General features: G+C 45.6%; 2 protein-coding genes across 3 annotated transcripts; both read left to right on the top strand.

Annotated features, from left to right (window-relative positions):
- Positions 1-80,000: 80,000 nt before the first annotated feature.
- On the top strand, positions 80,001-183,808 carry SYNPR (synaptoporin). 2 transcript variants are annotated; one of them, XM_051627729.1, is made up of 6 exons: positions 80,001-80,067; positions 80,171-80,236; positions 154,022-154,146; positions 171,889-172,087; positions 181,091-181,282; positions 182,026-183,808. In XM_051627729.1, exons 1-6 carry the CDS (start codon positions 80,050-80,052, stop codon positions 182,290-182,292), a joined length of 867 nt encoding a protein of 288 aa, XP_051483689.1. In that variant the 5' UTR covers positions 80,001-80,049; the 3' UTR covers positions 182,293-183,808. The 2 variants fall into 2 exon arrangements, with proteins under 2 accessions (XP_051483689.1, XP_051483688.1); XM_051627728.1 differs by lacking the exons at positions 80,001-80,067; positions 80,171-80,236 and adding an exon at positions 138,249-138,496.
- A 5,809-nt stretch (positions 183,809-189,617) lies between these two features.
- Positions 189,618-192,529, top strand: SNTN (sentan, cilia apical structure protein). Its single transcript, XM_051627628.1, has 4 exons — positions 189,618-189,727; positions 190,334-190,368; positions 191,199-191,338; positions 192,235-192,529. The coding sequence occupies exons 1-4, from the start codon at positions 189,618-189,620 to the stop codon at positions 192,391-192,393; spliced, it is 444 nt and encodes a 147-aa protein (XP_051483588.1). The 3' UTR covers positions 192,394-192,529.
- The last annotated feature ends 37,915 nt before the right edge of the window (positions 192,530-230,444 follow it).

The raw sequence follows: 230,444 nt of genomic DNA, 5'->3' as shown, positions 1-230,444 counted from the left end.
GGAAATGGGCAGGGAAGGAGGGAGTAAAAAGGGAAAATGTCAAGAAGGAAATAAAAGACTTTTTTTTTTTTTAAAAAAAAGTGAAAGATGATTTGCAGAAGAAAGTATCTGAGCTACTTCCTAACCTGCTTCTTTTCCCCATCAGCTGCTGATGTCACATCTTCAGTCCTGATTGCAGGCTGATCTGCCAGGCTGCCCATGGCAAGGGATGAGGAATGCAGACTCACTAGCCTTAAACCCTCACTGTAGGGTTTAAGTCCCAAACCTGCTCTGAATCACAAGCCCTACTAGATTTAGCTGTGGCTTTTAGTTTGAAGCTATCTGACCTGCTTTCTCCCACCAGGTCTCCCCCTCTTCACCGCTGCAGGAAGGGACAGGCAGGGCATCTTCAGAATATGCAGCCCAGTCCAATGATTTATATCAGCACTGGTTTAAATCTGTGTAATTTCTTTGATTATTATTAATTCTCCACTTTCCCAAGGACAGAATTGCTCACTGTAAATCAGAGATCCTCTTCATAAGTTCATTTTGTCACCCGTGGGAAGCACAAATTGCAGGTCACTTTTGCAGACCTGACCTGATGCCCATTGTCACTCAAGTTCTCCGTGTACTCAGCAGTGGTAAAAATGGCAGCAAGACAAATTCTTCCCAGAAAACCATAAAACACAGAGAACTTCTACAAATTCCACTAAAACCTTTGCCTGCAGGAGCCTTACTGCCTTTCCCCTGTCCCCTGATTGGTGGCTGATTTCACAGGCACACAAATAATGCCAGGCACAAAATGGAATGATGCAAATAGTTTTATCATCACTCCCACCGAGATATTTTTCAGAGAATGAGTTAGTCTTCATCTATTAAACTATGTGTGTTTTATTAGTTCCAGTAAGAATGTATTAGACTGACAAGGATCTCAGAGGTATTTGTCTTTTTTTTTTAATACCCAGGCTGCTATTGTAATGAGAGCTCCAGAGCCAGGCAGGCCAGAAACCTTTCTGCTTCATCTGGTTGGGAAATTTAGTGATGGACACAGGGTGCATTCAAATGAGGAGAGCTGCAGTAGGTCTGGAGACCTTAGGGGAAGATTAGCTATAACTCATCCTCATATTAAAGCTCTCTTCAGCCAGGAAAACACGGAAAAGAGTTGCATTAAAGAAGGATCTGAATAAAACTGTTGTTGGACTCTGACAGAAATGACAAAGCGACAGGAGAGAGTTAACAGTAATATCCTTTTAGATCCTGAGGTTTGTTTATTGAGAGCAGTTTGCTGTTAAAATCTCATTTTCAGAAGCAATCTGAAAAAGGCAGGTGGGTTCATGACCATCAAGCTCTGGGAGGGGAAATCAGCTCCACAGACATAAGGTGGCACAGACTGAGGATCCCTTGGAGAAGAAAAGGCCAAGTGGGTTAGAGGAAAGAGAAAATTCAGGGTGTTCTGGGAAAGGCAGTTTTTCTCTCTGAAGAAAGAGAAGGCATAGTCATAATGTCAGTCACTTTTAGTAAAGTCACCTAAACAAAAAAATTGAGTTAGTCAAGAGGAAGGAGGTGAGAATAATTTTGTTCATGGTTTTAACAGTTTTTCCTTAGCTGGTAACTCCTGAAGGATGTCTGCAAGCCAATCAAAAGCAATATTTTTCACTGCTGACAATGTGACCAAAGCACTCAGCAGCTTCTTCTCACTGCTGAGAGGTATCCTTCATGCATCTGAATCCTCTGTCTTTGAAGAAAGCTGGTTAGAATAAATGGACTTAATTATCACGCAGAATGAACTGGAATAAAGACAATTAATTAAGTGAGTCCAGTAAACCTCCAGGAAAGAAAAAAGCCAGTAAAAGAGATGTGAAGGTGGCCAGGTTTGTCAGTAGTGGTGTGAAGGTTTGCAAGTCCCTATCTATAGTTAGGGGAGGAGGACAGCAGCGTTTTTGCTCAGCCAAGCCTGGAAGAAACACCAATTATTGAACAAGAAAGACAACTGGTGCTGCTCCAGCAGGGCCATTTCAGAAGAAAACCTTCAGCAACCTCTGCCAATACTTTGCCATGAGCAGACAGCTAGTGAAGATCTCCAGTTAAAGAAGATACTAATACGGGATGAAAGCAGGCTCACTGGGCATGTTGCTCACCCTGTAGCTTGAAGCTAAATCCAGTGGCTGAAAGCACAGCCAGGCAACAGGCGGGAGGTATCTGTGGCTCTTGCAGCCCATCAATGGGATGCGATGTAGGCAGCTATTAACTGTGATGCTAAGAAAGTTTATGAGTTGTAAAATTCTAACAGTCTATAAAACTGATCGATGAATCATTCATAAACTAGCAGCTGGCTTTTTATAATCTATAAGTTCGCCTTTACTATGAAGTGTAGTGACAACTGCTGTTTGCCAGAACATCTGCACCACACTAGGTACAAACCCCATCCCCTGCTTACCCTGCTTGGCCGTGGCCATCTCCTCACTCTGCCTGGGTTGATCCTTCATGAGGAAAAGGAAGTTTCTGACTAGTCCCTTTCCAATCCTGCCATGCTGAAAGTTGTACAGCCCTACTCTCCAGCCATGAGCAGACACGTTTTTGTCATGAGTGGTATTTTTCCCCATTGACTGAAGATGCATCACAGAATTGAGCTTGTTTTCCAAAAGCAATTCCACTAATTATTCATGTAGAGTGAAAACCCGAGGCCTTTTAAAATTTCTGCTGCTTCTTTCTTGCTGGCAAATTGGTTACTGGTTCAGCTCCATTGAAATCACCAGCCAAGGACAACCAAATTACTTTTACAGCATGAAAAGCAGAAAACAAAAAGTCCCTGTTAATTTAATTGGGTCCTTTCAAGTGCTTCAGAGGTTTTGTTAGCAGAGGTACTAACATTATCATCTTGTGCTACTTAAAACCCAACACATTTCTCACTATGTTTTCAAACATAACACTTGATTTTATTTTTAAATATTGTTGTGGCCTGTGAAAATTTCTTCAAAGTCTTTTATGGAAAGGGCAATTCTGAGCATTTCTGGTTTTAACTTTAAGGGACCTTTCAAGTACTGTGTGTGTTTTTCTCTTCTGGGAGAATGATGGGCAAACACTTTTCTTAATTAGCAAATGCTTATGTAACTTGCCTAAATGTAAAATTAGACTTTATTTTCAAGCTGCTGACCTACTAGATTTCTTTGTGTCATGTGGAGTTCTAGCACAATAGTAACTGTGAAAATACTGCTAAAATTGGAGCTGCAAAAACTGACTGCTTTATTTTTTGCCTTCTTATGTACACGACAGAAACGGAGGGTCTAGCAACACCAACAGAGCAGAGGAAAGCTGGAGTGGGATGTATCAAGTGTGGAGCAGGAGGGGTTTGGCCTTCTTTAAAAGCCTGAAATCTGTCTTTGCTACAGCAAGGAGTTGTTTTGCACTGGACTGTCTGGGCGGAGGAGAAAGTCTCTTTAATTTTCAGCACAGCTGAGCATCTGCTACTTTAAACTCCAGCTCCCATTACTCCCGCAAGCACTGAGAGCACAAGATATTAACTGGGATGTTTCATGCAGCTAAACTCTAGGCAGACCCACTATCTGCCTACTTCTGCAGTCTAACACCCCGTTATACATCCTTTGGGAATATCCCCTCTCAGCTCCTCATCAGGTGCTTGTTCCTGCAAGGACCCCCAAGTGCTGAATGTTGCAGACACCCAGCCCAGAAGATCCAAAGCTGCATCTCTCCAGACCCTGAGTCACAGTCCATGAAAACGACAGCTTAACTGGGTTTTGCAGGAGGTTAAATTAACTGCAATTCAGGCTTTGCTTTGAATAATTCGCTGCCCTGTGAAGTATGTGACTAGTCAATTCAATTTAATATCCCAGTCAAAGAAATCAAATGAAAGAAACCAAATACATATATTGCAATCTCATTTGGAGCACGCTGTTAGTTGAATTTGTCTTGTAACCTCAAGCACTGCACACAAGTAATACACCTTCACTATCCCAGCTGCCTTAAGGAAGGAAAGATGCTGGAACAACATGTTTTCCACTCTAAAATTAACTGACAGATCTCTTTATTCTTCCATGTATCGATCAAGGAGAAGATACAAATAAAGTACAAATGGGACACACATGTTTGAGCATAAGCCAAAGTTAACCACCCTCACTAGCACGTGCCTGAGTCTGCAATGGTCTAGGGGCAGGAGTGTGGATAAAGCTTCTCCTGAGTGGGCAAGGATGCTGCCAGAGCCCAGCCACGTGCTTATCAGCCCTGTCCTCATCTCACTGCCAGAAAAGTGTTCAAGAAATAACGTTGTGAGGACCTGTATCATCTAACAGGAATCTTCTCCAGTGGGACCCACAGGGCGTGCAGCTCGTGTTGGTGGTGCTGGGCCATTCTTAAACATGTTTATATTACAGCTTTTGAAAAATGTATAGTGTGAAACGATTCATAAACTCTCTGAAGAGGCTGTTCATACAAAGAATGAGATCAGCCAGTGTCTGAGTATGGGAGGTTTTGCTGGCTTGAGTCACAAAACACAGGAAAACAGAACATCTTGCCTGAACAGTGACTACGGTAGAAAGTTGGGAACTGCCACCTCATGTGTTGGGCTGAAGTTTTTCAAGCTTTTTTTTAATGCATAATTGTGGAAAAAAAGTTAAAAGTAAAAACACTGAAGCATTTTTGGTGGCTGCTCCCCTGGGCTCTCCAAAGGAGTCAGCAAAGAGGACAAAAACAAGCTCTGGCCATCGGAGAAGGGAGAGGGGAAGAGCAGGATCAATGGCAGAGCTCAGTTCAGTTAATCTCTTCATAAGGAAATTTAATTTCCTGTTCTAATCTGTTTTGCTTGACCTGGATTTCAATACTTTGAGTGACACTGTCAAGATCATTTATGGCAGTGAAGACCAGGAATATCATTACAGTTAAAAAGTTATCAAACACATTTCTTGTAACTTAAGACCAGGGAGCAATTGTATCCTTTGCCCGTGCAAGGAGGACTTCCCTGGGTGTTGATGGCTTGTAATAAGGACTCAGCATTTATCAAAATATCTCCCTGTCAACACTTTCTGTGGGACACTTATGAACATGGATATTCCTACATTTTTATAAGACTAGGGCTGGGAGCCACCAGCAGCCAGGGAGGCTCAGGAGACACAGCTGAGGTGCGGAGCAGCACAGGGCTGAGCTGAGGCTGATAACCACCCCACTTGCTGAAAAAGTAAAAGAAAAATAGAAGTCCCATTCAGAAGGGTCTGTTCCCAGCTGTGGTGGCTGAGCTGGTACCTGTCACAACATCAGCAGCCAGACTTGAGTTCAGTATCTCAGGCTCTGCTGCAGGTTTGACTGACACAGCTCGAAGGAGAAGGGCCACGAATTAGTTATGGAGAGCTAATTGATCAGCAGTCTGGGTGCAATGCATTGCACTGCAGTTGTCCATGGGCAGGTGGGAATAGGATTGCTCTGAATAACGCAACCACAACTGGACAACTCTGTGCTGCATTTTGGCTGCTGAAGTGGCTCCATGCTGGAGAACTCTTTCATAGGAGCCTGATCCCAGGGACAGCCTGAGGACACCCTTCAGCGCCTCTGGGGCTCAGCATCCATGCAGAATGGGATACTTTCCTCTCTGGACCTTGGGCAGCAGAGGGAAATCCCTCCCTGTGCCCCTTCATGGCTGTGTCCTGGCTGTCACCAGCTGACCTTAGGGCAGGACTTTCTCATCCCTGCCCAGGGACCCTCCAAGACAAAGCCCAGGGCTGGCAGCACTTGAAAACCCTGCAGCTCACAGTCATTTTGTGAATTGTCCTACCCCAGATGCTAATATACTGAAGTTCATGATACACAAAATAAGCACAGCAATATCAATAACTATGAGAATGATCATAAGCACAGCAATAACAATAAATTTGAATCCAGAGAAGTACCTCATAAATGACAACATTGCAAAGATAGGGGGTTACCTAATGCACAACTAATGGCTTCTTGTAGTAACAAAATTACAAATGAATTATAAACTACTAGAGCCCAATCTGTGCTGTCTCTAGAGCTGGGAGCTTTAGGAGCTGTGCTCCCTGGGGAGAGTGAGGCCACCGAGGTCACTGCCTGAGCTACCCCAGCCTCAAGTCTGTCCTTCTTACCTGCATCCAAGTTCTGAGGTTTTGCCATGCCAGGTGCTTTCAGAAGTACATGGCAGTAAGCAGGTTCTGACCCATTTTTTGGTGTGCTTCACACAAAATTGAATTCAGCCAAATAAAAGTGTTATAAATTAATCACTGCATGTCTCTGGATGTGGCCTTAAACTTGCTAAGCTGTGTGTGGACTAGAGCACAGGGCCACCCAGGGAAATATTGACATTACAGCAATTTGGTCAAACCTTCTGGAGTTACAGGGTGAGTTGGACCTTTTCCTATTAAAGAAATGGGTGCTACAGAGAAGGCAGAGAGAGATCAGGCAGATTAACAGGCAGACTGCTGCAATACAGACCTCAGCTTTGCTTCATACCTGGAGCAAAACATCACTTGAAGTAATTACATGTTACAGACAAAGCAGTAACAACAGCCTGATTCATATTGTAAATGTTTATATTGCAAATAAATAGCTGAAATATGCTGTGTATCCCAGATGTAAACACTGCCTCAAAAAGTAAAAGCAAACAAACATCATGCATGACAATACTTACATTTATCATTTTTTGTCAGCAGTTTTCATTTTCTAATTTCAATTTGTTGAGAGTACCTAGGAATCTTGTTGCAAAAATGCTTCGTTGGTTGCTTGAGATTGTTTTTTTGATGCAATATTGAGAGGGAAACAAAATCCCTCCCATTTCCCTGTTCGTGCCATCAGGCTGTGACACGTTTGGGTGTCCTTGGGCAGATTTTTCTTTAAGGGACTGGTGACAAAGAAATGAACAGTTTTAAACCTACATAATGAACTCTTTGTTCTTTAAGAGCTTGACATTATTTAAAGCCTTTCACTCAGCTTAGGTCTGCAATTTCTTTCAAAGCCTTTTATTTTTTATTATTTTTTTTTTTGGTACATCTGAAGATGGATGCCCAGGTTAAAATGCAACATATTCATCTGCTTAGCAGCTGGAAATTGCTCGGACTGAAGGTGCCAAATCTACAATAATTCCTCCTTGGAATGATCAGTCACTCTGCTTTTTTTTTATGGCAGCAATTTCTAGCATATTGTGGTGATGTCAAGCCAAGACATTAGCATGGCAGCACAAATAAACTCCCTATTGAACTTTGCATGTGGCTGCAGATCCATCACGACCCTGGTGTCGAGCCGGGTTGGCGTGGGGCCAGCACAGCTGCTCTGCTCTCCATAAGTTAAGGGGATGTGTAAAACTTTACCGTAGTCATTAGCTCTCCCCAGAGCACTTCAGAACCAGGAGACCTTCTGGCCAATGTGGAGAAGAGAGCCTAATGACAGCTCCCCAGAGAAAATGGGAATGATGAATGTAAAAAGCCTCATGAAATCCATATGGACATAAAGGGCTTCCCAAAAAGGCTGAAGTTGCAGGAATGGTGATTAAGTGTATGTGTTAGCCAATATCTCATGGCTTGGGCTCTTTTCTCTTTTTTTTTTGCTGGACAAAGGTCTTTGTTTAACTCTACTCTGATTAAAAAAAACCAATAAGTAAAGTCAATGAGGCTGCAGTAAATCATGACCTGGCTCAGTTTTCAAGTCAAGTGGCACCATCTTCTCCCTTTGCTCACACAGCTTTGGTTATAAGATTAGAATTAAAGTTGATACTTAATCCCAGCCCTTCCTTGGCTGGCCTAATCACACTGCTTGTTCTGTTGTATGGACTCTGCAGTCACTTGCAGGGTACATTGTAAAGCTGTAAATAATGGTAATAATTGTGATAATTGAGTGCAAGATTATTTTCCTGCTAACAAGGGATACTCAAATGGTTATCTTCTGATGGGAAAAAAAAGGGAAAAAAAGATTGATTGCTATAGTTCCATCCCAAGCCTGGAGCAATGATTGATTAAACTGCAAGGAAGTCTAATTAATACACCAGCTTTCCTTGAAGTCCCCAGTGACATGATGTAATGCTGTTTTCTGGCTTTTCATGGAGTAAAAAGAGAGCCCTTCAGAAGTGATGGTGCAGAGTGAAGGGGACACCACTGAGTTATTGCCAGGGAGTGTCAGATAATGTTTCACAAACATATCTGGCTGATTTTCTGGTTCCTGGAGTTCCTGGACCGAGTCCCAGATGAGATGCAGTGGTTGGACAGCCCCTCTCAGCACCAGTGCAGATCAGCATCCTGCCATCCTGATGGGTTTTCTCACTGACTTTGGTCTTGCTGAGACCACCAGCACCAGCTTCCTGCTGCCAGAGGGCAGCTCATGTGGTCCCTGTCCCGACTCTGCCCTCCAGAAATGGGAGGTAAATATCCTCAGGTGAAGCCTGTGTGTAGGAGTGGCTGATGTGCCTCACCCACCACCATGTCCCACTGGTAGACCCTGGCCCAGGAAGGGCAAAGCCTCTCTTGTCTCCAGCTAAAGGACTAAGTTCCTCTTTTGGTAGCACCTCTCCATCCTGGCTGAGGGAGCCACCTGCAGGAGTCAGGGCTCTAGGGAGGGAGTGGGACTCATCCTGCTTCTTAACATCCTCATCCTGAAATTAATAGCAAAGCTCTGGAGAAGGCTTCAGTACTTGTGGGTCAGGTCAGCTGTGACATGTCATAACATGTGACAGTGCAAAAGAATTTGAAGATGATTCCAACCAATTTACTCCCAAATTCTTCTTGAAATCCTTTTCTAGGAATCTAACTGTTCTTGAGAGGCACATTTCATACCCTAGTTATTTCTTCTTTCTCTTTTTGGAGTAGCCAAGCACCAAGCCAGAGGCTGAAAACCTAGAAGGAGAGTTATCTCATCTGTCCAAAGTATTATTGTTTTAAAAATCACAGGCCTATAGGGTTGCCCCTAGAATCTCAGGGCCTGGTGGAAATCCAGTCCTCATCCATTTTTGTCATGTACTCCATGTCCCTTGGTCCTGAGAGCAAAGTGAGGTGGAAGAATTTCATCATGGACTGAAAGATGGATGTCAGACCACAGGCATGGTCTGTGCTGCACCTTTCTGCCTGTCTGGTGGCTTCAGAGCTTCCCTCTCTCCCTGTCAGCTGCAGTCTCCTTGCCTCATTCCTTAGAAAACAGAGGGAGCAATGACTGTGAATGATTTTTTGCAGGGGAATAGATAGGAGGCCACATCTAAAGATCTCCTGCTTCCTGGCAGCTTGAGAAGCTCAAGGAATTTTTTTCTGTTAAAGAAATTGAATGGAATTGAAAGCGTTTCCATGCTTGCAAATTCACACTGACACCACTAATTATGGTATCAGAAAACAAGAAGCCAAAAGAATCTGCTTGCTGGCAATCCAATTATGCAAAAGAAAGAATTGCCAGTCATTCTTATCTGCACTGTGAATGTCCCAGCTGACAGACCTGAATATGACCTGAATTGTGGTACAACCCATGGTCATTTCAACCAGCAGGTTTTGTTGTGCATGCACGGATTTCCCTTCCACACAGAGCCAGACTTTACTGGGGTTTTATTTATTTTTCCAGGAGAGCTGTCCTAAGGGTATGGACTGCCTGTTACACTCACTGGCTAATGGGATCAGAAGTCATTATTTAGCATGAGAAATACCTTACAGTGATATGCAGAGCTGGAGATAACATAATTTCCTTAAAAGTAATTTATACCTTTAACTATGCCTAAGACTTACTAAACAGCAAAAATACTTGTTTGCATTATACAGTGACCTGGAACAGATAATCGTAGGAAGATATTTTCAAGCTGGATTTATTTTTCTTCTAATATTCTCATTAGCAGACTTATTTCTGATATCCATAAAGATTGCCACAGAGGTTCATTTATTGTCTGATTCAAAGCCTTTTCACTGAATCAGTGAGAAGACTCATTGATTTCAGATAAGTTTGGGACTGACTTTTAATTTTGTTGGCTCACCTGGCAATTTATTCTGGCATTTCTTCTGCTTCTGCATTACACTTCAAAGATTATTTCCTCCTGGATCATTCATTGTACTATATATCTAATGCCTGAATGGCCAAATGCCTCAGGATATACATGTCAGAACTACTGGCATTTTCTTAGCATGAATTCCAGTTTGCTTTGGGCCCAGGAATGCCACACTCAGTGGCATAAACAGAGCTCTCCCTTGCGTGGGAAAAGCAGGATCAAGCCCTGCGGGTGTTTTGACAGGGACTTTGTGGATAGATCACTTCAGATGAATGACTTTGAGCAATTTAACTGTCCAAGCCCTAGTGACTAGCACTGCAGGGGGCAGGTGATGCTCCAGTCTTCCAAGTGCTGTAGTTTTCACCTTTCTTCCTCATTTCCTTAGGAATTAGGTAGAATTCTTTGAAAAGCCACATAAAGCACCAACAAGAATCACTCTCATTCAACAGCTCAGAGCACTGATTACTCTGAGCTCTACTATCAGGATGAAGCTGGGGAGGTTGGGTTTTTGGTTTGTTGTTTTGGTGTGTTTTGGTTTTGGTTGTTTAAGAAGTAGGCAGAAGCATTTCCGACTGTCACAAGCCCGACTCCTCCTTTCATGTGACACATCTGGGTTACGGTGACCCCCCCCCGAGGTGGTCGTGTAACCTCCCAGTCCCACAGCCCCGCGCCTGGCACAGGAGCAAGGGCAGGAAAACATACAGGGAAAAAGAAAAATGAGCTCCCTTAGCAGTTAAAAAATAACGATGGAGGGGAAAGGGAGGATGAAGAGTGGTTTTGATTCTGCAGCATGTCTCATTACTAGAGGAAACGTTGCTCATTGCTGCTTTTCTCAACTGAAATGGTATTTTTGGCAGGGCTGAGAGGGATGGTGTGTGGGACCCCGGGGCTGAGCCCGCCAGCCCTGCCGTGTGGGGCTGCTGGGAGTGCCAGGGACTGCCCAGAGCCACAGCACCCAAGGACTGCCCAGAGCCACAGCACCCAGCGACTGCCCAAAGCCACAGCACCCAGGAACTGCCCAGAGTCACAGCACCCAGCCTCTGCCCAGAGTCACAGCGCCCAGGGACTGCCCAGAGCCACAGCACCCAGGGACTGCCCCGAGCCACAGCATCCAGCCTCTGCCCAGAGCCACAGGACCCAGGGACTGCCCAGAGTCACAGCATCCAGCCTCTGCCCAGAGCCACAGCACCCAGGGACTGCCCAGAGCCACAGCACCCAGGCTCTGCCCAAGGGCTCCTGTAGCCCGCAGGGAGGAAGCTGAAAGCAAAAGCTGAAATCTCCTGCCTGAGGTTTTTCAGACTCAGACCAGCAATTCAGCCAGGGAAGTGACTGCTCTTGCCTCTGCCTCGCCATGGCAGCCTCTGGAGCAATGATTCACTGAGACACACTCATGCCCTTGAAAAAAAACTGCTGCTTTTTAGGACTATGGGACCATTTATATTCACTACACATTGGGCAAATCCCTGTCATGCAGATCTCTGCTCTCAGTTCAGGGTTCTGTAGTGCATCACTGTACAAAACCACTACAGCAGTCATAATTCTTCACATTTGTAAATTACTATAAAACAAAGTCATCAAGCAAGAGTTGTAACACAAACAGGGCATTTGAACAGGCATGTCTGCTGGTGTCCAGCTTCTGTGCAAGGCTCTGCTCTGTATCCACCACAGGTGCCCTTGCAGGGGTGGAAGAAGCCAAGGAGCAAATGAAGTCACCTCCTCACCCTACAGAGAGAACAACAAAGAGCAATACACATTGGCTGAGTGGTCCCTGGGGTCATGAAATTTTGGACTACAGCAACAGTGAGCTGGCAACTACAGCTTTCCTCAAGTGACAGCAAGCCACAGCCACAATGTCCATTATTCACTGCTCAGAAATGTCATCCTCTAATAACAACTTCATTTTCTGCACTCGGCTCCCTTTAATGCTTTTATCTTAGCAAAGAAAGAACATGAGTTGCTTTTCATTTTAAATAGCATCCTCTGGTAGTGTTATTAAAATGCAAACTGAAGAATGACAACATGGACAAATACTAAATAAAAATGGAAATGCCATCTAGCTTGGAAGCACTCACAGCTTTTGAGAGATGCAAAATGAAACAGAAAAAATAATTCTGGAAGTGCTTATGATTTTGCAGAAAACAGAGAACACACCATAATTTCTAAAGTCTATGTTCCCCTTTGTCCCATAACTTCCTTAACTTGAACATCCATCTCTCACTATAATGGTGTTTGTAAAGTCATGAGAAGGAAACAACAGTTCAGATACCAAAGGCTGAGAAATGAAACAGCAGACGTGGATCAGCAATTCTCTGTAAGATCCCTCACAGCCTTCCTGCCAAGCCTTAGAGCCATAGAACCGTTCAGGTTGGAAAAGCCCCTTGGGATCACCCAGTCCAACCATCATCCCTACTCTGCAAAGTTCTCCCCTAAACCACATCCACCAACACCACATCCAAAAGACCCTTCAACATACCCAGGGATGGTGACTCCACTACCTCCCTGGGCAGCCTAAAGACACCAGTACTTGTAGCACCAGTGCTATTTTTAACCAATTCTTGAAGAATTGCCACCAAACGCCCTCTTCTGCGACCATTAGGAATATCAATAAAAGCACTATCATTAGATAACCTTGTTGAAGGGCAGGTGATGAATGATGGCACTGGAGTGTGGCACACGATGACTGACTGCAAAGCAACATCTACAGAGCTGTTGAAGGATGCCAGGCTCTGCCTCGTCTCTGCTGCAGTGTATTTGTCACCAACTGAATCCAGAGGCTCTTCAGCCAAACAGGGCAGTTGTCCCTCCAGATCCCATCTCCCTCCCTTCCCTCACCCCTAACAAAGGGGGTAGTCTCATCACTTGCTGCACCTTCTTCCCAAGGTATCAGCAATAAACATTCAGCATTCCAAAAGAAACAGCCCTACATGGCTAGGATCGCTCTGGGAACATGAAAACATTTACACTTCAGAGCTTGAAAAGCCATTTCAATGCAATAGGACATCAACTCTATGAATTTATTCATATTCCTACTTTCCAAAGGGAGGAAATGCCTCTGAGCCTCCTCTGCTGCTGAAAAATACTACAGATAGTCTCCAAGCACATAGAAAGTTGATGCTAAGCTATTTTATTCTAACCAGTTTTACAAAGCAAGCAAAATATCTGGGGTTTCAAATGCTGTGGTGACATTTTTTGGGTGCCTCTTCCCCAGAACCATGATTTATGCTTTGGAAAGGAAGAAGACTGCTTTCAGTAAAGAGGAAGGGCAGGATTTGGAGGTATGCTCTGGCTGGCTGGAGCAAAGAGCTGTTGATGGTTTTGTAACATAACAGTAAAAAAAAAATAAAAGCAGAAGCAAAACACCAGTGGGTCCCTAGGGCAGCTGGGGACAGGGATGACCTCCCCTGACGTGCTCCTCACAGTGCTCATCAGCTGCAGTGAATTTCCCATCCAGTTCTGAGGCTGCAGGTGCCGTATTTTGGATGACTTATTTTAATGAAAATTGATCACCCAAATGCTCTTTGCAGGATAAAAATTACAGCCAAGATTAAAGTGCCTTTCACTGCTGATGGCTCTGGTTTACAACCCTGAGACAGCCAGGAGCCAGAGCTTTGGAAGAGTATGTCCAAGATCCACAGAAAATTCTCCAGTATGTTGGGAGAGAGACAAGACTGACAGGTAGACTCTCTGCTTTATGAATCCTGTTTATTTTTTGAGTTTGTGGCATCTGAAAGCACATGAGTAACATGCCAATTATTAGGAGAAAATCCTTAAAATCAGCTTTCTCAAGGTTTATTTTTATCTCTCAGGTATCAAGTCACTAAAGGCAATTAGATAAGAATTGGGGGGGGAAAGTGGTTTAAAAAACCTCTTTAATGAAAACCCAAAAAAGATTCAGGTACAACCAGAAATGTGCACTGCTCCCAATCATGATTTGACTTATGCATCTGCTGTGTGTGCTATGATGGACATCTGCTGCAGTCCTTTGGGCTGAAATCTGGAATTTGTGCCCCTTCTTACTCCCTAAATCTAAACAAGAGGGACTTGACTAATTCTGCTGGGCACAGGAGGTTTAAAGCATCCAGCTTTTTATCCCACCAAGGTGATTGGTTGTTGAAGAAGACCAAGGAAAAGGATTATATGGGAATTCTGCCTGGCTGGGCACAGCCAGTGCAGATGAGCCCCACGGGCCTTTTGTCTCCTTCTCTGGAGCATTAACCTTGTGGTTTTATCATCCTCTCTCATTTTTTTTTTTCAACCTTTGATCATTTCTGTAAGCATTAGCTGGTGCTGGCAGCAGAAATTTATGTGAGCATGGCTCTGCCCACCTTCTTTCTAACTCTTCAGATATTATTTTGGCTCTCCTTAGCCAGAGTTAATTCTGATCCTCCTATTACTGGGAAATGACATTGCTACATATTGCTTATCTCCTTTCATATTTTAATGAAGGGTCTGAAAGATAATGGCTGCATCCGTACGGCGGCAGAAGAAAGGACTTGGTAGATGATGCTATTGTCTCCACACACACTGGGTCTCTATAAATACAGAAAGTCTGTAATTATCATTAGAAGGTTTGTTAAAATTGAAAAGTAGTGGAAAGCCAGTTATCCATTCATGAAAATTTCTCTCTTCCCCTGTTACCCTCGGAGGAAGCTGGCAAGCTGTTCCCTATTCTGAACATTGTTCCCCTACCTCCATCCTTTTTCCTCCCTTCCTCTCATTTCCATTCCTGTCAAATCCTGCAATGCCTTCAGCATGATAAACACACTGCTCCCGTGCCTGATCTCACAGGGAAAGATGAGGCTCATTAAGTGCTGGCAGTTTTCTTTAACACAAATGCATTGGTTCAGTACCATTTTATTTCTTCCATCCAGCCCAGTGACCGTGTGCTCAGAGTTCAGTGGCTGGGAGCTGGGGCTGCCAGTCCCGGCCGGGAGCCCTGTTCCCTTCTGCTCTGAACAGGAGCAGCTCCGTGGGGACCAGCAGTGGCAATTGTCACCTTGTCTCTGTGGGATGTGGGCACGGTTTCAGGATCCTTATGAGGAAAGGCTGAGGGAGCTGGGTCTCTTTAGCTTGGAGAAGAGGAGACTGAGGGGTGACCTCATCAGTGTTTACAAATACGTAAAGGGTGAGTGTCAGGAAGATGGAGTTAAGCTTTGTTCAGTGATGTCCAGTGACAGAACAAGGGGCAATGGGTGCAAACTGGAGCATAGGAGGTTCAATGTGAATATCAGGAAAAATTTTTTTACTGTGAGAGTGACAGAGCCCCGGGATAGGCTGCCCAGAGAAGTTGTGGAGTCTCCTTCTCTGGAGACATTCAAGACCCACCTGGACACGTTCCTGTGTGATGTGCTCTGGGTGATCCTGCTCTGGCAGGGGGGTTGGACCCTTCCAACCCCTAAGATTCTGTGATTCTGTGACTCTGTGATCCAGATTTGCATCCAAGTGTTTCTTTAGGAAATTGCATCTGCTCAAAGAGCCCTTTTAAAATATATATTTATATATGTATATCTGCACTCACATGCACATGCATACGTATAAACATATATACGTATATAAATGTCTATTTATCTCTTTATTAATTTAATATAATTTTAATATATTTTAATATTTACATAATAGCAAACTTTGGGACTAAATGTCAAAACTTGGCCACAATTATGGGTGAGTCTAGGCAAACTATTTTAGTTATTAATTTAGAGTATTGAAAGTACTCCTCAGTATCAGCTACTATTCAAATTTTTATTTCTATTACCATCTTCACAGCCAATATTAATCAGTATTAATGGAAGATGAACAGGATTTTGTACTACATGATAAACATGAATGCCAAAACATTTGGGTGGTTTCAGAGACTTTTTCCTCTATTTTTGAGCTAGAGAATCAAGCAAAACTAGTCCGCTCCCATGAACAGTTTGGTTTGTGAAGACTTACTATTTCCAGGGGATCTTGAATCTGAAATTTGAAAAATCAGATAGTAAACCAAGATTTCTCCCACAGTTTCCAACAGGGCATCAACAAAGAAAAAGCTTTTCCCAGTGCATTTTTCAAGCCTTATCCTGAGCCAGAAGTGAAGAAGCGAGTAAATACATGGAGTTGTCTGAACATCATCTGTCCACTAAGGGATGTCCATCAGGGAAAGAGGAGGTGACTGCCTCCTGCCCCACAGAGGAATGTTGCCAGGTCAGGAACCCAATCCCAGGAGCAGAAGTCATTCTGCTGCTGTGAGCTCTTCTTCATCCATGGGATGAATACAGTGCAGCTCCCGGGGAAATTATTTCCCTCCATCTCAGCCATTATTCAGTATCGTGGTTTATCCATTTCTGAGTAAGTCCTTGCTTTGTTTTTGGGCTTTCTGCTGGAGCATGACAAGACTTCTGAAAATGTATAATTTAAAACACAAGTGTAGTGAGTCAGTGCTAGACCTCCTTCCCAGAGGTTACCATTATGCCTTTTATTCTCACATTTTCTGTAAGCTAAAAGCACACTGGCCACTATTGTGTCTCAGAAGCTCTGGGACAAGGCGTGATGTGTCAGGGTCCCAAGCACAGGAGGAATAACACAACATACTGTGCACAAAATCTCACCCTTTAATTTATATTGAATATGTATTTTAAGCACTTTCACTTTAAGAACCTTGACTTACACATTGTGGATGATGCACAAACGCCACAGATGTGTTGGACCATGAGACTGGAGCCACAGACCATTGATATTAATGTAGCCACATGCTAAATTATTTGTAGTGGTGAATATACAAAATATACACCCACAGATCTTTGGGGCTGTAATCAATCATCTGGGGAAAATCTGCTCTGCTTCTTGCTGTCTGCATCCTTTATTATTATTGAACATCCAGCTGCCTAGACATCAGTTTAGCATCTTAACTTTAGATATCAATTTTTAAAAATATCCTTCTAACTCTTTGGATGGAAAGGTCACTGTGCTGCTTGTTGTATGGCCAGTTCTGAGGATCCTGGAGCTGCTGGGAGAGGCAGCAGCCCCACTTGCAGACTTGAAGACCCAGAGCATTTGCATTGTTGGGCTGAATTTTACATTATCCTTGTATCTATTTCTTCCTTTCATCAGAACTGGGATGTTAGTCTTCAGGGTTATCCAGGAAATGCAATATATTCAATATTTGCTGTGTCTCAAGAATGAGGTACAAGAGATAAAATCTTGTACCTGAAGAATGAGGTACAAGAGAAATATCAGTAATTTAGCAATATCTATCTATCTATCTATCTATCTATCTATCTATCTATCTATCTATCTATCTATCTATCTATCTATCTGTCTGTCTGTCTATCTATCTATCTATCTATCTATCTATCTATCTATCTATCTATCTACCTACCTACCTACCTACCTACCTACCTACCTACATTTTTTTTTATCTAACACACACTGCTGGTATGTATAATAAAGTTCTGGGTTTTCTTTTTGTTTTCAGTATGCCATACACTGGGGATAATGTGATTATACTAGAATTAAAATAAATATAATTCCAGCTCTGAAGCATATTTAGCATTGCAGAAGTGAATCTCATTTGGGTATTGTTATGCATTTCATTTCTTCTGAATCTCTGCTGCCCAAGGCCAGAAAAATTTAAATAGGTCAGGGATAGCTGCCCTTATCCTACCTCATTTAGATGCTCCCTTTATATGACAGCACTTGTTTCACTTTGATCATCAACTTGTTTTGATGTGCATTTCAACAACTATTTGACTTAGCCCCTAGAATCACTCTGTAATCCCTCTTTTTAAAAAATACTGTGTGCAAGGGGAGGAGAGGTCTAGAGACAATGGAATGGCTTGGCAATACTTGCTGTTCCCAAGCTCAGGTGCCCTGTCCCTACTTTTCCCTAAGCAGATCTAGAGCAAGTGATCAGCTTGATGGCCATAGTGGCAGGTAAGTGCCCTTTCTTATGAACTTGGGTTGCAAAGCTCCAAATTAGTGGCTTAAAACTGATTAAAAAAAACCAACAAACCAAACCAAAAAACAAACCAGCAAACCTTTGTGAACTCCTCCATCACTAAATGGAGTACCTTGTCAGCCTGGCCATAGCCCTGCCTCCTGCAGAACAAAAAAAAGGAAAAATGGAAACCCCACTCACATTTGCTGTGCTGCTCAGAGCAGGTTTGTCCTTTGCTCAGGCAATATTTGTATAACTGGATTTGATAACACAAAGAGCAGCAATGTTGGTCTCTGGTGCCTGCTCAACTCAACCAAAAGACCTTCCCCAACAGCAGCTGGAGTTGGCATGGCCCAGAATGGCTCTGATGAGCTTCCAGCAAGCACTCATAAGACTTGATTTTTTTTGGTGAAATCTGCCTGTAAATTATTTAAACGGATGCAAATTTCTGTAAGTTTTACATATTTTTCTTGCTACTTTCCACGAGAAGGCATCTTTCGACTTATGTTAATAACCAGAGGTAGAAGAAATTCAAAATCAATCAGTTAGGTTGGAAATGGAGAGAATTCTTTTCCCAAACCAATGGGATGCTTTGGGCTTTGAGCCAAGCTGCAGGAGGGCTCCCTGTGGTGGGAGTGGGGCTGGGCTTGCACCTAATCCTCAGGTGATGGGGATGGGAGATCTGAGTGCTGCCTGTAAATATCAATGTACCAATGCCCAACACATTCCAGACATAAAAGCAAGAGGGTGAAGTTTCCAGGAAAATGGGATGGGAGTAACAAAAAGCAAGTTGCAGAAATAGAAACTAAATTGAAATGTTCATCGGGAAAGGTTTGAAATAGGACATCAGAGAAACTGGATCAAACCAAACATGAACATGGGAGGAATCAGAGCAGTTCCATTCCTCCTTGTTCTCTCCCTGGCTCTGTGGGTGTCCAGACATGGTCAGTTGTAAGAGAAACACATCTCCAGGCTGGCCATTTGAACAGCAGAATTTCAGCCAGCAACAGACATTAAAGAATAACATTTGGCCTGTGCCATCCCTTCACTTGTGATGTGCTGGCTAGCAAAAAGATAACAGCAGAAGAAAGATAAATAAAAAATTGGATATATTAAAAATTCATAAAATGTGCTCAGCTCCTATTTATCCTTGTTTAAACATCAAGTCTTTGGACTCTTGCTAGCTGGGGGCAGGGAGGCTGTCACCCACACTTTTGCAAGCATCAAAATGTTTATGACCAGAGACACCACGAGCACTGTCTGACAGGGAAAGGCCACTGCCAGGAACATGCAGGTACATCAGATCTGTATCATTTGTCTTGTTTAACATCTGTGGACACACACATTTTTAACCTATTTGAAACTGAGTTGCCAGACCACGGCCATTTGGCAGCAAACCTGCCCAAAGTGGCTGGCTGCTGTGTGCTGCACTTGATCGAGAGCTCCCACTGCCACGGCAGGGGAGAGCTGGTGCAGGGCTGACCTTTCCAGCAGAAACTTGGAGAGTGACTCAGCTGACATGACAATCGTGGGGATGAAATGCCCACTGCAGATTCAGCAGGAAAAGGCAGAAGTGCCTGGAGGCAGGACAGCTGCTGGCCAGCATGGGCTGTTTGGTTGACGGGTGATGCAGTGATGGATGGGGCAGCAGCTGGGACCATAGAAATTGAAATCCCCATGGGGCATCCTGAAGCTGTTACAAACCCCAGGGTTTGAGGGATCTCTGACCGGCCTCCAGCACAGCCTCCATGCACTGCCACCTTCATCATCCTGCTCTTCATGAAGTTTTACAGACCATCTTCTTAGTGTCCCATTAGAAGAGCTTTTATACCCCAATCACAGGGTGTATTGTCCAGTGTAACGTTGCAGAAACATCACCTTCATCCTTCCTCCTTCCCTATGCCTAAACTCTTTTCCACCCCTCCTTGGGAGCAGTAGCCTTCCTACAATTTTTATTTAGTTACCTGACTTGGCAAAAGCCAGGTATGTGCTTTTTTCTAAATGATCTTTTCAGCTCTGGTAGCTTATCACAACTTTAAACCAGCAATTCTGGAAACAATTCAGTATAACAGTGCTCCTGATGCTCACCCTTGCTCCATGGAGGAAGCAGCCAAGGTTATTGTGCAAGTATCCAGTTCTGCAGTCAGATTTAAAGGAATTTTGAGTGCAAGATGCAAACACTGCCTTCACAAATACATCTGAGCATGTACAGAATCTTTGTAAATACATGTGGAATTGTCTGGAGATGGTCTGCAAGGGTCCTTCTCCCATGGGTGACAGCAATCCCCTTTTGTCCTAAGATCCCAAGTATACTCTGTCAGGTTGTACTCAGTGGGGCTTGTGCCAGCTGCAGAAATGATTCTCAGCATGACCTATGCCTTTCTTTTGATTAATTAGAAAGGAAAAATAATTTGTTCACCCTCTGCCATTCCTTCCCTGTCATACCAAGGTGTGAAGAATCTCACACTTGCAGTTAGACTAAAACAGTTCTTTTCATGAAACATAAAGAATTAAATTGACTTTCTAGTTAATATGCCTCTAAAATCTTGCATTTCTCTGATCCCAGTGACACATTCAAGCAGTGAGATGTACATCTCAGGGTTTGATTTGCCCACAGAGATTTACCTTGCTCATAGGCTCCCACCTGTTGGTCTCAGGCTTAAAATAGAGCTGTCAATACCATTTTTCTTGGAAGAACGTGATTCTGCTTAGCCATTGTTCAGAATAAAGAGCAGAGCTTCCAGAGAACACATTCTGTTCAACACAGGAAAAAATGACATCAAATCTGCTGAATCAACAACTGGACATTTCTTGGTTTTGGTCTGGGCTCCTGCAGTGAGTTATCCTAACGGAATCAATGGTCTCCCAACACCAAAACCAAAAGAAAAAATGTTATTTTTCCTTGTTCATGACCTTTCGTGACTGCAATGCTTGCCTGTGAAGGAGAGGCCAGGCTTGTGATGGTTGCTCATGCATGTCCCCATGGCAGTCACACATTGTTTGTGGGATTGTGCAGCGCAGGAACCTCTAGAGCAACAAGGTACCTCTGCCTGGGTGCTCAGAGGCACCACCAGACCCTCAGCCAGGCACCAGACACATCCTGCATGGGGCTGGGCTGCCACATGTGCACACAGATGTGCAAGGAGGGTCTCGATGCACCTTGGGACATGGGGTCTCTGTGTTCTTTTGCACTTTGAGCATCCAAAACCTTTTAGGCATCTTATTGTCAATCAGACTTAGTTTTCTGAAGCTTGTGAAGGTGTAAGTAGGCAAAACAGACTTCTCAAGCAATTCCTTTCTTTTTTCCATCATTCTTCTGTGTCCTCTTCCATGTGGCATATTTGTAAGTGAAGTGCCTTGCTTCTCCTCTCCTTAGGGACTGGATCTGGTCTCAGCTGGGGAGGAGATGAGACCCAGACAGGGAGCTGTACAGAAATGGGCTTGTCACAAAGGAGTGACTCTCTGCAGCTCCCCACTGGCTTCCCATTAGTCTCACTGATTTAAATTGATTCAAGGAGGTTTTCTTGGCATCAGCAAGCTGGGCTGGGAGCAGCTTTCATGAAATGGGGGTGCCAGCCCAAAAGCAGGGTGCAGAGGTGCTCTGAGCAGACAAGGGAAGTGGTGGCATATTCAGCTGCTGTAGAAAACTCAGCCTTATGGGTATTTTAGACAGAGAATTACAAATTAGCTTTCTTGGGCTGAGGCATTCAATCCAGCCACAGCTGCCCCACTGCCAGCTCATGACTGTTTAAATTTTTATGAACTGTTCAATGGTTATTAAACTTGGTGCACTTGCTGTTCGGCACAAAATTGTCATAATATGTCACAAGGATGGAAGTACTTGAGGAAGAATAGACTCTGTTGACATGTGAGAGGGATGAGCTCCCTGGGATCTCTGCAGCACCCTTCATGTTGCAGACCCTGAGCCATCTAGAGACCCCTCAGGAAGGTGGCACAAGCCCCTCCATCACTGCCTGCCCAGGGCTGGTGACATGGCTGAGTCAGGATGGCAGAAATCAGATAAGTTATTTGCAGCGTGAGTCATTCCAGAAGCAGTTGTTTCCCTGAATGAAAACTTGCTAGGGGTAGGGAAGGCTTGGGAGTTAAATAAGCAATGAAGGGAGTGATGGAAAACCACTGAAGTTAGTTGGAAGCTTGTTGGCTTGGAGCCACCCAGAGAGAGGGATGGGGTGGCAGGCTGAGATGAACAGCTGGAAACAGTGACCTGGGAGGTAAGGATGACAGCTCTGCTCAGTGTTGAATGGCAATTGTTCCAAGAAGAAGAAAGAAAGAGAAGATGGTCACTGCTGAGTGAAATCTGCTATTTCCAAAATGTTCGTTTAATCTAGAATTATTATTATTTTTTTATCATTATTACTCTGGTTTTTCCCTTGGAAAAAACTGCTCTTTATGCATCCTGAATCCCGCTCCAGCATCCCAGATATGAGAGGTATTCTAGGCACCTAAGCTTGGACAAACAGACACAACCTTGCTCTCCCAAATCCTGTGCCTGACAAACTTTGTAGGATTTTTCTGAAACTGAAAAAGGTTCCAGTGGACACACCGTGTCTCAGAGAACCTCAGCATATGGTGGTCCCTGCACTGCACCACATACCAGGTGGGCTATTGACCATGTCTGAATGAATGACTAAGCTTTGTTTTGAATTTTCTATGCTAGTGGCAGCAGTGACAGCGAAAATTGTTTAAAGTTTCATATTTCGTAGCTGTCTAGAGGGGTTTTGATGAATCACTGAAGTGAAGATCTTCTCTGTGTAAAATCAGGGCAAATAAAAACCAAGCTGCATTTTGTTTTGATCTGACATCAACGTGGCTACGTTACACACATCCTAGCTCTCCTCAGCAAGTCTCAGAGATCTCTGCTGAACAGAGTGGCTAATTCCTCATGTAATGAGCTTTCTGGTGTGTCCTGCAGTTCTGTCAAACACTTCACCTGACACTGCACATTGGCTTCTTCTTTTCGAGTCCCTGCTTTTTGTTCTCATCTTTGCTTTTCTTTCAATTTGAACCATTTCTGCCATTGAGGTTTCTGGCTGGGTATGGGACTCTAATGCCTTTACTCACTTTGAAGGTAATCCTTGCAGGCCAATTTGGAAATTGACTCTCTACATTTCCCATTCTGAATTTATTTTAATTGCTTGTACATTCCTATACAGATTTCCTCTGTAACTAATCAACTTTGCCATTTGTTTTGTACCTGAACATCTTCTTTATTCCAGTGCCTCATTTAGCCCAGTCTTTCTGCCACAACATTATCTTCAGTGCCTTCCTTTCCACAGCCTTCCTTAGCTTTCAACTCGGCCACCAGAGAATCACCAGCTGGGATTTTTCTTAGAGGAAACAGGGAGTTGTGCATTTTATTTTCACAAGGTCACTAAAAGGGGGTGACAGTAACTGGGATGTCACCAAAGTGTCCATTCAGGCCTTTGATCCAGCAGTGGGATGACATCACCCTGCATGCTACAAACTGCTGACTTAAAATAAAAAGACATTTTGTAAGCTTTAACAAATTGATGGGAGCAAATATCTTTTGGTTAGGGGAGATAAATACCTTCCTCCATAAAAAGTTAAGTGTCCAATTTAAAAACCCTACAGCCAATGATTTCAGTAAGAGCCTACCCGAGCTGACAAGTGCTTTTCAAAACCTGATCTCAGTGTTGCCCTGAACACAGGTAATGAAACTGTTTCCTAATATTGCTTTTCCCTGGGTTGTAAACACTGCAGACATACCAGAGGAAAGGAAATCAATTGGACATGGCAAGATGAGAAAAGGAAACCTTCTCACTTCAACTAGTGAAAAGTTACAGACATGTTTGGTCTTTTTGCTTCGTCCCACTAAGTACTGTGCTTAATTTATATCAGATAAACTTCCCATGAACTCAAAAAGTGTTTGGAACAATAGACACAGCAGTGGGAGCTCACTTGAATATTCTGTTCTACATATCCTTCACTGACATCCATCATCATTTAGAAGAGAGAAGATGAAGATTCCCATTAGACATCTTTGTTTAATTGCTCCTATTGCTTCTGTCACTTGATGAGAGCTTAAGCAATATGTGCACTGATCCAAGGATACCCTGTCCATCAGAGGAGTGTGACATCCAGCCAGCTGCACCACATTGACAGTACACAGAAAAGGTGTATTTATGGGGGAGGGGGAGTAAACTGCAGAGTCACTCCTTGGTGATCAGCTGCTGTTTATTTATAGGGTCAAGAGCCTGTTTGTGAGACTGTTGATGCAGCAACAGAGCTCACCATTTGTTTGCCATTAAAATTCAATTTGTAATCTGTCATTAAAACACTCCTCTGTTCCCAAACCAACCCATATCAGGAGCTGTGTGAAACCACCCATTCCATACATTAATTTACACACACCTTGGGTGCCTGCAAAGCATGCAGAGAAGGCAGTACCTCAGGGGGCTGTGAGCAGCAGTCCTTGAGCTGCTGGGGCTCAACTACCTTCCTGGGAAAGCTGGCAGGGAGCAGAGACAGAGCATCCATCCATGTCCCATGTCCTTGGGCTGGTGAACAGGGGTTCGTGGAGAAACGTTCCAGGAAAGATTTTTCCTTTTCTCTCCTTACAGCTCCCACTGTGGATAATTCAGTTCAGATCAAAGAACATCAGATGGTTTTGAACTCATGTGCCAGCCTCAGCAAGGTGCCACCAAACCTTTATACCATGTCCATGGAGCAGTTATCTATGCCAACACCAAGTGCAGGTTTCATCTGGAATTCCCTTTGGGTTCAGTGCGGCCAGTCCAGGCCATGTCTTATTTTTGTCTTCATTTTTTTTGGACAATGACTTCCAGGAAAAACACACATAAAAAATAACAGGTAGCTTGCAGGTTGGCCATGTCCCTTGTACACCTGATCTAAGTGTCTGACGTTCTTCTGGGCACACTGAGCTGAATGGTAAGAGCTGATTTGGGATGCTGGTAGCACACCTTTTCCAGCTGGATGGAGAGTCCTGGTGTGTATTTATTTGCTTAAATTAAAAATAGTACTGGGTGTGACACCTGGCAGCCAGTGTAGTTTGCACCACCACAGGTCTTTTCTGCCTTGTGCTCACAGTAGATAACAGGAATGATCAGACAGGTAAAGCACCAAACCCTTCATCTTTTGTCCTTCAGGAACACCCAGGAGGTCAATCTGTCTGCAGGTACAACCTGAGGGGCTGAGGAAACCATACAACACCAAAAGCCACCCTGGAAGACACATCTCTGAGTCATCTCCTCTGTTCCCTCCTCCTGCATCTGGGAGGGATGTTGCTGCAATTCCCCTCTGGAGGAGCAGATGCAATCTCTTCTGCTGCTAAGCACCAGCGGAGCTCTCCAGGATAGCTAAAACTGAATCTGCTTCTTTGATGTTCTTTGACCTCATTCTACCTGATCAGCTCAACCAACCTGCTGATGAAATGGAAGTGGGGCTGGCAGATAGGAAATGGGGCACTGGAAGTTATTTTTTAATATACTCCAGGATTACTAGATCCAAATTATGATACCTGCAAGTGGGTGACATCTCCTTTCTCCAGGAGGGAAAAGAAGCAGAAAAACACCACAAGACTAAATTTCTACTCAAATTTCCACATCATTTAGGATAAGCATTTCCAGGGAGCAACAACTACATAAGTGACACGGGCAGTTTCAGGAAGTACATGTGGGACAGGCTCTGACTGTATCCTCAGTTGTCACATGAGGATACAGATGGCATTTCTAATGTCTACAGTGAGTTCTGCATAGCAGTGCATCATCACTCACAGTGTAACCTAACCAACCGTATGAGGAGCCAGCACATGCCAGCCTACATCTTGCAGAGCTTTTGAGGTTTTCCAGCTCTGCTGTTTGTCACAGAGATGCTTTTTTTTTTTTTTTTTTTTTTCTCTTAACCACTTCCCTGCTGGTGTCCCATGGGGTTTCTGGGTGTCTGGATGTCCTGGGGGGCTGAGGTTCAGTCCAGAGCACTGCAGGGGCCTTGTCCACCCGAAGATGAGCTTTTCCACATCGAGTTGCTGACATTTCCTGGTTGCAGGTGTTGCACAGTTTCTGGGGAACACATTGTCACTGGTGGTGGTGAGATGTTCATGTACAAGTCTTCTAGATGAAAAGGACAGTTTGGGTGACAGGAATGGTAATTTTTCTCTGCTGGGAATAGGGAAAGAAGCATTTGGCACCTGAGGGTCTGTCCTTACTTTCCTTTTAAAGAATTCTGGTCCTCCAGGTACCTCTCCTGGTTTGTTTTCTCACTGTATAAAAAATGATGATGCATAACAGACTCTGAAACCAGAGCAAACCTACAGCAGAATTTATGCCCTCCAAGCTTGGAGCAGATATCACCAGGACTTTCTGAGTGACTGCTGCATTCATGTGGGAAGGCTTCTGCCTGACAAATGTGTTTGAATTCTCTGAGTACATTGGGGCATTGCTAGATAAGTATGTAATAGAGGACACCATCCATCATAATTTCAGGGAAGCGTTTAACAGTGTGCCACAAAGGGAATATGATTTACAAAGACAAAAGTGGTATAAGGAAACTATTGATATCACTTACAAATCAGATTGGCAGTTTGAGGGAGAGGAGGGGGATGGGACACAGAGCAGAAGGCTGGACAAAGGCTGCATTTCTCCGAATAATGTTCAAAGTAACCCTAATCTAACCACCTTGAGCACTTGGGACAAGGAGAAAAGAGAAAGCAAAGGTGCAGAGCCTGAACAAGCTTGCCTGAAATGAAATTGCATTCCAGTATTCAGCAAGGCAAAGGAGCAGGAGGCAAATGCAGCCAGGAACCATACCCCACGAGCCACCAAGGAAATCTAATTTGCAAGACGACTCAGAGTAACAGGCTCCCACAGGACTCCACAGCCACTCTGCACCAGAGACAGCCCAGCTCTGACCCTGCTGGGAGCATCTGACCAGTAAATAAGAGCAGAGTGACTACATTGCTCTTGCAAAATAGCCTAGCACTGGGTTACTGAAAGGTAGGTATGAACACCTTGTTACAGACAGGCTTTGCCAAGGTACCCGAGTGTTTCTGGCATGGCTGCAGGGTGCCTGGGTGCCCTGGGTGCACACTCCCTGGCACAGGGGCATTTTGCAAAAAAACATCTGTTGTGAGCTGGTCCACTCACAAAGGGAGACATTGGGCAAGTATAAATCAGTGGGATTTAACCAGGCAATGTCTGGGGCAGAGGGGCATATCTGTTATCAGGCAGAGGGATTCGAACACCTAATCCATAATCATTGCACGACTTGTGCACCATGGTCCTGGTTCCTGGAGGTGAGCAGGCCAAGCTCACCATCATCCACAAGCTTTCCTGAGTCTCTTGGCAGGGCCAGGCAGCAGGGAAGCATCACTGCAGTGGCTTTGGCTGGGAACAGCTGGCAGCTGGGTCCAAGAGGTGTCACAAAGAAAGATCACTTGGAAGAGGGAGGCAGAGAGCTGCTGATTTCCTAGGACCTTGAAGACATGCAGTTAGAGAGTTATTTGTGGCTGCAGTTCAGGAAACCTGGATCAGGTCTCCGGTGCTGTCTCCTGCTTTGTCTTTGTCTCTCACATCCATTGAGGCAGGAAGACCTCTGGAGCAGGATTGTCTTATTCTGGGGTCTGTGCAACAGTTTTTCAGGTGGATTCTTGGACCCTGTGGCTACTGAGCTGCTGCCAGGTAATGCCATCCCCACTAGGCTCTGGGCAGGTCCCTCCTGGCTCTCTTGCAGGTGGCTGCTCAGGAATGATGTCCCTTGCCTCCAAGTGGGCTCACCCTGCTGCCAGGGTGGCTAGCAAAGGTCAGGCTGCACCAGCAGTGAGCAGCCTGAAATGACAGAGGGAAAGGCTCAACAAGAGATTTCTCATTTTTGCTCCTGCATGGCTGATGGGTGCCAAGCTACAATTTGTGCTTGTTTTCTGTTTTTTTTTCCCACTGCTTGATTATTGCCAAGTATTTCATATAGACACAGCAATTTAGTTAGATTGATGGCCCTTGTCTCCCTAGTGACAAATGCCTGCCAGACTCTTGGCTCTAAACTGTCTTTACAATCATTCTGCTTTCTTAAAAGTTTAAATGCCCACTAGAGAAAAACTTAGTTTGTCATTTAGATTGGCCTTGACTAAATTAGTTCATTCATGAGCCACCATAAGATAACACAATGAGTACATGAGTCCAGGAGGCAAGTGGGCTTCTCATAAAGAACAGCTACGGGGTGGATTTAAATTCACATCGAGGAGAACCATTACAGAAGAATTTGGGGCAGAAAATAGTAAGATAATGTTGGAGAATAGATGTATATACCCAGCAAGCATATCACAAGAGTCCAGGCTGTGTCACAAGGACAGTGAAAGACAGAGGATGGTATCAGTGAACAAGGGAAGAATGAAACCTTGGTCTTGCAGCAGTCACTAAGAGCTGTGTCCCAATGTCCCAGTCTCACTGAGGTGCTACATCAGCAGGAGTCTTGTGAAGCTGCACAACTTGCAGAGGAACCTTCTCCTTGACCCAAGAGCACTAGCCTATAAACCACTGGTGGGAGCAGGAGCAGTGTCTGACCACTCAGGCTTGATTAGCAACGCACAGGAAAAGGGGATACTCTTCTTAAGAGTGTGTAGGATCAGCTGGATGCATAAAGGACCTTCCTGCCAAATCAGAAATGTTAATTGCTGGTGCCTCGTAACAAATAGTATTTGAGATCCTTCATTTTATGCTGTTGGGAGAGTCAGGAATCTGGGACCCATTGTAAGAAGTATCACACGTGTCAGGTCTCAGCCTGGGAGCAGAGGCTACACACTGGTTTCCACAAACCTCCTGGGTGGCTTTGACCCATGTCCTGTTGCTCACGGGGCTCTTGTCTCCTTCCTGCTGATGGATGGAGGTGGGCAGTTTGTACCAGAGCCCTTTGATCCCTGCTAGTTGCATGGAGCATCTTCTGCATGGGCTTTGCTGAGTAAGAAGATTGAGGTAAAGATGCATGAGGAGCAATTCCCTCTTGACATCTGGTATGTCAGGACAGTTCGTATCTCCCCAAAGTGAAGTGAATGAGCTGGTTTTGGTCGGGCCCTTGGGGAGTAAGAATGAAGTGTATGCCTTAAGTTAAAACAACAGTAGAAGTTTCCCTGGGGGGCTGAAAATATTACTTGGAAAAACATCCCAGCGTGTCAACTTCCAATTCCCTCTATTTTCAAGCAACTTTAAAAAAACCCCAGTGATATGCATTCAAAAGTACACTTCAAGAATTAATCTCTTCTTAGCTGACACTTTAAATGTCAGCTTTGAGCCTAGAGTAAATTTTCACAGGCAAGTTATAAAACTCTGAAAACAGGATTTAATAGTGGTAATGCTGACAAAGCCTCAGCCACAGCAAAGCCAGTAGGTGCCTCTGTGTATAACCACCAGACAGCTGGGCTGAAAAACAGAGAGGAGAAGAGCTAATTTATTGTTATTAGCTTGGTGTGCTTTTGAAAGTTTCATAATTCAGAGACCTTTCTTTTCAGACTGGTCAAATTCTGGATCTAGAGACAGATTAATGATTCTAATTTCTCCACCTGTGTTATTTTATTAGACTCACTCTGGCAAACTGGTATTATTGCTGTTAATGGGCCCTGCATACCTATTTCTCTATGTGCTGCATGCAGAATGTGCTCCATTGTGCCCATCATAATAACTTTGTTAAAAATACCACAGCTGAGCCCGATGTGCCTGTTAGTAGAGCTGAAATGAAAAAAAAAAAAAAGACACATCTGGCAGGAACTAGGTCTGGAGCAAACAAGAATTTACTTAGACTAGGGCAGAAAGTGCACTCTGATTTAGCGTTCAGCTTGCTGCATGTTTTATGCATGTGCACACAGAAAGGGAAAATTCATTGATTTGCTTCAGAGCTAGTTTATGTCTTGATGGAGTAAAGCATGTAAGTGCCTGCTTAAGTTTATTCCTGTTCAATAACGTGTTTAAGCAGCTGCCTGTGTTCCACTGATACTAATATAAGATTTAAGTGTCTGCTTAGAGTGAAATGTTCTCAGCAGCTTTGTTGTATCAGGGCCTGATGTGTGCTGCTCTATTCTGGACACGGCTGGGCACGCAGACTAAGGAGGCAGCAATGAAGACCAGAGTGGTCATTACCTTGTCACCACATGATGGCTTGTTCAGACTTTCTCCAGATAAAGCTCTAGGGACATCTTTGAAGTGTTATCAGTATGTCTACACAAGGATTTATTTTTCAATCTTTCGCAAGTTCTCAATCATGAGAATCCCCAGAACTGTAGGAGAAATTTTGCAGGATTAAGATTGGTCCAGGAACACTGTCTGTAGCAGTAATGGGAGGGAGAAAGCCAGCACCAGCCCCTCCAAGGTCATCCAAACCCCTCCTCTGGTCTCTGGCTTTTTTTTTTTCTCTCATCTGGAATGGTGTGGGAAGGGATTTTCCTAAGAGTTACTTGATATTGAGAATTGTTTTTGCAGCATGTTGCTGCATTTTAGGCAGTGCTGCAGGGGGCTGCTTTACACAGGTGGGAGAGGAGGGGACACAAGGGCTGCTCCTGCTTGTGACCAGACCAGAGCATGGTGTGAGGTACTGGCAGGTGATAGGAAGGGAAACACTGACTGTACTTGGCATGATATTGTGAAACTGTCCACTTTGAGAAGGAGGCCACAGCAAGGCATGGGACAACCTGCTATGCCCCAGCCAACTGGTGTTTTGAAACAATGCAATGAGTCTGCTGGTAGCATCAGGGAACTTGTGCAAATTTATCAATCTCAACCCCCCAAAAAAGCCAAAAAACCTAGTAAAAAACGTGGAGTGCTAATTTTGAGGATCTAAGTCACCTAGTAATTTTGCTCACAATGTCTATGAATGGAAAGTGGCCAATTTTTTAATGATGAATTCACTCTTCTGACTCAAATGGAACATTCAGAGTTCAGTCCTGCTTGGGGCACCTCACAGGGGTTATCATCACCCTTATTTCTTGGTGTTTCCCTAGGAAAAGGCAGCTCAGCAGAAGCAGCAGCTCTCAGGGTCTGACCTGCACACTGATGGAAGCAGAAAGTGTAGAACTGATGACGAAACCTTGTTGCTTTTCCAAGCTTTGTAACAGCTTTGGGGAGGGCTCTTATTTTTGCTTTCTCCCATGCAATCAACACTGAGATTAAAATGTACTGCTGCTGCTATTTCTAGAGAGAAGTTGGGAGCCGAGGTTTCCTTTTTTCAAGTGTTTTTTAGAGTTGGTGGTACAGAAGAGTCATCTGTGACAATTTTGTTTTTTCTGTCAGTGCAGCTTCCCACATGGGATTTATTTTTATGGCCAGAATATTTCTTTTTTTTCAATTCCATTTTCATTTACTGAAGTAGCTCCTGTGGGTTGTCCCCACACAGCTGTTCTTACATGCTCTAGAAAGCTCAGTTGCTTTGCTGATTCTGGAGATGAATTGCCATCTTCTGTGCTCTGCAACAGGAGTATTTTAAATCCATATTAGTGTTCTGGATTTCAATAGTAATTTTGCCTTGGTCATTGCCAATGTCAGTCAATACAGAGATTTGAGTTGCACGGAACAATGAGGTTTTTCCTGAAGGGTGCTATTCATTTATAACTTGACCATGAAATTGGTTTATCAAATAAAACAGCATGGTTTCTTCTGTTCTCTCTGGTCATCTTTCTTCCTTTTTTCCTTTTTTTTCCTCATTTTCCATATCTCATCTTGTGTTAAACTTGTAGATAAATTGTGGCAAGGATCATCATGTTTTATTAGCAATATTGCAAGTCAATTTTGAGTAGAATTTATGTATAAATGTAAAATTTTATCTATGAAACAAAGAAATAGCTGTGCAACAGCAACTGTAAGCATTCAGCTGTCCAGGAGCTCATTAGTCTTCTGTGCTGCCCCTGGAGCCAACTTAAATGGTGAATATCAGTGAGCTCTTAAATCACACAACAAAGCTTTCCACAGGGCAGGGGATTACACTGTGACAGTCCCATATGCAGTGCCAAGCCTCTGGTGTGGCTTTTGCAATGTCTGCCATTATATTTCAGACACCAAGCAAACAAAAACATGTATTTCCATAGAAACTGTAATATGCTCCTGAATACTGCCCTTAAGTATGCAAAGGTATCTTCTAGGAGAGGCAAATGAGGCTGTTAATATAGTTAATCTAAAGAACTTGGTGCCATATGCTGATATATGAATGTCGCTCAGTTATATATATACACCAATATCTGTGTTTCACCTATTATTTCCACCATAGCATGGTGCTTGATGACTTCTGCCCAGCATGGCTTTGGTGAGCACCCATAGCACGGGGCTGGCCTAACACCAGGACACAGAGTGAAGGGAAGGGGCATGGGGCTGCCACAGCCTCCATCTCATGAGGACCTCGAGGAGCCTGGGCTGCTGAAAACTGAGGATTCTTAAAAAGGATGTCATTGCACTGCTAGTAATAATTACAGGATTAAACAGCTAATATGAGAAAAGTGGAGGGACTAATAATGCCTGCTGTAATATAGTCTGTTGTCTCTCTTCCTCTCAGGCAGATCTCTAATTATAAACCATTGTCACATCTTTTTGCTCACAGAGCAAGTGCAGTTGCCGTGTGGCCTCCCTGAAACCCTGCAGGTGGAAATGGGAGACTAATGCATTCTTCTTCCCAAGGGCAAAGTAATTCAGTTTTAACCAAAATGAGAAGAAGAACCATTAGATGAAACAATTAAAAAAAATAATTGTTTGAGTACACCTGAAACTTTCCTTTTGGCTTGGAATGAAAAGCTCCAATTCAGTGTAAACAATTATTTTCTTTCATTAAAAAATTCAGGTCAGATTTTAACAGGAAAAAAGCTATTGCTTCCAACAGAAGAGTGATAGCAGCTTGCAAGTATTGTGACAAAATGCTTTACATTTCCAAAAACAAGTGCCATATTTCCCCCTATTTTATTTCCCTCCAGTTCTTTTCAGCTGGAAGTTTCACTTTCATTACTTCATCCCTCTGAAATGCACCTTGCGCAGAGATTTGAGTAAGATCATTATCCAAAAAAATAACCTTTGCTGCTTGCAAAATGCTCAAATGCTGGCAAAACCCAGAAGGCAACATGGCAATGGTTTCCATGTTTCACTCGTAATCGGCAAACTCTCCAAAGGTAGGGACAGTAGCTGTTTTTTTTGCTCCCTGGACTTTATTACATCAAAATAATCTGCCATCAAAAGAATCTACTCCTTAATGATCATTATGGACTTTCCAAACATTGAATCATCCAGTCAGCTGAGAACAAAATGAGGATAGAAGTAAATTATGAGCTGTCTATTGGAGAACATGTAGTCTTGGCTTTCAGAATTTGGGCTAAGTTTACCCACTCATTTCTAAGCAATTACTTAGTTTTTGAACTGATGTTTGGATTTTAAACCTTGAATTTTTTAGTATGTTTCAGTTCTGAAATCTCCCACTTTAGGGCAAAGTTAATAATTAATGACAGTGAACAAGCACAGCCTATGAAAGTACTCCCCTAAGTTACAGCTTGAAAGTCACTGTCTTTGAATGCACCCCTGTTTGTTCTGCTGCATCACTTTTGGGGGTTCAAAGCTTATCCTTATCCCCTTATCCTTCTCTGGAATATTGATGAATATTTAATAAATCCCTGACACGAAAATTAATCATCACTGCATAGACTGGCTGCTGGCTATTTACACACCATCTTTCACGTTCTGGCTTTTAGTAACTATTATCAAATTCAATCCTTCAGGTCCAGCCATAGAGAGGATCTACCAGGGCAGCTGGGCTTGCTCTCAGATGTAAATACTCCTGCAAGAGTCTCTGCAGTACACTGAAACTGAAAAAATCAATATGTATTCTAATAGACAGGAACAAATTGGGTCTTAAAGTGTAAATAGGGCTGTGTGAAATACAATAAAGTAAATTTAACTAGTGAACTGTATTAACTGCAGTGATTATTCTGCATTTGGGGAGGATAATTTATGTAATGATCGTCAGTGCTGTTGGACTTTCCAGCATAGATCTTGAAGGTCATCAGCTGAACTGGGACCTGAACCTTTCCAAAAGTAAAGAAAGTCTTTTCAATTAGATTAAAGCTCATTATTATTTTCCAAGTTGTCTCACCTCTAGGACGCAGCTGACTTCTGGAAACAAGGCAGGATGGTGGCTGAAAGCAGAGCTGGCTTCGTGTGGTGTTCACACGGTCCCTCGGGCCGGCAGCTCCATCACAGCCTGGGAGCTACAGCTACTGAATCACCAAACCATGACTGATGGATTCCTCAGCTCAGGGCTGGTTTTCTCCACAGCAGAAGTAGGAGAAGAAAGAGTTTGGGAAATGCAGCTCCCTTCCTCTAGGCTGTACTTGCAAAAGGCAGCTGGGATTTTGTGCTAATGAATAACAAGCTAATAAACAATGTTCCCAAAGCAGTGCACTTCTGCCTTAGAAATGCTCTCTGAAGGAAGAGAGGCTTTGGATGAAGTTTCTGAAATCTGAAGTGAATCCTTTTTACTTTCTCATTTCTCTGTTGTGTCAAAATATTGTCTCATAATAGCTCAAAGCTCTTTCACCTGGACTTGGATATAGTAGAATACCAGCTGTAATAAGTACTAGACGATAGCTGTTTTCATGTTATTGGAACAAAAACTGGTGCTGTATCAGAATGACACGATCCAGTATTAGTGAAAACAAAAATTCTCATGTTTGCAAACCAAATAAAAACAAGAAACATGTTTCCAGGAAAGCTCTGGGTTTGTTGATTTGGTTTGGTTTCGGGGTTTTTTTTGTGTGTGGGTTTTTTTGTTTGTTTGGTTGGTTTGGTTTCAGTTTGTTTGTTTTGGTTTGGTTTTGGTTTTGTTTTTTTGTATTTCATATGAAAACAATTGCAGGTTTTTCTTCAGAGCTGAAAACCCGACTGGTGTCCCCAGAAACTGCCCCATGCACAGTTTGAAGACATGCTGAAGACATGCTAGATAAAGTCCTCAAACACAGAATACCTTGCCAAGCATCAGCATCCAGTCTGAAGGGAGCCTTCACCCAGAACTGAATCTGGTTAGTGCCCTTGAGCAATTAATTTATGGTGTTCCATCACATCTCCCTGACTATGACTGACATATAACACAAGAAAAAACTTCTTGTATCAAGGAATAAAAAATTGTGTTACCAGTCTGAATGGTATGAACAGATACCCCATCGATTTGAGAATAACAGACAGCAGTAGAGGAAGGAACTGTGCCTCATAAAATAAGTAAATAAAGAAAATTAGGCAAAGTCAATGACCCTTAAAAGGAAAATGCAGGCCCACTCTTCCTGCAAATAGCACTGGGAATGATCCCAAGGGTTTTCAAGAAAGATGCACTTGTGATTGTGAGGACAATATGGCCTAAGCAGTTTGTTGATCTTAAAATACATATTTTAATAAAAATAAATTGGTCAAATCGTAACTCTGAAATTATTTTTATAATTTCTGTGTAGTTAAGACCTGAAGGAATTTCTATGTTTAAATAACATGTACTGTATGAGTAACGTATTTTTTTGCCTTGGAATGGTCTTTGAGTGTTAGTTCTTCATAAATTCAGGACAGTTAGAGGGATTTCTAATTGAGAAATCTTACAGTATTTTAGGCACAGCCATTAGGCTAATTAACATTCAATCCTTGTGGTTGATTTTGATCATAAGTATACTCAACTAAGCTGTTTCCACTGCCAGCTCTCTAATACCATCCTGGCAACCAGTCCAGTTGGGTTTCAGTAACTCCTTCTCTTTTGCACATTCTGCTGTTCAACCCTAGAGTACAATAGTGTTATTTAAACGTGTTTTCTTATGAGGAGAAAAAAGTTATGGGGGAGGTGGCATCACTCCACTGAAACCACTGGTGAGAGTCTGATGCAGAGAGAGGTTTCGTGACATACTTCACATGCACTGCATCTGTGAATGTTTGGACCTCCGTGTCTGTTAGCAAACTCTGGGGGAACAGAGTCACCTGTTGCTAACGAGAAGCATGCAGAAAGTCAGTTAAAACTGAAGAAAAATTAAAGTGGGAGGTGATGGGAGCAGAAGAAATATCCGGGGGAAATTAACCAGGTACTTCCCTTCTGGTAGTTTAAAGGAACAGTTCAATTCCTACCAACATTATGGTCCCTAATTCTGCCAAACTCTAACGTATCACCTGCATATCACGCTTAGGCCCAGCTGGTAACAACCAGGTCTCTGCTGACTCACCCCCCACTGTGGGATAGGGAGGTGAAAATCCAACTAAGAGCTCCTAAATTGAGACAAAGACAGGAAGGTTTTCGCCCCCCAGTTATGGTCGCAGGCAAAATAGACTCAACTTGTGGAGAAGGGGAAAAAAAAAATCGATTTATCAGAACAGGAGAAAGAGAGAAGACCCAATCTTACACACTTTCCCCCTACATACACCTCCGTTCTTCCAGGGCCTGAATTACTTCACTCCTACCTCCCCCTCAGCCGCACGGGGGGGGGATAGGGAGTGGGGGTTTAGGATCGGTTCACCACATGTTAATTCCGCCACTCCTTCCTCCTCAGAGGGAGGACTCCTCACTGCCTTCCCCTGCTACACCTCAGGCTCCTGCCCAAGCCTTCCCCTTCCTGATTCCTGCCATCGGGAGCAGGCGGCTCCAGCGCCACGGCCACCTTCCCTGCCACCCTGCCCTCCCCGGCTGCCGGGCCACAGGGTGATTTCTGTCTTGGGGTAAAACTTGCAGGAATATGGTCTACCAATAATGCCCTTCCTTCAGCTGTTTTATTTCGCCATGGCACTGGGGACATCTGACCCAGGGGAATTATTTGACATCTGAGTTCACAAACCAACATGGGATTTACAGGACCCAGTGGCCTGGGTGTCCTTTTAGGCCTTATAAAATTTATTAAACGTGAGGTAAAAATGATTATTTTCCAGGTAATTTTTACTCTTAAAATGTTGACTCAAGTATTTATTTATTTTTTAAATCATATTTTGCCTTCCCTCATCCTCTGGGAGCCCTTACTTGTGACACAGGGCATGCTGTATTTTAGTGCCCTTGGGCAGCAGGACCAACACCCTGGCGCAGTACAAAGCTCATATTAATAGCATTTTTTTACTGATCTTGAGAGGAAGTGGAAGGGTCCAGACAGATTTTAAGCCCTGCAGGATCCTCAGCACCCTCAAGGAGAGAAAAGCAGCATTGTGGGGAGGCTTCTGCAGATAACTGAAGGATCTTGGCAAAAGGGAGACGCTTTATTAACAGATGGTGGGGAAGAGGCTTAGCCAGTTCTCTTTCCATCATTCTTCAGTGCAGAAGATCCTTCCACATGACATCCTGCACTGTTGTCTCAGATCTATTATTAAACAGTCTTTGCAGTGTGTCTGCTCCACTCCCTTCCTTGGGAGACAGTTTTGTGGGATCAGGCTTTGATTTCCATGCTGGCATGTCTGGCTGAACCATCCCACCTCTGTGGGGTTCACAGGGTGGAAATGCCTAACTTGTCTCCCAACACAGCCAAAGGTCTAGTCCAAACCAGCACAGAAATGCAGGAATGCAGAGTTGTAGTCACGGAGTATCAGTCTGTTTTTCCTGCATCCTTACAAGACCAGGGTGTCCTGTACAGTCAGCTGTTCAGTGGCACTGGGACTCTCTTCATCAGCCTTTAGTGAAAACAAACACTAAGGAGAAGGGAGGTAATAGAAGGACAACAGTGGTAATCTTCAACGAGGCACAAGCTACAAGCTGCAGCGTGACCTTTCATGGCTCCATGTCCTACAGATTGAGAGATGGAAAAACATGAAAACTCAGCCTTTAAAAAGAGCATTCTTGTAATGGCACAGCACTGTGTTCATCACATTCAGAAACCAATGATAGCTGGAGAGAGAATCCCTGCTGGCACCGAGCATGGGAACTAGCCCCGTGACACTAGGGAGTGTCCATGCCAGGACACCTCAAGGACTCTCCTTTTTGCTCCACACTAGAATTCCCTGAAATCCCAGGCCTTTATGGAGGTATTTGAGCTTAAAATGACCAAAGGACATCAAAAGTGAGAAGGAACTCGTTCATGGTCAGTTAATAGATGCCCTGGGAGGAAAACTGTCTCCTTTTAATTTGCAGCACACTCTCTTGGCTCTTGCAGCCTCTGACAGGTTTACAGGACTGTCTAAAATATTATGCCTATTAAAATACTGCTGATTAAAAACCACATTAATATACAGATAATAATACAGAGAAGGACTGTGGAAACTAGTAACACTCAGGAGACAGATCTGGCCCACCCAGCTGGCCAAAGAAGCAGAGCTGAGCCTGAAGTCATTAGGACTGATAGCATCCTGCATCCAAATGGAGTGACTTGAACAACAGCCATTGCCCTGTTGTGCCAGAGCTAAATCTGTGTCTGAGTATTTGAACAAATCCAAAGGTTCTGATCCAGCAGTGATTGAAGGAAAGTTTTTCAACAGTTCTTCATGTTATGGAACCTTGAAAAGAATTGTACCAGCCTCAAGCTGGAAAAGACTTAATAATGTCCTCTGACTTGTGAAAAATAGCCCGTCTATTGCTGAGAATGGTAATACAGCCCTTTCTGAGCATCTGAGCAGAGGAACATGAGCGAGGTGCTGCTTCACAGCTCTGCTGGGAAGGTGGCTGCAGGCAGCCAGCAAAGGCTGGGATGTGGGAGCTGTGAAATTCCATTTCCAGAGGAGTCTGAGAAAATCAGGTTTAAAAATAAGCAATCAGACTGGTTTCCTTTTGTTAATGACTCTGTGATTCACACAAGTTAAAGCATTTCAGCTTTGAAGGGCTCCATTCCTGGAAGCAGCTTTCTTTGGAATCCATTGTTTTGAATGAAAATGGGAAATGCTTCTAAAACCACTACTGGAGAGACTGTATCCACTGTGGCTAACGTCTTTACTCATCTTAATTTTCCTCAGTTTCTCCTTCTCCCCCTCAACCATGGACCTCCTCAGTCAGTGATATCTCCTTGCCAGGGGAAATAGACCTTTGGCTCTTGACTAAGCTTTTAAAATGCTGACCTCTACCATCTCTACGCTGTCTGCTTTGGCTGGGAATCGTGGAGCTCCTGTGATCCCCCAGTCTCATGTCATGCTAATAAAGTGGTATTCCCTGTGTCTTCTTCCACAGCTACAACAGGAACAAGAGGGACCAGGGGGAATGAACATGCCACATGTCAAATTACTAGTGAGAGCTGCAATCCACATGAAGATGGTGTCCGTAAATCCCAAGAGAAAGCTCTGGGAAAATATATTCAATCCCCAGCTTTGCCCTAAACCCCAGTACATAACACCAGGCAAAACTCCTGGCCAGCCCATACCTCCATTCTCCAGCCATAAGCAAGGGATTCCCACGTGTCTCATGTGTGACTCAACTTCCCTTTGACCAGCTGTGAAATTCCCGTTGAGAGAAATGGGGCAAGAGACTTAAGACTGATTTCTGCATACACGCAGAAGTATGATGAGGATAAAGCCAGTAAGGAGAGACAGTATCTTTAGTAGAGCAGCTGGTCCATGCTTTCAGACCTGCAGTCCTTTCTTCTGAGCTGAAGATCTAGCTCCAAAGACAAACTGGACCCCATAAAAGAACCATGTGGGAATGAAGGCTCATTTAAGGTAGGTTTTGTTTCTACCTTTCTTTGTTCTCTTTGCAGCGCTCAGCCCACACAGCCCTACATTGGTAAGATTTCAGAGCTGAAAAAAAGCTTTTTCCAGCTATTAGAGATGATGTAAACCAAGCTGTTACCTCTCTCCTGTAGGCCTTGTCCTGTTTACTCCTTAGATCACTGTGCTTACAACAACAGGACACACAGGTATTTGTCTGCTTATCATGGTAAGCAGATAAATGAGTAAATGAGGAGCTTAAACCCCAGTGGACGCTGAAGCCCCTGGTTTAGACCTGCTATTCCAAAATCCATGGAGCCAGCAGCCTCTAAGGCTGATCACTTTGACAAGTGTCACTGTCTCACACCATTTCATATTCACTTTTTAAACCATCTCCCAGCTTTCCATCCACAGGGATCTCTCCCTGAGATAATGGAGGAAACATGGAGTTTTGCACTAAATAACCCCTGCCAATAGCAAGCTACTTCACTGCCAGCTCCAGATGGGTTCTTTAATCAAGCAGAGCAATATTGATGGCCTCTGCTCAAGCTCTTTCACTAATTGCCTTCCAACATGAACTCAGCAAAAGGTATGATAAATCTGAATTTCCACCCAACATAAGGGTGGGATGAGGATATCTTTTGCCTGTGCACAGGCAGAAGGCAGCAAACAGGGAATCTTGACACTTCTGTTTTTCTTTTGAAGATGTTTTTGCCAACTTCTCTGGATCTTGAAATGCATAATTTAACATCTTATGTTTTACCTTGTTTACAAAAAGCTGCCAAGCCCTCACCTCCTTATCCACAGTTTTAAGGCAGTTTTTAACACTTCCAAAGGAACTGTATTAAGTATTTGATGTTCTCTGCTCATTTCCATTATGTTTACTAAGTGGTTAGTATTATTAGGTTGCTGCCATTTCTTATACTACAATGTGTGCTATACATGTTCTCAGATCTTCAGCAATCATCTGCAGAAATATCTAATTGATTTCAGCTTTGGGAATTTGTGTTTAAAAGGGTATATAGGAGGGACTGTTAGCATAATTACAAATATAGCTCTAAAATGGTGTTCAAATGTTCAAATGTTATAAAAGGCTTGGAACCTGCCAAAAGACCTTTTCCAACTTACCTGTCATTTCTAGTAGGAAATATCCATTAAATGCTGACCTATGGATGAAAAGGAGATATTTTAGCTGACATTTTTACCAGCTGAGTTAATTCTGCTCTGTTCTCTAACTGTGATGAAAATTACACTGTTTTCAATTATACACTTTATTCCATGTTCTTTAGAGTTATCACTAATCTGGTCTGTCCTTGGAGAATTTCTGAGCTTGGGCTGTGTTTCAAGTTTGGATGAACCAAGCTAGCTTTTTTTTATACCCATTTATTTCTCTTTATGATTATTCCCGTTCAGGGACCTTTTCATGGCTTCTCTCCATTGCCTTCAACTTTTTCAGTCTTCCCAGGAAGGAGTGAGGAAAGCCCTTTTCCTTCAGTAGCCGTGCTCCATTGCATTATTTCAAACCTAAACTTCTGAAGAGCTGAAGGGTTGGAGGGACCCTCACCTGTGGGGAGGGTCAGTGTGAGATTTGGGTTAGGTGATTCTGGCTGCCCATGGGGAGGTGAAGGAGGATGAACCTGGTAAAGAGCTGAGGATGAACCTGGTGCTAGTGCAAAGACCTGCCTTGTGTTAGCTGCTTCCCTTTTTGGGCTGAGAAAAGCTTGTTCTGCAGCCCCTTCCCTGGAGAGATGGCGCAGAAGAAGGTGTATGTATTGACCATGGGTGATCACCTCAGTCTGAGCAAGCACCAAAGGGGAGCTGGTTGCAAAGGTGAGGATGGGCATTGCTGAGACACATTTGCTGAGGGGAAGCCAACCCAATTTTAAATGAGTCTGAAGCCTGTCCTTGAGCCTCAGAAACAACCCTGACTGCATCCAATCTTGAAGAGAATTGTGGGGAGATGCCAGCTCTGCCCCAGGACAGAGGGGACTGCCTACATCAGGGTCTCCTGGGGCTGTGCAGGGGCTGTCACCTGCTGACACTGGAACACCAGCTCTCTCCTGTCTGTCTCCTAAAAAGGAATTAAAGGAGGCTGATCTGATGCTTTGGAGGTGTCTGCCACCTCAGCATTCAATAGTCCACTGTCCAGCTGTGCCTGCTTGTGTTATTTGTTATTCACAAGTGCTGGGACTCATCCTGAGTATCCCCCTTTACAAACCTCCTTATGCTCTGGGCTTTTAAGGTGATCTGCCCAGCTGCCCCGGGGCCTGGCTGCTTAACTAGGTTAAGGGACAGTAATTTCCTGGTGAGACAGCCAACAATCTCCCTCATTTCAAATTTTCTGTTTAATTTAATTTTCTGTTTAAATTAATGTTGTTTCCTCTGTGCTTGTCTCAGAGCGATCTCTCTCCCTTAGAGGTTCTCTGGGATTTCTGTCTGGAGCAGGCTGAAGGTGGGTCTGCAGCTTTTGGTGTCCTTGGACACCAGGTCCCCAGGTGATGCTGCCAACAGCAGGGTGTAGAAGTGATGGGTACCTCCTTCCCTCTCCTTCCAGCTGGAATTGGAGAGCTGGGGCATCAGGCGCTTGACTTTTACTAAGCAAGGGGAGGTAGGTTTTGAAATGGACCTTAGACACATCCTACAGAGATGCTTTGGGAACATTTCCAAAAGGTTCCCAGGTGCCACCCAGAGAGGCGATGGGATAGATGGTTCCTAACTCGTGTTGCTATAGGCTGTTCTGTGGGTGAATGCCTCCAGGCACATGGCTGTATCATTAAACAAACAACTGCAGCTTTTTACCAAGCAGAGAGGAGAGCCTGGCTGCACACAGCTTGCCTACCCTCTCTGACAATTTCTCTGTCAAGGAAAATCTCAGCATTAACCCATCTTTGTAAATATATTTTGAGATGTTTGGCTACAATACAAGCAGTTCCAGGCACACCAGGTGTTTTCATGGAGCCTGATGGGGGGCTGTAATTTTCATTATGTAGAAGGCACTCAAACTCTTCAAGGATGAGAATGCAGTGCTAATAGGGCTTTCAAAGAGGGACAATTTATTGATATTACTGGGAGTCTTAGAGTTCCAATGCACTTGATACTCCATTGCACAACTAAAAATATCAGCTGTCCTGCAGGTATTTTCCATTTTACGTTACTGGCAGAGCAAAGTGAGGAAAAACTGAATGCCTAGAAGAGTGGAAGGGTTATGCAGTGCCATGCTGTTTGCTTCAGCTCTGTGAACAGAGAAGTAAACTTTCCAGAAAACAAATGTAAGCATTTAATTCTGTTTATAGACTGACAGGTTTATATGGAATGAGTCACGGCTCCACATTCTGGTTTAAACATGGTGATGCATCCAGTGTAGGCCTTTCTGAAGGTATATCACATTTTCTTCTGTCTGAAGAAACAAGGGCATAGATTAGCAGGGTGGTCACCTCTGGCTTGCACAGGCTGCCTTCTGCCTCCAATGGAGCAGTCTGAGGGGGTTTCTGCCATGCCAAGGGCTGGGGTATGTCCAGTGCCCATGTGAGGGGCAACGCCAACCTCCATGGCCTTGAGCAGGAATCCTGCAGTGACTGATGTCTTCAAGCAGCTGAACTGCAAAGCTTCAGGTTCCCTTCTTTTGAGATAATCTTTCAATTCATGACAAATGCCATAGAGTGAAACAGTCAGTTTTGGAAGTGTGCATGGGCCAAGTTCCCAGAGGCCTGGGCAAGGCGCCCTCACATATGTCCCCTCCTGTTTAGTCCATTTATTCCATCTCTTGTTAAACTTAACCAGACAAAGACCAGATAAATCATCTTGGGATTTTTTATCAAGTGATTAATCAAACTGGAAACCTGTAGTAAAAAGCTTTTCCAGCAAAAATAACAAAAAGAGGAGTTTGTAAATGCTACAATATTGTGTTTGAACCAAGTACAACCTTTCTTTTAATTCTGAAAGAACTTTCATTCTTAAGTCCATGAAATTTTTCACCTCATCCTTCTCCATGAAAAGGTTTTTTCAAAAGGATTTTTTGGTGTGTGAAAATGAATTAACTCAGTTGCCCTGAGCTGAGTTCTGCTTTCAGTTTGACAAGTCAAAAATGTTTTCATTTGAATAAAAACTTGGAAAAGATTATGAGATGGAGAAAACTTCCTGGCTTTCCAACATGAGAATCACTTCATCCGTTGATTTCCTTCCCCATAAGTGCAGGGTGAGTCATATTGAGGTCCACCTCCCACAGTGGCTGGTGGCAAAGAACCAGGAGGAAATTAGGAGAATTAAGAGAATTTAAAAAGACATGAATTGATTGTTTAAAAGGCAGGAAAAGTCCAAATGAGTCTGCATTTGCAGGAAGTGCTGGCTGCTCCCATGTTGTGCTGACCTCCCTGAGAAGACTTTTAAAAAGTAATAAGGATTATTTTTGTTAGTAAGGAGTCATTATGGAGTCTCTGCTGAACAAAGGGAAGAAGATCAGTCTGTTACAGTTCAGGAATAGGCTCCCGGGAGCCCCTTGTACTTGCTGGTGCAGAATGAAGCTGCGTGGTGCTGTGCAGGGCCCTCCACATCAGTATTTTCTCCTCCACATGCAAGCAGCAATGAATCACAAAGCATATTATTTCTTATCTAAGCTTCACCTCCAGGGAATTCAAATGAAATACAGGCATGGAGGAAAGCTGGCTCACTGCTGTCGGAGTATGTCAGTGTTTAGCTTCACCTTGGAAAGATGAGCTTCTCCAGTTTTAAATCTTTCCTAAGATCAGACTGTGCCCTGAAGGAAGATACACAGAAAATACACAAAACTAAGTTTCTTTCTTTGCTATAGAGGCATAAAAAAACCTCTTTGGGGTTAATAGATGACCTGTTACTTCAAACCAGAGTGCCAAATCAACCAAATCAAGCTCAGGGAACTCTTCCTCCACTTCTTTTCCATTTTCCCACCCTCCATGAGGCTCAGGTCCTACTGTTATTTAAAATGTGCCAATACAATGTCTATTCATATGAATAATTAATTACATATAGAAGCCCATTCGGCTTGACATTCAATCCTGTCTTTAGGCTAAAACTTCTGGTAGCATATCAAATGCTTTACCATCATCCAAAAACTGAACAGCAAAGTGAATTTTTGCTGCCCAGGAAATTACTCAGACCTAACTGCAGTGACAGCACAGCAGCAAAATACAACAGTTGCTTTCTTCTGGATGTTTTCTCACTTCTTTCTGAAAGAATACAGAGGCTGGAAGACCTGGCATTCAGCTCAGAGGTGGCTGGGGAAGGATTATATGCACTGGGTCAAAGTACATCTGATAAGCAAAGGACTTGGCTTAGTCTAGGACATGGCAAGGGACCTTATCAAGAACAAGTAACCAAAGGACAACACTCAACTTTTTCACCTCTTCAGGATTTAACCACATTCTCTAATATTTTGGAGCCAGTGGAATCTTGGATATACTCTCCTGAGCTTTGAGCTCATTCTTGCCTGCTTCATTATGTCAAATTACTCAGGAGAGCCTCTAATGGATTGAAATGCAGAGAATGATCTGCTGGTAAAGATTCTGGTAAAGACTGAGCAGATGCTTTATCTTTAGCTGCTCATACACAAAAGTTTCATCTGGCTAAATGTTGGACAGTCCTTTACCTCCTTGTCCCTTAATGACCTCATTTTTTCCAACAGAATATAGTCTGAGACTTTAAAAAGGGTCAGGTAAAAACCAGGCCTAAGAATCAGCCAAGTTTTGTTGCATTATCTCAATTTTTAACAGAATTGTCTCAGAAAACTGCAATAAGCACCTGCCTCTTACAACCACTGTAAAGCATACCTAAAGTTGGAGTGATGCCTTGAAGACAAACCATATGTAGGAAGGCTAACTATCATACTGTGTTACTAATAAGGTTATTTTAAACTCAAACTAGGTCACTGATGGAGTTTCATAAAAAGGCCCTGCAAAATACAGTGTTTTAAACAACGTCAGCTGAGAATAAAAGACTTAACAGTCTCAAATGGAAGAAGTAGACCAAGGAGTAGGGAGTGCCTTTTGATGGGCACCATACAGCAGAGGTGCACCTGGTGGCTGTGCCAGAGCCAGCCTGGGTGGTGAGCCTGGTCCTGCCCCTGTCAGAGCCCTGCCCCATCCCACATCCCATTCCAGTCCCAATCCACCCTCCAAAACTCAGCATATCCCAAAGGCCATGATAGATTTCGTTGGCATTTTGACTTTATGCTCTTCTAGCAAGGAGAGGAAAGTTGTGAAGCACAAGTTGATGCACTGTGTGGTTTTCTTTTGTTGTTGTTGTTTGCTGGAGGAAATAGAGTGGAGCAAGGGGTTCAGTTGCATTTTCAAAGTTATTGTATAGGATTGAGTCCTTATTTGTGGTGCTGTCACAGCAGTGTCTTGTAACTCAGCCTGAGCCTGGATTTGTTCCCTTCCCTGTGCAAGGTGATTTCTGGAGTTGGGAAGTATTCTGTAGGCAATTTACTTTGGCCTTCTAATACTCTAACACTTGTCCATGCTACCTACTGCTAACAAATTAGGCCGAAATACTAGACTGTCTGAGTCAACTGATTTCTTTCCCACCAGTGGGGTAATGCTTTTCTGCAGCCCAGTATTTCCTGGCCAGTGCAGTAATCACCATATTTATGAGTTCAGTTGAGGTGCCTTTCTGGAGTTGTTTGGTACCCACCCTTTTTTTTATTGACTTCAGCTCACTGTCCCTTAATTTATGTCTTAAATGAGAAATCCCCAGACTCTCAGCAATTCCTCTGCTGAGTTCTTATTTACAGCTCCCCAGTCAAGTAGGACCTCAGACTATTTATTTCTGTAAATTATAATTTAAACCATTTTAATGGTTTAAACCACGTAGTATCTGCAAACCAAGATATCATGACAGGTCGGAAGCTCTTTGTTTTATGATCAGCATTAAACAATAAAGGTTAGCCCAGATGATCTTTTGAGTTGCCCTCCAACCAGGGCTGTTCTGTGAAAAGAACTTACAAAAACCTTGTAAAGCCAGAAATGAGCAGGATAGACTTCTAGTGCATCCATTTCTATTAGCCTGAAAAGTATGTACAACATAGGCTTGTTTTTATACAATATAATTTTAAACCTAATTGTCATTTTAAGATGAAGTAATTAAGAACAAAATCACTACTGACTGGTGTGGCAGCAGCCTGGGCTAGGTATCATGAGGATGAAGTGAACGTTAGGGAATGCCACAACAAATTGGCCCTAAATTACATGAAGCTGCTAAAAATATAAAGCTTTAATTATTAGCTCATAATACCAAGTGAGAAAATAAAATGCTGCCATAGTGACAAGGTACAACACCAGCACATCTGCACTTCATAATCACATTTGTTAATTATGGTGGCATACGCTGATGAGGATTAGTTGGTTGGAGACTGCTGGTCCAGCATGCAGAAAGGCACTTGCAGGCAGGGAGTTGCAGAAATGAAGAAGGGGCACTCAGCAGAAGCAGGGAGAGGGAAACCTTTCCCTCCAGGCAAAGGGGGGAACAGGGGTGCACAGCCCCTCACTCACAGCCACTGCTTGTGGGCTGCTGTGTTCCCACCCATCTGGCTCTGAGGTGACATGGCTGTGTACCCTTGTATAGGTGGGACCTCATCTCCCCCTAAACCTCATTCAGCCTTCTCCATGTGCAGGCTAGCATGTTGGCAGGTGGTGGAGGAGAAGGTGATGCTCTACAGAGGATCAAACACACCCAACCATGCCCCTGCCCTGCACTCATGGCCTGGGGTGGAGCCAGACCTAGAGCACACTCTGGGCGCCTTTCTGCAAGTACCTGAGATGTTTAATAGGCAGGATGCTGCCTGATATATACCTGGAGACTTTCACATTTGCATTTCACACTCCTCCGTACACTCAGATGGACGTTTTCCCAGCTAGCTAAACTTCTGCTAAAGAAGCTGGCAGAACCATGACAGCAGGAAATATTATCTTGAATGTCAGGGATTTAAAATATAACCGTTTCAGACTCTGACCAGAGCTTCGGCCACTAAACGATACTTTAAAGGAGATAAATAATACAATAATAGATAATAACGAATGTCAAGTTTGTCATAACCTGAAAATGCAATTTACCTTCTCTACCAGAGGGAATATAAGCTTGCATGTTGTTCTTTGCCATTAATGTTCTGCCAATTAATGTACTAGGTTTCTATAATTACCAACCCATCTTTCATTATATTGGTGGTTGAGTGAACGCTGGAGATGCAAGCTTGCACCTCAGCCCACAGCTTGGCCGTCGATTTATCCAATCTCAGCAGCCAAGGCTCTGCCTTCTTAATAAAGATGGAACAACTCAAGGGAGCTCTGGCGACTGTTGCTGTTTGCAACAGAAAAAATAAATTGCTACAGCTTTGATCTGAGCAGTTACCCCTGTCCACAGCACAGTCATTAATTACAACTAACGATGGGATGCTGCAGACAGATTTTAGGAAACTTCTTAATAAGTTCGGGAGACAAGTGCTCATATTTGTGTTATCTGTGCACGGAGCTGGACAAGTCTGGGAAATAATTAGCAAGCTTCTCAAGTCTGCTGAAATACCCACAGGGTCCTGCTCAGCTGGGATGGGAGGGAAGGGTGAGCTGTGCCCACACACCCCATCCCACCTGCAGCACTGCAGGGCTGCCTGGGTTGTCTTCTGAGCATCTGCTGAGTCCTAATGAGGCAGGAGCCGTCTCCTGGATGGACTTGTGACATTGAACATGCAGGTCCAGGTCAGAGCAGTTTGATCTGCTGGCAAAAAAAAAGTATAAAGACCCTTAATCTAAAGTCTCTAATGTCCTCCGTTCTTTTTCTCCATGTTTTGTGTGTAGGTTATAGAAATGAAATCTGAAGGCTAGTTTTTTACAAAAGTATAAAGTCCAAATGGAAGTATTTTTTCATGCATTGCATGTTTTCTTTCAGATGTACACATTTTTGGGGATGGAAATCATGGCCCTTTCCAAAATAAATAGTGCCTCCTTCTTGAACGTATTTTAAAACTAAAGATCACTTAAAAAGAACATGAGTGAAAATGGTACTGTGCTTAAAAGGCCATGTTAACATCTTCTGTAAAGGTGGCTTTTTCTTCCTCCTTTACACCTCTGCCCTGCAGCCCTCTCATATTTCCAAGGCCAAGAAAATAGTATGAAGCATGTTTAGACATGGCACACTCAATTCTGCTTTGGGTGAATCAGCAAAGCCACCTGGCTGTACCAGCTCCTGCTGAGCCAAGGGCAGTGCTGGCAGGTGTGGTGGGGACAGCAGTGACAAGGATGGCTGGAAGATGGGCTTTATCCACTGAGCATCACATGCACTTGGGTTCTTATCTTCAGCATTGCCAAGAAATACTGTCAGAACAGGGACCTCAATTATCATAAGAGCTCATAAGATAATTAACTGTACAGATAAAGCCAGCAAACCAATTGATCCAAAGCAAAAAGACAGCGAGGGGAGATGTCAACTGTCAATTAGGAAAATATCCTGTTATCTGTTAGGAAAATATCCTGTTATCTGTAGGCTTGCAGCACTGCAGCCACTGCTGCTTTCAAAGCATGGCAAAAAGAGACAGGAAACCAGCAGAGCAACATTAAGATGGTTCAGATGTTAATGGCAGCATTAATAGCCGTGTGAGTAGTACAACTTAAAATATTAGATCAGATACTCTAACCATAAAGTCTGGTAATCTGTAAAGTAAGATGTAAAGACACTTCTGAAAGTGAGGAGACTTGTTTAAGGACAAGAAGTACCTAATTTAAAAGACCCAACAAGTGGGTTGTGTCTTTGGAGGGCAACGCTCTGTGACTTGAACTTTTCTATATACTCAAGGAGTTGCTCTGGGGAAATAAATATATATACTGATAAATAGTTTGCAAACTGCACTTCTAAACAGAAATAAAGGCCAACCATTTCAAAGAGCTTAGTGTGAGACTGAAGAGGTCTTCATTTTAATCCAGCGTGCTCACAAAGTGCTACCTAAATAATTAAAGAGAAGGAAGTTTGCACATTATAAGGCACAGCTAACCTTACACTTCTCCTGAAATTCAGATGATGTAAGATTCCCCATCTGCTCAGATTGGCCCTGCTGTGAGGCTCTCTGTGTTGTCTGGAATAGACAGAAAGGCACATGGTCCATCAGACTGGAATCTTGTCTGGGAGACAGGCTGCCGCCGGGCTGAGGACATGGATGTGGAGCTGAGTCCTGCAGCCTGGCCCTCATACTGCACCACTGACCCTCTCACACCCTCCTCCCTTGCTCTTCTTCTTCAGATAAATAAACAAAATACCAGTCAGACCAGAGAGAGTTTGAGTTCACATGCAAAATGAGATTCGGGAATAAAAATCCCTGTTTTTCAGTAATTATCATACTTAAAGCCCCATCCAAAGGTTATTGCCAGTAAAGGCAGCACTCACATGGACTTCAGCAGCCTGCAGCCTGAGTGTTTGCTGCTGGAAAGCATCTGCTGTGTCTCTCTGGTTCCCTCATGTCTCTGTGATAATACCCAGTGCAGCCAGTTGGTCTGAGCAAGCGGCTTTGATGGGGAACTGGGGATGGTGGCTGGGAGCCATCTGGGTGCATGGATATTAATATTGCCTCTCATGTCGCAGGGTAATTAAGGCAGAGACAATAAGCAGCCAGAATCACTGCTTTTGGGGATGTGGCAGCCACCAGCAGGGAGATGCAGACTGTGCAAACCTGAGAACATTTCCAGAGCAGCAGCCTCGTGCCTGTCCCATTCAGGGAACCAAATTCTGTCTCCCAGGAAGACATAAACTTGGGCAGAGCTGGGCTGTGAAAGTTGGCCTCTGGAAGATATTTCATCTTTTCCTGCAGATTATGAGGCATCTGCTGTATTCTGGTTTTCTGAAACACTGCTAATATTGGTTGTCTCATCTTGCAAAGGAGGGTGAGCCACCCATTAGCATGTGCCTTAGCCAGGACTGAGGTCACTCCCAGGCTCTTAGACTTTCAGGTGAAATTGGCTCATTTTCACCTGCAGACTTGTGAGGGGACTGCGTAAATTTTCTACAGGCGTTGCAGATCATCTTGGCTCTTTCACAGGTTGTGGGAAAATGGAGAACAGAGCAAGCCTAAGGAGACCTCAGCTGATAGTCCCCTGCTGCAGGGACATGCTCAGCACCTGAGAGAGGCTGGGCTGCTCACCACCACCGTGGCCATTTCCTCTCAGATCAGCACCCAGCACCCACCACGCGAAGATGATTAAAGCTCACAGTCAGCAGCATCCTTTTACAAGGAGCCTTTGCTCACCCAGAGAATCTCCTACCTGCTCTTGCTCTGCTTCTATTTCTGCCGGTGTTTTCATTTTCCTAGATTTCAGCAGCATCTGATACCTCCCAGCAGCAGCAGCAGCAACATGACTGGTGATTGTCTCCAGCAGCTCCTGCCACCCAAACCTGTCTCCTGCAAATGCATCACAGCTTCTCATCTGTTTTTTTTCCACTCTTCTCTGCTTCTTCTATGAGAAACATGACCTGTTCCCTCCCCGATACCTTAATAATTTACAAAGCTGGGCTGCCTCCTCCCAAAGACCCTACAGGAGAGAGGAGGGGGAGCAGGATTGCTGGCAGTGTGTGTTTCTTTGTGCACAGGGACACAGGAGGGCAGAGCCAGGATCCTGCCTAATGCCAGACTGCTCCTGGCTTCATTCACATCTCACAGTAACTGCTCTCTGGTTAAAACCACAACTTAATTAGTTAAATCCCTCCCCTGCACCTCTTAACATATCCTGGACTCCAAGAGGCTTCCTAGCCTGCTAAATCATTTCTAGAAAAGAGCTCTTCACCTATTGTCACATTCGATCTATTTTTTTCCTAAAGGCATTTCCTTCGGATGAACTGGAACTGCGTAAGAGCAGGCACCTTCTAAGATGTTTGTTAAATGTAAATTACTGAGATGACTTAATTACACAATTATCTTTTCTCCTTTGCTGCTCAGATACAATCTCAGCTGCACCCTTTGTATCAGCCTTTCAAAGATTCAGCCAAGCCGGTGCTATTTCACACGTGAAGCTGTCACATCCACATCATGTCAAATGCAATCATCCAGTTAAGGGGGAACGTTTCTCCTAGACGCTGATGACAGGCACCAATGTCCCCTTAGGTTTGAAAATTGGTGCTGTCTGTTCCTGCATTACATAAACTTCTGCCCTGATCTGCACCCTTGGTCGTCAGCTTGTGAAAGTGCTGAGTGCCCGAGCATTGCAGGGGTTGGGAAACACGTCTTGGTCATCTCACAGGGCATAGTAGTGATAGCTGCAATGGGCAAACCATTTCTCTCTCCCATCAGTTATTATTATGCCTTTCCTTTTTTTTTCCCTTTCTGAGACTCTGCTATCTCAGACATCCTCGTCATTTTTCAGATATTTTCCCAATTTTCCCTTCAGTTGTCTTTCACATGTCACAGCTCATATGGCTGGGGCTCGTTGTAACTCCATGTGTGTCTATCCGTTTGTCTTCCTAAATCTCTGCAGATTTTAGGGGTGGTATTTCAGTATTTCTGACTTGTCTTCTCTTTGTACTGTAACGTTTCATAAGAAAACTTGCTGGTGTTGAGATCTGTCAGGAGAGAGAGACAGCGACGAGTTAAACAGCTTCGTATACTTGAAAGAGCGATGACAGCGCATGAAGAACCAAGTATTCAGAGACCCTTGGGATATGAAAAGCCAAAGAGGCACAGAAAACCACGGGTCAAAAGTGGAGTCCCTCCTTCCCTTGCGATGTGGGCTTTTGTAATGTTATATATATTGCTCTGCAGTGTTGCAGAGCCCAAACGTGCCTGAATGTGGGATATTGGGTAACAGCTGTTTCCCTGTGGAACTTCCCACTGATGTTTGTTGAACACCCGTATGCTTCAATAAATACATGAAAAATAAAATATATTAAAATTCCACCAGTAACTTGTGCTCTGAGAGGAGTAAACGGGTTTCTTGGGTAAACAAAGTCAAAAGCATCTTGTTTTGGCTGAAAGTTTGCAAGCACTGTCTGAGCAGAGAACCTCTTCCAGATGAAGACATCTTCCTGATCATGCCTTGGCACTTCCTCTTTTCCCTCTCCTCCCCAGCTGCTTCCCTGCACTTCTGCAAATAAATTATGCAAGGATTTCTCTGATGGCCCCTCACTAATTCATAATTCCTTGGATTAGTCTCTGTCAATATTGATGGCAACAGCAGTTGCTCTCAGGCTGAGCAAGGTAGTCAAATGATGCCTCTTGCATAATGTTGATCCAATGAAGGACCTGCGCTTCTTAGATGGAGAGAAGAGAGCAGAGGAGAGCCAGAAAAGTCTTCCAAGCAAAAAGGGTTTTAATTAGCTCTCCAAGCCAAAGGTGAGCTTCAAATCAGATGCTGCGTGCTTTTAATCTGAATTGTGCTTGACTTTGTTTCAGCCCCATAGTAGCAGAAGCCAATAACTGAACCAGATCTGAATTTCCTGATCCCTTCTACTGCATTTTCTTTCTGGCAAGAGAAAAAATAATACAGTAAAATAATGAAAAAAATTAGTTTGCAGATATAGACAGAGAAACCTTCTCACCTCCCAGCTTCAGACTCTTCTTACTTCCCACTAACAAATTAGTGTGTTTAAGATTAATGCAGTCTCCTTATGGTCAGAGAATTTCCCCTTCATTTGGATTTTGCTCCGCTTCAGAGGGAGAAACCATGTGAACCCTTCAGAAGTCCCTATTCCTCATTTCTCTGTAACAGTGACAGAGAGGTCTTTAAAAAGGGATTTTAGACTGTGTTTTGTGTGAACCAGACATGAGAAGATGTTGGATAGCAATGCTTTCCAGGGAGACACCAGTCTCCTACAAGAGGCTCAGAGAAATGGAGAACTGGTTTTCCTGGATACATGGCCAGGGAAAACCTCTGCAGTGCTCTGATGTGGAGTCATTCCTGCATCTCTGTCTTGGGCAGCATCTCTGGCTGGAGGCACAGGACCATGCACTCACTCAGCCAGGACAAATGAAACATGCCGTCTTGAAACCAAGCTGGCTTGTCTGAACTGAGTCATGAACCTGCCCTGGATAAGACCATTTTTTGGGAAATTTTAGCAGGTTTCCATGCAAAAAGGGCTTTCTTTGCTCTCTGAACACAGGCGGGATCTCACTGTGCTATACTCCCAAAGACAGAGAGCAAAAAGGGACCTACTCTGAAGAGCTGACAAGTGTTAAGAGGTGGTTCCTGACAGGTGAGGGAGCAAGAGGAAACACAAATCAAAAAGCTGTGGGGAAATAGGTTGTGCTGTTGCTGTATTTGTAAGCATACTATTGATTAACCAACAAACTCAAGCAGTGCTTAAACTAGGTATGAACTCATGTTCCCTCAATTTTTAGGGATGCTTCATTAAAATAGTAATTAAAAAAAATACATTCCTGTATTAAACTCTCAAAGTCCTGAAAGCACAGCCAAGCTGAAGCAAGTTTTCTGGGCTCCAGCTCCTAGATTGGAGGCAGGAAATTGTATGCAAGCTGTCAGGGCATTAGTGCATGAACCTCCCATTTTGTTAAACTCAGCGTAACATTGCTACAAAAAGTCAGTCCATGTGCAGATATTTGAACTGTATTTGTATAGAAAGTTCTAAAAATGTTCCAGTGTTATTTTGTGCTCAACTGTTGCTGAAGTCAACAGGGTAGTACCGTAGGTAACAGGGTACTTAGCAAATACCCAACAGTCATATTATGGTAAATTTGTCTCAAAATGTGTGTGCTTCAATGTTCAACTAATCAGCATGGGCACATCCAAAGAAGAGCCTTGTGTTGAACTGACAACAAACCCCTGACTGGCATCAGCCAAGCAGGGCTGCTCTGCTTTGGTTGGCATTATGCCCTGCCCACAGCTTGGCATGGGCAGGTGCAGGCTCTGGTGGCACTGGCCATGATTAATACCTCCTTGACCATGGTGCCAAGCTGCACACCATGCCAGGCACTTGGGGTTGTGCTCTCCTGTGCTACCATTTGCTGCCCTTACAGGGCACCTAACAAAATGATGCATCCTTCTCATTGGCAAGGAAGGTCTTCTCTAGCTGTGTGTAGGCTTGCTGTGAGAAGGACAGAGACTGCCCTGAGAGCTGGACCCTACCAGGGCCAAGCTTGGTGCTCTTCTCTTCTGCTTTCCAGTCCTGCTGTTGAGTGCTTCTGTCTTAAATTTCCTGTGCTTTCTAAGCCATAGGATCCAACCGGCATTTTAGGAACATTTTGAAGGAGGAAAAGTGTTTGCAGGCAACTCAGAGAGCCCACCAGCGCTGGCTGAATCTGTGGCAGGGATGCAGGGAGGCTCACAGAAGCTTTTATGAAGTTGATATAATTTGTGGAGGTTTCTACGTATGTTTAATTAAGATAGGGAATATAATACAGCCTTTTTAATTAAACACTCTGGAAGCCCTGTGAGCTTCACTTGATGGAAGGTGCTATGAAGGTGGCTGAGATTTTCTATCATTAAAGTCTCCCCTGCTACAGACACGCCTTCAGTCTGGCTGTGCTGCCCCCAAACCTTTATAAACCAGTTGGAGACCTGGGATCCATTCAAGGGGCAGGCACCCAGCAGCCCATCCCTGGAATAATGTGGTCAAGAACAGTTACCTTCCAAAATATCTTAATTATCAAGTCAGCCTTGGACATGGTACCAAGTACTGTGTATATAAAATACCTAGGAAAACTCCTTGTTTCTGAAGCAATTTTGAAAGAGGAAATGGGGAAAAAAAAAAAAAAAAGTAAGTCTTTCTTTCAAAGGGAGAACCCTCTGCTAGGTCTTTCAAACCCAGAGAAAATCAAATGGAGATGAAATGAACACGGATGGCTGAGTGCTGCACAGCACTGATAAGAGGCTCTCCAGTCCTGCTGGCAGTGCCATCCGCCCTCTCTCCCGGGCTCCCTGCATCCCTCCTGCTCCCGGGCAGCTCCCAGCCAATGGGAACTGCCTGCACAGCGAGGAGGAGTGTGCGGAGGAAGGAGCAGAGCCAGCAGCTTTGGCTTTCGGAAGCCCCAGGCACTGCTCTTGGGGCTGAATGCAAACACACAGTGGTGCTCACCCCTCTGTGGGGGCTGTCCCCTCTCAGCCCCAGGATTTGAAGGGAAGGGAGGCAGAGAGGGACCGGCAGGGCAAAACCACCGTCTCAGCTGCAAACTCAACAGGCATCTGCAGGCTCCACAGTGGCCCTGTCACCTGAGGATGGGGTTGCAAGCTCTGGGAAGAGGCAGTCACTCTACCTCTTCAGCTGCAGCAATATTACTGTCCCAGAAAATTGATCAACCAAATATTATTCATTTCTATTCAATCTACCACTGTTCATTTTTGCCAGTTATCCTAATTTCCCATTCCCCCCAGCAGGAGTCTCCCTGTTGGACACTCAGCCCCGTGGCCAGCAAAGGCTTCGGGTTTCAGCATCACTCAGAGGAGTGCTTGGTGGGGCAAAGCAAGGTGACATGCCATGCTGTGTTGAGCTGTGCCACGCTGCCTGTCACCTGCTGAGGCAAGGAGCCATGCTCTGAGCTGAACAGGCCCAGGGACACTATGCTGCTTGTGACTGGGGCTGCTGGGTGAGGTGCTTCCCTCAGGCACCATGCACACTCTTAGTTTTGCTCAGCTAAAGCAGCCAGACTTCCATATACCTCTCTCATATATCCCCAGCACCCTGATACTTTCACTCAGGACCTCTTTGTTTGAGAAGAGGGCTCACCAGTGTTAGCATTAGAAGCATCTCTCTGCTGCTACATCCTTGGATCCTGTTTCCCTGATCCATACTTCACGTGTCTCAGTCTGTTAGGAACAGATACACAGGGAACAATCATTTCCAAATAATAAGCCCTCGACTTGCAGGAGAAGTGCTTGTTAAGTGCATTGCCTGGTGCTTTGATTCTACTAAATTACATCCCATATTTATTCCCCAGTGGTCATATCTTCTCTGTGCTGAAAATGCCTCCAGCTTTCTTTCCTTCCTGAACTTCATTAGCACACACAGTTTACAAAGACTGCTAATACATGAGACAGGCTCAAGCCACTCTTTGAAGAGCAGCCTCTTTACCATCTCTTTAGCCTGATACTGTGCTAAAAATATGCTGATTTCTCACTTTTAGCCAACTGCTTGAAATAATCGCCCAGTTTCCATGAGTCTTTTCTTAACTATCATAATCAATAATCTCTCTAGGGGACATCAGCAATTTGCCCAAGCCTGTTAATCTGCCACACTTGATTTACAAATCAGCTGTTGTACTTGATTGATAGAGATGGCAACTTCTTTAATGCCTCTTTTCCCTAGATCCTTGGGGACTTCAGTGCAATTCACTGTTGAGTAGTTCAAGGTAATAAACTTTGGTGGTAGCAATTAGAAGCACTTGGTTGCAAGTAGTTGTGAGGATGTAAAGGAAGCCAAGGCCCATGTTTAGACAGTCCCTGGCAAGTTGTAGTCCCTTGGCCCATCCTCATTCCTCCCATGGGCTGGTAATGAGCTACGTTCTCCCTGTTCATCACTCAAAGATGGTTCTGGTGTTATAAAAAGAGCTCTATGTTTAGTCTCATATTCAGAGTCGATGCATTTTAGCACCACTCCTTTGCCTGCCAGCATACAACATGTTTGCACAATATAGGGATTTTCTTTACAGACAGTGAAGTATTAAGATAGCCGCGTTGATGTGCTCCAAAAGCGATGCCAAGGAATGACTTGGGAAGTTTGAAGCCCTCACCCTCAAGCAGACCATGAAAGCCACACACTGTGGTAACCCAGGAGCATGGAGATGCTAAAATAACATGCAAAATCAGCCCCTCTCCCAAAGCCTGTACTCCCCACCTGTGCACAGACACTGGTCTCATTTCTTTTTTCCTTCGAGTGCTCAGATGGTTGTTCTTCATTAACATATCATATGATTTTCATATACTTGCAAGTTCAGCCAAGGAGATTCTAGGTTAGAACATGTGTAATGAAATATTGGCTTTTTATTGATAATGTCTGAGCCTTGGACTTGGCTCCCAGCTCAGACTGAGGTACTTTCAAGTGTCATTGTACCTTTTCTGCAGCAGAAAATAAAGGATCGAAAGAGCTCAAACTGTTTCTGAGTTTAAAAAATACCCTGAGTCTCCTGGTACTTGCGAGTTGGTACTGGAATGGCAGAAAAGCAGAACAAAGTGGGTCATGTCAACACTCAGTCCAAGGTGGGGAAACTAGCTCTGCTGGGAATAACAAGGGCAGAAGTGGAGCCCCATTCCCTCAGTGCGTGACTTTCCTTGGTCACCCAGGTAGAGCTGTACATGGCCTGGGGTTGGCTGCTCTCCTCCTCATCCATCCTTGACACTTGTAGCTTTCTTTACATTAGGTCTAGCAAGCATAAGGCCATAATAACGGGTGGCCTGTGGTCAGATCAGCTGATATCCTGTGACCCCACAGTTGTTTGATCCACCCAAGAGGGAACAGAGCACAACAGCTCCTTCCAGCAGCAGCCCAGGGCATGTTTTTACAAGCCATGATTTTCAGATACCTTGCCCCTCCCCATGTACCCTTGTCCCTTGCCATTTTCGCAGCTCTCCAAGAGCCTCTCCTATTTTTCCATGTCCCTTTTCAACTGGAGGACCAAACACTGGCTGTTTTATACCAGGTGCATTGAGGGGAGCGAGGAAACTAACTTCCCTTGATCTGCCGGCAAGGATTTCATGGAAGCTTTTAAACATATTTAGCTGGTAAAGTTAGGAAGACAAATTCTGTTGGCTTCTTCGGGGAAGTCAGCTCCATGCATTGCATTTTGGGAGGCTATTTGGCTTGTCTCAAAGAGCCAGATGCTCCGTGCCAGCCCGTTGTCACTAGCAGCCGGAGTGGTACCCCTGTCCTTTTCCTTGGGATTCAGAGAGCAATTTCACCTGCAGCCAGGAATTAGTACAGGAAGTGGCAAAGCAACCACAGGAAGATTTGGGAAGGAACGACAGACTCCGAATATGGTGATGGATTCAAGGGAACGAGGTTGGGGCAGGTGAGCGACCGCCGGCCGCCGCCCCCAGCCCGGCCGTGGGAGAGCAGAGAGGCTGCTCCCAAAAAGAGACATTCGGCCCCATCCAGTGGCAGCTCAGCAAATTACAGGAAACGCAATTAAATTAGTCGTACACGAGGATTCAGTATTTACGCAGTTCACTTCCCTGTTGCCCCGCCACAGTCAGAGTTACCGATGTCATGCTCTTTTGCAAATAATAAGGGTGCTGGCCATTTTTAGCAGCACCGATTTAAATGCATTTAAATGCTTTTGCTGAAGGGGAAGCTTGGAAATTGTCACTGTCTTTGCAACAGTAAGTTCAATTCACTTAAGAAGTACTAATTTGTTTTTTTCCAAGTACCACTGTTTATAATAGCTGTTCTTCACTGAAAGTGTAGTTAGGCTGGAAGGTTCTGGTATAATACACTGTGCTATTATTTAGTGCGATGCTTAGAAATGTAGCTAAAATCACAGTATGTGCCTGTGCCTCACCTAAGAATGTACAAGTACCCTATGTGCTGCATAAGTATGGTACAAATGACACAGCTTTGGTGGAGGGCAGCACGGTTGGTTTTAGCTCCAGCTGAGGCTGCAAATCACCCCATTCCCTGGCCACTACCCAGCACAATCCCAGCAGGGGCACAATGCAACCTTGCAAATATAGTTTCTCACAACTGGAAGCTCAGTACAAGGTGAATGTGTATTACCCACTGCATGAATGACAGGCTTAAACACTCTAAAGTGTGTATTTCAGCAGTCAAACGTTGTCACAGCAGGAAATGGATATGAAATGATGCTGTTACTGGCACTGAAGTGGTGTTTGGGGTTACAAAACCTAGGGCTTGTAATGAATCAACAAATACTTGAGATGCTTGATGTCCTGATTTTTAATGCAGTTTACAAAGGTAGGGAAGAGTAGAGAACAGGCTCTGCTGTTAGCAAGTCTCTGCATCCCAGGTCAGCTCCATTTCAAGTACACTCAAGAAATCTTCATAGGACAGAAAGTCATGAGGAAGTTTACAAGACTCTCACACAAGAGAGAAGTTTCCAGCATCCCTTGCTATGACTCAAGAGCAATGTTCCCTCCTCCACGTGCTCATCTGTCTGCAGGGAAATGACTCCTGGGCATTGCTGGAAGAGGCCTGTCCAGCTGGAAAAACCCCTCCATTTCCAGATAGAGATCCTCTGTTTAAACTCAGCCAGCTTGAGACCATTTGTGACTACCATCAGCATATTCAAAATCTTCCCATCAGTTAGGTACTTTCCTTCTCAAGTACCTGTGAAGAGCTTTGAAAGCAATTCTGTGATGGAATCTGTTAATGATTTCCTCTCCTCTTCACCTTCTGCTATGTTCATTTAAGGAAGTATCAATCTAACCCTACTTTTGTGCAAATAAACGCAGACACCTAAAGAAAAGATCAGTTAATTTGTGCCTACCTCAGCATGAAGTATCCCACAAGAAAAAACCTGCACCTTTGCTACCAAAATCCAACAATCTCACTTTTACTGAATATAGATCATGAAGGTCTTGCTGCTTTTGGATTCAGAGCACAACTTTTCTGGTGGACCACACCCATGGAAAGCCAGCACGCCAACCACCCAGCTAGAAGGACTCTTCTTGTTGCCTTGGCTGCAGCACGTGCTGGCCAGTGCAGAGATTTAACAGAGAGCAGGCCTGAAAGTGATGCAGGCTCCAGCAACCTCTGCTGAAATTCAGTATAATTCCAATAATCTGCTAAAAGGTCACTGAACAGTGAGTAATTCAGCACACAGATGATAGCAAGATGATAGCATTCCTGGCACACAGCCGATGTGTCCACAGATAACTTGCTAAGTGAGGCCATTTTCCCTGAAAGACAAAGCTGGGACTAGAAACACAGCCCTCTCATTGGGAGCTGGGATTTTCAGTTTAATCCATGCTGGAGGATTTCAAACACCCCCAAGGCACCCAGCTGGATCCTGGAAAGAGAAAATGAGCGGGTGCACATTCCTGACTGCTGCTCTGGGAAGTTACCACACATCTGAAGTAGCAGCCAGAAAATAATAGCATGGCTGGGGAAATCAGTTGTCTGGAGGGAGAAAGCAGGGGCCCTGTTTCTGGGTGTGTTTGGGCAAACAGGAGGGTGCTCTGTGGGTGCTGTGCCTCCCCTCTGCACTGCCACAATGCCTGCCCTCAGCTCTGCAAACCGCTCCCAGCTGCTCCTGCACCAGCTGGTGGCTCTAGCCAGGTGCCTGAAGCTCATGGCATGTCCCCCCCAGCTACCCAGCAGGTGGGTGGTCTCCAGGTGACCCTGTGTCCCCCTGTGTCCTCACTGCTGCAGAGCCTGGTGCTGGCACCTGCAAAGCCTGAGCACCCGACGCTGCCTCTCGCAGCACCCAGAGGTGCATCCTCTGGCCCAGGGAAAAGTGGTTCCTCTCCAGCCCAGTCACAGCTGAATGCCACGTGTGTGAGGCATTTGGGGTCAAACTCTCAGCCAGCACCAAGCACCTTCATTCCTGAGGTCAGTGTTTGAATAAGGACCCAGTTTCTGAGAAAACAGCTGAGTTTTGTGTTGAGGCAGGAGAGAATATGCATCTGCTCTGCTCTAGCAAACTCACTGTTCTTTACATTCCCAAGGATCTCAGGCAAAACCTCTGATCTACTGTAATAAATAGAGCATGAAAATCAGGTTTGGGCTTCAATTTTATCCATGACGTTAGCTCTGCCTTCCTTTTTTTCTCCTGCAGGGTGAAGTCCTAATGAAAAAGCAAAAGTCACTGCTTATAATCTGGGTATTATTTTTTCCTTCTTTCAAACCTGAGTAAGGTGGATTTCAGCAGGAATGGATTTACAGATTAGAGCTCTCCCACAAGCCCTCATTGTGCTGCTGGCTAAGTCACTGTGACATTGGCATCTCCTAACTGGGAAATGAGATCTTCCCAGTCCCCAGCACCAGCAAGGATTTGCCTCCCAACTTCTCACCTCCTCCTGCAGAGAAATGGCTGATAAAGAAGTAAAATAAAGTCCATGGACCAACTTATTTCCAACCAAGAGGCCCCGTTTTCCCAACATGCATGGGAATTATCTACTTCTGCTATTTTTCACAAGGTTTCTGGGGCCTGGTATACCACTGACATTAGAGGCTGAAGGTTTGCATCACTTGCTCAGGACATAGGACACACCTCTTGCCTCTTTCCCATCCTGGCCAGGCAAAAATTTGCCTAGTCTTTTATATCTGGGCTGGTATCCACTCTGGGCATCCAGGCTGGGAGGCAGTTTGCCAGAGAGGCTCCTGGCTTTGGGATGCACTGGGATACTCAGATACTGAGAGGCAAAGTTGGGATAAAGTCATAATCAGGCTTGTCCAAAGCTGTAAAAAGCCTGATGGGCTCATCTCGCTGCATCTTTTGCTGCACTCTCTCATCAAAAGCAGAGCATGGCAGAGGCGTCTCGCTCTTGAAAGGGACTGGCAGCGAGCGTGGGTGGAAACACAGTGGTGGCTCTGAGCAGGTTATCAATCATCCCTTCACGTCTTGGCCGTCAGTGCCACTCAAGTCACTGCTTGACTGAGCGTCCGGCAGTTGCCAGAGAACCACATGGCCCGAGCAGCTGCTGAGCAGGCAGCCAAGCAAGCCCTGGGGATGGCGAGGGGGGAAGAGAAGCCATCAGCCACTTCTCCTGATTCAGAGATGTCACCCTTTGACTCCGGTCTGACAACAACACTTTCCATCCCCTTTCCCTCCCACCCAGGTAGGGAAGGAGAGAGAGAAAAAGAGAGAGGCTTGGCTGGATTGAAAACTAAACTAGACAGCTTTAATGAAACACTAATGATAAAAGAAAATATATACCATTAAATACAAATACTTTCAGATATGTGCAAAAGCCTCTCGCCTCCCCCCACCCCCAGCAACTCCCACAGCACTCCCCTCAGCTGGGAACAGTCCCGAAAAATCCTGGAGCTGCTGGAGGAAGCACAGAGTGATGAGGGTCAGGAGAGCTTGAGCCTGGGGGTCGATGGTGATGGATGGAGTCCTGTCCGGATGCTGGCCAGGGATGGGAGAGAAGGGAAGAAGAAGCAGGAAGGAAGTTGTCTTCTGTGATCTCTGACCTTCCTCTGAGCTTACGTAGATATATGGGATGGAATATCTCTGGCCAATGTTGCTGTCTGTCTAACTCAGCCTCCTACAGGGGGGTCATAGATCTCCCCGTAGTGTCTGAGCCAGCAGAGTGAAGATGTGACCTTGAAGACCCAGCAGTTAGAAAAACATTCCTCTCTTATTAGCCTTAGGTGGAATGCTCTGGTGCTGGTTAAAAGAAAGCTTCCTGAAGGAAAAAAAAAAAAATCAGTAAAAGGAAAATTGGCTTCATCCTGGCTCAACCAAGGTAAGAGAACAACTAAATTTAAATGCTATAGTAGGTTTGGTTATTACCCCCACTTTAATTTGCTGGGGGGAGGGTCTCACCAGGGTTGGATGGCTGCCAAATTCAAGCCCAGGGGGAAGCTGCCTCAAGCTCTGCTGAGGCAGAGAAGGATTGTTTCCTGAACTGCAGTGTTGTGGGACTGTCTGTGCAAGGCCAGGCAAAGTCCTGGCTTTACAAAGTGATATGTTGTAGAGAGTTGTCTCAGGAGGTGAGAATTAATGGCATTACTTAAAGAATTTTGCGTGGTGGTGAATGAATAGTGCCTGGATGGTAAAACACTCCCTGGTTTGAGAGAAGTCCCTCTTTGATGCTCGTCTAGAGAAAGAAAGATTACTCTCCAGAAATTCATAAGCAGCAGTTCCTTTGCATCACAGAAGTCTCCTATTGCTCCGATAACCTTTTTCCAGAGGATTATTTTGGAACAACTTGCAGGATCAAGGCCTCTGTGTGACTGCACAGTCCATTGGGTAGCTACAGTCCTATCAGTGTTCCTCTCAGCTCTGCTTTCTGTGGGAAACCTTGCCTGTTCGTCTGGTGCTGATGCTGCTGAGCTCCTGAAAGGCTTTAAGGCCCAGTGATGGCAAACGGTGTATAAGAGCGAGATGTTACTGCAATTAGCCAGAGTCGTTAAGTGCATCCTGGCAGGTAATGAGTACATTACCTATGTCTGTATAATAATGCAGCATCTTAAGAGTGTTGAAAAGGAATTTTTCTAAATGGTTTTAGAGAAGGGAATGACAGCACAGCTGCTTTTTGCAGAGGAGCCATATGAGGGTGTGGCTGAATGTGAAGGTTGTGGGAAAGCACAGACCTAATCTAACATCCCTCTTCATCCACCATCAGTTAACAACCTCTGCTTTCAGACCATCCCAGTGCAGGCTGTCCTACAGTGACCTCCTGCCCTGGAGAGAACCTTTAGGCCATGAAATCAGCCACCCTGGGGAAGTTGGAAAGTCACCATGGGAAGGTGGCATGCCCATGGAACTGTACCCAGCCACCACAAGAAGCCAGGTCTTGGTGTGGGCTCCTAGAAGTTTCAGGGCCAAAGGCTGATGTGAAGTGCTCTCCACTCCTGCTGCCAGCACCAAAGTCCCTGCTGGCTTCTCCTGCGTGGTGTGGTGCTTCTCATGCCAGCAGCAGGAAACCCTCCTCTCCTCAGCTGTTCTGTCCAAGTTGATGCAAACAGTAAACGTACAGCTTGAGTGTGAATCAACATCATGATTCATCCTTCCTGCAATGTATCCTTTCACTGTGATTAAACAGCTATTCTATAAGACATGAACTTCACTTAAGACTACACGGTTTATTTGGGTTTGGGAATACAGATGCAGTCCTGTTCAAACTGCCATGCCCGGGAGCCAATGACAGAATATAAAAATAGCTTATGCTGTCAGCATGGCTTTTTCTTATTTGTATTCTGAGTATCATCACTTTGGCAGGCACAGGAAGCTCTTCTTGTTTGCATTTTATTTTGCCTGCAGAAAATTTACAGTTCAAATGACTTCTCTATGCTTCATCAGACTAATCGGATGACAAATTGCTTGAGCTACAGAGAAGAGACCTCAGACAACAGAAAATTGTAATGGAAGAAAAAATTAAATGCCTGCTTTTGGTAGGAGCAAAGATTTTCCTTCATACCAGTCTCAGTTTTCATTTTTTCCTTCTGTATTAGTGCAAAGCTTTGCGCAATGGAAATCAGATTATTTCATCTGATTACAAGGATGTACAGGCTTGACATCATCATTTTCTTCAGTGACACAAAGCCTCAGAAATGCCTCCCTTCCTTAACCAAGAGAAACATCTACATACTCTATTTGTGCTGCACTCCCTGCTTCCACTGAAGCCTCTTAAAGCTCCAGAGAGAGGCTTGTTTTGTCCTCATCTTGTTTATTGGTTTTGATGGCTTGCTGCTACCCAGAAAGAGTACTTTAACAAATACCCAAAGATTTGTCCCTTTTTCAGAAGGGAATGTGGAGGTTGGATGGGTTTTCTCTCCTTTGCCGACTTGGTTGACCTTGCCTGGAGTGACAGAGGAAAAGCAATGAAGATACATTGCCCTAGTTTTCAATAAGAGCCTTAACACAGACTAAATGTCGGGTTTTGAGCTCTGAACTGCCCTTGAAAATAAAGTTTGCTCTTCAGTTTCTATGAAGTACTATTTTCTATGCAAGGACTCTCTTCTGGGCTGGCATTCATTTTACAGGCAGAACTGTGGCACCATCTTCTGGATGACTCTTTTGGCAGTAAAAAATAACCCACCTAAAGAGGAGACGTACTTTATCACCCCTAACAATGAGAGCAGCTTGAATATTCATTGACTGTGCACTCCTGATTACAGCAGGCTTGAAATCATTTAATTATGCCATCCATTTTGGAAACGCTATGAGCTAGTCAAACTCTTGATTGCTGAATATTGTTGTGAGGGAATACAGATTTTGCTCCTGAAAGGATATTTCTGCCCACAGAGCAGTAGCAAGAAGTGCCCCACATATTAAACACCAGAGCATAACTCTCCCTGTTGTTGAAGTTACGAGCTCAGGCTATTCTGTAATGAGACAAGGGTGAGTTATTCTGCTTCAGATTGTAACTCATGAAAGGTTTGGATTTTGTAAGAGGAAAATTGAGGACAGAGGTGCAAAAGGAACCTTGAAAAGCAGCCTGGGAATGCCCATAAATGTAATGCACAGCCTGAGCGACCTGCTACAGCCTGACACAGGAGAAAGGAATTAGAAAATCTGACAGACTTCTTGTAATCCCAGCCTTCCTGAACACAGCTTCTAGACCAGTGATTGCAGTTAAACCCCTGAGGCATTCAACTGCTTAAGGACAGCAAAGCAGCTTTTTGGCAGTAGGGAGTTTCAGGAAGAAGGAGCACTGGTAAGGGTTGCCTTTCAGATGGCCCAATAGCTATGAACTTTCAGTGAAAAAAACATTGCTTAGACCTGGGTTCTCTCTCCTTGCAACTAAACTCTAGCTATATAGCGAAGCACAGACCTCTACTCTGTCTTTCCTTCAAATTAAAGTCTGCCTCCACAGAATAGCTCTGAAGAAAGCTTTTAATGACCCAGCTATAAAATGTACTAGGGAAAGCACATGCATAGGGCAGCTATACAATGACAAGTGGCATATACTTTAGCCACTTATTATCCCTGGTGGTTTTTTGAGATCTTTCTGTGCTTGAAAGTGAAGTAAAAGGGAAGTTCATTTGACAAACAAGTGCTTTGCTCTTCAAAGCTTCCAAAGAATACAGGTCCAGATGCTGCGCTGTTAATTAGAGTGGGACCAAGAGTGTGTAAATGACACACAAATATATCTGCAATCTCTAAATCCTGTGATATTTAGTCATGTTTAGATCACCTTCTCTCTTTTGCTTTTGTTACAAAAATGTGTGTGACAGGGTCTGACTGCACAAATGTTTAGGAAGAAGCTTTTATCTGTGCAAATTCAAAGGCTCCCTCACAAGTGAATGTGTTCAGATCTGTGCCAGAAGTTCTTACAGAACCATCTTTTCTCCCTCAGCATCTACACAATTACCTATGGCAAATGGAACTGAAGAAAATAAAATATCAAATCTGATAAACATCCAATACTTGTTTTTTTCTTGGCAAGGCTTCCAAAGTATTTTTGTTCTCCGTTCCTACAGCTTCTAGCACATGACCAAGATTGTAAATTACTCTCCAATACAAGTAACAAATCCCATCTCTGTTTCAGTCAGAGTTAAACACAGTTTTAAAATTCATATGCTCATGCAGAGCCAGGCAAGGTTTTCCTTTATTGAGGAAAAAAAGATGAATAGTCCAGATACTAGTTTTGGGCGATATGAGGCTCATTTGCTGATGTCCTCTGGGAGGGGCAAAGTGATGTTCTGGGAAGGAGCCAGGAACCTCAGGGTGGCTTGGAGGGTCTGCTCAACAGGAGAAAATAGGCTTGTGTGTGGTTAGACTGTAGCCAGCACCAGAGCTAGTGACAGTTAGTGAAATGCAATGATGATGTTTGGCTGAGAGAGTAAAAGGGGCAGCTCTGCAGGCTCTGGCACTGACAGATCTCATGATTTAATCACAAGCCTCACAATGTTTAGCGATTTTCCTAGACTTGTGGTGCCTTGAGGAATGCTTTTGGGCTTTTGCTTGATGAAATGGAAATGTTCACACCTCAAGATCACAAAAACGTTGATCCCTGTGTATCTCACATTTGACTGTGAACTTTATTTTAGCCAAACATGTTTTCAGCTGCTGGGCTTCTGGTTACGCACGATGAATCTGAGCTCCTGAAAAATAAGGCAGACAAACCAGAAATGAGAACAAGCTCTCCTGGACCCACAAGCTGAAGCCAAGGTGGGTGTAAGAGCCCAGTAAAAGCTGAGGAAGGTGCAGACAGTCACACCCGGACTGTGCAGGAGCCGGCAGTGGCTGCAGAAAGTGACATCTGGTCTGGGATAATCTGCCTGCCTGCAGAGCGGCTTTGTGTGAGGGAAATGCCTCTGACCTCCCAGGGCTTGTTCCAGATTTAGCTCCCTGAGGATCAGAATGAGACCGGCTGCAGCTGCTCCGGGCTGCCAGCCCTGAAGCACCCTGGGCGGGTGCTGCAGCATCCTGTGGGCCAGCGAGAGCCCTGGAGGCTCTGGGTGCTGCAGGAGAAGGGTGCTTCAGTGCCTTGTGCTGCACGGGAATGGAAGTAACCAGGAAAGGACTTTCTGCTGGTTAAATGAACCATCCCCAGGCAGAAAGCTGGGTTGCCCCAACTTTTTGATGCACATTCAGCCCTGCAGCAGCCAGGGCAGGGTGCTGAGTTCATCACCCGGTGCTGGATTCAAAGCCAGCAGTTGGAAAATCATTCTGAAGCTCACATCAAACATTTGCAGTGTTGCAGCGACAGCTTGCTCCCCCCTAATCCTTTTTATTTGCTCTTCGCCATCCCAAACCCACGATGGATTTCACAACCAGAGGTGGAAAAAAAGCCTCCCCTCTGCCCTGCTGGGTAGGGCAAGACAGCAGAGAAGTGGAGATGAAAACACACTCGTGTGTGTTGCCAGGCGTGTCAAGGCAGGACGATGGCTGCTCGGAGGAAGTCTGACTAAAAATATCTACCATGACAAATGTCACAGTAAACCAAAAAACAAATTAACGTTAATCACATATTTAGGCTTCCCTGATTTTCATTTTGAACATCAGATTTATTTCTTTTTTTTTGCAAGCTCAGGTGAACATGTAAATATGCATATAGTCAGGCCATTATTTGCAAAAATTATTCCTGTCATCACAGAACACAAGCAGGTGTTTCTTTTTGATGTATTTTAGGTACAGGTTCTGGTTCTTACTCATGCTCTTTTCTTTATGCTGTGCTGGCAAATTACTCTTCTTTTTAGGCCCTTTTTTGCTTTACCTAACAGTTGTTTAAAAGTTTTTGCAGAAACAAGGTTTGGGAATGAACTGTGGATTTGTGAAATGAAATTATACTACATCTGAATTATGAAAGACAGAAAAAATTGCTCTAATATTGGAGAAGTGACACATTAAAACACAGAACTCGGGATCTTTAACATGTATTGTTCAAAGTTTAGAGTTTATCAATAGCCCTCAGTTTATGTTTTTCCCCTAAATGTTTTGCTTTTATAAAAGAAGTATGATCACATGTTTCCTCACAACAAACTGAGTTGTTCTGAAAGAATTAGATGAAAGATACTTAACCCCAATCCTGCTGTGCTCATACTTGCACTCAACAGGACAGAGCAGATTTTGCACTAGCTGTCCTGCTTGAGAGCCATGAAAATCTTTCTGAGAATCTATTACGTCCTCTTGTCATACATAAACATAATTTTCATTACTAGCAAGGCTTGTACAAAAAAAAAAAAATTAAAAATCTCCTTTAAAAATACAAAGAATGTTGTGATATTTTTATTTATTCAGTGGCTTAATTTTTGTCTTCATTTAGTGGCATAGTGGTTTGTGGCAGTAGAGATTTTATTGTAAAATAAAGCAAGCTGTGCCATGTTTTCACATCAAAGAAAAGGAACATGTTATGAAATATTTTTGAAAAGCATTTCAATCACCTGACCTGTGTCTGTTTTAATTAATCCAATTATTTAAAGTGATAGAGTGTTTCATACAACACTGTGAAGATATGACCTTGCTTTTGAATCCATAAGTCCTAATAAGGAGGTATTTAATATCAACCTTTTCACACCAATTACCATGATTTTTACTTCTGGAATGTAGCAACTCCTGTGGGTCCTGGGCCTGCATGCTTGGGCTGTGAATAATTAATGCAGGTGAGATCAGATCTTCAGCTGGAAGAGTTCTTTCTGCTGCTCCTTGGATCTGTTACTTGCCCATTATGTAATTTTTAAAAATCTTTTTCTCCAGCACAGCAGAATTGGATCAGGTACCTGCACACACACAAACACTCATCCGCTTCGCTTAAGACATCTATAATATTTTAGGATTAGAAATTCATTAACGAAGTGGTCCTCAGGTTTTAATGCTTTAATTCCCTTTTCCCCCCTCTCATTTCAACCATGTGATGGAGAAAAAAGAAGGGGCTGGCCACATCAGTCACTGCTGTCCCTCTGCCTCAGGGGAGTGTCAGGACCAGGGAGCTGAGCACTGGATGTCACACTCTTCTCCTGCACGTCTCTGGTTTTCAGATTTGCAGGTAGTCTGGGTTTACACTCAGGAGGATAGGAAGGAGACTGTCTCAGTGAGACTTTTGAGCTTTATTTATAGAGCATCCAAACCCAGATTATTTAATACTACTGAGACACAAGCCTGGGCAAAACAGATTTTGGGATACGCTCCTCTTGATCACACCAGGGAATGCTGTTGTCAAAACACAACTGAGCCTTCAGTCGAAACACTACCAGCACTGTCAGATCCATCCTCAGAGAGACACCATCAAACAGTCAAAGTTTCAGTAGATGATTTTAACACCCTTCCAGGGTCCCCCTCTGCCAGGAACAGAATTAGCAAGGCTCCGTTTCAGGTTTGAACCCAAACCCCAGCACCAAACTCTCAACCCACAGCAGCTGTTTTGCTCAAAAGGCTTGTTCCAGCATCAGTGAGGGCTGCCAGAGAGCCAGGAGAAAAGCAGCAGAGAAGATCCATGTGGCAAGTTCCCCAGCTGGGAAGTACCAAAATTTGCCCATTGAAGCCTTGAGTTGCCCATTTTTTTCTACATTAAACAGCACCCACACCCTGGTACCTATCCAGGGAGGTGCAGGGGTGCACTTACACTCAAGGGCTGCTCTGGAGCCCCTTGGCCAAGGCTGCAGCAGTAGCTGTGTGGGAACAGATCTCTCTGGCCAGAGACCAAGCTTGAGACTTGAGCCTTCTGTATTTTGGCACATTCTGGACACTTGGGTAGGATCAAGGCTCCCTTGCAGGTCTGGTTGTGCTCAGATAAGCAGCCAACCTCTTCTCCTCTCTGCACTTTTCCCTGTGATTACACCTTTCTCGTTCCTCGGTGGCCATAACATGACACAACATCCCAGATTGCTCCAGGGTGCAAACAGTCCTTTATCCCCACTGAAAACACCACTCCTGAGAGGGTCCATAACAGTGTCTGTCTTTTCTTGGCTCATAGTTGTCCTCTGAATGAATAGCCAGATATTCCCTTCTAGTTACACTTGCTGAGCTCCCTGCTTTGGTCACACATGTCCCTGTAGCTTGTGCTTCTATGGGGAGACACTGCTAATGAAGTCACTGTCCTTTTTAAGTGCTGGGACTGTCACCTACTAAGTTATGTGTATGAATATATAGGTATAGACACACAGTGGACTTCTCTCCAGGTCTCCAGCCTCACCAGGAAGTTCTGGTGTGTACAGGTCAATGAAATAAACCATACGGCCTTTACAAAGACCAGCCTGCTCTACAAGTTGCTTCTGCCAGGGCAGATTTGGAGGAAAGCAGTGCAATGTCACTACACCACCTCTTGTTGACAACAGCCTAGGGGGAAAGGAACCTTCTTTATTTTCTTCTCCAACCTCTTTCTCAGGCCTCCCAAATGCTCTCAGACAGCCTGGGCTTAGCATTTCTCCCAGATAAGTTATTTCAGACACTCAAGCCTTTGTTTTCCATCTCCCAGACTGATTCTGTGAGAGCTGCCATAGCCCCTAGCTCCTTCTGCACCTGAAGAGATGTCCTTGTAGGACTTCAAATGTTTCTGAAAACTGCAGCAAGAAATATAGTCAAAAGCCAAAGTTTGAGGAAGAGAGAGAGGTGAGACAAGAGGTGATAAAATTCAAGGAGGGGAACAGAAAGAATGAAAATGCTGGAGAATTCCCTTCTGCTACTCCTGGGTTTTCTTTAGGTTTCAAACCTTGAGAGTTTTCTCACTTTTAAGAAAAATTACCATCAGCAAGAAGAGAAAATGTATTTTTCTTTGGAAGCATAGAGCTATAAAGACAAGACCAGGAGATGCTCAGCAGATCTAGCCAAATGTTGGAGTAGCTCAGTGTGTAACCCACTGCTGCCTCATACAAAGCTTTGCCTGCCTCTCTCATGCTTCCCCCAATAAAAAACAAACAAACAAACCCAAAAAGCAGAATCTGCCTCCCCCCCCCCCATCACTATGAATGACTTTTGCCACCCCTTGCTAATTGGCTTGATGATGTCTTTGGGAGGAGCTAACTCAATATAATCCCACCCTCCCACAGCCCTTCGTGTTTTCAGCTACAGCTACGTGAGGTCTTTGTGCTGGGTCTGCTTTGTTTTTAATTGCTCCTTGGGTTATGTTTGTGGGTTTTAAAATTCCTTTTCATTTATTTTTTTTCACATCTTACTTTTCCACTTTAACTTTCCTGCTGCTTCTTGTGTTTGGTAACACCCTTTCACTGTGGCTTTTGTGTTACTGGTCTCTGCCTGCTCTCTGTCCTGCAGGGTCTCCTGATGTTTCTCTTTCCAGTAAAGGAGGGGAGGTCCAAGTTGTTCAAAACAAAAGATGATAATTTTCCCTGTAGCTTCAGGGACTGGGGCTGTTTGGACAAATCTAAAAGGGTATTTCTAGCCAGATGGGAAGGCTCATTTATCCTCATGACAACTGAGTGTTTTTTGGTAAGTAGGAATAATACATGGGCTGGTTACCTGTGCTTTATTTACAATGTCTAAATAATAACTTCAGGAGTATCAACTACATTGCCTCAGAAACAAGTTGAGGAGAGGGTCTTGCCCATCTTGGGTGGAGGAAGAAGGTGCTGTGCTGGGGGAGCTGCACCCATCCCTGTGAGAGCCTTGCAAACCACAGGTCTGCAAGGAAGGGTGAACTCACCAGGCTGTTGGAATGGGCAGTAAAAATTGCTCTTCTATTTTATTGCTTTTTAATTTTTCCACCTAACCTCAAAAAACCCCACAACAACCCCAAAACAACCCTTGTTTGTTTGGTTTTTACTAGTTTCATTTTTATGAAAGACAAATTTTAAAGGCCACAGATTTAAAAACCCAGTCCTGGGAGGAGGGAATGGATTTCATTCTCAACAGGGCTATAAATAGTATGTCAGCAACCAGCAGGACTGTTGCAACAGCTTTAGCCAGGTCGCAGATCTGAAGGAAATTCAGATGAAATTTGGCATGAGAAAGGGATGTTTCCAGTTGTTTTTTGGTGGTTATCTATTGTTTTAAATAGTTCTTTTTATGACAGGTAATAAATATTCTATTTTGAGGTGCTACTGATAATTTGAGTTCAGCACAAACTATTCATACTGTTAGCAAATTTTCTAATTAATCCAGCCAAGTTCCTTATTAAAACTTGGAGGTTCACAGCCCTGTGTATTCCTCAACCCCAAAGCTTGAGAAAGCAGTTGGGAGAACTGTAGTCGGTGTGAGGAAAGCAAAGAAAACGTGAATTGCCTGCAAGGAGAGCAAGGGTGGGGGCTGATGTGCAAGGACAGTCTTTATGTGATCTGCAAGCTCTTGTTTTCCCATAATTTGTACTTGTCTAGTCTATATCCTGTTTGTGATCCCAAAAAGTGGGATGTAGAAAGCTGTTCATTCCCTAAAATTTTCTCAAAATCCTGTTGCAGGTTATGGGAATTGCTTAACTCTGCTACCCACCCATCAAGTACTAATTAGATGCCTTCTAGAAGAACATCTCTGTGGGTCACTGTCTTTAATGCCTGACCAGGCTTTCTCCAGTGAAACCTGTTGAGTACTTTGATCTTATCTGGATCACCCCCCTTGCTGCCATGACTTTGCTTGGGCTGTGCAGCAGATGAGGTTTGCCTCTCAGCCTGGCTGCATCTGCAGCTTCATCCTTGGGGCACCATCTGGAAAGGATGATGATGTTGTCCCAAAATGGGGTTTGCCTACCCCATGTGCATGCCAGTGAAACTCAGAGTCGAGGTACTAGCAATTTACTTGCAGTTCTGTGCAGAAATGGGTGCTGCCCACACACAACATTGGAACAACCATATATTTTTACTTTGTAAATTAACATGTTTAGCATATTCATTGTTCACTAGGGTTTTTATTTGTGCTTACAATCCTTATCTTAAAGCTGAGTGGTGGAGGGTATCCTTGTCTTCATGTAAAGGTACAGTATATTTTAAAATACTGCCCAAACTCAGTGGGTGGGGGGGCTTCAAGTGGAGGCAGATATCTTCTGGAGGTGTGGGTTTTATATTATAATCAGTCAAGGTCACATAAATGGCACATTTTTAGTGTCCTAAGCTTCTTGGGCAACCAGTGCACTAAAGTTTCTAGCACCTGTTCCTCCTATCCCATTGTCTCATCAAGAGGTGATTTGCATCAGTTACTTATTTTTGTTTCTTGAGTTAATGAAGAATTATATCCATAAAGATTTTTACATCAGTGTGAGTTTGAACTTTCCCTGCCTGGAGATGATACTGAATTTTCCTCCTGTGCTTCATGCGAGAGCTTAGCCCAGCAGGGTAAAAGACCAGTGGACTTTTGAGGAGAAGCAGCTCTTGCAGCTCCCTGAAGCCATGGGGCACCAGCTCCTGGCTCCAGGCAGTGGGTACACATGGAGTTCTATGCCTCTTCATGTCTTAGAGAGTGTTGGTGTCTGGGATGTTTCCTATCCTTGACATTTTTATTAGCTATCTTGCACAGCCAGCTGTGAAAAATTCTTTCCAACTAGCAGGGCTCTGCTGGTGTGAATTTGGGGATTTTTGGTGAGTTTGTTTTTTCCACTTGCTGTGTTGGGATGTTTGTAGGTAATGTGCTGCCAAATTGTAGAGCTTTTATCCTGACTGAGGGAGGAAAACTGATGCTCCCCTGGCAAGGGAGTGATAGGGAAATACCTCTAGGGATATAGAGAGGTGCATGCAGGATGTTTCCCTCATCCCTTTCTAAGGGATGTATATCCTTTCCATCAGTGTCCCTCCACAGCTTTCTTATCTGGGCCACCCATGCATTGGGCTGGGGACAAGGTTAGGGTTCAGAGAGCCACAAAGCCCAGAGGTCCAAGGACACTGGGGCTGGACAAGACATGTCAAGGTGTCCTTTACTCCATTACTCAGGGTCAAAATTTGGCTTTGCGGTATTTCTCACACAATCATCATTCCTAGGCTTGTCAAGATGAATCCTCCACTGCTGGCTAGCCCTAATCCCTTACCCTGAAAGAGCTTTTCCCATGTGCACCAGTAGCAAGGTGGGTTCAGGACTCCCACTATTTGGTGGTCTACATGGGAGCACCAAGCCAGGGCACAGCAGGGATGCACAGATTTGTCACTCATAGGGTTGAGACAGCAAAGGCATCGTCTCCTCACAGGACGTGGTGCAAGCACCTTCCTCTGTGGTCACTCCAAAGCAGCTCTGAACTCTGCAGCTGTACCTCAGAGCTGGTGCACTGACATTTTCCTCTTCCTGTAAGAAAAATCTAGCATTTAAACATTAGCTTTGGTAAAGGATAAAATGGAAAAGTAGGTCAGATTTGAAGGATCCCAGCCCTGACAGCGTCCCTTCTAGAGCTCCAGATGCGGGTTTTGGAGAGAGACAGAATATGACTGCGGCAGTGCTTCTCCCACTGGTCTGTGCTCTTTGTGTGCCTGGGTAGAAAATCACATTGAAAATGTCCAGGGTAAATTATATCCCCGTGCTTTTAAGGGAGAGATTTGGTTGCCAGAAATATATTTGTGAAATGAAGCTACTCTTGTTCAGCTCCTTTGAAACTTAGCTGGGCTTTACCAGGAAGCAAGATTATTTTTTTCCTTTTAAAGAGTCTAAGCTAAATTATTTGGAACCTAATTACAGAATGCTTTTGATTAAAGCCAGACAATGCACTCTGGAAGCTAGGATCAAAAAAGGACAAGACTTGATGTTAGTGAAGGATTAGGAAGGAGAAGAAAAATTACTAATTTTTTAAAATCAAACCAGGATTGCTCTTTGTACAGGGAACAACAGTTGTGGTGAAGTCAGGAAAACCTTTTGGACTCTGGGAAAACTTGGCTTTCAATAATGACTTTGAATTTCATTTCACATGCACATCACTGCAATCCAAAAGAAATGCAAAAGGTTATTTCTGCAGCTCTTCTTAGAGGTTGGGAGAGAAATGATTATTGTGAGTCTTGTGTGAGATCCAGCAATCCTGTGAAGACAGCTTGACTTGTAGACATGACAGTTCTTGGTCAACATCAGCTGTGCAGCCAAACAGCTGGCTGCTTGCCTTAATCACTGAACCTTCAGAAACTGCTCCATAATTATTTTAATACCACGCTTTGAAAATAACCCTGCTGAAGGAAACTGTACATATTGCTAGAAGAGCAAATGCTGCTTCAACCAAGCTCCTTTCAAAATACTTCTGTACCTGTAGCTTAATAATGAGCAATGGCCTCATTGCTCTCATGGTTGATATCCTAAAAACCACTTATATCTAGCAATATACTAAGACATGCATTTTTTTTCCAAGCTATAAGTACATGTGGGTTTGTGTATGCAGACTTTTTTCAGCTTCTGAAGGTGGAATATTCTGCATTACTGTGGCTTTTTAGTTCACTGACCCTAACACGTGGCAAAGGGGACTGATATTCTAGTTTGGTCCTATTCTCTGGACACAAGGAAATTTAGGAAGTGAGCTTCCTTGGGAAACAAGGTTTCTGAAAGTTATTTATAGGCAGTGGTGCAAACCTACAATTTGAAAATGGAACAAAGTGGGAGGCCCATGAGTGCCAGAAAGCATGGTACAGGGGCTGGTTGGGACTTCATGGGCAGAGACTGGTGTCTCCCACAGATCCTCACATGTGGTTCCTGGTCACGTGGAAGGCACTTATTGGCTATCCCAAGCCTTCATATTCTGTTGCTTATCTGTTATTGAATTTTAGATTGATGACATCAAACAAAGGAAGCCAAGCCATGAAATGACTGGCAATTGGTACTAGGGTGGGAGACTCAAGTCCCTTGTGCCAGGAAAAGGTTAAAAGCTTCCCGGTGCAGAATACAGCCCCAGGGGAAAATATTGTAACCTAATCAAAATGACTGGTAACTTTAAAAACAAGATCCAAGAGACGGCACCAAGCTCTCCTTTTCTGGGGATAATGCCTTGCAAACAAATTTGATGGAGACCCCGACAGGATGAAGTGACCCTCGGCAGTGTGGATCTTGAGAAGAGTGACAGGTAGAGTGTGAGACTGAGGCCTGGCTGGAGCTGGGAAATCTGGTGTGCTAAGTGCCATATGGTCCCCCTCGTGCGTGTGCGAGACCTCATTTCCACACCCAACTGCTCACACAATAATAGCACTGGTGCTATCACCAGTTGCCTTAAACTCGCTTCAAACCAGGTGACCCCACCGTCTGGTCCTCGCTGCTGCAGCCTGGACACCCCAGGGGTCAGAGGCTTTGTGCCCTGCCACATGCCAGGAGAAATGCATTTTCAACTGTTTTTTCTTGTGCATGCATAGATGTGTATGTAGGTAAATCTGGCTTACATTTATTGCCTAGCCTAGCAGAACAAGAGACCATTCCTTGCCATTTCCCCAGTAGCAGATGGAAGTAAGATTTAAACCAAGGATGTCCCAAGCAAAGACAAATCCCTGCTGCCCTCTTTCAGCTCCTCAAGCCTGGCACAGCAGGGCAGGGGCAGTGTGACTACCATCCTCAGAGTCCCCTTCTTGCAGTGACCCATTCCCACAGGGATAATATGGCTCAGGAGTGGCACTGGCACAGCCGTGTTCGTGTCGATCTGCTGCTTGCATTGATCTGATGCTTTCCAGCACAGCATAGTCTGCAGTCCATGGGTGTGGAGCAAGAGGCTGAATTTAATTGGCCTAATGCTGAGGGCACACTATAGAAAAAGGTTTGCCAGAACACAGGTCAGGAGAAGCCTAATGTAGTAACCAGAAGCAGGTACCCTGTTTTTCATTTGAGGACAGAGGATGGAAATCTTCCCTGATAAAGGCAAGTGTAAGAACCACATTGTTAGATGTTATGTATAGGTAGAAAAAGCATCAATAGTGCTTACCTTTCCCTCTTAGCTTGGGAAGGTTTTCTTCCCAGGGTCTTATCAAGAGATGCAGGACTGGCTTTGAAGAACTTCCCTTATGACACTGCTAGACCCTCTCCAAGGAAAGGAAAGTTGGGGAAGGTTCCTGGTTTTAGGGAGCATGCTTGTGGGCCAGTCCCTATGAAGCACTTCTGGTCCCGCCAGACTATTTTTAATTCATTGTGGAGATTTATGACTGCACCTGTGCAGTATTTTTATTAATACAAGTCAAGCACAGCCACCCAGGTGTGAGAACAGTGACTATAATTTAGTACTCTGATGCATAGGTTTTTTCTGTATCACCAGTAATTGCAGACATATAGTTTCTGCTAGTTTGAACATATGTTTCAGAGTGTGTTTTATGTAGTATCAAAAAAGTGTGGATGTCTCACGTCATTTGCAGAGCAAGGTTTGTACTGGGAGGCTCAAGGAGTAGGAAGGAGAGGCTCTTCTTAGCTGGGACTGTGTGTGAAGAGAGCAGCTGTGAAAGCCAAAGAGAAGCTCTGTTGTACCCAAGTACAAATGCTAATAGCCATCTGGAAGACTTTATAATGGCTAGAAGAGGCACTATAAAACTGACTATAAAATCACATTGCTGCCACAGTTCTGCAAGGATTTCAGGCCAAAGTTGGGGATGGCCTAGCACTGAAGAGCACCAAGCCAAAACACAGCTGGGACAGTAGGAGGGGAATGGAGAATCTTCTCTAGCTGCTGCAAGCCTACACATCCTGAGCCAGGGGGAAACCATCCTAGTTTTCAGAAGGGCCCCACCTGTCAGTGGTGAAGGTCTTAGATACATTTGCTTTTGTTTTTTTCTGTCTTTGATTGTTTTTGAAAACTGCAGCTGAGTTGCTACTGAAGAGCTCAGGATTGTAATAGGAGGTAATTAAGACCAGGGTGAGCGAATTAGGCTTCCAGTTCTTTATGGCAGTTGATGGAGACTGGGCATGTATTTCTTTCAGAAGATACTATCAACACAATCAAGGAAAAACATTCTCTGCATCTCCCCAATCTACTGTTCAGTTATGCCTTCACTAAATGTCTCAGTATCTTTTTAATCTCAGGAGGTTTCTGAGCTGCTTCAGTACATCCACAGCTGTAAGTCTCTCCTATATAAAAGAAACCTATTAAAGGAAACAGCACATGAGAGTCATGGAAAACTGCAAGCAGTGAAGCTTCTCACAGCTTCCACAGAATGTTCGTGGTTCCTTGTGCTGGCACAAGCTAACTATGGCTGATGTCAGACAGGAATCTCTAGCAAGGAGCGTGCTGACCCTGCCCTTCTTGGGGACTGAACGAATTTCTTCCTCAGGTGTGAGAGCTGCAGGCAGGTGACTCGTAGTGCCCGAGCCCTGGGCACCGCTGGGGGAAGCTGCTGCTGAAAGTCGGGAGTGAATGTCGTTTCACAACGTGCTTGTGCCTTTTGGAGACTTGGGGATGCTCGGTCCCTGTGCCTCTGTGGAGGGACAGTGCCTCCCGTGGCACCAGGCCACCAACAGGCAGTTACTAGAATTGCTGAGAAGTGTTTTGAACGCTCTACAGATTTTTATTGAAATAAAAAAGCTGGCTTGATAACACTTTGTAAGAAAAAGTTGCCTATTTTTCTTCCCCGTTTTATTTTTTTTTTCTCCTAGTTCAGAAAGAAAGGGGAGGGCACATTATACATTTTTAATTTTTCCCTCGAAAAAAATGTCATGTAATTCTGATCTCAGAGCTGGTTTTGAGAAGTAAAAAAACATTATAAAAAAATAGTTGGACCCAGTCCCACTGGTACCTTTGGAAATTTCCCCCATGTGTATCTTGTTTACTCCACAAATACATTTGGACTTTTTTAAGGCAGAGATTTCGTCTGAGCAAAAATAATTGACTTATTAAACTTTTGCAGATGGCTGATTCCTTACAGGGAGTTAAAGCTTTCAGGTGTTTTGTAGGCAGATATTGCAGTCTCTGACCTACTTAAGGACCAAATCCTCTTTGAGCACAGGTGTCCTGGTGGCACAACTGGTCGTCGGGGTGGCAGGTGAATATGCAAAGACTCAGAGAAGCAGGGCCTGAATCTAGTGGCTGGATGTGTGTGCCGTTAAATGGGGTGATGGGTTTATGTCCTCAGCACTTCCCTGAGCTTTTGCTGGGGCAGGACCTGGCTCCATCACTAAACCCCGCTGGTGATGCCACGAGGAACTGGAAACGCCTTCAGTGGCCAAAGGTGGATGGACACAGGGAACTGCTGCTCCTGCCACAGGCTGTGCCACACGGAATAGATCATCGTTACTTAGACCGTGTTGAGAAATGAGGCCAGAAGGATGGCAAGGCAAGACAGAAAGTGCTGTTCTGCTGTCAAGGAAATGCTACGCAGGCAGGAGGGAGCGAGAGCCCGGGGGGGGCGGGCAGGGTCGCCCCGGAGGGCGAGAGGAGAAGGCAGGACACGGTGCAAGTGGTGCATCCACAACACGGGAATAGTTTCTCTGCGGGCAGTGGCGGGGGCAGTTTGTTTCCTTCTTTCCCCCTCCCCCCCCCAATTTCCCCGACGCTTTCCTGTCCTTCCTGCCCCGAAATAAAAATGATTAGAGAAAAAAACCAACACAAACCACGCAGAAAAGCAAACCACAAAACCCTAACGAAGGAAGCGGGGCAGCGCCGGGAGCAGCCGCGCCGGGCAGCAGGCGGAGGCCGGAGCGTTACGCGGGCGCGGGGCGGCTCCGCGGGGCGGTGCGGGGGGCGCGGGGCCCCGCCCGGCTGCTCCGCCCGGCCTGCGCGGGGGCAGCGCCGCGCATCCCCGGCTGGCGGGCGGCTCCGCTCCCCTGCGCGTCCCTCCGCTCCCCTCCGCGGGGCCGCGGCGCCATGGAGGCGGTGGACCAGGTACGCGTGAGCCCCGCGGGGTGCGGGTAGGGGCGGGGTGGGGGGGGGGGGGGGAGGTGAGAGCGGAGCGGGCGCGGGGCTGACCCCCTCTCTCTGCTCGCAGCTCGCCTCCGCCGGCACTTTCCGCGTGGTGAAGGAACCGCTGGCTTTCCTCAGGGTGCTCGAGTGGGTGAGTCCCGGGGGGGGGTGTTGGCTGGAGGTGTGTGTGTGGGGGGGCTGTCCCCAAAGTGCTGCGCCCCGCGGAACAGGTGGGAGCCGGGCTGGGACGGCGGCGGGGCTGGGGACGGGAGGGCTGGGGGCGAGGGGCTGAAGCTGGAGACGCGCATCCTAGAGCGATGTGGCCGGCGGGGCGGGCTGGGCGGTTTGTGAGTGTCCCCTCTACCCCCCATCCTTGTGCTGGATGTAAAGGATTTTTTATTTTATTTTTTTTTAAACAGTGAAATAAATTAAAAAAAAAAAAAATCCTCATTATGCATTTAGCAAACTTGTCTCTGGGCCGAGCGGGGAAGGAAGCAGATAATTGGTCTGCGGAGCAATGTCACTGTTTGTTGCTCTGATGCTCATTCGTAGTGAAGTCTGCAGGTCAAATGACATCCATCGCCAGTAGGTCTGCGGGAGGAGAGAGCCTCTCTGAACGGAAAGTTCAGAACATGTCATGGAGGATTAATCACGTTCCCCTAACGCCGGCTGGCTGGGGGATTATGTAAGCCGCGGATTTTGGGGGGCGCGTCCCCGTGTGGGTGCGTTTATCCACATGTTGGCACCCGCCGCCCACAGCCCGGCCCCGGGCTGGTTTCCAGGGGGTGTTTTTGGTGTGCTGGGTGTAGCTGCACGCCCTGGACCTGGTCCCTGCCCGGGGTCAGCAGCTCTTCTTCCCTTCTGGGCTCCTCGAAGCACCGGGTCCTGTGGAGCTGGGTGATGGGCGTGTGGTGGTGCCCTGGGCTTGGGACAAGGTGGCCCCACAGCCTGCATGGGGAGGATGGACAAGGTTCCTTGTGTTCCTCGCCCAGAGCTTCCACAAACCCACTCAGAATTGCTGCTCCTGCCTCGAGGAGAAGTCAGGATGTCCAGGAGTTGAGCTCTGAGCTCGGGTCTGGGGGTGATTTGGCCGTTCTGGAGACCTCGCTGCGAAGCAGAAGAATGGGGAGCAAACCTATTTCTATGGCAAGCAGTGGGACTCTCTGCCTGGTGAAGCTGTGTCTGGTGGTGGTTAGGAAGTGAGCTCCTCCTGGAAGAGCTCTGGGCCAGGGGATATGGTTGGTGCCCTTTGAGGAAGCTGTTCCCCTGGAGTGTTGGCATCCTCGGGACAGTGAGTGTCAACTGTTTTCTCTTGGCAGTTTCCTAGTGTGTAACTTCTTCAACAGCCAAATATAAAAGCTGCCTTTGTCATGGTTGAAAGCCACATGTGGAACTCCTCTGGCTGCACGTTGCCTGTTTGTGTGTGTACATAAATACACCGGTGGCCCCAGAGCTCTTCTGACAGGGCTGGGGTGTATCAGCCCTTGGCAGCAGGGAAATGCAGGAGAAGGATGCAGAGTGTGTTCACATTAAAGATGGTCTGAGACATTACTTTCTCCCTTTCTGAAATGTACATGGGTAGAACTAAGCACATTTTGGTGTATGGTATCTCAGAGTGTGGAAGTGTTGGGGTTTTTTTTCATATATACTCAAAAGGCTTTTTGGATTATCCAAATTCCAGCTCTATTCATCCTGTTGCTCCCATCATCCATCTCCTCTCACCATGCCTACCAACTGTTATCCACCTCTCTCTCTACTATCTCTAGTCTCAACTAAATGTCTCTCCCTCAGACTCCTTTTTTTTCCAGCCTAATTATAATTTTAAACTTTAAAACACACCAAATGCTCCAGCTGATTCTGGGGCCATTTTCACATTCCCCAGCAGCCTCCCAGCCCTGGGTGTGCTTGATCAGAACGGTCACGTTACACCACTAATTGCTGGATTTACAGCTGTTTCATTTCAGGTGTTAAATGATGTGTGAGTGGGGTTTTTTCTGCAAAATGTCCTGGTGACAGTGAAATTTATTAAACCTGCTCTTGTTGAGGCTGATGAGTTTTTCAGAGCTTTACAGTCATCACCTGTCAGAGGGTGTGACCAGTGTCGTGCATGTGATGTGGCAGCTGCATCATAACTCCCAATTTTACAGAGTTTTAGGAATTGGGAAAGCAAGTGCAAGTGATTTTAATATTGCCTTCGTCTGCCTTTTTTGTTTGTTTCTTTCTTCATCTAAAAGGGAGGTGTTAACTTCTGGTTTTGGAAGACTTAAGCTTTTTTTAATGCATATTTCCCAGAAAGCCAAGTTTTAGGTTTCTAGTGTGAAAAGCAAGCAGGTAGGACTCAGAGGTGCAATTTAAAAAGGGGGAAAAAACCATTTCTGTCCTGTTGTTTGTGCACTGTAGCCCACATGCTATTAATGGCACCTCTTCACACCTCCCACTGGAGTCCTAGATTGCATCTGCAAAGACATAAAGTTCATAGCCCAGCTGGTGACACAGTGATTCCAGCACTGGGTGGCTCTCGTGCCTGGGGGAGGCTTTGTGGTGTTGCAGCACAGATGGCAGAGGTGGGGGGTGTTCCTCAGAAGAGCTGGCAGGATGGATATGGTGTAGACTGAAAAAGTCCTCCGGCAGTCCAGCCTTGAATTTGTGCTCTCATCTTTTGGGCACTTTGGGTAGGCCCACCTTGGCTCTTTGTCAACAATCCTCTCCTACAGTGCTGCTGGTGAAATTTGTGTATGAACAAGTGCAAATGTCTGTAAGTCTGGAGACAACAGGGGTGACTGTAGGTTCCTCAGGTGTGAAATTGTATCTCTTGCAGAAGCAATCTATAGGTGTGCAAATTCCAGCTTACCTGTAGTCTAGCTCAGACCTCTGTCTTGGGGAGCAGGGACTTTATCTGGCTGTCTTCAATCTTTTCCTTTGGCTTTCACCTAGCATCGAGGGAGAAGGTGCTGAGATAGGTTCTTCTGATATTCACAGCACTGTAATGTTTTCATTTGTGTTTCCCATGTACTTTGTAATCTTACTTTCAGCCAAAAAATTATGTTTAGAAACCATTAAGAGAGAATATTGGCTGAGGTCCTGGAAAGGTTAAAAGAAGGAGGGGGGGGGGGGAAATGACATAGCAATTAAGCAAGAGTTACATTTTTTTGAAAACTCTGAGCTCTTTCATAATATGTTGTGTATTTACAATATATGGATCACAAATCTGGGCTTGGAAGACCACACACAGCTGTACAAAATCATAGAATCATTAAGGTTGGAAGGGACCTTAAAGATCATCCATTTCCAACCCCCCTGCCATGAGCAGGGAACCCTCCCATTAGATCAGATTGCACAAAACCTCGTCCAACCTGGCCTTAAAAACCTTCAGGGATGGGGCATAGGACCTGGGTGTTCTCAGCTGAGTCAACTCTTACTTTGTGGCATGGGCTGGGGACAGGGAAAAGCTGTTTAAAAGCCGTGTTTGTTTTTGCTCCTCTTTTTTTTTCCCCTTGGCTGATAATCCATGGATCTTTGCATGAGAAGAGGGTGTCCTGAAGCTTCTCATTGTAGTCTGCTGTGGCACTACAACCAGTTGCAATGTCACGAGCGCTGTTACAACTTCACTTGAGAAATGACTCTCCTAGATGTGCACCTGACAGTAATGAATAAGGAAAGATGAAAGAGAAGAAATACGTTCCTTCATCTCCCTGCGTTCATTTCAGTCCTGTGGATCTCTGTGTGTGTTCCGACTGCTCTTGTTGGGGTCTGCTAAAAGTAAGCAAGACAAAGCAACTTTGACAGTTGTGGTCTGTTAGTTTTGCAGTCTGTGCCTCTCTGGAGCCCTCCAGAAGCTAATGAAGTGAAGAGCAGGGCTCTGCAGGGCAGTGCAGTGTGTGTATCAAGTGCCTTGTGGATAACCAAGTGGTCACCGGCACAAATATTGTCAAAATGGAAACTTTGTATCGCTAGCCTGAGGTTTTTATTTACTTCTGCTGCTTCCTCCCAAGTTACTTGCTACAAACAACTTGTTCCCTGTGGGCCCAAAGCAACTCGAATTTTGTCCAGTTTCCTGTAAAGTAACAGGAGCTTCAGTGCTGCCCAAAGCACCTTTCCCTGTGATCCTTGGTAAACAGAGATGCAGAAACTCCACGGTTTTGCAAGTTGGGAGGCTCTTTTGCTGCCTTGCTGATTATCTGGAGGTTGTTGTTTTAGAACACTGTGCAAGGAGCTCCCTGCTCCACCCGCTTGCAGCCCCGGCTGGTGCGGGCACAGCAGAGGAGGTGTTCTGGGCACAAGGGCTGTGCAAGTAGCTCTGTGCTGCCACTGCTGCTTGTGTCAGGGCAGCTGTGAGTCATTTATGTCACAGGACAGGGCTTGTGGACACTGAAACTTTTCTTGATAGGACAGCTTGGAAGTGGACATTAGGATGTTCAGTGAGTCCACCTGTGTCCGACGAATTGTTTTAATTCTTGCCTTTGAGCAGAAGAAATACATTCCAGGCCTTGCATGAGAGCAGATTATCACTGCTCACGAGCATCTTCATGGGATGTGCCAAAGATTTCCAAAGCAGGTCAAGGTATTTGGACACCAAAACTCCATTCACCTCTGGTGGAAACAGGACAAAGGAATTTCAAGGTGGTTTCAAAAACATGGACAAAGCTAACCTTCCTTTGCTTCCTTGCCTCCATGACATGATCCTTTGACTTGAGAGCCAGGAAGAAGGCCAGGCTGCTGCCAGCCTGGCAAGAGTCAGGCTTTGCTTTGATGGTACCATGTTAGCAACCCTTGCCTGGCAAACAGATGTGTATTTGGAAGGCAAAGGGAATCTGAATCTTGAAAGACTGATAATAAGTCTTGTCTTTTGTCCTAATGCTGATTGCTCATCTGGCCATGGAATGCTTTTGTTGGATTTTATTTGCATGCATATGAATTAGTAGCTGCATGCTTTCAAGTGTGTCCCAGAAAAGCCTAGATATCTTGAGATGCTGAAAATAAATGGGGAAAAAAATGAAGAAGGTAATTCTTGTGTGATGAGTATTTTGCTCTGTATAGTGTATTATGGGCCTGAGATATTTTATAGTTGCTTGAGGCTCTTCATCACATTTGCTTGTTTGTGTTTTGCTTAACCAGAAGGCTGCTGTCTTGGCATGGACAGAGGCTTTGGGAGATGGAGCAGGTTACCCTTGCTTAATGTTCCTCATGGATGCAGGGCTGGAAGAGTTGAGTGTTTGTTCTTCTCTACCCTCCTATTGAAAGAAAAGTTTGAATGAAAAGAATATTTCTCCCTGCCTGGTGATGTTGCTTGTGCAGTGCCAGGATCAGATGCTGCATTTAGTGCTGGGTCCATCCATCTTGACGTGTAAGGTGCTCAAACACATGTAAAAAATATATTGTCAATGTTTTGGATGTCTGCCTCGGGATGTATGTCAAAACCTGGTCCCAGTTACTACCTGAAAGGTCTGGTATGTGTAGTGTCAGGTCAACAAAACATGTGCCACTTAAAAAAATACAGCTCCATTTCTATGGTATTTTCATATTTGAAAGGTAATTACCATGTAACTAACCCTCCTCTGTAAGCTGTCATTAATTGGATGATTTCTTGTAGGCAGCTTAGCATAATGCATGGAAAATACACTGCAGCTCTGCACAGGCACGGGCTGTCACGGTGCAACACTGGGATGTGAGTGTCCCACAGACAGGTTTTATTGGTCCTTGTCACTGGACATGCGACTTCTGGGCACCTATTGGGTCACTGGTAATCTGTAGGTAGGAAACTCTTGTTGGACAAGTTGTTTTTATGAGGAAGAACTGGGGGATGGGTTTTGGTGTTAGACATCAGGCTCTGGTGTGTGTGATAGCAAAGATCTGAAAAGTTTTTGTAGGCTCACTGAAGGCAGATGTGAAGGCCAGATGTCACTCTCAGTGAGACTGAGATCAGCAGAGGAATAACAGGGCCTACATGGTGGTTTACCTTGTGGTCTTAAAGTCTCAACTTCTGGGAGTCTTGTGATTCTGGTACCTTTGGCTTTGATAAACCATAAGCTTTCAGATCAGGATAGCGGAAGAAGGATGGAAGCCCTAAAGACTGAAACCCAGAACACAAGTGAAAGAGCAGAAAATTTGTCTTGTGATGCCATGGTTTTATGCAGCCTGCAGAGAGCTGGTTGTTCTGCACACTGTTCACATGCACATTTATCTGCATGCATATCTTCTTGGAAACTGAGAACCATGCTAATCTTGGCCCATCAAAAAGTTACTGTTAAAATGCTACAAGTGCTGGCATAGACAAGAAGGGAAGGAGAAAAGGTCAGCAATGCCTGACCACATTGCAATTAAATGCCATCTTTCATCTAAAAAGTGCCTGCCTACCATTTTCCACTAAGGCTTATGTTATGATCATGGAAAAGTTGATTTTAAAAGGTCACCTAACAATTCACTTAAATCCTGATGATCCTCAAGCAGCCCGGAATGGGAGCTGGTATAAGCAAGTTATGTAGGATTAGCACATATGGTAGAGGTAACAGTGCTCCAGGAGGAGGGAGGTTTTGAAGTTCTGTACTGCTTCAGTGGGAATCCCTAGATGAAACTGGTAACATCTCCTCATGGTAAGCCACCTTCTCGGTGGCAGAATCTGCTGGCATTACCCAAGTGTAGCTGTTCAGAGCATTAGGAATAGAATATGAGGAGACTCATTAATGCTAAGTTTGATTATATATGCAAACCAGGTTTCTATGAAAGGAAGAACGAAAATGATCTGACTTTCAAAGTAGCAAGATGTGTGGAGATAGAGGGTTCTGCCATTAGACAAACAGAGTTAAAGTCTCCTTGCCGGTTTTCAGGAGTGAGATCTTTCAGTCATCACTCCTGTAAATCAGCATCTGCATAATTGGAGCCCCGGGTAAGGGCCCTGCATGTTGACAACTCTGGATTCAGATGTTACAGTCAGGAGAGGACAGGCTTGGAGATGCTTGTGATAAAACCCTTTAATCATTTGGATGCTGTGGTCCCTGAGTTAACCTGGATTCATGGCACTTCGTGTGATGCCAAGGGGCAGGAGACCTCCTGGTTGCTGGCTGAAGTCTCCTGATATGGGAGAAGCAGAAAGAGGCAGTTCTGGCTCTGTACAGGGCTGGCAGGGGAAGGCAAAGTGCTCACACCAAAGCTCTGCACATGCAGCTTTCTCCTTGGCACTGAATAAAAGTGGTCAAGTAGTATTATGGTCCTGGAGTGCAGTGTGGGAAACAGCACTTGTCTGTCTGTCTGTCCAGCAACTGGCTTAAGGGGTCTTAATGGATTTTCCTCTCAGGGGGAGATCTGCAAAATGCTGTGGAGAACATTATGGAAAGGAACATGCAGTGTGGAGGTGCTGCTTTTAAGGTGTTTGTTCGAAGTGGCATATGTACTACAAAGTGTGACATAGTTGCTAAGGTGACAGCTTGCTTGCTTTTTGGCAAAAGCAAAAGAATACTGAATATAGACAAACTGTCAGCATTTGCTTTGTTTCATTTGCACAGTTTTATCTTCAGGCCATTGTAGGGACTTCTTGGGGTTGTCTTTGGAAGCAGTAGAATCCTTCACTCAGAAGAGTTAGTATTGCTCCCCATTCTTAAACTGCATGAAATGAAGAACATTTCAGTGATTATAATTGTAGACATAAATTATGGCATTAGAAGGGCTTGGTAGTGGCATTCTGTCAAGGAAGGGGTATTATCTAAAACCCTTTCATATGAACAACAAATATTCAGTGTTGCCTCATTAGCAGCCTCTGAATGTGGATGTGTCCACAGGCAATCAGTCCTGGAGATTTTTGCATCTAGGATTTGTATGCATGTGCAAAGTGCTCAGAGCACAGCTGGAACGCATGGTGAGATGAGAACTCCTGGCCTCACGCTCAGAGGTTGGTGGTGGTGAGAGGGAACAAGAGCCTTGCACCTGCCAGCTCAGTTACTGCCATGGTTGAGTATTTTCATAATACTGTGAGAGGAGAAGGATCAGCAGAGGATTAGACTGACGTGACCCCTCAAGAGAGGGTTTTTTTCCAGGTGAGCAGCCATCTGCAGCATGAAGTGATGTTATGGTCCTCAGTGTGGAGAGGAAAGTAGAACAGTGTCATGGGCCTAATGCCAACTCTGGTCCATCAAGCAGTGGGGTATGTTCATGATCCAGGAAGACTGGCCAAGAAAGGCTCAAGTAATGTACCCATTGCACTTTATTGTTTTACCTTTTCTTTCTTTGTGATGGTGTAATGGACAGCTAAATGCAGTTCTCTGAACAAGCTGTTCTGTTGGTACCTTTTCCAAAATGCCTTAGCATCTTGGGGGGAGGCTCAGCTGCGGTAGCTGCTGAGCAAATGCTATGGGAGTGGGAGGTGCTGGAGCTTGGGATGGAGGTTGGGGGGAGCTCTGTGGGTTCCTGCTCCCAGGTAAAGGCTGGTGCAGGTGCCCCAGCCCCAGTTTGGCAGAGCCATTGCGAGCCAGGGGTTAGTCTGGGTATTTTCAGAGTGGTCAAAGATCATGACGCCCTACACAGGAGCTTTTGCTGGGGATCTGGGGATGTCTCATTGCTGAGAAGATCCCAACAAGCATCTGAGGTACTGAGGTGTGCCAGGCAGCAGTGGGAAAGAAGTCTGCTGTTTCTCTGTTTTAAGAAAGCAGGAAAAAAAAGACTGTGAAGCAGGAAGGTCTCAATACATTTTCAGATGTACAGGAGGTGTACAGTCGCAGACCCGCTGTCAGAAGTAAATCTGTTTGTCTTGCAAAACTCCTGACCTGCTAACTTGATCTTTATTCCATGAGAAATACCAGAGCCTGCTGCAAGCATCCTGACTGAATATTCACTAGAAGTGCTCAAGAACCTGAGTTATTGAGGGTGAAATTTGGCCCAGAAGATCTGTGTAAGAAATACTGCCTAACATCAGCAAGATCATTGACACATCAGGGAGTCATTTACAGTAACAGTTCTTCAGTAGTGCTTTGGATTTCAAAAATAAGTTTATTGTGTCTATCCTCAGTCTTCACTTCTGATGTTAGTGCTCTGCCCTCCTGCATTATTTCTAAGGTGATGCAAATCCAAAGTATCTTTGGCTTGAAGTGATAAGCCTCGGCCCAGATCCTTCAGTGCTTGCATGTTGGGGGCTTGTATTGGAGTCCCATGTTTGACACGGCATTTGACAATCTTTCTAAGGTTAGGTGAAAAGCCCCTGTGGGACCCCAAGTAATAGTATGGAAGTAGCAAAATCTTCCTTGCCAGGTTCCCAAAATCCAAGGAGAAAACTGGCTTCTTGGTTCAGCTTCCCTGATGTGGGCCATGTTATGGCCTGTGGCTGCCTTCAGCATCCAGGTCAAAATACCCCAAGATGCCAGGGAGTATCTTACAGTTATTTAACAAGTAAATTTGAGCCTTGCTTAAGTGTTTTCAGAATAATCTTCTCCTTGGCTGTGTGCTGGAGGTATGTTCAAAACAAGACAAGCCCCCATCTGAGTGCAAGTTTAAAACCACATAGTTGCTTCCCCCAGCTACTCCTCAGGCAGAGGTGATGTTGCACACAAAAAACCCCACTGCTCTGCAGCAGATTTCTCTATCCAAGTTAAAACAAGCTTTGTATCGAGAGGGGGATGGGTGGGAGCAGCTGAACATGGCAAGGTCATAGCTCTGTGTTGGGACTGTAAAGGGGAACGATGCCCATGGGTGCATCTCATACCCAGCCCAGTGGGGTTAGGTTTGATACTGGAAATTGGCTTATTGCTGCAGAATACATAAGCTGCAAAAATTACCCTTTGGAGTTGAGCAGTTTAAAGTCTGTGCTTGAAAACCCAAGCAAGTGTGGGATTCCCCCCCCCACCAAATCCAGCAGCTGATAAATCCAGCAGAGCTCTCCCGACTGCCATCTCCAAGGGCAGTCACCGTGCGGGAGTGGAGTTAGGGCCCAGCTTGGAAGACCACGGCTGCCAAAAAAAAAATTAAACAATGGATGCCTTCCTGTTTAATTTTAACATTTTAATTAAACCTCTTTGCTGCTGTGTGCCTTTGATCTTGGCGAGCTGATGTACATGGTGTCTGCTGTTGTGTCGTGGCAGCGTTTTGTTTTAATCCTGCAGGCAGACACAAGGATGCGTTTGAGTATGGATAAAAGTGCAAAAGCTGCACACTGCCAAGTTCTGGGTGCCTCACAAACTGACTTTTCCAACTAATGACCAAAGGCATGTGAACAGAGAGATTATTCATGAGAATGGCTCAATAGGGCTGCCTTCTGAATGTATTCTCTCCCCATTTTTAATCTCTTTCTGTGAATGGTGCTGCAAGAAGAGTTTCCTTGATGGAATTACTCATGGAGAGGCTTGAGGCCAGGAGCTGAGATTTCATTGCAAAACAGAATCAGTTTCAAGTGGGGTAATTAATAAAGTTTGATCCCTCAGTTGGAGAGCAGAAGCAATGCTGCATAGGGTTGACTGGGCACATCTCTGGGTTAGTCCCAGCCCAGTGCTGGGCTTGAGGGCTTTTGGCAGGCTGCTGGCTGGCTATGCAAGACTTGGGCAGCCAGCAGCACGTAGCCCAGCAGCCCCACCACCACCCATTTCAGAATGTGTGGAGAGGTCTTCAAATAAAGCCATGGTTATATGTTCCCCCTGTGCTGTTGGTGGCTGGGCTTTGATGATGATGGGAGCGAGCTGGGAGCGTGTGGTGTCTTCATGGCAGGGAGAGAGATGGGAGTGAGCTGCCTCTTGTTTTACAGCCTGGGGCAGGAGGCTGAAGGGCATGTGGAGTTATGTGTCCTTTGTGATCTGGGCTGTACCTTGATGTCAGGAAAATGGCCATCATTGCTGTATCAAAACAAGTCGTTGGTACAGCTGATCTGAAAAAAGGAATCTAATTTCCTGGGGAGAAGAGTAATTTTTATTCTGAATTTCCACGGGAAACTTTGTCATTCTGGTGCGATGGTGAATAAAGAAATATTTTTTTGCCAGAAACTACAGTATTTCAGCTCAAAATATTTATGTAATTTCTAAACAGTGGTTCAGTCATATTCTCCTTCTCCTCTCCACAAGCCCAAAGCATCCCCCTGCGATGCCCCAGGCATGCCCTTTCTGGAGGAATCAGAGATGGATCACGTCAAGCATGACCCTCCTGTGCATCTGGCCAAGTACTCTACGGAGCCTGATTTACAGTGTGAGGAGCCAACCCAGACTCCTTGGAGGCACAGCAGTAGTGTTCCCGGGGTAGATATTGCAAGCCCTTAGCAGTGGGACGTGCAAAGAAGAGTCAATGTTTTGAAGGGAAGCTAACAACTCTTTTGGAAAAAGATGAATGAGCGTGAAATGCAGAAAATGGTGCTGGTGGAAAATGTTCAGTTGACTTTAAAGACACTGTGTGCGTGTCAGTGCTGTGGCCTGTGCTTCTATTGGATGCCTAGCCCTCTTTTTGCTCAAACATGGAGTTTTTCAGGGCTGCAGAGAGGCAGCACAGTCGGCTTAGCTGAGAATTGTTGAGCCATATCTGTGAGCCTCCTGGGTCTGTGGCCTTGGCTCCGTGGCCGGGCATGTTCCCGTGCTGCCGGTGCGGGCGGTGGCGGGTGGCTCTGTGGGAAGGGCTCTTGTTCCAGCACAGTCTGTGCCTGGCTGAGTTGCCAGGCCCTGGCTGGAAGCAGGAACTGGCTTTGTGGCAGGCTGACATATGCAGGAGACACCGGGTGGGCCCTGCTGCAGAAACCCTCCTGCCACGGGTTGGGTTGCAGTGCTTCCCGGGAAAGGAGCAATGCCATGGAAATGAGCTCTTCTGCAGCCCAGTGGCACTCCCCACTGTGGGGATCAAGTGCTCTCTCACTGCTGATTTTTTTCCCCCCTTTTCTTTTTTTCATCCCCTCCATTATGTCTTCACAGCAGAGTGACAGCAGTGGGAGGCTGGGACAGGGCTCAGGTCTCCTGGCAGAAATGATCCAGCACAGCTCATGTTGCTGAGCAGTGACACAAGGGAGCTTTTTCTGCCACAGAGCTCTCCATGGCCTAGTTCACTCATTTTCAACAACAGCTTTCCATCTTTTTGTTTGTGTTCATCAGCACTGGCCACCCATGGGTGCACTATTGGTTGTTAATGCAGCTGGAGAGGCTCTGATAGAGCTAATAAATGTTTTTTTTTTTTTTTGCACAGCTTTGTCCTCAAAAACCAGTGACTCAGCAATGATCTAACATCTCTCATGGGACAAGCAGTTCCCAGCTATTCCCAACTTCCAGTACAACCTGCATGTCACTGGGCTGCTGGGAGGCAGGGCTCAAGTCCCCCGCATCTGTCTCACTTATGCACAGAGAGATTGCTAAGCATGTCCCGGGTGCTAGGACAAGAGTACTCTTGCTTGGTTTAAAGGAGATTATTTTTTTCTGGGGAGTTTTACACTCCACCCCGTGATGGGCTTTGGGACACATTCAGCTTTCTCTTCTGAATAGGGCTCCAGATGATGGAAATAAATTATCATAAATTAGAATAGATTGCACTCTTCAGCATCTCTACATCTGTCATTATGTTTCTTTAACAGTTCAGTTTAACATTTATACACACTCTGACAGCAGCTACTGGTGTGTATGCTATAAATATTGGCTTGAAGAAGACATTAATGGAGTTTAGGTAAACGTTTGATGCTGCTGAGATTCTGCTCCATATGGTGATATGCAGCAAAATTGGATTCAACGTGCCACGTATAGTGCTCTCATGTTCCCTATAGAGTGGCCTCCCAGCATTTCATCACCTTTCTGTGCTACCAAGAAGCTGCAGGTGCCATCAAAGATGAATGTGAGCTTCTTGCAGACTGTTCTGGTTGTTACCTCCTGTATTGTTTGTGGTGTTTAAAGGCAACACGTAGCATGTCTGGGTGGGAAGGGCCCAGGGAAAAGAGACATCTCACAGGAGCAGTGGTCAGGAATTAGGTGACGAGCTGCTTTGAACATGTGTGATTTTCTGGCCAAGAAGCCATTTTGTTAGACAGTAACTGAGTAACTGGGTGAAAGCTTCATGTGTTGACTGGGCATTGTTGCTAAACCTCAAGTTTGTGACTCAACCCCCAACAAAACTGTCACCAAAAACCACACGTGTGGAGTGTTGCTTCAGGTTTTGAGAAGCTCAGCTTGTGTCCTACTGACTTGCAGGAGGGCAAATAGCTGAGACCATTGCAGCAAGAGGCAGGAAGCAAGAGATTGTGGTCCTGTGGTGTTGATTCCATCATTCAGTGGAATTTTGATGCCTTGCACAAGTCTTTTTATGTCATTGCTGGTTTATTGTTTGTTGGGGTTTTTTTGTTTGGAGTTTTGGGGTTCTTTTGTTTTTGCTAGTTGCCACACCTTGATTAGTGTAGCCTGATGATGTGGCTGGTGCCCCTGAAGTACTTCTTTGATTTATCCTGGTTTCAAACCTGCATTAGTGCTTGGAGGTTGTAGTGAGGTGGATGTTGGCCTTTTCTCCTGAGTAAATAATGATAGGACTAGAAAAAATGGCCTGAAGTTGTACCAGGGGAGGTTTAGACTATATATTAGGAAGGATTTCTTTACCAAAAGAGTAGTCAGGAACTGGAACAGGCTTCCCAGGGGGGTGGTGGAGTCACCATCCCTGGAGCCATTACAAAAAAGTATGAATGTGCCATTTCAGGACATGCTGTAGCAGGCCGGGTGGGGTTTTTTCTGGGTTAACAGTTGGACTTGGTGATCTTAGAGGTCTTTTCCAACTGTGACAATTCTGTGATTAGGTTGTTTGGCTAGGTGCTGTGGAGGGGCAGTTGGGGGAGAGCAGCCAGGCAGCCAAACCTCTGTGCCTGATGTGGGGCTTTGGGAAACATCTGGCTTGTGCCCACCTTGGGGTACATCTGCTGCAGAGAGGAGCATGGCTGCTTCCTTTGCCCCTGTGTAATGCAATGTAAGTAATGAAGTAACTGTAGTGTACAAACTGGCTCAAAGCAGGGCAAGCTGAAGAGAAAGTGCTCTTCACACTGCAAATTGCTAAAGGTCTTTATGATGCCAGTGAATTAAAAATGTGAAAAGAAAAAGCCCTCCAGTGCTGTAAATTCAAGACACAGCTTTTAAAAGCTGCTGGTGGGGAGGGGAAAAGATAACGTATCTGAATGGAAATGTATTTAAAATCTGGATCTTGTACAGTTCCAGGTTACTGCAAGGAATGCAGTGTGTTCCCTGTCACTTGGAGAGCTGGGGAAATTTTTGCATAGACTGAAGGGGTTTCTGTGAAAATGTTACATGTTTTAATCTGAATTGTTAGCCACATTTTCAGACTTTTGGAGGTTATTTCTTTTTTTACGTTTTGGGGATGCACTTGTGGTTATTTGGAGGAGCCTAGTGTGCTCCTGCACCCTGTGCAGGACACAGCGTTGACAGCCTCCTTCCCCCTGGCAGGGCAGAAAGCCCTCTCTTATCTTTTCACAAGTTTCCAGGGTTTTATCACTGTTCTGACTGGTCGTGTGGCTCTTCTGCTTCATCTTTTCTCTTCTTTCTGGCAATGGTTTTGCAAAACCGTTAGCAAAATCCTTCTGCCCAGAGCAAAATCTTGCCTGTGATTTTCCTTTGAAGAGCAAGTTGTGTCTGCCTGAGCTTGAGGCTGGCCTTTATTTCTCTTGAATGATGCTATAAAGGACCTAAACTGCATTTAAAGAAAGGCAGCATTTACATTTGCCTGATGTTAAGGACATTTTAGCCCGGTCAACAAGATTTCATGGTGAGCCTTGCTCCAGCCAAGAACCCTTCAGCTGAAAGAGAAGCTGGACTCTGGGGAGCAGTTTCAAAGCATCAAAACTCTTTTATCATTATTTGTTGTATTTCTTCCCTACATCTTCTGGCTCTTTGAGGCCTGATCACTTCAAACCTGGATGCTCTGGGTGTAGCCAGTACCACGTAGCTGTGGCAGGCAGGGGTTTCTCTGTTGTGCCCTCATGGGAGCAGGCTGAATTTGAGAAGGGATCTGCAGCAGGAGGAAATGAATGTAAACAATCTGCTTTGGTTCACTTGTCCTGAGAATATATCCTTGAATAATTTATTTAATTAATTACATTTTTTAAATTTAGGTCTGATCTAGGGTATAAAGATACTCTGGGGCAGAACGGAGAGGAAGTATGTCTTGTTTTGGGTGGGTTTTTCTGTTTGTTTTCAAGTATTTTGACTCAGACCAGAGTGCAGACAGATTTAGTTGAATCTCAAGAATATGTCCCTTCCTTACCCCTCCTTGGCTCTTAGACACTTGGAGGAATTTCTTCACTATGAGGGTGGTGAGACACTGAACAGGCTGCCCAGGGAAGCTGTGGAAGCCCCATCCCTGGTAGTGTTCAAGGCCAGGTTTGATGGAGCACTGAGCAACCTGGTCTAGTGGAAAGTGTCCCTGCCCATGCAGGGGGTTTGGATCTAGATGATCTTTAAGGTCTCTTTCAACCCAGACTGTTCTGTGAGTGTTTCTAATAGGCAGTGGGTCTATGTACTTCTGTTCTGTTAAACCTTTCAGATTTCAGCTTTCACATATGGCTGACGTTCATAAATCACAACGCTGTTTCTTTTAGGCTTTCTGTCCCTATAGTAAAGCTGGAGAGGACTTATTCCCTGTTCCTACTGTCACCTGTGCTTGACTGAAAGGCCCTTCTGGGTAGGACGGGAGAAAAGTCACACTTTTTTCACTCCCATCAGTGCTGGATCTTGGAGTTTAAAAATACCACAAGTGAAAAACATGGATGTGAGTCATACAAAAAACACCCTTCATTTCTAAGGGAATATAAATATCAGAGAAACACATTCTTCAGATGTTTCTTCCTCCTGAGCAGTAGCCACATCTAAGATTTCTGTTTGAAGTGTTCAGTCAACATGGGTCCCCTGCTGTCAGAGTGACCACTAGATACAGGAGACACCTGTTCAATCTTAATAGCTAATCCTGCACCAGAGCTACATCAGTCATGAGGGTCTGAGCGAGCTCTGCACACAGGGAAAAGGCAGAGGAGGCTTTAACTTCACTTCTTGGGTCAGGATACTCCAGCAATTGATCTGCAGTAGATGCCTTGTTTCTGGAAAGTTTGGTGCTCACTTTTTACCTAAATGTTCATCCACAGCTAACACCTTTGGTGTCATTTTCCAGGACAGCATCTCTGTATGCTCCTGGGGGAGTGACCTCTTTCCTTTCAGTCATCCTCTTTGCCCCTCAGCAGCTGGGAGACTATGATTTTGTGTCAGCTGGGCTTAGTGGTATTTTTGAAGCAAGCATGTGTTAAAATGCATATGCATTTTCCTGTGTTTTTACAAGATTAATATTTTAAAGGCTATTTAATACAAAACTGCTGAAAATTATTTAAATCTGAGACATGCTGGAAAGATCAGAGAACTCATGAACTGTTGAATTAGTAATGTTGAATTAGACATGAGAAAATCCTTTTTCAGTTTAAGTGGCTTTTCTCAGAACTTTTTCACATGTTTAATATCTTCATTCATCCTTCTAATAATTGTTCCAGTTTTGGCTCTCCCTGAATATCCATCCAGATGTGCACAGTGCCTACAGTTCAGGCCCTGATCCGTTCAGCCAAGCTCTACATCCCTGAGGACCATCACAGGGCCCCAGAACCACTTGTCTCATGGACACGTTTTCCCCCTGGATGCAGTGCAAGGATTGAGCCCTCCGTGGATAATTTCATACTTGCAGTTGAAAAACCTGGTTGTGCTGCTGTCTGAGAGAATGGAGATTATGAGTGCTCTTCAGTATAGACACTTCAGCATTATCTTCCAGGAATCTTAAGCTTGAAAACTTGAACTTGAAATAACATTTGCAGAATATTTAGAATGTTACCACGAGGCTCTGCAAGGGGAATTACAAATACTTCTTGTTTTTCTCCATCACTCTTGGAGGGGGTCAGCCTCTCTCTGGTCCTCCTTGAGAGCAAGCTGCTGTGAGAGCTTAGCAGAGCAACGTGTGTCCTGGTTGCACCAGATGGATCTCTTTTGTGTTGCTGTTCATAGTCATGACAGGCAGCAAATGGAGGGGAGCCTGAGGCAGCACTTTGCTGCCTGAAGGTGGTGCCTGATGAGTTACAGAGATAAATAAGGTGAGATTCTGCCTTTGCTTTTCCCTTTGAGTGTGCACATAAGTGTTAGGTGGCCCATGTTTGAAGAGACAATGTGAAATGAGCTTTCAAATATTTCCTTGAAGTTGTCTTAATTATTTAATTATAATGGTAAGGAACAAAGCAGAAGAATCAATGCACCTAATTATTACATCTAAATGCAAGATAAATTAGCCAGTGAACTCTCCCTCCTCTGGGGAGGATTAATCTTCCTATGCTCTATTTCAAATGTCTTCTAGAAAAATGAAAGGCTTATCACCTAGGAAACACACGGTCCTAATCGCCCAGGTCTGGAACTTGGATTTGCAGGGACTGAGGCGACTCTTGGTCTTCTGAAGCACAAAATTAGATTGTTTTGCTTGTGGTTTTCTCTTGTAGTTGGAGTTTTATGGCTGGGTGATTTGAATGACAAGCGTTAGCACTACATGTCATTCAGAGGTGGCTTGACCAGGTCTGCCTGAGCTGGTGGACCTACTCAACACCAGGCAGTGCTATGTGGACAAGATAGGTTGGGTCCTACTGTGAAGCTGTGGATGGGGCAGTGCTAATTAGCTCAGTTTCTCAGCAGTAAAGTTCATTATTGATCAGGCTGTAGCATTTACAGAGCCATCTTGTTTACCTTTTTGCTGTAAAAGACATGCTTTTTGATGGCTATGTGAGATTCCCAAGAAGATAACATGTTGCTCTGGCCTGGTGGCAAATAGCCCCAAGACATGTGTAGATGTGGTGCTTAGGAACATGATTTAAACATTGGACTTGGTAGAGGTAGGTTATGGTTGGACTCGATGATCTTAAAGGTCTTTTCCAATGAGAATGATTCTGTGAAGATGCTTACAGGGAATCCTGGTGGGACATGATTTGTCACCCCTGAATTAGTCACTGAATTGCAATTACAGAAATACTTCCTGCATACTAGGTTTACTAGTTCTGGCTCTAGCTCCTTGCTGTTGACTTGCTCCAAGCAAATTGTATCTCATGGTACTTTCTGCTAGATTGATTATAACAATTTCAATCTGTGACACAGATTGAAATAGTTATTTCAAATGGGGTGTTAAATGAATAAATTAATCTGTATATAACATGTGTTTAACCCTCACCCCTCATAAGGTCTGACCTTCTTTAGATGTTCCTCTGTTGTCATGTGTTGTCCTGGTGGAAACCCAAGTCTGGAAGTACTAAGATGTGCTACCCCAGAGTAGTGCCACATTTTTGCACAGGCAGATCATGCCCAGGAAGAGAAGGGTTAGGTTTATTCCTTGCCTGCAAACCCACCTCAGTATAAAGAAGACTCAGCAGCTAAAATATGAAGTCTGAATAAAATAAAAACCAGGACATTCCTTTGCATAACACTGGGGAAATCAGCCTTATGGTTTGCAAGCTGAGATGACAGCTCGCTGTAGGGAAAACTTCAGTCCATCATTATTTTGCATTTTTGGGTTGCATTACTTATGGCAATTTATTAATTAGTTTCTATTTTGCATTCTTGCTTAAAATAAAATAATTAAAGTTGTGTATCGCCCTGGTACCTTCCTTCCTTCCTAAAGTGCTCCTTGCATCATGGTCAGTTCCCATCTTCCCTGGCTGATGAGTTGATGAAGTGGGTGATACTGGCTGGAGGGCATGGGATGGGCCACGATGCACCACCTGATTCTGTGGTCATGGAAACCCCTGGAGGTAAGACCTCTGTTATCAAAATAAATTGGGATTTTCTGCCAACTAATGGCTGGAGAAGCCTGCACTGATGCTACATTCTGCTGGATGATGCAGTTTGGAAGCCAATTAGCCTTTACTGATAAGCTAGGCTTTGATTAAGGTTTTCCAGGCTTTCTCATTGCGAGAAACATGTATTACTCATTGAACATGCAAATGCATTTGCAGTGTGTAATTACAGCATTTTCTAAAGGAGCAACCTATTTTAAACGGGGCTTTTGTTTCACTCTTCTCCCTCCGTTCAGCAACTCAGTCCCACAGCCTAATTCAGCAAACATAATTGACTGGTTTGAGGAGTTAAAATATCCTGTTGTTGAACGTTTTATGCTTCAAATACCGAATATAATGAAGAGCACTGGGGTGGGTATGTCAGCTCTCTGCAGCCACCCTCAAAGCCCTGCCCTTTGCAGCAAGCCTTTGGGAAGCAGGGGGCTGGCAAGGCTGCCATCCACAGCTCCAGCCAATTTAGAACTGATCTTGTCCCAATAATGCTGAGAACCAACTCTTTTTCTGTAGCCATAGGCAGGGATAACTTAACCCTGCTGAATATGCAGCTCATTGCACTCGATGGGAATTCATTTATTGATCCAGTGAACTCCTGACCTGCTTACAGGTTGACTGTGGGTCAAATAATGTAATTAAAATTGACTGTGGCTTATGTAGCATGTCTCTAATCTTTGACATTTGGGTATCATGGGGTGCTTTCTGTGGCTGATAATGGATTATGAAGATCGTCGAGGAGTTAACATATTTTTACACTCCTTAGGAATGTTTTCTGTGTTCCCCTCTCTTGTATGGTGGTGTTAACTGAGTGAGGGTATCACATGTCTTACCTGATCATACTTAATACCATAATTTCAGTCACTTCATCTAAGACGTTGCATGACCTTCTGTATCTGCATCTGTATCCATATGATGTTGCTTTTGACAAAAGCTTAGGAAATGGAAATTTTGTTTCCAGGTCTACTTCATAGTTACATTTCTCAAGTGTAACAAAGGCATTCCTGTAGCTATATGGTGTAAATACTTCCCATTTGTGCTGCCTTTGGTTTGTTGCATGCCTAGTAACACGGACATCAGCTTTCCTCTTCAGATTTATATCCTGTGGTACGTTGGTGTGATCTGAGTTTGGCTGAGTTAGCATTTCTGATTGAAACATCTTGCAAAATTCTCAAAGCAGAGCAGGAGGAAGCAGCACAAAGGCAGGCAGCATAATGCCCTGTCTGCACTTTCCCTGTTGCACATCCCATCTCCTGTGGCATGGCTGCAGCCTCAGAGGTGAGTGATGGCAGGAACAGGGATGGCTGGGCCCATGTGCACCATTCCGTGGATTTTCTGCCGCAAGGTCTAAGTGCTTCACCAACTCTGGGGGTAGAGATGATGCTCTGGAAGCAGTTGGCCTTCATTTGGGGCCACATCTACTGCTGCTGTTACAGAGCTTGGAGATGCTCTGCAGAGTCCATCAGCATTAGTGCTTTGGCACTTGAGCTTGCATAATTTTTTATTTTCTTTTCCTTTTTTGGGGGAGAGGGAGCCAAGGCTTTGACCCTGCATAAAACTCTGATGGCAAGTCACTATAAGCCCCAATGCTGCAGGAGTAAATCTTCCGTGTGATACAAGTCTTGTCCCTTTTGCAGATTATGAGTGGTGACTTCAGCTTCCCATGCCTTAGCACTGGGGCTGGTGGGTTCAAGAAATGCTTGATATGAAAGTGTATGTAGAATGTGGGCATCCTCCACTGTGGGGCTTTGCTTTCCCAGCCTGTGCCCTTTGCTAATTGCCTGGATACTCCAGGGTTTTAGCTAATGATCACAGAACAGACTTCTCTTCTTGCTCTAAAGCCACATGTCTGTCCTCTTCCAAATTAGCAGTATTCAAGTGTCCCACTGGACGTTTGGCCTGAAAGAATCTGAACACTGTTCTGTTGTCATCACCAGCTTTCATGGATATACTCAGGCTCTGCTGAGGCCACAGTCCAAACGTAGGCACCATGGCAGCCTTTATTTGCATTAAATTCCATCCATGATAGGAATTTTTAAAGGGGAGGTTCCAGAGCTGGTGTTCTGAGTGTGAATATTTGAACTCTAATTTAAATTAAGCAACATTTAGGCTTAAAAAGAATTAAAAAAAAATAAAGATCTTAAGAATTATAATTCTTTCCCATCTTACCAATGGTAGCTGCAAACTTGAGCATGTGCTGAAAAAGGGATGGAGGCAAAGCACTTGCTTAGAGAGGGAACACAAGGGCCTTTTCCATCTGAGGAAAATCAGCTAAAAGGAGACAACTTTGAACAAACTCTGGCTTCCGATCTCCAAGCTGATAAAATCTGCATATTAGTCACAAGTTATTTTTCCAGATTTCTAGTTCATCCTGTCTTCTTAATTAAAGATGCTGAAATTCTCTTTCAGCTCTTTCAGTCTCTGTTTCATAACTAGTAGACTTGGTGGGGGGAAAACAACAGGCTTAAAATCATCACCACCATTATAGCTCACATCTGGCAGGTTTGATTTGTGTTTGTCTCAACCAAAAAAAGGTGCCAAGCTGGTTTTTATTCAGCTGGTTTTTTTTGGTTTTTTTTTTATTTCTATCCTTATTTTATAAGGAAGAATGCAGGGTTTTTAATTGGGACCACATTCTGTAAAATGGAGATTTTTCCCAAAGAGATGTTATTTCATGATCAAAAAATCCCACCAGGTTAAATTATTAAATCCAAACCCTTTGTGGCATGGGGTTTGTGCTCAACATCCTAGCACAGCCAGTATTTGCACACTGGACTTTTTTTAAATCTGAGGAAGATGTGTGCATTTTATGCCAGTGTGGATGCACATAGCCATGCTGAGTCCTCACAGTGGTGGATGTGTGTCTGTCCAGGGCTTGCTCCACACTGAATTAATTGCTGTGAAAATTAATGGTACTTCACTTGCCTGTGAAGGGGGTTAAATGCCAAAAGCTTCTCCTAATTTTAGGAGACCTCCCTGGCTTGGGGAGAAGGGCTAACATCACTTGCTTTGTCTTGGAACAGTGCAATCAAGGGCTCAGGGAAATGGTTCTTTGTTGGAAAAGAGAGTCCCTTTTGGTTTATCAGAATCCAGTTCTCTGCCAGAATTGCCACCACCAGCTACAGTGTGGGCATTCTTTCTTAGGATGATGTCTAAGAGCATTTTGGGTGGGAAGCTTAGCTTTTCACAGCTTTGTAGCATTAGAGTGGCTGAGGAAAACTCTTGCTTTTCAGTCACAGAAGGTGTTTTTGGCATGTGGTGGTTTGTGTGCAAGTTGTTCAGGTGATGCTGCTGAGCCACATCATCACCTCTGGAAAGCATCTGTGTGCTTGGTGGTGTCTGTTAAAGCTGCTGACACAATCAGATCTGTTGGGTCTCATGTTTTCCTGGCACTGTAGTTTGGTGCTGCCTGTTGTTAGTGTCAGTGATATTTGTATTGGTTTTTACTGTGTTTTCTATCCTAGATTTAAATTTTATTCACTTCCATAAAACAGAGGGATGCACAGAGGAAAGGGTTATTGGAGAACATCCACAGAAATTGTGAGTTGGGTATCTTGAACTACAAGCAGGATACAGCCTCCAGCAGAGCCCAGTCTGATATGTGCAGTTTCAGTTTAGTTTGTGGGTAGAAAACTGTTCCACTGTATTATGGACTTTTTCCCCCCAAAGGATGATCCATGTTTCTACTTCTCCCTGTCCATTTTTCATCCTCACACTCCTCTCTTTTGCCCCATTTTCATTGCTGTCGTCCTCATCTTTGCCTAGAGACTTATGTACATTAGCCCATCATGCTTGGGGAGGATTTTTGTGGTGAAATAAAACTTCCCAAAAAGGCTAAATGGGGTTCCTATCTTAGTCTTCAATCTAACAGAGAAACATCAAGATTTTTCCAGTTCACTCTTGATACAACAGTGCAAACTTGTTTTTAATCACCTGCAAAATACTAAAATGCCATTAAAGCAGAATGTTTGTTGTAATTTTATGAAGAGAAATGAACCTTATCTATTTGATGGCACTCATTATCCTAGAGCTATTTTTTTTGCATGGTCCTTCTATCACATTTCTAAACCTTTTTTATTTTCCTCTTAAAATGTTTTGTCTTTTGGAGGAATTTTCCCTCCACAAAATGAAACACTAGCCTGTCCTCTCTTTTTTTATAATGACTTTTTTATTATTATTGTTATTATTTGTGGCAAACTCATAGCAGTTAAATGCTGAATTCATGGTGGGTTAAGAGGAATACAAGATTACATTAACCTTTATGTTGTTCTGTACTTGTTTATTTCTGTAAAGGCAAACAGATGGATTTCTCTGTGCAAGGTTATACTTCCCCCAATGCCATGTCATTAATAAAGACATTTTCTAATGGCTCTAGCCTCCTGTCTTTTTAATTGTTATTTTCAGCAGGACCTTTTGTAATTGTTATTTTCAATGGGACCTTTTGTGTTGGTTTTGTGTGTTGTTAGGTTGAGCAGGTAACACTGTTCTGTGGTGTTATAACACTGTAACAACAGTACTGGGGTATAAATGGTGACTGGTCTTATTGCACTGCAGGTGGAGATTAGGGGTGATTTCTTTCTTCCAACATATTGCCCTTCTGAAAGGGCGGATGCAAGTAACACCTCTTGGCTGAAGGAGGGTTTCAGGTAAAAAAAACATTGCAAAGAAGTGTTTCACAAAGCACCCTGGAAGAGCTGGACTGAAAAAACAGGCTCAGGTAACACCTCAGTGCCTGCACCTGCAAAACCCAGACAGAGATCATGCTGGTTGGATACCAATCCTCTCAGAGTCACTTTTTCTAGGTGGCATCACCGTAGGTTGCCACAACCATCTTTTGGCTTCGCAGCACGTTTGTCACTGGCAATGGATAAAAGTTGATACTTCTCGTGCAGTAAGACATCTACAGTTGCTTTTCTGGATGCATGGAAGAGAAAGAATGAGTGGTGTGTGTGCCCAGTGTGGAGCTGGGCTGGTACTTGTCACCTGAGCAGGACACGTGGTGCTTCCCGGAGCAGGCGCTGCTGAGTTACTGCCACGGTGATGCTATAGTATTCAGATCTCTGGAAAAGATGGTTGGTTGCTATGGAAGTTGGGCCTCCTATGAAATAAACCCAAATTTTAGGCAATGAGAGAAGCTTAAGATGTGGCTCACAAGGGAGCTGCTCCTCTGGATCCAAGCAAAACAGGTGAGAGCCTGATCTGGTGGTGCTTTGGAAAACAAGCCCTCGGTGTGTGTCCTTGCCCTGCATTTCCTGGAGGCTGAGAGGCTTCTGCTTGGGTACAGAAAAGCCTGTAGGAAACCTTCCTTGCAATGACTCTGCCCATGTTAAAAATGAATTCCTGTATTTATAATTTAAGTTTATTTTACCTCTGACATGCTTGAAACTTCACTCCCTGAGATGTGCAATGGGCAGCCATCCCGTGGGGCTCTGTGGGTGAGAAATGAACATATTTCCATGGACACACTGATTTTTACTTTCTAAAGGCAGAGGCTGTGATGGCAGTCAGTGTCCCCCAGGAATGTGTTTAGAGCAGATATACCCTCTGAAGGTGTAACTATCAGAAGCGTTTTTCTCTTGTTTCACTCTTTCTGTCTATTTTTTAAGCAAAAGCTTGTAAAAGATGGGCAAAATGTAAAGCTGCAAGGAAGGGAAGCCAGGAATACTAAAAAGAGAGCGAGCTTGTTTGAAAGTGTTGGCCAAGCAGCTGTTCATGCCTCCTATTTAGCATGAATGGAAGACATAGCCCTGATTAAAAATGGTAGGTAGCAGCTGCACAGCCTGGGCTAAGGATTACCAGATGGTTAACTGTGATTGACTTGTCTCCATGGAGCTCAGTGGGGAGGGAGGAATGGAATATCTGAAATGTGATGAACATGCTAGGTACACATTTTTTTTTTAATATATATATAATGAATGTGCCAGATTTGTTTACATGCTTCTTGAATAAAATATGGCTGCTAGTTTGACTTAAGACAGACATCTTTAGTACATGCTATGTTGCAAAACCTTGCTCTTTTGATTGTAGGTGTGATGATTCCCCCTCATCTCCACCCCCCTGGCCCACCCCCTCCCCCCCCCCTCCCCTCCCCGGTGCTGTGATACAGCATAAAATAATTGGTTGACAGAATGTTGATTCTGCAGCACGGGGAGGATTTGCACAGATGGGAGTCAAAATATGTCTCCTTGCCTTATGCTAATGCCACCACAAAGGTTAGGGAGAAGTTCAGAGCTGAGTGTGGCATCCTTGTGCTGCTTTAGCTGTTGCAAAGTGTTTAAAGTTGGTACCTGAAGGAAGAAGATCTGGATCCAAATGCTCTGGTTCTCTGCTCCCTCTGTTTTATGGCAGAGCTTGCTACATATTCATAGTACAATGGTGTTTATCTGGTTGTTTTTCCTTGATGTGTGCCCATCATGGCCAGTGTGGGACTTTTTTTCTAGCTTAGAAAGGGCTGGAAATCACATATATCTCTAAAAATACTGTGGCAAGAGGATGGTACATCAATGTGATTCCAAACAGCACCTTCTATCGGGGCTTGGCCAAATTTCTCCCAAGTGCCAAACAATTGGCACTTGTCTAAGGAATGTGTTCTGCAGAGGCTGTAGCCATGTGCAAGGTGGTGTCTCCATCCTACAATCTGCTCATTGGGTTGGTGGGAGAGAGCAGGCATTGGTTTGGTCAATGGCCAGAATTCCTCACCCACCTCTTCTCCTGGGCAGTGACTGCTCTGTGACTCGGTTTCCCTTCCCTCTCTCTGATCTTGGCCCCTTTGCTGCAGTCAGGACCTCTCCGGGTATTTTGGGGGAAGTTCCAGAGCTGTGGTATCATGAAGGCCATGGGGTTCATGGGCAAATAGTCCCTCACGAGCCTTCCAGCCTTTAGTCCCATGTGACTGCTCTCATTTTTCATGGGAGATGGAAATTGCAGGTGACTAAGAACAGAGGCCAGCAATTTAGAAAGTAATACCTTGGCAAGTCTTCAGGGATAAAATGGTAATAACAGTGAATAGTTTAGAAATGCCAAGATAAACACTGTTTGAGGGAATGTGTCGCCTCCAGCTGAGGGGAGTGGGAGACATTGATGGTGTGTTTCTTTATCCTTTACAGTGAACGTTTTTACTTTGTTTGCATTAATTTTTAAAGCAAATTACAAAAATTTAAAAAGGTGGAGTCATCAGTTCTGCCAACTCATCCCTCCAGTTAGAGTATAAATGAAATTGTGATGCAGATTTGTCTTCATAAATGCTTTGTTACCTAGAAAAAATTGCTTTTGAGCCTGCGACAATTAGTACTTCACTTAGTCTCAAGTAAAATGCTAGTTCAAGCTTGTGATGTTGATAAGCAAATGGCTTGTTTTGACTTTGGCTTTTTGTTTGTTGGGTTTCTTTATGTGTGTTTTGGTAATATCAGAACCTTTTTCCTTCTCCTTTCCAAAATATAAACCCAAATCAAGACCCCATCTGATTTATTGAAAGTGACAGAGTCTTAAAAGCAATGATTGAAAGGCTCATTATCCTCAAACAATACAACAAAGTGGTGGAGGGAGGAGGTTGGGCTGGGGATGGCAGCCACAACCTCGACTTCTCTGTGGGATGAAATGTTTGGCTGTGGGTTTCGTGGTCCTGATTTCAAGTGCAGGAGAAAGTCTAGAAGAAAACAAACCCAGTCTCTCCAGCTGAGTGGGAAACCCATGAGGTCTGTTGTGCCTTTGTGGGGGAGCAGCAAACTTCTGCACTCCCTTTGCCTGTCGAGCCAGCTGGATGCTGGGGTGCAATGGTTGCCCATGGCTGGCTCAGTGTCCCTGTACCTCCCTTTCTTCTGCTTGCTGCTGGAAGTCTGATTTCTGGGAGAAACTCATCCTTAGCATGCTCTGCTTCTCAAGGTGCTTGAAACTGAATTAATCTTAACAGTGTTATAAGCTGAGTAGTAGATGGAGGTGATAAATCTGCTAGCAATCACACCAAAAAGGCTGAAATACTGTGGTTTCATGGGTGCTCAGCACTGTTTGTGGAAGATAAATGTTGACAGTTGAACCACACCTTGCAGAAAGAGAAAAAGAGGGGGCTAAGGAGAGCTTTCCTGTCTGGTGTTTGGTTTTAATTTTTTTTTCTGATAGGAGGAAAAGATGCAAAGAAGTGCTGGTGGAATGAGAAGCAGTGACTGCTGTGCAAGAGGGAGATGAAAGAGAGCTTGGCTCTTGTTTTCTGGTTGTCACGGGCACGCTTAATGTTGCTCTTTAGATGCATGAAGGGGAGAACAGGTGTTTGAGCTAATGAACAAACTTTGTGTGGCTGTAGGCACACCATCGGTTAGAAGAACACTGTGGCCTTTGGGAGGACAAGGCTCCCCTGCCAGTGTGCTGAGAAGAAAGGAAGCAAAGCTAGTTTTGTGAGAAATGAAGAAAGTTGAGTGATGATACAGTGCTTCCTGGCGTGAGGCTTGGTGACTCTCATGGTTGCTTCCAGCCCTGTGAGAGCCAGGAGAACATGGTGGTTGCCATGTCCTTGGGTCAGTACAGGGCAGAAGGTGGCCCTGGTTGCTGTTGTCACCACTGTGCTCTCAAAGGGTTGTTGTAGAGTGTGGGGCACAGGAGGAGAAATCTGCCCTGTCCCTCCCTACACGTGAGAGTGATTTCTTCCTCAGTAATGCTTGGCAAAGCCACGTGTGAAACAGCCTTCACATCTCACTGAAAAAAGGCAAGACTGCCAAAATTTTGTCTGTTTTCAGTCAGGAAGAAATGTTGAAATCTTGAAAGTCTGTTTGCCTTGAAAAAGATACCAACACCCTAAAACTCAGATCTGGTCAACTGAAGTATTTTGATTAATTATACTTGTTTTTTAATGTGTGTTAAAATTCTGTAACAGGTTTGTTGGGTTTTTTTCCAACCAAAACTGTTCATTTTGAAAACTGCAGGAAAAGGATTTTGACAATGTAAAAAAAATTCCGTGCAGAACTTATCCTTCCTGTCTCCAATTATTTATGACAAAGTTTTAAGGGGAAAATGCACATGCACAGTAATAGTTCTTTGAGAGATTTATTTCTAGTTGCATCACTTAGCACGTTATTTCCATTTTAAAGGAAAAAGAAATGGCTACTATAGACCTGTAGCATATTTTCAGAACGAATTGGGAAGGGGTTTTCTGCTATCCCAAAAGTGCTTGGGGGAACTCTCAGGAAATCATCTCCCATCGCTGTTCCTGATGGCAGGAGCCAGGAGGTTTCAGAGGGACGTGGCTGCTGGCACCACTGTCACAGTCCCAGTAGGACACATGGGACTTTGTTTGCTGAAGAGTGAAGAAATGTTGAGGCATTTGGAAATAGAAAGACAGATCTGAGGAGCCAGCAGCTCCACAGCCTTGGCTCTGTGCAGGTGGCTGATTCCTAATGGAAAGGTAAGGAGGAGTGGAGGCTGGGCTGGTGCTTTTGGGAAGAAATATGATTCACAAGGTGATCTTGGGAGAAATGCCAGGGTTTGGGGAGTACAGGTTGGTGCATTGCCTCCTCATGAATCTGCTCATCCACTCCAAAAGCAGCAGACACCTCTGTGTCAGCTCTGGGGGCAGAGCCTTCAGGAGCGAGTGCACCCACCTAAGGTGCATTCCCAATGGAGGGGACCCTCCTGTCCCTCAAGGAAACCATCCTGTGCAGGACTGTTTGCTACTAGTTTTGCAGCTAATATTGATGACAAAACAAGGCCTGGCCATCAGAAAGTGATGGAAGTGAGGGGAGGCAGAGCTGCACCCATGAGCTGTCTGTGCCAGCATAGCAGCAGCTCAAGCTTTTCTGTTTGCTTTCAAAATGGTCAGCAAATACATGTAAATGACCTGTGACTGAAGCTGCCCTTGAAGGTAAGTGCCTGTGGCCATGTTTTTTGTGTGTTGTTTACTGCTGTGTGTTGTAAATCCCAGTATGTGTGAAGAGAAGTGATTGTGTTCTGTTGGTGCAAGGATGTTCTCCCATGTCTTGGCCATAAAATATTTTCATCTTAGTCAGCTACACATTGATAAGTGCTTGATGGCAAACAAAACAAAAAATATCAGACTGCTGTTCTTGTCTCCATCATAAACGAAGCAGATGCAAGTGGTTTTTCTTTTTAGCCTTGTGTGCTGAGCTTCAGGCTTTGGAAAAAAATGTGCCGTCCAAATCTATTTACGTTCTGTATTTTGCCATTTTACTCTCAGCACAAAACCCATCGTCTCCATGTCATTCCATTGCAGATAGCTCGTTGCTTGACATTTTCCCAGCAATATTTCTAAGCAGACTTTTTGTCCCCAGTAGCATAAACACTGTGGACCACGATTTATGCTTTGTAACTCAAGGCCTGGTTGCTCTGTACTGAGTATAACATCTCTCCATGAATAAGAGCTGGTGTCCATGTGTCAGGTGACTACAGCATCCTGCCTTTTGCACAGCAGGATTCCTCAGAAAGGTTATGATTAATTAGCTCTTGGCACTTCCATCCGTGTAGTCTGCTTTATGGGTGCTTGGGTGACTCACTGCTACTCATGCAATGTAAATCAAATCTCCATGGCCAAATGCTACCTTGAATGTAGACAGTAACTTCAGAAATCATCTTGTTAGAGACTGCGTTGTTCATCAGCTTAAATTAACTGTTAAAATTAATGGTTGCAGTGATACAGAAAAATGTGGACAGTTGATCCACTTTAAGACAAGCGTATGTTGATTTTGCCTAAACTTATTCCATCTTTTCTGAGTAGAAAGCAATACAGAATTGGCTTAAAAGAGGTTGCATCTAAAATGTGTGATTTTGCCTTAGCCAGGTTAACTTTGTGCAGCCTGGGCTGGTGGGAGGTGTCCCTGCTCGTAGCAGGGAGGTTGGAACCTGATGATCTTTAAGGTCCCTTCCAACCTTAACCATTCTATGATTCTATAAGTAAGAAGTAAAATCTTGCCTTTGCCCTGCTGTCATATAGAATACATTGATGTATAGATAATGGAAAATATGTATATGTAGGGAGAATCTATATATATCCAGACACACACACATATATAGAAATTAAGTAGGGGGTGCATGTGTGGATGGCTGTAGGAATCTGCATTTGTAGCATCACCTCTGAGCTTAACATCTGTACCAAACCTTAGCAGGGCAAGATGTCACGGCTACAGCTTGTATTTTTGATGTGCCAAGACTAGGCTGGATTAAATGAGGCTGGATTGGATCTCATCAGCCCTGTACAGGTCGTTAGCAATACGGGCTGGCCCTTGTTCCCCCCCCTGGGCCCAGTATCCACAGTTCCTTTCGGTTGGATGCTCCCATGTAGTCATCCTGAAGTGTGATCTGTGGAGGGAAAATATTCTTTCTGTGCTGGCTCACAAAGGCTGCTGTAATGCAAGCCCTGCATTTAGAGTCGATCATGGTGAACATGTGCAGACATCCCAGCATTGCACTCATGAAGTGTGTGATCCCTGAAGCCCTTCATTTAAAGCTGGGATAGCATGGGGGAGCAGGGCAGCAGGTTTTACAACTAGCTGGGCCTTGCCTGCCTGCATTTGTGTTGCCTCTGTCTGCAAGGCATGGTAGTGTTGGGCTCCAATGCTGCTCCTGGGGGGGATTGTTAAGCCCCACAGGGCTCAGTGCCATTCACACATGTGGAGAGGTGGCTCAGAACCTTGCTGCCCAAATACTTCATCTCTTCTTGTGGTGCCCTCTGTGTTCGTAGGGCACAGAAATCTCATCACAGGGGATTAGAGGCTTTAGTTCTGCATTGTCCGGTTGAACCAGTTAAGCTGCACTTGGTGTATCCACGTGCCCAGATATCTTGATGAATTCATCCTGCCCTACAGCATGGGCACGTTCTGCTGAGAATTAGATTTATGTTTTTAAATTTCTGGGAAAAAAAAATCTAAACTAACAGAGCAATTCATCTGGATTAATGGGGACCAACTCTATTAGCCTAATACAACACTAATCTGATTGCAAACTGTTAACATATTAAAGCTGCTTAATTATACGTTTGTTTGACACAATGTAGTAATCCTGTATGATTTAGGGTATATTGTCACAGCTCTTGACTTGCAATGCCTCACTATTGATTAAAACACAATTAAAACCCTTCAGTATGGGTTAGGCATTCACTTCACCCTTTGCTACACTGAAATGTGGCTTGTTGAGAGTGCTGCCAAACACCCTCCCCACTTTTACAGGCTGGAGAAACAGTCACTACCTCTGTTTCATGCATGAAAAGCAAGGGGCAGGAAAGGCTCATGTTTGCTTGTGCAGGGAATGGGTGTCTGAACTGGGAAATTAATCCAGGGTTCTCGAATCGTCATTGCTGATTTAATGAGGCAGTGACCACCCTCACCTACTGGTGCTGCTAGCAAAGCTGGGCTTTGTCATACAGCAAGAAAAACAAAAATTCAATAGAGAGGAGGTCTGGAATTACTTCTAGGTCAATCCAGGGGTTAAGGGCAAAGAGGGTGTATCACTTTGATATATCTGGGCAGCTGTCTGGTGTCATGTGGTGTTTTCTGCCTGGTCTGGAGTTTGGAGCAATGCTCCAAAAAGTGAAAAGCCTCCTCTCATCTGCTCACTGTGAAGCGAGGGATAACGAGATGCAAAATCAAAGCAGAGGACAAGGCCTCTTTGCTTGTTTGAGCCAGGCACTGTCAGAGGAGAAGTACCTTCACTGAGCTCAGCCAGTTCTGAGTGCTGTTTATGCACCTGGTCCTGGGCTTGTGAAGAAGATGCTGCCCTGATCCACCACAGAAGCAGGGCATTTTTGCCTCACTGTGCATCTCCATAGTACACTATTTTTTTTTGCAGTGGAACATGCAGTGTGAAACGTGCCATGGGCTCAAAGGCATGATGTGCATTTCCTTGTGCAGAATCAGCATCTTTCTGGCTCTGCAGGGAACCAGAGAGGTGCAAGACCTGTGACTGCTGGTGACAAATGCACTGAACATGCCGAGGTCTCTCACTGTTGAAGATCTTTGTGTTGAATTGAAAACTGTCAGATTTTTAAACACAATTTAAAATCTCGAAGGATTTCTTGCAGCTTTGCTATGAAGATCTTAGTTTCAGCTTGACGTAGAGGACGTGGGGATTTGGTGGCCACTCAAAGTGTAAATATGCCTGGATTGGATGACATAGAAAGTGGTGCGTTGAAAACAAAGGAAACCATTTCTGGTTTTGTGTCTGCCTCTCAAATTCAGCATCTGCACGGCCTAATGAAGCATCTGCAAAAAAAAAATTAATCATAATTTAAAAATTCAGACTCCAGGGATTGTCATAAATGAAGATATGGGCAACATCCTTCCTGAACCTAATAGGTAGTGTCTGCAGTGATGGTGCCTTCAGTGGACATTATAGTGACAATCTCAAAGAATATGATGACATGAGGATCTGCCAGATAGATGCTATAAGTTCTGGGGTTTTTTGACAAGACTTCAGCATCAGGATGGTTAATCAGAGGGAGAAAGAGGAAGGCCAGAAATTCCTAATTTTCATTTAATTTTGAAGGTTTCAAAACTGCTATCAAGATTTGTCACTCTGCAAGTGTTTGCTTGCTTCAACCAAAGGACCTGGGGCTTATCGACCAGTAAGGAAGGTTTGTTTCCAGTTAAAGACATTTGTATCCATGGCAGCTCAAATCAGAACAAAAAGAGAGTTTTGAGTCCCTCCGGGAGTTTCTTTCACATGATGAGGCAGTGTCAAGATGCTGCAGGAACATTTCCTCATTGATCATCTTCAAAGTGTGGCAATGTCTGTAGGCACCAAGTATGGTGGCAGCTTTCCCAGAGCTAGTGCTGGGTGCTGCTTTTCTGCATCCCTGCCTCCACAAATGGCATTGCCCTGGGGGATGGGGTATGTTGTCTCCTGGGGTAACTTTCTTTTTCCAGATCATTTAGACCCTGATACACTAGTAATGTTAACTTGTATTTTCTCTCTAGTTCTTACACTGTGTGACTGCAGGAATGTCATGCCTGTACATAAAGATATGAGACTGTTTGGAAAGATGATTTCCCCCATCTTGAGTTGTTTTTCTTTCTGTCACTCCCACTTCTGTGTTGTTTTGGTTCGAGTCCCTGTCTCAGCACTATTTGGTCCAGAGACCAGGTTAGGTAACTGCTTTTTACAGTTACCACCTTTTACCAAGGTATATAACATATACTTTGCTTTAGACAGCTGGGTGCTTAACCCCCCCTCAGTTGGAGTTGTAGGAATGACCCAAACCAGTTCTCCTCTGGAAATCTCGACCGTAACTGCTCTGTGGGTGGGTTTTTGACAGTACAACAAAAGTTAAATAAATCTTGACACTGAGTTTCCTCATAGACTATGTCAGGCTTCAGTCTGCCTTGCTCAGCAGCAGCACACGACACCCCAAGGTCCCACATCCTTTTTGGGGATGAGAGTTAAATTCAACAGCCAGGTTCAGTTTTCCTTTGCTGTGAGGTGGCAGCTGTAGGAATAACTGCGAACATCATGAAACTTCCAGGAGGCAACTGCACTGAAAGCTAGAAGAAGGGAGGCAAGCAGCACCCCGTTTTGGAGGGGAAACTCGCCGTCTTTTCTGGTTATATTGGTGGCACGTGTGAAAACCATCCCCTGGAGGAGCAGCGAGTCTGACAAAGCTGCATTTCCAGCTCGACTCGGCGTTCCTCAAGAAGGGGGTGACACCTGGTGGCAGGCGCCTTGCGGCTGCAGAACCCGCTGGAAAAGGCACTTTTCTGCCTGACCCAGATCCAACAATTGCCCTTTAAATGTGCTGCTGCGGAATTTGCTGCCGGTTTCTGACAAGGGCAAAATGCTCCACGCTAGAGTTGCTGCTTTCCAGGGTGTTGCAAGTGGTAAAACCTGGGAGGTGATGGTGTGTGGCAACAGGAGCATCCCAACTGTGGTGTGGTTCCTGCCTGCATGGGCAGGATGATGGCCCAGAGACTCTCTGTGCCTTTTCCTAGCTGCTTGGATTTAGTGAATAACCTTCTCTGAAATCACCTGGAGTGTGTTTTCTGTGAAGGGTGAGAAATTTAGGCAAAACGAGACAGTAGCAGAGGTTAAGCTCAACTGACTTCTTATCTAGTATATTTCGGAGTAATGAAATCCTGTGTCTGCTTTTTAGGATGTGTAAGTTCTGTATTGCTTGGGAGTATCTGGCTTATTTTACAGATAATCAGGTAAGAAGAAGATAATGGTGTGTTTGCAGTCACCCATACCTGCTACCCTCACCAGTGTCTAACTTGAACGAATACTTTTGCCCAGTTCGGGGAGGTTTGGAGCCACTGGCCCTTTTTGGAACAAGCACCCTTCCTGCACACCCCAAGAGCCTGCTGGGCTGGTGCAAATGTGGAGCAGAGGTTTTGGATGAGCAGGAGCCATGGTTCAGGGTGGTGTTTGCCACTGCAGAGCCTCAGGGAGAGACTCAGCAAAGTTGCAGTTGGGATCTTTGCAGCATCTCCAAGTTCAGTTCCAGTTTCAAAACCCGGTAAAATGAAAAGCAATTAAAATATATATGAAGACTTCTTGAAAGTGACTTGTCATCCTTTGCAATCACATATTCTGGTCAATAGAAGTGCTGCATCGTTATATCAGAGGAGTGACATGGAAGGGTCATTCAGAAGGTATTGCTGTTAATGTCCTTCTCCAGTGATGGCTTTATTGCAAGAGATTAACTGTCAAACATATTTCTTGGATGGCCTAAACCCCCCACAGTATTTGAAGATCAGGGAAATGGAGACCTTTCCAAATCCCAGTCAGTTCAGCTATACTAAGATGTCTTTTCAGACATTATTTAATGATTTGGAAGTCTTTTATGCTCTCGATTTCATTAGTTTCCTTTGGTTGAATTTGGATTTTGCATGTTGACTAAGTGATTCTTGCCCAAAGCGCCTGAGGCATCAAGTTGATCTTGACGGAAATGCTGAAATAAACATTATTTGGTAGCTGTGACTGTTCAGAGACCCATCATTGGTGCCAAACTGTTACTGGTTGTGACAGCTCATTATCTCCCTACTTTCCCAGGCACTGTACAATCAAAATCACTCTATCCATGTTCTTGGTGGATCTTTTTGTTTATCCTGGTGGGCTAAAAATAGGTTTGGATCCATTTTAGCATGCGTTTCTGGTGTCTGTGCAGTAGTTTAACCATGTTTATCAGGTCTACAACATCTTTTTATTGGTGCAGAGGCCCATGGGGAAGTATGTACTGCTTAAGCTTGTCTTGTGAAGTGCAGGTTATTGTGTACACATGCACATACATAAAAATACTATAGTATATACTATTTTTTAACATATACATGTTTATAATAGTGTGTGAGCAGCTCAGCCTGTGCATGAATGAAGATGACAACTGTTTCCAGTCAAAGTGAATTCAGTGTGTACCTCCCAGAAAGTCAGCAAAGAGCTTTCCAGGTCTAAAATATTTAAAGGTGTCATTTTTAGCTCATCTGGCCTCTGCAATGTACAAAGACTATAATATTGTCCAATCTAAATTACTTTTTTTTAAGTACACCAGCCAAGTGTATCTGTCGTGATCCATTGGGTGTTTGTTGGAATCACTGCAAACTTTTGGAACTGTTCTGATTCTTTATTAATTATTTTTATAAAAAAAATGCTCCATTTCAGTAAATGTGAAAACTTTAAGCATCAAAACTAACTTCAACACTGGGTTATTCAGAAGGAATACGAAGATATGGAAGCCGTGTTTAATTGGCAGTTTGTCCCTTTCTGAATGTGGAAGGTGGCCTTTCATGCATGTGTCACAGAAGTGGAGTTGGGGGAAAGCTGATGTTCCTTCTCTGGCTGGGGATTTGTGCTTCATTGTGTTTCACTGCAGCTGGGTCATCTTGGCAATGGAGCTTATTTTGGATGGGAGTTGGTTTTACATCAAATCCCATAAAATGTTGCTAAAAGCAAACCAGAAAGAGTGATTTCTCTTATGTATTAGGGTATTGAGGGCATTTAAGTGAAGTTGTAGTCATTGCCTGGTAATGTCAGGAAAATGAAAAGCAAAAAGGAGCAGGCAGATTTAAGGAAGAGAAGAGAAAACAGTGGCTCTTTAAGAAGATTGTTTCCAGCTCAGCAAGTCTTTAACCCACTCGTTGATAGAAGTGGGGAAAGTGAAGATGGGTCTGTGCATGCCCTGCTTCTCCTCCTCTCCTCCCCTCTTCCTAAGTATTAGCTGGTGTTGGTCATTTCTCAGCTGTGCAAGGTGAAGAGAGGACACAGAGCTGGGTGAACCTGTGGGCTGGCCCCAGATGGCCAGTCCTGTTTGCCCTGTGGAGGATGCCATGGAGTGACTGCTTGGTTCTGTACCCCCATTGCCATATTTCTCTCCACGTCCCTTTGAACCTCCACCAGTGCATTGCTGAGGCAGCACAGAGCAGCATGAGGTCCAGCTTACGTTTATGAGACAATGAGACAAATTCCTCTTGACCTGTAGTCATAGATTTTAGGGGAGGAGTATTTCCTTTATTAGGTAGGTTTGATTTTCTTGTATGGATTTGCACTGCCAGTGCATTTCTTCCAGCCTTCCTTTGGTAGGACTGATGTCTTCATGATGCTGGAATTCCACTGAGAAACCCAGGCTGAGTCCTTGGCTGGGTCACAGACTTTCAGCGAGGTGCTGCCAAGCAGTTTCTTCTTCTGCCTCACTGTAAATGAGGAGATCTTCTTTTCCTCTATCAGGAGATTGTCTGTTCCTTTTAATAATGCACCAGCCCCTTCTCTTGAGGTATAAATAAGGCTTTCCTTTGCATATTTCTGTGCATAGTTTTGATTCATCACTTCAAAGCAATCTCCAGATTTTTCAGTCTTTCTTTAGGGAGTGGTATTATCGTGTCTCACCTTTTCATTTGTCTTTGCCCAACACTGCTGAAGAAGAGATACATCCAGTGATACAGTCCAGCTGCTGCTGTTTGCCTTGCTGGGAGGGCTAAGGTGAAGAACTTCTTTATTGTAATCCTGACATGCTGGTTGGAGCACAGAAAGGACTCTTTCTGAATGATGTTGGAGGCAGCATTCAGCTCATAAATATTTGTGTTTCATCACTGCATCAATGAAAATCTGGAAGCCTGTTAATACCCAGTTGGTTCTGTTTTCAGTGACAGTAAAATTTTAATTGGTTTTACTTCTGGTGCTTGTTAACCCAAATGTAATTTCTGCTTTCATGTTGAGTTCAAGGGGAAATGAAATCCTTTCCAAAATTTTGGAAAGAAATTGTTTAAATAAAGGCCTGTTTTTGTGATTAATTTTTTCATGACAAAGTGTTTTCTGCTCTTTGCAGAAGAAAGGCCTCCCACTGCCTTTATCCTTATCCTTAGTTCAGCCAACTTGTTTACAAGGATTGAGCTTTAAAATCAAAGCACCAGAAGGACTCAGCTGTGACTTTGCCTGGATTATAAGAATGCCAAGATTACTAAATACCTGTCTTTGCTCTTTTTTCTTTCCCTTTTTTTTTTTTTTTCTTTTAACATTTCCACCAAAACATACTGACCTGTGTCCCAGTGACACATCCACACTGACCTTCTCATGGGAAGCTCTGGTCTGACACTACAACCTCCAAACTGGGACCAGGGTTAACGGAGCAGAGTTTTACCCTGATGGCAACAGACTGTGACTGAACTCTGCCTTTCCAGGGTAATCAAACTCCAGGTAAACAAAGAAAACCATTGCAGAAGAAGCAGAGCTTTCTTGCAGTGAGTGTATACATGGGCCCAGGTTGGGCCATGCTCAGCATCCCCCATGGAACTGCATTTTGCCCCCCAGCATTAACGTGGAAATGCGCTGGAGAGCTGTACCTGTAGGCTTGGAAAACATGATATTCAGTTTTTAGAGGTCTGGAGAGGTTTGTTGTGGGTTTTTTAGTGATGGCTTACAAAGAAAAACCTGATTAATTTTGCAGTGCCATGGTTATTTTAGAGGACTGGCTGAAATAATTTGCCATATGAATAATGGCCTGTTTCCCCTGTCACCTCCCAGCACTTAATGGATGTGAGGGTTTGATTTTGACACAACTGGTTTTAGTCACAGTGTCCATTCCCCCAGAGCTGAGTGGATGCTTTCTTTTTAACACCCCTTAGGATCACTGCCTACAAAGCTTTGTTTAAGCCTGTGGATGTTTGAACTCATGTACTGCAGGGTAGTACTGAATTCTGTCACTGACAATCCTTATATGGAGGAGCCAGCAAACTCTGGTTTAAAACACTGAAAAGAAAATTTAATAAAATAGTATAATACTACATGAGTGGCTGAAAGAAACAGAACTAGAGGGTTTTTTTTTTCTTTTTTTTCCCATTCTTACCTTCTTGAGGTACTGTGAAGTACTGGCAGTTTGAGTTAATCCAAAACATGAGCCCTGGTGTCATCTGCTGTAAGTGGCCTGGCTGGTACAAACATTTCTAACACTGCCCCAAATTGCCCAGTATGAACAGGAAGATGTCTCCTCCAAACTGGGTGTTAAAATCACCCTTCAGGTAAGAACCAGCAGTCCATGGATAACTATAATTATAAGCCTTGACTGAAAGTGGCAAGCTGGAAGTGTAAAGATCTTTCCTGCAATAAAACAACTTCAGGCAACGGTGGAACTTTGCAGAGCTCTATAAAACCTATCATCTCTAGTGAAATCAGTCTCTTTGATCTCAGTCTTCATTTTGGGTTTCTACAAAATTAAACAAAACTATGCAAATATTTGAGGAGAGAATCAAATAATTACATTCCAAATAAAGTGACTTTCTTTTTTTTTGGTCCGTCATATGGAACATGTTTTTATTAAAGCTGATATTCCTGAACTTAAGAATACTTGCACAATAGAAGAGTAGAAAATGGGTTTATTTATTATGTGGTTTTGCAGCTACAGGGTGATTCTCAGTTTTTAAATGTCACATTGATATTCTTGAATTTCTTTTCCCTAACTGATGAGATAACTCTTCAAAAAAACTCAGCAGCCGTATGAGACAAAAGAAATGAGCTGCAGGTGTGATGTGCAGGGCTGGCAGAGGCAGCCACCCAGGGCCGTGGGCAGAGCAGTCCCATGTCTCTTAGCTCCCACAATCCCTGCCTGCTGCCCCAGGCCATCACTTGGAGGTTGGTCACCACCTGTCCCACCTGTGTCCCCTGCCTGGCTGCTCACCCAGCTGCTCTGGCTGCCTCACAGCACCATCCACCTTGGGGACTTGCTCAGAAGGGACACATTCCTTGGCTGAAAGGCTCAGCTTTTCTGCACTGGACACCCTGAGCTGGGTCCTTTCCTCCCTGCCACGGGGTGCAGCACTGGCTGCATCTGCAGGTGTCAGGAGAGGCAGCTTTTGGGGGCATGAGGAGCATCACAGAGGTGAGGATGGGCACATTCTGCCCCAATGCCACAGTCTGCTCCAATTCACTGCATGGAATGACAGCTCCATGCTGCCTCCACAGGCTCCTCCTGGATGCCCATAATTACCAAAGCATGCATTATACAGGTTACACTGAACATTATAATGTACATAGCCAAGTGCACACACACAGAGATGTGTGCACTAAACCCTGATGACTCTTGTTTACCATTGTTGATTCATGCCAGCTCTACTCTTACTTTAAATACATCCAGGCCTTGGGGTTCTTTGGCTTTGATGGTTCATACTCCTCAGACAGCAATTTGTGTGTTTTCTTTATAACCTAATGACAGGCCAGAGTTTTGCAGTGACAGAGAGGGTGCTTTACACTTAAAATGTTTAAATTGTCAAACAGCTTCTAAGCACACAGTGAAAAATTGTCTAAGCTAATGGTGTGTTTATGATTTCATGGAAATTTGCATGTGCAAATCAGATATTTTGTTGCACAATCACTGTATGAGTTGCTGCAAATACCTACAAGCAGGTTTGGCAGGTGCATTTGGGCCAGAGTCAAGAACTGCTATATGCTAAAAACCCAGAGGGGGGCTGAAACCAGGCTCAGTCCTGGTCATTAACTTCAGAAGGATGTTATCTTTGTAATGCTGCTTCAACCTTGTCTGGCTTAATTTCATTTGAGCAGGGGTGCTAATATTTTTGCTTTGGGAGGGAGCTAGTCCTGTTACATTGGTTTGCATTTATTACTCATGTGCATATACAGTTTATCATTTTTTATTTTCATAAGCCTTTTTTTCCTGAGTGAGCTGCAATTCAGAGTCAGCTTCTATGAAAAAAAAAAAGAGAAGTGTTTATTTTCAGACTGATCATGAGACTTTGCAGCAGACCTGGAGATAAAGTGTAATTTAAATGAGCCCAGCACAATGCTCCAACACCACTGTACATGGTAACCACAGTCACAGTTAGAGGGATGACCATGCAGCTGGTGAAAGGAATTAATCTAATGTTAGTGTATTACTGCTGCTCTCCAGGAGTAATTTGTGTGTAATCATTTGGGGAACAGGGACAGCATCCATCCCACTGCTCTCTGTTTGAGGAAGGTACCTACATGCAAATTGTTCAGTGCACAGAGGGGAGCAAAGGAAGTTTATTTGCAAATCTAAATGTTGCTCAGGTTTTGCAGAGCCCTGCAGCTGCCTGTGCTGCCCAGCTCAATGCCAAGGGAGGGAGCTGGTGGTGATGGATGAGCTGAGGAGGAGCCTGGCCACACCTGCAGTGCATCTGGGATTTGTGAGTGAGAAATAAAACCACCAAAGCCTGAATTCCTAAGTCAGTGCAGGTGAGCACAGGTCAACCGGACTGAAAGTGTAATCAGACCTGCAGAGCTTTGTTCAGCACTTGCTTTTGAGGGAGCAAGAGGGAGAAAGCACCAAACTGCAGCAAGTGCAGGCTGAGCAGGGGATGTGCTCCTGTGAGTCAGACCTACCTGGTCCTTGCTGTTGGTTTCTGAAACCAGGCACAAGGCAAGCCAATGTGACTAGCGAGTAAGGGGCTCAAGAGATTTTAGGGTAACTAAATTGTGCTGTGTGTTCTGGTGGCTTCTTGTGTAGCCCATGGAAAGAGAGAAACTGCTCCTTGAGGTAATTTGAGGGATGATTTTGCTGCTGAGAAAATGCTGGGAGTGGTCTGGTTTTGTGTTGGTGTTCTTTGGGGAGGTGCAGGAAAAGCTTCACCAGCCCAGCCTGGGGAGCTTTGAGGAAAGGGGCTGCTTATAACGTGGTGCTTCAAAGACTGGAAGTACCAAGTGTGCTATTCCAAAGCAGGCAAATGGTTATGGGGATGCAGCAAACTGGTGGGGAGGTGAGACAATCCTTCCTGCTGTATATCCTGTGCTGGTTAGACCTTTGGAAAAGATCCCACTTTGGACTTAATCCTCAAAGGAAGAGGTAATTGAGGGAACAGAGTCTAGAAAATATGACAAAAATGAGCTAAGAACAGAAGCTGTGGGGAATAAAATGGTGAGACTAAGGCTGTTTACACTCAAGAAGAGAAAATTGTGGGGGGTGAGATCATTGTGTTTAAGTTCTCCTGGGCTGCTGCAGGAAGGAAAGGAATGAGCAGTTCTCTGTGTCTGTCGTGGCTGGGATGAGAAAAGGTGATATTAAGGGATGTATAATTTTAAGATGGGGATAGAGAAGCCGTGGAATAGATTTGCCTTGAGAACTTTGTGGAGTTGCAGTCACTGGGGGTCAAAAGTTAGACAAACAGCTGCTGGAAAAGATACAGCTGACCCTGCCTCAGGTGGAGTAATGAGCTGCCTGGCCCCTGCTCTGAGGCTCCTTCCAACCCTCTTTGCTGTGATGACATGGAAAGCAAATTCTGCACGAAAATAAGTCAATGTGTTGCCTTTCCTCTGCCAGGAAGGAGATGCAGGGTGTACCCAGGAGGAAGAGAAGCAGAATCAAGTAGCTGTGGTAAGGGGCAGAACATGACTGAGACCAGAAACCAATATAACTATTATTTCCTTCCTCTTTAACTATTAAGAATTACTTCTTTTTTCACACTAGCAAGATAGCCAGCAGTATTGTAGGCTGTTGCCTAAGCTCTTAATGCACTGTGCTCTTGAGTTACATTTTTCAGGCCTTTTCCTTTCCCTCTTAGGACGGATTTATGAAGAGTCATTGTAATCAGCAAAGCTGGGTGCTTGGCTGCTGTGTGGTACCTTAAGAAGAGGTTCCTCAGGTTCTGGAAAAAGACATGACTTTCTGATGCAAGGCTCCTTTGCTTCCCTACTCAACAGCAGGCAGCCCTGAAGGGTGACAGATTTTGATAGTAATAAAGAAAAGCACATTGTGGGCACTGGGGAAATAAGAAAAAGGTTTGTGAGTGGTTTGGAGTGGGATTCTTGGGGCCAGGATTCTTGGAGCCAGCATCCTCGTTGGAGGGAGCTGTCAGTATCAGGAGTACTGAAGCAAGCAGTGGTTAAAAAGTTCAAGTGTTCACAGCCCATACATCTTTGCATGTAACAGCACAAGTCTGTTTTGGAAATTATGATCCCTCCAAGCCCTCCTGAGGGTGGTGCAGCAAGGTGAGGGCTGGTAGCCACAGCGGTGGCTGGTGGAATTGAACTTCTCTCTCTGGAATGTAGATCCTGCTCTAGATGCAGTGGATGTGCCCTCAAACAGTCCTGCTTGCCCAGCTACAGGGGTTGCTGTGGGTTGTGGTCATCTGCTCAAAACCAAAGCTGAACAAAGCCTGGGAGGTTTTGTCTGGAAGCATTTTTCATGTGTTGAGATGCTGAGCATCAAGCCTGAGCACCTGAGTGTCAATGTGGCCCATAATTTCAGGTCTGTGTGATCAAAGCTTCCTGATGAGTAAAGCCTTTTTATCAACCTCAGTGATGGGAAGAAAACAGGCTTTGTTATCTCCCTGCTTTGAAGAGTATTGATATTGCTCAGTGCACCCTGGATTGCCAGGAGCCAGGGGTGGCCGTGCTGCACCTGGAGGTCTTCCAGTCTTAGTGAAGAGTCAAAACAAGTAAGCTCAGGCTCCCACGTGGCTCATTAATGCCTGTGCTTGTCAGTTCTAAGTGGAAATACATTGGGTAGCTTTTGCATGGCAATAGGCTTTTGATACCGGTCAGGATGGTGGAGAATTCAGAAGCTGCTTGAAAGTCAAGGCTTTTTTTCCTTGTCTCAGACGTGCTGAGGGTAAACAGCTCTGCCCTCTAGTGCCATTTGCCAAATCTATTAAAACTTCTTACATCTGTGATGCTGGGAATATGCTTCACCCAGACCATCCCTTGGAGCACGCTGACCTGGACTGGGTCTGCTCTGGGCATTGTGCCTGGGGGGTAGGACTGCCTGGAACCTGGCAGCTTCCAGCTAGGAGGGTTTTAGCCCCATGCCAGGCAGGGAGGTGTGGGGCCTGTTGGCACACCCTCTGCACAGCATCTGCAAGTTCATGTCGATGTTTTCACTCAAGCAACCCCATCGAGTCTGATATTTGCTTTCCCATAATGTTTATTGTGCCTTTGAGAGACATGTAGAAGAGCTAAATGATGAACAGCCATTTCAGCAGCTTTGCTCTTTCAGTCCCATAAATAATTAATTCATCGGGGTGAGGAAACACATACCCAGACTCAAACACATGCAGAGCCTAGTGGAGAAAGGGAAATAAGCATGGGATCCACATGCAGAGCCCTGTGCCAGTGAAATGGGAACTGCTTTTTGGAGTGAGAGGGTGAGAGTGGCTATGGAGTTAATTGCCTCAAGAGGAGACAAGAAGCAATTAAGGATGCAGGGAAGTGATAGCTGAGGTTTGAAGTGGTAAGTTGCTACCTGCTTGGCTTTTGGTGAGGGCCATTAGTATGAAGGAGATGCTTGTTTTATTGTCTCCAAGCTCTGTCTTTAAGCATCAACTGAAATAATTCAGATTGTTGCTCTGTGTGGTGGCTGCCTCTCTGCAGCCCCACGGGGTGCACAGGTATATTGTGAACCTGCTGGCAAGCCTCGATGGGAGGGGGTGATGAGGTTTCAGAGAGTCTGCATTTCTGGAAGTTTTGTACAAGTAAATAAATAAATGAAACCCCACAATTCCCACACGGAGGGTATTTGCAGAGGTAGCTCACACAGCCTTTTGCAGGCACCAGAGAATCCACAGTGGAGAGGACTGGGAAAGCAGCTCCAGGGGATTTCTTTAGCCTTGATGTTCACACTGCTGCATCTGGAGAAGCAAGGGTTGCCTGGTGAGGTGTTGCATGCCAGAGCATTCCTGGTCTGGAGCTAATGCCAGAGGAAGGGAAGAGCTGGTTTCTTCCGCTCCATTAGCAATGAAGAGGGCAGGGGGGGTGTGCACTGGTAGGGGGTGTCAGCAAGGCCCTGCAGACTCAACTGCAGACCCAGGACTGGCCAGGGTCTGGGAAACCCTGGGGATTTCATGCTTCCTGCTTTTCTTTGCTCTGATCTGTTTTCCCTGATTTCTTAGGTCCTGCGTTCAAAAAAACACCTGCCTGCTGATTTAGATCAACAGTTTGCACAGGGCTTGACAGCACCAGCCTCTGGCAGGGGCTGCATCTCTTCTTTGGGTGTGGGAGGATGCCTGAAGGAGCCAAGCCTGCTGAACACCAGAGGTGACAGGGCAGGCTGAGGCTTTCTTGTGGTGGTGAAGCTGCACAGGTGCCTTCACACCTCATCTTCAGCCAGGCATGGACCTCTGGACTTTGCAAGAGCTCTTTCCCTGCTGATGTTCTTGTGTCCCTTTCCCAGGAGAACTGATGCGCAGTGGGAGATGGAGCCCAGCCAGTGTGGGGAGCTGCTGGGTAGGATGCTGGGCAAGGGCAAGCTGCTGGTGCCTGCAGGGCTACCCCAAAACCAGGTGTCTGCAAACCTGGGCTGCAGTGGGAAGGTAAATGAGATGCAAGTGGTTCACCTGGGCAACCTTGGCAGTGTTTTCCTGGCTGGATAATGGTATTGTTGTGGTAACTCTGTTAGGGGCATTTCTGGAAAACAGCAAGGAAGAAGAATCCAGTTTTCAGTTAGTCCTTCAAACACAAGTGCTCCTGGACATCCAGCAGAGCACGGAGGCAGTTCTGTGGTTTATGAAAAGCTGAGACTTCATTTCTCTGATCCGTCTTAGCTTGATATGCACTGGGAAGAGCTGGGGCATTTTCATAAAGCCTGGTCGTCTGCTTATAGCTGTGTCTAAAGTGTTTCACAAGTCAGCTCCCAAGATGAGATTATATTTGTGGAGCTGGAAATTTGGTTGGGGAAGATTGGACAATTCAATTTGGAGGCACTTTACCACTTAGTGGGTGGCAATTCATGCGGAGTTTAAAGGTACTGAATTTCTGAGTTTAGTTTGGGCTTGCAGTTCTCATGTTGGCATCAAAACCATAACTGCTGGACTGTTGCATAAATAGCCCACCAATCTGCATGCACTAGTTTATTTTTTTTACTTCCCCCTGAAACTCAAGTCATCTATGACAACTTGTGATCTGCTGTATTTTTCTCTTTGCTCTCTGGAGCAAATGAAACCTACAAGATCATGTTGTCTGAGCTCCTTGCTTCTCCCCATAAGCTAACAAAGTTCAAAATCTGTCTTAACCAGATTTGACTGGGGGCTCCTTGTGCATCACTATGGGTGTTGTTGCCCTGGGTGGCTGGGTTGAGCAGAAACCTCTTGTTGTCTACAGAGGTTCCCACCAAAGATGACAAATAGAAACAGGGGAAGAAAGAGACATAAGTAATTCCCAAGTCTGGGAGAAGTGCAGCCAGAGCTTACCCTGGTAACTGTCAATTCCCTTCTTTTCTCCATTTATATATCTAATTGGGGTAATGATGAAAGCTCGAATGTAAATGCAAATGCAAGGTAATCTTTGCTATGAGTGCTATAATCATTACAGGGTGAAATAATAAAATTAGAGAGATAATAGCAGAGACAGAGGAAAATGGAGAGGCGTGAGCGAAAGAGAAAATAATTCTTCAGGCAGGTTTTCAGAGAAACAGAGAGCTAATGAGTTGGAGCTCATCTAGATGGCAGCACCAGGCATTGCTTTGCCTACGAGGAGAGGTGATGTGTGTCTGGAAAATGAGAGAATTAAGAAGTTACTTGATTAGTGGATGGGGTAGAAAGAGCCACAAAGAAGAATTAGGAGCAGATTGAAACAGCTAAACTGTCATGGGCTTATGTGTACTTCAGTTGAGTCAGAATGAGTGCCTGATACTGATCAGTTCATAAGAACAGGCTGCTTCATCTGTCTAATCCCTGCCTGTCTCTGTTTTTAAAATCATGTTTGGGTTGAACAGTTTTGATCCTGATGCTGCTACAGAGTGGCCAGGAAAGCAGAATAAAAGCAATGGCAGAGGGTTTGCTCCAGCCTAGAGACCAGCACCAGGACCCAGCAGGGTTTGAAGACATCAGCAAGACCACCCTGACCCCATTGCCTCCTAGGTGATGGGAGTGAATTTTGGCAGCCAGCAGACTGGGAAGGAGCTTTGGTGTGAGCACAGTGACCCCAGCTGCAGCCAGGCTGAGCCTTTCTGCTCTGCTGTGGTAGCCCAGACTCACAGGGTGGACCATGGACATGGGAAGGGGCAAACAGCCTCCAGCATCCTCAGGAACAAGAGGCATGGGTGTGTTATGGGCTTGTTTATCCTCTGTCCTTTCCCATGAGGTCAAACCTGGAGCACTGAGCCCCTCAGGGAGTGGCTGCAGCCTCATGCCCCAGTGATGGTGCCGGGAGTATTTTTGCATTTGCTGTAGGCAGCTCCTTTGCCATCTTGGATTTTATCTGAGCCTGAATCCTGATAAAGGAAGCTAATGGAACTGGTGTGAGTGATGAGTGGGAGCAGGTTCTTGTGTTTGCATGGGGCATTTCTTGGTGATCCCATTGCAGACTGACCCTGCTGCATGTGGAGGGACCTGCTCTGCCCCTTCCCCCGGTGCCAGACGGAGGCATCGTGGGGTGGGTATGGGGGGAGCAGCTTTGTGTGACAGGAAATAATTAGGGGAGCATTAGCTTTAGGTTGAAATAAATGGGCTGTCCAGCTGTAGGTACTGTAGAGAGGAAGCTGAATGTTAATTAGATGCCACCAGTAATTATGGTGATTATGTATTTTTTGAGTGGCTGTTGGGAATAGCTCCGTTCGCATCCAGAGGGTAACGTGAATGACATTGCTGATCACTTTAAGGGAGAGTGAAGGTACTTCTTAGAAGGGGGAAGGAAAAAAAAAAAAAGTACAAACCCAAGGACAATTGCAGTAAAACAAAGCTGCAGTAGGATGCAAAGAACTGTGAGTGAGGTAACTGCTCAGGAAAACTGAGCGTTGAAGTAAGAGAAAATGCTTTGTGTTTGGTGCAAGAAATACATCCTGCTTTTCTACGTAGGAGAAAGACATCATGGCAGAGATGGGACCTACACCTGTTCTTCTGTCTCCTGGTGTGTTTTCTTAACTGTGAGACAAGTCCTCTTCAAAGTAACTCTGAATTAATTTTGCTGGCTTTCAGGCCTGTTTGCTTCTGCCCTCATCCTATATCACGCAGATAAACAAAGGTCATGCCAGAGAAATTCATAGAAACAGCTCTTTTGTAAGAGACTATGACCTGATGTTCTTTGCAGACAGTAAATATTTAGACCAGGAGCCTAGTTTTCCAGGCTTGTCCATACATGGGGATACTCTGAAGCAGTTGCTCCACACATTTATGTAGGCATTGTGATAAAGCAAGCGCCCACATGTGAAACTTCTCAGGAGTAGCTGTTTTGCTCTAAGTTGAATTTTTCTTTCCATTTTTTTTCTTTCAGTTGTAGATCAAACCTCTCACTTATACCCACTAGTTAAGAAATGAACTCATTAACATGCCACCCACTGTGTCTGATAACCTAACACCTTCGATCTCAGACAGTCTCAGCTCAAATTCACTCTTAAAATTATTTGTCAAGATTATTTGTAGAATAAATTTGCATAAATCCCCAACAAGCATGTACACGTAGACATTTGTGGAACCCTTTACTGGAAATGACTGGTGTGCAAGAGTGTTGTTTTCCATGCAAACCTACGAAGTGCTCCTGGGGGTTTCTCACTTCAAGAAATATTAACAAACACTTGAATCTAATAATCACAAGAACGTGCAAAAGCCCAAGAACAAGGAGCTGATTGGCACAGAAACCTTCTGATGGTTGGACAAGGACAGTCTTCTGTGATCCACAGGGAAGGTCCATCTAAAGCACTTGTGTGGCTGCCTTTAAAAAATGCATCATTCCCCTTCATTCACAGGGGAAATACAGTACCTCAGCACCTGACCTTCCTGAAGGTGATGTTTGGAAGATCCCTGGTGATGATGATTCAGGTAAGGTCTTATCTGCTTCTGGCATCACCTGTGTTACTTGCTGTCAGAGGCACGACTGATTTCTCTGAGCACTTGGACCATTCAGAATACCCCCATGATATTCAGTGGTCAGCACGTCTCAGAGAGAACTGAACAGATATGCAGCAAAACGGTGTAGCCACCTTCTTGGTCCTGCACTTCTGTCTGCCTGGACATCACCATCACTCACAGGGGAGTAATCTTTCACCAAATGGCCAACCCCTTACCTTCCTCCAGCGTCTTTCTCCATGTGGAGGTTCTTCAATTGTCCATGGTCTTGTCATGTGGGACCACCTACTCCTTCACAGGGCCAAAATGCAAGTGTCCTGCATCACGAGATGGGTTTGTGCAGTCAACTTGGATCCCTTCCACCCAGACACGTGGGCATACTGGTGGCATCATGTGTGCTCATCAAAAGCAGCTCTGTTTTGCTCCTGAAATGGGTGTAGTCATGTGGCAGAGGAAGGACTGCAGATCTGAAGGAGCTGGAACAGTGGGGTGCCCACATCTTGGAACAAGACTTGGGCTAACAGCTGGCTGAAAACTTTGGTGATTTGGGTGCATCCAGGGGCACAAGATTTGCCAAAGGAAAAAGCTCTCCCAACAGCAAACACAACAGCCCTTGCATTCCATAATTACTTCCATCTAGGAAAATTGATGGCCTCTCTGATTGAACTGTATTAAATGAAAAGTAGGTGATGAAAGCTTTGGTTTTGTATCTAAAATCCCACTGCTAATTAGAAGGTCCTTTTTACTTTTTCCCTGGCCAACTAGTCAGTTGAAATACATTTTCACCCTTTTATCTGTAGCACTTTAATTTAGGGAATAGTGAGACCCTGCACACATTTTCTTGCACGTTCAGAGCACTGTGCAAGCTTGAAGGTTGGCCTGGCTTTCATTTACCTGGTGCTTACACAGCCTGTGCTCTCCTCTTCCAGATTCCTCCTGAAGGATCTGCAGCTGGTTGATGGGAAGTTTCTGAAATGCACTGTGCCACATCAGGAGAAGCACAGGATAGCTTGGGCCTCTTGTCCTTTCTCTTTGAGGTTGAAGAGTTGACAAGACTAAATGGACACACCTGGAACAGCTGAGTCTGGGGGAGATAGAGGAAGATCAGAAGCCCCCAGCAATGTTTGAGACTGGTCCTGAAGGACATTGATCTAGATATTAAGACCTGTGTTTGTCAGACTGGTTGCTTTGCCATGGTCTCCTTGAGAACCTGGCTGAGCATCCAAAGAGGTGTGCTCTGTCACCTCTGGTGGAGGCAGGCTGGCTCATGCCACTCTGTTCTGGTGCTCTTAGTTTCTCTGCAGGCTGTGCCATCAACAATACTTATTCCCCATAGGAGTTTTTGGTGGCTCTGTGTCTGACAGCTTCAGTTTTCCTTGTTTGCCCTTTGCTCTTCTCCTTTCATCCTGTTCTTGGACACAGAGAAAATTCCGAGTCACACAAATGGGTTTCCTTCATCCCTGCTGCTTTGTCACTTCCCACCTTTGACCTTCTGCATCTGGCACAGATGTGGAGGCTGTGGGCCCTGCTCAGGGGCTGGCAGTTCAGTGACAGCCATCGCTCAGGTAGCTTTGGATGTAACACAGTTTCTCTGGGTCTCTGCAGCTTTCTGGGTGAGGAGATTCATCAGCCTGAGGGTTCATTTGCACAAACCCCACGGGCGAGAACGCCAGCACTGCCTCAGGCCGTGTTTATTTTAGCTCTGAGGGGCTGTTGTGAGCTCAGCAGCGTGGGCAAATGATGCCAGAGACCTTCTGTCCTCTTGTCTCACACAGTGAAGTGATGTGGTGGCAGGAGGAAGGAATAAGGCAGCTCAGGGAAGGGCCGTGTTCCTGTAGAGGGTTGTGCACTGAGGGGTTTTAACCCGGGATCTCTCTTGGGTGCTGGTGAAGGTACTTGGGGCTTGTGTGGAAAGCAATGGTTTGTGTGTGGCTGCCAAATTTTGTGCTGGGGTTGGTCCCTTTTTACTGTGGGATGGGAAATAAGATGATCAGGTGTTCTTGTTTGTTTGTTTTGTTTGGGTTGTTTTGCACAGATTTTTAAACTGCTTCTCTGCTTTTCTCATTCCTGGGTGGATGGGCACGGCTGCTGTCCATCCCAAGGATGGCTTCAGACACAGACCAGGAGTGGAGTCAGTGTGATGTCACCTGTCTGTGTCTGGAATAGGCAGGGTGGTGGCTCTTCCAGGAGGAAGAACACCTCAGCTGGTGTCCTGGGATTCCCCTCTGGACCGTGCTGGGGTGCTTTGTGCTGTCAGGCTGTGGGCAGCAGTGGCAGCAACGTGAGGGCTGCTCAGCAGGGCAGCAGCCAGTGCAACGGCTCCAGAGCTGGTACAGGGGCATGCAGAGCCCTGGCTCCCTCCTGACATGGGCACCCCAGGCCGTCCCTCTACGACACCACTTTGGGAAACATGTTGTGTCCCATCTGTTCCTTGCCGGCTCCCAGCAGTTTCTGTGTGTGCCCACCAGAGAGCAACCCCGGCACAGGGTTGTTGTCTCCAGAGAGACAGGGATGTTAGGTCTGGGTGTGAGGTCAAATCCATCTTCCCTCAGCCCTTCCAGCCCTGTCACCTCATCCTAAACCTGAGCTGAATGGTGGATTTGGTCCCACCATGTATGCTGTGTCATGGTCAAAAGAAGCATCCCTGGTCCAGGTAGGGAGGATGTGCTGCTGTGTGAAGCTCTGGCAAGAGACCCTGCCTGGGTCTTCTGCAGCAAATCCCTGCTGTCTCCAGGGAGGGATAACTTCAGGAGTTAGCAAGGAGTATCAGTCCAATGCACAGGGAGCAAGTAGGGCTTCAGGTAGAACTTGCAGAACTTGGATGAGTGAAAATCTGGTACTTTATGTAGTCCCCTGAGTTAAGTGCACAGACAAAAGGTGCTCATTTCGGGAGATAGCTGTGGTGCTTTAACATGTAGTTGGTTGTTTCAGTGTGGGTTTGTATGTGAGACACTATCCTTGCAGTTCAGGGAAGGAAGAAGCCTGGGGTTTTCATCCATCCACGGACTTTGGAAGCATCAGCTCAGCTCCAGAGCTGGCACAAAGTTCCAGGGCAGGCAATCACATCTGGGCTCAGTTATGCAACATCAAGTAGCTCACCTGAGCTGTGTGTCAGGAGGGAGAGATGGACAGGATTTATCTGGTTCAGGACAGACCCACAGTGGAGGGGTGATGCTGAAGGATCCATCCCTCTCCTGGGCTTTGTTTGAGCCAGAGGGGTAGTGCTTCCATGTCAGAGGTGGGTGCAGCAGCCTGTGGCACCACTCAGCCCCAGCCCTGGTGCTTGCAGGAACTTGGAAGGAAAGCCAAGAAAAAACCCAACAACTCCTTGCTATTTTTATCCTTGCACCAGCCTCCGGGGATTTCGATTGACAGGGTTACTTATGAAGCTAATATTATGAGTTTAACTATGAGTGAAATAACACAACTTCTGTGGGAAGTGGAGTAAAAGAGCCAATTATAGAGTAGTTTAATAACAACACTTTGCTGGCTGGGTAGCTGAAAACTTACCGTTGACAGTAATTAGATTTTTTCATTCTTCCTGTTAAATAGCTATAAAAATTACAATAGAAATTAATCTGGTTCTTTTATTCCAAGCTGTTTTCATTATCCAGTCCATGCCCATTTGGCCTTCAGGTTATTATTTTATATGGTTTTAGTGTCTGGTATTTAAGATATGTAGAAACAGAACTTAGTGTTGAAAAATGCAGAAGGCACTAAGAATAAGGAGGTGGCAGTAACACTTTTCTGAGTATGAGAAATCCAGGGGATGCTTGGATGGATAGTGAGGGCTTTCCAAATGGGCTCACCCTGAATAACAGCTGGACTTCTAACCCCAGGAATTGTTGCAAATAATTTAAAATGACAGCAAAAATGAGATGTTAGAAATGAAGCACTTTTTTTGCCTGCCTGTTACTGTAATGTGCTGGGTGTAGATTAACTGCAGGGAGGGAGGGGGGTGCTGTGGTGCATCAGTCTGTACAGTGGGTGCTTGCTCTTCTCACCTCAGATGAGGGGTTGGGTTGGGCTGGGATGGGAGTCACTGCAGTGATCTGGTTTTGGGCTTGGGTCACACCTCAGCCTCTGAGCTGGGATGGCAGCATGAATGCTTGGGGGGCATTTGTTGGCTGGCAAAGAGTTGGACTTGTAGTGGTTCAGGCAAGAACCTGTGAGATCCCTCAGGTATGTGGGACATTTCTTCTCAATCTTTGCTACTCCTTGGCATTACACCAACACGCTGGGCTGTGCAGGCATCTCACCTCCCTTCCATCCACCTCTCAAGTGATGCTTACTTGTCAGCTGCCTTCCTTTCAAGCATTGTCCTTTTCTCTTTTGTGTCTAGACAGCAGTAAGTTTTCTAAAAAACTTGAATTCTTTGAGCAGCTGTGTATTTCCAAACTTGCAGGGTAAAATCTGATGAGCCAGCAAATGTGTGGTGTTTTGGCTGCTTATGATCATAGCTTGAAAGTGCTGCACAGCACAAAGGAAGAACTCTCAGGTTTACTCTCATCATTGAAAGCTCAGGGTGGGATATTTGCTTAAAGGCCAGAAGTGTTCTTTCTCTTATTCTCCTTTATTTTATAATGTAGAAGAGCCAAGTATGATAAATGATACCCTGGTCCTGATGTTGAGAAGGAGATTGAGTGCAAGGTTGTATTTTGCAGCTCCTGTGGGATCTCTGACACACAGTAAACAGGCTCTGCAGCAGCACGCCTGACCTCACAACAGAGCGTGTCTCTCACTTTATTTCTTTTCCTCTGCCATGGCAGGAACATCACAATTCAACTTCACACTGACATTTTAGTTTTAAAACACTCTGGAGGTGTCCAGAGCCATTAGCAGGACAAAGGCCACTTCCAGGTATCCTGTTGCCCCACGTGCTTCCGCTTGCCTACAGAAATACGCTGTGCTTTTGGCAGCTGCAAGTGCTCCAGATGGTCCTGAGAAAAGTGCAAATGAAAGATTTTATTTTAGCTCTTCCTCACTTTAATAAATCCTGTTCATCTCTCTGGTAGATAATTTTTTTGAAGGGGCCGGTAAAATTCATCCCTTCTCTTTTCTCCTCCCCTCTGAGCTGTGACCTTCAACTCGTCCCTGTGCCTTTGGGAGGTGTGCTGCTGGTCCCTGCAGTCTGCCATCCAACACACGTGCCTTCTGGAGCTCAGATCATAGTCTGTAGAAAATGGATCTAATCCATGAATCCAGGTCCACCTGGCCTGGTGGTGGGGCCAGTTGCCAGTTTTGTGCCAGGTGGACAAAGCAAGTGGTTCAATGGGTCTTGGCATCCAGCCATACGCTGGTGTGGTGCAGACCTTTGATGCCTCTTAAGACAAATATTCTGTCATGCCCTGGGTTCCCACCACCCCCAGCACAGCTGCAGCAGGGACAGACAGTGGCTTGAAACACCTGATACTGCTGTTGGACTCTGCCTGCTGCCCAGGTAGGCAATGTCCTCCTGCAAAGCCATGGTGGAAGAGCAGGGAAGCTGAAAGGAGTCACCCTCCAGGGGTGGCTCAACCCAGGAGGCACTACCTGGACCTGAGGCTTGGGAGGATGAGGGAGAGGGAAGCTGTCATCTCCCTGCTTAACTCCATCTGGAATGGCATGTGTGCTCCTGATCCTGTGCTGATGCTCATACAGTGCCCAAGTCACCACCCTGCATTAGTTCATTCCAACACATTTTCTTGTTAAAAAATTAGATCCATTTTTCAGATTGTTGCTGCACTAGTAATTGAATTGAAGGGTGTTTGTTTTTTCCATTGTTTTGTGTTTTTTTTGTTGTGGGGTGGGTTTTTTTTTGCACTGGAGTAAATCAGGAATAAGTCAACAGAATCGAGCCCTGGGTGCTTTCGGCAACATGCTCATTTAAATTGGATGCAAGAGGGTGTCTGTGTTTACATTTGGCCTGCCAAGAATCTCTGTTTCAGAAACTGGCTTACATAATATGTCAAAATTGGTTTACTCATTAGCATTGCAGCCGGCGCGAAACAAGGCGCAGATTGAGAAACTCGCGGCAATATTTGCATCCAGAGCCCAACGCCCAGGGGGAGGGGGAGGTTCATTAGGAAACATTCCATTTCCACAAGTCAAACAAATGGTTTCCAGTTCCATATCTCGGAGTTTGTTAATTTTCGGTCTTCCCGAGTTTAAAGAAAGATTGGGAGGGAGATGTAGAAGTCTCTGTTTGCAAACAGGCAGCCTGTCTTAATCTGCCCTCGGGCTGGTGGGTTATTTGCAGCAGCAGCTCCAGGTTGGCTGATTCCTGATTTTTCAGTGATGACCAGTGATAGGACAAGGGGCAATGGGTGCAAACTGGAGCATAGGAGGTTCCATGTGAGTATCAGGAAGAACTTCTTTCCTGTGAGAGTGACAGAGCTCTGGAACAGGCTGCCCAGAGAAGTTGTGGAGTCTCCTTCTCTGGAGACATTCAAACCCCCCTGGACACGTTCCTGTGTGATGTGCTCTGGGTGACCCTGCTCTGGCAGGGGGGTTGGACTGGGTGATCTTTCCAGGTCCCTTCCAACCCCTAGGATTCTGTGATTCCCCTCTCCCAGGGGTGACTGTGGCCCCTCTGCCAGGCTCCAGCCCATTCCTGCAGCCACTGCTGCCCTGATGGATGTTTTCCCTACAGCACAGGTGGGATGGAGCCTCTGGTGTTAAATGTGGAGTGGGGACAGAGGTAACAGCATGGTCCAGAGAGCTTGTGGTGGTGTCGCTAGTTCTGCCTTCGCCTGGCCAGGGTGATCACGGGAGTGCTGCAGCCTCAGGCAGAGCTGAGGACCAAGATGCTGAAGAAAGTCCAGCTCAGGTCCTCCACGGTAGGACCAGCAAAATCATCTCTACCACACACTGTGTGATTTTTGCAGGTGTCTGTAAAACTGGACGCATACATGGGAGCATGAGCAGGGCTCCCAAGGTAACATAAGCAAAGATGCTAAGAGTAAAGCAACACAGCAATGAGAAGGCCTAAGTGTAACTAGTGCTTTTGGGCTCCCAGTACATGAGCTTTAGGTACCCTGTGGTGGGCTGGGGGAGAGACAGTAAAGCATGTTGTGGAGCCAGAAGAGCAGCCCCATCTCATGCTGTCATTGTGCAGATCCTCCTGTGGCTCCTGCTGTCCCTGGGGAGGAGAAGTCCCTCCCCAGGCTGCAGACCTCTCTGTTATTGGTGTCTCTGCATCCCTTTTAGCTGTGTTGTCTGTGCACAGGTAGAGGGTTAAATCTTTTCAGGCCCTCGAGTGATGTGGCAAAGCTGGCAGAGCTCTGCTGGGTGGGTACAGCTTTTCAGTAGCATCTAAAGGAGTCTGGGCTCTAAAATCCATGAAGCTTTTTAGTCTGCTTGGAAGCTAGCAACTTAAAAATCAAAAGCAGAAAGCTGTGGTACAGCACAGAGACATGGCATAACAGTGTGAGCACTGGCAACAGCTGGCTCTATGCTTGGTGCTGCCAAGTGCCCTGTCCAGTATTTCAGATGAATTTTTGCAAAGGAATCTAATAAAGCTGAAGGAGGCACCAGCCTGCAGTGCTGCAGGGTCTGTCGCAGCCCGACAAGTGTTCTGCCTTGTCAGCAAACACTGACACATCCACTTTCAGCAATACTAAGCCTGATCCACAGGATTCATGGCCTGTCACTGATTCAGAAAAAAAAGAAGAAAAAAAAACAAGTGGGCTTTAGTTTCCTTATGGTGTGGGGTCAGTGTTGTAGCACCGTGTGAAGGAGCTGTGTGACAAGGTGGGTCATCACCTGCTGCAACCCATCGTGCTCTGGCTAAAACTTCATCCTGCGTCCCCCACAGTTGCCTGAGTGGGAACATTTTGGAGGGCTGAGACACAGCAGCTCCCAGGGACACCTCTGCAAAACTGTGTTAGTGGATGTTTTTCAAAGTTTTCAGAAGACTTTGGTGAGTTTAAGTAACAGCAGTTGTGTAGCTGTGGGAAGGGAAAATAAAATGATCTCACTGCAGAATGGAAATGAGAGGTGTTTGCATTTCACTTGCTGTCACACCTTGCAGCAAGAGGCTGGTCACCATGAGATACAGGGAGTTTCAGTGCCAGCTGGAGAGCTGAATGCAATGAAGAAGGCCACAAGCAGTGAGATGTCTCAGCTGGGGAGAACAGGCAGGCTGAGCATCCTCTGCCAATGTGTGGGAGCATCTCAGGTACCTGCAGGCTGGGGAAGAGCTTTCCCAGGGATTTAGGAGAGCTAACATCACCCCTCGAGCTGGTGGCAAGTTTTGTGTGGTCCTTGGTACCTTTGCCCATTTCTGGCTTTTGACTCCTGTTCTTCTTTGGGTCTGTGTTATTCCAATGAAACCTCCTCCATGCCTTGTCTAGGCTGCTCTGTCTTTGCCAGAATTGGCAAGGAAGAGGGAGTGGGATGTGTGAGCTCTGTCCTGGGGGAGGAAGGCGTGTTGGCCAACGCTAACCAGGCAAATACTGAGATGCTTCTGCAGCCTGTGTGGTGGGAGCCTGGCTGCAGAGTGCAGTTCCTGCTTGAGTAAGGCATCAAAGGGCTGCTCACAGTGCACTGGGAGGCAAATGCTGCTCAGCTCCACAGACCAAAGGCAGTGAGTTGTTTAATCTTTGTGGCTGGGACTCAGACAGTGTGCACAGTCACTGCCAAATGCTTCCACGTATGTTAAAATGCTCCGAGCAGCAGAGCAGGGCTTCAGCCTGGAGAACTCTCCCAGCACCTCAATGTCTCCTCGTTGCAGCATCAGGCTGCATCTGTTGGGAACACTGGGCCACGTTGCCAGCAGTGACATCTGTCAGTGTGTCTATGTGGCTCCCACTCGTGGGAAAGGGGCCCGGAGCTTCAATGCCCTTACAGGGCTGTTGGAGTCTCTTCTGTGCCTGGGTTGTGCTAGAAGTACAAGCCCCAATTGGATAAATAGAATTATCAGAAGAACTCAGTCCCCTGGGTTTTGTCTTCAGGATTTTCCCTGTGAATTCCAGGTCTCTGTGCACAATGTAAATCCCAAGCTGCCAAGGAAAAACAATTACTGCTCCAATTTTGCTGCTTAGAGAACTGTTGCCACCCAGCAGGTGCTTCTGTGTGCCCGTAACTTCGGTCTCCAAATAAAAGGGAAAGTTCTCCTTGTGTTTCACCCATTAAGTCACGTGTGTTTGGTTGTATTTGATGCTGTGTTTAGAAAAGAGGGCAAAATAATGATAAAGCTAGGGCTGATAAATACAGAGCACAGAGCGTGATTCACAGTCTCAGGTACATCAACCAGTGCTGGGGCCATGGGCTGAGGGTGATGGAGGCTCCAGGGGTAAGCGTGGATCTGGGCTCCTTGCTGAGATGGATCTGGGGATCCATTTTGTGCTCTTAACGTGCCAAAGTCCTGAAGGCAGAGCTGAGACATGGGGCCAGCCTGAAGCCTCTCTGTGAGGAGGTTTGCAGGGACAGGGTGTGGGGGTTTGTGTCTTAGTACAGCTGCCCAGAGGGGAGCAGATGTGGCATCTTCACAAGGACGTGCCATGTGCTTGCCACTGCTGTGTCTTGTTTGCAAACAGGTGCCTGGATGTCAGAGGCAAGGAGCTTACCTCCTGTCACCTTCTCTGCCTCCTTCCAACACACACAGGGGCACAGAAAAGGTTTTGCTAGGGTAGGTGAATAGCACTAAAATTTTTCCTTTTAGCAAAAGGGAATCCATGTGTTTCCTGTAGGTTTTCTCTGATGCATGAAAAGGGGCAAAAGCTCAAATTCCAGGGGGACACTTTGAAGGTCTGGTCCTGTGCAAGCACAAGAGCAGCTCAGTGCACATTAAAGTATGGAAGACCTGAGAGGTCTTTCCCCTTCTGAACAGGCTCCTTGCTGTAGCTGTGGGGCAGCTTTCTGAGGTGCAGTGAAGGGCAGCTCAAAATATAACAGAGTCTCCAAAAAAAGCCCGCAAAGCTGGCAACGAAGATGCACCACTCCAATAACAGTCTGGAAGCATCAAAGCTTTGGAGGCTCTTTAAGCTTGGTACAACTTTAGCCCAGAATTGCAAGCAGCTCCTCTCCCACAGAGCACACCCAAGGACTCAGGCGATGGGGAGGAAAGGGCTGCATCTCCCAGCCCGCCGTGCTGGTACCTGCACCACAACAAAGCGACCAGCCTCTCACCAAGGGGAAAACATTCCCTGTCTCTACTTAGGCTGTGTGTAGTCACTGTCTTAACAATATGAGCATTTTGCCATCCCTCTGCAAATAAGGCTGAGGCTGCTGCCTGATTGGTATATCATCTCACTTTCTCTCGGCATTGATTTTCTTGCTCTCCTTATTTGCTTCATAAAAAGCAAGGGAAGGAGCTGGTGCTCACTCACTCCCTCTCCCTCCCTCCCTCTCTCTCTCTCTTTCTCTCTCTCTCTCTCTCTCTCTACTGTGAGAAGCTTTTGGGAGCCTTTATTTTTAGTATGAGACAAACCTTGCTTTATTTCAGGAGACGCAAGTTGGATTATAAATCATTTTGTAAATGTGTATGGTGATATTTGCTCCGGTAAGTTTTCTGCATCTCTATTTATTTGTGTAAATGTACTGTTTGGGGGGAAAGTGGGGTTTTAAGGGAATTGTGAAGCTCAGAAAATTGTTTCTAGGTTTGGTTGCTTTGTACTCTCATGCTGAGCCCAACTGTTCCATGGTTTTTAGCTACGTTGAAGTATTTTCGGTTCGTATTTTGCTCTGCAGAGAGGGGGGTGCCTGCTTTGAAAACTTGTTTTGCACTTAATTTTACAGCAGAAACGTGGAGAGTGAGGATTAAAGGGGAAAGGAATTGTGATTTATCATGTTTCTTCTGGCGTTTTAAATCAAAGATGCCGCAAAAATAAGGCAGCAATATTTGATAATAAAGAAATCAGTAAGAGCTATTTATTATTGATCAAGCTGAAGTATGAATATCTGACTGCATATTATGTTAGAAAGATCAATATAAAGTAGGGCAGGTTGGCAGCAACAAGCTCCTCGTCAAAATGTATTAATGAAAGAAAGAAAACCTTCAAAGTAATTAAGAAAATAGCTGGCTTTTCAGGGTGTAGCATCTTTAATACAGGTCAATAGACTGTTGCTCCCTGCCTCTGCTTTGTGCAGCTCAGCTGCCTCATTCCCCAGCGCTCCCAGCTAACTTGGAGACCGCTTTGTTACCTGGAAATGGCAGCGAGGTGCAGTTATTTATCTGTCCCCATCATAGCTCCTGGTCTGCTTTCCAGGCAGTGCAAGACAGAGATTGGACCAGCATGGCTGAGGGAAACTAGATGTGTAGCTGTAATACTTTCAGACTAAGTGGTAAATCCTTGAACTCGCACCATCGTATTGATGAATTTATTGGTGCTTTGATTCTCTCCTACTTGAATCGTGTCCATGGGAGTTGATGGCTTTGGGTTTCAGAAGACTTTAAAAACTCTGGCTGGAACACAAGCTGGAGCTGCTGTGAGAACCTGCTTCAGATTATACCTGTTCAGAAAACCAACATGTTAGACCCAGAATAGTCTGCCCACTCTTGTGGCACCAGGGTACGCTAACAGGAATCTGATGTGTGCTTTAATAAGGTGATAGAAGACTGTAGCTGGGTTCATTAAACCCACAGGAGAAGGTAAGGATGTTGTGTCTGGCAGTCCAAGATCAATTCTCCCAGAGACAAATTTCAAATTGCCAATAACTGCTTAGTCATTTTAAGCTGCTTTTGGACCAGTTTAATTGTTCCTGTTGTTTTTTTTTCAAAATGCAGTAGTTGTTCTTGCCTTCTCACCTGCCCGAAGTCTCCCAGTTCAGTGGCTTTTTGGTCTCTGTATGACTGCTGTTTCATGAGGACCATGTATGTTTATACCAGCTGCATAACTTGAACCTGTGTGCTCAGCACAGTGTTAGAGAACATGGTACATAACAATAATTGTCTTTTTCACAGTCGTTTAACTCCCCCGGTGTGGAGGGCATGGGTGTCTGAGCACTGCACATCTCACACACTTTCTAGGCATAATCCTGCCTGCCTGAGGACAACACTAAGCATTTCTGGCTTTGCTGAGCCTTGGTGTCTGGCTCAGTGCAGTGTCCTGCAGGTGAACAGATGGACGATGGTCTAAGAGCACATCTGGATGACCCTGCAGGAGAAGGGGCAGGGTAGTACAAATGAAAGAACATGACTCCTGCTTCCTACCCTGCAAAGCTAAAGGCCTGGGTGTTCTGTGGCACATAACTCATCATAGCAGGGGTGCCAGACCTGAAAGCTGAGCATGCTGTGGTTTATTAAGAAGCCAGTTTGGCCACTTCACCTTTACAGCTTTGAAGCAGGACAATAGGCCAAGTGTGGTTGGTTTGACTGTGGGCAGAGGTAGGTCTCACCCCCTGCCCCCAAAGGCAGGTCACCAGAAGCCAAGGGGGGTGTGAGGCACAAGGTGGATAATGTGGTTAATCTATCACTACAAGACTTGCCCTTGGCAGAGGAGCTTGTGGCTGAGCAGAAATTATCCCTTCAGCCCTACATGCTGTCTCTACAGGATACAGCTGAAACAAGCTCAGGGAGACAGGAGAGTTTGCCCTGCTCCTCATGTTGTACATTAAGAATTCTTCAGTGTTCATGGTTTTCCAGCTGTCACCTTCTGCCCATCTTAGTGTTGCAATGTGTGGTGCTTCTTCATCTCTGGCAACTTGGAGGTAGCAAGTTTGGGGGTGGCTTCTCCTCAGTCTAGTACCCTCAACCACATCTCACCTCTCAGACCTCAGAACAGCCTCTGCCACCTTCCCAGGAGTGTGACATCTTCTCTGGAAGATGATTTCAGGCTGATGTGCAAACCAGGGCTTGGTGTGGCTGCAGAGACAGGTTGACAGTGAGATGCTTCACAAGCTGCAAGGGCTGAGAACAGAAGATTTGTGCCAGTGGGATGTAGGAGTCGCTGCCTCTTTCTTACAGGTCCACCAGGGCTTGAAAAGGGTTTGCAGCATTATTTTAGGGGTGCCTGGACCCTGGGATCCTGGGGAGCTTTTTTTCCTTTGAGACCTGTTTCCTTGACTGCTCCTCTAGCAGCTCAAACAATTCCTAGAGAAATTCCTTAAACCCCTAAAAATTGATTTATTAAGTATCTGGCTCCTCCTGAGTGCCAGAGACTCTTTTTTTAGCCAAGTCCTTGGAAGACTTAATGGATTTTTTCCTCACTTCTGTTAATCCTGTTCCGATCAATAGGTGCAGCACAGAGGGAAAGGCATTCGTGTTGGCACTGGATGGCAGCTGCCTGGCTCTGCTGGTGGTGACAGGTGGTGGTTTATTCTTCATGTCACCCTTGGTTAGGAGTTCCTGTACAATCGTGTGACCATTTTTTTTTCCCAGGGAATATTTCCCTATACATAGGCAGATGGTAAACTCGACCTAGGGGTTGGTGTTTCCTGATTTTGCCTTCGGGCTGTCTCCCCCTCAGGAAGCTGAGCACAAGTGATTTCAGACAGTAGGGTGGAGTAGCCTGGGAAATACAGCATGTTTGTGTGTGGTGGGCTGGGGGCTGAGAGGAACTGGGGACCCCAGGTCCCTGCCTGAGCTCTGCCTGCGTGGGTACCCCTGTGGGAGGGTGTGAGGAGAGCTGGGGAGTGGGGACAGGCAAGAGCCACATCCCTGTTCAGCACATCCCTGCTCCTTCGCCTCGAGCCAGTGTGGGCAGCCTGGTGTCAGGTGAGGAGGTGAAGCTGCTGTCTGCCAGCACAGCACGTGCCTCTCCCTGCGTGGGACACAGGGGGCTGGGGAGCCCAGGGAGGAGAGATTGAGCTCCTCACCAGGGTGTGCGGTGGCACAGGGCTGGCCCTGGAGAAGTTGGAAGGGGCCCATCAGTGTGTCCAGGCTGTTGGTGAGGTTGGGACTGGGTCCACACACTCCTGCCCAGGCTTACAGGGTCAGAAGGAACAGAACTGTGGGGGTGCTTGCTCAGTTTTTATTTAATTTGGTGTCTGGTGTGGATGGAGGGGCTGACTCTGCCTGTCCTGAGTTTGTAAATGGGGTTGTTCACTGGAAGGGATGCTCAGAGCCCTTGAACCTGCAGTGAAGCTTCTTGGCAAGTGAGCTCTGAGATGGGAGACATGACAATACTGTGAAACTCTCCAGCTTTCTTACCCTGTCATGTACAACCTCTCATTTTGGGGGGGGAAAAAAAAAAGAAAAAAAGAAAAACCAGGAAAGAAAGGAATATGAGAACAATGTGCTGAGACCTTCTGTAGAGACAGGGGAAGAGACAGGTGATCAGCGTGGGGCGTCGTGTCTGCAGTGCTGCGCCTTTCCTCTCCTCTTTCAAGTGCCAGTGCCAGGGCTGTCCATCCACCCACGCTGGGGCTGTCTGTCCGTTGGGGCTGGGGCTGTCTGTCCACCCATGCCACAGACAGGCTGGCTGGCTGGAAGGGTCTGTGCCCCTGAATGGCAGCGCAGAGGCTCATTTGTCACCCGATGTCCCCGGCACCGTGGCAAACCAAATATGCTGCAGCAGGCTGGAAAGCTGTAAACATATGGGCACTAACAGCAGATTAACTGAGTGATTTAGTCTGAGGGGCCTGGTAGATTACCATAAAATGTGTCTTAATTAGAAAAGCAATCAAACTTGCACAGAGTCAATGAGGATGAAACGTCCCTGTTGGCAGCTCCAACGCGTCCCCTCGCACCCCCCACGCAAGGGGATGGGGATGGGTGTATCCCATGCCCACTTTGGGGGTTTTGCTGTGGTTTGTCCAATCTGGCTGTGGGTGAAGGGTGCTCTCATGCTGAATTCTTTGTTCTCTGACCCACAAGAGCATCCCACAAGCTGCTCAGAACGAGACTGATGGTGAACTCGGACTCTTTTAACAGCATTAATGAACCAGAAACTGCTGAAGGTGAAAGAGCATTTGCACATTTTCCTGAAAACTGTGTGCAATTATCCAGAGATATTTTTAAGTGTTTGCCACGTATAGCACAGCTAGTCCCAGATAAAAGACTGGGGCTTCTAAGTGCTACCATAACACAAATAATTAATAAGTCTCTCTCCCTCGCTGTGTCCTCATCTTTTTAGTGAACATGGCCATAATTAGCTCTCACCTGATTCTGAATTTACAGCATGTTCAATTGCTTTTTTCATTCTGCTTGTGTTTTCTTTGCTTCCTTATTTTATTGGCCCTGGTTTTATTCCACAGGCCTGAATCTGCAGATAGAAAAAAAGGCTAGATGATCATCTCCAGCAGTGCAGGTATAAAGATTGCAACAGCCAAAACATATTGATGCACTATTTGTTTTGTAGAAGAGCCTGTTTTTTTCTGGGGCTTGGGAGAATTTGAAACACATTGGGAAGTGGCACAGAAGATGTACAGCAACTGCTAACAATTGAGAGAAAGAAAAGGACGCCTGGTTATTTCAGAATTAAGTCTTTTGAATCACAAAGGAAATGGGGAACATTCAGGCAAGGTTTTTCCCAAGGTTTTTATGTTATCTTTTTGTGTGTTTAGAAGGAGATACGGCTGCAGATTTCAGGGAGTGTAAAGGAAAGGGTGTAAAAAGAAAAAGAGAGAGGCAAGAGATGTGGAGGAGCACAATAAGGGGGAATATGTTGAGAAAACAGGGCAAATGAAGCTGTCCAAATTAAGTCTTGTCAAGAGCTACTGAGACAAGGAATATTTTTGAATTTCAATTTAAGGACACTGTTATTAGCATTCCCTAAAGAAATTTGTGTTTAGGTGTCACTTTTTATGATTAAATATGGGAAAGGAGAGTAATGCCACCTCTGGGGACAGAGTGTAAGAGGAATGGTGGAAAAGAGGAGTAAAGGGAGGTTATAATTTTGCGAATGTTTCTTGCTCAAAATGTTCCCTGTGAATTCCCAGGGCTCAGCAAAGCTAACGTTCATTTATAGCCCATCATTTTAATTATTAGAAAAGAAATTATTTTTAACATGTGGGCTGATAGTTAGCCAGGAGCAAATTCTTCTTCCAGGCTTTTGCACAGAGGTGGGAGCCGAGGTTGGATCTGGCTCCAGTGGAATTTTCCATCTAAAACTGTTTTGAGATGAGGTGATGGGTTTGGGTCCCACCTGTGTAGAATTCTGGGCAGAGCTCTTGTACAGAGGCCTCAAGCCATCCTCCAGTGCAAAAAGTGCCATGGCAAGGCTGTGTCTGGAGCAAGGAGGGGATATCTGAGATGGTCAGATTAATGAAGGACATACCTACTGTGCCTCAGTGGCCAGGGCTGGCTGGTCCCTGCAAGGTTTCGCAGAGATGCTCCCTAGAAAACCAGCCATGTTTTTCTGAAAGCAGAGCCTTGATTCCCCGTGGTCCTGTTCATCCAGGCACTGTGGGACTGAAAAAAAAAAAAAAAAAAAAAGGAAAAAAATGGCCAGACATCACCTAAGGAAGCACTCGTGGGTGTTCAAGGAGGATGGGAGATCCCATTGCTTGGCCATTTGAAAGCACTCTCACATTCTCATGGCAAGAAGCTGTTGCACCAGGTTATTAATCCCAAGGGTTTTCTGGATTCCTCCCCAAGCTAAATAATTTTCACCCATTTCCTTAAATGTGCTTCAGAAAGGAGAGTGAGCCAAGGCAGGCCTGCATCCCTGGGGGGTGGGCAGGGAGGATGGCACCAAATAGCCACACAGCAGCACAGGGAGCTGAGAGGAAGCTACTAATGGCCTCTGATGAGCACAGACCTGATAGTAATGAGGTTAATGCCCTTTCATTCACCCAGAAATATCTTAGCAAACCTATAATTCCTGCTAGTCAGTGGGCAATCATTAAGTCATAAATAATACAGCGTGGCTGAAGGACAGGAGCCTTTCCTGTAATATCCATTTTCAGTCCGTGCTGACCCAGGGAGGGCTTTGTGGCAGCTCCATGCTGTGCCACACTGCAGGGACCAGACTGAGCTGGCAGAGTGTTTCCTGGTCAGAAGAGCTCTCCCATCTCTCCCTTCTGCCCCCTGTGTCTGTCACCAGCACAGGAAAAGGTTCCACCAGAGCCCAGGTCTACCGGGTAGTTCTGGGAAAGAGGAGCTGAAGGTAATGGAAAGAGCAAAGATGCAAATTAAGTAACGAAGCAATTATAGAAGGGATCAGATGGTGCTGCTGGGGACCTTGACCTGCCCGGTGGTGCCTGGTGGTGATGCTGGGAGAGCTGGGGATGGGAGATGTGCCTTGTCCCAGCCCTGGCTGGGGGCAGATGTCTGTGCATTGTGTACAATGATCTCTTGCAAACCAAGTTTGCAGTCCCCTGCCACCCACTGCTGTGGCACCCAGGAGGTTTGGCTTAGTCTTGACTGAACCCTTGAGGCTGTGTCGACCATCAGGGGTTTAGCAACACTAAATTCAGGGATGCTTTCCCTTCACAGAGTGCTTCGTGTGTGTGGATGTCACTCAGCCATGGTGTAAATCCCTGTGTTTATTAGAGGGAGTAAATCCTACTTGGTAATAACTTGGATCACGCTCTGCATGCATTTCTGTTAGATCATGGGCCATTCTAAAGCCAGATGCTTTAAAACCCACCCAATGAGCAACTGTCCAAACTTTTTTATTTTATAATTAAATGTTTACACTTGTTACACAATAAATCCCATAGAATCAGCTTGTAAAGCCTGCACACAAGTTGTGTTTTCAGGAGGGAGCATTTATGCATGAGCTTGAGTCTTTGCTGGGTTGCCAAACCTTACTGTTAATAAAAAAAATAATAAACATCACCTGCTAGAAAACATCTCCTTTATCTGACCATGTCTTTCCTTGCTTTTTGCCTGTGGTGGTCACAGGTGACTGATGCTGAAGGAGCTCATGAGATGATGTGGGTACTTGAGGGACAGCTGGCATGGGCAAGAGGTCGGGACATGACTTGGGGGTGGCTGCTCTCCTGGGTTGGCACTCGTGATGTTCTGGGCACTCTTGCAATGTGTATCCTGATGGAGACCACCGTGGTTGTCTTTTCTGCTAGCAGTTGAGGACTGGAAAAGTTTTCAAGCCCAAGAAGGAGTGTATGTCTCTGCTGAAGAGATGTATGTCACAACATGAGTTATTCAGGGATCATATCTACAAATCAAAACAAATCTGTCCAATTTGTGCTCCCACCTCCTTAGAAGAAGAAGGCACAAATGTGGAGTTCTAGAGACTGCAGAGGAAGAGCTGTAGCTTCCAGACTGCTCTACAGCAGAAAAGGGCTGCAGGCTGTACATGCAGTGCAACTACTCTATGATACCTCCCAAATGAAGCAGTGTGCACCCAGTAACCATGCCAGATACTCCTAAGTCTGTCTGCAGCCAAGTATGGGTGTATTTTGTTTTGTGGAAGGCTTGTTGCCAGACTGTCAATGTCCACGTGCAGAATGCAGTTTATACAATAAATTAAAAAAAGAAACCACAGGTCCTTGTAAATGTCTTCGATTATCTCAAACCTTTGACAAATGGTTAGAGGGCCTGGAAGAGCTTAACATCTCTGCCCTGTTTGTGTAAGTAGCTTTGTCCTCTGACAACTTTTCATTTCACTGACTCCAAGAAGAGATGCTCTGAAGATGTCTTATTTAAACATATTTAACTCTTAGCTCTTCCCTGCATGCTGCCAACCTTAGCATTAGCTTTCAACTTTATGGCTGACCCATTAAATGCTGGATGAAGCACATCTCATCAGCTTGCATTACATGTTGATGTTAATAAATAGGAAGGGCATTACACAGATTCTGTCTGGCCATCTGGAGGGACAATGTTCTTTACCTCCACCAATGGCTATCTAATCCTCTCATATACAGTTGGGTTTTATTCTATTAAAATATAATGAGAAAAGACCACCATACCATTACGTGGTGGAGCTAAATGGGATTTTTAGAATAATCAATGAAAGATGAATAAAAAAGATAAAGGTTTTCTTCAAAGAAAAGGAGGGAAAATTGTCTCCTTGGGATTAAAGTATTGTAGAACCAAATTATTATAACATGATCTTTACTCACTAAAAATACCCCCATTTCATTTCCATAAATCTTTCCATTAAGAACCAAATTAAGTTTGGGGTTTTTTTTCCATTTTAAAAATGCAAAGCATTAAATGACATGCTGTGCTTTAAACAGAGGATGCTGCAGGGTTCCTGCTCCCTGTGGGGTCAGGTCTTTCCATCTAGCTGGTGACATGGAGGGCTGATCTCTGTGGGGTGTTCTGAAATCTGGAAGAGAGGTTTGCTGCTGTGAACACCCTGGAGAAGACCCCCCCTCACGGGCACGTCCTGGAGCGGGTTGGTCTCCTCCAGGTGTGTGGCAGTGGCTGGGGACATGGCAGCTTGGGCTGTGCGGGTCCTGCTGGCCTCAAGGCTGGAGGACATGGTGTTTTCCAATGATCACAGTCCTTGCCCCACAGCAAACGTAGAAGGAGGCCTCGTTCACTCAGCTCGGGGTAAAGCCATACAGAATTGTTGATGCAAGTGTTTTCCTCCAGCACAACTGTAGTTGCATTTCCATTTCCCTTTTAGAAGACACTGGAAACATGAAATCTGACAGCCAAGTGAAAGCTCTGAGGTGCTTTGTGTGGGATCTGGATAGGCTATACATCCCCAGCTCCGGCATGGTGATCCCAAAAGCCCTTCCCAGTTGCCACCACATCCTGGAGGCACCCCTGGTCTGCAGGTGCCTCCTGGTGTGGGACAGTTGCTTGAGAGGTCCTTCAGTGGTGTGCTAACACTTAGACAGTGCTGGGGATGACGTTAGGGCAGACATACAATGTTCCCCAGGTGAGGCATATGTGATTCTTCAAGCCCCAAACTCCAAGATGTTCCCTTGTCCCTGGGCTTTCCTCTCCATTCAGGCCAGGTCTGGGCAGGCTCAGGTTCATTTTCTGCAAAGCTGCTCTTTATTTTTAAGGGGACACACTAAATCCCAGCAATTAGTGGATGATTGCTTCAGGGTTTATTTCTCAGGAGGAGCAGAATATATTTCAGCTTTCTCTCTGTATCACTGTTGGAGGAAAATTGACTTCTGCTAGTCATCACCCACCCCCCAGCACTGCCTCGGCTGCGCTGCTCTCCACCTCCGATTCATCAACCAGGCAAGTTGATATAATTAGGAATCCCAAAGTCAATAATCTGATCATCTCCAGTGCACAAAGGCTTGTGTGTAGGAGAAGGGATTCCAGGAAGTCTACAGCTCAGATCCGTGCAGGAAAAATGCCAGATTTTAAAAAAGAAACAGGCAGAGACCTGGAGGAGAGAGTGCTTCCTAATCCTTCACTGGTGACACAGTGTGGGCCATCAGCTCTGCAGTAAATGTCTTCCCGTACAGTCATTTAGTGCCTCCAGACCTTCCCTTTACAGTCTTAATAATAATGTTCAATTACTGGTTCTGCTCTATAAATAAATAATCTCAGTGTAACGAGACAGTCTGCTGGCTGTGGGGGGACGTCGCCGGGGCCCTGGGACCTGCTCCCTCCATCCCCACTCACATGAGCCCTGGTGGCCACGGTGAGCAGCAGAAAGTGTAAAGTAATAGAGCATCTGGCAAATGTTGTGCTGTCTCTTTAGTATGGCAACTGGGAGAAAGGGAAGCCTTGCATGGAGAAATGGTGCCAGAGAAATATGTCTTTGTAACACACTTGGAAGGTGTAAAATGACTAATAGAAGAGTCGGCAGCTCAAATATTTCAGGCTGTTTTTGAACAGTGTTAGGAGTTCTCCTCGGCTTTTTAGTGTTAGGGCAGGAGTGGAGGGTCCAGGGGGACTTCCCATTTTCCTCCCTCAGCCTCAAGAGGAGGTGTTGAAGAGCAACTCACACTGGTGAGCTGTGTGTCCCTCAAAGCCTGTCTTTGGCCACCACAGCTCCAGGTGAGCCAACACGGTTTCCTTTTAAGGTCCCCACTATCCTGGAGGAGTGGCTGAGGCGCCCTCAGGCAGAGCAGGGATCTCCCCTTTGCATGAGCAGGATTTGGGGTGCATCCTCAGGGTGGCTCCATCTCATCTGTCTGCAAGCTGCCAAAGGCTGCTGCACAGGGCAGACTTGCTCCTGGGAAAAGCTAGTGGTTTGTATAAAAGTTTCATCAATTTTAAATGACAGTGTTATCTTCCTAACCAAATGTTTTAGCTGTACCAAGCTCTACATGAGCCTTTTAACTAACCTTGTCAGGAGCCACTCTGCCTTCTTCTGGTGCACACAGCAAGCCCGTTGCTCAGCAGGCATTGGGGGGAATTGTTTGAAAGCCAAGCGTGGAGAAGCTATGGGAAACCATCCCATTTTTCTCTTCCACAATGAGATGAGTGATGTCTGGGGTGATGTTCTGAGGCACTGGCAACTGTCTGATGCACAGCTGGGAGTCCAGCTCCCCCAGGCTTTGCTTGCCACAAGCCCCCAGCCACCGAGGATGGCTGGGCTGGGAAATGAGGGGACAAGCCCTGAACATGGAGCCTGGAGCCTGGATAAATAAGAGCTCCTGAATACTGAATTGGAGACTTCATTGCCATTGCATTGTAGCCTGGCATCAGAAGAAGGAGGGATTCCAGCTGGTCCTGTGAATCAGCTGATGGACCTTTGTCTGCCCTGAGCTGGTGTGAGGAACACAGGCTCTGCTGGAAATCATATTGGTGTTTTTTTCTGAGAGTGCTAAGGAGCAAACTGATCTTGCAAACCTGCTCATCTGGTTTGACAGTGGAGGCTGTTTATTATTGCACAGTACCATAATAAATATAATTTCTGCTGGTTAAGTTAGGCTCTGGGATTTACCTGGTTTCCTTCCTAAAAGTCCCCAATGGTGCAGGCCAAGGCTGCAGGTGATAGAGGGACTATCCCATAGGAGGAGCAGGGGACAGGGTGTTAGTCACCAACAGAAAGGCATCGTGAGCTTCAGGGATGTTCTCCTGTGATAGAGATGTGTCCAAAACCACGTGGAAGAAAAGTGATCTTCCAGCCAGGCTGGACTGGACACAGGAGATGTGCCCTGCACTGGTCAGTGCCAGGGAGTTCAAATTATGTCCCTTCCTCCCCCTCCCTTTGGTCTGTGGCCTCATCAGCTGGGTTGGTGTCTGCTTTGATAGCGCCCATCGAAAGAGCAGGATGCTTGCTTCAGGTGTGATCCCACATCCATCATGGACCATTGATCCAGGCTGGGGACAGGCATTTTCTAGTTCCTTCGGAGGCCCAGGCAGGAGCTAAGGCTCTGACCTCCCCATGGCACCACTGTTGCAGGAGGGATGGGGTGTGCAGGGGACAGCTGGGCTTTGCCAGCAGGCAGGAGCTGCCCGGCACAGCCACGGCAGCAAAGATGTCTCACCTGAAGGACACTGTGTTTCTCCATGATGCTCCTCCAGGGAAGGCAAGAGCAGCACTGGCTGTTTGGGGTGAGCCTTGAGGAGCAGCAGCCATATAATCACAGAATGGTTTGGGCTGGAAGGGACCTTAAAGGTCATCTGGTTTTAACACCCCTGCCATGGGCAGGGACCCCTCCCACCAGCCCAGGTCACTCCAAGCCCCATCAAACCTACCCTTCAACACTTCCAGGGATGGGGCTTCCACAGCTTCTCTGGGCAACCTGGGACAATGTCTCACCACCATCACACTAAGAATTTCTTCCAACCTAAATCTCTCCTCATAGAAGCAATAGGCATGCCCACTGCAGATGGGACTAGCACTGAGTCTGGATTTATAGGTAAAGAATAAATAGGAACATAGGGAAACACTTTCCCTTTCTCCATAAACTTTTCAATTTTGGAGAGTCCAGATTAAATAAAATCATCTTGCAGATGGAAGTTTTATTGAATCTGGTCCATAAAGCTCCCAGTGTGGGGTTTACAACTGCCATTTACACAAATCCTGCTATAATAAAATACAGGGGTGTTTACAGCAGTTCTGCAACTGCCACAGAATCACAGCATGCACAGAAACTGATACATAAATCTTGGCTCAATGCACCTGGTGCTCCACTGACAACAGAAAGTAGCAAAACTTTTGGGGGAGGAAAGGAAAAATGCAGGGAAGATTCCTTGGATAAGAGGAGAGTTATGCCTTCAGCTTGGCAAAGATACCCAAGGGAAATGTCAGAGATTTACAGCCCTCACCATGTTCTCCTGCACTGCAAAACATAAAGGCACTTCCAAAAGGTGCTGCATGGCCTCAGCACACAGCTGTGGGACCAGCCAGGTATTGCTGGCAGCTGGGCAGTCCCAGCCCTTAGCAGCCTCTGCTCCAGCCACAGCACAGAGCCAAGCTGGGATTGGCTGAGGAGCTGCTGAAATTCGGTATAAAAATCTCCAGCTGGGTACTTTTCTTTTTCCCACCTGCCTTCTGGGAGCTGCTGGGGTGCCTGTAGCAGAATGTGTGCTGAGTGAGGGTAGAAACTGCTGAACAGCCCTGTGGGATGGTAGCTGGGGGGTTTGGTGATCAAGGAAAAGCATCTGAAAAGCCTCTTGTGAAGAGCTGTATGTGAGCCTAAAGGGTAAGTGAAGACTGAACTGTCTGAGGGACTGAGACTTCAGGGTACTGCATCTGCTGTCAAAGATGCTCTTCACAGGAGAGAAAAAAAACTGGGAACTCTGGAGGAGACCCTTTCTGAGAAGAGCCTGAGCTGTGTTTTTGGGCATGGCCTTGCTGACTGAGTGTGGTGACACACATTTATGCTGATTTCCAATCCTGGCTTTAAGGAGATGCATTTCAATTGCATGTCTTTCCTCTGCTTGTCCCCATGCTGAGAGCTGCAGCTGAGAGGTGATGGCTCTTCCTTTATGGCAGGTCTGTCTCACACCACAGCCCTTCAGTTCCCTCTTTACATATCACTGCATTAATCTTTGTGCCTGCTGATGTACCTGTAAAACAATTGCATTTGCAATTCCACTAATTAGGCCAGAAAGCAGGTCAGCACTCTCCTGTTCTCCTTAATACATTGTTTTCTGGCATTACCTCACAAACGAAGCTGACATGATTAATACTGATTTTCAGTGCTGTGCTTACATGTAAGGGCAGAAACTTCTTGTGGTTACAGAGGAAGTGTCTCAGGCTGAAGGAACACTACTCAGGTTATAGCAGAAACATTTATTTCGTGGCATCTCTGTAACAAGGCAGTTCACAGGGAGGTTCAGCTTTCCTTTTTTTCAGCAAGCTCAGAATGAAGAATTGATTCAATCAGAGTTTTTATCAACTTCCCTTATCATTCTGCACCTAAGTACCTTTGCATATCTCTCCTCAGTGCTATGCTCTGGTCACACTGGAAGTGAGCAGAAGGGTGGCAACTTGCATTATTCTCCCATTATTCTTTGTGCTCTGTCATGCTCAGCACCTCACCTTGCAGCTGGGGAAGTTCTCCCTGCCCTAGCACTCAGACTTGCCCCTGTAACCTGGCAGTGTCTGGGGAAAAGGTGCACATGCAAAGCTGAAGTGCAAGGAGGCTGATAAATGCCAGGTCACAGTCTTGCTCGTGCTGTGACCTGGGAGACCTCAGATTAACAGCGTGTTTTAAAGAGCCTTGTGCAGCAAGGATAGGTCTGATTGTTTTCTCTTTATTTCCATATTGCTTTTACTGAATCATCCAGTCCCTTTTTGCAATTTTGCCATTGCATCTGCTTGCTGTCTAATTTTTCAGTGTCCAAGAACATGTTTTCTTTTCCAGATGTACTTAGTTTGTTTCCTCTGCATTGCTGACTTTTAAGCTTATTTAATTGTGACTGGGATCAGGGGATACTTGTTGCTTCCCTTATCTGCTCCACTGTAGATCTTGGAATAACTCTATTAAAGCTGATGAGTTAACTTCAGATCTGTACTGACACAATCAACAAAATGACAACTGCATAAGTAAGCTCTCCCCAATTACAATCAGAGTCTTCCAAGGAAGCCCAAGTGAGCAGTTTTAAGACGCCCATTCCTGTTTCCAGTTCCTCTGTTTGGACCCTGGATATAAATACAAATCATAGAATGTTAGGGGTTTGAAGGGACCTCTGGAGATCAAGTCCAGCCCCCTGCCAGAGCAGGACCACCTAGGGCAGGTCACACAGATGGGTCTTGAGACTCCACACCCTCTCTGGGCAGCCTGTTCCAGTGCTCCATAACCCTCTCAGTAAAGAAGTTTTCCCTCATGTGTTCCAGTTTGCATCCATTGCCCCTTGTTCTATCACAGGGCATGACTGAAGGGATTGCCCCCTCCTTCTTGACACCCACCCTTCAGATATTTATATACATTAATAAGATCCCCCTCAGTCTTCTCTAGACTAAACAGCCCCAGGTCTCTCATCTCATAAGACAGGTGTTCCAGTCCCTTAATCATCCTTGTAGCCTCCATTGGACTTGCTCAAGTAAATCCTTGTCCCTCTTGAACTGGGGAGCCCGGAACTGGACACAGTACTCCAGATTTGGTCTCATTAGGGCAGAGCAGAGGGGGAAGAGAACCTCCTGCACACTGTTTTCTTCACCTTTTTCTCCTGGAAGATTAAGAAGTGGTACAGGTTTCCACGAGAACCACCTAAGTTATTTGTTTCTGTCCAGTTTGCCTGAGCTTATCCTACATCACAGTGGGGGGGAGTGTTCTGTTCTGCTGAGTATCAGTTTGCTGCACCTCTACATCCATCTTGTGTTTTGGTAATAATTTAGAAAAAATATTTTTTTAGAATTGTGGGGGTTTTTCCAAGTCAAACATGAAATGGAAGAGAGGCAGCACGATTCTGTGTTTTGCCATGTAATGGGATGGCGGCCACGTGAGCTGCCTCAGTCTACTATTACTACTCCTGGTTGCTCCTCATAAATACTTCTGCCAGTGTTTTATTTGAGTTATGACTGACTCATCATGCTCACTCAATATTCATCTTTCTCCTTGTCCAAGCCTGCCTGTCAGTGGGATGATTTAAATAGCTGCCCGAGTTGTGACTCCCAAACGGGCTTTGAGACTAGGAGGGGAGGGCTGGCACGGGCACGTGCTGATGTTTCTGTCTACGTGTGGCAACAGAGCTTCAAGTTTTGTAGCTCTTTGTGTTGGCTTTCAGGAAGGGTGCAGGAATAACGTGCGGCAGGGAGCGATGGGCAACCTGCCCCGAGGGGGCTGGTGCCGCGTGGATCTGCTGCCGGCGGTTGCTGAAACGAAACGAAATAAAAATGTTGTTTGTTTTTGACAGCTTTTTGCAATCTTTGCATTTGCAACATGCGGTGGGTACTCTGGAGAGCTGCGCCTCAGTGTGGACTGTGCAAACAAGTCAGAGAGTGACCTCAGCATTGACATAGCCTTTGCCTACCCCTTCAGGTAACCTGCTTTGGGTCGGGGCGCTTCGTGCCAGGGAGGCAGGGCGTGCGGGGGCTCAGTCTTAGTGGGGTTTTCCAGTATTTGTAGCAGCTTTTTTTTTGCTTAAAGACTGACCTGCAACGTGGCTGAGGCTCTGGGTGTGCAGGAGGAAGGAATTTGGCTAGTCCTGGGGTGGCTGGGGTCTTGGGAACTGCTGGGGAGTGGGAGCTTGGTGAAGGAGGAGAGCACAGTTGCGGGCGCGCAGAGCCCTGCAAGGGCCAGCAGAGCTGGGGGTGGAAAATGAACAAAACCCCATCAGCCCAAGAGAAAAAGGGGGTTAAAGTAGCCAGTAACTAAGCTGGAAAAGAGGGAGGATCCCCAGCCATGGGAACAGCAAGGACCTGGAATAGCCACTCCATGGGGAAGGGGAAGAAAAGACAAAACGAGTTTGAACGGTAATTTTGAAATGCTTTTGTAAATTCTGCTAATTGCTTGCCTGCATCTCTCAGTGCCTGAATATTTTAAACCCTGGAACCTAGTGACTTAAGAAAACAGATTTTATGTTGTTTAAGCATGTTTGAAAGCTGTAGTGAGGTTAAAAAAAGTCTGTGTGTGTATATATATATCATGTTCATGCAATTTAGACTTCTGCTTCGAAAGAACATCCAGACTCCTCTGTTTTTAAAGATGTCAAGTCCACTCTAGAAGCCTTTCACTTCTGGATAAGTGATTTCTTTAAGGAATTGAGATGATTAAGAAAAGAATGTATAATCCAATCTCAAGCCTAGTACACTATGACTCTCAAATTATTTAGCTTCCTTGGGAAATCACGTGCTGTTTAGCTTATGATTCCTGAGCACAGACCAGAAATAACAGCATCTACTTCTTTAACATATTCTAAAATATAGCAACTTCAAAATATTTGAAACTAAATGTTATTACTTGAACTGTTATTCTTCCCTGACACACATTTATTACTCCAAAGAGGCACATTTCCCCATTTTACAAATGTTTATTTTTTGTCTTGAACTTGTCTGCATTTTCTCTCATTTCTGCTTAGTATGCATGAGAAAGATCCTTAAAATTGAGTTATATGAATTTGTAATGTGATGCACTTCCAAATAGGTCATTTCTCCAGCATTCATTACAGAATAGACCCTAGAGTAATGTGCTTTTAATTTGCATGATTATAAAATAGTGCTCTATGTCAAAAGTGAATAGAAGTAGCCAGCAAGTATCTTCTGGTGCTTTACCAGGCATATTGACCATTGATTCTACAAGTGACTGGATCTGCAGTTTCCCCCAGTCTGGCTTATTAGAAAAATGGGAATAGTTGCTGGGTAACTGCAGCATTCCAGCATGTTGGAAAGATGATGCAAAATAGGGTTTGTTTGGAGAAGGGATCCAACTGGATCTGAGGCTGTAGCTGGCCCTTGACCTCTCTGTGTGGCTCCCAGCTAGGGCTGGGTGTGCTTGGCATGCACAGAGAGCTGGGGGATGGTTGACCACCAGGTGGGAATATGCCTGTGGATTGCAGGTGAGAAAAGAGATGGCACTTAACTGGCTGAGTTTTGGGAGAAGCAGGAAGATACACAAGATTTGTGCAATTTAGAACTTTGCCTGCAAACCTGAGGCATGTGCAAAAAGGGTCCAAAGGTGCAGAGGCTACACGGGATAAGGAAATGTGTGCCTGGTACAACCTGTGGAACTTGGTGACATTTTACTCTTTCCTCTAAATATTCCCACGACCTCCTCATACATTTGCTCTTTCCACTTTTCTCCAGTGCTCCTTTGACAGACTTTTCTAAAAAGAAGTGTGCTTAGTTGGGAAAGGGAACATCTCATATTAGAGCAGTTGATACCCTTGGAAAAACCAGACACATTTTAAGCTCAGGGTCTCTCATCAAGACAGTGAATCATAAAGCTTATTTGCCTGCGTGTGGGCTTTGTGTAGGTAGAATGAGTTTCTCACCAGTTCTCTTGCATCCAGGTCTGAATAAAGTCCATGTTCACATGGCATTTTTCTTTCAGATGCCTTCAGGGTTCTGATTATTGGCTGACAGCTGGGAAAGGTGTAGGTGGAAGGAGAGGTGCTGCTGCACATCTGACACTGCTGTTGTGGCTGTCAGCAGCGACACTGAAGCAGCTGAATACCTGAGCTTTTTGAGCTGTGCCTTCCAGCATGACTTGAAAGGAAGAAAGCCATGCAGCTGTGCTAGCAGCTGCTTTGCTTCCCCTTGCTGTGAGCTGGTGGCTTTGTTTCCTTCTAGAAAAGTTGAACTGCTAGATCTTGGCTAGTTGAGTAAGCTTTAAGCAAGTAAACAAAGTTGTAAGGCTCAACAGGACGGCTTGGCACAGCAAGAGGACTTGAATGTTTTGGAAATTAGCTTGAAGGAGCCTGAAAATGTTCTAATTAAAGCAAGATCAGAATTGGGGGGAGGTTTCCAGACTGAAAGGGGGGGGTGCATCTCACTTGTGACCATGAGCTTCTGGAGCCAGTCATCTTAAAGAAAGGGAGGATGCAGGATGGGAAAAAACAATGTTGATGGGATGTGTGATTAAAACATACAAATTGTCAAGCTGATTTCAAACCAATGATTCATGTAGCCCCAGGCTAGATGTACTGAAGGAGGAGCATTGCACTCCACAGCAGGTGGCTCCAGATGCTCCTGCAAACCGAGGACCATCTCTGCAGCCCCCTACTGACATTTTTCTCAGCCCCAACTACAAGTTGCAAAGACTCCAGCAAACAATGGATTTTAAAGAAATCATCAGATCCAGCCTCCAGGGAGTTTTGAAGGGTACAGTTAAAAATCAAGACAGAACTGACATTAGTTTAGAGTTATGGTAAGATGAACCTCTGGGTCTGCTCAGAACCAAAAGGGAAATGTACCAGAGGTGGAAAAGTGGAACATTACCTGTTGAAAATTACAAGGGCATTGCCAAGGTATGCAGAGATACAGTTGGGAAAGCAAAAGCTCAGCTTGAGCTGAAATTGGCCCCAGATGTCAAACTTCAAGAAAGGGTTCTTCAGATACATTAACAATGAGCAGAACCAGAGGAATAATATTGGCCCACTGTTAAACAGGAGAGGAGAAATACTCACCAACAGTGCTGAAAAGGCAGAGGTCCTCAACGCCTTCACCTCTGTCTTTACCAGTGCTGTTGGGTCCCAGGCCATAGGAACAAAAGTCCAGGTTGATGCAGGCACCAACCTGCAATGAATGAAGGAAGAGTTGGGGTGTCAGCTATTGCAGGAGCTTGACCTGTGCAAATGGGTGGGCTCTGATGCCATCCACCCTAGGGTGCTGAGAGAGCTGGCTGATGTCATTGCAAAGCCACTCTCCCTAATCTTGGAGAAGTCATGGAGACTGGGGAACGTCTGTGAGGACTGGAGGAAGGCTAATGTCACCCCCATCTATAAGGATTCAATGGAGGATCCAGGTAGTTATAGACCCATTAGTCTCACTTCAGTCCTTGGGAAAGTCATGGGGTAAATTCTCTGGGAAAAGCCAACATGGGTTTACCAGGGGCAAATTTTGCTTGACAAACCTGATCCCCTTCCACAACAAAGCCACCCACTCATTTGGTGCAGGGCAAATGGTGGGCATTGTCTACCTGGACTTCTCCAAGGCTTTTCATATGGTCCCTCAGCCTCCTCCTGGAGAAACTGACTCATTATGGCCCTGACAAGTGACCTAAATGTTCTCTCATTTCTTCTGCCTGCTTCTAGTTTCATCACAAATTATTTCTTTACCTCTTTGTGCCTTAAAGCACAAATCAGACTTTCTTCTGGGTACCCGTATATGTATTTCAAAAGCTTTACAAGTTCAAATATGGAAAAACTTCTCTGGTTCCACACTGGCAGTTTTCATCAGCATCAGGATCTCTGCTTGGTGAAGTATTTGTTGCATATTTGGCACACATTAGGGTGTTCATCAGCTTCGCCCTCGCCCTTGTAATGATCATTTGAGTGGGGGGAAAAAAAGAAGCATTTTAGGATTGTTTGTTACTCTTGCAGCCCATCATCCTTTCAGATGGGGTTTGTCACTCATCAAAGAGCCCTGAGGCAGTATTTTTCTTCTGTACTGAGGGTCCTGGTGAAGGTCCTATTTATTTTTATTTATTTGCTAATCCCAGCAACATGTTGTTGCTGCTGATGTACTTTGCTATTCATTGCTTTTACTTTGATAGTAAGTGGTTGAATAGTTCACCTGCCATGCCCATATTTGTTGCTGTTATCTATCATATTGAGGTGCTTCTAAGCAATCCTCCTAAAAACAGGGGTTTTTTTTCGTTGCCAGGCATGGCTTACCAAGTCTGTACTGAAGATTTTTGCTACATAATTGTCACAAACTTAATGTTTTTTTATTGGAACTGGCAGAGTGGCACTGAAGTGTTTGGGCTTCTGCTGCTGATTTAAATGAAACTTTGCGTGGCAGAAAAAGGCTCGTGATGCTGCACAGACAGCCAGGGAAGGTTTCTGCTAATATCCTCACCTGCTGCTCTGTGGTTATCTCACTTCTGCAAAGCCCTTTCCTGACCAAGGGAGGGATGCCTTGCTCAGCCCTGGGTGATGCTGCTCAGGGCCTGTGGTCAGGGTGAGTGAGCACCAGATTGCTCAGGTCAGTGGGAAGGGAGAAGCATTTCCATACAATCCCTTAAGTGTGCTGTCTGTTAAGTCTTGAGGCAGATCCTGAACTAAAATCTCATTGCCTACAGCTTCTGGAGGGGCTTTAGCCCAACCTATATGCACAGGGTGTCCCCAGGTTCAATGCTGTGTGGGAAATCATTTAAAGTGTATCTTGCCTTTCTTTGTGGCTTTCATCCTGCAAGCTACTTGGAAAATATTAAACGCATAAACCAATGGTTAAAGTAAGTCTGTGGAGAGGTGTTAGGAAACTTGAGCTATATTTATGAGTGGGAAAGGATGGGGTTGCTTGGGGCTGCTAATGTGAGAGCCTGGTGAGAGAATATGTCTGTGCATGTCTTTGTATCCCAGCAGTGAGCAAAACTAATGTTTTCCATTTTATTTTAAATCACCTATTAGTGTCCTTCCAGTATGCCCATAAAGCTTGTCTCTTAAAGTAATCCTTGCTTCTGAAGGAAAAGGAAATTGTATTTTATGGGAGCTGTTCATTCACTCTCTAAGCATCTCATTTGAATAAAGGCATTCCCATTGAGCACCCTTTAAAGTGGAGGCTCATCTGCATGTGATGGGCAGGCTAGTCTTTCACTTGAAATATGACAGCCAGATCTAAATTGCCTACTTAGAAGCTACAGATTATAATTAAGGTGAAAGTAGCTGTTTCTTTTTGCTTTGCAACTATCTCTCTTTGGAAAATGCCTCTGTTGATGGTAGCACATTTCAGTGCCAGAGTGCACTGGCCTTTTTTATTATTATCGTTATCCATTTGTAGTAAATCTTGCCTCAGATTTCAGGGGAAAACATTTTGGCCAAAAGTTTATAAATGTCTGTGATTGCTGGGAGACCAGGAGCTGCTGATAAATAGATTTTTAATCTTGAGTGCTGAAGGAGCTGCCTGCAATGCTGACTTGCAGGCAGCTGTGGCAGGCTCTGTTCCCAGGGTCTTGGACTCCTGTACCAGTTGAAAGTGGGAGATGGGAAGGAGTAAAGTCATCTAGTCAGTTAAGCTCCCTGAGGATTGTGTTTTATTTTGCACGTGTTCATCACACAGAAGATGCCCCTTCTGCAAAGGGAAGCTGTGGCCTCAGCACTTCTGTGGGAAGACAGAAGCCAAAGCAAGCCAGCAGAAGTTGCACTAGCTAGAGGTGTGCTCTTTGCCAAAATGTAGATGCCCCAGTTCCCAGGAGGTTTTGGCAGAGCTCCCGGAAAGGTGAGAGGCACCGGTTAAACTCCACATGACCCATTCCAGCTTAATGAAGGGAGAAATCTTCATCCTGGATCCCTTAAGATTAGAACTTGGTGCCTTTTGCCTTGTCTCTTCCTATTTCGTGTCACCTGACTGTGCAAAGCAGACCAAAGCATTAAGATGTGTTTTTAACTAGGTAATACAGATGTTTCTGTGGAGTTCTTTTTTTAATTTTGATTCATACATTCTGGTAATTTATAAGGCTACCCAGAAAATTGCAGCTCTTTTATCTTTTTTTGTTATTTTTTTTTCCAATGCAAACCCAATGAAAAGGTTTTATTCTGTAGTGCCATAAATGCAAGAACTTTCTGAGCCATTTGAAGTATGGCCCCAGCACATGGCTTCCCTGGTGGTGAAGGCATCAGAGCCCTCAGTCAAGTCTCAAGTCTCTCAAGTGTTGAAGCAAGTCCATGAGCAACCTGAAAGTGAAGCTCATGTAGCCAAGCTGAGCTTGCTAATCAATGAGCTTAGAGCTGTTTGTTGTTATTTGTCTCCTGGGTCAGGGAAAATGTGATCCAGGTCTTCACAATAGATGTGTTTTCAGCTTTGAATAAACACACATAGTTTTCAAGAGAAAAAATATTTCACATTTTTGTAACTAGCTCTAGTTATTAGAGTGAATGACATAATGCAGAGCCCTTGCATTATTTTTATTTACTTGTGCATGGCTACAGACTCCTGAGGTAGTCTGTAGTACTGAAGTAAAGAAGATGTACAAATCAGTGTTCTCCAGTGTCCGTGGGTCTCCAAGGACCACAGTGACTCTGAAAATACTGTCTTGAGTTTTTCTCTCTGCTCCTTCCTGTCCTGTGGGGTGCTTTTTTTTAGACCAAGAGGATGGTAGAATAGGAGAAAATGCTTGTGCTTTTGTACTTGGACAGCTGTGGTCTGCAGGAGTGGCTGTGCAGGAGCACAATGTACAATTTAATTCCTGTTATCAAGGAGTTTGATGAAATCATTGCTGGTCTGATTAAAACAGATAAAAATAAGGCTGACTTTGTGGCCTTTCTAGTTCTAAGTGCCTCTTCCTGACCCTGGTTACAGTCTTCAAAACCCACTCTGTAGAAATTTTCCAGATTGGAAGCTTGGCCAAAGAATGGTTATTACTGCCAGTTCTCACTTGTGTCTGAGCTGTGAATAAATACAAGTATCCTCTTCCCAGCAGTGAGGGACTGAGAGATGCTTCCACTCACTTGACACTTTGTTCCTGGATAAGATCTGTAGAAAACCACCAGAAATCTGAAACAGCCACATCTTCGCCTTCTCTTTGAGGCTGTCCCTGGGCACGTGGTCCTGAGCACATCTGATGTTCTGCATCATATAAAGGAAGAGGAGATCATCCACTGCCCCCACAGTTTGCCAGCTGATCTGAGCAGCTCAGCTTCTGTCCCAAAGCTTTTGTATGCAGACAAGACCCCACAGCCCAAGGGGACCTACATAAGTGGTAAAGTCTCATGACGCTGGTGTGTTGGGCTGTGTGCAATGACACACTGCTTGAGAAGGTCAGAGAAAGTGGTCTGGCTGCTGACACTGGTGAAGCTGTGAAGTCCCCAACCCAGTGCTCAACTCAGGGGAGCTGATTGCTCCAGCCAGCAAGCATGTTTGTCACGGGACAGCAGCTCAGCAGACAAGATGACTTTTGCAAATGTTGAGGTCTTCTCAGTTGCTGCTGTCCTTGGTGTTCTCCAGCTTCTACTTTGTAGTTTTTAATCCCTTAAAACTTGAAGGAAATGCACCTTTCGGTGCCCAGCTGGGGCTGTAGAGACTTGTCTTGTTTTGCCCCTCTTCATGCTGGTCAGCTGTTGTCTGCTGTGATGAACATCCTTGCACAAACATTGCATGAACACAGAGCACGTGAACACCCAGCTGGCTGGGAAGTAAATGGGGAAAAAAAGGGGCAGCAACTTTCTGAAGATGGTGTCTGTTGAGAGAAGGGAGAGCACTGCTGCTTAAATCTTTAAGTTGTAGAAGCTTTTCTTTTGGCAATCAAAGCACCTGGATTCTTGATGAATTTGATTGATATTGGTCCAGACTGGCTTACACTGCTTCACAGAGGCTGCATTTTATGCTTAGCACTGTTACAGAGCTAGAAAGTCTTCATTAATACTTCAGCCAGAATTTGTTCTTAAAGAGGAAGTTGCTTTTGGATTTGTTAATATATGCAGCTTTTTCCCAACATTTTTTTAAATATATATTCATGACCAGTCTCTGCAGCATTGTGCAGTGTTGGCCTTTTTTTTATCTGTGCCTGCCACAAAGGCTTGTTCTAGAAGTCAGGCTTTTTACAACTTCCCTTGCAAATTTCTTTTCTGCACATTTTCCTGCTGCCAGTAGAGAAGCAACCAAAGCAGAAACCCTTTGGCCTTGCTTTGGCATTTGATCCCATACCCCAGAGGGTGTGTGGTGACCCAGCTGGGGGACAACCAAACACGTGTCCTTCCCCCTGTTCCCAAATCTGCGCTCACTCTGCAGCAGCCCTGAAGGTCCAGGACCATAGGGAACTGGGTATGTGGGAAGTCTCTGCTCTCCTCCCACACCTGGCTTCTACAGAAATTTATTTGCCAAGAGTTTAATGCAGTATTTCTTCTTATTCAGTAAACTCTGCAGAGGGTGGGCATCCAACCCCATCCAGCCTAGCCCCACACAGTGAGGTTCCTCTGCCCTATCAGGGTTCCCAGAAGCAAATCTTCACAGATGGTTCAGTGTGAAGGTGCCAGCACTTTGTCAGTAGGTCTGTCCCAGGCCTACAGGTCCTGCCCTGTGTGCTGCTCTGCCTGTGATTGAGCCACCAGCTCCCTGGAACAGGATTTGATTTGTACTTCCAATGAAATATTTTGACTTGGGAGTTTTCTTGGAGTTGTGCTGTAAAGCTGTGCAGAGGGCTCCATTTGACTGCTTTAAGTACCTTAGGACAATAGACTTGGGAAAATTCTAGTTAAACTACAAATGAATGAACATTGAGTCTTCTGGAGCTGCTCTTGTGTTTATCTCAGCTGACCTTAGAGGTGAAATTGCAGCTTTCAGGGTTTATAGGCCTAGATTAACCTGTATGTGAACCCTGCTTCTCACAGGGCACTGTGAGACCACTTCTTAGAAATGGTCTTATGTCCAATGACTGTTTTCTAGGCCTTTGCTTTTTACTTTCTATTGCTTTTGTTGTATCCCTAGATGTTTTGATTTTTGTAGGTTTTCCTCCATATGGGAACTTCTGTTCCAAAAGAGGCTTGTTAGTTTGGAAGCTGATTCCTGTGTCTGTCCAGAGGAGAGGGCAGCAGGAGGGACATCAGAGCCATGGGTTCAGTCAGGATCTCATGGTGGGACCAGGTAGCTTTGAACAGTTGCATGTGTGGCAAGGAAAATACATGACTATGGCATTTCCAGGCCTCCTAATTTGTGTTGTTCCATGGACACAACCGCTTTTTTAAGATAATCAAGAGTTACCTTCCTTTAGAGATAGTAACTAAGGTTCCCAGGGACCAGAAAACAGTTAACCCCAAGGAAATAGCTCAGTGAAGGGAAATCAAGGAGCATTGCCACCAGTCAGTACCACAAAGATGGTGAGTGCCAAGTCTGAGAAGGTATTTGGGTTTATGAAGACCAGCGGAGCGTGTCTCTAAATGCTACGCTCAGATTGCACAGTAAGGAAAAGTGTGTGCTTCTGAAAAGAGCTGTGAAAATATCCTGGGAGATAAATCTGGGTCTGGATGTAGGCTTGGAAGTGGGGTTGGGATCACCCACTCAGCTTCCCGAGCGCTCCCAGCAGCGCGTGTTCTATAATGAGCCGGTTTCTTTCCTTTTTGGTGCCACGGCAGAGTGCTGGGGCTTGCATTCCTGTTACGTGCAGTCTGGGGAGGTTCGTTGCTGTGGCTGGCACCCATCTGGGGTGTTTCTTCCTCCAAGAGTGTGGAGAAGCTCTTGTGAAGGCTGTTTTCCAAGAGTTTTTTGAATGCAATCACTGGGAACGGGTCCTGCAAGAGGACCAGCACTAGTGGCCTCTCCTTGCCACTGCTGGGGTTGTCCCTATTACAGTGTCTTTAGACTTTATCCTCGAAAGGATTTTGTATTTTCCATTCCTGGAGACCTGAGCACCTCAGAGAGTCTCTGGCTTGCTGTGTTAGCAGAAGAGGTGTGAGATGATGAGGGGGATGGAGCAGAGGATGTGTGTGTTGCCATGCTCTGGGTGGGCATTACGGCGTGTCCGCTCTGAGCTGCTGGCACTGGGGCAATCATAGAATCATTAAGGTCGGAAAAGACCTTCAAGACATCAAGTCCAATCATCAGCCCTATGCCCCCATGACCATTAAGCCATCTTCCAAATCACCTTATCTACCCATTTTGTTTTAACAACTCCAGGGACGGTGTCTCCCTGGGCAGCCTGTTCCAAGGCCTCACCACTCTTTCAGTGAAGACGTTTTTCCTAATATCCAATCTGAGCCTCCCTGACACAACTTGACCCCATTTCCCCTTGTCCTTCAGGACAAGATCTTCAGGATGTTCAAATGTCCAGGGTAGGAGTTAGGAATAAATGTTTTCAAGATGAACTATGTATTTGTGTGAAACTGCTGGTAGAGTTGAATAATTTTAGAGATTTGGGCTTTAGGATATTTTTTGGGAGAAACTGAGAGGTTTCCTTGAGAGGACAGAAGTTCAAAGTTAAATACTGTCAAATGCTCTTTGATCAGGAAATTGTATTCTTTCTTAATCTAGAAAGCAACAGAAAAAATAAAAGACCAAGCTTGGGTTGCTGAGTTAGCTGGAGAAATTTTGTTTTCTATTTTCCAGAGAAAAAATGAAATTATTTTGTAAGGATAAGTATGTGGTAAAAACTTGGAATGTCCTGATGCTCTGGAAGTAGAGGAGACCAAGGAGGAGAGTTGCTGAAAGCACCTTTGGATGCTGAGGAGTCTGCAGTGGGTGTTACATTTAGGGGCTGGTAGAGTGAGGTAGGGAAAATTGCTGGGGCAGTTGGGAAGGGTCAATAAGCACCTCACAGTTTCAAATGGATGTGGCAGTGCTAGGATGCTTTTTGTGGCAGAGGAGCAGCGGGAAAATGGGAATGCTTGAGTAAATGGTTATTTCTTCATCTTGGGAAAAGTGCTGTTAGAGAGCAGGCTTGGGGTGAGAAATAGTCTTGTTACTGTTAACAAAGTGGTGGAAGACTCTGATTTTGCCAGAACATCCCAGGTGCAAAAGGGCCAGGGAGCAATCGCCTCTGTGGTCTCTGCTGGGCTGAGCCCATCACATTCCCACAGCTGTCTATAGGTCAGGTAACATTTCAGCTATTGTCTTGGACAGGTTGGAGAGAACTTGGGCATGAATGGCTTCAAGCAGTTCAAATGTGATATTAACAGGCTGGCTACCTCAAAAAGTGACTGACTTCAGCAGCTCTGGGATGCCTGGGTTCAACGAGTCAGATCCTATGGGAATTGGTGGATAATGGTTATAATTGGCAAAAAGTAGAGTGAGGGCAACTGCTTAGCAGTGGTTCCCTCAGCAAGAGCTCATGGTGTGTATGAGCTCATAGTGTGGCTTCATTGCCGCAGGGTTTCCCCCACCCCAGAAGTCTGTCTTCTGAGACCAGTTCTGGGGGAAGGAGGAGGAGAAGGCTGCCGAGCTCAGCTCCATCCACCCTCCCAAAGGCTGGAAGGAAGCTTGTTCCTTGCTGTGTGGGCAGCCTTTCAGATAGCCAGGATTTAGCACCCATCGTGTAGGGTGCCCAGCACCAGGGGAAGTGCTCTTGGCAGCAAGGATCACTGTGTGCATTGCTCCCTCCTGGAGAGCAGGCTGTGAAGCGTGTTGGAGGAGTCAATGCAACTCAGTTTCATCAAAGACAAGACCTGTCCTTCTCAGGCAGACTTCTTGCTTTTACCTTAGTATTAAAGGTCACTTTAAAAGTGGTTTTCTTCATGTGGATAACATCCCTAGGGATGTCTTATGGGATGAGTTCTGCTGTGAGTGGAAAGGCTTCCATTTGTTGGTGTTCTTCCACTAAACTTACAGAAAACCCATATTCTGCATCTCAAGAAAGGGACATTTGCCCAGGGACTGGCTGGCTGGAGACACTGGTGTACAAGCACATCAGCACAGTCCTCTGGAACAAGGGAGCTGCAGTGTTTCCAGGGCTGACAGAAATGCCTTTACTTTGTATCCCAGAGAAAGGAAGGTGAAAAAACCCTTGCCCTGTTCTTGTGCCTTGCCAGAGCTTTCACTTGCTGAGAGGCCCTTGTGCTTTTCAACATTTCACTGGTGCAATTTGAATTTTCAGTTCCCCCTCATTTTGGCAATTATCAGCCAAGGTAAACATTTCACAACCAAATTCCTCCATGAGCACTACCTGCAGTAACTGATTTCCAGGGGGGTGTATTTCTCTCACTGCTTTGCAGGCAGTAAATACAATTGCCAACCTGACTACCAGAAACAAGTGAGGGGGAAATAAAGCCCAATCAAAGGATAATGGATCTTTGCATTTTTGAAAGCGTGTGTGTGGGTGTTGCAGATTTTGCTCAAGCATGTTGTAGCCGGGTTGGGGGGGTGGATTACAAGATGTTATTTTCAGAAAATAGGACAACCTGCCAAAACAGAGCTTTTTTTCCTTGTTTTTCACCACATCCTAGTAAAGGAACAGAGAAACACGAACCCTCATTGAGAATTTTTGGAGGCAAAACTTTATTTATTAATCCAGGCACTGATCAAAGCCCAGGAGGGGAAATCTGTGCTGGTTTATCAATAATACTTTAGCACAAGCTTGCTGCTAATGGCATGTTCTGTTGGTTTCCAAGTCTAAGCCCTGTGTACTTGCTAAAGAGGGATGTTTAGTGAGTCGGGCAAGATTAGAGCACCTGGTGGACACTTTCCTGCTTGGGCTCTTCTGTGTCAGCTGGTGGAGCGGGACATGGAACAATACTGGCTTTTTGGAGCTGTTGTCTCTGACTGTTTTAGTGCTCAAGAATCACCAGGTGGACTGAGCTGCTTGAAAAAAAGAGGGGCTATAATTAAACGCAAAGTGTAGCTTGAATGTAGCTAAAGTAGTACCGGGGAATTTGGGGAAAGAAAGGCAACTTCACACTTCCAAGGAGAGAGCACAGCTTCTGCTCCCCCACACACATCCAACAGCTGTAGCTTTTGTTCAGCATGTCTGGCTTCATGTATTGTTTTCAGAGCAGGGGTAATTAGTGTCTGGAAATGTAACTGCTCTTTGCTATTGTGGAACAATGTAAAAATCCTTTTTTTCACTGTAAAACATTCCTGCCCTCTTTTGTTCTTGTCAAGCTAGACAATACAGCTGTCTCGTCATCATATTTCCCACGGCAATGGAAAGTTTGCCAAATTGTTCAAAAAACCTCAGAAGCCCTTAATTACTATGACTTCATCACTGAAGCTGGACTTCCTTTGGTTGGACTTGCTTCGGATTCAAGTGAATTTGGGGCAATTCAGAGCTGGCTGGCTTGGCAATAGTGGCTGTGGTTAAAACAGGCCCAGCAGGTCAAGGCAGTGAGGATGACCTTAGTGCTACTCTGCTCAGTGTGGGGTGCCAGGTCACCTTCCCAAGTCATCAGCTTTATTTCTGAATTAATAATAATCAGTGCAATCTGAATCTTGCATCTGGGGAAGAACAACCCCATGGACCAGGACAGGTTGGGGGCTGAGCTGCTGGAGAGCAGTGTAGGAGAAAGGGACCTGGGGGTCCTGGTGGACAGGAGGATGACCATGACCAGCAGTGTGCCCTTGTGGCCAAGAAGGCCAATGGCCTCCTGGGGTGCATTAGAAAGGGGGTGGTTAGCAGGTCAAGAGAGGTTCTCCTCCCCCTCTATTCTGCATTGGTGAGGCCACATCTGGAGTATTGTGTCCAGTTCTGGGCCCCTCAGTTCAAGAAGGACAGGGAACTGCTTGAGAGAGTCCAGCACAGAGCCACAGAGATGATGAAGGGAGTGGAACATCTCCCTGATGAGGAAAGGCTGAGGGAGCTGGGTCTCTTGAGCTTGGGGGAGACTGAGAGGCGACCTCATCAATGGTTACAAATATGTAAAGGGTGAGTGTCAGGAGGACAGAGCCAGGCTTTGTTCAGTGTTGTCCAGTGATAGGACAAGGGGCAATGGATGCAAACTGGAGCATAGGAGGTTCCATGTGAATATCAGGATGAACTTATTTCCTGTGAGAGTGACAGAGCCCCGGGACAGGCTGCCCAAAGAGGTTGTGGAGTCTCCTTCACTGGAGACATTCAAACCCACCTGGACACGTTCCTGTGTGATGTGCTCTGGGTGACCCTGCTGTGGCAGGGGGGTTGGACTGGATGGTCTTTTGAGGTCTCTTCCAACCCCTAAGATTCTGTGATTCTCTAATACAAGGCAAAGAGCACCGTCCAGCTCATTTTCAGAGGAACTTGGGGAGGGAAGGATTTTCATTACTTTTTTCCCCTAATTAGGTACATTTATTACTGAAGTGTTCCTTACCTGCATTGTCCATCCGTCAGTGAAAATCACTTCTGCTGATGCAGCCCAGCAGGATTGCTCAGATGTTAATGAAGTGCAAAGGGTCACTCTTGTGGTTCCTGTTATGTTTAGGAAATGGAGAGGCAAAGGGGAAACACAGGGGTGGTGCTGGAGATAAGAACAGCAGCAGAAGGAAGACACCAGCCAAGGATCACTTGAAGGAAAAGGTGGGGTGTAAAGAATGAGAAATAAGAGAAGATGGAAGAAGAGAAAGTCAGAGAAAGTAAGAGGCAGAACAGGTAGATTTACATCAAAATGAGAGGCAGAGATAGAGGCAATTAAATTTTGTGAGTCATCACTAAGCGATCCTGCTCCCAGAAAGGCTGACTCAGCAACATTGGTGGAAAATCAGAGCTTTCTTTCTGAGATGCCAGGTCAGATCAAAGAGGCTTTGATTAGAAAAACTGGATTTTCTGTCACTGATCTTCCCCTGCTTTAAAGAAACTTCTCACTTGCTTCTTGTGAAGTCAACATCCACCCTGACCACCTCAGGGCTTGGCTCACTCACTTTTCTTCCCTGCCTGTCTCTTCTTCCCAGGTCTGAGTCATGGTCTATTTTGGGTCCCCTTGCACAACTGAGATCTCTGTTATTTGGGCAGAGGTGAGGTGGCCACAAGAGGCACCAATTACTGCACATCTTACAGGCTAGGGAAACCTAAAAAGAAAAGCAAGTAAATAAAAATAACTTGATGGAAGAAGGTTTTTCTGATCTTGGCCAGATGCTTGGCCACAAAAGCACTGCTAGTGAGATGTTAAAATAATATATTAATGTCTTCTCTGGTTTATCATGATTCAGAACTAAGGTGCACTCAGGAAAACAGAGAATAGTAAAGTGGTCTCAGTTACTGTTTCAGAAAGGCTGGTGTGTTGGTGGTGGCTAGACTGGATGGGGCTGTGGTGACTGAGGGGCAGAGGGTGGGCAGCAACTCCCAGTCTAAATCTTGGTAGAAGCATTCCTCAGGTTAGTTCATCTCCCAGGTGTGCAGGAGTTTGGACTGCTACTTGCAACACCAAGCATTGCCCAGTGTGCTATTTCAGGGCTCCAGGGGAGAGAAAAACCCCACCCTAAAGGCATGTTTTGCACAATACAATGCATGCAGAATTGCCTTGGTTTTATTTCCCTCCCTCCCAAAGCAATTGGATTGTATTTAATGTAGCTCAGCTCAGTTTCATAGTGCTTGTGACAGCAATATGAGGGCCAGAGCAATTCTCTAAACTCTGTTTGCAGTATGAGCTCCACATAAACCCTTGGAGCTCCTGCCATGGCAGCAAAGCCTGGCTTTTGCAGGAGGGGCTTGAGCCTCCTTGCTGTGCTCAGCTGGAAAAGCAGATCCCACACCCTGCAGTGGGACCTTTACAGGGTGGGCTGTGGTGCCCAAGTGTGGCTGCTCAAACACAGCAAATGTGGGTAATTACTGAAGATCCAGAAAGTGCTACTTAAGCATTTGGTGGTTTGAGAGGGGGGGAAATAAATAAATAAACCCCTCGTCTTGAACTCCTTTGTGTTGAGTTGCAAAGTCAGGGCCGATTGGGGAACCCCAGATCTTCCAGCAGACAGGAGCACAGGATGGTCCCCAGCTCTGGCTCTGCACAGCATTGGGGGTGTCCTCCCTGGGTGGAATGGGAAACCTGGCTTGAACCCAGCCTCAAGCTCTGGAGGTGAGACCTGAGGGGACCTGTGGGCACAGCTGCTGGCTGCACAACACGATATTCTCAGGGAAGGAGAAAGGGGTCCAACTTTGATCCTGAACCAAAACCCCACAGAGGCGGCCGCTGTCAATACAGCACCTGAGCAGCTGTGCATGAGGAGAGCAGAGAGCTTTCATTTCAGATCATGCAAATCATGCATTTCAAATCTTTCCATCATCCTAGTGACGCTTAAAACAAAAGCCACTTTCTTTCCAGGCTTCAAAACTGCTGTGACAGGCACTAGGAAATCTTCCTTACCCCTGTTTTCCTCCCCCTTTAGGAGACAACAGTAAGCCCTGATGAAAAGTGTGCATGCCCTGATGCCAGCAGGCTTTGAAATCAAGTCAGGAAATGATCATGAGCATTAGAGTCTCTCTCATGTTCAGTTTTCATCAGACTTTGCTGTGTTCAGGTAGGGGAGGCAAGGCAGCCACTGTTCATCTCCACCATCTAAGCAGACGTGGTTCTTGTTTTCATCCCACCACTATGATAGCAACAGCAGCTCAGGGAAGAAAATGCCTGAGGCAAATAACCATCTTTGTGCATCAACTGCCGATTAAAAGGTTCTGCCTACACTTTTGGGTACATTTAGATTGAACCAGGAAAGCAAAAAGTCCTGCAGTCCTCCAACCTCCATTAATTCATTGTCTGTGATCTTTGCTGCGGGTACTTTGTTTTCCTCTGGGGACCTAACTTTTTATGTAGGCATATATCAGTGGTGGCTGTGGCTGGTGGCTTGCTGTTGCACATTATTTGCCCTTGAGCAGAGGAATGTCTCCCAGGAGGCCTCATCCTTTCTCTGCACCACCCTGTAACTTCTTTAATTGCTGCTGTTAATTTGCTGCTGGCTTTGTCCCCTCTTCTCTCCCTGTGCAGAGCAGAGCAGCATGATCCCTCATCAAGCCCCATGTCCCCACTGATGCTAACCTGGGCCATGCAACAGGATTTTTTCAAAATGCCCCTTCCAAGGGGAGTTTAAGCTTATTGGACCAAATAAGAGTCTGGCAGGACCTGTCAAACAGAACCACAAATCTATCAGCTTGGTCACTGGCTCCAAAAGGTGTGTGAGGGCAAGGTTAGGGCTTTGATCACTTAAACCAGGGCATGTAGACTAGTTCTTTGGCCCAGGCTGTGTATTCCTGCTGCAGCTTGGTTTTAAAAGCTTTTAATGTACAGGCACTATATGGCTTGTGGCCCCATGGGCCAACTGCCACAGGTAGCTGTGCATTAAGCTATTTTACATAAGGAAGTTGTGAGCTCCCCAGTCCAGGTATCTCATGGCGTTAATATAGAGGATAAGAACTGTTTTCTGCAGCCTTAGTTGTAAGAATTCAAGAATCAAATCATTTTTTTTATGTTACCCTTTTTCAGTTGTTGCCATGGCAAAACCTCAGAGAGGAAAGGGAGAGGGGGGGTTGTACCAAAACATTGGAACATCAACTTTGCTCTGAGATTGATTAAAAAATGTGTTCAGGTCCGTCTCACCTAGATGCTCACGTGGAACCTCACGTGTATGAGCAGCTCTGAAGAGCACAGCCCACAAGACAACTTATAGGGCCAGTTATTCAAGCAGGAGATCAATGTGCATCAGGAATGAGACAGGGAGACAGAGCGAATGTATTTACAGCTTTATTCAGATAACAGCTGCCTTTTTCTATACTTCACCTACTGCTCCTTGGGATGTTTTCCAGGTTGCATCAAGTGAATTTCGACGCTCCGACTTGCGAAGGCAAGCGCCGAGAAAATCTCTCCTTGATAGGGGACTTCTCCTCCTCGGCCGAGTTCTTTGTCACCATTGCAGTCTTTGCCTTCCTCTACTCACTGGCTGCCACCGTGGTTTACATCTTCTTCCAGAACCAGTACCGTGAAAACAACAGAGGGCCTCTAATTGTAAGTGTGTGTTTCCAGCATTTACTGACACGGGTCTTAACCTCTTGCTTTTTTTGGTGCTGGAGGCTGTGGTATGGTCTGGAAGATCCAAGTGGCCCAATGCCCAAAGCACCTCTGTGTTCACCTGTGGGTATTTTAATCTTCGTGGTGATTTAAACTTTTAACATCAAGGGCAACAGAGACTGTATGAAGATGGAGCTTAGTCCTAATCTTGTATGTGCTTGTAGGATTCCCTGCTTCTCTCCCACTGCCTGCAGTGGTGATGTTCACACACTGAGCGTGTTGCAGGATTTGGGTCCAAGCCATACATCTGTGACAGCAGAGCTTCATTGGTGGGGAGAAAAGGGAAGAGAAGATGTTAGGGATCATCCTAGTAGATAAACAAAACCATGTCCCTTAGCACAGCCTAGCCAGGGAGACTGCTTATTGCTAATTACTGTTGGGTTCAGCCAAATTATTTTGCTTTGGAGAATTACGTGGTTGGTTTTCCAGTATTTTCCTGGGCTTCCAGAACATTTGTCTCTCTCTGTTGGCTTGTGAGGCTCTTCACCTTCCAGTTGCTATTCAGTGTGCCCATCAAGCTGTGGCCATTCATGCCTTTATTTTTCTTTTTACTGATTCCTGAAGGCACATGACAAAAATCAAGTGCTGCTGTGCTTTTGTTTCCTTATAAATCACAACTGTAAAGCCAGTGGGAGACGTTTTATTCTAGATGTCCATTACCTGTTAGTGCATCGTGCTCCTTGATACACCCCTTGGTCTCACTGCTGTGCTGAGTTTGGGTCAGGTCTCTGCATTGGTGGGCTGTAGAGTTGCCTCACACTCCCTTCCATGGACAAACCTCTCCTCCATGGCTGGAAGGATAAGGTTACACTCGGGTAGATGAAATATTCTTCTGAAGTCTTGGTGTGAAGAGCAATTCAAAAGGAAGGTGGCAAGAGTTTAGTGAGGACTGATGTCAGGAAAAAGTGCAGAATTTCTGAAAAATCTAAAGTTTGTGACTGACAGAAACCAGACATTTGTCTGAGACTTGTGTCTTAAATGACTGAAAACCACCAACAAAGCAAATCAGGAAAATATAATAGGAAAATAAATCACCAGCAAAGGAATGTTGTACCTGTTAATGGAAATAACTACAGGGACAGGAAGCAGAAGACTAAACTGTAGGAAGGCAATCTTAGGATCAGGGGGTTTTGAGTGAAAGATTTTCCTGCTGCAAGGAGATGTGAGTTGTATTATTTAAGTCTGCATAATTCAAAGCTGATTAATTGTTACAGGAGGAAAAAAATTCATTTCACATCAAAGGAAATTAATCGTCTTAGGTTGGGAGTTGTTGGGACCTTTCCTCTCTCCTTAGGAAGTGGTGAGGAAAGGAGCAAAAATCTTCAGAGGAAAGGTAGAACAGGCAAGATTGAGGGTTCCTTACAGAAACAGTAAATAAATAAAGTGCCTTGCTTCTTCTTGATTCGGTTGATATCAAGTAATATCTCATTTCAAACTGTCTCATCTAAGGGTTAGTTGCAGAGATGTGCCATTTTAATTTTCTTGTGGAAAATAATTCTCTCTTCTGACCAACCACGTTACCCTGTGTAGCCAAAGGAAAGAGGAATAATAATACTAGTATGTCAAATTATGACATGTCCATTTGCTGTTGTCCAGGATTTTCCTGACACAGCTGCTGCAGTCGTGGCTGTCACAGGATGGACAGAGCAATCCACTGCAGCATTAATGTGGCTTTGATTTAATTTGTTCTGTGTAATGGATTGTAATTGAATCTACAGTTTAAATTTAACCTGTGTCTGTTACTGAAGCTTCTACTTGCAATTTTCCAGTCTTTAAACCAAGCCTAAATTACCTTATTTATTCAGAATATAAAGAGACTTCTATGTGTCCTACAAGCAAAAGCAGCTCCTGCCAGTGAGTGGTGTTGGGTTAGGGTTATACTCAGCTTCTATCTGCCCCAGCCATGTGCTCCAGCATCTCCTCTGCATTGCCAGCTCCATTGGGTGGGTATTTTTTACATGGAGAAGGTCCCTGCTGGTCTCTACGCAATGCAACGATTACAGCATCCCAGCTTGACTGGAACAGGGTGCAAGTCCTACTGTGCCATGGAGAGGTAGGGAAAATGCAGAGCCCCAGGCAGAGAAACAAGCAAGCATCTGTAGGCAGGAGGAATTCAAGGGCTGAGGGAAACTCAGTGAAATCAGCTTCCCACAGCTGCAGGATTCACCTGAGGGATGTAACGCGTTGTGCAAAGGAGAAAGGCAATGCATCCTCCAGCTCCAGGCAGATGCTATACTGAGCTGACATACCCAGCAAGATCACACGTATCTCCAATCAGATGTGTGACTGTGCCTCATCCCTGAGATTGTTCTTCCCAGAGGGGAGTGCTGCAGAAATCATGAGTGCTTTGTGCTCACCCGAGCCCAGGCAGCAGCCAGCAAGTGTCGGAGCGGGTGGCAGGGCAGTCCTCACTCCTGTGTCAGCCACTGTTTCCAGACTACCAGTTTTTTGCCTCCTAGGGAAGAGTTAGAAAAAGATCATTTCATCCATCCTTGCTTTAGCTGCAGTGCCTGATCACAGTCTCGTATTTTAAACTGTTCCCATTTTAAGCCTTGTACTTCCTCTTGGCTTGGTATTTGCTCAGTCTGGGCTGACATCTGCCTTTAAGCAGCACCCTTACAGAGCTGGCTGCCTTTCCTCCTGACAAATTTTCAGGATTTGAAAAATCAGTATGACAGGAGAAGTGGAGAGAGGAGGGAAAAAATAAACCCTTTCACTTGAAATTTTAAAGTATTTTTTCAAAACCCCTTGCACAGGCAGGCAAGGTGCCATCAGTGCATGACCAACCTGCAGCAGCCTGGTGGACACAGAATGTACAATTACAAAGAGTTTAATGACCACCAAGTCACAAGAAACTGGCAGAGAAAATTTCACTCGCACATGTTTCAAATTTACCTTGTTTATCCAAGTGTAGGGAAGCCCAACTGCATGTGCTGAGATCCCTGTGAAGAAGCACTTTAAGTGTGGAAAAATATTTTAATGTGCAGTGTGAAACAAGACATCACGGCAAGGAAACGTTTCCAGGCAGAGAAGCCCTTAACTCCTTCTGTGGCTGTTTCGATGGTCCTGTGCAGTGAGCCATGCCTGTTCCTGATGCTGCCTGTCAGGTTTTGGGGATAAAAGTCTTCCTTTTGGTTGCACAGGGCCCTGGTTGTGTTATTGATCCAAGGCAGAGGTGGGAATCAGCCTTTCCCATGGGGCTGTTGGCAGCGAGCCCTTGGTGCCCTCACCCTCTGCTCGCCTCGCTGGCTCCCTGGAGAGATCATTCAGAGGGGTTCATACTAGTAGATAAACCTGAGAGAGAACCTTGGATTCCCAGCTCTTAAAGGAAGAAGGAGCAGTTTACCAGGGACTAAATACCTAATAAACATGTGCAATGTGTTTCTGAGCCCCGCAAACTGCAGCTGTGATTTAAATTTCATTGTGAGCCCGACTCACGTGTGGAGCTGGGGCTCACCTTGGTGGTTACAAGTGTGAGCCAGTTCCTAGAATGACTGATTAGTGCTCAAGAGCTGGAAACATTTTAAATAAATTAATTAGAGATGGTGAGTTAGTTTTGAATGAATGTGATGTACAAAATCTCAGTGGTTTCCAGCACGTCTGCATCTCCAAGACAAACCTAAGCTGATTTCCACTTGTGTGACACCATGTACCCTGGGAGGCATTCCTGGCTTGCACTGAGAGCAGAGGGGAGCTGCACCCTGGGACTGCCACCCCAGTCATCTCCATTTTGATGCCCTGCTTCAGAGCTGTGTGTTTGCAGCTGCTTGCAAGCAGAGTAAACCACCCAATTGCTAGTCCTGGCCTTTAGGGTATCGGAGCAGATGGTTCCAGTTATCTCTGAAGTGGGAAAAGAAAGGAAAGAATAGTCACAGTCAATGTCTATCAGTGCCCCTCACTCAGACTTCTTTTTCCAGACTTTCTACATCCCACATGTACCCCATACCCTGTGCTATGACAACTCTCTATTTGCCTTCAGGTTAGTCTTTGGGAAGTTATAGATTGGCCATAAAAACATCACATGCCTTCATGTATAAGTGTAAATAACTTTATTCATATTCCAGTCAATTAATATGAAATCATAATTAAGCCAAGATAAGTGGCTGGAATAGCCCTGAAAAGAGATATTTAATTTTCACAGCCATTACTTGATAATCTCATTCTTACAGTGCATAAAGATGCTTACATGTAAGAAGATGAGATCTTTCCTTATCATCTGGAGTCCTGTGAATAATCACATTAAGCAGAAAGGCATTTGGTTCTTTACATATGTTGAGGACCAAGTGAGTTAAGTACACACCTAGTCTGCTCTTTGGAGGTGCCTTTGGTGAAACATGTTTTATTCTGACCCGTTTGTTTCTTTCTAGAAAACAGGAAAAAAGAATAAAGTTCCATCTTTATGATTGAATCCCTTACAGTTAAAAAAATGAAATTATTGATAGCCTGAATAATTATTTGCATTTCAAGGAGCTGTTTCAGCCTGCTTTTGTCATCTCCTTTTTGAAACACAAGCCACTGTGACCTTGCTGTACAGGCTGGTGCCTCCCAAAGGGCTCTGCACGTCCCTGCCAGAAGCAAACTTGCAAGGCCATGCACTGTTGCAAGAAGTGTGTAACTTGCAAAGCTTCATTCTGCAGAAAATCTGGAGTGGGAACCTTGTTCAAACCAAAAAAGAGCTAAAATTCCCCCAGAGGAAGGCGCTTGGTGCCTGCAGCAACCTGCTGTTGGCCACTCTCCTGGGCTGGGGCTGTCACTGGGGTGGTTCTTGAATGTTTAGGTCTGTTGTGACTGCAAAAACAAATCTTCTGAGCAGTTTGCACCTCCTGGGGTAAAGGAATCTCCCTCTGCTCCTCCATGGCTGTGCATGAAGCCCTTTGGCAGTGGCACAGGGCTAGACTGGCTCTGTTGGGAGGGTTTGTGGGCTTCAGTATGTGAGGAGCTGCTCCCTTGTTTGCTGTCAGTGTACGAGAGGGTGTCTTCAAATGAGAAGGTTTTATACCATGAGTGTCAGCAGATGGAAACACTTGCAGAGAGACACTGAGAGCCCTGTGTGGAAGCCAGTTATAGGTCCAGCAGCTGCAGTTCAGCAAGGGAGAAGGGGGTGTAAGCACAGCAGGGATGCCAGGCACGCTCTGGCCGGGCAGGAGCTGAAGTTTTGCATGTTTTCAAACATAAACCCTGAGGGTCATTGTGCCAAACTCAGATCATGCAGGCTGGGAGGGAGAAGAGGGCACAGAGTGCAGGGACACATATGATAGTGCTCCAGGGGTTCCTGAAGCCACCGACCAGCTGAGAACAGGCACCAGGCATCCCTGCCCCAACTCAGCATGCAGCTTTTACAGGTATTTTGGCTGGGTGAGATTGTGCTGCACACTGGGGGATCAGAAACTGTCCTTGGGAGACTTAAGTGACTGTCCCCTCCAAAGATGGCTGTTTTGCAAAAGCTTGATAGCAAGGAGAAATGTCTCAGTTACCATGAAAAGTCATATTCACACTTCTATAACATATTATATATAAATTGTTCCAAGTAGGCATTTTTGGCAAACTCAGTAATAGCAAGTTTTGACTTGAAAATGGCAGCAAGAAATTATATATTTTTTTTGTTACACATACTTCAGGTTCTTAAAAACTCCCTTCTTGGATATTCAGCACATATTTAAATCTTGTTTTCTGCTTTTCCCTACATGTTTCTATTTTGCTTCCTTCCCAAAGGCACCTGTAGGCAGACCAAAGTATCTCAGCTGAGATCTGAGAAAGAAACTTTGCAATTAGGAGTAGAGTGTAACTGTACAACAATACACACTGAGGAGATCTGTAGACACCGTTTCAAGAGAGCAACTTCAAAAATTACTTTGTTCCAAATGAAAAAAAAAAAATCAAAAACAAAACACCCATGCTATGAGGATATTAAGCATTCAGATGCAAGATTTGTTTTAGTCTGCAGACACTCTGCCTTTAATTACCAAGGAGAAATTCCCCAGATAGACATTAAGCCATAGAACAGCTAAGCTTGAAATTCACTTTTATTTTCAGCATGTCATTATCTTGTAACTCTGTTCCACCCAGAGCTGTGAAAATGTTCAGCCAGAAATCCAAACCCACTTGAAAACAAGAGGTTCAAGTTCCAGCCAAAGCTGAAGGTTAGCAAAGATTCAAAATAAATAGGAAGATGCAACTTTGCTCTAGTCATATATTTTTGCTCCTTGCACAGCACAGAGGAGACAAGAAATCCTCCAAGAGCCTGAGTCTAGCCGTGTAGCCTTGGTGAGAGCACTGAAAAACTCCCTGTTTCATTAGCCTTTCTGTCCTATCTTCTTGACAAGGTAATCTTGTACCATCTTCCTGGGAGCTGTCATGTCCTCAGGCTGCTGAAGGGGCTGGGTGGTTCCTTCTCCAAGTCCTGCTGGGTGATCTTCCCCTTTTAGCTTGGACTTCAGTTTTTGGGAGTTCTTGTATAAAAGGGCTGCCAACAATGATAGCAGCCCCCAAAAGTTGGGACCCTTTCTGTGGATTTCCCCAAGGCTCTGATCCCATCTCAAATAGGGGAATTGGTGGCAGAGAAGCCAGGATCAGGCAGGTTTAGCCTTCTGTGGACGCCTGGCTGCAGGGGAGCAGAGGAAGCCAACAGAAGGCTGGAGGATGGGGTGAGATAGAGAAGACCTGCAAAATAACACCAAATGCTTAGTCCCTTTAGGAGCAGCCCCTCAACTGCACAGTGCTCTGGGATGTTCCCAGCAGTACTTTCTAGCCCAAGACACAAGCTACTAGCAGTTAGAGCAAGAGACTCATGCAGAGTGTAATCACTTGTGCCACAAGTCATCAAATGTCTCACCAACATGGGGTCAGGCTCTGCGAGCTCCACAGCAGGTCTGAACCTCTGCTGCTGTCACCTGCTTGAAGAACTTTACCCACTTTTAAAGCTTCTCTCTTCTTAGCAAGCTTAAGCTCCTACACAGAGTTAGTTATGGTCAATTTGTCTGTTTGCTTTGAACTTCTACCTGCTGTTATGGGTTTATTTTGTGGTTCTTGCCAACACATTGATTGCAGAGCTTGATTTAGCTTGTCAAGTCTTAATGGTGTGGTGGCATTGAGAGAGGATTGCTTTTCATTTAAAAAATGTGTTCCCCAAAACTCTGGTTTGTCCCCATCTCGAGTGTTAATCAGAACCTACACAAGGGCTTTGGCATCCAGGTAGGTAACAGGTCAAGCCTCAGAGCAATTAAAGACTATATCCCATCATAATCCATAGTTCAGCCAGTATCTGGTGTTTCCACCAGCTGGAATTTTTAGGAAATGTTTGCAGTTGAACTGTTGCCTCTAGGAGACTGTTTCACATTCAGTTACTGCTAGGACATAAAAGATACAAGAATTTATTTTGCTGAAAATCTCCCCAAGAAAAAAAAATTCCTCTGGGCTAAATTCCTCTGCCTACTGGGAGCTTTTCTGGGTGTTAAGATAGTTGTCAGCCCCTGGGCTTCATGCTCTTCAGGAAAGCCCATTTGGCCAGCACGAAGAGAGGTCAGAGGAACTCAAAGCTCAGTGGCAGACACAGGCCTGCAGAAAACAAATTGTGGCACTGTTAGAAGGATGTATCCTTTGGGAAAGCATCCAAGCACAGTTAATTTAATCCCATCTGTGTGAGCAGAGAAGTGCTTTGCTCATGGCTCACTTGTGTGGCTGGTTTATTGACCGGGGCGTCTTCCATCGTGGAGGAAGCTCACGTCCTCCATCCCTGTGGTGCAGCGTGGAGCTCCTTCCCCACATGTCAGGTGTGCTTGTAGAAGAGGAGAATGTTTCCCAGGGCTCACTTATTTCTTTGAGTAGCAACCCAAAATGCTGTGTTCTTAATGACTGTTTCCTCTTCCTTCCATGGACACTTTTGCTTTGGAAGGGGGAAGGGGAGGCAGCCCCCGCGGGAGGTGGGATATTGAGACGCAGCGATGCAGTCAGTGGGTACGTTAGACTTTGGCACCTCTGCCATCTGCTGTGGGCTGACAGATGGGATGAAAGATGACAGCAGAAAGGCTCTTCTGTTTTAGCAAGACACAAGAAAGCTTGAAAAATCACACCTCCTCCCTCCTTTCCCCCCAAACCCACACAACAACAGTGTCACTTGGCCACTTGTTCTGGCTAAGACAAGGAGAAGTTTATGCCTGTGTGTGCTCCTGAGAGTCTTTCGAGGGAAAAGTGAGCAGAGTGGTTCAGAGCAGAGCTGCTCAGAGGTGCTGGGTCCTGGAGGGACCACGAGCCCTCCTTCCCTCTTTTCACGTGGATGGGAATGGAGTAAATCTTTACTGGGACAGAGAGGGGCTGAGGAGTCTCTGCTTGGCAAGTCTTGTTGTTTATTTGTTCACTCATGATAATTAGGGGATGTATGGCTCATGCAGAGCAAGGACATTTGGCCTTACCTGTAGCTGGTGAGAAAACTCCTCATCTGGTAGCTGAGGATTAGCCAGTTTCAGGTTCTCCCTGAGATGCTACCACAGATGGAGATGCTTCCTGTAGGAAACCTGCCCCAGCTGTCTGTAGGAGCACGTGGGAGGAGAGCCAGCCCTCAGGAGGGCCCAGCTCCTTTCCAGGCACCTACTTTATATTTTTTTTAATCGATCCCAATTCATCAGGCAGGTGCCATGAATCCAGATTTCCAAGGCAGCTCAACATCCTGGGCACCAGCCACATGTTTGTGGGAATCTGACCTTGGAGTCCGAGATGCAAATGGCAGCTGAGGCAGCTGAGAGGCTCTGCCCCATTAGGCTTGTTAAGCTCTTCTGAAAATGAGCTCTGTAGGTGATGACAGTAATCACAACCTTCCATGAAATACCAGGCTCTGGTTCTCTCCCTCCTCTGATGCAGGCTTTCAGGTTTCTGGTGATTTAAAATATTTTTGTTTCTTCCCAATGGACACACCAGTATAATGCTTCTAATTAATTTGTCTTTTAGGATTTCATTGTGACAGTGGTCTTCTCCTTCTTGTGGCTAGTGAGCTCATCTGCTTGGGCTAAAGGACTGTCAGATGTAAAGGTTGCAACTGACCCAGACGAGGTACTACTGCTGGTGTCTGCCTGCAAACACCAGGCCAACAAATGCTTGCCTGTTCGCAGCCCTGTTATGTCAAGCCTCAACACTTCGGTTGTGAGTGACTTTATTTACTACCTTTCACCCTCACCTTGCAAGTGTGTTTTCATCTCTTTCACCCGTGCATGGACCTAAATAGGCTGGGGAAAACCAGGTAGCTGAGATGATTTCATTGGAAGAACAGTCTTGCCGTGGGGAAGGGCAGACTCAGGACAGCTCTGCTGTGGAGCAGAGTGAGTGGGGAGGAAACAGGGAGAAAGCCAAGTGTCTGTCCAGGTGCATCACTTGACCTGTCTGCTTTTCATTTGCTTGTGGCACTGCTTTTGGAGAGAGGCTTCTGTGCTTCTTTAGGAAGAAAAGATCTTGTGCCTTGCAGATTCCTTTAAAAATCCTCAAAAAGAGCAACATAAAATTGGTCTTCAGCATGGTTTAAAAAAAAACCAACAACCCTCTCTAGGCCAGCTGACCAATTAGAATCTCTCTTTTAAATTATTTTCTTTCAGTTTTATCTTCCCACAGCTTCTTTAAACTGAATTATGTTTTCAAGCAAAACCCATTCTTTTTGGCCTGAAAACACAACCTTTTTTCTGGAAACAAAAAAGAAAACAGCCACCTTGTGAGCTACAGCTAAGAGTGGTGAATTTGCTCCAAAGCTCAAAGTTTTCCAGCAGGTCTGGGGAGAGAGAAGGATGGGCTGGGAGCAGCTTTGACTTCTCTCAGGACCATACAGGGTCCATAATGTTAGGCTGGGCTGTGAGACTGTGGCTGCCACGTGACAAGCTCTTCTTCTCCCCACCCAGGTCTTTGGCTACTTGAACTTTATCCTCTGGGCAGGCAACATTTGGTTTGTGTTTAAAGAGACGGGCTGGCATTCCTCGGGCCAGCGGCACCCTCCGGACACCATGGAGAAGCAGCCCAGCAGCTACAACCAGGGTGGCTACAACCAAGATAGCTACGGGCCAACCGGTGGCTACAACCAGCCGGACTCCTACGGCCAGGTGGATGAATATGGCCAGTCCCAGAGCTATGGCCAGAGCGGGCCAACCTCCTTCGCTAATCAAATTTAGGGTTCACGCAGCACGAGCTCTTGCATCCCTCACATGTAGAGAGTTTTAACAGGTCTCAAGTTTCCAGTGGCGCCAGGTTTTTAAGGGTTTTTACATAAATGAATACTACAACACGGTGTTTAATGGCAATTGAAGATCTAAGCCTGCTTCCTGAGACAGATGGGAGGTGGCCAGTGGGCTGGAGTTGGCCGTTCTTTCCCTGACTAGCCGGGTAATGGGACATGTGCTCATCACAGGTGGTGACCTGGAGTCAGTGTTGTAGTATGTACTGTAGAGATAATTTTATGGTAGTTTTGTATGTGTTAAGATGGTAGAAGCATTTTGTAGCCTCAAGTCTGTAGTATTTAATATGCATAATATAACTGAATTTCCTTCTGCATTTTGGTGAAAAACAAAAGTGTTTTACTATCGTTTCTACAGATTATTCTGTATATCCATGCATGTAACTTTGCACCTAAATTTTCACAACTGCCTGTGAGTCTTCAGAGCATTTGTTTTGGTTACACCTTTTTGTTTCAGAAGATTTTACTATAACTTCAGTTAACTGAGTCATCTGTAATTTAGTGCATGGATAAGCAGTTTCCTGCTACCAAATGTCTGGACGGTGTAAATGGAACTTCTCAACTTCTGCCACCACACTTTGTTAAATGTCTGTTTAAAAGGAGTATGCATCTTTTATATATTTTGCAGAGTTGGATATATGGCTTACCCAAGTTCTGAATGCTTTGTAACTAAGATGTTTTTCCTTGAAATGGCATTCAGTAGATATACATGGTACCTGACCAATGTTTATTCCATTTAACTCAGCTAAGTATTCATTCTATGATCACTATTTCCGTGGATGTTTTGTGAATCTTTTAACGTGAGCTGTGGAGAATAAGGACCAAGTAACTGTGTTATATGTTTACAAAGGTATTTATTTAACTAAGATAACAGAGGTGCAGATATCAGTATCCAAAACCATTAGGAAATGCCCTGATGTTTAATACAGTGCAAACCATGAAAACCGCATGTATTGTTGTGACCCTATAAAGCATAAATATTCCTTTATACCCTCTTATCATAAGAAAACCTTTCCATCCCTGCTGTTTCAAGATTGTTAGATATCCCTCTGTTCTGTTGCTGCTCTGAGCACTAGCTTGGTGCTACTGGAGAATGTAACTGGATTGACCAAATAACCCAGGCTCAGAGGAACTCGTCCTAAAATAGCCAGAGCCAGACTTGTAGCCTCTTTGGATTTCTCCCTGGGAAATTCAGCCCTTCCTCATTACAGCACACAGGATGCATTGGTATAAATGAAAGCCTGAAGCACAATGTACTAACCAAACTGATCATCTGCATTTCTCAATCAAAGTGTATCAGTATATAATCTTCTTGTATGAGCTGTAATATTGAAAGCATCTTAGCTTAAAACAGCTTAGTCTCTTCTATGATTGTTGTAACCAATTTATGGCTACTCGGTGGATTAATCTATATTGTGATATCTATTTGACCCTAATAAAGTTATTGCATACAATGCATGTTTTCAGAGTATGTTAATATTAGAAAGTCACTGCAAAATAACAAAGATAATTATGAAAGATAAATAATGATTCCTGTGCTTGACCTTATTGGTCATGTTCTGTTTTCCAGCACTTTTCATTAAAGGTCAGTATCACAAGTTTTTTAAAAAACAAATTAAAACTGTGCAATTTAACACCTGCCTGCCTCTTTACCTCTCTTTCCACCTGTCAGTAGGACTAGCCCAGTGCTGTGCTAACTAGCCCAGTTCTGTGGGTTGCTGGGAAGCCATGGTTGAGCTGTAGAAAGAAACAACTGGAAATGTCCTGGTATTCCCAATGGGAGAAAATATAATTTTTTGGGTCAATGAAAAATTTTATTTTGGCTTTCAGTTCTTTTGTTGTTGTTGTTATTTTTGTTTGGAAAAAGTTAGATTTAGGCAAGCCAACTGAATGTTCAACCTGTGTGTGTGGCAAGGGATGGGGATAGGTTGTGTACTCATCATGCCCCCTCCCATGTAGTCCTACTTCTCTATTTTTTTTTTCCTTTCTATTTTAAATAATCCACTTTGTATTAATTGATCTGGATTATCCCAGTTTGGGTCATCTGAGCATCCACTAGAAATAGATAAGTCTTTTTTTTTGCCGACTAGCTTTCTTTTCGCTGGCTTTACCACCTACATCAGCAGGATCCCATTTCCAAACTTTATATCCAATGCTGAGGGTAAGAAACTTGAGTTGTGCTGAAATTCTGAAATTCTTCTGCAACCACATGAGCACAGGAACTGCAAATTTCAAACCCTCAGGAGGTGACTTCCCTGGAGAAAGGGCAGTTTCTAATACAAGACTTTGGACAGAATGAAGATGAATACTTATTCTGGGTATTATTTGCAGAACTCCAAATCTGTTTTGCCATGAAGGGCAGAGCTGCTGGAAGAGTTGGCAGAAGTACTGAAAGGCACATTATTCCAGAAAGACTTGCCCTGTGTTGTCCCCAGCTGGCCAGACGTTCCCAGGTATGTTAGCTCCTTCCTGCCCCACCGAGCAGTTGAGCTGGTTGTTATCCTCTGGGGGACTATAATCTTCACTGGGAATTAGGAGAGATGAAATATCTCTTCATCTGTAGCTTCTCAGATTAATATAGCATGGCAGCAACACAAGTGAAAACAAGAATGATGCATGCACTGCTCTGCGTTATGTAAGAAAATGTTTCCTCCCTGTTCCTCTGGATTCAAGTTTTATCACATCCTTTGGCAATTTCTGAGAAATTGGCAGTTTATTTGAACTGGGAATAGTGACTGTATAGCAAAGTGTTGAGCAGCAAAATCAAAAAGGCTATATTTGATGTTCCCTGGGTTTAAGACAAACAGCTAAGTGAAGTCGAGCATCCTCTGTGAAACTGCTGCTGGCAGACTGGTTGCTTTCCTGCTTCATCATTAGTGTCTCTGTCAGTTAGTTAAATAACTAGGTCAGCCTGGGAAAAAACAAAACAACAACAAACACAAAAAACCCCAAACAAAACAACATCAAAAAAAACCAAACACAACGTTCCTTGGTCTTCTGTGCTGTCCCTCCTGTTTCCCCATGTGTTTCTCTTTGTAGCCCATTTCTCAGCTACCAGAGATGGGCACATGTTTGATGATCAAGCACAGAGCTGTGGAGGAGAGGCAGGTACCTTGGCATGCATGGCAGGGGAGGTGAAAGGCCAGGACTTTCTCTCCAGGTGCCTCAGAGGCCAAGGAAGAGACCTGCTCACGTGCTGGTTTAGGGTTTCCCCATTGCTCTTGACTGGGGAGACAAAGCAGTTTGCAAAGCTGCAGCATCACCCCCTGCATGGGGAGGTGCTGGAGAGGGCAGGGAGCAAAACTCTGGGTACCCAGGAACTCTGCAACCAGCTTCGCTCCCTGCTCAGCACTTCAAGGAGACAAGGATGAGTTCAGATGCAAATCCACCCCACAGGGCTGTGCCCTTACTTGACAGACCTTTTTTTTTATTATTGTGCAATATTTGTAATATCTGTCCAATGACAGATCAGATCTTCTCCTCTGGGGCCATCAAGCTGCCCATAACAAAGCTTCAGAGATGGCCAGGACAAAGTTTGTGCTGCTGTTGCATTAATACATATTGCAGGTGCCTGACCTGCTTAGGTTAATTATTTCCAATCTGTATATGCTCTCAATATGAATAAGCAATTCAGGCTCTAGCCCTGAATTATCCTTGGCTGAAACTCTGATGTGCTGATGAACAAAGCAGTTGCATGCAACACCCATTGCTGGTCCACAGTCTGCTCCTGACAGTATCTCCTGGGTTTTACAGTTAATATTTTGGACAGTTAAAGAAGAGCCAAGTAAAAACTGCCACAGATTGTTTCATCCTTTGCTGAGAAAGTGCTTCTCATAATATGCCCTAGCATGTCATAAGCATTTAGTCCTCTGCCTACTAGTTTTTAAGCCAGATTTTAGTCAAAATCTTCCTATATGTGCAAGGATGGGCTACTTAGCTTCTGCTGTGCTTGACTTAACTAGTGTTTTTCAGGATTATTTTTTTTATTCCTTCCACAAAACCCAAAAACTTTTCCTCCTGGAATTTTCTAACAGCAGCAATAATCCATATTTTAATATGAATATCTGTTGCTGATTGTACCATCCTTTTTCAATACCATTCAGGCTCAGCATGAAGGTCTTAGCATTTTGATATGAAATTGTAACAGTTGAGTGGGATGGGGGTGTGGGGGCTTGGGGAGGGTGTTCCATTGGTTGCATTTGGCTACCAGTTTCTTACCTTCTCTTTTTATTGCTGTGTCCTTCTTTAATAAGACCATTTAAATCCCTTTTGACCCGCACCCTGTCTCTCCTCTTTGCATGCCACCATGCAGAAGATGAGGAGAAGGTCCTTCACTGGCAGGGCTGAGCCCACTGGCCTGGGCAGAGGGTGCATGGGGCACCAAGTTTTGGGGCTGGTGTAGAGAGACCCATTGCAGTGAGCAGATTAGATCTGCTGCTGCTGTTAGATTACCCCATGCTAAGTAATTTATTTCCAAGGGATGGAGAAAAAGGAAAATAGTATGAGCCTGTGGCAGTGAGTCCTGCTTTGGGCTAAGGTGGAGTGGGAGAGCACCCAGCCTTGGCTCTAAGAAAAAATTCTGGTCACAAAGAATCAGAATCACAGAATGGTTTGGGTTGGGAAGGACCTTAAAGATCATCTAGTGGGACACCTCCCACTACCCAGGTTGCTCCAAGCCCCATCCAACCTGGCCTTGAAAGTTTCTGGATATGAGGCATTCCACAGCTTCCCTGGGCAACCTGTGCCACTGTCTCACCACCCTCACTCTAAAGAACCTCTTCCTAATACCTAACCTAAATCTACCCTCTTTCAGCCTAAAACCATTACCCCTTGTCCTATCACTCCATACCCTTGTAAAAAGTCCCTCCCTGGCTTTCCTGTAGCCCCTCCAGGTACTGGAAAGGCTGTTACCTCCCTGGGTGCAAGTTAGCAGCACTCCTGCAGCTGCTGAAGAGTTTGCTGAAGACATGAAGTCAGAGTGGGTAGTGGTGTGAATGCACCTCAGGATTTTGGCATTCCCATGTGGTTCTGTCCCCTGGCTGTGCCTGCCTGGCACAGACATGCCAGCACCTGCCCCTTGGGCCATTGCCAAGGCAGCCAGAGCTCCAGCACACACAGCCATTTCGCAACAGAAGTCTCCTTGGGTTGCAGGGAGCCCTTGGAAAGGAGGGGAAGACTCTGGGAAAACAGCAGAAGCGAAGCGGAGATGCTGCGGCTTTTTGCGGCGGCAGTGATTTCAAGTGAAGTGCCTGCAAAGATCTTGCAGTTTTAATATCAGGTTGTATATTTGGTCCAGACGATATTGCTAAGGTGTGAAAAGTGCTAAAAATTGACCGATAAAAGCACCTGGGTATTTCAAACATAAACAAGTGTGTGTCAAAATAGATACAGAGCAGATGGCCTGGCTCCACGCACGCTTTGCTGACCAGAATACTCGAGCAGCACATACAGCCAAAATCTTGCTGTCTTGAAAGCTGATCATCTGCAAAGGCAAGGGTTATTATCCTCCTGCTCCCCTTTTATCTGCAAGGCACTAATGCTCCTGAGTACACTAGTTAGTGTATCCCAGAGGGATCATGTACCCCAGGCTTGCTGGAACTTGTTAATACCCCAGCAAAGCGAATCACTCTGTTCTGGAGCTCAGGCTCTCGAAAGTTGGTGAGATTGAAAAAGCTGTGAGCTGAAACCTGATCTACGATGGCAAGAGCCCAAAAGGCAGAGGGCTGGCTTTGCCAGCCAGCTCACAGCACTGCCTGTGGCTGATCAACATGCAGCAGAGTCTGTTTCTCACTCTCATTTTTACCTTGGATGCTAAGACCAAACATTCCCGTTCTGCGGATTAACCGGGACGTAAGGCTTCTCGTGCCTTGCTGCGTGGTTCAACAGATGTGAAAGGGAATTATCACTTCCACATGATATCAGGACTTGTTTTTGTTGTTTTTTGTTTTTTTTTCTTTAGCTGATGGCAGATTACTAAGCCTGAATTCTTGTTTAATTTTAGTGTGTTAATTGATGGGATAATGAGCATTGATTATATGTGTTTTGGCTGCGTCATTGCAATTACAGGCGCTGTTTTATTCATGAGCCAGTCCCAAAGAACACACTAGAGATCTAAGACAGCTTAAACCTCTCAGGAAAAGGCTCTGAATTGTTTGAGTAATGACACTCTTAGATGGAAAATTAAAGGTTCTCTTTTCCCATGCTTTTTAAGATAATTAAAATCCAGGAACAGTAAGGTGGTGAACATCCTTATTCATTAGCCTTCAGTAATTTAGCTTCTAAATGAGGAAAACATTTTAATTCTCCAGGCCATCTGTTGCAGTCTCCTTTGCATGTCCTGTTACATAAAGTCTCATTCTGGGCAGTTTTAACGTCAGATTTGTATCCTTTCACTAGGAATGATGAGCTGGATGAAGCAGTTGAAGTCACTGTCTATTAACAGGCCACCCTGGGATTAAAACAGCCACTTGGTCTTTGAGGTCAAAGTTATCCTGTCTAGACACCTCTAGGCAAAGGATCCGCAGAGAGGAGACCACGCACGGAGACAGGCAGCCTGACAAGCTGTGTGTTTTCTAATAGTTATGTCCATGCCAGTAAATAACAAAGTTCATCAGAGCCCTTCCAGTTCCTCTAACGTGTGGCTGCTCTGCCATATGGCTCCGTGCTGCTTCAGGAAGCAGGCAGCCCCCCCTTGGGCTGGGAACCCAGGCAGGAGCTCGGTGCTGGATGCTGCTTTGCAGTGGTGGGGAAGTAGAACAGATCTCCTCTTTGCACTGCACCAGGGGAATAAATGCTAGAGCAGGAGTGTGCTCACTGAGGAGAAATGCTGGGTCAGGAGTTGGGAAATGCTTGGGTTCTGACTCTTGTCTGTAGGAAGAACTCACTGCATAGCTTGGGGCAAGTCACAGCCCATGCCAGAGAAGTTTCCCATTATAATGTGTATAGCTGAATGGGGTCAGTGTCTTAGTTATTCCTGATGCAAAGGTGCATCCCCACAGATCTAAGAGGATTCAGGCTCCATTAGTTTGGTTTGTTTCTATCAAATTCTCTCATAAAATAAAAGCCACACTACTTGCTAACCCAGCAGAGCTGCCTTACAGGGGCTGCTTTAGACTGAAGTATTTAGCTGTCTCTGTGATCACCAGGCAGCATTTACATTATTGATAGGGCATGGCTGCCAGCAGGCTGCTTCCACAGGGCAGAGCTTAAATCACCTGTTTGCTGTTAGAGTTGCTTAGAGATCACAAACACCCTGGCTGCGAGATGTGTGGCTGCAGAGCAAGCGTTCCCAGCACCAAGCAGTACTCAGTCAGTCAGCCAGCTCCTGCTTCCACCAAGACCAGCCCTTCAGCTGCAGCAGGCATGCCCAAGCAGTAAGTCATCCCTTTGCATCTCTAGTGTTCTGCCATTTGTCTTGAAATTCATTATCTGGATGTATTTCTCTCTGTCACAAGCAATCTCTTCTGCTGTGGGTTGGCTGCTCTGTAATTAGTTTTCAGGACTTCAGCAAAAGCAAGCAGGCTTTAACTTGGAATGGAAAGTTTTTTGCAGGTGTGAGACCTTCTGGAAATAAAGCTGTGTCTGCTCCAAACTGGGAGCACTGGCGAGTGGGGGATGGCAGACCCCTCTGTACCTCTGGGGATGGGCTTGAAACTGAGAAACTTCCTGGAGCTCTTTCATCTTCTGAAGGAATGATTGAAGGCTGTTGCAATGCCCTCCTCGAAATTATTTAACAAGCACATTTAATAACAGCTTCAGGCTACTTGCTTAGGTGAAAAATTAGGAGCTGTGGGATGTTTTGTGCTGCTTGTAAAAGCTATTTTTCTTTTCTGCTGTGAAGAAAAGCCTCCCTTGGGAAGGCCTGATTTCCTGAGAGATTAAATGAAACAGAAATAAGCAAGGCCTCTCATGGAAAAATATATATATACACCCACAATTCACCAGGTGATAACTGTGCCTCTCTTCTCTCTCACTACCAGCATCTCTCTAGCCAAGCAGCTGGCATCAATAAAAGGTAAGGGGACCCATTCATTGCCCCTGGGGGTTCAGGTCTTCCAAGGCCACAGCCCAAGTCCAGCAAATCCTGGTGATTTAGCAGAGCTGCAGGGACTGTGCAGACCCTTGGTGTGGAGGACAGCCCATCTTCTCCCCCCACATGGGGGACACTTGGCCAGTGCAAGACAAGAAGGTCTCACGGGTCCCTGTACAACGTGCTCTTGCATTGAGCCACATCTCCTCTTCTGCTTGCCTGTGCCTTAAAAATCACAACCCAAACCATCTGTGGTACCCGATGGCAACTGAGGACTGTGAGTGTGCAGGCTTTGGGAAGCAGTTGAGGAGTGGGCGGGATGAATCCAGCCAAATATTCCAGCCAAAATCCAAAGTATACTCGAATGCTGAAGTGCAGTGCTGACGCTCAGCCACGGGCATTTCTGTTCAGTCGGGCTTCCCAGATGGGCCAGGTCTCCCCTGAGAAACAATCCTGGGAATCCAAATGCATCCCAAAGATGGCCAGTGTGGCATGGCTCTTTGCTGGCTGCCCAGGGAGGGAGCAGACCAAATGGGTCTCACATATCACCATGTGCTGCCACTGCTGCACGCCCCAGTTCAAATGGAAAGCTCCCTTTTGGGGTGTGTTTCCATGGGATGTGAGGCATGTTGCTGGCCCACTCCAAAAAAAATCTGGGCCAGGTCCTCTGTGGGTATAAACAGTTTCAGTTTCATTAACTTTAATGAAACTACACAGATTTCCACCCACTCAGGATGGTTCTGACAGATTCTTTTCAATTATACCTCAAAAACCAGTTTTTCTGATAGGCTGATAATATTTTCCCCCCTGCTTAGCTCTAGGCAAGGGCTCAGACCTTGAAAAAGCTTTTGCTACTGTGGCTTTGGTGTATAACAACTCTGCTGACCCCGAGGGCAAACTCAGCAAAGCTGAAACCAAAGGGCTGCTGCAAACCCAGTTTGGGGGTTTCATACAGGTGAGGGGGTTTGGCTGAGTGGGTGACACTGGGCTGGCGTTGGATGGGTCCTTTGGGTGCAGGAACAGCACCTCTGGCTCTGTCCTGCAGCTGGACAGGCATCAGCCCACAGGATAATCCCATGGGAGACTTTCAGGGATCTGATACAAACACCTTCAGTGACTTAGTTGCTTTGTGTGGAGCCTGTGTCTAACACAGGGCTAAAGGAGGGGGGACAGTAATAAATCACTGTTGACGTGCCTGCCTGCATTTTTTTAAGGAAAATAGGGCAATTGCAAAAGCAAACAAACAAACAAAAACCAAAACCCTCAGATGATGACAAGAGACTGCATTTATAACGAGAAAAACAACCCATTGTATTTGGTAATTTGCCAGAGCACTGACCCAGTCAGTAGCAGGAGAGTCAGCCCAGTGCTGCAGAGCTGCATGCACTGGGGGCACTGGGAGAAGGGGAGCAGAAAGCACCTCTCCACCAGTCACCCACCCAGGTGTTGCTGGCAGCTGAGGGTGGTGTGAAACAGATGAATTGGCCCCTGTGGCTGCAGACATCCTGCAGATTTTTCTCCAGCAGTAACCAGCTACATTCTTCTCTGCCAGATTCTCAGCCACGACTGGGTATCTTTTAACAGAGGTGTTCTGGATTCAGGTGGAAATTTTGGGGACTGGTTGTTCTTTTGTTTGTTTTGTTTTCTTTTGTTTTGTTCTAATGTTTCTGTTGGAGTTTTTTTGATAACAAGAAAAACTAGTATGCATGTGGACATAACAACCTAAATGGGAAGATAAAGAATATGTTAATTTTTACATAGGTGCCTTTCTTATGATGCAATAAAGAAGGAACTTCATGCTTAATCTTTTCTCTTTTTTTTTTTTTTTCTTTAATTTAAAATTCTCCATAGGGGCAAGAAAACAAACCAAAATACCAGGAAATAATTTCTGCCCTGGATGAGGAGTCGGAGAACAAAATTGATTTTGAAGATTTCATGGTCTTGTTAGTCAGTCTCACCCTGATGTCTGACCTGCTGCAGGAGATCAAAAATGTGAAAGCTACAAAATGATCAGTGCTTTGAAAGAAAGAAAATGGCTTGGCACTTTATAAGGAAAACAGGAGTGAACCACACACAGAGATAACACCGAGTGCCTGGGTACCCTGTGCTGTTTCCCTTTACTTGAAATAAAACCTGGCTGAACTCACTCCTGTGTAGGAACAGTCCATGGAGTGAAATGTTGGTACTCAGGGCCTGGTGTATACCATGTATCTGCTTCAGGAGGGTACAGCCTGGACCAGCTCTCAGCGTGTCCCAAGGCTAACACCAGTTAGCAGACTGGTGCAGCCCCAGCCCAGTCCCATGCTCTCCCAGCTCTCTCCATCCTCTCCCACACTGTTGCAGGGGCGGGGTGAGGGGGCTGCATGCTTGCAGCAGTTTCCCCATCTCCCTTTAGGGCAGCAACCCAGGGGCACCCCAGGCACCCCAGGGTGCTTCAACCCAGAGCAGAGTGATACCAGTGATGGGTTTCACGCTTGGCCGCAACCACAAAATGTGTTGCAGCCTTTGGTAAACATTGACTTTGGTCTGTGTGGTTTCTAACCCACCATTACCTCATCTGAAAGGAGCATTTATTTCTTTCTATTTCCTCCTCCAGCTGACCACTTCAGTGAGTGATCACTGCGGGAGGCATTTCAAGTCCAGCATCTGCAGCGTGTCTTGGCAGTGCTGCACTTTGTGCCACCAAAGGGGTGACTTGGTGAAGCAGGTCGGTCAGCTGAGGCTGCTGTTTCATGGAACTGTGAAGAGGAGAACCCAGATAAGCTGTGGGCCAGCCTAGGAATGGTGGGGGGGAAAGGGTGGTCAGTGTAGTGTTTGCATTGGAGCTGAGTGATATTGGCTACCACCCATGGGCTTGGTTAGGGCCAGAGCCTCAGTATTAAGTGCCTGTCACCCTAACCTTGGTTTGGATTCCTACATGCAAGGTCCTGGCTCAGAGTCAAGATTTACCCCACTGTGGCATCCCTTTGGGGTACAAAATTTACCTTCACAGCCCAGGAACCAAATCTCCTCTATACAAATTTAACAAGCCTCTACCAAGCCAGTTAAGATCAGCGAGCCAGCAAAACATTGCAACCCTTTCCATTTTCTCCCTTGCTGGAAAGAAGACAAGAATGATTTAACTTTGGTGCATAATTTTTTTTATACTTGAAGATATCTAAACCTTTGGTGTTAAAAGGGGGAAATGAATGCCAGCTGAGTAACAAGATTCAACTCCTTGACATAAAAAGGCTCTTAGTGTTTCCAGAGGCTGTGAGGATGATTTGCAATGGATTTTGGTGCAAAGCAAAGCCAGGCTGCAGAAGGAGGCTGGCAGCTCCTTGTTGTGAGAGGGAAGGTCTGTGTGATACAGGAGGGAGCTGGAAGAAGAAATGCCAATGGATGTGGTGGGTTTTGGAAAGAAGCTCAGCAAGTGAGGTGCTGCTCCGTGGGGTTTGACCTTCAGCTGGGACCTGGCCTGGCCTGGAAGATAAATATTCACAAATGGTCTTCATACACAAAAAAGTGTTCACCAAGTCCCTTGCTCTGACAGTGGCTGCAAGAACAGGCAGTGTCCAACCTGCAGCAAGAAGTGACAGAACCATCAGGCAGCTGTTTCTGTTTGCTTGCTCATGGAGATGTCCCTCCTGTACCTCCCACCAAGGGACCGGTGGCCCCGTGCTTCAAGGATGACTGCCCCCATGGGGTGGCACATCAGATCTTCCAGGGATCAGGAACTGGAGCACAGGGATGAACGAGAAGGGCAAACCTTTCTTGGAGATCATGCCTTCTGGGCTTGTGTCCTCTGAGAAGGCACAGTTTGACCAAGCAACCCAGATCACAATGAGGACTTAATCTGGTAGCCTCATCCAAGCAGGCAAGCCAGCTTCATGTTGATAATGTGTCCCTACTGTTGCTCAGTCTCATCGCCCATCCCCTTGGTTTTTGGCCAGGTAGAAGATCTGTGAAAGCTTAAAAAATCAGCTGATGCTCCTTCTCTAGGGTAGAAAGACGAAGAGAGTCCCTAAAAGGCTTTCCCCATTACTAAAGTAAACACAGAACAGCCCTGAAAAGCTTGTTTGGGAGCCACTGATGACCTTGAAAGCATGGATTTCCTGATATCCCTGGTAGAACAAAAAGCCAAAAGGAACAATATTGACAAGCCAAATAAGAAACACTTCTTTGAAATCGCTAAGGCCCTAACACAGTTTCTGTTGTTGCTGCAATGTGTCTTAATCTTGCATGACTTGAATTAATGACTTAAGAGCCTGTTATCAGATCAATTCACTCTGTCATATCATGGTCTGCAAACTCTTTTTATTATAACACAGTGTGTTGTGTGCTAACAACCCCAGTCCCTGGATTCCATCAAAAGCCCTTTGAGCTCAGCACAGGGGAAATCTAAAGGAAGAAGCAATTCCTGAACAACTCAACAACAAAGATAATCAAATGGTAGGGAAGGAATTGGGAGTACAGGGAAACTCAAGTGCCTTGCTCAGCACATGGAGCAGAGCTGGCAGTGGGTGCCAGCTGACTCTGGGCTTCTTGCACAGAAGACTGTGGCTCCCCTGGAGGCACCGTGAGGGTTTCTGCAAGAGCTTCTGAACAAAGTGAATGGGATGTGCAGGGCATCATCTGCAGCAGTCCTTGGAAGTCCTGCCTGATACCCAAAAGCAGAAGGATGCACGTGGAATAGCCCCAGCACCTTATAATTAACAGCAGGCAGAAGTTTGCAGCTCAGCTGTGGAAGATGCTCTTTTATTAGCTCTGACTATTTGTGGCTGCCCTGAGCGCTCTCAGCTACCAGCTTTGAAGCTAATCTGGTGTAGACAGCATGTCTGGCTGCATCCTTGGGGAGCTGGCTAAAAGCTTGCTTTAAAAGTCCTGTCCTGCTTTGTTCTGCTCTAGTTTGCTCCTGCTGGAAGCGATGGGATCATCGATTTCTCAGGGCCACAGCAGAGCCCGCACAAGTGTGAGGAGCAAAGCAGCCAAATCGATGGAATCTGCAGGCTCCTCTGCCTCAGCAAGTGGGAATATCTCACAGCCCCTGGAAGTGAAGGCAGCCTGAAGAGCAGCTAGTCAAAACCTGACCTCTGTGGGCTTGGGGTTGGGATTTGTGCAGCTTCACTGTCCAGGTGTGACCAGCTGCCCTGGCAGGCTTCGCAGGCTTTGGATCCAAGTTTAAAGTTCTGTTCAGAAAAGTCTGAGTCAGTTCTGAAGTTTCTTGACCTTTCAAATGACTGCCAGGGTGGAAAATGGATTCAGGGGGAGCTTCAGCCTCAGATCTTCAACTTCCATTTCCAAATATCAGCTCAGGAAGGCGGGTTCATTCTCGTACTTTAATTAGCACACCTACAGCCTCTCCTCATGACTTCCTTCTTCCTATCTGGCCCCAACTCTCTGGCCTGCTGGACTTGGAAGGTTTTATAAATCCAGCTTTAGTGTAATCTCTAAGTGCTCTCCCAGACTGCAGGGAAGCCCTTGCATCCAGCCTGGAGACTTTCAGGGCTGAGTCACGGCCAAGTTTTGCTTGTCAAGCTTTCTGCCAGGAGCCCAGGGCCAGACATACACACACATGTGCAGTTCTGCAGAAATCTTTCAGGAAAGGGAAATGTGTTCCCCAACTGTCCCACTGTTATTGCACCTTCAGTAAGACCTTCTGTCTGGGGCACTGAGGAAACTTTGAAATGTGAAGAGACATTTTGCTTGTTTCCTCCTCCCTCCAAGTGTTCACAGAACCACAGAATCAAGCAGTTCCCTGTCCTTCCTGAACTGAGGGGCCCAGAACTGGACACAATATTCCAGATGTGGCCTCACCAGGGTAGAAGAGAGGGGGAGGAGAACCTCCCTTGACCTACTAACCATGTTGACTGCTCCTAATAGCCCTCTTATCCTTGATATGCCTAGAGACAGAACTGAAGACACAAAGTTGTTCTGTCACCTTTCCAGGGATGGAGGTGAGTCTGACCAGTCTATAGCTACCTGGATCCTCCTTCTTACCCTTTTTGAAGACTGAAGTGACATTTGCCTTCCTCTTGTCCTCAGGCACCTCTCCTGTTCCCCAAGACTTACCAAAGATGATGGAGAGTGGCCTAGCAATGACTTCCACCAGCCCCCTCAGCACCATGGGTGCATCCTATCAGGACACATGGAGTTTTGGATGTCCAAATTTCTAAACTGATCCCTAGCCCAGTCCTCTTGCCTGGGTTGCACACACTCTGCAAGTATGTGTGTGATGCACACCCCCACCTCGGTGCTTCCACGGGTTGTGGCTCACGAAAGCTTCTCAGCAGCTGCTGGCTATGTCTACTCAAGAGGTCCTTGCAGCAGGTCCCTTTGCAGAGAGAGATGGATATTTGCATCATAGCCCACCAAAGCAGCAGTTAAATTGTGGCTACATGGAAGGAAAACCTTCTTCATGAGTGTTGGAATGACTCAGAAAGATGCTACATGGTGCATCCCCTCAGGAGCTCATTTCAGAGGAGATGAAAAGCTTTGTCCCAGAATTGTGTTCTCTCCAAAGTGTGGCTCCTTGTGAGCCACGAAGGAGCACTCTGAAACTGCTCCTGGAGAAAAGAAAACCTCTTTGTTTCAAGCTCAGTCAGGGAAGCCAGATAAAGAAGTGATGGTGGGTTTTATGGCTTTCTGAACTGACAGCTTTTAATTCCTGCAGCGACTTTTACTGCAGTCAGTGGTTTACAAGGCTTCCAGTGAAGCTGTGTCTTCTCACTTTGCTCTTTTCATCTGCTGTCCATGCACCCCTCAAGTGTTTATAGCCCCAGTCCTGAGTCCTCCTTCAGCAAAGGTAAACAGAAAGTGATGTTCAGCAGCCAGATACATCAGCTGTCTCTCTGATCCCCAGCTGCACAAAGCAGCCATGAGATAGATTCAGAGCCACGGGATGTATCTTTTATTCATTCTTGCTGTAGGAGTGAGTTTATGCTCCATAACGAGAGTCAGTCCCAGCATCTGGAATGGATAGAGGAGGAGAAACCCTGATCCCTCAAACTGAACGTAATGGAAACCCAAGGGATCAGCCCAAACCCAGCACTGGGTCTCTGTAGCAGGGGCTGGTTGTTCATACCTGGTGTAGTGCCTCACTCACCATTCCTCCCATTCAAAGGTCCCCAAAAGGCCAACTTGGCAAGGATCTCCTGCTCAGAGGGTCACAGGGGATGGTTAGTTCCTCTGGGCCAAAAGGCAAATGGGGATTTATAGCGACTGAGGGTGCAATGGTTTGCCAAAGAGGCAGTGAGTCTCCAACAGGGCCTGGAGCACTGAGGGCTAAGCCACCCCCCAGGTGATGGCTCCTCATATGATGGCAGCACGAGCTGCAGCCCCTTGCAAGTGAAGGGAGCACCTTCACATTTCTAACACACCCAGAACAACCACCCTTGGAGCTGAGGGACCAACCTGCACTTGAGATTTCCTGTCCTTTTTAGTCCCCCTGTGATCTCCCAGCTTTCTCAGTTGTTTTCTGCTGGATCTTGACGCCTAGAGAAACACAAGCCACAGCACAAGCTCCTGAGTCAGTGAGAGGCCAGGACCTCTCGAGTGGAGGGAAGCAGCTTCTCAAGTGGATGTGTTTCTCACCCTCCAGTAAAACAGGCAGCCCAAACGGATGCAGAGATTCATCAGTGGGCAAAATCCTGAGATGATCAATACATTACATCCAGGATACCAGGAGCTCTTCCACCCTTGCAGCAGCTGGTTGGCCTCCAGGCACACCAGCATCACCGGGGCAAAGAACAAGCATCACAGTAAAATGATCTTGGGTGAAAGTCTTGCCTTACTTGTATGTGATTCCTGCAGGGCTTGTTAAGGATTAGCCAGTGTTACAAAGTGAAATACAAGCTGCCTGGCAAGGCTGCTAAAGCCAGGATAGCTCTGGATGAATTGATGTGTGCCAGGTCTCTGCTTGAGTTTGAAAACCAAAGCTGGCTAGTACTGGAAATGGTCCAAGTAGTCTTACAGTCTGGACAAGTAGAAAGATCTACAACCCAACCCTGAGACCTCTCCTTGTCCTCCAGCAGTGGCCTAGAGAGCCCTCCCATCATCTCCTTGGGTCTTTTTACCAGGAGTATGAGCTTGGTTTATTTAGACACTGGGGCTGTTGGAGAAACCCTGTGTACAAATGTTTTCTCACGTCCACTGGTGGATCTAATTGTTCTGCCTCCATCCCCACAGGATGCCCTTTTGGGATGTGTTTGCAGACAACATGCACTAGTAGAGACATCCAGGTTAAGCACTACATGACAATTTGCTTCTCTAAACCTGGCAGGGGTAAAACCCACGTCAGGCACAGAACAACAACAGCTCAACATCCCTTTTCCTTGGGCACTGTGGCTGGTGCCACAGCTTCCCTGGGTATATACCCAACTATGTGGATTCTATAGGGCTTTGCCTAATTAATTAATGAAAACAAATTGCAAAATTACCTTCTTATTAAACTGATCTCACTACGGAAATAAGACTGATTACTTCCCTGACAAACTTTAATTAGGCAGCTAAAACAAACTGCAATAAAGAGCACAAATTAAAAACTGATCACACTTAGATGTGGCTTTGTTAATTGCTGTGTTAATACCGGGCAACACGCACAATGATTAAATGATAGGGAAAAGCTCTTGGTTTTTTTTCTCCTCTGGTAAAAAATTACCATATTGCTAGAGGAAGAAGAGTTTATAGAAAAACATCACATTAATAACCAGTATGCTAGTGAGTGTTTATCAGTAGCTTATTTTCAACAGCAGCTCTTAACTTGCATGTTCTGCAAGACTCAACCTTTACCAGGCTCTTCATCACTTCTCTAAATTTATGCTTGTTGTACACATGACCTGAGGTTATTGCAAAGCCTCCATGAAAGAGAAAAGCTTTATTACCTGCACATTTACTCAATTTCTCTTTCCTTTTTTTGGCTTTTTAGAGCTTGGATACAGCTCAGCTGAAACCAGAGCATGATTTGAGAGCAATTTGCATAAGAATTCTAAGCAGAGGCCCACGCAAATTAGGCATTAATTAATGAGCACCTAAAACCTGCTGAATGCATCCTGAGGTGAAGCAATGCTGGGAGTGCTCAAGTGTACATGAGGGAAGGAGTGGGTAAGCATATCAAATAAGAGAACAACATTTAATTCTTCTCAAGTATTTATGATAGTCCTCCAGACTGCAGAAGAACAGCAGAATTTTTACCCTTTTAGAAGAGGAGGGGAGCTGTCCCTGTAGCACAGCTGGGCTAGAAGGAAGCACAGGCATCTGAATTCATCCATCAAAGCTCAGGACATGTCAAGCTCAGGATGCTGAGCTCTGGCTGAGGAGCAATAGTGCTGCACCATCCCCAGGGAGGGGATGGCTGTCCCAGCCCTGCAGCCTGGGCAGCATGTGGGGGCAAATTGGGGCTGGGGGTGCTGGGGTGGGGGTTTGAGGTCTGGGGTGTTGGTGGCATGGCCAACAGCCCAGGACAGGAGGGCAGCATGTCAAAGATGTAGTGGAGGCAGCTGGTCCATGTTGCTTGATGCACAGGCTGGGGGATTCACCTCTTCTGTGGGAGTAAATCCACACATTGCTGGTGTAGGAGGAGAGGGAGCTTTGGCCTCACAGGAAGCTCAAGGCTGGGTCTGGAGACTTCTGAAATCTGAAGTGACTTTTTCTTATGAAGTTGGATGAATTTGTAGAATCACAGAATGGTTTGGGTTGGAAGGGACCTTAAAGATCATCTAGTCCAATCTCTCTGCCATGGGCAGGGACACCTCCCACTAGACCAGGTTGCTCAGAGCCCCATCCAACCTGGCCTAGAATGTTTCTGGATATGAGGCATTCCACAGCTTCCCTGGGCAGCCTGTGCCAGTGTCTCACCACCCTCACTCTAAAGAATCTCTTCCTAGTATCTAACCAAAATTGACCCTCTTTCAGTTTGAAACCATTATGCCTCATCCTATCATTCCATGTCCTTGTAAAAAGTGTCTCCCCAGCTTTCCTGTAGCCCCTTCAGGTGCTGGAAGACTCCTGTAAGGTCTCTCTGGAGCCTTTATCTAAAATGGTGGGGAAAATCTAAGGAAACTGGATTTTAAGTTCCCTGGGAGGTAGCCATGCTCCAGACATGCCTCCTAACCCCCAGAGCAGTTCTAGCCAGAGCCTTCAAAAGAGAATCCTTTGGCTCAGGTGTTCTCCAGAGCAGATGTTTATCACCATTAGGCATTTAACTGGAAGCTCTCAGCTGCTGTGAGTTTCAAGTCAGCTCAGAAATTATGATAAAGGGAAAATGCTCCTCTTCTGCAGAGCCCTTGGGGGAGGAGGTTATGGTGCTGGATTTCCTAGCCTGAGCAGATGGGAGGGCTGCTTTGTGTGGCATCACAGGTATGTAAAATGTCTCCTTGCATTATAGTTTTATTATCAAGAAATTATTGCACAAGAAAAGAAATCCTGGTATCAATTGGGAGAGGTGGGTGTTGATCTTGAACTAACAAGGTTGTGAAGCTGTCCTGGGCACCAAACCTGCATCCTGGTGGCTTTAAGAAGGTCCAGTCTGGCCTTGCTTCCTTTGTTTTCTGTAAGCACAAAGGGCTTGGGAAAGGCAGGTTTCTCCTCTTGAGCTGGAAGCCCTGTGAGCTGGTTGTGTGGTCACCTGGGAGTGTTTTGCTGTAGAGAACTATTTCATAACATGATTCTTGGCTAGATGTGTGCATCCTGAGGGGTACTACAGACTAACAGGGGCCAATGGGTACTTGACCACCAACTGAAGTATCCAACCAGTTTGTTAAAATAATAGATGAGAGACTGAATTATTATTTAATAAACAAATGAGCTGGAATCCTTATGCTTTTAAACTCCATGGTACCAGCTGCTTGCAGCATCTCAGGTCCCTGTAATGACTCATAAAAACACATGCTGCCCTTCTGGGCCCTTCTGAAAGCTGCTTGTGTGGCTCTCTGGGGTGAGCAGTTGTCCTGGTTGTCTGCCTGCCTCCCTGGGATGGAAACTGGGTGTTGCAGCCTGGCTGTGTGGGCTTCCCCAGGGAGAGCAGCAGGGTTTGGCTTCTGGGGCTGTGGTGGAGCCCAGGCTCAGGGTTTGGCACTTGAGTTTGCTCTGAGGGGGTGCGTTTCACTTGCTGCTGAGATGTTTCTGCTGTTGTTGTTCCCCCCCACCCAAGCCCTGCCTGATGTTGTGTTGCAGTTGGTATCTGATGGCCTCCCTGTGAGAGGGGCTGGAGCCTGGCACCCAGGGAGAGGATGTGCCACAGGGGATGGCTTTTAGTGCTTCTCTGTGTGTGTATGTATATATAAAAAATACATTTCAAATATTTATAGTATATTTTGGCTTATATATTCACAAGCTATAATATAGATTGTGTAATCTGCATAGTGTATAGCAATTAATATCTTTGCTATATATAAAATACCTCTGTGTATGTACACATATATTAAATTGCCTCCAGTTTTCCACTATCATCTCACCTCCAAATTTTATCTTGCTGCCAAATGACTTTCCAGGCTCCTTGCAACTACAGTGGGCAGTACAGACCCCTGGCTCCCTCCCTTCTCTGTGGAAAATCTGGGGCTTATTCCCACCCTTGCCAGTTTTGTGGGTTTTTTAATCTCTCTAGTTACTAATGCATCAAAGGATTCTCATCCTGTGACATCCTTAGGAGCTCTAAGTGCCTTGGAGAGGGGGTTTGGCAAAAGCCCTTGGGCATGAAAATGCCTATGGAGTAGGCAATCACTCTGCTGGTCACTGCTTCTCTGGTGTGCTGGTCAGATGGGGTCTTCCTCTGCCACAAACCAGCATCTGTGGCTGAACATCTTAAAAAAAAAAAAAAGAAAAATAAAACTTTTTCTTTTTTTTAACTTTCTCATAGCTTAATATCTCTCTTCTCTCTTTTCCTGCCAACCAGCATCCGAAATGTGCCAAGTATTTCCTGAAGGGTTAGGTTTTTCCTGGCATGGGCCACACCTGGTTTTTTGGTTTTGACCTGATTGTTCAGAAGGTGCTTCACATCAATGTCGCCCATTAGTTCACAGGGAGATGGCCCAGGAGGTGATTGCAGGCTGGCTGGTTTGCCATTTTGTCTGTCACACACTGCTGGGGTGTCACTGAATCTTGCTGAAGCTAATTAGCACAGCAAAGTCCTCGGCTCTTTCTCCAGGGACCCCCCTTCCCAGGGACACGTGGTGGGAGCCAAATGCCAGGTCCTGTGTCATGTGAGCTCTGAGGCATTGCTCCTAAATCAGGTTTCTCAACTACTCATTAGCTACTGGTTCATTTGGGATGTAAGGAAGGCTGGGACTGGGGAGAGTGTCTAGATAGAAAAAAAAAAAAAGCCCCAAACACAGGGGGTTTCTATTTACAATAACAGCTCCTGGTGATGCTCTGTGTGAATCTGTTTTCAAGGAGGGGCACAACCCTAAATCTGTCCCACCACAGACTGGTGGTGAGCAGTGCCTGTACTGGGGTGACTGGAGTTACTCACGCCCCAAGATGTCTAGCACAACATGCCATGCCCTCCCTGAATGTGTCAGCCCAGCCAGATCCCAGCTCCCAGTGCTCTGCCCACAGGTGCCTGCATTGGTGGTGCAAGCTGCACAACTGCCCCCACCCCTCCCATGCAGGACAAAGATCCTGCATTTAGTGTAGCAACACGTCTCCTGAAGCCACTGACTGAGCCCTCTCCTTCCAAACACCTCAGGACACACAAGCCCAGCTCCTGGGTCTTTGTGATCATTGTGCCAAGGGAGCTTTCCTGACTGACCCCCAGCCCAGGCTTTGGCCCAGGGACCCTGTTGTGTCCCTGCAGTGCTGACACTCTTGGCCAGTATTGAAAACAAAAGTGCATGGAGTACTTAGCAAGCTTTTCTTTCCAACAAGTTTTCTCTGCTTCACTGCAGGGCTCTCCATTTGATGAACTGGTGTAAGACATGCTAATGTACCAGCAAAGACAGCAGGGAAAGATCTCTCTGCTGATCCCAGACACAACAGATTTCAGCTGCTCCGTTGAGCTTGGTGCATGCTGATGCCACCAAAAACTGCCATAAAGCTAACAGCAGTATCTGTGCTTGCCTCTGAGGAAGGTGCTCTAGGCTTTTCACTTCTCTTCTCCCTCTAATAGCACTGTGTGAGACTGTCTCATCCTGCTGAGATAGGAGCAGGCTGGTGGGAATGTGCTCCCAAGTGCAGGGAGCTGAGTCCCACCAGCAGGTACAGCTTGAGGCTGGTCCCTGGCTCCCTCCAGGGGTCTTCCATTCCCAAGGGGATCATGGGGATGTTTTTGTGTGCCTCTAGCTCAGTGCAGTACAGGGTTTGCTGTGCATTTTATTAAAAATGTAGCTAAAAATGCCCAGACCATCCCCAGCTCTACCACAGAGTCAGTGTTAGGCCAGAGGTGACAGACACAGATATTTTGCTCCAATTAAGTTGTGTTGTGGTTTTTTTTCTCATCTGTTTTTAACCAGTGTGTTATCAGTCCTTGATTAGTGACACTGTTCCCTTCCAGGCAGGGTTTGTTTTTTTTTAATGATGTGGAGGGTGAAGGCCATTCTGTAGCCTGCTGTGTGCCACGATCCTCCTGCACTGGCTGTCCAAGAAGTGCATCCTCCCTGCTGTGAGGGTCCTGCAGCCAGCAGCTCTGACTGCCTGGTGCTGGACCTTGAGGAAAGAAGCTCCCAGCTCCTGCACCTGCAGTTCAACCCCAGGGAAAGAACTAGGTTTGAAGACAAGTCAGGAAGCCCCATGTTCCTGTTCCTGGGCTTAGAAAAGGCTGGGTTGAAGTGCCTGGGAAGAGATGTTACCTTGGTCCTAATGAATTTGAATAGGTAGTTTGTTAGCTCAGTTTCCATGCATGACCTGTATAGATATAGGTCTTCTCCTGGGATACAGGAAAGTATCCAGAAGCAGTTTTCCTGTGGTCACTGTGCACGGTCACATGTTGGTACTTCCACACCTTACAATAAGGATCATGGTTTGCATGTTGAGAAGCAACTTTACAACTTTGCTGTCTGCTTGAGCTTGCCCACAGCAAGCTTTCAAATGCTGCATATTGAAATGGAGCCACTTCGAGATGCCTGTGCCTAGAGAGAAACCTCCAACCAGAGGGAACAAGATTGCTCTGTTGCTATTTTGAAAGACAAATGACCTGACTGCGAGAGGCTGGCTGCTCACACAAGGAGCATTTAGTCATTTGGTGTGAAGCAGAATATCTAAACCATTAAGGTGTGTGGGCTTTGCAGTGCATAAATAAGTTACAAATTAGGGATTCTGAGTGGCTCCTTGCCCCTTGTGTGCAGTGCTCCAAGTGATTACTGTTCTCCTCTTTGTCTAATCAAAGATCTTCAGCTCAGAGCAGGTTTCTATTTTAAACACTTGAGTATAACGTATCTCACTAAATTAAATAACCTTTACCCAGACAAATCATTGCAGAAATCTGTGCCTAATGCACAACAGGCTCTACTCCCACCTTAGAGATTATTTTTTTCCCCTTGTATCTCTAATACAGCATCTTCTGAAGGATAAATGATTCCTAATATAAACATGAATAACCCAGGCTTTGCAGTGTTGTATCTTTAAACAACTCTTTGAAAGACATTTACTAGAAAATGCAGAGAGTGCCCTGTATCTGTAGACATCATGTCTTGGTTTATAGGGTCTCAGGCTCTCCAGGCTAAAATTGGAGTTACTTTGGGACAGGATTTGCAATAGGACATCTTCGCTTGGGGACCTTAAACACCTGGCACTCCTGATGTGTCTTGCAGCTTCTGTGGGCATTGCAATACTGCAGGAACTGTCCAAACCAAGTGTGTGTGGGAGTACCCTGGTGCTGCTGAGTAAAGGAGCTCTCCCTGTGTAAACCCACCTTGGTGTAAATAATGGGTAAGCAAAGTCAGTGGGTGGTCATAGACACAGAGGGTACTTCTGGAGCCTTAAAGGCACGTACACCTTCCCTCTGCCTCTGGGTCTCAGCGTTTGGCAGTGCTGTCTGCAGGGTTGAAACAGCCTTCTGGTCTGTCTGCTGAAGGAGCTGTGCTCCAGATGGTTCTGCTCCAGATGGGAAATCACTTTGGTTCCATACATAGTAAGGGAAAGATATTTAGGGTATCCATGGAAGCCTATGAATACGAGCTCCTGTGCCTGCCCAGTGCAAGAGGGAGTGTGCCATGCTCAGTGGATGGTGTCACCTGGCAAAAGGTACATCCTGGGGGTGAGGGATGCAAGCAGCACCCTTGTAAGTAGAGGGAAACACATCTGCATGTGTACAGGGGACGAAGATTGTCCCTGCCTACAGGGTGGGTGAGGTGAACCAACCCGGAGCCTGACACATGTGCTTGGGCTCTGACTCGCAGAAAGGGTGGCTGGGGAGGGTTTCTTCTGTGCTCTGCCAGAGGCATCTCACTCAGCTCTCAAGCTGCTGCACCAGCACACGGATCAGCACGTTAAAGCACAGACATGGCAAGTTGGCTGGATTTGCTGAGCTGGGAGCTGTGGCCACCTGATAAATTCCTGAGACACACCACGGTTGGCCGTGGCAAGGAGTGTGGGAACCTGGCCACAAGCACTGCATTTGTTCCCAAATTAGCTGTTTCTACAGGGAAATCTGAGCTAGGGGTCTGTGTGCAAGCATTTAGAGTTACAGATACAGGCATCTGGGGGGCAACTTGAAGTTCTGCAGATATCCCCTCATCTGCCTTGATTCTGCTCACGTCTAGATGCTTGCTGCAGCCAGAAGACAGTTTTTATATCATCATAGATTTATAGAATCATAGAATGGTTTGGGTTGGAAGGGACCTTAAAGATCACCTAGTTCCAACCCCCCTGCATGAACAGGGACACCTCCCACCAGACCAGGTTGCTCAGAGCCCCATCCAACCTGCCCTTGAAGACCTCCAGGGTGGGGTGGAGGTTATCAGTTGACTGGATTATCCTGAAAGGATAATGAAGCAGACATTTATATGCATTAAAATATTCATATATATGGTTTTAAATTATCACTCTTAGGTTTCTTGAGATGGGGTTATGGCACATGGGACCTGCTGGGACCCTGTGTGGAAGGTGTTAGCCCTGTGCTTTGCTTGTGGAGGGTGTCTTATTGCCTTTTCTGAGTCAGTTCTGGCTTTCATGAAGCTCAGCTGCTTATCTAGGGAAGTGTTACACCTTCTACTCCGCTGGGTTTTTGGCCAGGCTTCCTGCTGGAGAGTGGTGCTGTCTTGCCAGCTCTGCCAGGCACAGGGATGGTGGTTGGGTAAAACCCCTCTGTGCCTGCCCAGTCTTTCTGTGAGTAAAACCCCATGGGCAGCCAAGGGCTGCACACAGAGGAGCTGAGCTTTTCTTCAGGTGTGATGGAAGAGCTTGAAAGCATCTCTGTTCAAAAATGCCCATGTTTCATATGTCATCAAAGGCAAAGGCCAGTCTGATTTTTCTCTATGCTTTGTTAATCTTTCCATCTGTTGTCTCACCCATGTGTGCACGAAGCTGGGGGAACCCCTCCAGCACGTGCACTCCTTGGCTCCTGTCAAAGGGTAGGATCATTGCAGCAGCCCTGTGGTCTCAAGGAGAAGTGACATCCATCAGTGAGGTGGCAGCAGCAATCGATGTGGAACTGACACCACCAGGTCATGAGCTGCAAATTAAAACTCCTCAACAAGCAGTCCATTTACAAACCATTTTTGGGGTGCTCATCACTTCTGGATGTGTATCCATCAGACTGGGATTGGTCCTGCCTTCTGGTTTTGATCTAAACCATGTGCTGATGAACAAGAGAAATATTTTTAGGGACAAGAGGATGGTGGATGCCATATTTCTGGTGAAAGTTTTGAATAAGGGGGCATGTGTTGAAACTCATGGAAATTTTAAATGCCAGTCTTTCCTTGGCATCTGAATAATCCTTAATAATGAATAAAGCTGTTGAGGCCCTGAAACACATATGAGGCTTTAGTTTGCCAAAGAAACAGATGCTGGGTTGCATCCCATTGTGTGGCTAAAACTCCCAGAAATGTGTTGCTTTTTTATTTTATATTTTTTTCACTTCAGCAAAAATTGTTCTTTTCCACTAATTCCCACAGTTATTTCATTCTGCAAATTTCTAGCTCCTCAGAAGGAAGCAGAGAGCACTAGAAGTAAGATGATAATTTCTGGCTGGGACATAAGTGTTCTGATATCTTTCTTTTTTCTTTATCTTTCTTTAATTATAAAATGCATTTCAGTTACAACTTGGGTTATTTCTTTTACTTTTTCCTTCACTTTTTCCATTCCACTGGAGCCACTAATCCCACCACCAACATCCCCATAGGAGTTACCTGCATTTTACTGCAAAATTACCCTGGGAAATGCTCCACCTCCTCATTCCTGTTCTTGTTTCTTAAAAGGTGTTTCGAAGGTGAAATTGGAAGGTGATCAGAAGGTGAAACCCTTTGAGGTGTGTTGTGTAGTAGCAGATTGACCTTTGTAGCCTCCTGACCGTGCCAATAAACTGTCTCCTGTGAGCCCAGACATGCTTTAACCTTCAAACCTCCTGTCTTCCCTGGGCAAGTCCAGCACCATCACTGCTGCTGTAAACTCCTTGAGCAGAGGTGTAACCTGCTTTGTTTGCAGCTGCAGTGGGGGCAAGGGGCTGCTGTTCTAGCATGGCAACGTTTTATTTTCTCTTTGGAATGGCATAAGTGAAATTAAAAAGCTCCTGTGAGAGCTGATTGTGCGTGCAAAGTAGCATCAAAAAGAAATAGCTGCTCATTATTGTGCTGGATAGTAATTTTTCATTTGTGTTGGTCAGTCTTGCATCCCAGTTGTGTCTCCACTTGATGTGCAAATGCTGCAGCCCAGGGGCAGAGATCACCCTGTGCCCACCCAGAACAGCACTCAGTGTTGTAACTAGCTGGTTGAGATGCCTGGATTAGCCCAGTCCATGCACAGTGCTGATGGTTTGGCTGTGACACCCCTGAAATCCAACCAGGCTGTTTGGGGGCTGAGTTTGCAACTTTTCATGGTGCGTGGTGTGTCACAGAAGGACAGGGTTTCATTCCTTGTGAGTGAGGTGAGGAACACCTGCAGCACCTGCCTGGGGTGCCCTGGTCAACCCAGCCACTGTCTTTTGCTGGGATCTGGTTCACATTCACCATTTCTCAGGCACTGAATTGTACCCATGGGCTTGGCAGTAGCTGCGTGGTTTTTAACCCTCCTTGTATAAGTGAAATTAGCACCATTAACAGGCTCGTTATCTAATCCTTTAAATATGTTTTGCTTTCTAAATGGCAAGTTGTAGGACTCTCCTGCACTGCACAGACATGGTATGAGTTCATCCAAAAGAAATGATTGGCAACTCACTTCTAATTGCAGGGAGCTCAGGGGGAGCACAAAGCACATGGCTAGATATCATCTGAAACAGCATTGCAGAGCTGCCCAGGCCCCTTTTAGGACAGTTTAGCTGAAAACCAGGGAGATTTGTCCCACCAGTGCCACTGTCAGGTACAATTGCCTTTTACAGGGAGGACTTGCAAAGTGGCTGCTCATCACTATTCTCTTCAATGTCAGTTGTAACCTGTCAGGCTTTGAAACAAAACAAGCTGTTGGCACTGCAATATATATTTATGCCACCTCTTGTGCACAGCACATATTCTGCAGACTGCATGAATCTACATAATCAATTTACTGCAAAAAAAGCTGTAACTCAAAAGAGTCAGCTCCCACCCTCTAGACAGCCAGACACCTGCAGTTTCACCCATTATTTGTCAAGGTGATGGGTTTCCTTTGGCATTGCAGGTACAGCCCAGGGCTGGGGCATTCAAATGGTTCCCATCTCTGTTTGCAAGATGAAACCTGGTATGTTACATTACTTTATCAGGAATTAAATCAGGAGGAAAATAGTATCAACACATTGGCCAAAGTTGCTAGAGGGGAACCTGAACCCCCCTGCTTGACAGTCAGGAGTCTGTTCTCCATCATTTAAAATATAAAAAGCCCCTGTGGAGGCAATCAGAGATGCCTGCAGGGCTTCACTGGCAATAGTGCTTTATGGTGGGGGAAGAAGGGGACAAATATCCCAGTTTGGATTGGGGTGAGGGGAGGCTGGAGTTACAGCTCCAGGCAGGGTGTGTTGGTGGTGGAGGAACTGGAGATGGAGGAGCTTTGCTGGTGATGACAACAGCTCAAGGTGTGTCCCATTGGGTTTATTGGCCACCACCTCGCTGGTGGTGTCCCAACAAAGCAGATGTAAGAGTCTCTGCTAATTGCTGGGACTTCTGAAATGTAGATGTTCTTGGTTGGGATTTTTTTTTCTCAGCCTATTGGAAGGGCTGCAGAGCTTTTCTGTCTCATGATGCTAAAACACAGTTCTATTCCCCCAACCTTGGAAATCCTTAAGCCTTGACTTCTGGAGCTCTGGGAAGCCCTCCCTTCTAACCAGCCGAAGAAAGGCTCCCAGCCCATGCTTCTTCCTCTGGTGCACACGTGCTGTGCTGAGCAGCTCCATGAGCTGGGAGAAAGATGTTGCAGCTGAAACACCGAGATGACAAAACCTGATGGGTTTGGGTATGTTTGGGGAAGCTTTTCAATTGCACCGAGTTGGTTTTTTCAAGGCCTGGTGTAGTTCAGTGTCTCCTAAAAAGTGAAATACTGCTTGTAGTCCATCCTAATACTCAATCCTTCCAAATGGGTGTCATTTGTTCAGGAAAATGGGATAGTAAAGTGACAGTGACTGTATGATTGAGGGCGAGTGATTAGAAGAGTAAATCTGAGCTGCATCAGAGAAGCTGTACAAGGATCTGGAGGCTGATGGCAAATGAAGCTGTTCATAGGAACTTCTCTATCTAAGATTAATGACAGGAGGTTAGTGGCATCTTGCTCCAGACCCTTTTTTGGCTCTGGGACCCTCGCCAAAGTTTAGACTCCAATTCTGAGTGTTGACAGGCAAAGAGAGCACTTCAAAATGTGTTATGGACATAATTAGTTACTGTTATCACAGTTTTCTTAATTAGAATATCATAAAAGGAGAAGTGTGATGATTTACGTGGAGAAGATAGGAAGAGCAACAATTCTAAAGGCCAGAGACTGAACGCCAGAGAGCAGCATAAAGGTCATCTGCCTTTTGGATGAGGGATGGTGCTCACCTGGGACTCAGGGGGATGCCTGGAGGGGCTCTCACAGATGACTGAACTTTTCTTTCTAACTTCCCACTGACTTGTGTGAGTTGCACAAACCTTTGTTCAGCAAATGCCCACCCAGCTCCTGCAGAATGTCTCACTCAATGCCAGGATCCTTGCAATGCTGATAACTTGCAAATGTTAAAAGGAAGCTTATTTTGAAAAAGATAGCAGCTTCTTTCAGAAGTTACATTATTCCTGCTGTGTCCAGTCAAGAGAATCTGAGACATCCAGATTATTTTCAGAATTCTGAGCATAAACTAGAAAACTATTTTAAAAAGAAAGAAGCAGCTAAAGAAAACCCAGTTATTTTACTGATGCCTTCTCCAGCTGTTCTTTAGGAGGGCTGTGTCTCACTTCCAACCCTGCCAGCCTCTGGAAGGCAAGGTGCCACCTTGCCTGGAGCACAGCTTAGGAAGCCCTGCTTCAGCACTGGCTGCTCCCAGCCTCAACACCTGGTTGAAAGCTGCTTCTTCAGCTGTTCTCCAAATCTCTCTGCCTGGTGAGGAGTCCCCATCAAGGTAACTGCAGACCTGGCAGTCTCTGCCATGCAGGAGATCTGCTTTGCTGTGGCAGGGAGGAGTGTTACACTCACTTCAGGGCCAGGGCTGTGGAGCAAGTGATGGCCTTAGTTATTTCTTGGGAATTTAGAGCTTGCAGCAAAAACTACTGATTACCAAAGCTGCCACAAACCCAAGAGCTCTTCCTGAATGAGATGGAAATGATGTGCTTTGGGGGAGAAGGTGCTTTGAAGCTCACCTCAGGGCTGTGCCATCCTGCCTCTCCCTCCTGTCCCTGCACTGGCATAGGGAAGCTGACACACAGGGCATGCAGCTTGCAATCAATAAACCTGTTCCTTCTGTTGCATTATTCCTTTGTCTGCATACAGTGATTAAATTGTTCCCAGGGAACCTAGGATGCAGCAGCCCCTCGTGTGTGTTGTAATCCCAGCTGAGCCTGCAGCACATGCCCCAGCCTGCTGGTGGCCATGCACTGCCCCCTGCTCTGTTGGGTGGGGGGAGATGCTGCTCTGCTTGTCCCCCCACCTCTGGGGAGGATGCCACTGCCCCAGCAAGCACCTTCCTCAGGCAGGAGCCCCTGGCAATGATAGAGCCACACTCAAGGGAGCAACAATCATAAGTACACCTTGCACAGAGCCATGGTACCAGGATTCATTTGGATTAATTAACTCTTTTCCTCTTCCCCTGACAAAGAGTTTCTGGTGAGACTGAACTTAAAATACCTAAATGAAATTCAGTGTGACTTTAATTTTCCCGTAGTGACTGAATCATAGTTTTCTGGAAGGCAAAGGCTATGTTTTTTCCTGATGGCATTCCCTGTGTGTGGGGCTGCACAAACTTGCTCCTCTGCACCCAGCTGTCCCCCGACCTTCTCCAGCACAGGGCACACCCACACAGGCACTTGTTGCTTGGGGGAGAGATGGTTTCAGAAGCCACAAAGTGTCTGTACCCATCAGGGGTAGCTGAAACTACTGCTGCAAATGCTGTTTGTGTTGAATGGCTGGGAAACATGGAGCTGAGACACAGGGAAACGCTGGGCTTGGGGAGGTGAAGGCTGCACAACGCAGGCTGAGGAAGAAGTGTGTTTGCAGGGACTTTATTTAACCCTGGTTTAGGGCACAGGAGGCTGGTGCTCAGCTCTGAGTCACAGAATAATTCTGGTAAAGTGTTTAGCACTAGATGCTCAGAAGTGTCCTCCAGGGGTTTCTCTGGTTGACCAGGAGAGGTCTGGGGGGGGTGTGTGTCCCCAAACTGAATGACTGATGGGCTCAGCTTGCCTCGGTGGGGTGGGACATTGCACTAAGTGCACAGGTCACCAGAAAGGTTTGGTTGCTTTTTCATAAATCTGAACCTAAATCTGACACCCCCAGTGGAGTGAAGCTGTACTTGCCTGCTCACATGAGGGGGGCTGGAAGAGCAGGCTGGCCCCCAGTGATGTGTTACCCTCCAGTAGAAAAATCAGCTTATGGGAAGGGAGACAATCAAATTCTTTCTTTGCCTACCACTTGTTTCCCACTTTTCTATCAACAATGTGAACCCAGAGATGCAATGATGTTTTTTTGAGACTCTTGTAAATCTGTAAACAATTCACTTTATTGTCCAACACTTGTCCCAGGCATATGTCCCCATTTTCCCTCCCTCTGGGTGTTTTTTCAAGCCTAGGCTGCTCAGGCCCACTAGCCTGCTTAACTAGCACCCAAATCATTCCAGCTGGCATTGTCTCTCTCCCAGAAATTGCACCCAAGTAGATGCAGTTGGTGTTGGGGCTGCAGGCAGGTGCTGTGCCTGGTGTGCCCACCTATTGCACCTCTGCTCCACCAGGGAAGAATGGGAAAGCAAGGGGGGGTTAAAAATGCAACACGTAGATGAAGGGACTGCAATTTCCACGTTTAACACACCGTTGGGTCTAATGGAAAGCTGGTATTTTTCTGTAGGTGTGAAATTAACCTTTCAATAAAACTAAAAGCTATCTCGAGCCTTCTCAAGCTGAAGTTTAAAATAGAGCAATTATGAAACTTGCTGAAAGGCTGCCAAGTTTTCTTGTTGAAAACTGCTGCAAATGAATTAAGCTTCCCTTGTGATTTACAGCACAGTGTAAAGGAACTTTAGTTTGTATTTAAATCTTCTTCTGTTACAGACTATTTGCAGCTTAAAGAAATGTAATGATTTATTTTTTTTCCCCCCTTGGACAAAGTTGTCAAACTCCATCAGAGAAAATCCTTTTCCATGTTTACTGCTACAAATTGCTGAACATGGCATTGTTTTTATGAATGCTGTATGTAGTAATTGTGTGCTTTGATGAAGGAAAACAGTCTTTCTGAGTGAGGATGGCTGATGCTAAACACACAGTGGCTCTCCTTGTGGAGGCTGCTGGAGGTGGGCAGGGGCATGAGGAGAATTCTGGCTTCTTTTAAATCCCAGTGAAGCTGAGATCTTCCACACCATGCTCCATTATCCTCATTTAGGTTGAAAACAGAGAAGCTGAAACACATACAGGGTTTGCACTCACACTGTACTCATGGTGTCTGTGTTGAGGATGATGTGCACCAGCAGGCTTGCTGTGGGACATGGGAAAACTAATTGAGCCAGCATCCGTTCTGGAAATCCAGCCAAATTTGCATCCTACTCCTAGAAACAAGGGATTAGATCCCAATACATAACTTGCTGCTCTCTTTTACACAGTGACATTCACTGGAGACTGCAAGGAAGAAAGTTTAGGGAAGGTAGTTGGTGACAGTATCACGGCTGTAGTGTCTGAAGAGAGAGCTGAGAGCTGCTTCACTGGGCCAGTTTTCTGGGGAGTGGATTGAACTTTGTGTGCCATATGGCTTCTGGATATGAAGGGTGGGGAAAAAAGATGGGCCTGCAGGAAGGATTTTTAAATAGTTAACATTAAAAGTATTCCTGTATGGAAAGGTCTTGTGCTGCTATATGCAGATACAATTATTGTATGTACGTTGACACCTGCAACTTCAGTGGAATCCTCATCAACTGACTCCTCAGTGACCTTCAAAGCTCAACAAAGGAAGCCTTACTGCTAGTGCTAGGTGGTTATTAAAAATATACATCTTGGAATCCTATATTCCATGTAATGACAAGGTAATTCTTTGAGGTATTCAAATTTGAGCTCAAAAGAAAAAGAGCACTTATTTACTTATTTTCTTTCTAATGCCATTCTGAAAATAGCATGTAAGAAGCAATAATGTGCTGTTCAAAGCCACCTCCATCCTTACAGGCCCCCAGGCAGCAGCAGAAGGTCTGAGCACCTTGGCATGGCAGAGGGAGGGTACCCACAGGTTCTCTCCCTTGGCCAAGGACCCAGGACCCTGTCCCCTTGGGTTTGAGCTGGGTGTCCACAGGGTCCCCACCAGCAGCTGTGCCTGGCAGCCTGAGCCAGCCCTGCCAGACACTGACAGGTATCCCTCAGCTTCACTAGACCAAAGCTTTATGCTGTTTATTCTGGTTTAAATAATTGAAGGTGTGACTGCTGCAGCTCCCAGATCCAAAGTGCACCAAGCACAACTGTATTTCCTGTGAGAGGTGGGTTAACTAGCTCTCCATGACCTGCCAGAAGCTCAAATCACCATCCCCCCCAAATATCATTCCTCCTTTCCCCACTGCAGCTTGTGTGCACTCAAGCCCTGTACCACCAGGTGCTTTGTGCCATGTCCACCTTGTTTCCAGCTAGGGATTGGCTTGAGTCCGGCTGGATGCCACCATAAATGGGGCAGTTTGTGGCAAACAAAGCACTTGGGCTCAGTTTTCATTCACAGATAGAGTTCCCAGCCTTGGTCTTGCTTGAAGAGCTTCCCTATGCTTGATGGACTGCTCTTTGTTGCAGAATGAAGTACATCTGGGAGCCTGTCCTGGTAAAGATAGATTAGCTCAGCAATGACTGAGTTATTTGCAATCATCTCTGTGCTTGTGTATCTAATTAAAAAGAAACCATTAAGATGTCAAAGTAACTGATATAATTATCCTTCTTAAATGTCTGTCAGCTGTACAAGGTTCATATATTGCCATCCATTCTAATAGGAGAGGCTACTTGCACAGCTCGTGCAGATGGGCTTGGTGCTACTGGCTTCAGCAAGGTGATGATGATTTACATCACTGGAAACCTGTTTGGAGAAATGTAATGGCTAGTAGTGAATTGATTTCTTGGTACAATTCAGCTGAGAGTGTGCAACGATTCTTGAAAACCATGGTGAGTTTGCTTCTGAAAGTGATGAATCACATTTCTGATCTCATTTATGTCAGCCTTGCCTTGATGTAGCGGTGAGATTTGTTGGGGTGGGCTCAGCTGTACCAGTGCTGAAGTCAGCACTGATTTAAAGGATGGTGAGTCCAGCTCTGCTGTCTCAGAGCTGTCTGTGCAGCCCCTTGGGGGGCCAGCCCCTGAAAACACAGAGGACCTAGTCCACTGTCAATAGCATTTGAACTGTCTCTGGAGTGAACCAAGCATCCATCACAGGTTCTGAGGATGGGAAGCAACTCGGTCCCTAAAAGAGCACAAACAGGAACTTCTGACATGGTCGTGTTGTGTGTCAGGTCAGTGTGAAAAGGCTGGAGGACACTGACAGTGCAGAATTAAGGGCTGAACACAATGCTCACCATCAGGGCTCTGGCACACAGCAGCAGGCGTGCAGGGATTCCAGATTCCACAGTCAGAACAGGTTTGTGGGGGGACACTGCGAGAGGGTTGGGATTTTCAGTGTATTTTTCGGATACAGAGAATCACTAGAGATTGTCAAGTATAGAATAGTGGAAGTTGGATTTTTTTCTTATGAGAAAAAACATGGATTTTCCCCTCTCATGCATGTACTCTGCAGGATCTTGAACACTTGGAACTCTCTGTGGTCAGGGGTTCAGGTGGGGAGGATGCTGCCCCAGTGGGTAACTCTGGGAAAACGCTTTCCTGTCTGAATTCACTTGATTGCAGCACCAAGCATAATCATGAGTTGTCAAAAAGCTGTAACAGATTCTGATTTAGTGGGGTTTTTTTTGTCAAATTTATTCTTGGAAAATGAGCTATACCTGGGCTTGTGCTATAAACGGCACCAAGAACACATCAGTAACTTCTAATTATAGTGAATCTTGAAAATGCTGCCACACCAGCAACCAGGAGCTTAGCAGTAGCTGTGGGGTTGAGCTGCTCTTGGTTCATGGTGTGTTGCCAGTACCAGAGGGAGGTTTTGGCTGTCACTTAATATCTGACAGTGCTCCTGTAATTCTTCTGTCTCTAATTCTTTCCTGCAGCCTCGTCAGAACGACCAAATTAGCTCAAATTAGTTGCTAAGTTTTTGTGTATCCACTTTGGCTGAATAATTTGCTATTGCAAGAGGGAAATATTTGTGCTGGATGTTTGAGAGGATTAGATTCTTGTAAAGCTATTAATCTTGGAAGCTGATAAAAAAGATGGAAAATCCCATTTCTATTTCAGGGTATAACACTGTCTCTTATGTAGCTAACAGCACGAGAGGTCTCCTTTCTCAGCTCCATTTTCATGGAAATTTCCACATTTTCAAGCCTTCTGTTGCAAAGGAAGCAACATTCTCTCCCATTCACTTCCTCTCCCCAAGGTTCTTCAAATTTCTGTTTACATGGAAAAACTTTATCCCATAAAACATGGTTGAGAGACTTCAACCAGCTCTCATGTCAGTCAAATTAACAGAACTCTCTTTACCCTGTAGAATAAAGATTTCTTTGGTAGCAAATTATCTGTTGCTGCCAAGTCTTTCTGGTTTTGAGTTACTTGAGTATCAGCTGGTTGGGTTGTGCTGTAGAGAGGATAAGGGAATGCTGCAAGGTCTTTCATATCTACCACTTGCACCATTTGTGCTTTTTATTTCTTATTCTCACCACTGGATGCTGTTTACAGGTGAAAGAGATAAAAATTCTCCTCATTAAAGTATCTAATCACAAAGTGGAGAAGGGCGTGTTTGCAGTGCAGAAGTGTCTCAATTTGCCACCAAAACAAAGGTCCAAGCACAATATTCACAGAGCAGACTGGCCTGCCCCAGCTTCCCAGCAGGAACAGGAGGCTGTTTTGGGGAGTTTCACAAACTGTTCAGAGGTAAGATAACTAATTACAAATTATTTTGTGGTTACCCCTAGGGAAAAAAAAAAAAGCCTGTGTTAAAACAGATTAAAAGAGAATAGATTTACATATTTAACAAGGCCAGACAATATTAATGTGCAAGTGCAGGGAAACAGCAAATGAACAGGATTCATTCTTACTAAGGCAATCTATAACCTCTTTGAGTGCCACAAGTGGTGGGGAAGTGAATTCTGAAGTGACTAGAATTAATGAGCTGTCTCAGAAGTTTTATCAAGTTTTCTGTAAAAGTCTTTCCCTGGCTCCTGAGGAGATGGATGTTTGCAGAGAAAAAAATGTCTTCGTATCTGCTTAAAGGCTGGATGATCGTGGAGGCTATAAAGCCCCTGAGCTTAGGAAGCTCTTCATGCTGAATTTTTATGGGAGCTTTGAACAGCATCAGTCCCATTAGTAAAGAAGTATATTTAACCTCTTTAATCTGCTGGTTTACCTCCTATGGCTCTAATCTGTCAGGATTCTTTGGTCTATGAGCATGTTTAAAATGAGAGCGGCAGCATGAATAGACCTGGCTCGGCATGGGCTTTGATGTAGGCTTTTAATGAAGACACTAGTCTGCAGCTTGCACTAAATTGTTATTACTCAACATTTTCCCAGGGCCAGATTGATTGAACCATCCTGCACTGCTCTGATCGTTTATGTGGCAGTTACAGGAGTTTTAGAGGAAAACAAAAGCTCAACGACCTCAACGTGTTTAGTCAGTGACTGGGTCTTGGGTGATGCTGCCTCAGTTGTTTGGTAGCTGCTTTTAGGGTGGAGTGGAAATGAAACTCGACTCTTCCTCTCTGTAGAGGAAAGCCAATGCTCACAATTGCCATGTGAAGTAGTGACCTCTCCATATGTGCTACCTTGCAGTAACTGGAGGGTAAATTCTTATTTACTAGAGTAGCTGTGCTGTGGTTTACTCAGAGGCAACTTATTCACATGCTCACATCACAAAATTATGTGTCCTCTTAGATCAGAGCTCATGAGAAGGGCTTGATGCATATTCACCCCCTTCTTCACTGCTGAGTTCTAGGTTCAAGCAAGAGCTAACAGAGGCACATCACCCTTCTCTGAAAAGATTTCCTTTGTGAAATTGAAAGATCTCAAAGGCTCAGGATGCGTGTTGAAGCGTGTGTACGGATGGATGCACTCATCATTTCCTGTGGCAACTGTCATCCTCTTTTTTTATTAAAGATCTCACACATATCCACAGATATATATATATATAAATTGCATGTAGGAGTTGCTCTTTCCTGTATCCTAAGAAGAGCACAGATTAAGGAAGGAAAGACACAGGACAGAGATGTGCTTCCCTGACATCAACATTTTGTGCCTGTGTGTTAAAGTACTACTTATAATTAGACAAAGCAAGCAAAGAACAGCAATCTTTCTCCTGGTTTGTTGTTTTGGTTTTTTCCTCCTCTTTTACACTCAGGGCTGTGGGTCACTTCCCAGGAAGCACAAGAACCTTCCAGGCTGCAGAGGGTGACTCAGCTGGGATGTGCCCTCCCGGCTGGGAAGCGATGCTAGAGGAGATCTGCTCCCAACGCTGCTGAGGTGGCCAAGGGCAGGTTTGCAGGGCACCCTGATGAGAGCAGCAGAGACACAGAGGGGAAAATAAGTCCTTGCACAGGCTTTGCTCTTGATTGCTTTTATTTTAAAAACATTAAATAGGAGGTTTGAAGAAAGAGCTTGAAAGTAAGTAACCGTGAGAACCCTGTGACACCTGAAGAGCTGTGTCTGCAGAACAGGTGAATGAATCCAGGGTTTGCCATCAGTCTTCTAAAGGGTCCACTTCAGGGCAGGGGGGGGTTTTCCAACTGGGGAAAAACTAGAAGAAGCTGCTTTCAGCAGTTCCTATTTTTTCAGAAGGAAAATGCAACATGTCCAAGGAGGATTCTCTGAAGGGTGGTAACCACTTTGGTGAAACCATATAAAGGGAGAGCTAACTGAAACACTTTTAGCTAGGGATAAAACACTGAAAGAAGATGTCATAGAAATGGTTCCAGTATCATCAACATTAAATGGCTCCTGCTCCTAGGTAATCCAGCTACACCCATGGGAAGGAAAAATGCTGCCAATTCTATGAACACAACAACAGGACTTTAGTGTCCTATGCTGTGAAGAAGTTAATGCCAAGCACAGGATGCTTAACAGTGAGATATTCCACCTTTTACACTGGAGTGAGTGTATTCTATACTAGATTGAATGTCACTGCAGCAAAGCTTGAAGCAAGATCTGCTCTGGAAAACTTCATTATAAGGCTTTAATAATATGAAAACTAAATTCCATGAAAAATCTTGGGGCTGACTGGTGTTTTGAGATGCCTTTATGCAAAATCTCCTACCAGTTCAAGTTATCTTGCATAATTAGCCCTGGAATGAGAAATGATCGTCAGAGTGATGAGCAAGCCCCAGTTTCTGCCCTTACTCATGCCCTGGCCTGAGGCTAATCCTCCCTCCTTCAGCACAGCTCCTCAAAAGCATATGGAAAAGGTGTCCAACTGTAGGTCATAAGATTCAAGCAGGAATCAAAAGCTATCATTTGAGCTATTTTATCATAGCTTAAATGTCACTGATGTCTGCTAGAAGCTTGTGTTTGTAGTGTGTTTGGTGCCCACATCACTCTGTGGGAAGGAGATGGACACTCATCTCTTCTGGAGGAGTCCAGATCCAAGCCCTGGGGTTGGCTTTGTCCGTGGACAGCAGCTAACTGCAGATGTATGTGCTGTCCCTGTGCAGTGCACAGCACTGACTGCAGTTGCTTGGTTGCATCTGGGTTAAAATGGGGTGTTAGTGTGGTGCTGCACACCCCTGCCTGTTTAGGTTCTCAAGCTCTCCAGCACAGAAAATTGTGTTTAGTAATCTGAGGTTTAGGGGAAAAAAAAAATAAAATAATATGCAAAGTGTAAGTAATGGGAACAAAGGTAGTTGTGGCATTTAAAATTGCATGAGGCCAAGCAGCAGTATCTGTTGCTGCAAAGGGCCACCCCCCTCTTTCTGAGGTGCCCTCCTCCCAAATTCCTTCAGGGACTGTTGGTGGGAGGATGTTGCCTCCATCCTCTGACAGCCCGTGGGCAAGAATTTTTAGTGCCTGAGTGCAGAGGCAGGTCCCTGAGGAGTATCTTCAGCATGGTCAGGGAGGAAGGGAGGTCTCATGGTGTTCTCAAGGCATTTCAGAGAGTCCCGGTAGGTGCAGCTCTCTTTGCCTGCAAGCATCTAAAGGGTTTGACTACCTGCCCTGCACTGTGCCTGCTGCAGATGGCACAGGTCTTGTTTCTGCTGTTTCATGGGTGAGGTCCTGGAGGGAAAGGGGGCACGGTGCCTGGGGAGGGCAGGAGCACCCAGCCAGGGAGGGAGCAGTGGGTGAACCAAGCAAGGCAGGAGCTGAAGGAATGGGAATGAGTTGGCCAAGTGAACTTTCTGCCCCAGCTGCTCTCATAGCTTGGGTCAGCACTTTGCCCTCACCTGCTGCAGTGTGGCTCTTCCCTGGCTGCCCAGCCTGATGTTGGGGGTGGCTGGGGTGTGCAGTGCTCCCAGGCTGTGGGTGACAGTAGGGGCTCTGGAGCTGGCCTGCTGGAGGATCCCTGCACCAGGCAGCATAGTGGGAAGCTCCCTACCCAACAAGATTCATGTCTTATCTCCCAGCACAAGTGTTGGAGATGCTGGGGAATCCCTAATCTGTTTAATTAAGACACAGCATGTCTTGTTCAGCAGGTTTTTATTCCCAAGTGTTGCTTCTCCTGAGCTCTGCAGGGACATTTCCTTTGAGCCAGGCCTGAAGGGTGGAAATATGTTCTCAGAAATGCACGCCAGTGTGGGTGATTTTCTAGGCAAGGAATGTCTCTGTGGAAAGCTGGAGCATCCCTGTGTGTCCCCAGGCAGGGGATGAAGGAAAAGGTTGTACACCAGTCCTCACTGGAGAGTCATGCTGGAAAAGGCAGGGAGGTGAGGGGGGCTGTGCCCTGGCTGGGATGGTGTCCCCACTGCAGTGAGGGCCAGGCCAGCAGTGTAAGCCAGGCAACTTATAACTCCTGCCTCTGGGGAGATCAGGGGTAGCTGCAAACTCCTACCTTGCAGGCAGGTAACATGGGCTCTGCTAGAAACATCCAAGTCAGCAAAGGCATGTCTTGGTGACCACTGCTGGACCACCGGGTCAGCCACAGTCTGTGCAGACTTTCCTGGATCACTGTCATTTTTCTCTTCCCCCTTTTCAGCCTGGGCTTGGCTTGAGGCAGCTTGACTTAATGGCATGATTTACCCAAGAGGTATTTCCATTGCAGCCCTGGGATGTGCAGTGGCTGCTGCAGGGCAGGAAAGGTTTCTGCAGAAAACTCATTGAGTAGGTGATGCTGGTGGGTTTGGTCCCTGCTTCCTCAGGGCCCATCACCAGTGGCCCCTGGGCTCTGTGCTGTTGGCTGCTCTGCCCCCCTTGACCTGCTCTGCTGCCAGGTCAAGCATGGGCTGGGAGTGTGTGAGTCCTTGCACGGACAGGGGGACTCTGTGGCTGCCAAGTCTGAATGCTTTGTCTGAATTGCTGAATAAAGAAGTAAGGTGCACAGCAGTTTGGCTCTGCAATGGCTCAGAAGCTGTAGGAGGGACGAGCTCAATCTGATTTTTAATGTATTGGATATTGCAAACTTATATTGTGAGTTCTTAGCAGTCTCCTAATGCTTAATGGGGTTTTATTATTTAAAATGGTCTTCCAGTACCTGAAGGGGACCTACAGGAAAGCCAGGGAGGGACTGTTAGGGAGGGTGTGCAGCAACAGGAAGAGGGGTAATGGTTTTAAACTGGAGGAGGGTAGGCTTAGGTGAGACATTAGGAAGAAATTCTTGAGTGTGAGGGTGGTGAGACACTGGCACAGGTTGCCCAGGGAAGCTGTGGCTGCCCCATCCCTGGGAGTGTTGAAGGGCAGGTTGGATGGGGCTTGGAGCAACCTGGTCTAGAGGGAGATGTCCCTGCCCATGCAGGGGGGTTGGAACTAGAAGATATTTAAGGTTCTTTCCAACCGCAGCTGTTCTATGATTCTAAAATATGCTTTTCAATTTCTGGTAATAACTAAATAAATCCCCGCTGGTACTTAAGGCACCTTCTAAACTGAGTTCAGCAAAGCTGCTGGGTGGTACTGAGCAATAACTGGCCCAGTGCTTTGAAAAATGTTTAGCACTGTGTGAGCTTCAGTGTGATGAGAGAAAGCCTACTGAGATACTGCTGGCCTCAAAATGTCCCCACCTTGAGCTGCCATGGAGGAATCATTGAAAGTTAAAGGCAACCCCACTGCTTGTTAACACAAAGCCTTTACTGAAATTTCCCTAAAGCTTTCAAAAAGCTTTTAATAGGTAAGAAACACATCTTAATAAGTAAGAAATAAAAACAGGAAAAAAGAGGGGAGGGGAGAAAAAAAAGCCCTGAAACTTTAATTGCTGGTCTATACCTCTGGATCTGGCAATCTCACTTTTAACGGGTCTGCTGTACAGCTGGATTATCACCCACTGAAGATATTAGTTTGTAATTAAAATGCTGGCAGTTCCCTAATTATAGGCACTGCTACACTATCGTTCACCACCATAATTGTTTAGCTTTCTGATGGGGAGCATGAGTAATGATTTTTCTTCAAGGTCTTCAAGTAAAAGCTTATAGGAAAGGGTAGGGTCACCATGTCCCTCTGCTGGATGAGGGAGGGCCCGTGCTGGTGTGATGAGCTGCCCGAGGGCTCAGCAGGTGACTCTGCAGGCAGAACCCCTGCCAGAAAGAATAGTTTTTGGGGTGAGGCTTGAAGACGCTCAGGCTGACAGGAGAGTAAGATCTGACATGGTGAATGCTGAGGTTTCTTTTTCCCTTAGGCTGCCTCGAAGCTGGGGTGGCTGCACTGATGGGAGGTTCCCATCTTATGGGAAACCCTACCTCTTTGTCTCCTATTTTGTCACCAAAAAAATTAGGGCATCACCAATGGAGGGGCTGTTCTGGACCTGTTGGATGCTCTGTCTAAACGAGCAGTAGCAGAGCTGCTGACTGTGGTGGCCAGATCCTGGCACACGAAGGCCCAGAGAGCACGGCTGGGCTGGGGAGGGGCTGCCCAGGGGACATCACAGCCAGATGCTGCTGCTTGGCTGTGTCACAGAGCCCAGCTCATCCCGTGGGGCAATGGCACAGTGGCCAATAAGGGAACATCAATCAGGCAGCAAGAAGTAAAAATTTACCAGTGGGAATGGTCAAGCATGACAAATAGGACCCAGAAAGGTCTGTGCAGCCTCCATCCCTGGGGACACTCAGATACCCATGTCCAGGCTCTGACCAACCAGGCCTAAATCTGAAGCTGGCCCTACTCTGAGCAGGAGGTTGGATTAGAGACCTCCAAAATCCTTTGCTGCTCGAATCATTGAATGGTTCTACATGACTAGTTCAGGCACCTGACCTTTACCTGCAAGCTAGGAAAAGGCAAAGAGGAGCAGGTCATCCAGTGTGCAGGAGGGGACAGGAGGGACATGCAGCATCTGCACAGTGTGCCACAGCTCCCTGGTGCTCACCTGGAGCTGCTCTGCAATGGAGCCACAGAGAGAGGCACCTCAAAGAGATTCAGGGTCTTTCTGGCCTGTGCTCACGGCCCAAGGAGCATAGCAGAATTTTAGCAGGCACACAAAACCAGTTCCTGTTGAGCTCCTGGGAAGAGCTGCTGAAATTAATGAGCAGGAGAAGGGCAGGGTGCTGAGCCTGGCCCCCTGCAGCTGACACAGCTAAGGGCAGGCACAGCAACAGGCAGGCAGCAATTTGGAGAGAACACAACTGGGAATCTTCCTTGTCTCATTTGCACTGACGTATCCAAATGATCAGCTCATTTGGGTCAGTTACTATGATTTCTTGGGGAAATAACTGCTCGGCGTGCCTGGTCCCTTCCCCTCCCCTGAGGGATGAGTAATTGTAAAGCAAACAAGCGGAGGAAGTTTGACAATGGGTAATAACAAGACAATGTGAAATAGCAAGGTAGCTGAACTTGCCAGTGCTTTCCCAAGTGTCAAGAAAAATAATAACAAATATTTACTGCTCCTCTGTGGCTCTGTGTTTGTGTTGCTGGTGGAAGTGGAGTGGGAGTGGAAGAAGCAGAGGCAGCTCTGGGCTGGCTTGATCAGGAAGCTGTGGTAGGGAGGGGTGTGAGGCTTTGAGCCACAGTCAAAAGAAACAGGAGCCACTAAAATGTGTGTGTTGATTTAATTAAGTTTCCAGAAGTGCTTTTGTATGGTGTGCCCCACCATCTGCGAGGTTTCCAATTGCAGGGATGTGTGTGGATGTGAGCTCAAGTGTGCAGGCACATGTGCATGCAGAGGCTAAAGGTCTGGCCCTGGAGAATGGGAACAAGGCAGGGACAATTGTCTCACAGTTAATTTTATTGGGGTTTCCTTTCTTTTTTGCTTCTTTTTTGTATCTCAGCTCTTCTAAGAAAAGAAATCCACTGGCTCACATCTCTTCTGTGGTCACTCCTTGCAGGCAGTGCACTGGCTTAATGCTGTGACCAGTCTTTCAGTCTTCTGCCCTGAGGATTTGTTAGATTTTATGTGTTTCTCCCTATGGAGCTGTGTCCCATAGCTCATTTTTTCCCACAGCCAGGCTTGCTCTGCAGCTGGCTGCATGCAGGTTACAGGGTTTTTGTAGTTCTCTGCTTGCCACTTGCATTAGCAGGAGAAAGTAAATATTCCCAGTCCTCTTTAGCAATTCTCATCCTCGGGCGCTGTTAATGACACAAACCATCAGTCAGCTGGCAGCAGGATTCAGTGGGAATTGGCACACTTGAAAAACCCAGAACCTTGGATCAAAAAACATCCATAGGCCAAGTAAACACTGGCAAACTCAAGCCTGTGGGAGTAGGGAGCAGGCAGCTCCAGGCAGACCCCTCTGCCATGCTGGGCAAGAAGTGTCCCCAGTGTCCCTCACTGCATCACCAAGGCTTGTACAGCCTTTCTGCTGCTCTCCATGGAAGTGTTGTGCTGCCAAATGACCCTTTTTCTTCCCTTAGGATTTTGTCCTCAAACCACGCTACGATGTTTCTGTTCTTTCTAAATTTTTTTCTGAGTGGTTTTGCAGCCTCCCTGCATTGTTTCCAGCACCCTGTCCCCAAAGGTGAGCACTTGCTGGCTGCCAACTGCAGCCCTTACGTGGTGTGTGGTGATTGAGTATCATGTGAGAGGCCTGAAATACAGGTGAACTGGTTGGTTTTATTGCACATCATTTGGTGCAGCATAGGCATACCACAGATAGCTCATGCACTTGTTAAGACTGGGTTTTAGTCCTTAGGGTATATTTCTGCATCCTGAGAGAAGCTGCAGTGGACTGCAGATCCCCTTTTCACATCTCTTTACGTGCACTAAATGTGTTGGCTGTTTATTGTATTGGAACAAGGAAATTACACAGGAGATTTTTCTTGTGTGCCTCAAGATCCTTTGTCATCGTTTGGTGTACTTTGTGAAGCAGCTGGCAGGTTTGGTGGGTTAGGCAGCAAGAAGGAGAAAGGGAGAGAATTCCAGCACGAGTTAAATACGAATATAATCTGTTTATTCAAGGAGGGATTTTCTGTCTCTTACAGCACCTTCTGAATGAGTAGTACTGAAAAGTCAAACCCAAACACACCCCACATACACTGCTCTGTTCCCCACCTCTTTGGTACAGCTTTTATGGCCAGGCAGGTCCTGGAAACTCCCTGTCCCCCTTTGCTGCCACCCTCTGCCACACGTGCACAAGTTAAGGGACAGATGTAGGGGAAGAAATCTTCCCTTGGCTCAGCTGGTTTTTACAGGGCTGGAAAAGGCTGGTCCTGGGGATTTTGTTCTCTCCATCAGTTTGCTGAGGAGTGCTGGGAAGAACCTGCTTTTATCTGTGAGAAATGGAGCAAATATGTGCCTCTGACAGGATGCAGAAGTCATCTCATTCTTTCAGTGAATCCCACTGCTGTTACATGCCAACAAACACATTCAATGCTCACATTTTGTTTGACCGAGGCACGGGTCTCCCAGGGATGGTTTCTGTCCTCAGGTCCATCCGTTTGCCTTCAGTCACTTCTGAAGTTACCTCAATAAAATACCACACTGGTGTGTGAGAAGGGCAGAGATCTTGCACAGCTCTGCAAGCTTTGAAGAATAACCTGTACAGATCAGCCTCCCCAGGGAAATGCTCCAGCTTAACCTCTCTCTCCCAACACCAGGGCGTTTGTGGATGTGTGGTCAGGCAGTGGATGCTCCTGCTACAGGAGATGTTCCTGCTGTGGTTTTGCACCTTGCTGGGTACTGGGAATGCTAATGACAGGGATTGCCAGGGTGGTGGCCCCAGTGCTCCACGACCCTTCCCACCTCCACCGGTCACCACAGCAGAGAGAAGCTGAACTGACCCAAAAGCTTTCTGCGACTTCAAATAGAGTAAGTTAAAAGATACCAATGCTAAAAGGGACTTAGAAAAAGAGAGAAATCAAGACCTCCCTCCTCCAACCCCCTGACCTGTGTTTCCTATCAAATAAGCTAAAACATCTCCACCTTTTAATTTCCACCACACGGTAAAAGTCTTCTGAATGTAACTGGGAGAAACTGCTCTGGACAGAGGTGGTTGTTTCCATGTGTTGTGTCTAAACTTGCCTCTTGTGTTTGGTAAGCAACCAGAGGCCTTTTGCTTTCCCTCTTTGAAACTTAGTGTCATTTGGGTGTTTTTTCAGCAACAATACAGCACTCCAGGGAGAGTATTTTGTTTGCAGTAGGAATTACTGCGTGGGAACTACAGTGCAGCAAGTTCAGTGCAAAGATGAACTTCACTTTGGCTCGTACAAGGTGATTTAAGTGTAGTGCTGTTTTGTGTAAGAGTCACTGGAAAGGTGGCTGCAGGGGACTTGCCCTGCCAACTCTGACATTACCTGTTGGCTTTTGTTCTGAAAGGGCTGCTAGTGGGGCCTATTGTTACATGCTGTACAAGCTGTTTTTTCCAGCATGTACTTATGATGAAACTGATTATATTTTTTTGTAGAGAAGAGCACGATCCTTTCCTCCATGGAGCTAGAACATCATTTTAAACTTTCTCAGAGGTGACTTTTTTGAATACAAGCAAACTGGCAAAGCATACAAAAGATTGTCTAACTGGTTTGGTTTTTATTTTTCCTTAATGTGAGAGCAATTTTAAAATGTGTCTGGGCTGATGTCTATTTTAGGAATTCTCAGCCAGTATAGTGCTTTCAGCAAACTTTTGCTGAGCTTCCTAAGGTGATGCTGAACGTTCTGAGGTATTGAATGAGCCCCAAAGGGCTCTTGCCTTGGCTTTGGGCTGCTGGGGCTGGGTGTGCTGGGAGGTAAGGGAGCCTTGCACACTGGAGAGTGCTTGGCCCTTGCTGCAAGAGCTGTCACACTCTGCTCCTCCTGCCTTTGCGTGGGGGAGGCAGCTCGGAGGGTTTGGTGTGATACGGGGCTGCTCTTTAACAGCTGTAGGAAAATGAAGCGTCCGTGACCATCTGCTGGTGTCACCCCACGGGTGCTGCAAAGAGCAAAGGTCTCAGCATCGCACCTGTCGCTCCTCGGCTCCTGGCGTGCGTTTTTTTTTAAGCCTTTTAGGCGAGGCTTTGAGAATCGGGGCAGCTCAGGTGAGACACTGAAGACCAAGCGCGGGGTGGGTGGGGGAATGAGCAGAGTAAACCCGCCGTGGTTTTTAACTGCTCCGGGCACCGGTGGGGCCGTCTGTGCGTGGAGAAGTGAAACTTGAAACGAAACCAACGCACAAAAAAGGTTTAAAAAGGACTGGCAATGCCGGGAGGCGATGAGCATGCAGCCACCGAGGGCCGCGACGTTCGCTCCGAGTCGCGACAGTCGCGATGTTCGCTCCGAGTCGCGACAGTCGCGACATTCGCTCCGCGGGCGGGGGCGCCGCGCGTGGCCAGGGCGGCCTCTGCTGCCCCCTGGCGGCCGCCCCCGGGAGCGGCCCCGCCAGCCCGTCCTGCTCCCGCTGCGCTTGGGGAGCGGGGAGCGGGGAGATCCCCGGCTGGGATGCCGCGGGGAGCGGGGAGTCCCCTGGCTGGGATGCCGCGGGGAGCGGGGAGATCCCCGGCTGGGATGCCGCGGGGAGCGGGGAGTCCCCGCCGTCAGTTTTTGTGCCGACGGGAATGAGGAAATTCGGGATGATTTTGTGGGATGGAAGGCAAAACACTCGCAAGTCATCCTGCCTCTGCTGTGCTTCTGTAGATGTTTGTGTGCGTGGTGATGGATGGGTTTGGGTAGGGGCTTTGGAGCTGTCAGGCAGCACACGGGGCCTGACCCTTGGGTGGCGTCAGGCAGCACACTCACCCTTTACATATTTGTAACCATGGATGAGGTTGCCCCTCAGTCTCCTCCAAGCTCAAGAGACCCAGCTCCCTCAGCCTTTCCTCATCAGGGAGATGCTCCAAGGGAGATGGTACAAGTCAGCCATGACAGCTGGAGAACTTACAAGTTATCTAAAATCATTAATAATTTCTATCTCATAAATCTTTGGGATATAATTTTTTTTCAATTTTCTTTGCTGGCACCAGCTGTCTTCAAATAACCATGGTTTCAGAGATATCCATCACTTGGCAGTGTGTCACTGTGACCTTCTTTATCCTACTTCCTCCATTTAGCTTGGTAAATCTCTCTAAAAATTCTCCCCAAGTTACCAATTCTGTCCAATGTTCCACTCTCCTACCACTCTCTTGTTTGGAGAAGGCAGAAAACAAGTCCTGGCACAGAAAATGCCAGCTTTTCACTTTGGCATCTCTTTCTGCTTGTATTTTTGCGTCCACATGGCAATGGCATTAGGATGGGGCATTTAATAATCTTTCAGCTTGGATAGGGACAAGAAAAATCATAGAAGCATAGAATGGTTAAAGTTGGAAGGGGCCTCCTTAAAGATCATCAGGTTCCAACCTCCCTGCTATGAGCAGGGATACCTCCCACCAGACCAGGCTGCACAAGCCTCATCCAACCTGCCCTTGAACACCTCCAGGGAGAGGGTATCAACAACCTCCCTTGGCAACCTATTTCAGTGCCTTACTGCCCTCATGGTGAGGAATTTTCTCCTGATGTCTAACCTAAATCTCCCCTCTTTCAGTTTAAAACCATCACCCCTTACCAACTCTCTGGGTGTGGCCATCCAATCTCTTATTCACCGAGGGGTCCATCTGTCAAATCCATGCCTTGTCAGTTTGGAGACCCAGGATGTCATGTGGGACAGTGTCAAAGGCCTTGCACAAATCCAGGTAGATGACGTCAGTTACTCTGCCACCACCCACCATCTCTGTAGCCTTGTCATAGAAGGCCACCAAATCAGTCAGGCATGATTTGCCCTTGGTGAAGCCATGTTGGCTGTCACCAATCATCTCCTTATTTTCCACATGCCTTAGATTTTCTAGGAGGATCTGTTCTATGATCTTGCCAGGCACAGAGGTGAGACTGACTGGCCTGCAGTTCCTTTTTCCCCTTTTTAAAAACAGGGGCTATGTGACCTTTTATCCAATCAGTGGGAGCCTCACCAGACCACCATGACCTCTCAAATACGATGGACAGAGGCTTAGTAACTGCACCTACTAGCTCCCTCAGGACCTGTGGATGGACCCTATCAGGTCCCATCAATCCTAAGAACAGGAGAGATTTCTTATTTAAATAGTGTGGTTATTGAGACCCTGAGTTTATTTATGTACAGATTTTAGTATGTGTGCATTTAGAGTCAATGCAGGCTAGCAGCATCATAGCAGGACAGCTTTTCCAGCAGAAATCAAAAAGTGACTCTTAGCTGTGCCTTGGAAAATACAACACAAAGAAAACTTCAACAGAAGAATAAGGCAGATGCAGCTATATATATATATATTTAATATATGCATAGCAGATCTGAACCTGCAACTTGTGGCTTGATCACAGAGCACATTAAATGTTGCTTGGTATTAGTTTCATTTGGTTTTGTTTCTCTAGGACAAATCTAATGTTCAAGAAGTTAGAGGTATAAATACTGAAAAAAATAGCAAGAGATTTTGCGCGTCCTACTGAGGCTGAATTTTTTAAGAACTAATGCAACTTTTTTTATTGCTCTCTGAGGTGGTATGGTGACATTACCCTCTCACTGCCACATCGTGCTAGAGCGACTTGGATTTTCTAGGGCAGTAATTTCTTTTAATGATTGTGTCACTGTAATTCAAACTAGAATATACTCCTTACTTTGAGTGTTTGTATTGCTTCTCTTCCATCCAAGTTTTGATTCTGTGCATGTATTCTTTACCAGAGGGACAGACTCAGGTTTCTGGTCAGGTTCTATACTGAGCAGCACACGTTCTGAGTTAAGATACTTTACTGTGGAAAACAATGAATGGATTAAGTTGAGG

This window comes from Apus apus, chromosome 9, assembly GCF_020740795.1.
Source record: "Apus apus isolate bApuApu2 chromosome 9, bApuApu2.pri.cur, whole genome shotgun sequence".
Lineage (NCBI taxonomy): Eukaryota > Metazoa > Chordata > Aves > Apodiformes > Apodidae > Apus > Apus apus.
Note: the sequence above shows the minus strand (reverse complement) of the source record. Positions and strands in the feature narration are given on the sequence as shown.

Bases quoted from the DNA above. Each gene is read 5' to 3' on its own strand.
- SYNPR (XM_051627729.1), top strand. The intron at 172,088-181,090 runs GTAAGTGTGTGT...TTTGTCTTTTAG, and splicing joins ACAACAGAGGGCCTCTAATT to GATTTCATTGTGACAGTGGT. The intron at 181,283-182,025 runs GTGAGTGACTTT...CTCCCCACCCAG, and splicing joins CAAGCCTCAACACTTCGGTT to GTCTTTGGCTACTTGAACTT.
- SNTN (XM_051627628.1), top strand. From the start codon at position 189,618: ATGTGTGGCTGCAGAGCAAGCGTTCCCAGCACCAAGCAGTACTCAGTC. The intron at 190,369-191,198 runs GTAAGGGGACCC...CCCCCTGCTTAG, and splicing joins GCAGCTGGCATCAATAAAAG to CTCTAGGCAAGGGCTCAGAC. The intron at 191,339-192,234 runs GTGAGGGGGTTT...AATTCTCCATAG, and splicing joins AGTTTGGGGGTTTCATACAG to GGGCAAGAAAACAAACCAAA.